Here is a 288358-nt window from a genome sequence, read left to right as displayed (position 1 = left end):
AACAGGAAAACACGAAGAGAAACAGGAGGAGGGAGGCATCGTGACAAAGAATTTTACAAAGAAGATACAGTGAGTATGATATCTCTGTGCTGTGTCTTCGTCCAGGCTTCGATTTTCATACCAACTATTTCAGAGTTGATCAATACTGATTATTGATTTTTTTTTATCTTTTCTCATTAGAGTAATGGCTCCATTTGGTGGAGCTCTACTTGTTGAGCTGTTATGACCTCTGGAGTGTCTTTCTTAAGCTACACACACAGCTCATACCTGTGGTTGAGACAGGGAGATAAAGTATCAGATACATAATACCAGATTTAGCTTTCTCTTGTCAGATGTTTTTCTTCATGCTGTTTGTTTCTTTGTCCCGAAGGAAGAATTTCATGAAACCTGGAAAATATGTAGTGCATGTTTCAAAGGGAAGAATATGATAAGATATTACCACTGAGGTGGGATGTAATTTCAGTGCCCGACAAGGTATAAGATGAATAGATTAACTTTTTGATTAACTTTTTTAGCCTGTGAGGTGAAAAAAATTTATGACATATTGATGGCTCTGGATTATTAAGAATTGGGATTCCCTTTGTTTTCAAATGCAGTATTACCTTCAGGGATATGTCTAAAAAGCTGGAATCATGTTCTTTCTGTCCGTATTCTGTATAAAAGCAGTATCTGCTGGTGCCCTGCCATTTTCATGAGCTAAAAAATCCTTTATCTGTCTGTTAAAGCGACAGACAGTGGACACTTTTATGTTTCTGTTCACGATAGCTTCATTCAGACGTACAGCAAAGGAGAGGGCCACAGTTCACGTATGATGTTTTCCACTAAAGCTCTTGTGAGATGCTTTTTTTCGAATTCTCAGTGACGTGTTTAGGGTTATGTTGACTGCAAATTTCCATGAAGAACAGCATTCCTTCAAGGGTTTCTTCTTCAGTTGCACTAGTACCACAGACAGCTATGCTGAACAAACACAACAGCTAAGCGGTGGTTGGAATGAGAGTCAAAGTCACTTGTAACTCCTCTGTCACCTGTAGACTCCATAAACCGTGGACTTCACTGTCTGTCTATGGCTTTGTGTTTTATCATCTATATTCAAGGCTAACGTTAAGAACTCTCGCATATTTTTATTTATATTCAAAGTAGCAGCCAAAAAAGACTAACAAACTGTGCTGACACAAAGACAAAAAATAGGGTAGTTCCTTCAATAGTTCCCGTGATTCTTATGCTTTCCTAACAACAACATTTCAGGTCTGCTGTGGTTATTTAATACATATTGGAGATGGATTGAATCAGCTCAAAATATTGTTTTTGTACTTCATAGATGGTTTTTCAAGGGCCGTCCATGTTATAAAGAACTCTGATTTGGTACTCACTGACTTATAGCACTCACAGTAATGAGGGTTGTCATCAACTTTTAGTTCACCGGGGGACACTGCCTCCACAGTGTCTGTGCTGTCCGCTGTGTGAGAGAGGAGGCACTGCAGCTGGAGCACGAGCGAATTATTTACCTTGTGTTTCGCTCGTACATGTCTCCATTTCAGACGTGTGCGATTTGTGGCACGTAAATGTTCAAACATTAAGCAAGACACAGATTGTTACAGAAAAGCACGAGGGTGTTCGTGCAGACATGAAGCAGTCATGCTTGGATTTTGGAGATCATTACTGAGGCTTCATCATTTTTTCTGCCAGGCTTCATATTCACTGCAACATATCACAGCATTTGTAGCTACTGCTGATTTTTCATTCTGTCCCCAGAGGGGCTTCTAAAATAAAACAAATAGTGTGAAACAATTGATGAGACAAACGATCCTCATGGGTGATTATGATGCTGAATAATTCCTTGCTGTTTAATACTGTAATGCTTCCTCTAAATACTGAGTTTGTTTTCTGTCGGGAGCATCAGAAACTTTTCTTTAATACCCGTCTTTCTGACGTCAGCTCTGTGTCTGTCCCCTGATTTTAGCACCTAAGTACCTAACCACAGATCCTGCATGTTAGGTACTTTACTTCTGAATACAGAGAGATTTAACCTGGTCCTTAAAACCCTCATCCACATTTCTTTGGACTCATTTGGCAAGAGCCTGAAAGATAGCAGATTGCAGCTTTAAGCACTGAGAAATTAAAAACAATGTTTGGCCATAAAAATTTAATTATCAGTGTGTAATCAACAACAGCTTCAGTATTTTTTTGTCTTTGTTTCTTTTAGTTCCTCCTTTTTCTGTCCTCTGTAAAAAAGCTTTGCAACTGCTGTTTTAAAAGCTTGCTTTACCTTTACCTTTCTTTAATAAATAAATAAGCTAATTGTTAAGGACCTGGAAGGAGGGCAGGACTTCTGGCTTAACAGTGAATGACTGAAACAGATAGGTTTGTTTCTTTCAGTTAAAGTTGTATGAGGAAGACTTATTCGTAGTGGCCAACAATAGATCGGGGTTGGAACTTGCCCAGTTTGGAGAAGCAGGCAATAGTAGCCTGGTAGTTAGGCACTGTGTCGCTATGAATGAGGTCAGCAGCAACGATCAATATCAGTCCAAGAGTACACTACATTTCGAGTAGAATTACAAATACAAACAGTCATTTTACCTCACAGAACACATGAGTTACTGTTTTCTTTGTGTGTGTGTGTGTGTGTGTGCGCGCAGTGTAGCAGGTTATTTCAAATCGAATTTCCACGAAAGCACAAATGATTTTTGTCAATGGGAGACTGGTGGCTTTGAGTGGAGCGCAGACAGATATAGCAGCCTCACTTCGGAGAGAGCTGTCAGAGGGCAAGGTAAAGAAATATTCCCTGGAATTCCATAAATAACAGTGCACACACGTTGCACTTGCAAGAGGCCCCCGCAAAGATGGCGCTTTGGTATGTAGAGCAGGAGTATATTCCAGAAAGTAGCCCTGCTGTAACTCATCCAAACCGAACAGGCAACATAGAATTTTCCACATCTCAACGACTCGGCCCATTTGCTCAGACAGTGGGAAGACCTCAGTGGTGTAAACTGACTGGTTCATACACAATGCAATTTTTTTGGAAAGCCATGAGATTAGGTCTGCGCCCCTGAGTTAATGAAAACCTGAAGTCAGTAACAGGCTGAATGCGTAGAAGGTGGAGTGGGGTATATAAATAACTGCCCCCCATACACAAATCCACTGACTGTGTAATATATAGAGATACCGCAGTAAGCACATTTCTCCTCCTTCAGCCATCTGAAGCTATTTATTTTCTACCTTCTTTTTACTAGCCCATTAATATATCACTTTTTAAAAAGAAAATAAAGTTTTTTATAAAAGAGCAATGGCAATCTGCCAAACTGAAGCTGTTTTTTGTTTTGTTTTTAAACTTAATCTATCAGAAAAGATCTCCAGATACCAACTGTGTTGTGGGTTTATCATGCAGTTCAGCTTAGACATATTGATTTCACAATGCTTGCTACTGACATCATTACCCCAATGTATAATAAAGCAAAGATATCATCTGAAAACACGCTTTTAAACGCTTTTAAAAAAGTAAACAGCTCATTAGAATACGCTTGAAATAACTTGACTCCACCGATGAATTCCCATAACTCTCCCCTGTCCCAAATAAGCTTGGAATATGTCAGTTATTAACAGAAAATGTTCAATACTGAGGGCGAAGGTAACACTGAGACCTAAGGTCATGTTGTTCCGCGGCAACAAACCAACACTTATCTGTGTGTGACAGCTTGAGTGGTTGGTTACTCAGATACATGGTACTATTGGACTGAATGTGTGCTCTGTCGGAGTGTGTGCGAGGAGCATTGGGGGTTATATGTTCCAGACACTCATGAGGAACATAAACACACACTCCATGCCTGGTCTCCATGTCTTGTCTCTCTGTGCTTCAGATTCTCATCAGGGGAAAAGCATATTGGACAGTTTTCTGGCTGTTGTGCAAAATCAATGCCTGAGATAAACTGAACTCTTGCCAAAGTTAAATAAACTCCCCGAGCAGGACAGATAAGGTTTCTGCTTGAGTCTCACGTAACAGTCCGCCTGAGTGGTTTCACTTTGTCAGAAAGGGCAAATTTACTTTACAGAAATTGGCTTTTTGAGAGAAGGCGAGGCCGCAGTGAGCTGATTAATACTGGCACTCATTAAAAACAAAGTTGTTGTTGTTCTTCTTCTTTTTCTCGTCCAGTACCACCTTGAGTGGCACTTTGTTATTCCGACTTTTTTTTTTTTTAAAGAAAGAAACTTTCTGAACCACAACTAAGTTTTCCCATATTAAAAAAAAAAATTCCCATCTAATGGCTGATATAGCAAAAACTTTTATCTCAAACATTTAAATGGTTCCAAAAAAAAAACCTAGTGACTCTTTTTGTCGCTCAATCATAAAGTCCAAAAAAAGTTATTTGAATAAATGATGATGTGAGTTACTACTTGCTGGTTTCGCCAATCAGGAGAGTTGGCACCGGCTGACATCCCTCTCAATAATCCTTGCTGTAAAAATCACATAGCCTTAATGGATGGAAACGCTCAAATATTCACATTTTCTTATGCACGCTTTCTGTAAACTGTTTTATTATGATGAAAATAAAGATAACAAAAGATTAATAAGGTTCCTGTCATAATGTTTTCAAGAACCTTAGCTAAAATTTCAGTTAGAAATATGTTAGGATGCTAACTCTTTATCACAGTCAGAGGGATAAGATATGCTAAACACTGTCCCTTCACACGCTACCTTTTGAATTTAGCAACCTTATCCTTGTTTCAGCAATTCATTAAATATATATATTACACTACGGTTCTTTTTCAAATTAAATATTTGCAAATTGTTTCCAATGTCATTGTTTGTTGCAGTTCACAAAGGTGGTGTCAGCTTAAACCTTCACATCTTAACCTGTGGGTCTGTTGATATTCAAGGTGGTTTTGTGCTAAAAGTGATAACAAAGGTTGCTCTGTTTTTGGGTATATTGAATTTTCGTGTCAGCCACTGTAAAATCCAATTAGTAAACCCTGTTCAAGAAAAGCAAGTAAAAAAACTGCAATTCTTTGCCTTTTAAAAACTTAAGGATTTTAGATTGCAGTATATATTAAATATGTCTCCATTTACAACTCCATCTGACACCGCAATGCCTTTAACCTTGCAATTCATCTCTTTGGACCCAACAAATTTTTTCTGATGTTATTCTGTCTCAATTTGACAGACAACAAGCCCACTGTGGGATACAAGATTGGTAGTATCATTGTTTCACTTTTTATAGTTGCCTTATTTGCCTCAACACGTTCTTGTTGAGTTTTTGTGTGGTTTCTTTAGTTTTTGGAACAGATTATATTGATTGTGAGAATTGTTGTTAAGTTGGACTTCTAAAGCTCATGACACACACTGAACCTGTATATACAAACGGGCCAGAGGTGATATCTCTGTCTGGCTTCTTCCATGCTGACTTGTATTTCACAGTGGAGCGGGAAGCCAGTGGAGGGTTCTCGCTAATTAAATAGAGGATAGAACGACAGCCTCCTCCTCTGAACATGGCAGCCACGTGTTTATGTTAACTCCTGAAACACTTGGCTGCCGAAGCAGAAAACCTGCAACACCCATATTTGGCCACAACGTCTGACAAAGAACAGAACTTGTGTCTGTAAGTGTCCCTGCAGCAGCTTTTAGCTTTTCCAACCAAGATTGAAAGAAACTGGATGGGAAGACACCAATCTGTACTTTAAGACTCTACAGTATCTTTTTTTTTTAGAGGTTAAGATAAAATCCTAAAACTTTGTAAACTTAAAAGACTTTTTTTCATCAACACTTTGTATCCATCTGCAAGTTTTGGAAGTCAATTGTCTTCTATACTGTGTAAAATATAACATTTTTAAACATGAGAAGTGTCCAAAATTAAGCTAATATAGGCCCCTGCCTTCCTGTGACAAAATCAAAAAGTCAAATCAAATTTATTTGTATAACACATTTCATGTACAAAACAATTCAAAGTGCTTCACATAAAATAAAAGCATTGCAGCAGGGAGTGGAAGAAGCATTAAAAATACATAAAAGAATATAAAGAGAAACATCAAATAATTTAAATGAATTTAAAAACAAGCAACAGTCTAGATAAGTTAAAAGATATTTCATGCATAGACACATGAGAACAGAAATGTCTTTAACCTGGATTTAAAAATGTCTCCATTTGGTGAAAGTTTAATCTCCACTGGCAGTTTGTTCCACTTGTTTGCAGCATAACAGCTAAATGCTGCTTCTCCATGTTTAGTCTGGACTCTGGACTGGACCAGCTGACCTGAGTCCTTGGATCTAAGAGCTCTGCTAGGAAATATAATATACACCACTGGAAATGTACAGGTGTTAAACTTCTACAGACATACTGGAAGGAAAGGAATCTCATTAACTGGAAACATTCTTCAGTTTTGGAATCAAGGAGGGATCCTGAGTTTAGAGTCAGCGTTAGCATGGGAGGACAGAGAGACTGTTTTTTTAATAACATGCCATGGAGATCCAGCACCACAATCACCCACTGGAGGCTGTTCACAGGGAGTGATAAAGTTTCAATAAAAACTCCCTGCATTTAACAGTGATTGCACTGCAGCACTGTAGAAAAGAAAATAGTTTTGCATGACCTCCAAGCAGGTTCTGAACTGTTTCTCTAGGCGGTTTCTTCTCACTGCTCTTCTTATTTTATGCCCCACACATGTTTTAAAGTGTTCTGAGCACTCGAAGCTTCTTATAGAAGCTTGGTCACGTACACTTCTTCCAAACTGCATTGAAATAACATGCTTCATCTCATCTGATTTCCCTTTTCCTCCGTGTCATCAGGATCCCCACGGATGTGGACCCACTGACAGTCTTCGCCTCCTTGTCCCCTGAGGGCGTCCTCATCATCGAGGCTCGGCAGACGCCACCATACTACCTTGTCAGCGGCGATGGCCCCCAGGGAGGAGAAATGCAGTCGGTGGAAGCCCCCAAGCCCCAAGAGGCGCCTTCGGTCTAAACTATCGCACCATCCTGCACAATAAGTTACAAGCCTGAAATAAATGCGTAGCCTTCAGCTTCATGTTGTGTGACACTTGGTTAAAATGAGAAAAATATCTAAAGAGAGGAGTCATGTTGATGCTCATGATAAAGTTGCACAAGCCAGTTTTTTAATACCGAAAAGCTTCACCCCCCCCACACTTAAAAGAGCTCTATAGGATTCAATTGGATTTCACTCCTCTTTAAGAACAATACTTATTCATATCAATCAATTTAACTTTTTTGTTTTACTCTTTTTTACTATAAAATGTCAGAAAACTTGATATTGTCAACATTTCTCAAAGGCCACCATCTAAACAGTGAAAACACTTATTTTGCATTTGCAAGCAGTAAACTGTAATCACTAAACAAAGACTTTGCAACATACTAAAATAGATGTTAGAAATATGATCATGGTTTTCTAAGAGTTTATTATTTCTTTCACATCCGCATGTAGATATACACCAATCAACATTAAAATCACCAAAAGTTAAAGTGACTTAAATGAAACGGTAATGGATTATTTGTGAGTTATTCATTTTGCTGTAAGAACTTGTTCTGACTGTAGACCCAGTTAAGAGCACAGGAATCGTACAGTGTAAAAAAAAAAAATCATCTTGACATAACTTTGCTGTTATGTGCACCATGTTATAGAGCATGCATTGAATGTTTATGCCTCTGTGAAGAAGATCTTCTCGCTGTATTTTGAATTTCCTCATTAGCAGTGACCCTAATTACCCACGACTGTATTATGAGGAGTTATGGACCGCCTAATTTATTGATTACATTGTTTACAAATGCAAAATAGGGGTGGTGTTTAAATCCAGTTTGAAGCAAACAGTTTGTGTCATGTTAAAAGTCATTAAGCAGCATGTTAGTCTATACATTTTTATTAATATGGAATTAATTTAGTGGAACAGTCTTTAACAAATGTGCCTTTATTTATTTGTGTGCATTAAATTCCTTGTAGGTGTTTATCTTCTAAGTTAATGAATGTCAAACTGACAAGATTGTTATATACGAGTACATCCTGAGGGTTCCCTCTCTGCTGAAGCCACAAAATGCTTTGGTAGAGAATGAATTGTCTTTATTAATACTGTATTCTACCAAATGTTATTGTAAATATGCTTTAATATGTGCCAATTCATTATGAATATTAATCTGAAGTGTTCCACATTTTGAAATATGGTTTGAATTTTCTTTTTCTATTTGAGAATTAAGGAAGACGGTTGCATGACTGACCTGTTTGCCTAAGATGTTTGTGTCCTGCCGTCTTTCCTGTTGATGTCTTTGTATTGACAGGTGCAATAAAAATGTCCAGTCAATCTTGCAACGGGTCTTAACATCTGTGTCTTTCATTGAAAACCGTGCAACTCACGGGCCTGGTTCCATGGATCCAGAGAGCCTGTGGTGTTATTGTTGGATAACAGAAGGAATTGGGCGGGCAGCTTAGCGGAGGGCTTAGTGCCGGCTGAGATTGGCACCGCTGCGTACTGGCGGCAGGACGAACCGAACTCACTGAGGCAGCCCTGCCAGAGCAACTGAATGCCAGTGTAAAAACTGGGGCAGTTCCATTGCATGTTGTGTGATGCACAATAATGTAATCCTCTCTGTGTATTGGAATCGAGAGGGATGATCAGTGAGAATTTAAAAAGTTTCCAAACTGGAGTCATGCTGTGGAAATGATAAAGGGTTTGCTTGATTTTGGCTTTACAATGACTTTATGTGAGCTGCTGTACTTACTGCTATTAGATTTTATGTGTGCACTACAGTTATGCTGTTGCCATGGTAATGGCGATATTGGAATCGAGCCTGTTTTTATTTTGGGGATTTATTCATGTAGAGGAGACAAATGCACAGCTGAGCAAGTATATAGAATCTGATTAACATCCGAACCATTTATCTGAAATAGCTGGATAAGAAGTCGTTTTTTTATTTAGCAAACATGCAGTTTCAGAGGGTTACTGTGGATGTGATTCTTACAAGTGTGATCACTCTTTACTGTGAGGGTATAAAAGCATGTAGAGATTAAAAACACATGGCACATTTTGTCATGCTAGTGCTTTATTGGAGCTCCAAAGACAGCGTGGTTACATGGGTGTTTTAGCTTCTGACGAAAATGCATCTGTAGAACTGGTGCGGGGCAAGCTACGCAGGCTAATGTGCTTCTGTTTACTCGATGTGCTCTTGCTTGATGTCAGCAGCCTCCGGCGTCTGGCTCAGGGCAGCTCTGCCCAGCTCCTGCTCCTCACGCTGGGTGAGCTCCTCAGCTCCCTCTCTCTGTTCTTGAATCACTCCATCCACAACTGGTTCAGGCTGGATGGATGTGCTTGAGCCTTCTTCGCTTCCCTGAGTTTCATGGTGCTCAGAAGGTTTTTGCAGACTCTCTGTGCTTTCCTCATCTGCGGGCACTGAGGGAAGGGACTCTCTCGCAGGCGTTTCACGGCTTTCCTCCTCCTGCTCAATCCCAACGGTGGCGCTGCCAGGTTGGGCCTGATCACCACTGACCTCTAATTGTGACTCTTCAGCACCCTCAATCTCCACCTGCATTTTTATATGAACATGCAAAAGAAGATGATAAGATTGTATTCACTTGGCATATATTGTTTAGAAACCATCTTAAAAATGTCCAATTTAATGGAATGATTTAATATGACGTTAAATTTGTCTCTATTAATACTGTGCAGTTGTGCCCCCTGGCAACATGTATATGGGGCCCATGTTGGTAGTAAATGGGCTGAAAAATTTACTAGCCAGTTGTTAAATGCCTATACAGATCTATACAGGATTACAATGCCCGGTCTTCCCATTCATTTGTGGACCCAAAGTGGCCCCAATTTTGTTGCCTATTTCAAGACTATTTATTGCTGCTTTTTAGTCCTGCTGTTCTCTGAACAAACTAAATAGACCAGACCTTAATGTAAGCCTTGTTCCAAGCCTTTAGCCTAATTCAAAATAACCAACTGCAGCAGAATTACATTGGAGGAATGGTATTGATCCTCTCCTCCAACTCAAGCAAGAAACCAAATTAGCATATCTACCAACATTTTTTTAAATGCAAATGAACCTCCCAGTGGTGATCACCTTTATCGGAATGGGGATGGCAGCAGGAACAGAGGTTTCAGGAACTGGAGCTTCCACAGTCAGAATACCATCCACAGAAAGTTTGGACACAATTTTGGTAGCATCCACCTCAGCAGGTAGCCTGAAAATGATGCAGTGTTATTTACAATATCTCTACAGATATTGATCCAGTATACAGTCAGATACATGTCTCTACTGTGCAAATATTGAAACAAATGTATGTATAATCTATTTTTTTCCGCTCAGTGGCATTTTAGAGACTGAAATCTTTCAAAAACAGTCAGTGGTGCGTGCTTTGCTGCTGACTGGTGTATACGAAGTTTTAAATATGCACATTTCATTATCTGCAGGTTAATGTCACCGTTCTCTTTGCCTACCTATATTTCCTTGTAAAACATCTGGCAATAAATCCGTGCTCGTCAGGCTTTTCCTCGTGCTTCCCTGAGGATGGATTAATGTTTATGGGGAAGAATGTGAGGACACACAGGATTCAAGAAACACAGAGAAACCACTCAACACAGAAATTAATTTCTACCACAGAGCTGAGATTTTAATTTCCCAAAGCACATTATTTAAGCAGCTTTCTAATTTTATAACATTCAGCTTTCGCTCCACCAGTGTTTAATTTTATAGGTTTTTTTTTTCTCTGAGCTGAGAGAAAAGTCTATTTAGATCATTCTGCTGCTCTCTTAAATAATAACATTAGATAGACAACATTATTAATCATTTACCAAGACTAGAAAGTGTCCTGTGTGTCAAAGTAATCAACAGTGTTAATAAAGGGAACTTTTCTGGAACTGTTTGATCAACGGATCCGTACCTCCGACTTCCAGAAATCCATCTCTGACACAGAGAAAAATCTCTGTGGGGGAGAAGTGAGCCACATCCATGCTGACCCTCCACTTACTAATCCTCTGGTTGGGATGAGGTGTCGACTCAGAGATGTAGGGCACAAACAGTGGAGCCGGCATGTAGCCCGGCCAGAACCAGGCTGCCAAACTCCTCTGGAGCCGGTCCACATCCATCCACCGAGGGTCCCCTGGCTCCAAGAAAGGGGGCAGGCCAACATCCTGATTGAAAAGCCGGCTGGACTGCCACCATTTTCTCAGTGGATACCAAGAAGCCTCCCTGTCCTCCTTCCCACACGACACCTCTGTTTCGGCCTGTTCGCTCATATTGCAAGAAGCAGAAAACAATCAAATCAACAGCCTTCTCTGCAACACAGTCTAAAAGTTCTGCGTGGACTTTTGGGGTTGACCCCCTGATATTCTAGCAGCTGAAATCTTCTTAATGAACAAGTGGATGAAGAAATTAGCCAAACATCAGTGTGGTGAGGCAGAGATATCTCAGAGGGGCTTTATATAGTCCGCCTCTCTGCTTTAGCACTTATTAGGCACTCATGTCGATCCCATGAGAAGGGTGTGCAGGCATGGGGTGATGGGTGTGGAGGGGAGGCTGTTACCGCTTGCTGGCCTGAAGACGATAGAAGCCTAATTAGTCGTATTTATAACTTTTGAAGGCGTGATGGCAAATAGCGAGCAGTTGGCCGTGGCTGGTTGTGTTTGAACTGTAGAATCTGTTTCCCGAAGACCGTTCTTCTCACATCCCAGTGAACTCTACTCTGTCAGCGGTGACTGGGCTCCTCGGTGTTGTCATGAGCCAGTCGCACAGCCTCTTCTTCCCTGTGTTTCACCCCTCAAAGGACACTGTGGCAGCAGTTTGTCTGAAGCATGAAACACAACTGCTCGAGGCTGAAAAGAAGACAAAATGCTCCTTTTTTTAGTTGGTGGCAGTGTTAGTAGTGTGTGTGTGTGCGTGTGTGTGCTGAATGCACAAAGCTGCTTTTCACCCTATTTTTTTTCATTTTCTGCACCGTTTCTAAAGGATTATTATTGGTCCTTCTTTCATCAAGTGTGACAGTTTCTGGAGCTGTGTGCCCTGAGATTCTGGCATACTGTCCATTGGAGCACAACACAGATTGAACAGATGTTTCTGACACTTTGTATGATGCCTCATCTGCACATTGTGTCCATGGGACACACAGTGAGAGGTTAAATTGAGATCCTTTTCCAGCTGCAGGAAATTGCCGTGAAAATTTGATACCTCTGTTTCAAATCGTGTTCAAGATTTCCATTTCTTCTAAGATCATTCTAGTGTCAAAAAATCATCTGGATGGGTGGGGGCTAAAAAGACATTTCGCAGCTATTAGCAAAGATGAAAGGAGGAGGGACACATTTTCGTACAATCATTGTGAAATTTCTGGCTGTTCATCCATCAAGGCTAAAGCACAGGAAAGGTATCTTTGTTGTTTGTCTGTCTGCCTGCAAGATACCAAGAAAAAAACACACCAGGCTATTTTTCTTTCAACTTGTTGGAGCATGATTAAATTGTTGTTATGGATCTACATCCTCTTTTAAAATGTGCAAAATTGGGCATTGTGGAGTATGCACTCTCTGGGTACCTTTTTTGAATTTTACAATGGCCTCTTGTGATAATCAGAGATTTTTTCTTGGAAGTTCTTTAAAGGATACAGATCAATTCTAAACAGATTATTCTACAGCTTATCCTGGCCATGCTTTTCTTGCTATGAAGATATAAATCTCCTCTCTGCTATTCACAGTGAAGACTTTCTGATATCTTTCTGATAACTCATTTATATGTCAAGAAATAGTGAGTAAAAGATGAAGTTGAACTAGCTGCTGATTGTCTTGAATCAGCAGCTCTTGAAAAAAAAAAATCAGGTAGTAAATGTACCAATTTGTATTCCAAAATCCAATTTTTCCTCTTATCTTCTTTTCTTTTATGTCAGCTTTTCTTTGTGCTTGGTGAGGTTATTCTTTTCTGGACCGATGCACCGAATGTGTGGGTGTGCAGATGTATGTAGCAGAAAACAGCTTTTAAACACTCGCTGTCAATGCATGTGCAGGTTTCAGCCAAACACTAGCGGCTGATTTAGTTGATTACTTCCTCTTTTCTTCTCTCTCTGGTTGTTAATTAGTGGCAGAGGGTCGAGTCGATCCAGCTCAGCAGGGTAAACTCTGGTATCTGTGTTTCTTTGTCTTCATTGTGAAGTAGATAATTGGAGTGTAATGTTTATGATCAGCAGGATGACTTTTCTACCTTGAACTCAAAGCTGCATGGACTAGAAAGGAGACGTGGAGCCTGAACAGGTGGATCAATGGACCAATTGTACCAATTGAGATGGAAAAATTATTATTGATTTAGAAACATTACCCAAGTTCATTTATTATGATTGATCATACACATTCTTGAAAAAAACTATAACCCTGGTTAACTTCAGCTATCATAATCACACAATTCAGGGTATAACTAGTGGTTTGAAAACGTATAATCCTATCTCTTTATGCAGTTCTGAAGAAAACATGTTAATGTTGCCAAGCAGAAATATTCACTCTTCATCAAGTTCATTTGAAGGTTATCCTATATTGTAATGAAATATATACATATATATTTCATTACAATATATATATGTATTGTATTGTATATGTTACAGTAGTTGTTGCATGTTTTAATCATATGTTTTGACATGTTTTGATGACAGAATAAGCACAAGTGACTTGTTGTATGTTGTTCCTTTAATGGTTTCAATTCAACCAAACACAGAGGTTTAATCACATATGTTGTTAATATTTGTAGAATAAGATTTAAGATATTTATTTCAATTGTTTAAATCATCTTTGTTGAACTGATCATTTTAAATGCTCCTAGCAAAAGTGGCTCTAACATTGATGGAGGGATGACAGTGCCACAATCCCAAAGAAATACTAAAATATATGAATAACTCAATAAGTACCCATGGCAATAACTGCTACTAAATTAAAGAAATGAGATAAACATTTTTGATTAAATTTATTGTACATTTATCTACATTTCCCCTTGGGGATTAATAAAGTATAATTGATTGATTGATTGATTGATTTGTACATTTAATAAATCAACACTGAATTTATTTATCCACTATCCCTACATTGAACTTCTATTCATTTGCCTGAACATATTTATTCGTGCATTTTTGGTCATGTTCCAATGTAAGTTTTAATTAAATCATTCTACATTCTATCATTTATAGATTAATTTATCGCTGTCTTATATCTCTCCCCTTTGCATTTGCTCCCCCTTTTTTTTTTTCAACGCCCCTTTATTTCTGTTTTTCTGTTTTGGTCTTTACACTCCTGTATTCATTTCTGTGTCCTGGGATGGCAGTTGGGGTGAGGCCGGAAGTGGGGAAAGGTAAAGACGTTACTGGAGAGCGTGCCTTGCAGTACGAGCCTAAAAGCAGTCCGTCGTGCAGCATAACTTTTCGTTCTTACTCTATAAAGAAGAGTTATTTTTTCAACTGATCAATTAGTCACTGAGAGAACACAAACGGTCACAATCCGTTCATGAAACGAGGCATTTGTATCGTAGTAGCTTGAAAGGAAGTATCTATTTTGCCATTTCCGGTTTCTTCCGCCATTTTGTGAAATAGGGTCACTCACTGCACCCCGATGATGATTGGTAAGGGTATACTGTCAGTTTTCTGTTATGCTTTTGACTGTTTTTAGTTGTTGTGTGTGTTTGCCATGTTGTTTATTGTACTATAGTGTGCAGTGGAATGACACTTCTTCTTGGCGTGTAAATGTTTATTTGCTACCCATATTAACTGGTTTGAATTGTTGTTAAAGGTGGAAATGAGTTTGAGATTCGCTGACCTGGTCTTGAAGTGTTTTAGGTGGAATTTGCATTTAGGCCCAGCATGCTGGCTAGAGTCTGTGTGTGGTGCTTTTTCATTACATTTTCTAGGTGCATCGCTTGCTGCTTCTATGAATTATATGTAGATATAATCCTCTATGCTATCAGTCATGTATTCATGTAGCTCCAATTAGTTTCTGTAACTGCTCACACAGGTGTTTCATATTCAGCCAAATCACTCAGTTCCACTCGATGAAAGGTTTCTGTCACTGTGAAGATGAGGTGATCACACTAAGTGACAACATTACATAGGCCTATATTGACACAGTTATGTTTAGGTCTAATAATGTGACCTTGCCATGGGAAACAGTTGGAGGATGGATATGGATCCCTGGTGATTAGCACTTTAGACTTTAACATCTTTATAACCAAACAAGTTATCCTTAATATGGGACAGCAACATAAATGAAAAGTAAGGGATTTTAGTCCATAATGAGCATATATATATGTATATACATATATATATATTAAAAAGGGGGACCGGAGGGTGTGTTCCAACTATTGGGGGATCACACTCCTCAGCCTCCCTGGTAAGGTCTATTCGGGGTACTGGAGAGGAGGATCCGCCGGATAATCGAATCTCGGATTCAGGAGGTGCAGTGTGGTTTTCGTCCTGGCCGTGGAACAGTGGACCAACTCTAAACCCTCGGCAGGATCCTGGAGGGAGCATGGGAGTTCACCCAACCGGTCTACATGTGTTTTGTGGACTTGGAGAAGGCGTTCGACCGTGTCCCTCGGGGACTTTTGTGGGAGGTGTTCCGGGAGTATGGAGTGCAGGACTCCTTGATATTTTGTTTCCTGTGAGAGTTGGACTCCGTCAGGGCTGCCCTTTGTCACAGATTCTGTTCATAATTTTTATGGACAGAATTTCTAGGCGCAGCCAGGGCGTTGAGGGGGTCCGGTTTGGCGACCTCAGAATCGGGTCTCTGCTTTTTGCGGACGATGCGGTTCTGTTGGCGTCGTCGGGCCATGACCTTCAGCTCTCACTGGAGCGGTTCGCAGCCGAGTGTGAAGCGGCTCGGATGAGAATCAGCACCTCCAAATCTGAGACCATGGTCCTCAGCCGGAAAAGGGTGGAATGCTCTCTCCAGGTCGGGAATGAGATCCTTCCCCAAGTGGAGGAGTTCTCAAGTATCTCGGGGTCTTGTTCACGAGTGAGGGACGAATGGAGCAGGAGATTGACAGGCAGATCGGTGCGGTGTCTGCAGTGATGCGGGCTCTGCACCGGCCCGTCGTGGTGAAGAAGAAGCTGAGCCAGAAGGCGAAGCTCTCGATTTACCGGTCAATCTATGTTCCTACCCTCACCTATTGTCACAAGCTGTGGGTAGTGACCGAAAGAACGAGATAGCGAATACAAGCGGCTGAAATGAGTTTCCTCCGCAGGGTGTCTGGCTTCTCCCTTAGAGATAGGTTGAGAAGCTCGGTCATCCGGGAGGGGCTCGGAGTAGAACCGCTGCTCCTCCGCATCGAGAGGAGTCAGATGAGGTGGCTCGGGCATCTGGTTAGGATGCCTCCTGGACGCCTCCCTGGTGAGGTGTTCCGGGCCCGTCCCACTGGGAGGAGGCCCCGGGGAAGACCCAGGACACATTGGAGAGACTATGTTTCTCGGCTGACCTGGGAACGCCTCGGGGTCCCCCCAGAAGAGCTGGAGGAAGTGGCCGGGGACAGGGACGTCTGGGTTTCTCTGCTCAAGCTGCTGCCCCCGCGACCCGACCCCCGGACAAGCGGCAGACAATGGATGGATGGATGGATATGTGTGTGTGTGTGTGTGTGTGTGTGTATATATATATATATATATATATATATACACATGGCCAAATTTATTATGATGCGTATGTCTGAGGAGGCCCTGCAAACACATCATCACCAAATAATTTTGATGTTTTGAATCAGGATTAACTTCAAAGATCTCTGGCAGTTTATTTATCTCGCCTCAAATAAAAAGCTTCTCATTTGAAAGATCTCAAACTCTCTCTTTCTTTCTCTGCTAACCCCCCCTCCCTTATTTCTGATTCATCCCATCTGGCAACTGCTAAATATCAGCAAGTCTTGTTGGTCGCTCCTGTTTTCTTCCCTTGAACTACTAAAAAACCTTCTCTGAAGATATCTTTATATGTCTCTGTGACTGTCATTTCTTTCATTTCATGGCAGTGCTTCTATCTCTCAGTCATCAGTCTGCCCCCACTTTTCACAGGCTTCACAGAGTACTCTCATCCAGACCTGTCACTTCATCTCCTTTTAATGGACACTGAGTTTTCTCAGTGTACAAGCACATCAAGAGTGTCACAAAATTACATTTTCTCGCTCAGATCGCGAGAACATTTCGGACTCGCAGTCAAATGATGGGAAACGCAGACAGTTAGCTAAGTTTTATTTTCAAACAACGCCAGTGTGGGTTTTAGTTTGAGAGGATCTTGGAGTTAGATTTAAAGGTCCGTTGGGCAGAGTCGGTTTTCCTAATCAGTAACACAGATGCCATCTCCGATCCCTCAGAGGCAGCTTAAATTAACAAAACACATTTGATGTGAGACATTGTCATAGACGATTACGGTCGCCTGTTCTTGTGGGAGGGCTCAGCAGAAGCCAGTCGCTCCGAATCACAAGGCTTCAAACAACCCGCCGTGGATCCACGGGAAATTAGCCGATAATGCATCAAGGCGGATGAAGTGTCAAATGGCTGGTTTGTTCCAGTGGACACTTCATTCATCATAGTTATTGTGAGACTGGCTCTGTTGCCGAAGCAGGCCGTCTGGCCGACGAAAAGAGAAACGTGGTCAGTATCAAAAGTGACAAATCAGAATGGCGCGGCTTATCTATGGAAATGCTTTTTGAAAGCCTTTTTTACAAGTTATTTCAGCCAGCGATGAGTCAAATAACACAGGGTGACGCTTGGACTAAGATCTAACATGAAATAATGTTGCTGCTCGAATAGATTTATTCGCTGAATTGATTTAACCGTGGCCTCTGCCAATCCATTGTCTGTATGATTAGAGTGTACACTATACAACCAGCCAATCTCATTTCCTGCTCTGTGTTATTTCGTTTGCTTTTGATTCAGCCCTCTACGGTGCTTTTAAGTTAAATACGATACAAACAACATCTCTGTTCCCCGAGTGTCCCTGGAAATACACTTGACAGATAAATACTAAAAGAACCAATTTTTCAACACATGCAATTCAGCAATGGGCGTTTTATGCGTGCGTTGATTTGTGTACATACATTGCTATGCTGAGATCTCTATTCCCTGTGCCCACTGAAGTGGCATCGAGGCAGCAGCAGTGTCCTGCTTTGACTGGAAGGAGCTTTGCAGCAAATGAGCTCATCCATCAGCAGACCCGTGTGTGGACAAGGGGATAGTGAGGAGGAGGGGGTGCGGAGGAAGATGAGGAGAGACGGTGGTGTGGTGCAGGGGCCAAAACAGAGGCAGGACTGCTCAGAGAAGCCTCACAGTGAAATGTGATGGCTGTGGCATTTCCACACCCTGCAACTCCTGTCCTGTCCTGTCCTGTCCTTTGAATGCTACAGTTTGAAAGCTTGAAGTCGGATTGTTCCACGTCGAGGTCATCTGAAGATTGGCCATGTGTGTAACAGGCCATGACATTTAGGAAAGAGCCATTTTTAATTGTATTGACCACAAACAATTCAGTTTTCTCTAACCAGTCACTATTCATTGAATAAATGTGCCTATTTTTTATTCTGAAGTAAATCAACTAGTAAAGTAAATAAACATGTTGGTTTGGTCAAGTTTCACTTCAGAGCATGACTGATCTATCTGAATTCAGGGATCGGTTTTGCATGGTATCTAATATAAGGGTAACAGTATGGTAGGTCTGGGCGATATGGGAAAAAGTCATCACGTTATATCAGTCGATGACTCGATGTCGATATATATCACGATATAAAACAATATTTTGTGAATTTTAAATGTCCCCTGTTACTCTTTAGTGAGATTTGAAGATATCAGAAGGTAAATTGCTCGACATAATTTGCAGTGCACACTACTCTGTTTTGTGTCGGACAAAAAAACTAAATATCTCCACACCACCGAACGTTTCGGGTCCTTATCAACAATGTCATCCCTTATGCCTTGGGCTGTCTTCTGTACCATATATACTCATATATGGACCGTGTTTCATATCTCTATCGAGGAAAAGTTATTCCTCGATACCTATCGTTATCGTTTTATCGCCCTGCCCTACAGTATGGGATTTCTATCTGATGAACTTGGCTATGACGTCATACTTATTGTAGATTTGCTAATCGCCCAGAAGCTGCGGTCAATCTGCTATTTCCTTCCATGCTACACTCTGTCTTGGTGCGGTCATGACATGAGCTGGAAGACGCATCATGCAGATAATTTTCATTGCTTTTAACGTTTTTTTGCCATCTGTTGTGTGTTCAGGTCTGTTGTGGTTCTTACATGACCGGACCAGTGTCGATTTGATTAACAGGTCACTCCAAGCTACATTCCTGTTGGTTGGTAAGTAGACTGTAGCAGCAGTCACACCCCAGGACGATCATCCTAAATTTCTGACACTGTCAGAAATGTGTCGCTTGCTGCATTCTGGCGTTTCAATGACAGCCCTCCCTAAAACAAAGTCTCCTTTATCATCTGTTTTACCCCACATTGGACAAAAAAATTAAACGGAACACCATGCTCTGTGACTATAAACTAGTGGCTGAAACAGTAAACTCATGAGAATGTTATAAAATGTTTCCTGAGTGAACACATAAAGGGCTACTCTCTCGCAGCAGTGTGTCGCAGTGAGCTTGTCGCAGGTATGACGCAGTTATTTTTGATTTATGCCCAATTTTGAAGCGCGGTCTGCGCTATGTTAATCCCACGCCACAACGCAAGAGGGACAATCACGAACAAGCTAGGATTGTGGGTGTGGTGGGTGGAGTGTTTCTCTTCTAGTTACAGAGGTCATTCAACAACAATGGCGACTGGACGAATGCGCACTTTGATTGAGATGCAGCTGATCGATCTAGAAACAGAAGAAATATTGCTACTACTGGAGCTGGCAGAGAGGCGAAAGAAGCGTCACGGTTAGCCGGTTAGCAAACCGGAAATACACATAGTATAGAGCGGATGTAGAGTTGACCAATCAGAGGCCTCCTTTCTCTCCTCCCTGCAACGATATCTGCAGCACTGTCTGCGGTCAGTTACAATTTTGGGGAGGTGCACCAGAGTGTCTGCGGGGGGGGCATATCTGCGTTAACTGCGACACACACGCAGACGACCTGGTTTTCGACCATAAACAGGCCTCAAAATGAGAGGAAGGGTTATGTCTCATAGACCTCCACATTAAACTTCATGTTACAGCCAGAGAATTCACTCCCTGCTGGCCATTAGAAATAATGCAGTCAGACAAGGCGGTCAGACAAGGAGGCTCCATCATTTTCATCAGTTTCTGGTAGAAAGGTAATTAACAATAAAGCTGGTTCTGATTCTGAACATGTATCCTAGTTTGCACAAGGTGTGTTCATTTACTTTAAAAGTAATCTGTGGGTTCTACTTAAAGCTACTAAAGTCAGCAGGACGCGACAATAGCAGCTAATCTTAAAGAAGATGAAGAGACTGTAATTGATTTCTCACACTTTTGCTCATGTTTTTTAAAAGCCCAAAGTAATACAGTTAATAATGTGCTGCTTCAGTATGTGGAAGCATCCCAATTTGGACGGATGCCTTGCTGAGCTGCATATTGAATGCCTTTGGTTAACAGTTGGCTGTTAAAGATTTTCGTAAAATAAATTTTGTTGTACAGCGTATCAGTATGGAGCATTTAACCTCATAAAATTATACTATAAATTGTGTTGTCACATTAACGTGTTATTTCTTGTACTTCAATTGAAAGACTCTGACTGCTCTCTAATCTATTCATAGACTAAGTCAGATAGCTGACCGCTCCATTAACAGCAACCCCCCAGATTCCACAGGAAGAAGGAAGGTGAGACTGCTGAACACTGAGCCAGTCCCTTTCGCTGACCTCACGCTCTGTTATCTGAGTTACACAGTTAAAAACACTGGTTTATCTTGCATAAGAATGTTTTTTTTAAACTCCTTGCAGTTAATTATGTAGAGATTAATTGCCTGATTAGCTGCCATTTCCATGAGAGATGTCACAATTTTACACTTGGCCTGATGCCAGATTTGCTTGTACAGTGGCTGCATGGGGGATGCAGCTGAGCTGTAGAGAAACTCAGAAGACAAAAGGACAACGGCTTTTTCATTTGTCCTCGTCCACTTTTCTTTGTCCAGTTTGGTGTATCCAGGCTAGGAAAAGAAGAGACAAACATTTCCACAAGGAAGCATCTGGGCCAGGCTAGGTTAGAGTTACAGGAGGTAATAAGCAAATATGTGGAAAAAAAATCAACCCTTTTGTCTGTTTTATTGTTTCAGGAGATAGTGGTTGGAAAAAGAACAAAAAAAAAACAAAACAGGGAGTCCTGGCACTGAAAAAGCTGTGGCATTTGATCGGGTCTGAGTCTGTTTGTGTGTATGTGTGCAACCCCCTAACCCCACCATAGGGCGTAGAGACAACATCCTCTGGGGCCAGCCAAGGGTACCTCCAACCAGCTGACATTTCTGACAGCCTCTGATAGAGCCCGGAGTGCTGAATTATTCATACAGGTGTTACAGGGAAAGGTTGCCATTTTCACAGGAGAAACTAACTCTCAGCTGAATTGTGACTGTTTATCCCAGCAAGTGAATACAGTTGTAATGATTTGGGGCTGTGATGGCTTTTAGGCCAAATGGCAGCCCATTCTCTGCCAGCTCACAGGTTGAAAGTTTATGCATCTCACTGATTTTCCAGCCAGAGCAAACCTCTAAAACTTAATCATCCTGGCTTTGTTTTTCTTGGATGGACAGTTTAATGGGAACATTAGACACGTTGTTGTTTCCCAGCAATTCCAAATGTCATAACAGCCCATTCAACAATTCAACGTAAGACTTGTCTGCCGCCCAATTACATCCCAATGTGATGTGTGCTCATGCAGGCAGAAATAGTCTATATGTTAAAAAAGAATACATTTTAGTCTTAACCATGAGTGCCTTCTAGCCCTAACCAAGTTAAGTTGATGGTTAAATCCAACCAGGAAGTAATGAAACTGTTTAATTAATAATTTACAAATGAAAAAGCTGGTGTCATATGTTGAGCTTGAGCCAGCATCATGAAAGCATGAATGATTGAAAGCGCTGCGTGTTACTGTACCATCCAACCCCAGGTGTTCATGCAAGGATACACACTGTAACATTTTTTATATATATATATATTCTGACTTTTTTTTTTTTTAAATCAACACTTGAGGCATCTGCTCTGATGTTGAAATGCTTGACGAGTTGTATCTCCCTTCTTTCGCTTGTACTGACAGACACGACACAGTTAACCAACAACTTCTATTACCGTATCAATTGGAAGACTTTTTGAGGCCTCTCATGCAGTTCTGTGCAGAAGCCTAAAGGCACCCTTCATTTTTATTTTTATTTTTTGTCAAGCCCGCCCTTTCTTTTGTTCTCCTCTCATCCATTTTTCTCAAATGTTTCAAGCACACACTGCACACTATGCTGAGATATGCAAAGATTTTATCTAATGGCTCATTGAGAATCTGCTGCTAAAATATAATTATTTTGTCTGTGTAATCTTTGGTATTCTTTTTCAGATGTAATCAAAGAAATGAGGAAGGAATTCTGTGTTTTTCGCTGCTATCAACAAAGATACAAATTAAGATATATGTGTGTGTGTTGTAACTGCTTCCTTTAATGTGTTACAGAAGTTAATATTAAACTGTGGAACGATCTCCCATTTCACATCAGACAAGCCCCTTCACTGTCCATTTTTTAAAACTCGTCCTAAAACCCATTTTTATTCCCTGGCTTTTAACCCAGCATGAGACTCTGTTTCTGTTATTGTTTATTATTGTTTTTACATTGTTCTTATGTTTTATGCCTTGTACTTCGTGCTGTTATTCATGTACAGCACTTTGTTTCAGCCACAGCTGTTTTAAAGGGCTTTATAAATAAAGTTGAGTTGAGTTAATATGATCATATTTGAGATTTAATTTCTTCATTTTTTTTCTTCATCTTGAGTTTCTTTTCAGCAAATACTACTTCTTCTGCTATTTTATAATCGCTAGCAAATTAGCCTATGCCCCAGCCTTCTGGCAACACCTCGCAGCCTAGTTTATTTGCTTTATTTGCCATTTTTGCAGCATTTCGACATGTCTCTTGCTTCGCTGTGGAATGGAAGCCAACTTGTGTCGAACTGTAGGCAGTCAGAAGAGCATTTTAAGTAGCTCGGCTTGTCTGTGTTGCCTCCGCCTCGTCATTTGGGTGACCAGAGATCCAACAGAAGAGTCAACAAAGCATCTCGTCTGTAAATGACAGTTCCACACAGTGCTTCTCGGATGGCTTTTTGTCGTGATTTTTTTAATTCAGAAAGTACAAACGGATACTGTATCTGAGGCCAAGTAGGGATTAGCCAGATAATTATTGAAATGGTCTGTAGCTACTTGAAAAACAGCCCATCTACTGCTTCAGCTTGCAGTCTGTCACCACAGTTACAATAAGGACGATGACTGTGAGGCTCTACAAAATGATCTAGTGTGCAACCACCGTGAGATTCTGGTTATGTGCATTCTGCTGTTTTCTTCCTGTTTTGTCTCAGAAGACAGCACACAACCTAATGAGTGTTTTGGCTCATATTTTTGCCTGCACTACTCTGTCATTTGTGACTGCAGCAGCTTGTATTGTCATGGTCCACCATTTGTTTCTGGCGATGTTGACATGAAAACACCCCACGCTGTCTTGTCAACAGTACAGAGAGTCTTGCTTTTTTGTCACATTGTCACTGATGGATAATACAGTACTGCCAAAACTGCATTCATCTGCTCGATTTGGAATTGGAGTTGAATTATGGGATGCGTTTGAAGATGTGAATGTCCAGCAGCTCTGTGGCTTTTGTATTTTACCCTCCAAAATTCAGCATGTTGGTGACAGTTTTTCAAATGAGAATTATTTGTCATGTGAGAGTAGAGTAGCCACAACATAGACTAATCACTGTATAGAATCCTCACCAAACACAAACGTTATCTCTTTTGTTGCCTGGCAACAAGCTGCATCCCAAGTGTCTTCCATGATCTGATCCGTTTAAGAACGAACCCCCCTTTCAGCATCACCCGACCGCTGTGATCAAAAATTAAATATTTTCACACTCCAGTGTCGTCTGGTGTAAGTTGGTAAAGCTGTGGCGTCTTGTCTCTGATTAGTTATGTGTCAGTGTCACAGAAAAGAATCACTTGTTATTGACTGGTAGGACAGACTGCAGTGATGACAAAAAGCATAACGCGTTCGTGCTGCAGAGCTTCTTGGTTTTCGAACAAGTTTCACTGCTTGTTCACGTTTTAAAGGTACAGGTTCGTTTGTTCGCACTGCTTTTTGTTTACCTGGCAATCCAAATACTGCAGCTTTATTCTCTCCTCCAGCTTCCCGCCATCTTCTCCTTTCAGCGTATAACTGCTCAACTTTCAAGCAGAACCTGTTGTGGTGTTACATTTGCACATGTCTTGTATCAAACTTAGGCAGGAAACATACTCATTTTGCCTCGTCATTTAGACGATATCGACCAATTCTAAAAAGCAATAGCTGGACTAAAGTAAGACTCCGTTTAGCAAAGAGCTATCATGATCAGTCATGTCTGAGGCTGCCTCCCAGACTCTTGGCAGCCTGCAGCTACTCCTGGGAAGATCTTTTTTTTTTTTCTTCTTTTGCACATTTTCAAACTACTGCCTACGAATCATTAGCGATACTGATAGGATCACACTTTAATTAAGACTGCTGCATTTTGGACTTCTTAGTCACATTTGAAGATTAATAAGCAATGTCAGGGGTGTGGTGGTATGCAGATAGAACAGGCCTGCCTCTATGCTAAACTGGTGCTCTTGGTGTATCACGGAGCAGAGCCAAATTAGCATGCTGGAACACAAGTGCTCGGTGCCCCCTCCAAGACTGAAGTGCTTGGCTCCACTTGTGGGCGAAATATTACCAGCCAGCTGCTCGCCAGATAACAAATAAGAACTGGAGCAGCAGAGGGTTGGGACATATGCAGGTGTTTGTGCTTTACGTGCCTGCTTTCACCCTTTTGGAAAAATCCAATTTGCCTGGAAAGGAAGGTCATAAGCAGGTCGCAAGAATTTAGTGAGGTTTACCATGGCGCTAAACTTCACACATCTGTTTTGGTTTCCTGTTTATCAGGAATATTTCACTCCAAGCTGCTCAAGGCAACTGCAGTAGCCAGATGATTTCTAAAAAAAACAACAACCAATACATGTAATTTACTGTGAATCAAATATTTGAAACTCCAAACAACTATTATAATTTATCAAGAGAGCTGGGTATTATGTTGGAAGGTTAGCAGTGGAGAGCATCATCAGTGAGTGTAGAGAATGTGAAGTTGACATCACGCTCTGTTGAATTTTTAAATGGATTTATGTGACGGATTCAAGGATCCCACCAGCAAAATGGGTGCATTTTTTTTTTGGGGGGGGGGGGGGGGGGGGTGCTGCATATAAACCTTCAGGGCTCATGTACATACTGTAAGAATAGCCTCTGAAATCATGTCTGTATCCATTTCAACTCAGCACAACAAAATGATAAACATTCCTAAAAAAAGAATTAATCAAATGTCCATAAAACTCTTAAAACTAAATGCTTAGAAGAAATCTTTTTTTCCTTAATGATGTAACGACATATAACAACTGCTGACTACAACTCCATAAAATGAACACACAGCAGAATGTATTTTAAAGTGCCGTAATCGATTTACTTTATTAAACGGGACAAAGGGGGTTTTAAAATGCAGGAAATCGCATTTCAGCACACACCAGCTTGTTGACTTACAGATCTTTACCAGTCATGTGAACCTCGTTGGACATCCACACAACCCACAAGCGTAGTTTGTGATGTGGAGGTGGTACTTTGGGATCAGTAGTCAGAACTCAGTTCTAAGAAATTCTCTCTGATTTGCATCTTGTTCAGTCCTGTGCAGCGAGTTTCACTGGCTAGCAATAGTTGCCTTCATATTATGGGTTAGGCATGAGGTTTAGGGCTATGTTTTTGTTAGTGTAGAACTTTACTCCAAGATTACATAACCCAAGCTTGCTGCTTTAAACTTCTCATCCTAACCACAAGAATCAGAAAAGTGAGGAAGCAAGAGTGAACAGAATAACTGTTTTGGTGGTTGGGTCTCAATCCTATGGTGTCCTGCATGACAGGAAGCACACTAAGCCATCCACCACCCCTCCTAACCCATTCAACAGTGGTCATTGTGTGTACTGTATCATGCAGGAACAGGTCGCAGGTGGCAAAGTCTTCAAGCAGTGACATATCACGCATACATCTCCATGTAAGCTGTGTCTCCTTATAGACCAACAGACATGAGTAGGGCCACAAAGATATATTGGCCAAAGATTGGTAGTTGCCAATTTTCAGCCTGTTGACTGCAATCATCCATTCAGCAAATAGGATAACATCAGCCAATAGCAGTGGCTGTTGTGTCACGTTGACTTTGCCCTGAAACTGACTAGATTTATTTACATTCAATTATGTTGGGCGCACAAAGATTTATTTGAGCCATATAAGCACTAAAAAGTCATTGAGCTGATAATGGTTCAACAGGTTTATTAAGACGGTTGTTTCTTTTTGCAGAAAAGATCTCTTCACGTGAAAGCTTCTGATAAGGTTTTTGACACATTTGTATGATAAAATTCAAACTCATTCAAAGATGGTGTGAGGAGGGGCTGAAACACGTGTTACATTGTACTCCAGCTTCCTCCCACCGTCCAAAAGCATGCATGTTAACTAATGGTGAATGATGGTAAATTGTCCCCAGGAGTGAGTGTGAGCGTGCATGGTTGTGTGTCTCGTTTGTCTCTGTGTGGCCCTGTGATGGACTGGCGACCTGTCCGGGGGGAAAATACCAGCTGGGATAGGCTGTCATTGGGCTGCCATCCATCCATGTAGGCTAGATGGATGTTCCACTGTTTAAATGTAAGTTAGACTTAATATCAACAATTGGCTGAACTATTATTTTCAACATTGGTATCATTATCAACCCAGAATATCGTAATCTGTGCATCCCCAAAAATGAGGTGGAAAATGTACTCATGGGTCCAATTATTTATTTATTATTTTTGCCTTTTTTTCGTGAAACTGCAACATTTTGCACCATGGACCAACAAAATCAAGAGATCAGGTTGTTCGCCACCATTTTGATGTTGGTGAACTGGTTCCATATCAAGTGACAAACTCAACAACTCAAAAGCTCTGTGAAAAAATGATGCACCCTGTCTCCTGTGGTTTTCCTTCACTCTTGAAAGATGATCATGGGGTGTGGTGTATTTAGTTGGCTATAATTCCCAGCTGCTACTACTACTTTCTACACACTAGATCTTTAAATGAGTTTTCTATTTGGAACGTTCTGTCAAAGCACTGAATACTTCAAAGTCTCAGTCCCAAAAGATGTATCTTCGTTCCCTTTGTAATATTTACACTCGTGACGGAATATTATGAGTCAGGTTGCATCAGTGATTGCAGGTTTAGCCAAAACGTTCTGTTGTGTTCCTGGATCTGTAATCACATTGTTTAGTGTTACCTCCCCTCTGTGATTTCTCTTGAAGTCGTCTCATTGCTGCTACCAACTGTCAGCGAATGTAATAGAAAGAAATTGTTGTCATTGAATGTCAGGAATGTAAATGTCATTGCAATCAATCTTATTGTTGTTTTTCTTATCAACCTTCAATTTGCCTCGACTCTAGCATACTGGGGAAAAAAAGGGTTAATTAAAGCTAATATCTCCTTTCCACCTTTTGATTTGATGTTTGCTTCATAATGATATCTCTATTGACTGCTGAGGTCTATGAGCTGGATCACAGTTTTCATTCCATTTCAAAGCATATGCAACCCTGTTTGTATTAGTTTTGAAACCCAGCTGATTCCAGAAACGGAAATGATTACAGCCGAAGTGGTGCTCACCACCTCGAGGCTTCACTATAACAACCTCTGACCAGCTTTTCTTTGACTCATTAATGAGCGAGCAAACTCCTGAAATGACTGAGAAACTCAGAGCTGCGCTGCCTCGGCTGGTTTCCTGGCAAAGTCACCTCGACAGTTGCTTCAGGGTCGCGCCTTTTAATTTTCCACCACAGCATTAATGCAAAGGTAATTACGCGTGCAGTATGAGGAAAACAAGCTAACAATGTATGAGGAAGGGTTATGGTTGGAAGCTAAACCGCTATAATTAAGTCATTAATCTGGCCAGATGTAACACGTTTCTCCCATAATGCTCTAGTAAAGTGTTTTTTGTGCCTGCCCGGCATTTTGGTGGGCTCTGATTTGGATGATTTACTTCATGATTTTATGTGAGTGTATGTGAGCATCTATGGTTATGAGGCATTCGTTTAATGGCATATGCAGACTCAAGAGCATAACTCACTGGCTTTTATGGTACTCTTAGGTCTTAAAAAAAACAAGACATTTATATCCAGGCCAAACATTTGCTGTTTATGCCGGTATGTCTATGTTTTTTTTTTTTTTTCTGTCAGCATGTATCGGTCTAAAAGCATGTTGATGTCAGCTTGTTTGATGTCTCTTTGTCTTGATCTACTTTCCAGGAATTTTGCATCAGCAGTTAAGAAGGAGCTCAGCTACTTCCACCTTCTGCAGAAAGAGGAGGAGGAGGGAGGAGAAAACAGAGCCATGACCAGCTTCCTTCTCCTCTGACCCAGACATTGACTCAGAGGGGTGAGGGAACAACAGCTTATGTCAGAGAAGTTTAATATCTTCTCATAGTGGTTAGTTTATCAGCTTGAATGTATGTGTATGTATAATGCATAGTGAATATGTTTGCTGCTCTTCAGTAGCTTAAGGAATTAAAAGTTTTTGCCTCCAAAAGGTTTCACACCCACCTAACCCTATGCCTACTTAAAGCTGTATTAATCCATACTTTATCTACAGATTTTAGGCTAAAAAAGCTGTAAATATAAATGACAAACACACAAAAAAAAATATCCACTCAAATCACCTCTGGAAACATCTGGAATACAGAATAGGAATTTCTGTATTCCAGATATTTCCAGAGGTGAAACTAATTTCCGAAGGACAGCTCTTTCCTTTTGAAGGTTTTTTTTTTTTTCAGACAACTACTTCTTCTACTGAATTACAACCATCAACAGCATAGTCTACACCAGCGTCTGGTCCCAGGTCCATTCACTTCAGAGCAGTTACTGATTCACATTCCTTTTTAACTTCAGATTTGTTTTGCTACTGAATGGAATCCTAGATAATGTGAGGCTGCTTGTCCAGATTATGTTATTCTTTTTAAAGCAGCAGCATCTTTTTTTCAATTGTTCCCTGTAAGGAGAGCAAGCACATTTAGAGAAAAAGTACTGCTCCCCAGCGTCTTTTTCAGAGTGCTCTGCTCTTTTTGCACCTGTGGCCACACTGAACACTTCATCGTAGCTCACCGGGTAGAGCATGTGCCCTCCAACCTGATCTCATGACAGAATGTGAAATGCCTCCATTGGTCCAGAGTACATTATAGTTTTACAATGAGGTTTTTATTTTGTCTGCATGCTGATGTCTTATATCTCCATAAATGTTCCTTCATGGTAACGTCCACTTTCTATGTCCCATCAGTGTTCATTTGGCCACAAACACTCATAAAGAGGAGAGAGTGAATGGTGGAAGCAGCAAATCTACCAGGCTTTTAACATGGTCAGTGCTTTTTTTTCTTCATCCTTTCCACTCGAGATTGAATTTCGTCACCCACGAATTGTCAGACATCAAGCTATAGATGGCTGGACAGTTACAAAATCTTCATGGTTATTTTTGTACATTTTGTACTATTCATTGGCTGTGATTTCTCATCACATAAAGCAACAGCCAAGGGATACGTTTCCATCTCACAGTTTACAAGCATGGATTGTGACACTACTGTGTTTTGGACAATTGGGCAATTGTGCCCGTGACATGTTTTCAGATGAGACTGGGCTGCCCCCCCCCTAAACAGAGGCAGAGTTCTACTAACAGGAGCATATCTGTGCTGTTTCTACCAGAGCCAGTTTGTGCACGTCTTCCACTTTGCTGTCTGAATTTCTCTTTCTCTGAATGTATCTGTCGGGTAAAGCCAAAAAAAGAAAATTTGTGGAAAGGCACGGATAATTCCTTCAGGAGTCTGCCGAAACCAAGACCAAACTAAGAAAGTAGAATAAACATTTTTTCATAGTTAAAGTATGCATATACAGTAGATCTTTGCTTGCTCATTATTTCACTGAAGGCATGGATTTTGATGTATTTTTAGAAGTCAGACCGCTTCCCGTACAAAGCGTGAGCTGTTTTAAAAGCATTTCGTTTTTGGGAATCGCTGCTCTTTTTTCCACCCTCATCTGTCAGTTCTATTCAGATGATTTGTGTCAAACAGGTGTGTTACTACATCCCAGCAAACGAAGCAAAACAAACAGGCAGACTGCTGAATATTTAATGCGAAACATCTGACAATGACATGTTTTCAGTTTGTATTTCTTTCACGCGGCAGACTCTTTTGATGCAGGATGAAACCGAACTAACCTTTGTTGAGAATGTTTTCCGCAGCAAATCTCCCCTGCAAGGTGCACGGTTGTTGGCTGACAATAAACACACGAGGAAGTGATATTGTTGTGGTTTCTGCGCTGCACGCATTTTCTTTCCACATTTCTTTTGATCTTTTACAGAAAATTTCATGGCAACATTGCCTACAATCTACAAATACAAGACTTTGAACATCTCAAGTACATTATGCATCACATGCAATGTCGTGGCAAGTGTGACGTCACAGCCAAGATTAAATGGCTTTCATTTACCTTTCTGATAGAAGTAGGTCACAACAGCTTCTTCAAACGTACAAATTGTTGTGTTTAGTCTGGTGGCGGGCTTAAAGGGATAGTTCGCCTCTTTTTGACATGAAGCTGTATGACATCCCATACTAGCAATATCATTTATTAAATATGACTTACCCCCTGCTGCGTCCTGTGAGCCGAGTTCTGGGTGAGCGATTTTGTGATGCAAATGTATTACTCTTTTGAACACATATTGTTTTGAAAAGCAAAACGCTTTATTTTTGTGGCCCCAGCCAACTAGACGGACTACCTTCGTCAACGCCAAAATGAGGCTGGAACTCGCTCACAGGACGCAGCAGGGGGTAAGTCAATGTTCATAAATGATATTGCTAATATGGGATGTCATACAGCTTCATGTCAAAAGAGGCGAACTATCCCTTTAATAACTAAAGGTCAGTAGTGGTACAAATAATACAATTAATAGCCCTTTATACTGCTTGGATGGGCTCAAAGGAGATCTGCTCTCTAAATTGCTAGTTGCCTTTTAAACACAATTGTACTTCTGTTACCCTATTAAGACTTATTCTGCTCACATATTATTTAAATAGTGTCATAATGTGAGCCAACTGTTTAAAGGTTGAATTACTAAAAGGTCAATGACAAGGTCGTTGTTTTAAATACTCATAAAAACGCATTTCTCCAGGTGTTTTAAGCATATTCAGAAACAGATTTAGGAGGCATTTATGTTAATGTCAGTGTTGATGTTGGGGGAGATGTTAGCAATGACCATAACACTATTTTTTAAAACAAATGAGATTTGCAAAGAGCTGTAGGAAAAAACGAATCAAAGCAAGAGCAATGAAATATCATCACATGAAAACACAGCAACACAATGGGTGGAATCACTGAAACAAGAAACTACAAATGGTACAAAAGCATCTCATAATAAACACAATAGGACATTAAAGGTTCAAATCAAGGTGTCAGAGTGTCCTACAGAAGTCAGGCAAACATCTACAGGTTTGAAGGTTTAATATGAATGAAAGTTATGCGCCTTCTTCGCTTTTAGGAACACATTTCAGAAGACATTTAAGATGAAATAAGGAAAAGCTCAGTTTGTTCTTATAAAACAGGGACCTGAGGAGTGAGGTCAGGTTAGGGGCCTGACAAATGAGGTCTGCAGCTGGACCCTAACATCTGTTTGTCAAATTTAAAGGAGTTTTCATTCTCATAGATAGCCGTCCATCCTTTCAAATGCATCAACCCACATTGACTCTGAGACTTTGGTTCTTCTTTATATGATTTCTTTTCAGTTTTTTAAGGCATTTTAAAAACTGCAACACAGCTCCAAGTCAGTTTTTTTATTTAAGGCAAAAAAAAACACGATGAGTGATTTTTCTTTGAAAATCTTTGTCCCATCGAGATCAATTACCTTTGTTATAAACCATTTATTTCTTATTATTTATAAGCACTGAATAGCTCAGGTGCTTTTTCTAGCCTTTTGTTTTTCTATGTGAATGTGAACATTTTTTTTTTTTTTTTTTATGTGTTCTGTTTCACAAGGACAAATCTCCATTTTCCAGCCCGTGTTTATGATACACCTAATCAATGTACATTTCTTCTGGCACTGCATTAAAGCGATTGCCAGAATACAGCCTTGTTTTCCTGCGAGACCTGTGGAAAATAACAGCCCTGTTCCAACAGACAGATCCTAATCTAACCGACTATCCGCCTGACAGACAAACAGCTTTGTTGATAATGAAATGAGCTTGGAGGGACTGGGAGGCCAGGGACATTTATACCTGAGGCAGAAAAGGAGGCGGAATTCATATTATGTTTGATGTGTTAGGAGTGATCATGGGAATGGATGTGAGCGGGAAGTTTTGCAGCATAAAAATGTCAGGGTGACGGACGGCAGCGATTTACTGCAGGACACACCGAGCTCTCAGAGAGAGATGACACATTTCACTGTTGTTGCCTCAACAGCAGCTCTTGTGTTTAAGAAACGTGTCAGTTTTCATCCACTTCTTGTTTTGCTTTAAAAGAAGACTTCACCAGAAATGAAGTGATGGCAGGGGCCAGTCGGTTCTGTAGTGGCTAATTTTGGCCATTGGAGGGGGCTCCACACCATCACAAGATGCAGCTCTACTTATCAAGTGGATCGCAGAGATTTGATAAAACCTATTGAATACATGCATTCAGATAGAATAGGTGCTCAAAGCACAAGCAAATATACTGCTGTTGTAGACAGTAGGAGAGAGGCAGAGAGTCTAAGGGGTAAGTTTGTTGATATTTTATCAGTTATGAAATATGGGACTCTTTCGCATAAAATTGTAGCAGCCTCAGTTTGCTGAATAATTTGCTCGGTAGTTCTGAGTCTAGAAAGCTGCCAATTCCATGAGAAACAAGGTAGAGAATTGGTAAGAGAGTCAGTCAGGAAGGAAACCTGAGGCTTGATTATACAATTATGGAAGTAACAGTTTATTTCCCCCTATCCCCGACATTGAAATGGAATATCTGCCTTTGTTTGATGGAAAAATTAAAATCTTAGTTTTCATATTGAAAGATCAAATTCTGAGTAATTTGTAATCCATGTCATTTTCCAAATTCATCAGTGTGTGTTCAGTTGTACAAATAGGAATTGTTGTTGTCTCCGTAGCGACATAAGTGAGCTGAATCTACAGCAGATGACGAGCAGTTTGCATTTCTGGTGTTGACACCTGCACAGGGAGAACATGCAAACAATCAGGCCCGAGTCGACATTCAAACCAGGAACCTTCCTGTTTGGAGGCTGCACCGCTGCACTGTCTCAACAACATCTAGGCCAAAAATTATGCTGTGTTTTTGCTCCGCACACCAGTCAGTGGAGAACATCTCAATATATTTGCAGAGGTGAAGCCAATTTAGATTGATATGCTTGTTAATTTTAACTTGGTGCATCATCTCAGGGTGAGTTTGGGGAGGCAAACAATTCAGAGTCATTCAGGAATAATTTCCATTCTTTTATGGGTTGTCGCACATGAAATAGATAACAGTAAAACTGACAGTTTGTTGCGTCTCTCATCTGTTTGCAACAAGCATGGCTTGGTGCTGGGCTCTCACAGTGCGGGAGAGAAGAGTTCATGAAGCAAAAGCGTTTTATTTTGTTATTAGCAATGAAATTCTGATGTCGGCTCACAGTCAAATTAATTTAGCTCTATCCAAGAGGTGGATGCACTCATTAGATGAATTCTGCCCACAAACGTGCTCATAACTGTCACGTCATAATGACTGCACAATAGGCAAAAAAAACATAAATGTATGCACACAATTCTCCATTTTTACACCCTGTTCCTGGTGAAGCAGCAGAATACGCTGATGGCTGAAACTGAGGTTTATCATGTCGTATTAGCAATGAAGGGTAAATAAAACCTTAATCTAAAATAAAACCCAAATAATTTTTAATATACCCACTAATGTGACTGTTAATGATTTTATTTGCCTTCTTGTGATTTTATGTAGCTGTAAAACACTTTGAATTGCCTTGTGTACGAAATCGAATAGTCCTATACAAATAAAATTGCCTTGCCTTGCCTAATAACCCATTTTAAAGGGGAAGTTTTTTTTTTTTTTTTCTTTTTTAAACCTGGATCTTATTTCTGGCATAAAGTACGTTCATCTACTCACCGATAACAGTTTGGTGAAAGTCGGCATCAATACAGCCTCTAAATAAGGCATTATCTGTCTTTATTTCACCAATACTTTAAGCCGGATGAATGGATGGACGCATACTATTGCACTGTTAGTTCAGAGCTGCCGTGTTGTTGTTATTGGTGGCTTTCTACACACGCGTCTAGTGGCGCGGCGCGCGTCCATGACGTCATCCCGTGCGTAGATGAACATATTTTATGCCAGAAATAAGGTCCAGGTTTAAAAAACCAAACTTCCCCTTTAAGTCTCGAATGCGAGGATAATGCTCGTCAGTCATTTGCATTTGTCATGAAAAAAAAGAGTTAAATGAATACACCAAAGTTCCAATAATACATTTTAAGAGGCCAGGGACCTATTTGAATAATAACAACCTGTCATTCTTATCGTGGAAATATGAAAAGAAGGGTTTTTTCTAATGGTTTTTCTAATGGTTTTTTATCTGTTAAAGTTAGACTTAGAATGAAAGTATGCTGATGCCTTGTGTTTAACACAATAGATGCTGAAGTCTTTGTGTGTTGCTGTGTGAAGGTCATCGACTGCCAGCTCTGCTGCTTGTATTGGAGGCTAAAAGCACCGACTCTGAATTACTCCGAAAGGGTCGGCCCTCTCAAGAAGGGCTGGGAGTAAATTATTCTGGGGTCAAAGTTTTTTAAAACGCACACACACACACAACTGACCGGTGATCGTACAAGAAGCTGGTTTTAAAGGCTGCCGTAAGTAAGATTTTCATCATCATATTCACTATATCAGCTCGAACTGCTCAAATAAGAGGAAAATTTATTTTTTGGGGTTTTTTTGTAGATGGACGCTGAAGGAAAACAGCATCACTGTGCTTGCTGTGGCACTTCTTGTAAATGTCACATTTTATGAATTCTTGGTCCAAACGCTGAAGGCATCAACGATATATCGAGTTGTGGGTGTTTGGTGAGGTCTGCAATGTTAAATAATGAATAATCCTCTTGCTGTTTCAGACAGAGTTTGCATTCTGAAACAGCGAGACACAAAAGTACAGACGGCAGTGGAATTGTGAAAGCCAGTTTCTCTTCAAGCCTGATGCATGAACTGTCATTTAGAAGAGCGGCTCTACTGTTTGGAGCAGCTGTCCAAAGTCTGAAACATAGCCCTCCCTGTGAGTTCCACAGCAATCAGCGGCAGGCTTACTGTACGCTGACTGATGAGGAACTTCTGGGAAGCCCTTACTGTTTCCAAGCGATTGCCTGAAGTGACACAAAATGAAGGGTGGTGTTGATCAGGAGCTGCAGGCGCAAGCTGACGGTGCCGGATGAAACGTAAAGTTCAAAGCTCCAGAGGGGGTCCGGGCTTAGTGGAGAGATTACATTCCTCCATCTTCGTCTCTCCCCTCAGGCTCCAGCTCCTGTGATATTGACCCACCGCTGTCAGTCCAAAGTAAAGAAATGGAGAAAAAGTGTAGAAGCAGCTGCTGTGTTGAGCCAACACTCAAATGTCTGAGGATTGCTTTCATCTTTATTCTACTGTACTTCCTTGAAGACAGTTCTTTCCAAGGTTACTTTGTTGCATTTTTCTTTCTCCCATCTTTTCCTTGCCTTTAAAATTGATCTATTATGATCTTTATGATCTCTGTCCTACACACATTCTTGTTTCCTCTTTTTTTCCCTGTTGCTTTTGATGGGAATCATTTTTTTTATGTTTCAGCTTTCTCATGTGTCAGAGGAGACGTGGACGGGCAGAATAGAGGAATTTGTAAACTTCAGAAACAACCGCATCTTTCTTTGTAGAAGGCAGTGCAGGAATATTGCTGAACACCACTGACAGACCTGAATAATTGATAGAAACATGAAAAAGCTGAAAGGAAGGAAAGGAGCTAAATGTGTCCAAACAATATCATCTTACATCCCCACGAGGCCCTCACTCTGCTTCAAATCCAATTTCCAAGAAAGCCTTAAGCTTTATGATCCAGCTCAGGTACTACAGTACGGGGAGGCCAAGATAGGATGAAATTAAACATTATCACAAGGTTACGACACTGCTGGGCCCTCCACCAGACGAGCTGCTTCGATGTTGGGCATCAATCTAAGATACCACACAGCTTTTACGATAAAAATGAATTAGGATTTTGATAACGGCCAGAGCAACTCTCAAGCTGTCTTTGCCTCGAAGGACAGCTTCTAGCAGCGGTGAACCGCAGGGGGCCAGCAGAGTGATAAATGGATCCCAGCAGCAGCTATTATTTCCCGTTTGCAGAAATCCAGGCAGAGACCGAATGTAATACAGATGCTGAGAAAAGAGTGATACATTTAGAGCAAACAGGATTTTTTTGTTGTTAATGATTCACACTGCCTTTATGCACAAAATAAACGCCAGACAGAAGGAGCTTTGCTAATAAAAGCTCTTACGAGCCACACTTCCATCTGTCTTTTATGGCTGTTCTGCACTTGGTTGATAAAAATGACTAAATTAAAGATAAAAAAAAAAAAAAAGCTTTTGCTTAAAACCCTTTGCGCCCATTCGAGGTAATATACAACTTTAGGAAACCACTAGGTGTCACACTTGAGCAGAAGCAACTCTGACCAAAGCATACAGATTAACAGCTAATGTGGAGCTATTCAAATAGATCGCCTGTTTTAGATGGAAAAACTCAGATCGCATCCCTCTCTTTGTGATTTTCTCTTTGCGGTTTATTCTTGGAGGAAAACCTAGACCTTAGTTTGAGTAATAAGAATGTACAAACGTGCAATGAGAGGGAAATGTGAGGCACATAAAGAGAGAAAAGCAGCATGCTCGGATAAAATCATTAAACTGCTGCACAGAAAATAATTGTTTGCTGCAATTGGATCTTTCACTATCAATGGAAGATGGAAACGCCTTTTCCCTAATAAGTTCTGATGTAGAGTTTATATGGTCTCATCCTGGCGACACCTCACAGCCGGGTTTATAAGCTCCAAATGATAGACTGCATATGAGAGATGGACAAAGCCAGCAGCCTGAGACGCTAACACCAAAAAGGAAGTGCAGTATCTTTAATGATGGCTAGTCTCCTTAACGTCTTTTATCCCACTCAAAAGCTTCAATTTCTCTCATGAACACTAAAGGTCAATATACTGTAAGTATATGTCACTTTTTTTCAGAAGCCATTATGGTGTCATTAACTAGTCACTTCATATGATCTGTGTGCCGGTGGTCATTTTCAAAATAATTCCTCAAACAGCAATTGGGCCTCAAAAGCCGCATTCGGACAGAGCAGTAGAACGGTCCTCCTCGAATTTCGTTCTAATAACTGCCCTTCTCCAGGGGAACCGTTTCATTTTGCATTCGCACATGAGTCGGGACCTGATAGGGACTGATGCGACACAACCGTCTGCGACAGTGACGTGTTACTTTAGCGCCACATTCAACAACAAAACAAAACAAAACCCGCGAAAAGAAAGGAGAGAAGAAAAAAACACCAACAAGAAGCTAATATGGAGAGCTAGGAGGCCACCGTGTTCATGGTCTGCATGATGGTGATATTAATCATGGACGATCTCATCGGGCGTCTAACATCGAGGCTGGAAGAGCACAAAGAGAGAGTCAGGAAATAAAGGATCGAGCGCAGGTGATACTTCTTGGTTTCATGAAGGAAGGAGAGCAGAGCGCCGCAGACAAAGGAGACCACGTGTAAGTTAAACTTATTAAACACGCGCAGGTTGAGTCCGTGTCGTATGAGCAAACATTTCAGCCGTTATTCTACTGTTTACATTGAGCAGATTAGGAACATGAAGAAGCAGAAACCTGACAAGGGGTATAGCTACCAAACACCTCCGTCAGATGTGTTCTATAGAACCCAGAACAGACCCAGCCTCAGAGAAGGAGCTAAAATGGTTATAGGAACTGAGGGCCATGGTCCTGAGTTCCTGTATGTCCAAATGTGGGGAAAAAAGGTTATAGGAACTGCCAAAGGTTCCTACAGTGGGAATGCACCTAAAGACACTTTACTTGAAGCTTCAACTTACGCTTCCTATAAACAGTAAACTGGGTCAGAAATAACAGAACTCACTTACTCATCCCTTCTTATCACGTCAGGGGTCGTGTGAAGAGGACTATAAAGGGAAAATTGGAATGAAAACAATCTTTCCAAGACCACTTGGGTCATTTTCTCCGACCGGAATGACACGACTCCTGCTGCACAATTTAGAAGAGAAATAGAATATAAAAATGCCCCCCCCCCCCCCCCCCCTTTTTTTTTAATATTTACAATGATTGTATATCAGAACAATAACAACAACAATGATAATAAATGAATTTGAGGAAAACATGTCAGCTGTCACTGTTAAAAAGCCTTATGGCTGTGGGGACAAAGGACCTCCTGAACCTCTCAGTCCTGCAGCCTCTCACTGCAGCTGCTCCTCTGTCCTGCCAGGATGCTGTGGAGAGGATGTTTATTGTTCTCCAAAACATAATAAAATATAATTTCCTCCTCATCCGTTGCTCCACCACAGCACTGTGAGGGTCCAGCCTTCTGCCTACAACAGAACCAGCCTTTTTTACCAGTTTGTCCAGGCAGTTATTGTCTGTAGTGCAACTCCCCCAGCAGACAGCAGCATAGAACAGTGCACTCTCACTGATAGTGTGATAAAACATACTCATCATGTCACTGCAGACATTGAAGGACCCGAGCCGTCTCAGGAAGAAGAGACGGCTCTGGCCCCTCCTGTACACTGCGTCTATGTTGGCAGACCACTCCAGTTTATTATCCAGCACAAGGCAGGTTGATAGATGTTTGTAATCTATCGAGTATATTTAGAATTTTCCCAAAAAAGAAACAAGTTTTAAATGCCTGTGTTGGGATTCTGAAGTCTGGTCACATTAATTATATTAAGAGCAACACATTATTTTTGTGGCACAATTTATTTGGCCTGCAGTTAAAAGGAAAAGACAACTCATAGTTAATACATTGTCTACACTTCGTACTCCTATTTTATGCATATAGATGTTGTTTTTTAAATCCTATTGCTTAGAAATTGATAAAGAAAATAGAAACAGAAACTTACTAATAGCCACTGCAGGTCTGTTTGATGGTCAGCCTTTATTTCCTTTGTCACAATATATTTGCTGGGTCAGTGACCATCCATTCTGCGGTGCATTTTGGGGTGCTTTGAGGACACTATTTGGAGTTTATTAAATCTCACAAAATACGTTCTGACAGCACTACAGACTGGCACGCTGACTATCATCTATTATATAGTGAGTGAGTGTAGTAAGTGACTTCAGACACACTCCATGTTCTAAACCGAGATATGTAAACATGTCTGATTCGCATCTCTCTTTTCTCTAACCAATCAAAAGTTTCTTTCAAATTGACCCGACAGTTTGATGGAATCTGTTCTGAATTCTCTTGCAGCTGAACGCATCAAATCCCTGGTGTGAAATTACCAAATCTGGTTAAACAGCTTGTTGAACATGAGCTATGATAGCAGCGTATTCATGTCCAGCTGTTTCATTGTTGATTGTTTGAATTTGTTTCCAGGTTATATTGGTCTATTGGTATATTGGCAAAATCTGATCTCAGCAGGAGGTCAGAGTGTGTCCACAACTTATCTTCGAAGGTCAATTTCCTGCCACCCTATGCAAAAAGAGAGAAATCCTAATCTGTGATGGGAGCACAGATACCAACACCCACTCTGAAAAAAAAGTTGGGTACATGTGCTCAAGATCCAGCTTTATGGTGCAATAAACAGAATCTGAGCCTTTAATCTTGATGCATACTCACATTCCAACTACTGTAATCGATTCGCACTAGAGTCAGTTAATTCAGAGTGAATAAAGTGTCTGTCTGTCTATCTAAAACACACACTTGTCTTCACCCACACACACTATGAGGATCAAATATCCCCTCAAGCAGCACAGATAAGCTCAAGACTGAAATGTCATCTTAAAGGAAAACAGCTTTTTAAAATACTTATTACCAGCGATTACAACCCCAGTTCCAAAAATGTCGGGACTCTGTGTAAAAATGTGAATAAAATCTTATTGCCGTGATTTGCAAATCCCATAAACCAATACTTTATTTACAATGACGATAGAAAACATCAGATGTTTAAAGTGAGACAATTGGCTCATGTAGTGTCATTTCTTCATGACGACCATCAAAACATTGGTCCGGACCACGAAACGCTGCAGTTTTACTATAAAGGAACAAAAACTGAGCAGCTACTATGATTTCCCTTATTTCAGTATGACTGAATGCAGTCAGTGCAAATACCTCTGAAGTTAAATCTTAAACATGTTTTTACGATTGTCATTTTTAAAAAAGTTGGTATTTGTGCCAAACTGTATTTAACAAACACAAGCACGAAGAAAACGATTTTCTGCGTCTTCGGTGACCAACTTGGTTGTATTTGGTGCCAGTTTTGGTGGTTTAGCTTGAGCCTTTCACAAAGCAGCCGTGATGCTCCTTTCATACCCGATCCGACACTCTCACCTGTCGCCAAGACACTGAAAATCATTTCTCTTTGTGATGGTATCTGTTAAGCAAAGACTGGAAGGGATCAGAAAATTACTGGTTTAAGTTTTTGCATTTTTCCCTCATACTTTCCAAGTGGCCTTGAAGCTCCTTTGCCGACCTCAGAGGGCACTGAAAGTTTTCCACTATGGCCGCGGCCTCATTATCAGCACTGGCCTCCGCCACAGTGAACCTGATAAGAAACCAGAGCCACTCTGGAAAACTCAGGTTGTTGTAAAATTGAGGTATTTTACCAAAGCAGCGTGGATTTGAAGATTCTCAGAGGTTCCTGAGTCTTTAATGTAAGATTGATCACACAGTAAGAGATGCCTAACACAGAAAGCCAGTAAAAGAATAATAATAATTTAAAAAACATGAAGGTTTCTAAATTCTTTACCCAGATGCAGCCAGACTGAGTCTGGTCAATACACTATTCAGAACTCAGCCCTGCTTTGCTTTGCACTCAGGCTTTGCAGCAGAGTATAATTAGTCATCTGATCTCCCTGCCTCTACCCCACCCCCTGTAGATACAGGTTTCATATCATTGCCTCCTGATGAAAGACTGCTCAGCTAGCCGTTAGTGCCTGAGTCATTGTCAGATTGTTGTTTCTTCTGTCTCATCTCCATTACTCCTCTGTCTCCCATTTTTTTTTACCCGCTCTCCTCCCTCTCTTCACTTTGAGCGCTAATCATAAAAAGGGTCCAAAAATCAAAGGATTAATTCAGCATCACTGGTTTAAAGCAATTAACTGTTGTTCAGGCTAATCCCCAGAGTTATGTCTCAAATCCAGAAATTGGCCACTGGAGATGTGCAGCTCTGCCCACATGTCATGTTTTTTTGCCTGCCGAATGAAGCTGAAAGAGACTTTGAGAATAAAAACAATAATTTTTCAAACTCTTTGATGAGAGCCGGTTCTTGTTTTTTTTTAACTTTGGATAATTAGGAGGTTTATCTTTGCATTTCTATGCCTCCTCCAGCCAGTTTTCTTTTCCTTTTTTTTTTTTAACCAGCACAGATAGTTAATCCGACACATTCATTCGGCATAATTAAAATAAGAGCTCGATTTATTCAACCTAAAGCAAGCCAATTTGCAAAAGTTATTGGCTATTATAAATCTGGCTTCAGTTTTTTTTTTTTTTTTTTTTTCTTTACAGCCGTTCCTCAAGAGAAATCCCGCTTTACATTTTGTTAAGTGCCCCATATCCCTGATTTTCCACACTGTGATTAATTTTGTCACAGCTCATAGAGAAGTTGAATCATTTATCTGGTGTTTAATATTTTAATGAATGCTTTATGCTCTTGAGAAGATTTATTGTGGCGTCACCGCACGTGACGTTAATGTATAAAGTGGCACAGGCTGGGATTACATATTCGGTAGACTTTTCTTAGGCAATTTCGTGGTGCAGTAATCACTTAAGGGCACTAGGGGGAGCAATGACACTACAGCTAAAAGCACCTCTAAAGGCAACAAGAAAGAAATTGGTTGTGCCATGTGGGGAAACCTTTGCATTCTGTTTTATCAACAACAAACAAGGTGACTTTTATTTAAATATGCTACCAAAAAAATGTTGTGCCTGACTGTTCTGCTTTGCCAGGTTTGTCATGTTCACGAACCAAACAAACACACAAAACTTAAAAAACAACACCACTACCACACATCCGTAAATTCTACCCCTGATTTTCCCAAGTCTTCATAATTTCACTCTCTGGCATTAGCGGTAACTGTAGCAGCAGAAACCATTTTCCTTGATTAACTGCAGTGAAATGCAAAAAGTCCAAAAGTCCCCGCCGTCATAAACAAAGCGACGTTACTGCGACCCTGGAGAGATTGCATGGAGGAGATTGTATGGAGAACAGACAAGTAGGGGAAGAAAACAATAACAGCGACTGCTCAAAATGTTCCCCACTCATTAGCCATGTGATGACAGCCCTAAAGTTAGCAAATCTATTTTTATTTAGCATCTCTTCCGTTTCTCTTCTGGCCTCTTTGTGGGTCTAAGGGCATTTTATGGAACTAAAGTGTGAGTGGAATGTGCTGTCGATGGGAGACCAAAGACCATGTTATAAAACTTTATCATGGACCTTTCATCTGTGTTTTCTACCACCTGGTATTTACTCAGACTGTGAAAGGTATGATCACACCGTTACCACCCTTCAGTGACTGATTACATTGCTTCTCTCAGCATCTCAGCAGGTTGGGCCGTCACTGATCATGAGTGTGTGCAAAAAACTTTGACTGTGGATAGTTGATTGTCCAAAATGTAACACTATTATTATATTTTGTTTGTGTTTTCTTTTGTAAGTTGCTTCGATTTCTTCATGCAGCCAAATGCTTACAAAGATAAATATACGAAACAGGCATTTTAACATAGTAATACATCATTTTAGCATAGAAACACAGCAAATCTAAACTCAGCAAATTCATCCACACCCACATATATTTCAGCATTAGACACAAGAAAAACCTACATGATTTTAGCTTAGTGTTAACTGATATTTTAGAACAGAAATCCATTATCGGCTTTGCCGAAACGGCCCTCACAAGCTACAAAACCTCAGGCTCGTTTAGCTGAGAGCATCTGAATCTACTAGAATGATCTAAACCTTCAGGTGTTTCTCAGATGTGGAGTTTCCAGTTTAGAAATATTTCAAGCTTACAAATATTACAGCCATCCTTTTTTGTAACCGTCATTTCAGCTTACAGGTCGTGCTTGTTTGCTGTCTAGTTTGCCATCACCTGAGCCAAAAAACAAACCAGCCCCAAGCCTGCAGACACATCCCTGTTTTAACTGGTAGAACTACTGCTGCACCTAAACTCCTCGACGATATCTGTCATTAACAAGCAACAGTGCATGACCTGGTTTTTGTATTTTCTGAGTGCGAGTTGTCTCATCAGAACCACTTTTGGTGTAGTCACTGATCCTGTTGGAACAATTTATCCTCATCCATCCATCCATATGCATCCAGCCACCGCAGAAATAAGGCTGGTTCAATCTGTCATGGATCTGCTTTTTGCTGGAGTGAGGGTAGGATTTAAAGGAAGCAAGAAAAATATGTCAACTATCAGACAGGTTTTTGATGCAAGTGAGAGGTGAAAACACTGTTTCCTCCAAGCTTCCATAGGAGCAGTTTGGTTTATTTATATAGGGCCATTAACAGCTGAATTAATTTCAGGGCACTTTACAGAGAAAGTTATAGTAAGTAGTAACTAAATAGAGGTAAGTAAATAAGTTAAATACAAGTCCAATGTCTGTAAATACAATCTATTAACTGATAAGTAACACACTGCTGCAGCCTGGGTTTGACATGAAATCCCTTCAGCTTTAAATATACTCACAGAGTTACTGGCTAGTTTGTAATGGACTTTTCAGATCTGGGCATGACGCCCGACCTTAAAGTCTTGCTGCACGGCAATGAACAACAATGAAAACAGAGGTGATTTTTACATCAAAACGGTGGAATGTGTGTTACATAATATCGACCCAGTGAATTGTCTTCTTTGCACGCTTAAGACCAGAATTTAGAAAAAAGAACAAGTACAGCTGGCCTGGTGTTGCTGCATCATCAGGTGCCTGCTGACAGATGAGGCTGTGAATGTTCAGGGGTTTGGCACACAATTTATTTATTTATCGAAGAATTTGTGTTTTTGTCATAGAAATATGTTGCTGCATTATCATTATTTTATCATTATTATCATTAGCATTATTTAGATGTCAGCACGCTGGAGAGCAGATTCAACACTACGAAACTAACACAACAAAAACTGCCTCAGTATGTTTAATGCTGATCTTGTGTGCTGTGGAGCTCAAAAACCACAATACATACAAGTGTGAGTTCACAGGAACAACTGCAAATATTTTCACGGCCTCTGTGTCCCGTACACTCAGCTGTCCTGCAGGGCCCTCATCAACCACCAGCCATATGATCAGTTGCAAGGCTTCCATACAGCAGGAGCTTAGAGCCTCTGCAGAGGGTTCGGAACCAGTACCTTATACAGGAAAGTAGCATTTATTGTTCTAAATCATACTGTGTATTTTTCTTTTAAAATGTTACCTTAAAAAGATAAATATTGTGTAATGTATGAAGTTGGGGGTTCTTGATTGTAAGGAAGCAACTAAGTGATCATTATGCGTACATTCGTAAGGTTTTTTAATGATGCAAATGATCTTGTTATGGAGTTTAACCCACTCACTGCTTTACTCTGACACTTATGTCCACTGCCCCTCAGACTGTACAGAAAGCTGTACTGTAAAAGCCATGTCTTTGGTGTGTTAGTGTGAGGAAGTGATGCAATGAGAAGCTACTTGTTGTGTTTTACTCCCGTTGTACTGATGGCATTTATAAACCTTCATGTTTTACCCAAAGGTTTTAAACTACAACAGAAGTGGATGCAGCTCATTTGGGCACATGGTAGTGACATGGATCTGAAGTCTTCATTTTGAGGATGGATATCAGATAATAACATTTGACCAAAGGGCAGCTGGGTTTTGCCACATAACAAGATGCTGTTTCAACAATTCATCCAGAAGACACTGCAAGTATGAGCAACCTGTGCCATATTAGTTCTGGGAAAAAAATTTCTGCGGTAAAATGAGTTTTTAGGGTCTTAATAACTGCTGAAGTGAGACTTCAATACTGCCAACAGAAGCTTTGAAATGAATATTGATCAATGTGAGCTTGTGAAGTTTTTTTCATCATATTGCATCCCGAGACAGGCTGAACAATGGTTTCCAGAAGTATCAAGCCTCTTGAGACATGACCGAATACCACCGGCCTCCACACCATGTGACCTTAATCCCTAAGAGACAGAAGCAACAAAAACAATATGTGGTATCAGCCTGGTGAACACATTGTTGCGTGTGGAATATGTTTGGGGGAGGAGGAGACCACAGAACGAGACCAAAGTTCGGTTTGCACATGCGGCACATAGGCCCTCGTGGTGGCCTGATAAACATCATATTTTCATACAGTGTTGCATAGTTACCTGTGGATGTGACGTTCTTGCTGTTTTTCAGTTGGGCTGTCCTCTTTTCTGGGTATGTGTGCAGAGCAGACGACGCTGAGGGTCCAACCTTAGCTCTTTCTGAAAGTGCTGGGAGAGCCGGAGGTGTGTAAGGCCATCTAAGAACACGAGTCGGAGAACAACAAGTCTCTGAAAATGTGGAGGACATTTTTAGGACTATAAAGGCGTAGTTTGGCGATGTTGTCTCACATCATGTTGGTCTGCAGCCTCAACTCATCATGCAAAAGTTGATCTAGTCCTGTCCTGAAATGTTGTAGCTCGTGTTTCATTTTGCAACCAGAATCTTGTTGATGCAAAAAGTTCTAAATATTTTGAAAATGTGTAAAATGCAAGCACCGCTTGCCAAACAAAGAACAGCCGCTTTCTCTTTGAGGTCTTCTCATTATTTGTGTTTCCACGGTCTGGTTGCTGTTCGAGGAGTTCTCTAATCTTTTCCAAACTGAAGCCCAAAATTAAACTCTTGGTTACTCCCACCAACCTATCAATTAGGGATCAGAAACAGGACTGCCAGACTCATGACCCTCTGGGCACGCCTTTACTAGTCTGGAATGACAGCTTATACATCCTCTCCAGACTCCAGAGTGGATTTCTGGTGGTATAATGGCAGGAAGCCAGTTGATTAATGGCACTCCACGACAGTACAGATGGTTTGCTGATTTAGAGGTTCAGCAGGGAGGGATGAGCACGAGCGATTTTCTTTCTGTGTTCATTTTCAGGGCGGCTCAGTCTCCCAGAACTGGTGGAACAGGACTGATTTAGATGTTTGTGTCTCGCTCAGCAGGAGGACGTGTTGGCTATCAGATGGATAGAATGTGTTTGTGTCACAGCTTGGGGCTTTTGTTTTCTTTATTATGTTTGTGTGTGTGTTTGTGCTTACTTTTGAAGTTTTACCTTCAGAAACTTTTCTCCAGGATCTCTTTCATCATAAGGGTCCTATGATCTCCACTGAAGATCACATTTCTGTTGTGTATTGAAGTTTTCTTCCTATTTACCTATATTTCTTCTTAACTTGCACTTACTGTCTTGCATCTGCTCCTTTTCAAACTGTTCTATTACCCTTACTTTTTGTCAGCTTGCTATGAGACATGTGGACCAGATGTCCGGGGATGACTATGTAGCGTGGCTGTTCTGTCAGCCACCCCCGTAAAACACCACTATGACCTCGTGGACCTGGTGAACCACACTTGCGAACACCTGTGAGAACAAACACAGGCTGGGCCAAAGGGGTAAAAACATACTCGCATACACATACAAAGGTTATATATGAAATGTTCACCCTGGGGGGAACCTTTTCTGACACGTGGATAAGAAGTAAAGGTGAAAAATGGCAAGCCTTATGCTTAAACAGCGTGTTCATTCAACATGTTTCTGTAAGTCTCTTGTAGCGCGTTCTGTTATTTTTGCATCACACTTCCTACTGCCAATTTCTCTGGTACTATGACAAGAAGAAGTTCCTATTCCTGTTTACTTACCAGTTCTATTCCAAACAGAGCAGCACAATTATTGCCAAACGCGTAACTGACAGCACACCCACATCTTCCTGTTTGTAAAAACTCTTGCTAAGCAGAGGTCTTTTGGACTCAGTTTTAACCATCAAATGCCCTGAAAAGGATCCTTGTGACTGGTCACAACACAAGCCTTAAATACACTACACCACTTATATAAGCATAAGTATGTAAACGGAGGTGGATAAGTGATCCAGTGTCTCCCTACTAAGTGCTTGTATCTAAGCCTGCCCTGCCCTCTGATATGGCTCATGACTATATGGCCTCTATTAGCTTTTGAATGTGATTGTACTTGTTTAAATAGTTTTGGTGAAGTTCTTTTAAAAATAATAAAAGCTTTGTTTGTCTGATTAACACTCTCGATTAAAACAATCACACTGAAATGACATGAGTTTCCAGTAACTTTTAGTCCTGTATCCCTTTATGATAAGATTTCTTTTTTTCTCTCCCCATGTGAGATAGGAGAGGGGGAAAAAAAAAAAACTTCAGAGTGTGTGTATATGTATGTGAGAGCATGTGATCGTGTGTGTGCGGACAAGGTTTTTGTCCGGGAAGAGGAGGGGTGAGATTTGGGAATTAAGGCAACAGCAAGCCAGCACACATTTCTAGAATGCCACACAGTCTGAGCTCAGCCAACCCCCACAGCCTTCACTCTGCCCTAAATTGGAGAAGGGGGCGGATCAAGGAAAACATGAGTGAGAACTCATTTGAACTTCTCACTCGGTTTTACAACCAACGTCTCAAGGAACAAAGCAGAGAAAACTAAAGCGCTTATGATGGATTTAGCTAGAATGACCAAAACATTTGAGTTGTTAGATTGCAAAAAACAGTATCACTGCACAGAATGGTCAATAGTCAACTGAGACCTAATCAAACACAGTTGATTGCATGACCATCAAAGGGGCATTCCACCAATTTTCACGGTTATTCCCACCCAGTCTGTAGAGAAAACTGAAACAACCCCTGATGGTGTTCTTGTGATACAGGCATGCTTTTAAATTCCGAACAAAGTGTGTGTAGTGCATTTATAAGCCAGAATGGCTCCAATAAAGGATGCCATTCTGTTGTATTTTGAGAAATGTAGGATCCAGGGAGTGCAAGCAGAAGAAAATGCAGTTCATGACAAAGGAAATTAACCTTAACTGCATGAAAAGAACAGGATAAAACAGCATATTAGAAAGTAACGCCTGCATTTTGTGATCTAAGCCATCTGATTATTGTTGAAAGGTTTGTGATGAAGGGTTCCTGAAATAAGATTCAGTCGCAGAACATCTTTAACCTTGTGCCCACGCCGCCGTACGATGTCAAAAACTCATCAGCCCAGCCACCTACGGGAAAATTCAATATTTACCCTCCAGTAGCGGCGGCCCGTCTGTGCTGGTGTGACCATGTTTGGCTGCATGAAGTGTTTGCTTGGTTGTGAAAAGTTGTGCAACCAAAAGCTGTTTGTTACGCAAACTTTGTATTAAGACATATTAAGACATGTTGTGAAATTCAAAGTTTGCTTCATATTTCTGCCACTTCGGATTCAAACAGATATGGTCTCACGTGCTCTATAATCCAAACTGTTCCTTGAAAAGAGGACATTAAACTTGTGTTTTAGTTGCTTGATGATGAAAACAAAAGCAGAGTGTCTGTAATTCCTAAAGCAGAGGCCATTGTTGCTACTTGATATGCTTTGATCACTTCTGCCGTCCTGTTGCTGCACGCTCTCTTAGATAGCCCTTTGTCCCACTGATAAATTCCTGGCAGCTGGCTCTTTGCACTCTCTTATCACTGCTCAAATAGTTAAGGACACCGACACTGTTCTCAAACTCACGCACACACACATACAGGCGGGTTTTCTATCAAAATAGTTTTTTTCCAGAAATTAATCTGGACAGACACTTGTCATTTATTGAATTTCTATGTCACTGTGACAAGTTCAGATTAACTTGTCACGCTGCCTTCAACTCTGTCCAAAATAGCTTTGAAGTTTAGGCCTAAAGTGAAAAGTGAGACAACCTGCTGTGACACTGAGCTGGGATGTCACTGCGGCCATATGTGGAGCTGTTGCATGATTATGAATCAACGGTCAACAATATCATGTATGGCTTTGTCCGTGCTTGTGAAGCAGCTTTATGGTCAATCGCTCCTGAATATTTGTCTGTTCTTTTGGACTGGAATGTTTCCACACCGGTAGACGGCATCACAGGAGTTTGAAAAGACGCTGTTAGCAATAATTCCTGATGAATTTTTATAATCTATCATCTGCAAGTTAAATCATTTTTCTCATCAATAGCCTCATTCGCACTGTAGGAACCTTTGGCAGTTCCTATAACCTTTTAAGGAACGGGTCCGTTTTTTCACACATACAGGAACTCGGGACCACGGCCCTCAGTTCCTATAACCATTTTAGCTCCTTCTCCAAGGCTGGGTCTGTTCTGGGTTCTATAGGAACACATCTGACGGAGGTGTTTGGTGGTTGGTAGCTACGCCCCATGTCATGCTGTCACGGCTGAAATGTGTCATCATACGACACAGACACAACCGGCGGGTGTTTAATAAGTTAAACTTACACGTGGTCTCCTTTGTCTGCGGCGCTCTGCTCTCCTTCCTTCATGAAACCAAGAAGTATCACCTGCGCTCGATCCTTCGTCTCCTGACTCTCTCTGTGAGCTCTTCCAGCCTCGATGTTAGACGCCCGATGTGATCGTCCATGATTAATATCACCATCATGCAGACCATGAACACGGTGGCCTCCCCGCTCTCCATATTAGCTTCTTTGTGGTGTTTTTTTCTTCTCTCCTTACTTTTCGCGGGTTTTGTTTTGTTTTGTTGTTGAATGTGGCGCTAAAGTAACACGTGACTGTCCCGACCTGGTCCCGACTCATGCGAATGCAAACTGAAACAGTTCCCCTGGAGAAGGGCAGTTATCAGAATGAAATTCGAGGTGGACCGTTCTAAGAACGCAGTTCTAAGAACGGCTCTGTCCGAATGCGGCTAATCATAGTGGATCTACGATGCAGGACACTGTCCTTTTTACAGTTACGACGGCTCAACAGTCAAAATTTTAGCAGTAACGGGTTTTCACAAATTACATTATTTACGACAAAAAGTAATCTGAGTACTCAAAGCAGTTTTAGGTCACTGTGCTTGTTTGCAAAAAAATAAATAAATAAATAAGAGCCAGCGATGAACCATCATTCAAGTGTTCGCTCTGAGATTCCGGAACAGAACTGGTCCACAAACTAAAACTGAACACGTTCTCTTTGGGTTGAAGCAAAGCTAAAGTAGTCTTTAGTGTGGTTGTGTGTTTTTATTCTTGTTCATTAATGTACCATTGAGATATGCGAGAAGCTGACGTGCTGTCCAAAGGTTTCTACTGATCACAGCTCTATTGATTTATTACTCTTAAGCATGGTCTCTGTGGGAGTATTTAATATTACAACAGACACTGAACAGCGAGTGACAGGTCAGGTTTGTTTTTTGTCACAGGTTGTCCTGATGAAGTCACATCAAAGCGGTAATTCCAATCAAGAATGGCCACATTTGGCTCGTATGTGCTCTGCGATCATGTTTGAATTCACTGTTGCAGGTAAACACGGGCCTATGACTGAAGCTTTAACCTCAGGGGCCCACAGTAAACAGACAGAGAGGGAAAGGTCATCCAAAAGTTCTGATTTATGGTGTAACGACAGCTCTACTCTTAAAGTCGGAGGCTGTATTAGAAAGTTTGGACTTTTGACATGGATGAGACTGCAGATCAAGTAAAATGCAAAGCTGTGTCAAAGTTAGAGCCAAAGTCATTTGGATAAATTCAAAAGATTTATCACGATTCACAGTTTAAATCCCTTTGATTTGCGTTGAATCTCTTTGCTGCTTTTGACAGACCTTCAACGGGAAGAATCTGACATGCAGTGTAGGAGGAATCCAAGAGATTAATGTTTTCTTTCAGCCGACAGGCTGCCTCTAGCAGACCTGCCACATGTACAGGAAGTGAAACCATAGCAATGAAGCCTTGTGTCATGTCTGACGCCAGTACTGCTGCAGCCTGCATCAGCTTGTGCCCATTCAATTAAATGTCACTTCAGGAAAGCTCGACAAAACTGCTGTCACTCTTTTTGTACAAAATATCTAATGGGACTTATCTGGTCTCTTAAGGTTTGGCTGTTGATGGTAATTTCTAAATCAAAAGATGACAATATGAAAATAATGTTGTAATTAAAATTAAAAAAAACATTGCTTCCTCTGTGATTTTGATCATTGAATAGTTATCAATTGTAAAAAAGTCTTGATTTGGAGATATATTTTCCCCATTTTAAATGGTTGTGATGAGACAACAGTTTAGACACTGAAAAAAAGAATGCTTTATAAATAATTTGGGCTTACCTAAACATGTATTTCTTTCTTTTTAATCTGTTAAATTGAATGTTTGGCCTTGATTATGTAGAATGACGTAAGTGCGGTTCATATCTGCTTTCCTTTGATTTATATACACGACATCTGCGTGTAAGCATGATTTTGTGGTTCTTAGACATGTTTTTCACAGACATGATGCCTTAAAGTCACCTTCATTGAACCAAGAGATGTTTTAGATCCAGTATTTGAAATGAAAAATACGTGCATAGATTCTGGATTTGATCAGGGAGAGAGACGGAGTAGGTTTGATTTAAAGAATTAAGGAACTCATTCGTTCAGTGCTTATGTGCAACTTTGCTCGTCCAGGAAACATCTGAGTCCTATAAGCAGCCTTACCGGTCGGTCTCTCAGAGGGCTGTTGCTCAGCGGCATGGATCAGACACGCATTAGCACACTTGAGTGACTGTCACTTGTTGCTAGTGGTAACAGTAGATAAAGATCTCTTCCACAGCTTGAGAGTAGGCCCCCTTGACTGTGTAAAAGCGTAGAGTGTGTGTCCGTTTATGAGTCTGTGCTGTTGCATGTGCGTCACTGATCATGCATAGTCAGGTCCAAGCACAGGCTTAGGGTTTTTAAAATGTTGCTTCCAAACGCACCCACAGTGGATTGGAAATAAATTAAGGTTGTGGCTTTCCACTTTAATTCAAGGTGTTTCACGAATGCATTAGCATTCTGTAGCCTGTCATGTGAACTCAATGCACAGTTCATGGAGGTGTACATGCATCGTTTGGCTGAAAATTTCTAATAAAAGAGAAACAAACTTAGAGGCTTAAGAGGTGACAACATCAACATTTTTGTCATAGAAAAAAAGAAGAATGCACAACTGGGCAACACCAAAAAACCCTGAAAGATAACAGATGCCAACTCTAGACGTGATAACAGAATTTTTTCCTTGATGGAAAAACGTTTCCTAAAGGTCCAGCTAAGCGAACTGAGTCCCCTGTGTTTAATGATGTGACTTCTTCTAGGTGCAACAGGGTGAATTAGGAAGTGTACACTTTCTACTCAAATTTTGTGGACTCAGAGGACAGTGTTCCACACTACTGACAGACTAAGACGAGTTCAAAATGGGACTTAAAGTTCAAGGTCCTCACTTCATCTTGATTTTGTCATGTCAGATTCACCATGAAGATACGGCGACTAACTTACACCAATGGTGCTCTTGTCTAAATACTTAGGGAACTGAGTGTATGTCTTGTTTGCACGTACTGTACAAACAAGTTGCAAATTGTTTTACATCATCCTTGGAAGAACACGGGTTCGGGATTGTTAAATCATTCTTCAAGATGGGAAGTGAAAGTGTGAGCGAAAAGAACAGGTTAATGCAGTTAGAAGACTGGCAGCGGATGGCTGTTTTTTTTCCTGGAGAGCGACTGATCGCACGTTACATCGTTTAGAATGTGACTTGTTTAAAATCCAGAAAAACGAGCCAGACATGATTTTTATGCTTTGTTATGATGGGACCTTTTGTCACTGGAAGACAGGATTAACTAGTCTTTGTTGGTGGTGTGTAACAGGTGACAGTGAGTGCAGCAGTGAGGCCTTTAAACATGCTGGTGAACTGTGCTCCTTTCATGTACGTGAAAAGAGGCGTACAGATGTTGTTTGTTAGCAATTACAGAGACGCTGACTCCCTTTCCCCCCCAAAATGATTCATAGAGTGTCCTAAATACCAAAGCTATGCCCCCCTCCCCATCCCCTCCCCAGCCTGAGATCAATCACACAATAGCCTCTTGAAGGGGACCAATGGATGCGTCCAGGCAATTTTCAATCCTTGAGTCATGTGACTAACTTCTCTCAGTTCAGCACGTGCAACCCCCAACCACCAACACCATTAATATAACGCCTCACATGAGAAAACTGTCACATGAGCCATGATAGGCACCCCGAGCTACCTTGACCTCTTGTTTGCTTTACACATGACTCGCAGTCTTTCGATTCTATTTGATCAGCTGGTGCACTTTTCTTTTCTTGCCTACATTTCACAGTTAAAGCTAATTTCGAGAACTTTAACACCTCAGGGAGTTTCTGGTTCACTCAAGGAACATTTACCCATTTTGTTTTAGTTTGAATCTACATTTTAAAGACCGTTTGACAGGAAAAGATTGAAAGCTCCAACTGTAAAGTTGTATATGCGTTGAGGTGGCAGCTGCCAGTGTAGGTTTAGCAATCCTCTTTATAATACTGCAGAGTGCAGTAACTGGACACGCGCTGTAAGGTTTATTCAAATCCGTGCAGAAGTGACAACAGTGTCATGTTAGCAGGACAAGTCTGGCTCTAATTTAAGCATGAACTTTCTCGTGGCGTAGAGGTGCATTTTTAGGCCCTTTTTTCACCAATAGCAAACCATGTATATGATCTTTGCTTTGTTTTATGAAACTAATGTAGATTTTGATCCAGATCCCTGTGAACTGTGAACCGGTATATTTAGTTAGTAACACATTGGATAACACATTCACGGGCGTAGGAAGCTAGCAACTGTGGAGTGGGACTTCAGGCTGTGCAAGCTACAAGACGTAATATTCGAAAGAGGACAAAAACATGAAAACTTCAGGCTGAAAGTGTCTCTCTCACACAGTGTCCAACGGGATGCCATTAGATCATTTATGGTAGGAGTCAGGATTCTGTAACACCTTTTTTACTTAGTTTAACACATAATATATAATCATGCTGCTACTTCCAAATCAGTTTAGCACCACTTTACCAACTTGAAACCGTTTTGGTATGATTATAAAAATTGTACATAGAGCATTGTGTGGTGAGCAAAATTATCTGTGTACCTGAAAAACCTGAATAATTTCAAACAGGGGAGTCAAGTACCAACCATACCGAAGAGGGCTTGTGACTGCAGATTAGTTCCTACAAGCACTTGCCACTCATTGCATAGACTGTTGCAGTTTGACAGGTGGATAATACTGGGTTACATGTGGCCATTCCGACATGGGCCTCCAAATTGTGGGAATGGCGACACTTAATTTTCTATCAAACGTCCCGCCATTCCGACAATTCCTTTCATAGCCTATAAAAGCCTTTTTTTTTTTTTTTAGAGGAACTCCACAACCTCGCAAACCAACTATAATGAATTATTATCAAAATCCCCAGAAATTTCAAATATCAAAACACAGGTATTAATGTAAATCGGGCGAGTCTGAAACATGTTAGATAAAGCAGAAATATAGTGTCAGTGACCTGTCACAGCAGCCAGCTGGAGCAGAGCTCCCCACAGAGCCCATGCCTCATATGCAACATTAATAATTGCAATTACAGACATCAATGACAGCTCACCTGTGTCGGACGTCCCGGTGCTGCAAATAAAACCAATTTCATAAATTAGGCTTCCCAAAACATTATTCTTATTATTTTTTATTAGTTTATTAGTTTTAAATCAATAAGTGAACAGTGTTTCACAAAATGGTGTAATAAACTATTTGAATTTCATTAATTTGCTTTTGGAGTGCGTTTTGAAAATTGCCACTGACTCATGACATTGTCAGGATCTGACACACCTGCATGACAGCTGTTACACGCACACACCAGATCTGAATTGAATTAAAAATAATTTATTTATCCCTTGCGGGAAATTCTTTCGCCACAGCGCTCCATGTGCACAAATTACAAGATTAAATATAACAATTTATAGTGAAATAGTAACAACACAGCCCTTATGGATAGATCCTGAGTGTCATCATCTTTTATTTTTATTTTTAAAATCCGAAATAAACCCACAACCACCTGTTCCTCCCCTCTGACTGTAGATTTGACCCTTAAATCATCATTCAGTATCAATTTAATATCATTCAAACATCACAAGCTTTGAAGAATAACAGGCAGAGAGAGGGGGGGGGGGGGCTTTAATTACGCTTTTAAAGACTGTATTACATCTGTACACAGGTTTTAAAACATCTAAAATGCATGAACAGAAAGAAAGGACTCACCTGTTTGCTTATATGGAAAGCTTTGTCGGAATATGTGGTGCAACCCATAATACTGGACCAAAGTATTTTTTACTGCTATTTTTATCCAACAAAACAACATAAAGCCTTTTGTGTGTGTGTGTGTGTGTGTTGCAACAAATGTGACACTGAACATTTGAACCAGGATCTTTAAAATGCAAATATTCCAATTGTTAACATGCTTTCAATTTCTCTTGGTTTAACAAGCTGAGTGTTGCCAACGGCAATATGCAAATATTATTTTCGTTCAGCATTCAGGGAGTGCTTGGCCTTTTTTTAAATGCTCAGTAGAGCCTTTAAATTTGTCACTTTCTGTTGATTGTATGAATATTACTTCTTAAATATAGTGATGTTTTTTTAATTGTGGAGCAGAAAATATTTTGGGCACTTGAGTTGGTGCACATCTATGATTAATTAAGGAATGTACTTTACCTCAGCATTAAGACTTTGACTTGAGTATCAGGAATCATGTCTTAGTGCTTTATTTTCTGGAGCACCTCAGGGGTCAGTCCTTGACTGCCTTCTTTTTTTCCATATACGTGCTCCAAACCAGACATATAATTTGTAGATATAATATCAAATTGAATTTCTATGCTGATGACACTCAACTTTCAGCTTTATTTTCTTTTGACTCTTCCAACCACAATCAACGAAGACGGCTAAAATGAGGTTCAAACGTGGCTATCAAGCAAGTTTCTTCAACATAATCAAACTCAATCTGAAGTCATTATGACAGGCCCAGACACCACACGTCATATTTCTTTACAGCCTGGTTCATTCTTCACTAACGTCATCCGCAGCTATAGAAATCTTGGCAACACTTTTGATAACAATCTTCATAATAAACTTTTAATCTGCATGTTTAAAACACTTCTCCAGTCAGAAAAAAGAGTCTCAAAGATCCAGTTCTTCCACTCTCCCAAAAACCTATAGGTTGTTATCCATGCATTTATTATATTGAGGCTTGACTATTGTGATTCACTCTATACAAGCAAACATAATCTTTCCAGACTTTGTTTAATTCAGAATGCCGCCACCAGACTCCTCACCAACTGTAACAGAAGAGCGCATGTAACCTCAATTTTATCTCCTCGTCACTGAATACTTTTAGAACTGGTTTTGGGATTTTCTAAAGTAACTATTTTAGGGCATGTCTGGGAGTGGCCCCTGAATATGTCAGTCATGTGAGCCTGGGATCCCCCGGTGGTGACTGGGCTTTTTCAGTTAAAGCTGCATCATTTTAGAACAATCCGCTGGAGGAGATCCAATGCTGCCTTTTACTTTACTCCTGATAGGGTATAGTTTTAGTTTACCATTTTTCATTGTGATGTGTTTCCTACACGTGCATGAGTATGAATATATCTGTATTTGTTCTCATTTACCTCTGTTAGGAACTCTGAAATCTTGTTTTGAAAGGTGCTATATAAATGATACTTGCGTGTTCTCCCTGTGTTTGTAAAGGCTCTTGGTGCTTCACTGCACTCCAACAGTCCTAAAACATACAGGTTGGGTTCACAAGTCATTTTTATTGATCAGATGGAGTGTATGTGGTTGTTAGTCCCTGTAGCCCTTTCTACACAAGACTCAGTCCTATGTCAGTTGATTCTGTAATAGTCAGGGGTATTTATTGTCTTTAGCCCCAATCGTCATTGACGAGAACACGCCAATTTCCAAGAGAGAGCTGTACTGGGGGCTACGACAGTGGACAGCTCGTGTTTTCTTCACAAAAACACTCATTTACTCACTGTAATGTCTCCCATGGAGGCCCTGACACTGACAGCAATAACTCACGAACAAAAAGAGATTCATTCATTTTCCCTTATAGCAAGACGGCTGGCAGCTCCCTCTCAGTCCTGCTGTGTTGGGCTGACGTCTCCGGTCCAATCAATAATAATACTTTAGCTTAATTATCACAGTAACTGTCAGTAATATTAGAAATTGGCCAACACAGCCTGCAGGGTACAGCGTAATGTCATCCCTTCATGTTGTCATAGTTACAGGCTTGTCCCCAAGGAGGAAGTGGTAGTTACTCTGTGGATTGGCATTTCATTGGCTTGTTTTGGCAGCTTTACCTGCATTCAAAATATTGTTTAAAAAAGTTTTTTTTTTTTTTAAAGTAAAAATTGTATGTGCATGTGCCCAGGGTGTGCACCAGCTCTTGCTTAATGGTAGCTGGGATAAGCAACTCCCTGTGACCCTTAATAGGAGGAAGCAGGTTTACAGAATGGATGGGTAAAATCGCAGTTCGAGGAATATATTTTTTGTAATGCAGAAGCTCATTAAGTGTCTCGTGGCTCTTGTCAAACCAACCAACCAAGATATGTAAACATATATCAAATCAGTAACTGGCAAACACAAGTTCAAGCCTTTAGAAACCGAAATTAGCCTGTAAACTGAAATGTACAGTGTGAAATCAAGCTGTGCCTCGGCAGACATTTTTCAGTTTCAACTCTGCAGCTGTGAAGCTGATTTAGTTTTTGCTGTGGTTGCATGTAGAAGACAGGAAATAGTGAATTTGTCACCACACTCTTTCGGGTGCAGCTACGTCAAAGGCTGCTGCGGTTTTCTTCAACTTGCCACACGAACACAAGATAGAGGCAATGAAACAGCTGAGTTAATCATTTCTAGGTTACTTGCTGTGGTCTACACCGAAGTAACTGGTGTAAAATGTAAAAGAGGAAATCAAAGATACAATACTTAGAAAACAGTAAAAAAAAAAAAAGTTAAAGCCAATGGAGACAAGCAGCCTTGTCCAGCTAAGTTCAAATTAATTACATCATCGTTGTACCTGAGAACCTGATCTAATCAGCTCAGATAACAGCAGACACTCCAGGATCTTTTGTTCAGTCAGTGAATCAACCCAAAAATGGCCTCAAACTGTCCCCTATACATAGAATGACACCTCGTAATTAGAATAAAGGCTTCCTCTCCCTATCCATTACATCGGTCCTGAATAGTAACAATACTTACACCGTCCTAATTTTGTTGTTGCATAAAGACGCTCTCAGGTTAGGAAACTCCCAAATGCATTACAAGTATTATGCAACACATGCTGGCCTTCCCAGAAGAGCAAGGCTGTGCTGCACAAGCCAGATAGCGAGAGTACAAACACCAGATATGCGTTTCAGGGTGAAAAATTAACCATACAAAAATTTGACTGAGTTTGCCATATTATTGGTTTGATGGTTTAATATAAAAAAAAAAAAAAAAAGGAAAAATCTGCCATTCAGCAGTCTTAGTCCAATTGGAGATAATTTGCATGATTAAATCATTTGGGAGAAAAACTGGTGACATCTTAAACTGATGGTCTTTGTGAAAGATTCATGGTTGAGTCATTTTTAATTAAACTTCTGAGTATGCAGAGTGACCCCTTTTCACTCTGATGGCGTTCCCATTAGGGTTGCAGCTTAGGACCATTTAATAGTTGCCTTGTTCAGTTAACCTACCTGGTACTTTTGGCCACCTACAGTGTAGTTCTGGTGAATTTTACTTTTAAAACTTTCCTGGGAACTTTTGGGAATGTCTTGGACAAATAGATTTAAAAAAAAATATATCAAATTAAAAAACTGCACATTTTTATATTCCACAACCAAGAAAAGTTGAAATGACCCCTGTGGTGCCAAACGATTACAAAGGAGGCAAAATGCAATGCAAAAAGTTTTTAATGCAGTAATTAGACTATAAGAAGAGCGGTCAAAAATAAGAAAACTTTACATGCGGACAAGACTCCGAAGCAGAATACACAAATAAATAAAGTGTAATATTTAAATGATGGGTCCCCATTCCCCCTGAGGAAAATATATAAATGTACAAATACTGGAATCCACCCACATGTCACATTGAACAGTGAGTGAAAGATTTGTGGTAATCTTAAATCCTCTAAAATGATGTTCCACCAAAACAAGTCATCATAAACTCCAATGCAGCATCAGTGGTACAGACCTGCTGTAACAGCAGATTATGTACTTAACTTTAGCCTCTACATCAACCACTTTAGAGAAGTTATGCGACTGAAACCTTGATCGTTTCTGTAGTTAATGAAGCTACACATCAGCTCTTGTGTATATACAGTATGCATGTTTATATATTAGAACTTCTTGGGCAGGTGTTGGGATTCAGACGCTGATAAGTTGGGGAAAGAGTTCACTAGCAAACATGTCCTCCCAAGCGCTCTCGGAACACAGGGGAGAAGACATGTCGCTGAAGGGGGAAGGAGGACCTTCATATCCGGAGTCGCTGTAGGTGTCCGCCAGGCAGGCTTCCTTCTCCAGGCTGCTGATGGCAGGAGAGGCGGCGCCAGAGAAAAAGTCATCCACCCGACTGTGATCGTCACAGGTGGGGATGACCACCTCTTCTGGCTCGTCTTTGATGCAGACCGTCTCCTCCTCGACCACCACCACCTCTGTCACGGCGAAGGAAGCCTCGTCAATATTCTCATCTTCGTCGCTCTCCACGTCGCTGCACTGCCCGTTGCCCACTTCCTCCACGGGCTTCGTGTAGATGTGGTCAAAGTGAATCAGTTCATTAAGGGTCTCCAGCTTAACTGATGAGGCCCCCACAGGTTCAGGTGTGGTGGCAGGTACTGGGTCGGCCCCTCCGACCAACAGCACCTGCGGCTCCGGGCACTCCGTTTCACAAGACTTGAGGAACAGCTCCGGGTCAAGGATGTCCAGAATGCCCAGCAGCAAATCAGACTACAGAGAGGGCAGAGGAGGAGAAACGGGATTAGCCTAGTAACCCATGACCCAACTCTTTGTACTACTACAAAGCCCTCTTGAAAACCTGGTTTAAATCTTTCAGAATAAGTCTCTGCAGTGACTTACCTCATTGTCTGTAGAGTCAAGACCATCTGTATCCATTGAGAAGTCCTCAGATTTAGGGACAGCTGGGCCTGCACCTGCTGCGGAGGCACACATAGCCTGAGTTCTGCGGACTCAGAAGACCCGATCCCCAAACCTGCATCGTTCCCGGTGGACAGAATGGCCTGAACCTTAGAGGAGAGAAAAAAAAAAAAAGTGTAAAGTTTGCAAATCCTCACAATTCACCCCACCTCAACGTTTACAATCCTACCTTTGTTTTTGAGTCAAGGGTATCCAACCCAAGTCTCTGTCTCAGTTCCTCATTTTCGGTCAGCAGGCCAGTCGTTTTTTCTCGAAGCAGCCTGTTTTCAATGTGAAGTTTCTCATTCTGTGGGAGGAAATAAAAAAAAAAAAAGAAACAGATGTTAGTATGCGAAACTGGCAGTTTCATGAGACAAGCCAAAGCTAGAAATGAAACCAGGGGAACAAAAAAAATAGAATAAAATTGAAAAAAAGTCAGCATATGAAGACTGTTATTGACGAGGAGGAAATATTTTGCAACTGTAGCAGATTATATGGTGGTAATGAGGGGCCATGAGTGAAGGAAGATAAGAAATGTTTTCCTTTAAATTGATTTGAGATTTTTTATATATATATATATATATATATATATAGTTTTTTTTTTTAATGTATGCATAATTATACCTCCAGCTCCAACTCTAGCACTTGTTGTTCCAGCTCTCCCATTTTGGCCTTTTTTCTGTCTCTGGCTGTCTGTGCTGCTACTCTGTTCTTGAGTTTCCTGGAAAGAAGAAGAAAAGATCATTTTTCTGGGGAGTGGGGGGGGGGTTACACATCATTTCCATGGAGCTGACTAAGCCCACTGACATGTCTTGGGTTCACAGTACTACGCAATCACCGGCCATGTTCCTGCCACGCAGGCATACCTGGATGTCCGCGTCCTGCCCTGAGAGGGGGGGACAGACCCGGGCACGAGCACCGCGATGGCGGTTTGACAAGCTCGGTCAAAGTACGGAGGTGATGAGATAACATGCAAGCAGTTTAACTGCTTTACATGTCCGTTTTAGACAACTTAAGATAACCCAAGGACATTTATAAAGATGCAATATCAGACACACGCTTGTCATTTCAATTGCAGGTTAAAAATAGATAATTATTGGCAAGTAGAGAGGATCGATATATTTGGGCGTGTCTGCACAGATATGTCAGGCACAATGGCTTTTAGAGTTACGGAAAGGAGCGGTTACTAGCAAATAATTAAAAATAGTGCATATTTTTCGTGAAACCAACCTTCGCAGTGCTTTCTCCTCCGGACTCAAGTGTGTGAGCCTTTGTCTTTTCCGCACCGGCGGCCCCACAGACGTGTTGGAGTCTGAATCCGACGACACTTGGCAGGCTGATGACGGTAAAACGACGGAGATGGGCCGTGAGAAGGCCGTCTGTGAGCCGCCCGAGGAGCCGGTCTGCTTCCCGGATATCAGGAGCACTTTGTGGGCTCCCCCTGTCCCTGCTGTTACCACCACCATGTTCGAATATCCTGCTGCCGCCGTCTGAAATCAGAAATCACCGAGTATCCGCGATAAATTCAGCAGAAACCTTGTTGTTTCCCCTGTTCACTCGATCCCTGACTTTTCTCAACTGCTTACAAAGTGGGTTGCAACTGCGATCTTTTCTACTATCGTGGAGAAACCTCATAGGCTCCCGACGGCTCTGACGTAATCACTTCATGACCTGTGATTGGCCGCGGTGCTGATGTAATTTTGCTTCTACACACTCACACCGTCTGCTAAGAAAATCACCAAAAGTTCCCCGTGTTTTTCTCCCGTCCTCACTTCTCTTCTCTGTTTTGAGTCGCATCAGTTTCTACGTGGAGTAACGCAATAGTTTATTTAGGTTTGACATTACTCTGGATCCAAGTTGTCGCTTTTCCATCCGTGTGTGGCATTTCCACCTTCTCTTTTATATTAGAAACTAAGAGCACATTATGGTCTTGACGGCCAAAGATGTTCGATTTTTGAGCATAAATGTTGCCACAGAATGAAACAGCTTTTTTTTCCAGTTGAAAATATATTTCCACTTATTTCCGGCCTAGTTTTCATTATTTATTTACTGTAGGCCTAACTTGCTTGTGTTTCTCTGCTCCATGACCGGTGCAGTTTCCTCATTCTTTTCCCTTTTGAAAACAGATAAAACAAATACAACCAGCTTTACCACTCTGATGACTTTCCCTGAAATGTTAATTTCCTTCTTCCTGAAAAGGACTAAAAAAAAAAATGAACTGAAACCAGGAAAATAACCAAGTACTACTTTGCTAATTTACTAAATATGAAGTTTGTCTGTTTCCATTCAGATGTTCATATTAGTAGGCTCACAAAGGTTTGTAATTAAATTGAGCAGGATTTCTTCAGGGACTAAAGATGACAAGGCGAAGGTTTTCTTAACAATACAGCAGAATCACCAGATTAACAAATAATTCAGCAATAACACAGGTGCTGAATTTGGATCAACACAAGAGGTGAGCTGCTCAGCTCGCCGCACATCTTGAATGGAGAACTTGTAGCGAAAGATTTGAATTGATAAGACCGAGCGTAGTTTACAACCTTTGCAACTGCTCAGCCGGCTTTTTGCATACTCCACGTTACAAGTGATGGTTCATCGTGAACAGTGAAGAAGAAACACACTGAGCAAGTTCAAAGGCACACTATTTTGTCTGAAGCTCCTATTTGCTCTCAAACAGGAATTCACACTTTTTTGCAGCATCTGGCCACAGTCACTTCGACAGCTCGCAGCCCTTTGCCCTTAAGTTTGTCATACCAGCTGCAGGATCTTCAGCAGATAGAGCAAACACTGGTGTGTTTGTTTGCAAGGTTTTACCGGCACTACAGAATCCATATCTGAGAAAGCGAGAGCCTTGGTTTATGATGTGTGTAAAATAAGGAAGAAGGAGAACAGGATTTGAACACACAGGATGTTCTTTATTTGATGATCAACAGGTCAGAGCAAATAGGGAAATAAGTGTGCTGTAAACCTCCTACGTCTAAGTGTTTTTTTTGTGTGTGAAGGAAGTGAATAAATAGAGACAACTCGTTCTCTCTGCAATGAAACACGCAGTTATTTCTTGAAGGGCAAGTCAGAAGGGGGAACTCCCATCATGGGTGAGACAAGCGCCATCATTGCCACAGTGGATGAAAACTACCATATTTATGTTGCTCTCAGGCTTTCTTGAACCGAGAGTGAAACAGAGACGTGACAACTTGAGAGATGAATTGGATTATTTTGTAAATAATTATGATTACAATGAATTGAATTCCAATTGGCTTGAATTGGACTATACTATTTAAGTGCCTTGAGATGACATTTGTTGTATTTGGCGCTATATAAATAAACTGAATTGAATTGAAATTTAAAATCCCGAAAAAAAATTCTGCTTAGGGAAATTTTGCTCTTGTGTGTTGCGACAAAGCTGTCATAAAGTACACGGGGGATCTGTTGGCAGTTAATTTGAAATGGTCTCACTGTTTGTTTGAAATGCAAGTCATGCCCACAGTATTTCCCAACACTTCATAGCAGAATGCCCCCTTGCACCATTGTTTTAGCCTATAGAACGGAGAGCTGTAAGTGCTTACTGAAAATCCTCTTAATATATTATTTGCTTACACGGGTGTACCAAGGCAATGTGAGCGCAAAGGATTACTGCTCAATGAATGCAGGGTGAAGCAAAGAGATTTAAAAGCACTCCTAAAATGTAAAGGCCTTTGTCGACCCAAGTGTTTCAAAAAGGTAAAATGCTGTTGACGAATACTCGAGGAAGATCTTAAACTTAATGTAGAGCGAAAACCGCAGGAACAATGGCCACTTCGTATTCGATAAACACAACTCTTCAAAATGAACAAACGACCACAACAAGCAGAAACCCAGAAGATTTCTTCAAGCTTCTTCTTTGTCATGCTGGTTAAACAAAGCCCCCAAGCATAGCCTGCTATCGTAGCTCAGCACAAAAAACTGAAACTGGAGCCAAAAAAAAAAACAATGAAAGCCTGAAATTTAGTTGTTTATATTCTATCTCTCTCACATTGTGAATTATGCATGATTGAGTAGTTGTTCAGCGAGTCATGGCACGTAGTTGTAAACATTCTGAGGCTTATAAAGTCTCAAATACAACTAATTAGCCTGATAGAAGAACTGAAGGTTGAAGAAATGCATCTTGCTCCAACATAATTTCCACTGGGGTTATTATTGTCAAGGTAGTGGTGATAAACTCATTTCTATTTCAATCCTCCACCCACCAGTGCTTTATTTAAAGACTGATCATTCATACTGAACATATACAGTATGTCATTATAGCATGAGAATGTGTCACTATCATCACACACATGTCTGTTTAAACAAAGGATTGTGTTCTGTTTTGTTTTGTTTGGGTTTATTCTGAAGTTCTGTTGAGAACTACAGTGCTGTTTGGAAAAGAATGAAGCATTTTTGCATGTGTCTTATGTGCCACATGGGGCAGCTTTCACGGGTGCCATTTGCAAATGTTTTGTGGCATTATGGCCAGCTGTAATCTATAACGCCTGTGTGCGGCAACATTTACAAAAGCTAAAGGCTGTTTGCATCAGCATTTATGAATAACAACTGTCAAACCTCATTGGCTTAACAAGGCAGCTTTAATTTTGTGTCCAGACTGAGGCTCTGTTTTAATTTCCTTTTCTCTGGATGAGGCAGAATCACAGCTGCACTAGCTCTGTTTTCTCCCTTTTTTCTTCCTCCTCTTTTTTATTTCATGAGCAGCTCAAAATTTGTCTTGTCCTCGTCCGGGCCTGGCCAAGATCTGGCACTTCATCTGTGAAATCATGAAGAACTGGTTACAAATTCCAAAGCCTCCTGAAAGTACCTTCATTGAAAAGGGGTTCAATTTAACAATTGTTCAGAAACTTGGTAAGACTGTGTATTAAAATAGTATTTTTTGCTGCAAAATGAGAAGAGAAAACTGAATTAATTTGACTTTTTCTTTGTTGTTCAACACTTTTGAGAGATCCCTTTTTTCAAATTTTAACATTTTTTTAAAATGAAGAGGAGACTAAAGACTGTTGTTGGCAGCCTTAAAACATTGGTTACACAACCTGGATTCAGCTAATCTTCTTTCGAGCCCCTTTGAAGCGACTATGTGCACAGTTAAACCTATGTATAGCCTGCTTTGTCTGCTGGAGTTGGCTCAACCAGTGCTTAAACACAGACACATAAAAATGTAAACAGGGCCACACCACAAATGCAGAAGTGGGGTTCCTCCCAGGGGCTCAACATTGGACTCTGTGATTAAGGTGGGTGGAGCCTCAAAACCGCAATTTGAAAACGAGACAATCCCAAAAGCAGCACAGCCCATCTCAGGGCGTGGAGAGCACTTTTATGCCTTCCAGATGTGGACATAACTGTGATGTAATGCATGACCTGGCCCAAAGCTGCACCAAACATCAAACAGCTGTGCTGGATTCAGATGGTTACCCTTATATCCAAGTGTCATGTCATTGGCTGGCGACTTTAATATTCGCCTGTGGAAAAGTCACATATATATTCAGAATTCTATTGACTGGTTTGTAACTTTCTGGCAGATTAAGAGGGCTGCAGTTAAAGTCTGTGTCTGTTGTGTGTATTAGACGATAAACATAGCAAACTACCCCAAAAATACATGTCTGTTAGTTTCCCTATATACGGAAGCCCAGAGCGGACATGGTACATATAAACTTTTTTCTGATGGTTTTCTCGAGATAACGACATAATTATCTCGTTATCTCGAGATAACAATGATCGTTTTCTCGAGATAACGAGTTAAATTACCGATGGTTTTCGAGGCCACCTTTTCTCCCCAGTCCGCCCCTGTTTATATGTGTTTATAAGTATTTCCGGCAAAGGTGTACCCATTTTTACCCCCCTTTCATTGAAAACTGAATAGGCAAATTATCTTGTTATCACGGGAAAACGGATGGAATAAAATGTATCTATGGCCGTTTGGGGCTTCCGTACCTACACGCACCCGAGTAAAAGCAATCTCTAATCAAGATTTGATTGTTATTCGTTTGCATATTTTGTGTTTTTCTTCTAAAAGAATTGTTTGAGTATAACACGGCATCACAGGACGAGCCGCCACATCTCCCCACCTGCACAGAAAGCTTATCATCACCCTGAAGGACCTTTGAATCACCAATTGTTTTTCATTGAAAATTAATTTTAGAGTTCTTTACATAAGCATGAAATGACTCTGAAGCATCAATAATATCGCACACTTCATTCTTTCTCTTTTCATTATAATCTACAATAAAAAAAAGTATCTGTAGATTGTTAAATAGGCTGCTGTGAACTTGGTTGATTTGTTGTTTTTGCAGGAAAGGCCTGGTTTCTACAGTGAAGGTATGGCACGCCGGACAAATAGTAACACCCGTGTGTGCACGCTGGGGTGGGCTCTGGTGTAAACATTGGTGTTATGGGGCAAAGCCAGGGTGGACAATAGGGGTGAGAGGGGTCACACCCTGGGACAGCAGCCAGCTGCAGGAGGCGGTTGCACAATGTGTTTGTATACACCCCCCTTCCCACTGCGCATGTCGCTCCTTACCCAAAATCTACAGGGGTGCTTGTGCTGCCCGGAGGCCTCCCACACCCTCCAACTCCGTCTCCTGCTCCTCTCCTCTTTTTCTCTGTGTTTCTCTCTGTCCTTTTTTCTCTTAGATCTGCTACTGTTCATTTATTATTTGTTCTCGTGACATTTTAGATGGAAATGTTTATCATTTCCACTTTTTTTTCCTCCTTTTTGTTAAACGGTGTCATTAGTATCAGTCATATCTCCTCTTGTGCATGTATACAGGGACAAGGATCCAGTTAAATGGTCCAGCATCTTAAAAATAACTTTACATGTCACCGCGTTGAGAGTTGTGTTGGTGTGAACGCCTTTGCAACGCTGCCAAAGCTGGGCTGCTGACATGTTGCATGGTTATTGCCTCTGTAAATTACAACAGGATGCTGCAGTAACTCATCCATTTAGCAGTTTGATATATCTCCCAGCAGTTAGCTTCATATCAGAGCATATGTACATGCATGCACTTGTGCACTTGCAAAAGCACCGATAAGGTGACCTCCACTTTGCATGTACAAGGGGGGAAAAGACAAAGGAGACACTAACAGTGTCCTCCCCTCTGTATCTTTCTTCTTTGGGATACATCTCAAAGATGCTACACTGAATGACATTTCAGACACAAAATCCAGCCAGTGGAACAACGCTTGTTATTCTTCGCCTTTGTAATTGTCTTGGAGTCTCTGCAAGCATTTTTTCCGGCCAGATAAGCCAAGCTTTGTTGGTGCAAAGCTGACATTGCAGTCTTTTTGTTTGATGGGCCACATTTTCTCTGCTCTCGCCACACTGACAGACAAACAACAACCCTTTTTAGCACAACAACACTGTAATGTTTTGATGCAGAGGGCCAAGATCGTGCAGTTTTGCAACCATCAGATAGAGTTGTCTGACAAATTGCCTCAATAAAACAGAGGCACAGGACTATTCTGAACCTTAATTGTTCTAAAATGAGTCTTGCCTAATTTGCTAGCTGCAGTAATTTATCTCTCTAAACAGGCATAACAAAGGGTGGTAGAGAAAAATATTGCAATGCTAGATCAAAAAGAAATCATGCGTGTATCTAAGACTAAGATGACTGATTTGGTCTTTGCCTGAACCGATCCGATGGGCGTCAGTATGATGCAACGACGATCTGTTGCAACACAGAGGCAAGAAGGAAGCTGTCTGTTTTTCCAGAAGTGATAAAAACCTGCCTCACTCATCATAACCTTTTGTTATGTCTCCCTTTTCCTCTAGTAGTGCCAAACTCAGATATGAGTCGTGAATAGAACAAGAATGCTGTAAAGCACAACATCAGCAGTCACCTGCCCTGGCTCTCTTGCCCCGGTTTGAAGTGTGCCCTTGCAGAAATCGTGTGTCCTACTGCCACCTGCTGTGTGTAAGGGCACACTACAGCCCTTTTTGAGTTTGTTTTTAAAAAGTAAAAAACAAAAAAATGTAGCAGTTTTTCTTTAATGTACTCTCTTTTCATTCAGGCTTTTCATAAAATAGCTTTTTTGCGCATGAATCTGAACATCCAACACTCTGTAATCATCAGATCATTTGATTCTCATCTACCTTTCCCGAAAAGATATTCGATTTTTTTCTTAGAAATTAGAAGACTGTTTGAGAGCTAACCCACTCAATGGCTATACATCCATCAATCAGACGTTTTCTTTGTAGAAGTAAGTTAAAGATTCACAATGTTAAGCCAGCACATCTTAAGCAATGAATTCACCTTAACTCCTGACTGATGAAGGCACTACTGATCACGCTATCTTAAAATCACCCCTTGAGTAGCAATAATAGCACACACATTAAACAACAATGAGCGGCTAACGTTGCAACTGACAGTTCTGGCCTGAAAGTTCCAGCTTCAGCACTCCAGAGATACGTTGCAGATTAAAGTGCCCCTGAATCAGCTCACAGCAGCAGTTCAGAGTCTAAGCAAGCATCAACAAACAGGGAAATAGATTGACATTGGGAGCTGTGATGGTATTTCAATTTGAAAAATGCTTCTGTTTCTGAAAAGATGAGAGGAAGGTACAGTGCTTTCATCCTTGTGTGTTCTTTGAGAAGATGTATCCATTAGCCCATTTAGGAAAAAATGGAGCTTTGACATGTACATGGCAGAAGAAAAAGATCATTTTTGTGCTAGTCGGACGTAAATCTAAAAATGTATGCAAACATGTTAGTCTGACTGAAATCATGCAAAATCGATGCAAATGGGCCTCTTTTTGTTAAGTGTATAATAATACAGACAAAATTCCCTCTAAAGCTGCTTTTACTCTCATATTTCTCTGTTTCTCCTGTCAGACGACTAAACGGATCAGAAATTGGGACTGAAAAGTAGCCCATTAATACTATAAGAGTTTAATTTGACCAAACTACCATTTAAGTAACTTAAAGACAACATCTGTGCAGTGAATTCATCTGTCTTTCTCCTGCAGAGAGAGTTAGAAGCAGCAGAATATCTTGAACATGTAACAACTGAACACGAGATCATGAACGCAAGTGGCTGAGTTTTTGCTGCAGGATGTTCTAAGTTTGGAGATTCCAAGAGTGCTAAGAGAACATCTTCTGAACAACAGAAGCCAGTTGACTTGGTTTGAACACCTGATAAGAATGCCCTCGTGGGTGTGTCGCTTTAGAGGTGTACCAGACATGACCTTCAGGGCGGGGGCCCAGAGCCAATCCAGAACTTTATGGGGGGGATTTTTTCAGCTGGCCTGGCTAAGGATTCCTCAGGAGGAGCTCCAGGAAGTTTGCTGGAGTCAGGGAGGACTGGGTGTCTCTGCTCCCCGTGCTGCTCTTCTTTTTTTCTTTCTTTATAAAGTATTACTAAATTGAATTGACCTTAAATGGAGCAATATTGAGGTCAAGGTCCATTTCTCTGTTCTTAGAAAGCATATATTAGGGTGTCAGAAGTCACAAGCAAGTGTAAAACTGCCTAAAAGAAATGTCATCTCAGGGCACTTAAATAATATAGTCCAAATCATGCCAATTGGAGTTAAATTCATTGCAATCATAATCCAATTAAATCCAATTAATCAATTTCAAAATAATCCAATTCATTCATATACCCTTGCTGCTCTTCTGAATGGACTGAATAACATTTGTAATGGCTTTATGAATGGATGGTTTTGGCAAAGTGTACATGTCACTCTACAGGGGAGACAGAGTAGAGAATTAAAAGATTGAGATAAATTGAAATCTATTATCTGTATATAAAAAGAGTGAAATACTGCTAAAGCCCCATTGGTGCACAGTAACATCACCTTTCATCGCTGTCAAATGTCCAAGCTGAAATAATCAAAGCAGGTTTAGTTTGGATGAAAAAAGTTGTGACTTCGAGTCTTCTCAAGTACTGACCAAAGCTCAAGGCTGGTTCCAGTATTTTTCCAGCTGCTGTTTCTAAGGATGAACTTTAAACTCAGCTATTTCTGTAAAACACTTATAAACTAAACAATGGTAAGAAAATGGCCTCCTACTTTGCTGGATGTTCTAATTATTAAGGAAAACTTTTTTAGTGTTTACCAACTTTTGGTTTAAACTGAAGATGCATGTGTGTGCATTACGTCAAAATCAGCAGAAATCAAAATAATTCTCGCCGACATAAAAGGGGCCCAGAATGGAGGATGATTTGTTTTCAGTCATGGTGAACCACATTTCTCCCCCCAACCATTTCTTCAGTCATCCCTCACTTCTGCCGCCATCTTTCCATCTCTACTGCCACCAAACCACTGGGTGGCACATGTGGCAAAGTGTTGTACCATGTCAGCATGTCCTCTCACGCAAGGTTCCATCTTTGAGACGAGCATGAGTGATGTGCAAAATGGCTTTTCATTTGGGGATTTGCATGTTTGGAATTCTCTGACGCTTTGTTTTCTCCTATGAGCAATGATCTGTGCCTTCACTCAGAGGCAACAAGGGAGCAATGTGATGGGAGGTTTGGGGATATGTTGAACCACAGAGGGAATTAGTGGGGAAGAAGACGAGAGTATAAGACAGAGTGACTGAAAGTTGGTTATTTACAGTTTTGCAATTTTGTAACCATATTTGGAGACATTCTTTTCCTGGTGTGTTACACCAACTGTTTCAATGTTGTTACTTGCTCATCAGAGCAGGAATTTGTATGTATGTATATTTTGTAAACAGGAACAGTCCACACATTTTGAAGTGAGAGTGGACAAGATGCTTTTTTTAGCCAGAGGATCATGAAAATTCCACCAATTTATTCAGTATTCACGCATTCAACCAGACGTGTTATGGAGAATATGTCAAAAACAGTAGTTTTTAGTGGCTTAGGGGAATTTCGAGTGGACCTTTTCTGTATCACAGGAACCAGCTGCCATAGGTGAATAAACACACAAACATAATAAGTGTGTTTATATATAGCATCCTCCTCCAAGGCGATTGTTATATTGTATAGTTGGAGCCTATCCCAGCAGTCATTGGGCGAGAGGCCGGGCACCCCCTGGACAGGTCCATCACAGACCTCCTCCTATATGTTACTGAAAACACATTTTCTTTTAACCTTGTTGTGCAAGTTCACAATTCATAAGAACTAGTTCAAAGTTTCCCACTGTTTATGAAATCACATATCATGACGTTCAATGATCTGGTATATAACAAAATAATGCAAATAATGAATAGAGCTAAATCAAAGTTACTCCCAGTCAGCATACAAAGGTTTTTCTCATCTCAAGAAACAAAGTATAATTTAAGAGACATATGCAAATTTACTGCACCAAAGGCCAAAAAAGAAATGAAAAGGAGATGCATATCTGTTGTTGGGGTTTCATTATGGAATGATGCGAATATAAATGTAAGAAATTTTAGTACATTTTTGGTTTTCAAAAGGATGGTTTCTAAAGCAATTTTTGAGGGCTACAAGTATTTATAATTTGTGAAGGATTTTGTGTTTATTTATGATTTTGCTTAATTATTCTTCTATTTTTTTTACTTTATTGGATGCAATTCTGTTTTTTGTCTTTTCTCTTTTTACTATTATTTTTCTTCTTACTTTAGTATTTGTAAAAATATAGGTTGATGGGTAGCTTAATTTTTTTCAACAGGACAGGCTTAAATATAAGCATTACGGTTCAGCCTGTGCCTTTTCAGTCACTTATAAAATGCTATGATTGTACTGAACACATTTATTGTATACTGTGTGACTGAATAAAACAAACTCAATATGGTCATTTAATAGGATGAATGTCCTTGTCCCGCTGTACATATAGTGTCATGTAAACATAAAACTAAGTGAAATATTTTTTCTATAGCACCTCACAAGATAAAATTCACAAAAGGGCTTCACGATAAAATGCTACAGCATAAAAACAGGAAAAACAAAAAGCAATTTTTAAAAAGATGAGTTTTTAGCTGCTTTTTAAAGAGATCAGAGTCCACAAATCTCACACTCAGCGGCGAAGAGTTGCAGCGTCTGGGTGTTCTTTCTCCTTTCGCTCTCAGCCTTGTACGATGCACAACTAGCAGGCTCTGATCACATGACCTCAGGGACCTGCTGGGGATGCATGGATGTAAATGGCGCTTGTTCATGCAGAGCTCGAAAAGCGGACTCTGGTGTTGATGGGGAGCCTGTGCAGCTGGATTAGCAATGGTGTGACATGTGAGTACTTAGAGGCAGTGTTCTGAACAACCTGCAGATATTCCAAGGAGTTTTTGCTTAGACAAGAACAATATACCAGACTTGATTGGATAAATGCATGAATTACTTTTTCCAGTTCAGGGCGTGACACAACTTTGCAGTATTTCTTCAGTGATAAAAAACAAGAACGAACCAGAGATTTGACAAGAGCATCCAAAGTGAAAGCTGAGAGGAAAGTTACCCCAAGGGTCCCGATGGAAGGTTTAGCAAAAGAAGCAAGAGGACATTACCTGAGACACAGATCTGTCGGGGGCAAAAACTAGGACTTGTGTTCTCTCTTCATTAAGTTGAAAGTTGTCAGCCATCCAACTTTTTTTTTTGGGGGGGGGGCTTTTTATGCCTTTAATGATAGGACAGTTGAAGAGAGACAGGAAGCAGGGGGCAGAGAGAGGGGGAAGACATGCAGCAAAGGGCCGTCCAGTGCGGGACTCGAACTGGGGCCAGCTGCAGCGAGGACTGTAGCCTCTGTACATGCATATACATCACTGCATTTATGTTAAAGGTTCCTTGAAGTCACTTGATATTCTTCTTTGAAGAACCGAGAGGTCCGGAGGAGTTGGTCCTCATGTTGTTCCATCTGTTGTTTGCAGTCTTGTGTTCTCCTCAAATCTCCCACCATTCTGTCACCAGGCAGGCCACCCGAACTCTTTGTTGTTGAGGATATCATCAGTTATATTGTTTTCCCCTTCATTTACTAAAAAAATGTTGCCTTTACGTTGATCACGGTTACATGATCAGGATCAAAGTTTTCAGATGTAGCTTAATAGCCACCTTCATGCAGTGTGAGTATGTTTGTGAGAGAGAGGGTGCAGATTCCATCCATCCATCCCATCCTTTCAGAACATGTTCACGCCTGTGCGAGTGTATCAACATCATATCCCCCCTTCACGTCTCAAACCAGATTATGAGCGTTGGGGCTGACTGATATGACTTTGAATTCTCCAAAGCCCCTAACCCCTGGGAACATACCTGTTCTTGCAAGCCTAATATGTACAGGTGCCTCATTTCAAAAGACTACAGCCCTCTTTTCCTCACTCCCTCTCCTCCCTCAGTCCCCCCCCGCCCCCCTGCTTACGGCTGCAACTTTACCCTGCGACTGAACTGCAGTCCTATTGAAATACCTCCCCCCAGTCTAGTCTGCACTTCAAAGTTAACTTTCACCCTCCAGCCAGATCTGAGGGGGCGGTCCGACCAGGAAAGGACCCAGCCTCTGGGGTAGTTAAGACTTCAAAGTCTGTGGCAGTAGTTATGAGCTGTTTGAAAATCAGAGAACACCTCTAAAAAGCAGTTGATGCCACTGTTTATACACTGTAAAGTTGATACTATAATTGCATGTCCAAAACTTTGATCGGATAAAATGCATCTTGTGGGAGTATAATGTGTTATTTTCACCCATTTACAAATAAGCAACTACATTTTTGTTCCTGAATATAAGCAGTCATATCATGTTGAGCCGTCCTTCTTTTAGTGCTTTCAGAAATCAACAACTGTTTAATACATAAAGCTGAATCTTTTCAGTGGCATTGTCTGAGTGACCCACATCTGTACCGTACTTACAGTACAGTAAAGAGTCCTTATTTTAATTAAGTTAAGGTCTGAACTTTGACTTTGTCATTGCACTCTTTCTTTGCTGTTGTTGATTGGCTGCTGTGCTTGAAAAATCATTATCAATTTCCATGAATCCTTTTTAGCCAACCTTTACCCTCTTTACTCTAGAATACTTGGGTGGCCAAGCCCAAATCATCATCCCTCCACCACCGTGCTTTGTAGTTGGTCTGAGGTGTTTGGTTTTCTCCAAACATTGAGCCAAACATCTCTACTTCGGTGTTGCCTGCCCGAAAGACATTGTTCCAGAACACACATGTCAAAGTCAAGGCCCGCGGGCCAGATCCGGCCCGCGAATAAATTATCTATGGCCCTCTGGATGATATTTAATTACCATTAGAACCGGCCCGCAGGCCACAGCCGCCCGCTGGCGTTTTGGAAGCACCAACACTACATCCCCCACAATGCAACGGTAGCCCGCGAAGTCACTGCAGTGCGAACAAGCGGCTTCATTATTCATCAGCTGTCAGAGTCAAAAATGCCAAAACGTAAGGTGGACGCTGAGAACAGGGACTTTCAAGCCAGGTGGGAGGCAGAGTACCTGTTTACGGAGGTAAAAGGCAAACCTGTGTGGAGAAAGTGTGGCGGTCATGAAAGAATACAACCTAAGAAAGCACTATCAAACATCTCAGAAACACACAGTCAAAGATAAGAATATGGACACGGAACAAAGGCTACAGAAGGTGGAAGAATTAAAACGAGGACTTAAGTCCAGGCAGGCTATATTCACACATGCAAAATCACAAAGCGAGGCTGCTGTCAAGGCCAGCTTTATTGTGGCAACAGAGGTTGCAAAATCAGCCCGGCCCTTTACAGAAGGAGAGTTTATCAAAAAGTGTATGCTTGAAGTTTGTGACGCAGTGTGCCCAGACAAAAGAGTTCTATTCTCAAACGTGAGCCTGAGCAGAAACACCATTGCTGAACGTGTAGACCAGCTTTCCACCAACATAAAAGAACAGCTTGTAAGATAGGGAAAAGATTTCATCGCATATTCTTTCTGTGGATGAGAGCACGGACACATCTGACATCGCCCAACTGTCAATTTTCGTCCGTGGAGAAGACTCCAGCCTCACACAGAGGTGCGATGGCTAAGCCAGGGAAAGGTGCTGCAAAGATGTTTCGAGCTGTGTGTGGAGATCTGTATGTTCATGGAAAGCAAGGGGAAAGACACAACAGAGCTCCGAGATGAAACTTTCCTGTATGAAATGGCGTTTCTCTGCGACATCACGAGCCATCTGAATGTGGTGAATCTGCAGCTCCAGGGACGGGGACGTGTCATCTCTGATATGTACACAACAGTGAAGGCCTTTAAAACCAAGCTGAGTCTGTGGGAGATGCAGATGCGTAAAGAAAACTTGAGCCACTTTTCCAGCTGCCAGACCATGAAGGAGAAGTTCTCTACCACTGTGTTCCCGAGTGCACAGTTCGCTGATAAACTCAACACACTTGCCGCCGACTTCCAACGCCGATTTGCTGACTTTGAAGCCCAAAAAAGCAGCTTTGAACTGCTCAGCAATCCCTTTGCAGTTGATTGAGCTCCAGTGCAATGACACACTGAAAATAAAACACGAGAGAGTGGGTGCTGCTGAGTTTGCACGTTTCGTCCCCAAAACAATGCCCCAGTTGCGCATCCAAGCTGCTCGGACGCTCTCTATATTTGGCAGCACATACCTGTGTGAACAACTGTTCTCATTAATGAAGCTAAACAAAACATCACACAGGAGCCGTCTTACCGACAATCACCTTCACTCAATCCTGAGGATTTCCTCAGCTCAGAGCCTAACCCCGAACATCGATGAACTTGTGCAAATGATGAGACACCACCAAGTATCAGGCTCCTCCTCAGACAAGTGAGCATCACAGAGCGTATTTTCAGTTTTTAATTCAGTTAAATTCTTACATTTGTTTCGACAAGACGTGATTTTTCTTTGAAGGGAGTATTGTTTTGTCTCTGTGCCATAGATTTTGTATTTTATTTTATTTTATTTATTTATATTTATTTTTCAGTTGAATGGGCTCAGCGGAAATTGCAGATGCCATGAGAAAGAATACAACTGATTTGATCTATTTTTTTATTGAACTATTTGAAAGCAGTTATTGTTGTTGTTGTTGTTTTTAAATTGTTTTTGAAAACAATTTAATTTTTTGCTGTTTGCCTGTTGAAAATGTTTATATAAATGTTTAATGTGCAATCATTTCAATATGTTCTAATAAACATTGAACCAGTCCGGCCCTCGGCTTGTAACAAATTTGTTTTTTTGGCCCTCGGTGTATTTGACTTTGACACCCCTGTTCCAGAAGGCTTGAGGTTTGTTCAGAGGGACTTTTCAAACCCAAGCTGTGCTGCCATGTTCTTTTTGTAGAGCATAGGCTCTCTCCTGCAATCCTTCCAAACAAGCCATATTTGTTCAGTCTTTTTCTAATTGAACTGTCATGAACTCTAACATTTAACATGCTAACTGAGGCCTGTAGACGCGCCTTTTGGGTTTTCTGACAGTCTGACCTTGGGGCGAGCTTGTCGAAACATCAACTCCTGGGAAGATTGGCAGCTGTATTAAATGTTTTTCACTTGTGAATAATCTTTCTCAGTGTTGAATGCTTCAGATTGTTTGGAAATGTCCTTATAACAATTCTTATATTGATGGGTACCAATTATTGCTTCTCCAAGATCTTTGCTCTTGAACACAAATTACATTTAATGGCTATTTGACTTACTTTCCTTACTGAGTCTTTCACCTGGGCTGTAGATAGTTAGGCTGAAAGGTGCAGGTATAGATACAATTCTGTAAAGGGATGCTTGTTTTGGGAGCAAAGCCCTCTACAGCTGGTTAAATCCAGTGTTCTCTACAATCAAATAGGGGCCTGAACACAGTGTGAGGAATTTTGGATATTCAAACAAATATTACAGACTTGCATGCAATTCTCCAAAGGGCTAACAGTGTGTGTCGCAATTCGTTGAATGTTAGGTTGAGCTGGAAGGGGGGCTAATGAGGCTTCATCACAAAGAGGACGAAGCACCTAAAACAATAAAGATTGAAGAGGCGCAGGTGAAATGCTCAGACAACGGCTTCTCTGTCTTCTTTATTTTAACATTTACTTTCATTCCATCACAAAACAGATCTGTATCCACTATAGATGTATTTCAATGGGCAAATATTTAGAGAAAATATGTTGAAGTCTAAACTTGAGTGCTGACATGGACTGTAAATAAGGAAATCTGATAAGTTCTGTGTTTACATGCTAAACTCTTTTGATCTGTGAGAAGAGGGTCTTCTAATCGGTGGAAAATATGAAAAACTGCAAAGATAGATGTTATTTTCTCAACTTTATTCCCAAATAAATAGGACAAACTTTGTCTTCGGTCAGAGTCTGTCTCTTACTTCTGTCTTTAGAGAGAGAGTAAAATTGGGCCTTCATCCTCTGGATGAAACTCAGATATTTATCCTGTAAAATATGTTTTTTCTGGATCTTCCACAATCCTTAACTCTCCTAAGATCTCCAACGGAGGTGTCCAGCACAGATAGAGATGGAAATTGAGAACTTGAAATGGTTCCACATTTTCCAAAGCCTCGAAATTGTATGCCTCTGAGCTTCTCAATCCCTTTATCGTTCTTGGCGGGTGCTGCAGTAATGCCTCCTGATCGCAAATGAACAATTTCACGCATGTGAGTCGTGAGTCTATATGTGCTGCCACAAAAACTAAGCCATGGCAGAGAGGAAGAAGTGGTCCAAAGCCAGGCTTCATTTCACAAAGAAAGGTGATAACAGCGCCAGTTCTAACGCCTGCAAAGCTATCATCTAACCAGCAACTTTTAACACAAAATGGGATTCACTTCCAGGAGTGCCGGGTACTTGATGCACACGGGGCAGCACAAGTGCCTCTGCTTCTTTTATCAGCCCAGCAGATCATCTGAAGCTGACGGTAAACATATTGAATGATAACATCAGCATCACACTTGGCACAGTTTTATCTGACAAAGAAGGCCAAAATGAGAATTTTCTCATTTCCTTTATTTTAGACCTTGACTAAGAGACTTTTACTACGGCTCTCCAGCTACTGAAAGCCAGACTCAGACACGCTTGCTCGGCAGGCAGGGAAAGTGATGAGTGAAGTGAATGAGTTGCCATTCTTTCACTAAATTTGTTTGTGAAAGTCATACATCTTTTCTCAATAGCAAAGCAAACACGTTTCTAGTCGTCCATAGCCTTGCATGAAATAAGAAGTTCAATGAAGGAACTGAGGGAAATTTATGTTCCGAATCGATAAGCAGCATAAATAATAATATTGGCATCAATAAAATCTTCCATTCTTAGTTCAAGGTCCAGTTTAACCCCTTAACATTCATGACAAATCTGGAGTTTTCCTCAACCCCCCTTTCTGTGTACCTACACATGTTATACACCACTGTGAAGCCAAAGTTCTTTAGATTCGAATGATGTACGCCATTTCAGGATACAATCAGAACTGTAGACACAGTAAACACTTGTGTGAAACCAGTCACAAAAGCAAAACAATTATGCAAATCACCTATGAAGCCTCACAGTATTCCAAGAAGGAATACAACTCCAACAAAAATGGTCCCGTTACTTTGCAAGGGTCCAGTTACTGTACAGTAAAATAGTTTGTCCACAACAAGTCTCACATCCATAAAGACACATAGTCAGACTGTGCCTCTGTTCCAAATGGTTCAAGAACAGCTTTAAATTAATTTACACTGGCTGCTTGTTAATTTTAGGATTCAGTTTAAGGTTTTATTAATTGCTTTTGAATGTGTAAATGGTTTGGCACCACCTTATTTATCAGAGCTTCTACAGCTCCACAATTCTGCTGGGGCACTTCGGTCGTCAAACCAGCTGCTCCTGGCAGTACCTAGGTCCAGGTTCTCCACTCGTGGAGACCGAGCCTTCTCGGTAGCGGCTCCTAAGCTGTGGAACAGCCTACCTCTCCATGTTAGAGCTGCACAGTCTGTTGGGCATTTTAAAACACTCCTCAAAACGCATCTCTTCTCCTTGGCGTTCACTCCCAGCTGAGATAGGAATCTTGGCTCTCTCGCTTTGTCTTCATCCCTCTTACTCTCTTTTATTTTCCCTTTTAATCTTAATTTGTTTTATATTGAATGATTAGTATCCCTTGTGTTGTATTTGTTGTTGTAGTGTTTATGATTATTTTTATTATGCTTTTGCTTCTGTACAGCACTTTGGTCGACTGAGGTTGTTTTAAATGTGCTCTGTAAATAAATAAACTATGACTATGACTTTGGGTATGCCTTTTTTAGCCATGTTTCAACCCCTCTGTTGGAAACCCATCACATTTCCTTTCCTTCAGATGGACAGAAAGAACATATTTACTCCAGTCCGAAAATAACCAGATTAAGTGAATACATGATCACATTTTCCCATTGTTTTGGTTTGTACCACCCCTTTTTATGTGATAAAATGTGATGTGAAAAAAATTAATTCTAATTGAGATCAGCCTTATTTAATAAGGTTGTTTACATGAGGCCTTTTAATCCTGATTTGACTATTAAACCTGATTCGAGGTGTTTACATGAGGCCTTTTCATCCTGATTTGACCATTAATCTGTGATGATACACAGCCTATGTCTTAAGTTCTTTCCACAGCAGGGCAAAGCTTAAAGACTAACAATGACACACTGACGCAATTAGGAGTGGCCCGCTCCTCAAGTAGCCTCTTGCTGTCGCCTGCAGGAAGGAGGACTTGGACCATCCGACTCCACCCATATCCAAGTTGCTTATGTTACTCATCATGTTACCCACTAACCCCCTAAAGCTACCCCATGACCTTAACTCTTACCAGTCAGATTGGATGCGGGCAAAGTTGGATTGATGGTTGGTTTGATGTGTGGTAAGTATGATGATCAAACTTATTATTGCAGCTAGACCTAGCACATAGCAGACCTCAGACTGTTCCACATATTTCTGAATGTATTTGTGAAACACCAAGGTCTAAGGCTCTAAATCGCCACAGATTTGGTGATTCTTCCCTCTTGATGAGTTGATGGGCAAACTTGGTAGCACCTTATTAATTATTTGCTGAATAGGCAGCCTGGCTGTGTTTTTTCCACAGAATAGTTTTCATCAAAGTACTCGGTTTTTACAGGACAGATTTTACACCTACACACAGCTGGGTTTTTTCTTGTTTGTGCTTTCAGAAATGTACCAAGATGCCCACTTTCAAAACATGTTAATATAACATAATATTATTTGTTTATTTGGATGAAAGGAATGACTATTTAACTACAAGGTATTTTGAAATATAGCAAGATGCTGGTGTGAATCCACAATAATCTAAAGAGATTCAATAAAATATAGAATGAAACATGTTTGTTCTTATCTCAAAACTTTTGTAATGTATAGCCTTAACAAGAGGTTATTCAGATTGTTGCTGAATAGGACCCATTATGACTACTGGCTTATCTGTAAGTAAATGAATGTTTAATTTCCTATCCTACTTCTGCTATTCTGAAGTTATCTGAAAGATGCCTCCAGCAACCTCTTTACTTATATGACCGAGAGACATGGAACTCGAGTCATACTTGCTCGGACGTTAAACAAGATCTGCATCAGGTGTTAGGGGACCAGGACATACTGGTGGCAAGTGGGCTCGTGGAAAAAGACATTCATGGAATAGTGGAGAATCTCATATTTTTGCAATGCTACTATTCCAGGAGTCCCAAACGAGAAGGGATATATGCAGAAGATGTAGTACCAATAGTTACCTCGAAAACCAACGACTAAATTAATTAAGAAACAACTTCCAGCCCAGTGTTCTAATTTTGGAACCTGCTATCACAACTTGAGATTGATGACGTACAACAAAGATACTTTGGCAAGGGGGAACCAGGACAACAGGTCAGGGGGGGATACATCATCATCCCCATCCAAGAATGGATACCAAGCCCCATTAGAAAGCCCTGATGACCTTAACACGCGGGCAGCTGACCTGAGGTTGAAGATCATGTGTAACCTGGATACTTGAAGCCTTCATAGAGGCAATAGAACTCAGGTCCAGCACACCAGACAGGCCTCCACCAGTAAGCTGTGCAAAGAGGCCTTTGAGACTGTCCAGCGCATAAACATAATAACGGGGTGTAAGATGCAAGCAGGTACTGCATACATGCAACGCCATAACCAAGTGATGGGAATATTGTACAGGAACGTTTGTACCTATCTGTGTGGGAGACACATCAAAAGGTAATGGATAATGGCCGAGCTAAGATACTAAGTGGGGTTACATGGCACTGAAAGGATCAGATAATTGGCTAAATTACAATAAGAAGGACTTGAGCAAGGGTAATTATCCTTGGATATATGGCGGTGAATGAATCGGATCAGTGGCACAAAGCATGTCATACTCCGATACGATAGGTGGCGCTGTACCCATTTCAACTATTGCTAATAGAGCCACTTCCGGTTGACCCCTCCAACACCAAACTCAGGCATTCGAGAAAATGGCGAATGAAGAGCAAGATGAAGGTACGTCCCTTCGTTTGTGATGAGCTGCTTATTGCACAAACGCGATGCACAACGGCGCATTCTCCATCGCGTTGTTTTTTTCTTTCCAACGGCGACTACAACAGTAATATTGTCTCTTCCGACTTCCGGTTCTCGACCCCGGGGAAAAATCTTGAGCATGCGTAGAACGCAAAGTCTAATTCACCACGTACTTCACCCGTCTACAAGCACGTTTATTTTGACTTTCAATTGCGAGTAACTCGATTCGATCCAATTTCTTGTCAGATTAAGGTGTCTACATGCACTTAATAACTCAATCTTATTGTAATTTAGCCAATTATCTGATCCTTTCAGTGCCATGTGACCCCACTGTGGGACTTCCAGATCCTGACTGATAGACAGGTGATGGCTAACCAACCACGGCTAACCATTAAACTACAGAAGAAGGCAGTAGTGATAGATAAATACACATGTATATATATGTTAGGAAGGGGGATTTCAAGGGGATTTTTGAAGTCGACTAATCATGTTATTTCCACACTGTCATTTAATGCTTTATCAGACAAATATTCGTTATTCCTGCTTATTAAAGCTCACTGTTTAAAAAGGCACTCCATCAATAATGTTGTGCAGTTGTTATCTCGAAAAGACTCTTCATCATCCCTCCCCTCCATGTTGTTATTTTCCCTCATCTGCCCTCTCAATAATTCATCGCAGATCATTTCATGAGAGTTTCCCACTGTGGTTTTTGCAGTGACATCATTGCAAACATGCAACATACTCTAAGCCGGCAGGAGTCAATAGTCAGCCCTATTCTGTGTCATCATAGGGAAAGCATCTCCCACAATCTAGGGACTGTGGGGCCCCTTAATTGCTTTATGTAATAACATGCTGCAGTGATGCACTCTCTTGGGAGCCATGAATGTAAAAATGCTCGCCCCCTCCTCTTCATCTCCTTTCTTCATTAAAACGTAATGTCAGCACCATGCCAACAAAGGCACAATTCAATGAGGCTGGGAGTCTGGTTGATACACACAGAGCTGTTCTGAAGGACATGTTCAAATGTTTCCTTTTGAGTATTAATAGTAACTCATGATCTTGTGTTTACTTTATATTTATTTAACCAGCCGAGGTTAGATTCACATTGACTTGTGGGACAAAGGGTGGAAACAGATGACATTTCTATCTAATATGACATGTTTACCCTTGAAAAAAAACACCCTGTCTTCATGATTTAGATTGTGTAGTCAAATACACAATTATTGATCTAAAAGAATGATGCCAGTGTGGCTTAAAATTGAGTCAGTCTTCAGTACATTGCAACCGTATTCCCAAAGATAGATAAGATGCTTTCGAAAAAAGTTTAATCAAGTAGAATGCAGGGGTTTTTTAAACAATTTAATCTCCAATTGTTACATGTTGTTGTAATATATGCAGAATGTGATTTGCCATTATTTGACAGAAATGAGTCATGAGCCCTGAAGAACATATTGTCTCAAATTTATATTTTTGCATGTTTTCTTTGTTTATTAGTTTTCACCAGTTGGAAAATAAAGGTTTCGTCTGCAAATTACAGAAAGTACGAGCTATTTTTGTGAAAGTAGAGAGGTTGTTTTGAAAAATCCTACATTGCTTTAAAAAACTCTCTTTAAGCAGAGTTTGACCCGGCCTAATTTCGCATGATTAAATGATATTTTGAGAACAAAAATGATTGCTGTTCTTCACAGATGTGAATGGGCTACTCGTCTGACAAATGAACTAATCACCTTCTAATAATCAAACAGGATTCAATAACTTGAAATGTCCGCAGGTTATAGAAAAGAAAACACAAAGAAAAGGTCTTTAAGAGTGTCGTTCGTAATACATATTTCCTTTCTTTGTGTCAGTTGGTCATTCATTTCTTTCACAGATTAGTTAAAGTGTTACTATTGCACATAGCCGACTGGCATTTATTCAGCATTGAAAACATTTTTAGTAAAGAAGACACTCATTCCATTGTACAGCTGCTGAACATTTCAGTAAATAATAGATTGGGGAAAATCTTTGTATTCTGTTCTATTTTTTTGCTAACTGAAGACACCTGCTGACCTTCATCATTAATGTCACCATTACAGGTGTGGAAGTTACCCATACCATGTCCATTAATACACTCCCATACCCATAAATTCAGTGTTACTGTTGCCTAAATGCATAAACGGGGTTCTGCAATCATGTACATCTACATGTAATAGCATGTTGCCGCAACTTTGGCGCAATCTCAGAAATACCTCAATTAATCTGAGCTACTCTTGGTTGTGTTGGTTTGCCGTTGATGGTCCTTTAGCTTTGCTCTGCTATAAAAAAAATAAATAAATACAGATTTCATTGGGAACAAAGAGCTTCTTTGTGGTGGAGTTGAATTTTTCTTAGTTGTTTTTGGCATTTTGTCTTTTCTGTGATGAAATCGTTTTTTTGATAGCCCCTCTCGGATCAAGCCACTTTAAACCAGTCAGCATTCAACCTACTTGTATTATCATTTCTGAGAGCTATATGTGCTGTTTGTATAACTGCACAAAAGCCTGTCTGCATTCACTTAATAACCAAAATCCTTAATCTGAGAGTGGTGAGATTGGAAGAGACGGATACCTGCATGCTACCATGGATGAGACCTGAGATCCTGAGGATCACGGCCAATCAGTGCTAGTTTTCAGCCTTGCTGCATATGTACAAAGATTTCTTTGGGTTATCTTAATCTTTAAATCACATAATGTATCATAAATGAGAATAACCCAGAATTTATCTTTGGAAGGCAAGGCAAGGCAAGGCATCTTTATTTATATAGCGCATTTCATACCACAGGCAACTCAATGTGCTTTACATAAAGACAAGGCATTTAAAAGAACAGCATAAAGCAGCAATTTAAAGAGAATCAAAGAAGAGGGGAAAAAGAAAGATATAAACTCAACCATACGCACACCGAAAGAGAAATGTTTTTAACCTGGATTTAAAAGTGCTCACAGTTGTGGCTGATTTCAGTTCTGCTGGTAGTTTGTTCCAGTTGTGTGCAGCATAACAGCTAAAAGCTGCTTCACCGTGTCTAGTTTGAACTCTGAGCTCCACTATCTGACCTGAGTCAGCAGATCTCAGAGCTCTACTGGGTTTATACTCTGCTAGCATGTCATTCATGTATTCTGGACCTAAACCATTCTGTGATTTGTAGACGAGTAGCTGAACTTTAAAATCTATTCTGTATCTGACCGGGAGCCGATGTAAAGACTTGAGAACTGGGGTGATGTGATCTGATCTCTTTGTTCTGGTTAAAACTCGGGCTGCAGCGTTCTGAATGAGCTGCAGCTGTTTGAGACTCTTTTGGGGGAGTCCAGTCAGAAGACCGTTACAGTAGTCAAGTCTGTTGGAGATGAAAGCATGAATCAGCTTCTCCTGATCTGTTTGGGACATGAAACCTTTAATTCTGGATATGTTCTTAAAGGCGGGGTAGGGGATCTTTTTCTGGAACATTTTTTGACATATTGCTTGAAATACTCTTCACACCCTCATTGCAACCAATTAATTAAAAGTTTTGACACAAATATGAAAAGTTTTAGTGGCCTCTAGAACGTACAATCTAGGAAAAACAGTATCCAATCATTGTGAACGGACCGTTCACAATGATTGGATTCTGATGCCGTCTATCAAACTGCAATCTGCTCCTCCCTCCCCCTCCCCCTCCTTCCCCCTCCTTCCCCCTCCTTCCCCCTGTGCGCGTACCCTGCTCCGTGAACGAAGCTTGGCAGGAAGCTAAACTAGAGCCAGCTTGGCTAGCACCTAGCATTATTAAACATATAGTTAGCATAAACTAAATACTAAATACGACAACGATCGATGCTTGCTGTCAGAACAGCGCTCGTGCACCTTCGTGCTCGTGCGCGTTCATGTACTCTAGAGGCGTGCCTTCGGGGGGAAAGTGAAGAAAAGGGTTGGGACTTTTGACCTGTGTATTTTCAAAATGCAGCTTCGCTGGACTCAAAATCCAGGATCTCCTACCCTACCTTTAAGTTGATAAAAGGCTGATTTGGTGACTCATTTGATATGATTGTTGAAGGTCAGGTCTGAGTCTATCAGCACGCCAAGGTTCCGGACTTGGTCTTTAGTTTCTAGAGACAGTGACTCAAGATGTTTACTGACAGCAAACCTCTTCTCTTTGTTGCCAAACACAATGACCTCAGTTTTTTCTTGATTTAACTGAAGGAAATTTTGGTTCATCCACTTTTTGACTTGCTCTAAGCAGTCGCACAATGACTCTATAGGACTGCAGTCATCTGGAGACAGTGCGAGATATATGTGTCATCTGCATAGCTGTGGTAGTTGACTTTAGAGTTCTTCAGAATTTGACCCAGAGGCAGCATGTATAGAGTGAACAGAAGGGGTTCCAAGAACTGACCCCTGAGGAACTCCACATCTCATAGCCACTCGATCAGATTGATTACTTCCAATAGTGACAAAATAACTCCGCTCCTCCAAGCAGGACCTGAACCATTCTAGGACTGTCCCGCTGAGTCCTGCCCAGGTTTCCAACCTGTTCAGCAGTATACTGTGATCCACAGTGTCAAATGCAGCACTGAGATCCAACAGGACCAGAACTGACACCTTGCCTGAGTCAGTGTTCAACCTTATGTCATTTAACACTTTAATAAGAGCCGTTTCTGTACTGTGGTTAGGTCGGAAGCCTGACTGAAATTTGTCAAGGAGTCCACTGGAGTTCAAGAAGTTACTGAGTTGATTAAAAACCACTTTCTCAACAATCTTGGCTATAAAAGGAAGATTTGAGATGGGTCTGTAGTTGGTTAAAATGGAAGCATCCAATGTTGTCTTTTTTAGGAGTGGCTTGATGGCAGCTACTTTTAAGGGTTTAGGAAACGTGCCTGATTGAAGTGAGCAGTTTATTATTTGCTGCAAATCTGTTTGGACAGAGCTTACAATAGTTTTAAAGAAGTCAGATGGCATTGTGTCAAGACAGGATGTCGATGGTTTACAGTAAGATGCTGGACTGTTTCTTCTATGGTTTTTTGGTCAACTGTATTGAATTCTGACATCATAGTTGATTGATTCCTAGGTGGTTTTAAGGATTGCATCATTTTATTATTTTGCTCATTTTTGTTGATATTTAGCCTTATAGATTTGATTTTTTTCATTAAAAAAACAAGCAAATTCATTGCATTTTTCTGTGGAACAGAGTTCTGAGACTATCTGTTTTGGGGGGGTTGTCAGCTTATTAACCATAGCAAACAGAGCACGAGTGTTGTTGATGTTCTTATTAATCATTTCAGATAAGTGTTGCTGTCTAGCCCGGAGTAACCCATGGTCAAAATTACAAAGACTTTGTTTGTAGAGGTCATGGTGAATTTGAAGTTTGAAATGTTATTCTTGAATTGTTTAACTATTTGCCTACAGAAACTTTCATAGAGCTAATGCCTCCCCATCTCCACATGTGGTGAATAAAAGAAAAATAAACTGCATTTATATAGCACAGTTCTTGTCTTGTTCACAGCACAAAATGCTTTGCAGTACAAGCTGCATTCACCCTGCACGCACATTCGTACTACACCTTTTTATAGAACTAACTAAATACAAATCCCTATGATATATGTATTTACACCATAATAACCCAGCTTGTATAACAGCATTTAGGGAAATGTGGGATTTGGTATCTTGCCTTAGGACACTTTGACATGTGGAATGATGAAGCCACCACTTCTCTACTTCCTGAGTGATGACTACGATGACTATGAGAAGCTCTTTTTACACCCAATAAATGACCCAAACTGACCAGTTGGTCTCAACTGAGAGATGATCTACTAGGTTAGTTTATACATATGTAGATATGTACACACACACATATATATATATATATATATATATATATATACATATATATATTTATATATACACATATGTGCACATACATATGTATACATTGTTCTATTTTCAATGCAAATCTCTGCTACTTGTATAGTTTTAACTCAGCATGAACAGTTTGTTTGGAAATATATTTAGGGAGAGTTTGACTTAAAGACAAGAAATGGAGGAACCGTGCATCACATTTTAAATCCTATCTATCAGTCGATGGATTCTACCCAAGCACAGATGGTAAATGAAAGACCCCAGAAATCCACCTTTTTGGCATTGAACTGCCAACAATTGGTCTAGAAAGCCCTCCTCATGTCCAGTTCTCCCACAGTCTAAACAAGCAGACAGCTGATTCTTCTCAGTGTGGCCTGAGTTTAGACATTGGTGTAGAGAGACTGGGGCGTCAGGAGAAGATTCACAGCTGCCGGTGATTAAATATTAGACCATTTGCCAAGGAGAGAAGCATGAATATTTGGTATATTTTTCAATTGTGATCGGTATTAACCCATTTAATGATCTAAAAAGTCACCAAACACTCACCATGTCCACTTTAGATCATCTCAAAAGTAAATATTTAAGTCAAGCTGATTAGAGGAAACTGTAGGAGTAAAGATGGAGTGTTAGGAAGTGAGTGTGGATTGAAAACTTGGTGCAGCCAGCAGAGGGCAGACTTGCTATGAAAGAAGAGTATGTTCTCCAGTGAGTAATTGGATCACCATTACTTGTTGCCCTAATGCTTTCTGAGGTCCATAATGAGCTGATAATGTAAATCTAATTCAGTTTCATCACTGAGTCTACAGGCTTTGCAACTTCAATTTCCCATTAGTTACATATGTATTCAAGCAGAGTCGTAATGTGCCTCTATTACACGAGTGCGTAGGGGGTGGGAGTCACAGAAGAGTGTCACAAGGCAGCAATGGGACATGTGGTGTGGATCAGGATTCATAAAACCCGAGTGACGTCCGATGTGATCTGTAAATTATTCTTGAGCTGGAGGCGCAGAAGAACTTCTTAAGATTTGGCTTTGAATTGTTTTCCTCCCTTTTTTTTCTTTTGAGTCCAAACACATGTTGACCATCACGCTTTCTTCCAGAGACAGCAGCATTCTTGACCTAAAAAGTCCTCACAGTTGGTTTTCATAATCACACTGCCACACATCTGACAGCAAGATGAAACCTTGTTTTCTGGGCTTTTCTTTTCTTTTTTTTTGGAGGAGATTGGTCTGTTTTGAGAGCTCACTTCAGTTAAAATACAAAAAAAACAAGAACTCTCAAGAACTCTTTCATGCATAACTGCTCTATAATATTAAAAAAAAGGGACGTCTTTGCATTTGAAACGAGAGAATGCACTAGACTACTTTTATCCAGTAGCCTGTGCTGAATATAAAACAATGCATCATCCCTTGCATGGTACCATGAGCTCCTTTCATTATTTGCGCACAAACATTTCAGTCACGTCTTTTTTTTCGTTGTTGTTGCAATGAAAAGATGCACGTCGATCTATTCTTTCAGTGTCACGTCAAAGCACACTGTTCCTCTTTGCAAACACACAATGACGCCTCACACATGCTGAAAGGAAAGGCGCCAGGCAGAAGACGCTCTCGCAGGAACGGGTCAGTATGGAAGTCACACAATAGGCCCCATTATCTTCCGCAGTAAATAACAGCAACCGTTTGTTTCAAAGAGAAATGCAGGATATGCCTGCGTGCTTTCATAAGAAGATAAAGACGGTGATCTTTAAACGCCTGATGAGTATTACACCTGCTCCACCCGGGCCGCTCGTTGGAGTTTCTGCAGATAGAAATGATGCCAAATTGCAATTCAGACAAGCCGAGCTTTGTAAAACGCCTGAAATCATTTGGGATTAGATTGTCAGGCCTGTTTGGATGATGACAGCTTTTTCTGTCTACAGACTGACTGCATGATGGGATCAAGTGAACGGGCCTGACAGCAGCTCACAGAAAGACTGAAAACACCTACAAAAGTATTTGAATCAGAAAGAAATGTATGATTATGTGTGAATTAGAAATGGACTTTTCTTGAGTTGAGTATGGTGGGTTCCAACATTGTTTTTTTTGTTTTTGTTGTTGTTTTTTGTGCTAAAGCAGGGTGCTTGCTCTTTTTCCAAATTAAAATTCCAGACTTTTTCCAGACTTTTTTAAAACTGATACTTTTTTTCCCCAAGACCTTAACTTCATGTACTTGTAACTTGTGTGCCTACTGCCTACTTCATTGGTTGAGATTGTACCAACTGTGTTTATTAGAAATGTTAATTTTTATAGGCTAGTATTCAATGAACAAATGCATTATTCACAGTAAATTATGCTTTTACTGATGAAAACGTTTCAAAACAGGAAAATCACAAGTACATGAATTTCACATCAAACAAGTGTCACAAAAACTATCTATATAAAAAAAAAATGAATGGATGGATGAATGTATGCAGAATTCAGTCTCTTCACTCACATCTCATCCCATTAGGCTAATACAGTACGTGACCAGTTAGTGAAATTATAGTTTTATAGCCTACCTTCCTATTTCTCATTTCACAATGCCTTTGAGCATACTGTAAAATTCTACCATACATTTATTTTCCATACTTTATTAAGACTTTCACACAACATTCAAGACTTTTCAAGGTCTGGAAAACAGTGCTTCAAAATTCCATACTTATTAAGACTTTCAAGACTTGCGCATGCACCCTGTAAAGTGATTGTAATTAGAGATGACAACATCCTCGTGACATTCTCTAAGCGTGCCTTTCCCTTGATTTAAGTGCTGCAAAGAGCCAAAGGAAAACACAAACGTCAGAGAACTACATTTGGAGCCGGTAGGTGTGATTGAAAAAAAAAAAATTAGCCCGGGTAAATCATGAAGCGTCCTGAAGAGGGTAGTGTTTGTTTTAAGGTGGAACCGCCGCTGAAAGCGTGATAAGCTGTAGCAGAAAGCCCCGCGTGGCGGCAGGGGGCTCGAGCCGAGCCGCATTTACTTCATGCTCAACTCAAGAGACTCAGTTGACGGAAAAGTTAACGTGTTACTTGAAGTTTTAGCAAAACAATAAGCCCCTTTCAGCGCGAGCCGATGTCCTCGGTGCCTCCTTAACTGAGTGCTGGCACTTCAGAGTGGGGAGTGCAAAGGAGAGGGTCAGAAAGAGTGGTGGGTGGGGATATAAACCCTTTTGGAAGAGAGGAAAAAAAAAACAAAAAAAAAAAAAATCACGTGTTTAGAGATCAAAGGAGATCCGCTTTGTAGAGGAGGAGGAGGAGGAGGGTGAGAAAGAAAGAAAGAGGGAGCGAGGGAGCGAGGGAGGGAGGGAGAAAGCGAGGCTGCGTTTGAGGCAATGTAATTGACAAGGCTCGCAGTGGTGAAATAAACACGCTTCAGCCCAGGCTCAGCATTTATTGCACAATTCGGACTCCTTTGAGGCATCGCCCGCAGCGCGCGCAGAGACCTGATTTCAATTACCTTCAACCTGATTAATTAATCCGTGAGAAATTATGTCCCGATCGCCGCAGATCCAGCCGGCAAGATGATGATTTTACCAAGGAGAGGCTCAGATCGTGTGCCCGACTCGGTGGTCCTGGTGATCTCGCTGATCGCCGCTTCTCTCGGTGCCGCTTTCGCTAAGGATACAGCCTTTGTGGAAGTGGTGCTGTTCGAGTCCAGTCCCAATGGAGATTATACTACTTACACGACTGGCTTGCAGGGACGGTTCTCCAAAGCTGGAGCCACTATCAGCGCGGAGGGGGAGATCGTTCAAGTACGTGTAAAGTGTCCTTTTTTTTTTCTCTCTCTCTCTCTCTCTCTCTCTCTCTCTCTCTCTCACCGGAGAACGGCGAGCAGCAGTCCCGGGCAACAGTAGTGGGACTCGGGCTGTTGTTTTACCAAGCTGCCCTCCTTCAAACTTTTTCCACGGGGGGTGTTTGGGGGGGGGGGAGTGGGTTGACAAGAGTTGTACATGCTTGCGTGTTGCGTGTGTGTGCGTGCGCGCGTGTGTGTGCGTGTGCGCGCGCGTGTGTGTGCGCGCGCGTGTGTGTGTGTGCAGGCAGTGTGTGAGGATGGTACTAAGCTCGCAAGCATATGCGGTCACAAGATGGCTCCTATCTTGTGGAATTCATTCACAGGGAAAACATGCTCTTGCAAGTTATTTTGTTGATGTCTGGAGATCACTTTGTGCGCACTTTTCAGGTAATTGCCCACAGCCAGGAACACGCGCATTTGGGAACTGTTTTCCAGAAATGATAACCCCCCCCTCCCCCCCCCCCGGATCGCCTTAAAAAAAAAGTTTTTCAAGTTTTTCCAAAGCAGATTTTTTTACGCAAAGCATCCCCCTACCGCCACCCACCCCCAACAGCAATAACGAAGCTCTTATTTGTGTCTAGTTTGGACGTCTCACGGGTTTCAGCTTTGGCGTTTTAGCGCTTTAAAACCCCTAAAAGTTGGTCTCGGTAGTGATGTCCGTGTACCTATAGCCTGTAGACACGTCTCGCCGCTGGCGTAGCGACTGTCTGCAGCTTTCTGCAGCTTTCTGCTTGGAAGTAGTGCGTTATGTTTTTTTTTTTGTTTTACACGCCACTGTTTTTAGCGGACGTGAACAAAAATGAAGGATCCGGCGGAAAAAGAGCACCTTTTTTGAGAGTCCACCTCTTATTTCCTGGTCCCAAAACGTGACAAGTGCGCTTGGATCAGCCGTCCCAGCCCTAGACTGAGTAGAAGGCACACAAATATGAGCTTTGCCTCGGCGCAAAGTGTTTATTTGAATGTTTAATAGGTTAATTCTTCCCTAATCTATTTGGCCCCTGATTGTAAGGCAGTAAAGAGTTCGGCTCTCGTCATGTGCCATTCTTTAATGATGCATTTCCTGACCTTTAACACGATCTGCCAGGTCCCTGGGATGCACTGGTCTCTCAGTTCCTTTTGCATAAGTTGAAGCCTCTTGAATATAATTTGGCTTTCGTAATGGCATGCATTCACCCTTTGAAGATCCATCTTATTTATTTGAAGTTGGCTGTAAAAACTCAGAGGGCCTCTATTGTACTGTAATGAAGTAAATTTGGGTGTAGTTTGTGACTGATATTAGAGCAGATCTATGGCCTTGTGACTGTCTAGACACATTTCACTTATGAATGGGTTTTAGTGTAAAGTTGATTATCAGCTGGTCAGAAGATGAATCATGAATCCTAAACTGGGACTGCAGAAAGCAGCAGGGAGTTGGGACTGTGTAAAAGCCAGGAGCTGCACAAGTTTAAGGCGTTTGTATGTTTGATCAAGTTCACCCGCACCGTGATGGCAGATCAAGCGTGGCGCTGATGGACTTGTATGCAAGAAAACCTCAGTCGTCTTCTGCCACTCTCCACCGTGAGCCAACACATGCTGCAGCCTGAGAGCTCTGCGTCAGGGCTGCACCGGCCTCGCTTCTGTGTGCACGTCTGCCACTTGGTTTCCCCTAAAGCCGACGGCTCTTGACGTGAAAAGGAAGGCGAGGTGTAGCGACGGAAAAGGAGGAGATGCTCAAAAACGAGGCCTGCTTTCTACACAGAGATGGTCATTCGGCGCCACGCGCTGACCGCACAGCAATGTCGGACCTCGGCTTTACATCAAAAACCGCATCTATTTAGGTCTGCTTTCTTTGCAAACATAGCTGCTGACCACTCTGCGACGGCTTATATTTTGTCAGGCTATAATGAGGGGCAGCTTGTCCTGCACACACACCACTGCCTTAAACTTCGCATAGCGTATTCTACCAAAGATTTCTACAAGTTAGAACTGATAGTGAATGACAACCTGACCAGTATATTTTTTAAACTGGTCTCATATTCCTTGCGTTTAGATCCAGTAGTGTGTACACGACGCTACAGTAACATTTCGGGTATAATTCCTGTGGTCTTTTATTCAAGAATTAGGAATTTTGTGCGTTCGGTTGTTGGCTGTGACCCGTGCGGCAGTTACACTTGACTGCTTTTGATATCAAAGTTTTTCTGTTTGGTGAATAAGCAGCTTGACTAAACCTGAGGTTTAGGGAGCCTCCCAGACCTCTCTTCTGGTGTTTAATCCGAGCCCTTAGGAGGTTTGTATTACTGTGTGTGCCTGTGTGTGTGTGTGTGTGTGTGTGTGTGTGTGTGTGTGTAGTGGTGGCCAGACCTCAGCAGGTATGGGTTCAAATACAGGGGAAAGGGGGGGGGGCTTGGCACCATTCCTGAGCAAAGACTTGACCACCATCACCACTTGCACGCTCCCAACTCGCCTTTTCTAATTCCCTAAAGCTAACACCGCTCCAGCTCTGCCAGAGGAGCGCAAAAAAAGTGGCACACGCTGTAGGGGCCAAAAATAATAAATTAAGTTAATTTGCCTCTTGCTCTCTTCTGCGGGGTGGGGAGGCACGGTGACGCAGATCTGCCCGCAGTGCCAAACCCCCAAGTCCCCCGATTGCCTCAGCTCAGCTCTGTGATAGCATGGTGATACATGTCTCCTTTAAATCACTCTATCAGGACGTCGGACTGTGTGTGGAGGGAGGGGGGGGGTCAACTATCGGTGCCGACTTTAGGAGAGTGCTTGCGGCAGCTCGAAGACGCAGAGCTGCTAGTCGTCTTTGTTTTCACATCTCGTGCCAGATTTGAATTCTCTCTGTTCGGAGTGCTATAATGGAAAAAGTGCCAGAGTGCGTTTTGCTCCAAGGGATTAAGTTGGGGAAGCCCGAAGCGGAGAAAATCGATATGTATTCCACACTGGCATATGCTGCCAAAAGCCAGCAGACACTACCACTAGATTAACTGGTAATTCAGTGTCAGCGATTGCCCAAGGTGCACCGTAAAGATCTGTCATCGCCGTGTTTTTTGTTTTTTTTCTTCTTTTCTTTTGCATCATTGTTGGCAGCACTTGCACAGCTGATTAGAGCAGGTGCGATGCGAAGGGCATCGCTATCTGTCACTCATCATTTCTGTAATGTCTCTCCCGTGCCAAGTCGTCTTTCCTGTCGCGAGATGAGCTGCAGTGCTCTGCACGCGTTCACATCTGCCTCTGATTTCCAGCGGGCCTGTGCTGTCAGCGTGTGAGTGCCGAGCCGAAGGCAGGGACGTGGCAGGGGCACTGAGAGCACCAGATGGAACTCGTAGTGTTGTCGGCCAGATGCAGAGGGAATCGTGTGGCTTTTGCCTACTTCCTCTCCGAGGGGACACGGAGCATCCCCTAAATCCAGCATCAGAAAGGGGAAGAGGCTCCAGTTCTCCCCCCACATCCACGAGCCGCTTTACCTTTTGAGCTTCATCTCCCTGGCTGTGAAGTGCTGGGAGACTCCATGTAGTGTTTTGTTTTTCCTTTGAGAATGTCCGTTTTCTTCCCTGATTTGGATGTGTAAGGGGAAAGTGGTGGTTTTCAGCTAAGACAACGATGCGCTTAAATGCTGGAGCTCCTACCTTGCAGCTGGCAGGAGTTGTGTCGCGCTGCATTTAGACTATAATGAGAGCTTTAGTGGTTTAAGGCATCCAGCGCGCTTTCTCACCACAGCCTGGAAACCCCAAGAGGCCATAATGGGCCGGTCCCAGACGGTAGGTGCCAGGGACCGGGCCACTCCCAGCGCCAAAGCAACAGTAGCCGTACACAAACTCTGGTTTAAAAAGGTTAAAAGCGCTGCTCTCTACTTTTTTCCATTTATTGGCTTGGCGGTCGCAGCTGTATTTTAAGTGCTATCGTCTCTTAACCGCCACCCTGCTTCTCTTTCATGTCCCAGCCAAAGTAATTTGAGGCTGCATTTCTCCTCTTTTTGGAATAGAACAGGCTAAACTGTTTTTCTCTTTCTCTTGCTTAACAACCCCCCCCCCACCCCACCCCCGGACACAGACTCACCCCCTACTTCCACTCTGGTGTTTTTAGATCCAGCCAATACTTTGTTGCGCGTCCTAGATTGCATGTGAATGACTTGAAGTGCTGCCCACAACAAATCGGCGTGCACTGATGATTTGTCTCACATTGTATCGGGGTGCCGTGGTGGCATGCATTTGTTGTTATTGTAACATTGGAAGCCCCAGTCTTGGCCAGATGAACGTTCTTGAAGCGTCTGCGCTTTCCAGCCAACGCTGTGGGGAAAAAAGCGGCTAATTTATTGAAGCTTTAATGCTCGGTAGTGCCACCTGCTGATTAGCTTTGAGTTTTGAGAAAGAATGCAGTAGATGTCTGCAACACTGTGCACCAGTGTTTAATTTCTTTTTATCTAATGTTCCAGTTGTCTTGTATATATATTTGTAACTGTTTATTAAAAGCCCTGTTTGAGGCCTATTTTTGCTTTCAGCCCCTTCTTTTTTTTTACTTTTAAAGCTACCAGTAAAAACTTCAATACAAAGATCTTGCCAGATTAGTTGACGCAATTTCAAGATGATGCCACACTGGTGTCATCTCCTCCATGACAACGCTTTGGGGCTGTGATGTCATTTCCAGGCTCGCCTCTCTCCTGCCGTGTCGTTGATTGGGATGATGAACATAAAAGTTAGAAGTCTATTGATCGTTCTCTTTTTAGGGAACACCAAATGTCCCCCGCACGTGAACATCAGAGATTTCCGGGAGTATGCGAGGACATTTCAGTCATTTTCCACAGATGCTGTTCACACGAGCACTTCTCAGTGAGGCGCAGTCTCCCGGCTGAAAATCCACCGATGGGATGCAGGGAGTGTCTGTGTGGAGCTCACAGCAGGCAGAATGGGACGCAGATGGTCTTGGTTGTGTTATGTCGAGAAAACGGTTCACATGGGCTGTTTTTATTTATTTATTTATTTATATTTTTACATTTTTATCCATTCCACATTTGAACTGACGAGCAAGTGGAAAGCCAAATGCATCTCAGCAGCAACTCCACCAGTACGCCTACTCGCCGTAAACACTACCTGCTGCATTCACGGATGAGCTCAGTCGGCGAATCTATCCGAGATTTTGCTCGGGAGCCGGAGGGAAAATCTCTGGAGCACACCTGAGTGTTTCAGGATAGTAGTGCGTGTACAAAACTCTAACCTACTCTACCTTTTCAAATTGTTTAATTTAGCAGAACAACAGCTAAAGAATGTTTGAGTGTAATTATTTTACAGTGATTATAAAACCGGACCAAAAGCCGTGCATTTGGGAGGAGGAACCAGCTAATATGTGGATTTAAAAAAAATAAAATAAAATATCTTTTACTGCAAGTTGTGGCAGCATCATTTCTGATACAACCACACAACAGGTCTGTCCACAAAAACACTGAACACCTAACTCCCTGTTGCATCACTGGACTCTTCCTCAGACTTCTTCACACTGGATAATGCTGGTTTTCCTGCCCCTGCCTCTTTTGCCTCTCTCAGCCTTCCGCTCCCACTCAGCACAACACTCCACCTCCAACACCTGCATGTTTGTACTGGTGGCCCCAGTAGCTATGCTAGTTTCCAGAGGGTTGAATGGCTGAAAAGATTTTTGATGTTCCGCTTCAGTCAATGCGTCCGCTTTCTCTCCAGCATCCAGGCCTCTCCCAGGGGAGCTCTGCCCCCCCCCCCCAAATCACAGAAGTGTGTGACACTTCTGTGATTTGGAAATATTAGCTCAGCTTTTCTCTGAGGTTTTAATAATTTATTTTTTATTTTTTTTCTTCTGACGGGTTCTGACAAATGCACCATAAGATAATATCTCACTTATGCGCGGGGGGGGGGGTTTCTCGTTGTCCTGTCTCGGGTTACTTTTTGAAGCACAGTGAATGACAACTCAAAGATGAAAAAGAGTCCGGAGTGGGTTTTCCACTCTCTGAATAGACCCTGGTGTGTCTGCTTGCATTTGATGAGATGGCGCTAAAAGGCCCAGTCCATCCAGACATCCCACATTTTTATGCACTGACACATGGGGTCTGCAAAACAAAGGCCAAGGGGTCGAGGGTTATGGAATGACAATGCCCGCAGTAGCTCATCCAGGCGGAGGCATCCTTTGTTGTCGGCCAGGAATGTGCTGACTAACCATGGAAGGCCACAATGCCAGCCTCCCTTTTTTGTTGTACTTGTTTTATTTATTTATTTATTTATTATTTTCCTTCAAGGTAGTTGTGCAGGGAGTCGTACTCACTCTGGTCTCCTTCTCCTCCTCTTTCCATGAGTAATCTCACATCTTTTCCCCATCGGTCGTCGTGCTGCTCGCATTTGTTTTCATGAAAGGAAAGGTCTTATCGCCGATCTTCCCCACTCAGTTCAAGAACACTGGGTTCAAAGTTCTGTCTTTTGTATACATCATTACATAATGCATCTAAAAAAAAAAAAATGCTGCAGGAAGATCCTGCCCCCGTGTTATTTTTGACGCAAACATATTTTTTGTCTACTGGTTTTGTGCACATGTTCATCCTAATGTTAGTGTTCTCAGGGGCGGTCCTAGAGGCGGGCCGACCGGGCAGGCGCCCGGGACGGCATCGCGGGGTGAAAAAAAATAAAAAATAAATAAAATAAAAAAAACGATCCAAAAAAAATAAAATAAAAAAATTGTTTTTTTTATTGATATTGGAGGTGTTTCTACGTGCCAGATGGCGACGAACATGGTATCAATAATAGTACTAATAGGAAAGTGAAGAAGACAGAATGAGCCAGCACAGTATTGTAGGTGGTGATGGACCAAATGGGTGAAAACGGAGAAGGAAATAATGACAGGTCAGTCTGCTAACCTAATACTACACTGCACTGATGCTCCCACCGCAACGCACAGTGAAGTGCAACATCTCACTGTGAGCAGTAGGGGGGTTGGGGGCACCAGCACCCGGTTTCGCCCGGGGCGTAAATAAGTGTCGGACCGCCACTGAGTGTTCTCCTAACAGCCCTTCTGTCAGAAACCCTGCAATTTTTGTCTTCCTTTTAATGGAATTTCTACACACCTACGGGTGCCAGATTGGGACAAATCAGTTTCAGGTTGAGCCCCCCCTCCTCTTCACTATGCTCACCGGTTTATGTCCGTGTAGGTGGTTGGTTCAGTAATGAGGAAGATCCAGGATGTAACGCAATGGGGCCAGAGGTATGATGGATTGAACTTGCTTGGTCAGATGAGAACAAGCTGGGTGATCTCTGCTCTCGTTTTCTTTTTTCCCCTCCTGAGCATGTTGTGCGTCTCCAGAGTAAAGATATATCACTACATCTTCCCTCCTCCTCTTGTTGTTAAAGATGTGCCCTAGATTTTTTTTTTTTTTTTTTTTTTTTTCAGATGAAAAATGTGCTTCTTTTTTATGTGGTCCCCTAGCATCAGGGGTATAATGAAGGTATTTGGGACACAGGGTTTTATATTTATTTCATTTTGTGTCTTATATGCTGAAAGAATATCCTTGCAGAGTCTGATATTATTTTTTTTTTAAGGATTAAAGCTCATTTTGTTCAGTGTAGCTGCAGCCAAGCATAACTTGAGTCGCCAACTTTGTTGTCATAAGAGCAAGATCTTTGCCAGATTTAACTCGCCGGCTTCTATCAGGTCAGGGGAAAGTTTTTTGTTTTTTTTCCTTTTCATGTATCTGTATGATATAGTACCATGCCGGCACTCTCTCCAGCCCCTGGACCCTGAACAGGGGAGTGGCCTGCGAGGCTGGTTGAATAGCTGCCGGGAGTCGTGCTGCGGGTGTAAACCACATGAATGTGCCGCTTGAGCAGATAGGATCAGGCGAGGCGGGGAGGCCTGGGAGGCCGCGGCGCTCGGCACAGCTCCGCGTGCTAACATCAAAGGCAGAGCTGAAGGGGGTGGAGGAGGAGGAGGGGGAGGGGGAGGGGGAGGGGGTGGAGAAGAGGGAGAGAGCGAAGGCTGGGCCAAACTCTTCAAAGGCCTCTATGACTAATGCCGACCCTGATATGCAGTGCTGCAAAACTGAATGATGATGTAATTGCAGGCCTTGGAGCTAAATCCACTCCCATACAAATAAAGGTGGAGGTATTCCCTTGCTCAAGCATGATGAGAAAAATACCTCAAGTGTTAAAGTCGAAGCCAGAAGGTTGAACACCTTGGGGGGAGATGTTGGGTTAGGTCACCGTGCTACCGCAAAGATCCGGGTGGAAAAAAAAAAAGTTCAGTTTTTTTTTTTTTGTTTGTTTTCACAGAAAAAGTGTAAATGGATTTAATGATTCCAGTCGATTGTTTGATCCGTGAGGCGTCTCCAAAGTACACAACAGGTGGACCAGAGTTGACTCTGTTCTTTGTAAAGTTTATACAGGGCTTGTGTTTATGTGTGTGTGTGAGTGTGTACACGTACTTCCCTCGTAATGCGTGTTCAACCATGCATGACCACAGATCCTTTCAAAGTACCCCCATGATCATCAGGCTGATAACTCATTGACAGCTCCCATGACAGCAGAGAGAGCTGCTCTCTTCAAGAGAGTGTCTCCCTTGTCGAGAGCACATGACAATAATTCACTGTTGCTGATTCACTTTTACCAAAGGCCATTTGCATGCCTCTGAAGTTCTCTTTTTCCTCATCCTCGTTTGGCGATTGCGTGTCTCTTTTGATGTTGAATTGCCAATAAACACCAGCACTTTTGTTTATTTGGAGTTTGAGCCGAAGGCCGGCCTTTAATCCGGAAGTCGGAGCTGCAGCGCAAAGCTTTTGTTGCCGTTTGAGGAGAGTGGAGACCCCTTGTTTCCAGCACGGAGAGACCGTCGCCCTTCGCAACAATCAAGCAGAATCATCCAGCTGATCGTTCTACTCGGAGGAACGGCGGCGAAGCACAGTTCATACCAAAGCATCCATCCGAGGCTTCAAATTACTGTCCTTTTCAGTTCTCCTCTCGACGTGCTGTTCGGGCCATTGTTCGGTTTTAAAATGTCAGGAAAAATACTCAAAACAAAGCCAGATTGCTTTTGTTTCGGTGTCAGTTTGCAGGTGCTCTGCACCTTTCTGAACGCTGCTCGACGAAAACCGCAGCTGAACTTCATGCTGAGGGTGAAGAGAGGCAGCCCAAACCTTTCAGCCGCTGCTATTGTGCAGAACATTGTGGGATATGCAACAAAATATAAAGGGAAATCACTGAAGGAAAACGCTGTCAGAGGTGGGATTATATGAGTCTGTATGGAACTAGTTAATGCAGTTGTATGTAAGAAATGTGCTCCATTTAAAAAGGACAGTTTAATGAACAGGATTCACAATAAATGAGATGTAGTTGGTATCTTTGAATATGTTCCAAGACTGTGATTAGTTTGTCTAATTGAAGTGACATTTTCTGTCATGCAGATTGTGCTCAATTTCTTTCCATTCCCACCTTCTGAACCCACTTGGCTCCTTGCGAACTTAATTTCACGTTAAAGGTCAGGACAATTACTCCTGGCCAGCTGTGCCCGTTTCTTTGTCTTTGCGATCTATCTGTTCACCTCGCATGTTGCCGTCAGCATACTGCATACACTACAGGTCATGGAGATGAGTGAAAAAATTAGAAGGAACGATCGCATTCTTTCTGTGTTGTAGAGTGGACTACACCCCCAGTATTTTCCTCCTGAGTCCTGCTCCTACATCGCATGTCGCAGCGAAAGCACTTTTAATTTTCAGCTACTTTTGAAATGGCTAAAGAGGCCTTTGTCAGCCTCTGTGTCACTTTGGGCAGTCTGTTCAAACACACTTGGCTCACTAATGAGAAGTTGTCCTTGGACATGTCAGGGAGTCTAGTTTCTCAGAATGCTGTTATAAGAGAAAGGAGAGATGGAGTGGGAGAGGATGGGAATGACAGAAAAAGACAGGCCAGTGCAGCCCTTTGTATCCCACAGGCATGTGACAAAGTCAAACTGTCACCCCAGGGTGACGTGCATCCCGCAGGCATTTCAAAGTAAACCTCTCAGGGAATTTGGCTTGGAGATTTTAACAGTGGCCTTACCGTACAGTTTAAAGCACCATTCTTTTTTTTTTTTAATATATATTGGATGCAGGAGCTTTTGAAATTTGCATGCTGAGAATGCATTTTTGTACTTGAATGCATTTGTGAGCTTTTGGGGTGCTCATAGGTTGATTTAGTTGTTTGCTTTCCTTGCTAAGATGGCTTCTAGTTTCACAACAGACATAGATGAACCAAAATGTAAAATAATGCACCTGCATATCTCAATCTCTGGTGCCTACTTCTATTAAAAGTTTTGTTTCACAAGAAACTCCTGCATGTGTAAAACCTGAATTATCTGACACGGCTTTCTTGAGTTTTGCAGCTGTAACAAAATAATTTGGTTTTGGAGTATATCATATCATTCACCATAGCAGGTAAAAAGTTGGACATAGGAAGTGGAGTGTGTTCAGTCAGAGGCTTCTTCGGCTCAGCTGCAACACATTACAGATGACCATACACAATTAAAGCTTTTAAAGTTTAAAGGGATCAAACTTCAATATTACTTCAATATTTTAAATGGCCTTTGGGATAAATAAAGTATTTTTCAATTTTATTAAGAGTATTGCAAAGACATTACAGGAGTGTATATTACAGTGTGGTAAAACTCGACATGACAGAACGTGTTTTCTTCACAACTGCAGCTTAAATTCTAAGTCATCAGCACGTCGATGTCCTATGTCTTCATGCGTGGTCCTGCGTGATGATGTCCACTTTCCACGTCTAGGATACACTTACACAGGGCAAGGAGGGAATGGCAGAATTTGCTAATCTAATCTACAGACCTTTGTGGCTCTCTTTATGCAAGAGATTGCCTGTTCAATACTCGTCCTGGACAATGTTTTAAACGGTCAATATACTTTTTTTTTTTTTTTTTTTTTAACTTCCAACTTGCAGTTCCTTCATTTTCTAGCACCCACAAACGGTTAGCATTAATGTTCTTGGCTAGCTTTGCATGACATACTTGGTTACAGTTTGAATATTTTTATGACTCCCGGCATGTCTCATGAACACTGCCACAACAGCCAAGGAACACATTACCATCTCCCAGTTTACAACCATAGACTAGGGCACTACTACGTTTGGTATAAGTGGACAAATGTATAGATTACACAGACTGGGCTGCAGGAGAGGCTTTATAAAAATGCTTTGCAGTGTTTTTGTTTTTTTTGTTTTTTTTGTTTTTTTTTTAAAGGACTTCACTCTCACTTTCACATGGTGCTCTTGTGGCCACAAGCACAACAGATATCTACTCTAGTCTTGATGCTATCTTCATACTTGGCATTCAACTCTCCCAGGAGGAGTGTGCAATTACAAATCTGCATCCATTGGTTAAAATCCTAAAAACCCATCTGTGAAAAGTGGGAACGAGTCAGTCCATTTGTTCTAATGCCGTTTTTAGTTTGAATCTGAATTGGATCTGCTTAGAGTTTTTTTTTTTTTTTTTTCTTTTTGCTAATTTTCTACAATGGCTTCTTAGTCCACCAAGGTTTTCCTCTAGCACTGCTATCAAAGAATAACAAGAGGATGGTGACAATGATATAGCAAGGTAATCATTTCTCAATGTTTCAGGATTTGATTTTACACGAGCCACCCCTGTGGTCCAGTTTGAGCTACTGCCCTTTTTGTAATCTCTTTTGTGTATTTATGTCAGCTTTTCTGTAGTATTACCTGAAGCTACGCTCGTGGACAGAGGATTTAGTTTGGTACAGATGCATAAACGCGTCATAATTATTGTTTTGTTGGAACTGGATTTTGCATCGACAATGATAATGAGAAAGTTTCAGAATTTAAATTGATGTGTAGAGTTCTGGTGCATCAAGGAAAACTTGGTCGTTTTTGCAATTCACCCCATGTCAATCGGTCGCGGTTGCTTATTTATTAAAAGCTTGAGTTGTGGATCAGTTGACCCACAATTTCATTCCACCTAATGGCAGCGTCCCATGTAGTTTCCCATGCTGAGGCCCAGAACGGCAAATAGGACTACATATCCCTACTCGTCCTTTTTTTTTTCTTTTCCTGCCTTTCACAAGTTCTCTCTGCTCTCCTCTCTCTGTTTCGGCATTGGGGGCAGGGTGTATAAATGTGAGACCACACATGCTGTGTCAATGTTTGCTGGAATAATTAGAGACAATGTGGGCCAATAACGGGAGGAGTGCAGTAACCTGAACTCACTTTGTTCTGCCCCGACAGCAACACAAAAGCCATTCACAGAAGCACAGATCTGCAGGCTCGGAACAGAAACAACTGCCCTCTCAGCCAGTGTTGTGCACGGCGAGGAGGATCAGCGGGTAAATGGATTGGTTTCTATTGGGACTCCTCGCACCTCATTTTGTGTGCCAGCTCAAAGTGATGCTGATGTCACTCTAAAGGCCTTTTAAGCACAGCCTGTACATCCCTGTCACCTCCACCGCCCCCCTCCCAAAAAAAAAAAACCCTACCCCTTGTCACCCTCCCCAGTCATCCAACACATGTCCCTGGCTTAGAGGGCCCTCTTTAACTAGAGGATATCCGGCCGCTCGGTATGCAAAGAGCCTGTGGATTCCTGACACGAGTGCTGGAGCTGGATTCAGAGGTGACTTTCAGCGTAGCCAGACAACTGTTGGATTAGCAGGACACTTTGCATTGACTCCGCGCCAATAAGAGGCAGCCGGGCCAGGAGCAGGGTGTACTGGGTTAAATGCAGGCTGTTTAGACTGTTTTTGCTGCATTTTCCGTGTGTTACATTTTACACATAGCAGGTGTGCCTGTTTCATGCATGATTTGATGGGAATCGCAGAAGGAGTTTCAGTTTTAGAATGAATGAAAATGAATTTACAGTGTGGAACGAAAATATGACTCAGGAAGGAACCCAGGGAGCAAAAGCCTGCAACAAGGACAGAATTTTTTTATTATTATTTTTTTTTTTATCCTAAAATATCTCCACAAATCTAAGTATCATTTAAGCTGCTGGTGTTTCCCTGGCTGTAGCTGAGTGACCCGTGGCTGTGCTCTCACCCCTTAGTGGACCAACTGGTTTGTCCCCATCGGTGTCCGTTTTGAAAGGGGACACCGCTATGGGATGCATACATCCCCCGGAGGTCGCTGGTGTCATTGTGGCACCTGTCCCCTTCACTCTCGGCCCGTGTCAACAGCTCAGATTTATTTACATTCACTGTCTTCTGTTTTTTTTTCTGTTTTTTTTTTTTTTTTAGCTTGTTTTTTTTTTTTTTTTTTTTTTTTAAATCCAACTCACTGACATGGAGCCGACAGCGGATCGGTTCGTCTGATCTGGATGCTTGTCGGATGATAAAGCTTATTTTTGCTTAAGGTATTTCTTGCAATAACTTGAACGTTCAAAGGTCTCACTCGAAATGAGCTGCAGAAATGTTAAAGGAAAAAAAAACCTTGTTTCTTCATGTGCATTTATTCTGCTTCTCCTGCTTCCATATGTACAGGGGCTGGTGTCAACGTGGTTCCAGTTACTTTGTGTTTGTTGCGAATCTCAAGAGGACAATTAGAAAAAAGATATACTTCTTATTACAGTTTAAAGGTTTTTCCCTACAGAGTTGAGTGGTCTAATTAATTTGTTTTTATGGCCACTTATGTTTATAATTTTTCCGCTTACACTGACTCTGCATTCCCAACTTAGATTTTCTTTTCTTCCACACAGTGTTCTCCCTCTAATCATTTTCATTCTCTCTTCTCCCACCCATCCCCTTCTCGCTTTCCTCCCTATATCTGCCCCTCCCTCTTTTATTTCGCTGTCTCTTTCCTTCTCTTTCCGTTCCACCGGGCTGATGTACTCCTGGTTGGCAATGTGTTCCTCATCACAGCTTGTGTTTCCTCTTATCTGCAGTTCTTTTATCAGTGGCCACCACACATGCCCGAGAGAGAGAGGAGTGGGGGGGCTGATGCTATCAGCAGGTGGAGATTTCACCACAAGGGCTCAGGGGCCCAGTGTGGCCGAAAGAGGGCCAGGCCGGAAAGCGTCTGAGACAAAGATCCTGCAGTGTAATTTCTGAGCTCCACTGTCTTTCAACTGTCTGTATTTTTGAATGCAGTGGCATACGGGGGCTTTTCCTTGACTTTTCCAGAAAGGGTTTGCTTGACAAACATCAGTGCGTGTCTTTTGTTTTTTCTCTCATGAACTTAAAGCTGTGTTTGCTCATGCTCACTATTCAGTCTATTCACCACGTGCAGCGGTTCTGATGAATATCGGTGTGCATCAGTCTGCAATCACAGTTTCAAAAAGTGGTGTCCCTGCCTGTTTGAAACACTTTGCTGTGAACTCAGTCCTGGGATTCAACTACAACAAGTGCTCTTCAGGGAGGATGCTGTTGAAATATTCAAAAGTGTTGCTGGTTTTCTCTTTGAACTTACCTTTCATAATACTGCTGCGGGACCGGCAAAAGGTATAATTTCATGTGCAGTCAATGACAACCCATATTTGAGATCATCCCTTCCTGGGATTTCTAAAAAGCTTTTTGAATTGTGTGTTTAATTGATATCCAACACCGGTCGGTGTGTGGTAACAGTTTAGGTGCGGTCGTCACCACAAAATGAACAAATCCTCGACAGGGAGGGAAGGAGAGCAGGGGTGAAAGGATAGAACGGCGGGTAAACTAAAGCACAGGCTCACAAAAGCCTAAAATGATATCGCTGGTGGATATCTGGATGCTTGGGATGCCATGGATGGCTGCTGTACACTTTTGGCTTTGTCTTTGCAGGGATGAATAGAGGCCTCTGTGGTAGTGATGACAGGTTTCTCCGGGCTGGGCCCTGGCTGGCTGGCAGACTAGGTGCTGGAGGTCTGGAGACTTAATCTCTCCCATAGGGGCAGTGCAGAAGCCCGCCAAGGGGATGCTGGTCATCATGATTCTCCCTACAAAAGACACTCTGTTCTCTGTCCTTGTTATTGTGACGCACTCGTTACACTAATAAACCCAGGTTTAGGTGGGCGCTAAGGGCCCGCAGCACCATCTGTATCTTCACCTGTCTTTTGATGTTTTTACACGGTTATCTGTTTTAGATGAATAGTTTTGCTCAGTGCTGGTTTGACGGCAGCTTTACGATGTCTAGTCCTGCCTAACTTAGCTCTAAACCTGCTCAAACGAGTAGTGAACTGAAAAATCAGCACCTGTGCTCCAGTCTGTGCCAGTTTTATCCCCAGAGAACAATTTAGGTTGCTGTTAAGACTCCACTTGACTGAGATCACCACTGAAGCAAGGCTGCAAGGCAACAAGAAAAAGCACAAACACCATTTCTTTGTTTTAAAGTAAGCCTGTTAATTTCGATTAATTGGCAGTGAGTGCTGTGCTAAATGATTCTCCTATAGTCACAGGTATTTGTCAACTATGGCTCCGATCAGCATTTATGGGAACACGACACCTGGATGCACACACCAATTCTCTGTGAGGGTGCTACAGTCTGATATACAAGAGTGGGAGCAGCCACTTTTCTGTCCAGCCAGCCATCCTTCCATTTTCTATACCTGCCATTGGCCAAGAGGTGGGGTACACCCTGAACAGGTTGCCAGTCCTTCACAAGCAGCTCGCATTTTCCTCACAGAAACGCCCATTTACGGAAGGTTATGGCTCACATGGAGGCATTGAAAGCGATCGGTTTAAAGATTTTGAATCTCATGCTCTTATAGTGAAGCAGAAGAGGGTGTATTTGAGGCAAAAAGGCTGCCATGGCCATCACAAGAGGTTTAATCATTCTTCATTCTGCTAAATACAGCATCACTGAGCTGGCCAAAACAGGCGTGAGGCAAACCTGCTTCTTACTGGACTGTTTGTCTAACGTTTTAACACAACGTGCATCGTTTATGCTTTAACAAGCACTCATGGGGACTCTGATGGCTCAGGCTAGCTGTGGTCTTTTTATTTATTTCTTTTTAAATCTATTTATTTCTTTTAATTATTAACTAAACAAGTAGAAGCTGTAAATGGTCCAAAAAGAACATTGGGCCTCCGCACGTGATGCATGAAGAATGAGAGCTCTCCCAGACCCTTCACATGCCCTCCTGGTTTATCCCGACTGCCCATCTTGAAGAATCACAGAGCCTCTTTGATCCAAATGCTGTCCTCCCAGCTGGGAAGCCATGGGGATGCAAGCAGCCCTTTTGGTCTCCCATTTCAAGTCACACATTCTTTCCTAAGGACCCAGAGGTCCTGACCCATAGCTGCAATGGAATTTCATATGCAAAAATAGGCCCGACTTGCCAGGCTGTTTGAATGTACACTCAACCTCTTTTTAGCAGTCATTATCCTTAGTTCCACTGGGTGTCATCCTCAAGGTGCCACGAAAGAGATGAGTTCATTATGACTGACAAAAGCTCTCTTACGTTTGTCTTCTTCATTCCATTTGATATTTTCATGAGATTATATTTAACCAATGCATAAATACAGCACCACAGTGCAAACAGCTCAAAGCCACCACTTTGATACGAGATTTTCCAAAATGCGGGGAATTCTGCTATATTGCATTGTTTATATTTGTTGCCTTGCATGTTACCAAGTCCACAAATTCTTTTGTATTAGACGTTTGGCAAACAGAAAAAGTTCCAGTTGGCACTTTGAGGACATCCTGCCTGAATTATTGAAAGTTTGCATAGTTTCTGTAGCTCGTTTATGTTTCTTAGAGGCAGTGTTTGCCATAGCCCTCCAAAGAAGGACTATCAAACCTACAGTTCTCTCAGAAGTGCAGCCAACTGCCCCAGAGGTCACAGCTGGCTAAGTGGTTCCTTGTTCCTAATAGAAAACAAATCAAATAATATGGATCCCCAGGGGTTTATAGCACTACAGTCATGGACTCTGGGGCAGATAAATCTCTTTCGAATATATCCAAATGTGTGGATATGTGAGGAAGACATCGGCTTCAACTGTAATTTGTAACGTGCCAAAGTAAGTCGAGTATAGAGGGAGGATAGAACTGTCCTTTCGACTGTGAAGTGACCCGATCTTTAGATGGTCATTACCTTTTCAAAGCCCCCGCCCTGCCAATGCTGCAGACAGGAAATGCTTGTGTGTAAAGCAGGTTTGATGTTTAACTCTTAAGCGGCGGCCATCCCCAGGGTCTGCTTATTCCCAGCCCTCAACTCTTCCTCCCGTTTTCTCTTTCGGGCTCGGTCAATTTCTACCTCTGGCAGCGCAACCAGTGAGAACAGGAGGAACAATACTGCGTTTGTGCACCGCTCTGCACTTGGCCTGCTGCTAAACAAATGTTCAGAGGAATTCTAGTAGCTGGCCTTGCCCCTGGGCCCAGGCTGATCCCACAGTGACTTCATAAACACTCTCTGGGGTGATCAAAAGAACAAATCACCCTTTATATGGTTGCTATAAGGTAATGGAATTATTTCCACGCCAATTAAAATGTACTTTTCCCTCTCTCTTGTCCTCGTGTAGATTATTTATTGCCCTTGCTGCAGAAATAGAAATGTTCTGTTGCCCAGAGCATAAACATACACTTATGGGGCTATGCAAGCTTTGAAAGGGGTGAGGTGAAAAGACATTGCGGTCGGATTTATTCCTCTTTCTCTGACTACACCTGCCACTAATATTATGGTAATGCTTGACAGGGTAGGTTAGATGTTTCCTGTCAAAAATAATTGGTTTATTTTATTGTTGTCGGGTTATGTTATTTTCCTTTTTCAATGATTATTACCGAGTTGGGTTAGAAAACACTGAAAAAGCCCCTCAAAATCAACCCTCCCACAGTGGAATGTGTGAAATCCACAGACTTTGTCCTCAGGCAGTGCTGTGGGTTGAGACTCAATGGATGACACGGATCCACACCCAGACCTTCTGTTCATGTGGCTCTGACATGTCTCATAAAGGATAAAAGCAAGGGCAATAAGATCACAATTTTAAAATGGTGTTCCCCATCACTTCGGATTGGCCACATATAACCACAATCCTTTGTTATGTAGTAATTCTGCATGTGACTATTACTACCTACATTAAGCAGGACCTAAGCTAGAATACTCCAGAATCTGAATCCAAGAAGACACTCGGTACATCTTTTTGCTTAATTCCACCTCACCTCCTCACACCTGCATTCTCCACCATCTGAGCGGGGCCTCATCTTAACACCTATCAGCCCTCTTTTTCACCCCACCATCCAGTGACGGAGGCAGCTACTGAAGGAACCTCGGCACCACCACCGCCGCCCCTCCCCGACCTTTCTCTCTGTCTCTTTACCGCCCGCCTGCACAATAGCCCCGCTCGGCAGAGGTCCAAGAACACTGTTTGTCCGATCACCACTAAAGCCCCACCCCCCTTTTATTAGTGTATGTGGAGGGACAGTTCGGTTTGTGTGGAGGCTTGTGTGTACACACTGTTGTTCAAGCAGCCAGAAGGAGGTGTGGCTGAATCGTTATGGTAACTGAAATTCGGGGGGCTAACTGGATGCCTACTTTGGAATTGCTAAATGAAAGGAGTTATGTAGAGCATCCAAGATTGTGGTAATATGCCTGCATAAATGATATTGGGGGTGCTTCTAAGCTTTTGATGGTAAAACGAACAACAAACTCTTAAATCCCTTTTTGAAACTATTACCAACGCAAAAACTGAACAACTGCGCAATAAAACGTATTGCTCAGTCTGTGTGAAAGGTGTGAGCCTCATTTACCAAAGGATGGATCAGTTTTAGATGTATTTGGAGACGGTTGTTTTGTCCCAACCTGCAGTATTACGGTGCGCTGAATCTGTTCCAGCACTGATTTGTGCCTGTGAATAGCTTCCTCTCCATAGCAACCGTGCCCGAGGCCCATGGGAAGGGTAGGCTTTTAGAGCTGTCTGCTATTTGAAAAATAACAATAATTTTTCAGTATTCTCTTGATGAGGGTTTAGAATAACATAAACCTGTTGAATTCCTATGTCCTCCAGGATTATCCTGTGTTTCTGGCTTGTAGACATAGCCTGCTCTTTGGGGGAAAAATGTGAAAGTTTGGACGTAAAAAAACTTTGTATTTATGCTGATGAACATTATTCCTGTACTTATTTCCATGCGGCCCAGAGAGACTTTTCAAGTAACGTGTGTTAGGAGGACTTTTGTGACTCTTTCAGCCTTTGCTTTGAGACCGGATTGAATTGTCATGAATATGAAGCAAACTTTTTGAAAAGCAAAAATTCCGCTTTTCACGGACTGCTTGGAAGCGAATGAACTGGGCTGAGTAGTGTCATCATAAGATGCTCAAAGCATAGGCACCATTACTAAAGGCTTTTAAAACCGGTAGTAGGTGTAGTGATCATCACAGAAAGTGGGGAAAAATGGAGAGTTGGAGAGGAAGATGAATTTGGACATTTCCATCAACATTTTCAAAAAGTGCCAATAAACAATAACAAACAATGAATGGAAAGACTTCCCTCCACTGAGCAACCTTGCAGATGGTCCCAGTTTTAGCTGTGTTGAAATGCTGGAGAGCGCGCTTCATCTTGAGCCCGTACTCGCACCTTTCGTGTCAGTACTCTGAGCCCAGCTCCTCTGCCAGTGTAAGGCCATTCCATTTCCTTTTGTTCACGCCACTGACCTCCAAGCGTACCGAGAGCACACCTCTGCGGGATCTGGCCCACAGCCGGACGGTTTGATGTGGACATTGTTGGAGCATTGGGCTCCCCTCACCCGGGCAACCAGGCCCCTTTGAGCCCTTACCCCTCACTGTTTGCCCAGCCGCTCATTCCTCCTCGGCCTACTCTTCTTCTTTTCCCCCTCGCCGTGGACCTGAAAGAAACCTTGAGAGACGGCATGTTGTTTTGTGCTCACTGCTTGGTTATGCTGCTGGTGGCTGGCTTCCTATGGTGCACCAAAGCTCCCATTTGCTTTCCTTCCCTCCCTTTCTTTGACCTCCTCCGGGGAATGAACCACTGTTTGATCACATTAGGGGAGAAAGAGAGAGATCAGTGGAGCTTTTGACATTCCCACTAGCTTTTGACTGTCTATGTGCAGCAGATCAGTTTGCCCTACACCAGCAAGTGGCCTCTTTTGATTTTCTCCTTTTTTTTCCTTTTATGTTTTTTAGGCCAGCCATTGTGAAGCCTTTTGATTAGAATGTGTGGTCTGAGCTTAGGGATGCTGCCGCATCATTACTTATTTCACACTTTTCTTTTGATTCTGTGCGCCCTTTTCTTGAGGGAAGCTTGCATTGACCACTTTCTCAAAAATGTCAGCTACTTGTGATCTTATCAGTTGTAAAAGCATGTTGTTGTTTTTTTTCTTTCAAATGAACGAGAGCCATGGCATGTGGCTGTGCCACTTTGACAGTCTGATTGTGGTAATCAAAGCTGAGAATATTTTGGCCACTTTAAAAGCACAATCAAGGTGTGAGTGCTGAAAAGTTTGTGCTTTTCCTTTTATCACGCCTCAGAATCATTCTGTTGACTTTCCCCACCCATCTTTTGGATCTAAACATGTTTGAGAAATCTTACCTGATTTCAGGCATGACCACTTTACATTTATCTCAGGCCTTCCCTGCAAAGGAGCAAAATCCATAAAAGGCTTAAAAGAGAGGGTCCCTGGAATCTTGTTTTATTTATGCTAAAAATGCCCAGACAAATTTAACCAACCACAACCACTCTGAATGTCAATTTAGGTCATTTCTACCCTCACAAAAGCCTCGGACTTGGAGCCCATGAAGCAGAAAAAAGCTGATGTAATGGGTTTAAGAAAATCTCCAAGGGGAGTTAAACCTCACCCATACAACCCTAACTACCCCCACTCCTCCACCCACCATGTTTGTCCAAAATCCCACCCCTCATCAAACCCTTCGAACTCCTTCAAAGCGGTCACCACCTTGGGTCAACACCCAAATCTGTCCGTTTTTGATTCTCAGAAAGTGCAGGTCTGAAACTTACGAGTGAAGGCTGAACAGAAATTTATGACGGTAACTTAAAAAAAGAGAGGACTGTTGACGATTCACTGATTTGGTGTTTGCAATGGGGGAAGGGGAGCAGGAGATGAAGGCAGAGGGACGAGGGAAAGAAAGAAGGGAAGAGGGGGGTGAAGAAAAGAAATCCCAGCCTTGGCGTACACAGAGCAAAGCACAAAAGAAACCTGTAACGCCTCCAGATTCCATCTAGTCGAGTATCAAAGACATGCTTCGGTTTAGAACAAGAGACGAGTGGGTAAGACGGGACTGAGTGAGCCAGTGAACCCAGCACTGGCTCGGTTGGGTGCTGCAAGTTAATCTCTCAGATAGGATTTTTCTCCCTTCTTCTTCTCTACCTCCTCCCTCTCTTTGGGGATATCGGTATTGCTGCGTAGCTCTGAATAGAGGGACTTGTCAAACCTGATCACGGGTCAGAGTAAGCACAGGGAGAGGCTCAGAAAACGCATGCAGGGATGGCTCCTGCTTTTAAGTCCTGAGGTGGGATAAACATGCTCATTGAACCATCCTGATGCCTTTAGCACAGCTTTGACGGAGACCCCCCCTGCATTTTAAAGAATGTTTTTATGTTTCCTTAATGAGAAATACCCCCTTTTTAAATGCAAGGCCTGTGTTGGCCTCGGATGGCTGCAAACTTTGGCAGAAATGCAATATTCATAATTACGCTCCATTAGTGTAAAATTGTGTGAAAATAAGAATGATAGCAAGTCTCTTTCCAGGTAATCTGCGTTACATTGTTGGCCCTCCATGTTACTGCTGCAGCCCAGAACAAGCAGACATCTGGCTACTGTAGTTTTTAAAAAGTAAAAGAAAGATTTGGGCATTTAGTTGGTTGCTACCTGCCTCCACACCACTAGATGTCACTAAATCCCATCAAAACACTCGTGAAGAACTAAAAACTGGTTCTGCCTTGCATCAAGAGGGTTCCTGGTTCAAATCCTGGCAAGGGCCTTTCTGTGTAGAGTTGGCATGTTCTCTCTGGGTACTCTGGGGCGGGAATTGTTGTTTGTCTCGGATGTTGACTGGCTACCTTTCCAGGGTGTACCCTGCCTCTCGCCCAATGACAGCTGGGATAGACTTAGACACCATGCCATCCCTGAATTGGATTAAACTGGTGTAGCAAATGGATGGATGGAAAACGTGGTTCTGTGAAATGATGTTGATTTATAATATTAATCCACAAATTAACAAGCGGCTTAATATTTGGAACCACCCGTCAGCCTGTCGGCCCATCTTTCAGGCTAAAAACTTGTGCACATGTGAATGCTCTCAAAGGCAATTCTTAGTTTTTCCGCGTCAATTTCGGTGCGACTGCTGTGTGAAGTAAATTTTGTCTTCTGTAAAATTTCCTGAGTTTCCAGCAGGTTTTCTGTGGTTGGCCACGTGCAGCCCAAATATTTGTAACCCCCTGGGCGCACTGGCTACTCGTGCAACATGGACGCTTGTTTTTTAGGTGATACTCTGCAGTATAACTGCCACAATTATCTGCAGTTCTACAATGTCCAGAAGACCAATTGCATGCCTGTGGACATGTATGCATTTTGGAATAGGACCTGTGCGTTTCTGCAGATTCCCAATCAGTTTGTGCATGTGGGCATGGAAACCATGTACCCATGTAAGTGGAAAAACTTTAGTTTTTTCTTTAAGATACCTCAAGCTTTTGTGTAATACCAGTTCTGCGGGCTTATTTTTTTTCTGCTTAAACTAGTAACATTTAGCGACTACATGTGTCTTAAGAGAAAAACTTGCATGACGTCATCTTATCCACAGAGCTACCCACAAATCAAAAGTAATTGTCAGTTTGGAGGGTGTCCAACTAGCCTCCGGTGCTCCTGTTCTTGCCATCAAGGTCTTCCCTGTAAAGAATACAAGACGGAAGCCAAATGATGACTCCCCGCTCTCTATTTAGGCACCCCTAATTCCATGTTTCACATTATTCCTGGAAATGGTCCTGGCTTTGTTTATTCACATTCTCATTTCCTCTGGATTATCATTAGTTGCTCCGAGGGCCTGAGTTTCTGGATTGCGCACTCTCCTCCTTTTTGCCTCTTCTGGTTGTCATGAAAGGGGATCACACAGCCATTCACAGAAACAAGGGAGCAAGAAAGAGAGAAGAAGGGAGGGAGGGCGCCCTTAAACGAGCCAAGAAATTACTTGGGAAACTGTCAGAGTCCGCTTCTTCTTGCGCCACTTTTCACAGGGAAAATCAGTCTCAACTGTGGATTCACCCTGTTTTCTTTAAAGGTTGGTACATTTGAAACAAAATCATGAGGTTAATTACTGTTGACACTTAAAACATTCCACATGTGCTTTAATAGTCGCCCCCCCCCCAACCCTCCACTCTTCATCTCCTTCCCCCCAGTGCAGCATGACCTTAACCATCCGACCCGGAAGTGATGTAGGTGAGCACTTCCTCTGGTATAGTTGGAGCCCCACTAAGTGTTTCCTAAAGAAAACAAGTTGGAGGCAGCCGAAACCTGAAACCAGCACTAATGCTGGCTGCTGCTCCACCTTGCCTCCCTCCCTCCCCGAGCCCTGTGGCCACAGGGTAGGCGGAGGTCAGTAGGAAGGGGGGGGGAGTAGGTTTTACTGTATGAAACCCACCGTCTGAGTACACATTAATTTAAGTGTGTGAACATGTGGATGTACTGTAAGTCCAGTTCACATTCCTCTCGGCTCTCTGGCAGGGAGCTGCGGTCCTCAGTAAACACGCCGTGCGGTGTAAGCTGGTGTTCAGGTTCGCTTCGTCTGGCCGAGCCCTGACAGACACCGGCATGCGAGGCCAAAACGGCTTGTTTGTGCAGTTGTCGTGAGGAAGGTCATTCACTACGTTAAGTGTGTGTGAGGACGAAATGAACCCGACCTTTGCAGAAAGCCCTGTGTGTCTCCCCTTTGAGAGAGGCCGGATTACAGCACTCATCTCCCGCTGTAACTCTCACACACACCAACGCGCCGTGTGAGAGTCCACAGTCACTCTGATTTCACGTTCGGCTCTTCTCTTTAATACTCCGGGGCTGCCTTGCATGTTTGGCAAGTGGTTATCTGAAGTGTTTCCATCCCCTTTAATGATATCTCAAAGCTTTGGGGTTTAGGTGCAGCTTCTGATTTCGTGCCAGCTGCTCATCTTGGACACGTTAGATCGCTGCAGGCCACCTCCATGTCCACTCCCAAAGACTTTCAATCCAAACTTTCCCATGGAGACTGTTCCAATGGACGTTATGAATTATTATCATCTGTACTGTCACCCTTTCTTTTATGAACACTAACGATCTTCTGTAGAGTTAAGCCTGATTTATACTCGGAAACCAGGTCGTCTGCGTGTGTGTCGCAGTTAACGCAGACATGCCCCCCCCCCCCACGCAGACACTACGCAGACACTCTGGTGCACCTCCTCAAAATTGTAACTCACCGCAGACAGTGCCGCAGACATCGCCGCAGGGAGGAGAGAAAGGAGGCCTCTAATTGGTCAACTCTACATCCGCTCTACACTATGCGTATTTCCGGTTTGCTAACCGGCTGACGCTAACCGTGCTAACCGTGACGATTCTTTCGCCTCTCTGCCAGCTCCAGTAGTAGCAATATTTCTTCTATTTCTAGACCGATCAGCTGCATCTCAATCAAAGTGCGCATTCGTCCAGTCGCCATTGTTGTTGAATGACCTCCGTAACCGTAACACCCACAATCCTAGCTTGTCCGTGATTGTCCCTCTTGCGTTGTGGCGTGGGATTAACATAGCGCAGACAGCGCTTCAAGGCATAAATCAAAAATAACTGCGTCGTGTCTGCGACAAGCTCACTGCGACACACTGCTGCAAAGTATACACGAGCCTTTAAGTACTTTAGTGAATCCCGTTTGGAGTGGTAATCTTTGGATTTTGGTTATTGTGTACTGTGCATTCACAGCGTCCACATGCACGCTGACATCTGAAAGGTTTGCTTTTGGCTCTCGTGCAAACGAGCCTTGGCAGTTGAAGTTTCATTATTCTTCAAAGGCAAACGATGTCCAAAGTTGGATAGAGCTTAAACGATTGATAGGTTTGTCGGATGGTTCGAGCTTTTTACTTTTATGTGACGGAAAAGCGTGCACTGTGGCTCCATCTGTCACTTTCTAAATGAAGCACGATTTTAGATGAACAGAAAAGTGAGTATGGGCTTAATGACACGACTTTAACACGTCAATGGGGACTTTTAATGTTGGGTATGGTGTGCTTAAAAAGATTAGAGTTTAAAACCCACCTGTTAAGTGTAACTCCTGCTTTAGTTTGTTCACACTGTTAGTTCTCACGAGAGAAGTTTTAATGGAGTCTGGTCTGGTTGTGGTCCGTCTCGGTGCCAGAGATGTGTTGAGAGCCGGACCCTTGTAGCCATCGGTGGCATTGCGCTTTAAAATTCTTCCTCGTTGGCTTGATTTCAGGTTTGGTATCTACACCCATCTTTTCTATGCAGTCCCAAGATGTTAATCAGCTCATCTAATGATTGCATGTTGCAAACCTAAAGACATGTCATCAGCTTGTATGAGAGGTGCATTAGGTTTTCTGGCTGAGGAAGTACAGGTCACTTTGTGCCGGGACAAAGTTGCCGCCATGTTGTCCACTCAAGAGGGCAGGGTCGGGGTGAGAAGAGGAAGGGGCAATATGGGCCTTTGCTTCTAATCCCATTCCAGCGAGCCGAGCAGCAGCTTGCGCTGCATTCCACTGCTCTGTGGGCTTTCAGGGGCAGGGAGGGAATTAGAGCAGCATTCCTCCATGACCGGGACCATCAAAGACGCCGCACGACATCAAAGGCCTCTCAGAGCTTAGGTGTTGATGACTGCAATCCTCCCCTCAGTCCACTTTTAGCAACCTCAACCCCTCAGCCCTCTAACACACAAACACACAGTGAGCAGGCAGACTGCGTCAGGTATGTGCGCCCTCCAGCCTCGCTCCTCCTCCACCAGCCGAGCTGCAGCGGCATTAATCATAGCTCATTAAGTAGTGACATTGACTTTTGTTTTATAGTGAAGGCTGAAGATGAGCAGGCTGGGCCGAGAGTTGGGGATGCCACTGATGTTTGGGGCGGAGCTGGCAGTGAACCTAATCTAGACGCTCGGACATTTAATGTGGACTTGAACGGCGATAGAAAATGGGCAGTTTGTGGCGAGTTTGTTGCTGTCAGGCTTTGGCCTTTCGGAACTTATTGTTTTGTTTTTTTGTTTTGTTTTTTTCAATAAATTAAAACAGAATTAATGGTTAACTGAGTGGTTGCCAGTTGTAATGCAAACTGGTAATAAATGTGTTGTGGGGAAAGTGCATATGCGTGCAGTTTTGTCCAGTTTGTTGTTGCATAGAGTAGTTTTATTAATGAGCCCCCCCCCCGCTTGTGACATTGTTAGTCGTGCTAATTAATTCACGGTGGCACCTTGATGCTGACAAATAATTTATGCGCGTGTTCACCTACTTTCATAACTGTCCTCAGAAGGGCTGCAGGCTTTTGCAGGCGGACGCAATATGTTTGCTTGTTTTTGTTACCTTTATTTATTTTTAATTTTTTTTGCTGCAATCTCTTCGGACGCCAGTGCAGTTGTTTCCACCCCCCCCCCAAAATGGCGGCATCCAGCCTAATGTTGACCCCTGAACTTTGTCTGCCTATCCTTTGTCCGTGTCTCTCTAGGTTTTAAAGACTGAAGAGCTGAAAGTGACACCAGAGAGACTTTTGAGTGTTCTTCCGCACACACACACACACGCACACACACACACACCATTGACGGTCTCAGGATGCACTTGCAGAGAGTTAATAGAGTCACAAGCTCGGCGTCCTGCTCTGTGTTAAAGCTGTCAACCCCAGTGACTTGTGCTGCATATCAGGACATTTACATGATATTAGGTGTCCCTTGCCAGCGTCCCCTGCTCACACTGAAACCATGACACTTGTTTGCTTTGCCTGTTGCTATGAAGATGGCGTAGAGGTGATTTTCAGGGAAGGTTAAGGAGGGGGCACGGAGGCAAACAGACAGATGAGTGCTCTGAAGCTCGCATCACAAGGCTGGGTCAGTTGCTAAAGGCATAGTCTTGACATCTAGACACATCTTTCTTCTTGGTAGCCTCGTTTCCATTGCCCTTTTTTTTTTTTTTTTTTTTTTTTTTTGCGTTGATAGTGAGAAGAGGCGAATGGAAGTTGTAGACTGATGTCACTAAGCTGCGGTTTGTGGTCTGAACCAGCAAGCGATAAAGCAGATACGGTATGATATCCCGAATCTTCCCAGAGACTGAAGTCATTTCTGAAGGTTGGCGCTCTCCATTTTCTTCTTGTGGTTGTCCGCAGGAGTTGTCGTTTTCCTTCCTTGAGTTTTGGTTGTGGTTAAGACGGCTAATGATTCCATTAGATTACTGCCACTTAGTGTGTTGTCAATACAACACAGACTAGTTTATTCCCTTCAAACCAGTTGATAATAACTGACAATTGCGGCTTTTATAAAAGGTCACTTCAGATTTGCCTCACTGGTCAATGGAAACCTGCATTTGTTGACAATAAAACTGATTATTAAACGGGGTTCATGTTCATTACTTTGCTCACCAGAAGTGAGGAAAAATAGATTCAATGCAGCATTCCAGGATTGTCAAATATTCCCTTTTTCTTTTCTTTTTTTTTTTTCAAATCTTTTATATTCCTGCTTTTATTTAGCCCATTTTAAGAAAATAAAAGAGGTAAGCCCGACTACATTGGCCGATTGTTCCTTTGGCCCCAGTGGAGAAGACAAAAGGGAGGAAGTCTTCATTATTTGAGAGGAGAAGCAGAGGGATCCCTGATAAAGTTACAGAAGGAGGAGTGTCAGTCCCACCTGTAGGGCCCTCCCAGCTGCTCCGCTGTAACTGGATCCCGCACCCTCTCTCCTCAAGGCTACCAGCCCTCTTTGAAGTTATTTCTAGTGCTGGGAAAAATTGCCAGAGAGCGATCAGGAGGGGCAAAGTGTGACTGAGAGAGTGAGATTGGGAGGTGTGCGTGTATGCGTACTTTGTAAGAGCATGCCTTGTTGTGAGTCGGCTTGTGCTTGCTGTACATAAAGGTTGCAGTTAAAAAAGACATAAAAAGATTAGAAAACTTTTAGCAGCAGTAACATACTATGATATGATTAGAGTGACTTAAACCCACAGTGGGTCTTGAAGGGATACGATTTGTCGAGGAACTTCCTGATACCTCGAATAGCGTGTTTCAGTGTAGAGAACGGATAAAAGCAGCAGAGTTGTGCAGCGAGTTCACTGAGCGGCCACATTTCTGAAGCAGGAGCATCTCAAACACTTCTCACATAGTCTTTGTACTGGAGAATATGTCTTTCTTTCCTTAAAAAAAACCCCCAAAACTCTTAACTAATTGGATACTGAGGCTTGATACAACTATGTGATCAGTATTTGGGCTGTAGTTTTTCCTTAAACAAATAAAAGGAAGAAAGGGTGTGTCTTCTCTTAAGAGCAGCATTAAATCTAAAGTGTCCACAGCCAAGGACACTTGCCTTAAATCCTCCTGGTGAGGTCTGGGTGTCTGTCCAATACACACGTCCCCACCTGCACCAGAGGCTTAATCTCACAAATCCTGAACTGAAATGACTCTCTCTTCTAACCTGATGTCTGAGTTCTTGAAGGGTTCAGACACCAGAGGGTGAAGTGTGATTAAAGTTTGAAGGACATGCGGGTAAAAGGGGCATTCCTCGTGAACAGATGGTGAGAAAGAAAATCTGACCGTTGACTTATCAAAGGTTGTGACTTTCATACACTTTGAAGATTACAGACTTGGAGATGGCAAATGTACAGTTACAAATGTTAACTTAACTTAACAGGAGGCTGTTTGCGTAACACTGAAAGACTGGGGTCGGAGATCAGGCATCACTTAATGTATGCAGCAGGTGGTGAAGCTGCTCTTATGGGTTGGACAAAAGAGCAGCTTTCACCAAACAGCCTTGGCTCATCTCATCTGTCTGGCCTGCGCTGGAGGTTTGACTGCACGTTCTGGCCGGGAGAAGTCAGAAGGCAAGGTGGACTGTCCTGATTATGCAGCAGTTTGTTGTTGTCAGGGTGGCGGAGGCAGCAAAGCGGTGGCTGCTGTCTTCATATCGTCTGATTTGGCTCACGTTAGCCTGATGTTGAGTGGTGGTGCCTCCGTGTTATCTGATGACTTGATGAAAACACTGTTAATCTGTATTTCTTTGCCATAGAAGCTAGTGGTGGCATTTAGAAGATGTGAATGGAAGTTGTAAATAAAATAAAAATATCCACTTTTTTTGCCTGTTCGGAAAAGACTTAAACTTGCGAGCAAGTGATGAACATATTTAACTGACCGGCATCTTCCCAAATATGATGCAACATTCCAGATGTTTCTAGGGGTGAAAGTAATTCCTGAGAAACACCTCTTTACACTTTTATCTTGTTCTTTCTTTTTTCCTCCTTGGCTTCTTCCACGGAGTTCTAACCACTCGCAGTGTAGCGTACACTGCCAGGAGCTGACAAACACACTTTTTTCTTTTCTCTTCTCTCTTCTTTTTTTTTGTGGCTTTTCAAAAGAAGGCTCTCTTCTGTTCGTCAAAGTATTAAGTAACAGCGATGTCCTCTTTACAGTTGCTATTATACCGAGTTCTGTCCTTTCGCGCTTTCCATTTGCCACAGATGATGTCGGATCCCTCTCGTAGACGCTACATTTTCTCTTACCGGAGGAGAACATGGAGCCCATTTTTGCACAGAACATTCTGACATGAAATTGGCATTTTTCAGACCAATCGAACCCCCGTGGAGGTGGGTGGAATGTCTCTCCGCTGGGGTGAAAGAGTTCAGGGCTCGAAGACGGTCAGTGAGAGATGCTGTGGGTTACCCCTCGGTCGCCCATGATGCTCACTAACTGTGCTCAAACAGAGAGCTGCGTAAACACATGTGTGGCACTGGGGAAGCAGGTGGGTGCGAGGACTGGCGTCGTGCCCAGGTTTTTCTTCCTCAAGATTTTTGTGTGCATGTGAAATAGGTGCCAGCTCTTCTTCCAAAATGCATAAAAACCCAATGAGCAACAGATCTGTGCAGTTAATCAGACAGCAGGGCAGCTTTGATTGTTATGACAGAAGCTCATCCACGGTGTGACCAACATCCCATCGTAATAAGTCTTAGAAAATAATCATGTTTCTAAAACAATTGGCTGCATCTTGTGTAGATCAGTTAGGCTCAGAGATTGTTTTTCTTCTCCTGTCCACTCATTTGGCTCGGATACTTTGAGCTCCTGGTGTACTGAAATGAGGATAAGTTGATGTTCCTCTACGTTCTCTTTAGGTATGAGAATTTTCATGCACTAATTAAAGTATTTAGAGGGGGGGAGGGGGAGAGGGAGGGGGGGTATGCTGGTTATTTCTGTTGGGATAAAACTTGTAGAAAGCAACTTACTCCCTCGTGGAAGGGCAGAGTAGGGTGTCTGTTTTGGACATGTGGGATGGCGGGGGGGGGGGGGGGGGGGGGGCTGTCACCAGGGCCAACTATGATTTAGAAGGAGAGAGGAAAAGGAGGTGTGTCAGGGGGAGGGGAGGGAAAGGGGGAAGAAGTAGAAGTGGTTGTTGTGTGATCAAAGGCACTGCGAATTGTGTCACAGACGGACAGAGAAGAATGGCATTGGATGGTGTGACTTGCATTTTGATTTCCTTTGAGAAGCGGGGGGGGGGGGGCGGCTCTTTTCTGGTGATGGTGAGAGTTTGTAAGTCGTTAGGCCCGGTTTTGAACCCACTGCCAACAGTTATCAGGTCACACAACGGAAGCTTTTCCAAAACTATCAAAAGTTTTATCTGTCACCACTTCAATTACAGCATATTATGTAGCCACCACCCTCACAATATACTCAAAGGGAATTCATAGATGCATAAAGAAAATTCAAAAATCAACCTGAACAAGTATTCTCTCCACAGGTGGTTTTTCAGAAAGGGGTTGAGCTCGTTTTGGGGGGAGTGGCCAGCTTGAATGACAGGTGGAGTTGAAATCCCTGCCAGGAATTCATTGAGAGTGTGGCCTGTGTAACAAGATATTCATGTGAAAGGCAGCCTCCCCCAGAGGCCGGACAGACGGGGCAGAACAAGAGCCGCCTCCTTGTCGCACTTAGGGGGCGCCAGATGCCCTCCATCAAAAAACTTCGGGTACGGAGGAACGAAGCAAACCAGGTGTTTCCAACCGGGTGGATAGAATTTGGGGCCTAGCAGGGAAAGCTAGCAATTGAAACACAAAAGCGGGCAGTCTGTTATTTTGTGTGTGTGTGTGTGTGTGTGTGTGTGTGAGGGCACGTTTGCATATGTGCTCGTCTTTCTTTTGTGCGCACGGCCGGTAGCTGTGACCCACTTCACCAGCTCGTCCTCTCTCATCCAAAACCCCAGCTCCTTTTTCCCTTCTGCTTCCCATCCCCGCATCCATCAACGCCTACGTCAACATCTGACAAAAAGGAAAAATCCCCGTGGTGGAGATAATGGTGCAATGGCCAGCCTCTAAAATAACAACATGGTCCACAACAACAACACTGTCCCAGTTGGAGTGCAAGAGCCCCCGCACAATGGCCCAGTGTTCAGGGCCCAGGGAGGCAGGCGGGGCTTCCCACTGCCATCCAAGCTGTTAGACAAGCAGGGGAGAGAGGTCACAATCACACAGCAAGCAGGGCTGCACTTCCTGGTCCCGGTGAAGACACGGAGCCACAGAGACTCAGACTCACCTCTCATCCCCCCTGCTCTGACTTTGCAGAGTGCACATGGGAAATCTCATGAAAATTCAAAATGCTACCTCAGTTGACTTAAGATATGGTGTATATAGATAGGCAGGTTGAATAGAAGACCTGACTCGATGATTCGGATTTGTTATTTGACCCCCCCCCCCTTACTTGTATCATCTCCCAAGCCTCAGAAAGACGGTGATATGAAATAAGCACAGCAATCATGCGTGTAAGTTATAACTGTGCTGCCTACTTGCACTGGCCCGTCTTATTAGGCTGATATTGATCTGTCAGTCAGTCAGAGCACTGCAGCTCTCTCCTCACTTATGTTTTATAATGGGGAAAAATCAGCTTTGGGGAAAATGCGCCACGAGTCTGTGAAAAGCTGGTGGCCAAGGTGACTGCATCTTGTGGATTTGTGAAAAATGGTGTTTCTCAGTTACAGTTACCCTCAATTCACGATGCCTGCCTCTGCTCTTTTTCTTCCTCCGTTGCAAGAGCAATCAATTTGTTTCAAAGGGTTGTAAATGAATGGTGAAGCTTAATCTTTCATGTTTCATCATACTCACTCTAGCCCGTGTGTGGGAGGTCTGAGGGGGAGGATTCAAAGATGTTTTTCTCCTGAAAAGGTGCAATTCAGAATATGAGAGAAAAGATAACCAACTTGTATTTCTGCAGGTGCATATCTTCATCGTCATAGTTTATTTATTTACAGAGCACATTTAAAACGACCTCAGTCGACCAAAGTGCTGTACAGAAGCAAAAGCATAATAAAAATAATCATAAACACTACAATAACAAATAGAACACAAGGGATATTAATCATTTGATATAAAACACTTTGAGATTAAAAGTGAAAATAAAAGAGAGTAAGGGGGATAAAGACAAAGAGAGAGAGCCAAGATTCCTCGCTCAGCTGGGAGTGAACGCCAAGGAGAAGAGATGCGTTTTGAGGAGTGTTTTAAAATGCTCAATATCTTCATATGTTTTCTGTCTTTAACGTTGCTTTAACTTTTATGCCTTGAATGCACCTTTATGCATCCTCATCAGATTTCACCCGTGAGGCAGAAAGAAAAAGGGGGCTTCCTGCTGGAGCTCGCAGCAGGTTACTCACATTTCTTCCCTGAGACTGTTCCATAGGCCACCTGATTTGCATTTGACCCCCCCCCCCCCGGCCACTTTGTGGCAGGGATGTTATTTGGTGCTTTCAGAGTACCTCTTCGATTTTCCTGCTGCACGCCTAACCTGCTCCCGATGTGATGAAGTGGGGTTCAAAGGTCAGGGGTCACCAGCAGGAGAAAGGGTATCTTGGGTCATCGACAGTGGCCCAGGGGCCAGATCAGCTAAGATCTTGGCGCCACGGCGCTCACTGATTGGGGAGCTGTGGTCATTGGGTTAATAGGATAAGTGGCCTGTAGGTCAGTTTGGCCAGTTCTCATGCTAATACAGAAGCTTGTCTTTGCTCTGTTGCTAGGGTGGGGAATAGATCCAGGATTTGCAGACTGCACTCGGTAACAGTTTTAATTCAGACATGCTTGAACTGATCATCATTTCATCGTCGTGAATGGCTGACAGCTTCACTTGCCCTCTATGTTTCCTCTCATTTCCTTTTTTGGTTAATGTGTTTGACATTTTTATTTTCCCTCTAGAAGTGATGGTGTATTTTGATTGTGCCATGTGTTATCTTTTAACGTCCCTCACAGACACCCCTTGGGATTGTGTTCTAGCACATCCGCAAGATCTGTGATTAGATACGTCTTTAGCAATCTCTTGATGTCAAAATGTAAGGGGGGGGGGGCAGTTTTTTTTCTCTTCTTTTTTTTTAAAGCTTAATTCATCAAGCTCTCGTCATCTTTTTCTCCCCTTTTGCCTGCTTCTACGTCTTCCCAGAATCGAGGCAACTCGTGTAAAATAAGAAAGTGCTTTCTGATAAATGCTTTCGTCAGCTAGAAATTGTAGAGGCCATCTTGTCTTTAGTCTGTGTTTGTGATGTCTGCCATCCTTTTACCTTTAATCCTTTAAGATGCCGTCTAGGTGCCGGCTCTGCAGAGCTTTTCAGCAGAGAAGTGGGCCAATTAAATTGCTGTAAGTGGAATACGAGGACATGGGAAGATGGTCTCATTGGCTGTGTTCCATATGCTTTGGTGGGAAACATCAGCATTCCCTTTTTGATCTAGTAAGAAAAGGAACCCTTTTCGCCGAAATGGCTGCAATAATAATCATTTGAAGCAACAAAAATGAAAGCAGACTAAAAATTAAGTGAAGTGTGCATCAGCAAATCCTGGTTTTGCTTATCTGCTGTGGTAGAAGCCCTTACTGTATCATTAGGGCCTGTCGCAGCCCAAATTTCAGAGATGTTTAATGCTCTTAAGCACTCATGTTTCATTATGGAAAAAGGTGGTAAGTGGATTATAAAGTGCCGCATTTGCACATTCCCAGAAAAAGCGCAGTGTGTACCCAATAGAGATTAGTGCAACTTTAAGCAAGTAATTTACCTCAAACTTAAAAATCCATTCAGCTGCGATGCCAAGACCCTCAAACTGTAAGCTTTGTGTCTGGGGGGTTGACATGTTTACACCGAGCTGTACATGACGAGGCCGCCCGTGGTGTCGTTTTGCACTTGAATACTTACCCATCATTTCTGTCTTCTTTTTAAGATGCATCCTTTGGGACTATGCAATAATAATGATGAAGAGGACCTGTACGAGTATGGCTGGGTCGGAGTGGTGAAGCTGGAGCAACCAGAGCTGGACCCCAGTTGCCTCACAGTCCTGGGAAAGGTAAAGAACTGGCTGTTGCTTTCGAGTTTCTTTCAGTGTCTCAGTCGCTGCTTTTACTTTGATATCTTGCACTAGTCGTCATATTTTCCACTAATGTACACCAGTCAATTAAGCCTTGTTATTACATAGGTCAAAGTCCCTGAAAAGACCTGCTCACATCTGGCCTTTGAGTGCAGCGGGGGCCGTATTTAATCTGCATGCAGCCCTGCACCAGCACTGCAGCAGTCCCAGCTGTTGGCTGGAACGCTGCAAAAGGGTGCAGGTGTTCATTTTGGCTGGGCTCCGCTCGGAGCTGCAGGAGTCGGCACGGCTCATATTTTGTTTACAAAAATGTCCATTTACCTGCCACATCATCTCGCGTGGAAACGCTGAAATTGACCGCTACAGTTCGCAGACAAAGGGAGCCGAGGATGACTCCGTCCTCTTTGTGGAGCTAATGTCTGCAGTCCTGAAAACAGCTTAATGATCTCAGAAAACTTGTGTTTATCAGACTGCGGGGCCACACCCTGCAGGATACAGTGCAACGCCAACCCACCATGTTTTAACACATCACAGCCGTGTACCCCGGGAGGTAGGTGTACTCACAGAGTCTCTGTGCTCTGAGGGTAAATGTGCGACAGTGGGCAATGAAAAAGGCTTTGATGATGTAAAGACTGTATTATACGGAGAGTTAACACTGGAGTCATCGCTCTGGAATCGCAGTATGACACTGAAGATGCTTTTCCCACGCTCAAAGATTTTGGATGCAAACCGACTTATATTAGAGGGCCTTGTAGATTTGTGGAGTCATGAAATAAAAAACAGAATCGTCTTTGTTTTAACACACAAGCTAGAAACTGAGTTATTTAAGTTAAATATGATCAGAAGGTTTATAGGGGATTATGTTTGTGGTGTTGATACAGACTTGAAAGCATCTGCTCGATTGATAACATATTAGAATATCTTGTTGTCCGGCCAGATGGAGTGCAGAGATGTGAATGTGTTTTTAATGCCAGATGCAAACGTACGCTGTTCAGGTGTCAACAGTCTCGGCTCCCATACACTTCAACTGGGGCGATGCCTCGTGTTTCTGAATTTGAGTCCGGCTCTGCTTATTAGCTTTGCTCTGCTTTGCTAGCGTAGCTTGGAGTGGAAAGTTGAGAATAGTTTGAACTTTTTCAAGCAGCAGCTGAGGCCAACTGACTCATGGTGTGTCTGATCTGAGCATTTCCAAATGTCAGGCACGTTCACTGTCAAACATTCATTCACTGACACACTGACACATTCAGTTCAGGCTCAGCTTCCCAAAAATGGGTTCCAACTTTTTTCAGTGTTCATCTCGGATTTTTTCTTTTTTTTTCTTTTTTTATTTGGACTATACCTGACCCAATGTCTGGGGAAGTGGCTGTCAGGAGTTTTGTTTTAACTTTCAGCAGAATTTCACACCTCCAGCCACAAATACTTTGAGAGAATATTGAATGCTTTAAAGTCTTCAGCAGTTTCAGGAACAGTTTGCTATTTGTTGCCTTCATAAATCCTCCCCGTGAAACATTTCTTTTAAGGCAAATGCTTTTTGTGCATATTATTAAAGCTCTTTTTAGAAATGATCTTTGATCTGCTATCGTAATAGATGATCCCCGGTTTTATTTTGTTTGTTGCTTCCCATCGTTGGGAGAATGAACTGGCCCCCTCCCTTGCCTCTGATTACCACCCCTCGTCTCTCATCACCACCACTCCCCATCCTCTTTTCCTCCCCACTTCCCGACTGTACCCATGCTCCTCTGGGGTCTCAGAGTGGTATTTTATCATGCTTTAATTAAGTGTTCCTTTTAATGGAATGTACTAACATTCCCTGGAGGATGAGGGGAGCTGGCTACAGTCTCATCTATCCTGTGCATTCCCAGCGACGGAGCGAAAGAGAGCAGCCATTCATGATTTAAAGAGTCCCTGTGCAACGCAGACATGCCAGTGCACTGTCTTTGATGATGGTTGCTGCTAGCTACCATATGCATACGTATGCTGAGTCCCAAGAACAAACCTAAGGTTCTGCACAACTCCTCCTCAGCTGTGACAGACGGGTTCGCTCCTCTCTAAATCATCATCATCTTGACAGCAGGTGGATTTCTATTTCCGTTTTTTTGATTCGTGAAAAGATTCAAATAATGTGACTCACCAGCTGAGTCCAGGCCGAGCAGGCAAAAAATAAACTTGCATGACTGATGCAGTCTTCCCAGATATTCTCTGAGATTAAATTCATTACACACAAGAAGAGCTCTCCATTTTCCTCGAGAATGTCCACCACACTTGTTGTTTTATTTCCAGTTAGGACAACTTCTTCTAGTGAATTATAACAACGAGCGTAGCCAATCCGACACCCTCTGGCAACACTGTGCATCTCAGTTTAGGTGTTTTAAACCACTCAATGGAAATGTGCCTGATTTACATTTCTTCCTCGTGGCTTTTTAAAAGTTTGTTTCCAGATTTGATTCACTCCGGAATTCAAACTCAGCCGGGATTGGAAACAACGGGCAGTACGTCAAGGGAGTGAACGACCAATATTTAATCGTCAAAGAGTACGAGAGTTCCTTTCCTGGTTCTAGCAAAGCTGAATGACAAAGATTAAAATTGGGAGCTAATTTGTTAATCTGATCGATTATGTAACAGCACAAAGGTCTGATCAGATATAGTTGGTAGGTTCACTGCACATGCCATAGCCAACTGAGCCTTAGCCAACTGAGCCTTGAGGACAATTCAAGTATGCAAAACCCACACCTTCCTCTCAGGGGACCCAGTCACAGCAGACTGCTAATGAGTAGGTCATTTTTAGACTATCTTGATTTGATGTTTTGCTAAGGGACACTGTGGTGAGGGTGGCAGAAACCTTGGCCTGTGACCTTTTGGCCTCCTGCCAGTGTCCCCAACCTCTAGACCGCTCTGTTTCCTCTATTTATTCAGACAGGACTATAATTGGGCAGAGGGAATGCCCATTGTTGCTTCTTGACAAACCCTCACCCGGGGCCCAAACACAGCTGGGTGCTTTGCATTGGCATTGCCGCTTTTGCCAGACTAGACAGTGCCGTGTTTACCCCCTGCTAGTCTGCTTATTCTGGCCAGCCAGCCAGCTAGGCCACTATGCCCAGCCCTAACACACTCACCCCGCCTGATTTGGCCTTATATGCCCCCCACCCCCTCCTCCCGTCCTACCCGACTGGCCCCTGACTGAACCCAAGAGCCCACACTACTTTGCTGCCACTTTGCCACAGACAGTGTTGGGGACTTGTTTGGTCTGTTTAGGTTCCAATCAACTACAGAATCCCAGTGAGCACACAAAACACAATTGTTGGATTTAAAAATAAATAAATAAATAGAAAATACTGTTTATGTTCATCAATGTCCAACCAAGATGTGAATGTCTGGGAACGCAGGGCCCCCAGCTGTGCCTTTGAGCAGATTAAAGGTAGCGATGAGCATTTTCTCCTCTATGCCGAGTTGACTGTATGTGAGGAAGAACCCATATTTACTTTAAGTGGCCAATGCATATGGAGCAACCTGCCGACTATCTATTTATTTATTTATTTATTTATTTTATTTTCCTTTATTTAGCCAGGATTGTCCCATTGAGACTAAGAGTCTCTTCTGCCAGGGAGTCCTGGTCAAAATGGCAGCTTACATACAGTTCCAGACGCAGACAGACACAAAACATATAATAAGGAAAATAAACTTACAAAAAATACATTAAGAGAAAAAATAATAATGATAAACTTAGGCCTACATAAAACATAGCATCAGATCAAGGTTATGTGGTGTATGTTTAAAAACAATGACATTCCTCTGTGTAAACAGCATTACTACTCGGACCCTTCTGTACATCGCGACCCTTACAGGCTTCAGTGTTTGCTGCTATACTTCAGTCTTTTTTTTTTGAGTGTTTTTAGTTTTAGGTTTGAATTAAATCCACAGAGTACTTTGCCATTACAAGATATATATATATATATATATATATATATATATATATATATATATATATATATATATATATATATATATAAATTTTAGTCTGAATTCAGATAATCAGCTGAGTGACTGAGCATTTCTCTGAGTCGGTGGAAGCAACCCGAAACCCAGACCTCCAAAAATGTTCGCAGCAGAGGAAGACACGGAAACGAGGTCGTTCATACCAGCCTCTGAAGTCCATGTGCAAACCTCACTAATGTGCTGCTGTGTCATATATATGTACACAGTTTTTTCCTGCCCTTCCTGTGTGGTTCCTGTGAGAGCTGCAGGACTGTTAAACCTCTGACCTCAGTGTGCCACAGCTGTAGCTCCTCCCATAACAGCATGAACACCACCAGCGAAACAGATCCCACTTCACTTATCTGTTTTTTTTTTTTTTTTAATTGCTTGTTTTTCTTTTTTTAATCTGATTTTGCTAATGAAATATTGAAAAAATAAAATAAAAAAGTTTTACTGCATGTAGTTCCTAACTGCTCTGAAGTGTTTATACTTCATGCTCACACCTCTGCACGCATGTATCCATTCTCAAATTGAGCTATTTATTGCAGTCAATAACATATTCTTAGTTGTCATTTCCTCCCTGCTGCTTGACTTTTTCAGAGTTGGCCTTCCTCCCTTCTCGTACAAATACTCTGAGATTTTTGGCCGCTCCTGTGGAACATGAAATCATGCCACTGGCTTTCATTGGTGGCCCAGGCTGGTTCAGGGTCTTTGACGCTGTGCCAGTCAGATATCTCTTCTTTCAAGGACCATGGTGTCAGTCCAGCGGCCACACGGGGCCTTAGCATGTCGGCTTTTCCCCTTTGATCCTCGCCAGTATACTCTCATGACTTCAGTCCCCAACCCAGGCAACCAGAGGAGGGGAGGGCAGAGGGGTGAAAAGGTGGGGAGACGCAGAAGTGGGAGTATGAATAGAAGGAGATGATGAATGCAACGTTTTTTGTTTTGTTTTTATTTCCAAGTTGCTTTTGTACACACCACAAGAAGAAAAATGCGACCCATCCTCCCACACAACCACGCAGTTTGTGTAAAGCAAGGCTCTTGGCTGGCATAGCATGTAAAACTCCCTGGCATGTGATTGTTGTGTGTGGGGCCTGGTGCTGCCCTGGACCAGCTCATCTCTGAACCGTGATCAGTTCCACCTTAAACGGCAGCCAAAGACAACAGCGCGACCGGCTCGAGTTCGGCTGCTACAAAGCACTTAAAAATAACCGGAGCGACAAGAAAAGTTCGAGAGCTTTATTGACATATCAGCCCCCCGAAATAAAGCTTTGCTGCTTCAAAGTTTACGCCGGCGGTGCATAACCATAAAAAGAAAAAAAAACATTTTTTTAAAGTGTATCCTGTGTGGGAAGCTCTGTCTTTGACACACACAAACATGATCCTAAAACCACAATTACCATGGAACAATGTGCGCGAGCAGAGGAGTGTGTCCTTTTTCTACCGTGGCCCTCAAGTTGGCACTGTGGGACGGCAGGCCAGAGCAAACAGCAGCTGCATCTCAGTGCTAAGTGGCTTTTGGACTCCAACTGTGTCTGGCATCCTGGACAGAGCAGCAGAGAGTGTGTGTGTGTGTGTGCAAGAGAAAGAGGAATGACTGAGATGTCGAAAGTACATGACGGGCTACAAGAACGATGTGCATCTGAGAAGAAGTGAGACTTGTATTAAACAGAGAGAAATGGCAACAGACAGCTGAGTGTGATATTACTGGCGACTGGCTCGCAGCTTGTGGCCAGGTTAGCCGTCCTACACACTCAGGTGTGTGTTAGAGGTCGTCCCGAGGCCACGGCGGTGTCAGTAGGGTGTCATGCTGCAAGGCTCGTTGTAAAGGAGGTTCAGTGCGAGACCAGGTTGCCTGAATTTGACCTTGTTTTCAGACCATTTACTGTTCTATGCAAAAGTCTAGAGCCACCCCTCGTTTTTTTTTTATTTTTTTTATATTTTATTGAAATGTGACGGCATAAATGGAAATTCCAATGAGCTTGAAAGTCAATATTTGGTCTGAGCCCCTTTATTCTCCAACACAGCCTGAACCCTCTCAGACAAGCTTTCTGTCATTTCTCTAATGGCGCTTTTCCACCAGCTCGCTTCGGCTCAGCTCGGCACGCTATTGCGTGTTTCCACTAGCACGCCGTACCTGCAACCGGGCCAATTTTCCGCATCACCTCAGCCCTGGTTCCAAGCGGGCCAAAGCGTTACTAAAACGTGACGTCAGCCGACTGCCTTCCACTGATTGGGCGATGAGTGTCATCACTGGAAATATTACGCGAATAATAAAAGCTAGCATTAGCAACCGTTAGCTTACCTCCAAACGTCGTCTTTTTGAAGCTCGTAACAAAACTCTCAAGTACTTTTCAATACTGTTTTGTCTGGCGGCCAGGAGTCTTCTCTGGCTCTCTTTTCTTGCCTTCTGTGCGACAAAAAGCCACAGGGTGAGCAACAACACGCGCAGCCGTGTTACGACGACCCCGCCCACATCGAGGAGGCACGAAGTATACTCGTTTGTAATGGAAACACAACCAAACCGAGCCGTGCCGAGCTAGAAAAGCGCCATAAGTAGTCTTCAGGAATAGTTCTCCAGGCTTCTTGAAGGACATCCCAAAGCTCTTTTTTGGATGTCGGCTGCCTTTTGTTCCGTTCTCTATCAACATGATCCCACACTGCTTCAGTAATGTTGAGGTCTGGGCTCTGGGGAGGATTCATCCCTCCATCAGACCTGTTGCCACTGATTTTCAGTCCACTTCTTGTGTCATTTGGCTCGGCTCAGCCTTTTCTCCCTGTTTCCCTTCCTTAAGAACGGCTTCTTGACAGCCACCCTTCCATGGAGACCATTTCTGATTGCCTCAGTGAACAGTAGATGGATCAGCTGAAGGTCCAGATGCATCTCTCAGGCCTGTGTCTGGATATCTTTTCTGCTAATTCTCATAAAGTTCCAAACTATTGCTCATGACCACTTTAAAAGATTACAAGATTCCGCTTGGAAGCAGAAAATGAGTAAATGAAGGGTGGGCCAGGAATTTTTGCACCGCACAGTGTAATACAATGTGAATACTGTGTAATCATGCGAGTATTTATTCATGTGAAAAGACCAGAAGGCTGGCAGATCAGCTTGTTTTGTGATGCAGACAGCTGAATGACTCACTGTCTCTGTCTCATCACTCTCTTCTCACCCCTTTTTTCTTTCGCTCGCTGGAAGAAAACTTGGTGAGGAAGAGTGTTTAACAGAGAACAATCACTGCAGTTCTGCTTTCTTCAGTCCCCAGAGTGTCTTGGTAAATTGCAGTGAAGCCACAGTTACAGATATTGACTGACAACAGCGGCTTTTACTCGACACAGAACAAGCTTGATGCATGGTCTGATTTCTTTCTTTCTTTAAATAAATCTTTTCATGGCGGAGTCTCGAAGATGCTGGATATCGATGCGACAATTTTCCCCAGTACTTGTGCTAAAATGATAGGGCTTTGTTCCTTTCTGCTGAATGCTGAAAATTGTTAATCAATCATCTCTCTTTGTTTAGAACAAGGCGGCTAAGACTGGGAGCTGTGGCATGAAATGGGTTTTTAACTTTTTTACAAACTTTAAAGTTTTTAGTTGAGACGCTTTGGTCAACTTAAAGGAGTTCCAGGAAGCATTCAAAGAGTTCACCACTCCTTTTTAACCCAAAAAACGTTCAAAAGGTTTAATCATGCAATGAGTTTTCCTGTGATTTCAAACTGCATCCATCCAATCACTCCGCTTCTAAATATCGTCTTAATACCCAACGTTTAGGGTTCCTTGTTCGAATGGATCGCTTGTTTTCTGACTATTTAAGCTGACAAGTCATTTATTATTCTGTCATGTCTGTGATTATTGGCAGTGTTTATTCTCTAAAAGTAAAAAAAAAAAAAAAAAAAGGGCCAGATAGTTCATGTGATCAGACAGATGGGTAACACTGCCAAGTATGGAGGCGTTTTTTTTTTATCTCCTATTCGGAGCTTTGGCTCATCTACAGAAAGGAACTAAAGCATCTCACATGAGCACCCAACTTTATTTTTCTGAAATTGAGCCTTTGAAACGCAACAAGCGGCGAATCAAAAGATCAGCCAATTGTACCTGCCTCTTAAGTCTCAAAATTCAATCTGACCAGGTGGTGTGATCTGAAGCTCAAAGGTCGAGTCCAATCCACTCAGTGGACCAAAAAGAGCAGATGAGACGCAGAGTAAGATGTCAGTGATTGAAGTTATGGGACTGAAAAAAACTTACTAACAAACAACAAAGTTAATCGAGGGCTTGAGGACCTGCTCCTCACCCCAAACAGAGGAGGGATGGAAAGAGAAACTGTAAAAGAGAGGAGGAGGAGGGAGAAGAGGAAGAAAGGGGAGCAGAAAGCTTGTGAAGCATGGAGCACTCAGGGGCTCTCCTTTCATGTTTGTGTATGCCTCAACTTGCTGATATTATCTTGGCCGCTCTTCATGGCGGGGTGTCGGGCAGAGGTTTCCACTGTGACCAGGCGGGGGCCTCTCACCCAACCCCCTCAGGAGGGAAAAAAAAAACTCCTCTCCTAAATCACTGCTTTACCATGTTTCACGGCAGTTGGAGGCACCCGGGATCCCACTGCGCCCGTTTCCATGGTCACTGGGAAGCTCCTTGTGTCATGTGGCTCAAAGTGAGCCGTCCCTGGGCCGAATTACCCGGCTTTCAATAGGAGGCCAAATGACCATTATTAGACTTCACAGCTCAGGCCTCTATTTAAAGAGAGAAGAAAGGAGCCCCGGGGACTTGAGAGAAAGTAGAGGGAAAGTAGAGGGTGAGGGGAGAAAACGGAGAAGAAGGGAGAAGAGGAAATGATGAGGAAAGTGCATTTGGCACTACAGAGGAGTCGCTGCCAGCCCCACCACCCATTTTCCCTCACCCTCACATTGATTTTTGGTCTTAACAGCTGTTATATGAAAGTCAAGACACCAGCGTCTGAAAAAAAGCTCTCCTCTCTGTCAAACAGCATCCGAAAAGATAGACAGGCAGCCAGATCAAAAGATGAGCCGTGGAAAAAAAGTAAATCTTGGGCAAGACAGGCATCCGCCCAAGCCAAACAAAGCTCGGTCTTTACCGTCTTGTTTCAAACGCTTGTTTGAATCCTGGTGCAGCTTCACCCAGCTTCTGTGAGGTTGGGGCCCACGGCCTGGCTCTGAAGCTGGAAACTGAGGCTTCCTGGTCCCACACAGCTAATCTGATGCTAACCTTTTTTTTTTTATTTAATTTTTTTTTTATTCATGAATCCATCAAGTGGAGGGTTAGCAGGGGTGAAAACGTATCCTGCTCTTGTAGCTCAGAATTTCTTCTAAGCTCTGCCAGGGAGGCGAGGTTGGACCCAGCACAAGAAGACGGAGAATAAACGATGTGTGCGTGGGCGTCTGAGGGCGACATTGGAGCTGGCTCTGAGACAGTGAGGTAATGGAAGAGGAGAAACTGAAACATGCAGATAGGGAGAGGATGAAGACTGGGAATGCACCTGGCAGAAATTGGAAACTTTGTTTATTGCAGACCAATATAACAATAAAATTAGGATCTGGAAGGTGGCTGGCCATGGTTAAATGGGACTTAAAGGGATAGTTCGCCTCTTTTGACATGAAGCTGTATGACATCCCATATTAGCAATATCATTTAAGTACATTTTCTTACCCCCCGCTGCGTCCTGTGAGCCGAGTTCCGGCCTCGTTTTGCCGTTGACGAAGGTAGTCCGGCTAGTTGGCTGGGGCCACAGAAATAAAGCGTCTTGCTTCTCAAAACAATATGCGTTCAAAAGAGTAATACATTTGCATCACAAAATCATTGTCCAGGAAAAAGTCAGACCTCACAATCGCTTGGCACTATTTTCTCTCCCTTCGTATCACTACGGGCTGTGTAAACCGTGCAGACCGAAGTGCAGACCGAGCAGTCCCCTGCTTCCGAGCAGCAAACACCGTAACAGGTGCAGCTATCGGCAGGTGGCAATCACGCAGTGATACGAAGGGAGAGAAAATAGCGCCAAGCGATTGTGAGGTCTGACTTTTTCCTGGAGAACCATTTTGTGATGCAAATGTATTACTCTTTTGAACGCATATTGTTTTGAGAAGCAAGACGCTTTATTTTTGTGGCCCCAGCCAACTAGCCGGACTACCTTCGTCAACGCCAAAACGAGGCTGGAACTCTGCTCACAGGACGCAGCGGGGGGTAAGAAAATGTTCATAAATGATATTGCTAGTATGGGATGTCATACAGCTTCATGTCAAAAGAGGTGAACTATCCCTTTAAGAGAAGTTATGTTGCATATATTGTGTGTTTTGAGAAACCTTAATCTGCAGAAAGAGCTGAGTATAGATATAAATATAAATATGAGGGGATATACAGTATGCCTTGTCATCCCTCTGCATGCTCTGGTGTACAATTGTACACCTATCTGATGAGCAAAGACTCTTAAACAGACGTGACTTGCTGAGATGAGATGGTAACAATCTGCTATTCTCTCAGCTGAGTGACGTTAACACACCGGAACATCTCTCTGCCATGTCGAATCCAGTTTGTGGCATCTCCTGCTTGGATGCTATGAGAGGGAAGCAGCAAAAAAAGAAGACGTGCTCTCGGTCTTTGGTGAGGAGCCCGACTCGGGCAGCGGTTGTTCATTTCAACGGGATCTCGTGCCATGTTGTCAAACGCGCACCTTTCAAAGTTTGTCCGCTTCGTGAGCTTAAGGGCCGAGTCCTGACCTGCTCTGCTGTTTGCCCAGGAAAAGAAGAAGAAGAAGAAGACGACGGCAGGCAGTGGCACCACCCCTCCTCCTCCACCTCCACCACCAGCACCACCAGCAGCAGGATGGTGCATTAGCAGAGAGAGGAGCAACAACAGCAGCTTCTCTTTCAAGCAAGCAGGGACACGGCCTCCTAAAGCAGCTTCAAGGCAGAGGGAGATTAGAGGGAAACCGTGTGATTTCTTAAGACTTAAGAAAAAAGGGAGACGAGGCAGTTGAGAGAGATGCCTCAGCTTGACTGAAATCTCAAGCTTGGATTACGGTGAATATTCACAATGTAGTCCAAAGTAAAGGGAACCACAAGTACTGCCAGGTGTTGCAGTTTGGTAGAAAAGTCTGAAATGTTGTCCGAGGGTTATTTATCATCACTGAGAGCTGATGCGGCGTCTCCGCCTCGTGAGCTGTGGACGCCAGGTGTACGTGTATGTTTGACTCTTGTGGTTATAATTGAGCTCAGGAGGTGGAACTAGCTGTTCTTTGTCTTTGGGAGAAAAAAACCCAAAACCCAGACTATTGACTGAGCGAGAGCTGATGGCTGTTTCTGACCCTCCTATACATGGATCCTTTCATGACATATCTGCACCATTCACGTATCACAGCAGCCTGTATCGCATTTCTTTTATTCCAACCATGTAATCACCCATAAGCGCTGCCGTGTTGATGATGAAAGCCTGGGTTTTGATAGCATTTCTTAATTTTTGGTAACTCCAGATCAAGCGTTTAGGAAGCTGCAGTAGTTCCTCTATAACATTGTTTATTTAATGACTCTGTGGGTTTTTTTGATGCTGTTTGTTGTTGATGCACTTACATGGATCGTGATCAGGCTTTTCACAATAATAATATTAATCACCTTTTCTTTTTTTAACATTTTGCATCGTCCCTTCACATTTAGAATCCCATAAACGAACAGAAATGGCATATTCTCACTCTGCAACGCCCTCTTCTGCTTTGGTTTGATGGCACCGACGTTTTATCTTGGTGTGCTTGATCTCTAAAATTTCTGCTGACTCTGGCCATCTATTAATGGTGTCATGGATTTAGTTAAAAAGTCTTAGTTGTTTTTCTTTCTTCATGAGCCATAAAACCGAGAGCCCAATAACTCAATGGAGGTAAAATCCCAACAGAATTCTAAATTAAATTGGAACAAAAAGAAAAGTATCTTCACTGTTCAAAATAAGCAGCCTTCGTTTAGCCTTTAACGCTCTCTCAAACCACACCACCAGCATCGCCTGACCTACGGTTTTAGCATCCAAGGCTGTGGTTTTTTTTAAAATTCAAAGAAAAACACGAAACATTTGATCTTTTATGTGCCAGGAGACTCGCAACCAGCGAGCATAAATCTGGGATTCCACTTGTCTTTACTTGCTCCAGACTTTGTCTCCCCTCCCTTCGTCTGACAGCTCTGATCGTGTGAAAAATATGCTAATTTGAGAATTTACAGTACCGGCAAAAACTCCTTCCATGCTCGGGCGTTCCTTTTTAGTTGTCGAGACGCAAAAAAGAGTCGAGGCTGTCAGATTTTTCTGCCCTCCAACTCATCCATATTTGCACTGCTCTTTAAAGACCTACTAAGGAAAACAGATAAAGCACCTCTGTAGCGTGACGGATAATCAAACCGATAATGAATATTTTGCACCTTTAAATGAATTGCCCATAGACAGACATGTGCCTCCTCTAACCAAGACTTCTGCCACTTTCATCCAAACAACTTCTGTTGGGATACTAGGTGGAGAAAAATCACTTAAAGAGTAGTATTCTTGTCCCTTTGCCGGAAAGCTTGTTTATTTTCCTGCGAATCACAAAGGAACAGAGCCCAAAAACCGGTAAGAAAACAACATGGGAGGGACGGAGAGGAAATTTAATTAGTGGTTGTCCATTCCTCCGGGCTCAGTGTTGGGTCTCGGCCGGACAGAGAAGTGGGCAGCAGCAGGAGAGGAGACTGAGAGGCTTCTTGATTAGCGGCGGTCTGAGTCAGTGCATCTGTGCTCATGTTGCGTGTGCTACTGGCTCCACAAGGCATCAAACTGTGCAGGGATAGACAGGAAATGCCGCCTGTGGTGCACTACAAGCAAGACAAACATGTATATTTAGAGATCAACTGCCCCGTATTGCACAAGACGTCTGAGTCGTGTGATTGGGCTTCTTTCATCACTTCTTATTTATCCAATCTTCATGCCCCACAGAAGAAAAACGTCCCGCTGCGTGATTTTCTCACCAAAATAAGTGCTTGGAAAGAAAAGCAAGGTTGAAAATTAACGTTGCAACTCTGAGCTTGATTACAGTTCTCAAACAGGCTTTTTTAAAACCTGTGTTTCCTCCGAAATCCTTCCTTCTAACCACAGGATGGAGGAGGCTGCTCTGTTTTCTATATAATCCTTTTTCGCCTCTTTGCCAGTTTTTGTTCTGTAAAGAGTCGAGAACCTTCGAATAATACGCCATTTATTAGCATGCAGTCCTGTGCAAAAGTTCTTCTTTTTTCGCCTAATATCTTAGTTTCAGACCTTCTTGTAAATCTGTAATCTCTAAATGTTTTGGGGCATTAGTTCTCAAAAGGCGTTTTTCTTTGGATTTAGACAACTTGTTTTCATGACAAAGTCTGACTATAGTCAAAGCAATGTGTTGTTTTTTGGGTTTATGACACTGACTTCATGTAAGCATTAAAAAAGCACCCAACTCAAGGGATGATCCCCTGTTGTCTTCATGTTACGGAAAGCAAAGAACCTGTTTGAAACGCTCTTTAGGCTCTTTGTCGTTGGCTGGTATTTTTCATAGCTGCAACTAAAAGGGTGAAAAAATTCTAAGATGTTTACAGTTTGTCAGACATCAAGTGGAGTTTTTGCTCGAACGAGGTGTGCTATTAGCTGTAAAACTTTACAGCCCTTTTTTAATCTTTCATGGTCGTTTTTTTTTTTTTTTTTTTTTTTTAATTGGAGCTATCATGTAATTGATTTTAGAGAGAATGGCTTCTAGGAATTCAAATTGTTGTCGCTATTCTTTGGACCAACGTGGAAACAGGAAGTTGTGTTTGGCAAACATTTGATTCTAATTGGTTGTGGCATTCTGGGTCGCATGCTGAGTGTCACCCGGTGCAGAACACCCGCTGCTGTACTCTGTAATTCTTTGTTGAGGGCATCAGTTCGGTGTGTAGATGCCTTGTTCAAGGATGAAAATAAAAGAAAATGGCACATTTTGGACAGTTATTTTGTACTAAGATGCCACTTTGGACTGAACTAAGACTTTCTAAACCATAACTTTTCACTTCGGGTTCCTTGAGTGTTACACAAGAGTTGTCAGTCAGTCGGGACTTGTTGTATGAGACGGAGACTAACAGGTCATGATGAAGGACGGAGCACCTCCCAGTACACCTCTCACTCTCCGTCCACTCTTTAATGGGGTCGGCTTGGAGCCAAGTTACACAGTTAGGCCTCTTCAGAGTTGCCTCCTTGCACACACATGCGCACACACACATTTTGATTGCACAGCTCACTTGTATAATTCAGGTTATGCAACGGTGGGTGAATGGCCGCCCCGCATTGTGCGCTGGTGCAGATACAGAAATGGAAAAGGGGGTGAAAACAAAGAAAGCAGATTTTTCAAGACCTGCATCGAGTCATTTAAGCTTTAAAGAGCTGCTGAGAACAGGATGAAAGTTGAAGCATCCCTGAAGAAAAAAACCTCTGTGTTGTTTTTATCCCCCGGAGAGCTCTGGCTTTTCTTCACAACTGACTTTACCGCCCTGAAAGAGGCTTTTCACGCCAATTCAGAAGATAACCCTCTCGGTGAAATGCATCCCCTTCTTGGAGGAAATGGATTCCAAAAAGGATGAACCTGCAGGCTTCACATGGTTTTGTGTTTGTTGCACAACTCTGTCTTGCATTTGGAGATTTAAAACTGCCATGGGAACTGATTTTCTCTCTCTCTGGACTGGCGTCACGGTGGGACTGATAATCATTGCAAACTGGATCAGTGCGTGTGCACGCTGGCTTGTTGTGTACATGTAGAGCCCAGAGGTCAGGACAAGGATCAGTGTTCCTGGAGGGAGGTTTTTGTCTTTGTTTGGTCGTGAGCTTGTTACAAATCTTTCACCATCATTCTCCGTCTTCCCAAACGAGACACAAACTCTGAGATGCTGCCAAACCCAAACTTATAGGCTCACAGCACTAAGCGGACTCTTCATCCATCCCTCATTTCTTTATATTTTCCGTCCAAGCAGCCAAACTTTCTTGTAATCTCTTTAAGTGGTCTTAAGCAATAGCTCCCCAGGCTTTCTGAAGGCCTTTGGACATTGGCAGCTTTTTTTATTCGTCAGTTCGGTCCTAGCTTATGAATCAGCCGGTCACAAAGACGCACCAACAAGGTGATAGAACTTCTGTGCCGAAAAAAAAAATAAAAATAGATAAATAACAGAAAAGCTTGTCTTAAGAGGGTTCAGTCTGTGCTGAAGAATGAAGGAGCTCAGACCAAATACTGACTTTCAAGTTTGTCAGAAACTAAATTTATTTACATTTATTTTCACACGTTTCAGCAAACTACTTCCTCTTTATCTCATTTTCCATCCATCTGTTCGCTGCAGCAAATTATCTGGATAAATAGGTTTAAGACTAATTTAGAATGATTTAGGCTTCATTTGACTGAAGAAAAACAAACGGATTACAAATTGGAGCAGGTTCTGGTTGCAGACTGTTGCTTGAGGTTTTCTAAGAATCTTTATCTCCGGTGTGTCAGAGGCTTTAAAGGTGTGTGTGTGTGTGTGCGTACTATTCAGCAACGGGTTTAATGTTTAGCCCCGTGGCACACATCTCCTGCACCATTTCCAGCCCTAACAGGTTGTGAGGAAAGTTGTCAAAGGTGACTTGCTTATTGCACTGCAGAAAGCTTCAATAAACCGCCCGTAAACTGTGTTCAGGTGACAAATGGTCAATAAAGTTTACGTACAGCCGGTGAAGATGGTCAAACATCTTAACAGCTCAGGAGTTGGTACAGCTTCAAATTCAGCCGAAACAATAGAACTGTTATCAGACAAAAAACCAAAAAAAGGCTCTGTATGAATATTTACTTGGACCTTTTTTTTTTTTTTTTTTTTTTTGCTGCATCATTAGCTGGAGATGCACAGTAACCAGCTCTGAGCCTAACCTCTAATTTTGTACGTTTCATATTAATGGTGGTCACTGAGCCCAGTGAGTGCTTCAAGTGATCTTTTCCCCTTTGTGTTTACATTGAGTAAACTTGGTCGTTTATATGAAGGCGGTCAAGTGGAGAGGAGCTCGAGGAGGCTTGCCGACGCCTGCCCAGTCCCTTCGCTGTGACACGGCAGTGGACTTTTATGCGCTTCGTAAACATTTTTTACGCTGCTTCAGAAACGCCACCTCGGACCGCTCCAGGGTCTGCTTTCAAACCCTGCAGCCGGGAGCCTGGCGGCACAGATATGAAACGGCACAACAACAAAAAAAGGGGGGAGTTCAAAAGTTTGGGAAGGTGGAAAGGGGGGGGGGGGCACTGAACAATGACTTGTTTAAAATTCAAAGGAACGCACAGTCACTATAGAAAGGGGTTTTCCTTGCTTTTCATCTCTTTATACTCAACAAATGTAGCTGAAATTTTATGGCCACAAGTCGAAACATTCCATGTGAGAGGATAGGGATTCATGAAAAGCAGTTATTGGCCTGGTTAAGCCCAGCGAGGTTATTTGGGTTCACATTATTAGTCTGTGTAGGTGGTTGCAGAAGTGTCTGTGAGAACAGGAAAGCCCTAATGTTGCAGTTGCCGTGACACGACGGTGAGCAGCTCCAACAGAAAAAAGTGTTGATTAGATGGCGGGTGACTTATGTCAGAATATAAGAGCGTGTTGTGACAGATCAACAGTTTGTCCGCGCAATGTTAACATCAAACCGTAGCAGATGAAAGAGACCAATGTTCTCTGTGAACACTGTGAATGACTTGTTGAAATGAAAATGTCACAGTCGCACAGATGACCTCATGAAGGGAGGAAAAAAAAAAAAAAAAAGGCAGTTTGTACGGGACAAATTTCTCGTTCTGGGCTCCAAAGCCACGATGAAAAAGTTCGATTTCGTTTTAGCTGAATGTAAATATTGTCTCGGCACACATGCCTGCTCTCTTTTGGGAGTGAGGAAGGAGAGGAGGGAAAAAAAAAAAAGGTGGGGGGGTGACCACATATAAGAAATCTTTGGGAGAAAAGTATGCCTTTATCTTTTAATAAACCGTAAAGCCAGGAGGCAACATGAAATTACAGCATAATAGCAGTGGAGAGTCCTCTGAAGACTTAATTGCCTTAATTATAGCAGTGCAGAGAGAGCGAAAGGAAAGCATGGAGAGGGGGGAGGAGGAGGGAGATGAAAAAGGAGGGAAGCAGAGGAGAAGAAAGCAGGCAAGGCGGAGGGAATAACGTGATAGAGGAGCTAGCGCCTGAGCCAGGTCGTGCAGGTGCATCTATGTGAGCGCACTGCCTCGTGTTTTACATGCACATTCATAAATGAGCATTTTGCAACCTTGTGAAATATGAGAACCCCCGGTCCATGTGAATGATGGATTGAGTGCAACACTGAGAAAAGTCTCTTTCCAGACGAGTGAAAATTTCTCTCCCTCAGATCTTACAAGCTGGCAGGCTTACTTAGGGATGCTAAACATAGCTTTCACTTTCCTATGCGTCTAGACGGAGCTCTCAGTGCTTTCTGCTGTGGTTTCTGTTCACTTGGGGAAGATTGTTTCTTAATTCTCATGCCTCAGAGCCAGCGGGAAGTTTGTTTAGCCGGCAGTATTGTGAAATACCTGCACACCCCTCTCACCTACTCCTCTGGCACGCTGTTGAGAGTTGAGCTCAATTTTTTTAAATGTTTCTTTTTCTTTTTTTTCTGCGCATTAATGACAGATTCAGCTATGGGAAAAAAAAAGTACTTTTTAATTGCTCACCTTTTTCAAAATATTACTTTTTTTTTCAGAGGAAGTGTGCAAGACATTTCTTAACTGAAATCAAGTTTAATCAAGTTTGCATCTTACAAACCACAATATCACACTCTTCTTTGTATTTAAGGCTCCGAATAAGAGATTTTTCTCTTTAATACCATCAACTAATCAAGTGTGAAAGATGAGACGAGTATGCACCGTCCAAAAGAAATGGTTACCTTGCAAGGCAGCTGTATCCTTGTGAGATCAGTCATGAGAGAATTCGTGTTATCAGGCTTCACGCTATCCATTTAGGGGCCAAAACGCACAACTTTGGATCAATTGGCATGCTATACCCGCAGCTGTGGGCGGATTTCACGCGTGACGACAGTCGACAATGGCGGCTCCCACTCTTTCCAACTCTGAAGCGAATTTGGAGGGAACTTTGGCGCAGTGTCGTCAGCAGGTGGTGGTGTACTCTGCTCTACACATGGCTCTGATGCACAGAATTGTGGTTGCTAAGCGGAGACGCATCCTCAACAAAGACGGTTCCAAGGCAAAAACACTCGTCTTGGCCAAATAAGAGAAAAGATTGTAAAGAAGTCTTCAGGAATTCTGGTTTTCTTTTCAAACTGAGCATATGTGTGTTTATTCCTTCAATACTGTCCATGATTCTCTTACAGAAGAAAAAGGTCATAGTTCATGTGATCAAAACCAAAACACTGAGTGTGGAAGCTTTTTTTTTTTTTTTTTTTGAGACGTTTGGCTCTTAAAGGGATATGCCACCCCCAGGCCAAATTAAGTGTATCCCCGCATTCCCGATACATAAAAAAGTGTGTGGGAGGGTTTTCCTGGCGACCCAGGCATTGTCCGAATCTCACAGCACTGACCACTGCTTGGTTGCGCGTAATACCTCCATGCTAGCGTCGCCACTCGAAATATTTCGCCCAACGTGAATTAATGTACTTGATTTACCTTCTAATTACTGTGTGAGTGGTGTACTTTCACATCGAGTGCAAATGACTGTGTAAATCTACACAGAAGGTTTGCTTTGCTCATGTCGGTTTGGTTTCTAGTTTCCAGTGCGGAAAACACAGCCGAAGCACACTCCCCGCTACGTCATTGGGAACACCCCCCTGTAATGGTAGTTGGACTCAGCTGTGCATGAAACTACACTGAATCTGCTGTATTGTGTCTTCTTAGTTCATTAATGCACTAGTTACTGCAGCTGTCAGCCAAAAATGTCAGTTCAAAGCACTGTATTCACAAGAAAATGATGAAATGTGATGAATGTTATGATCCTCCTCCGGCCATGCGATGATGGGTTTGGCCTACAGTTGGTAAGTTCAAACACTTCTTTAGAGTTTAGAAACTGCTCCTTGCCAAATGCTTTCTTTGACAAAGGAACGTGTGAATTTTCCTCTGCTTAATTGCGGCGTTAATCCTGTCAGTCCTCTGGAATAAAAACTTCTGCGTCGTGATCTCATCTCTACCTGCGAAACAGCCAATCGACCTCATGACCGAAACCTCTTGAAATTCTGGTTCAGTCCCAGTGACATCTGTATGAGCAAAGGCTTACGTTGCTCGTGTGTTGTGCTCCTTTTTTTTAAAAAGTTTGCCACAGAGGACTGAATGCTGTCTCAAATTGCCGGCACAATATCTCCTTACGCGGGAGCTCTGCCACTTGAAATTGTATAGCCGGTTTGAGTTGGTGAAGGAAACGGTATTTTCTTGCTCAAGTACTTAGTTTTTAAGCAGTCTTTTAGCAGCATTTATCCTTCCCTTGGTGTCTGAGGTTGTAGGGTTTTTTACAGGATTCATAAGTCGATGCGTCATGTATTTTAGGAGCCAGTTAGCCTGCAGGTGCTTTTTTTTTTTTTTTTTTGGTCATCAGGCAAGTCCCTGCACTGCAGCGCAGGCCTGTCCGAGTGGAGATTCATCAGGAGGGAGATCTCTTTCTTCTCAAAGCGTCTTACCAAGAGCTATTAATTATTAACCGGGAGAGCTAACATCAAAGGAGCAGACTTGTGCTGAATTAAATGGGGGGGCCGGAGCCTGGCAGAGTGGAGCTGAGAGAAAACTGGGTGAGAGGGAAAAAGCCGAGCTGAGATTTCGCTCTGCTTGCTTTTGAACTTTCCACAAACAAAAAGTGAAAAAAGGAATGAAAAGAGCAACGTTGGTTTATGTGAAGGAGGCAGGACGAAAGAGGAAGTTGAAAGAGCCTGTATTTATGGCATGTTGCTGTTTTTTAATGTTCCGGTTTGATAAGGCTTTCATTCACCGCTGAGAAAGCTGGGATCAGTTTGCAGGGTTAATGAGCCTTTAATGAGCCTCTGAAAGTCAGATTAATAAATGTCTTGTCTATGGATTAAACCGGGGGGGGGGGGCCTTATGAACTCCAGAGTCACGATGTGTTTAGATTCTGCCAAAGCTGATATACACTCAAAATTGGAATAAGAGTGTGTGATACATAGGCGGCCCTCTGCATCAAAGAGCTTTTGATCCTGCGGCAGTCGTCCCTCCGCAGGAACCTTTGGGAGGTGAAGGGCACTGCGGCCGGCATCAACCTGTCATTAGAAATGAAAATCTTTCTTCTTCTTTTTTTTTTTTTTTTTTTTTTTTGTTTTTTAAATGTGCCCAAAAGATCAAACGTGGGAAATGAGTGGTAATGCTTTTACATGTCCAGAAGAATAACTGAGATGCGATCCATGCAGAGCAGCACGAACTGACCTCTTTAGGGTGTATTTTTATTCACATTTATTTCTGATCGTTTTTACTGTTATCGAACCACAAGATGGTACATGCAGGACCTCCGACTCTCAGCTGACTGCTAGAACAGTTGAATGCTGGCTTTTATATTGAGGTGGAACGCTCCACTAACTACCCGGACAGCTGTGTTTAAGCATTAAACTCTTTGTCAAGAGTTATAGAACCTGCAGGAAGTTTGCAAAATACAAACGGTCACGGCTTTTCTCTGTTCTGGCACCCCGATGGTGGAACGATCTCCCTACTGATGTCAGGACAGCTGAGTCGCTGCCCATCTTTCACCGCAGGCTGAAAACCCATCTCTTTAGGAAACACTACCCAGATCCGCCCTCTTAGGACATCACCTGTTTCGTCCCAGCTCCTTGCGCACTTATTTGTTTTCTAAATTGTCTTCCCATTTGTCTCGGTACCTAACTTACCGCACTTACTCTAGCACTAGTTATGCTCTTAGCTGTTTGGTTTTGGAAGGAAATGCACTTATGATTTCTTGTGACCTGAAGTTCTTTTGCCTACCGATGTGGAACGCACTTATTGTAAGTCGCTTTGGATAAAAGCGTCTGCAAAATGACCGTATTGTAATGTAACAAACGCCCTGTGAAAAAGAAATCGAATCGGATAATTGCGAAGGCCACTTTGCATTTGTCTGCTTTATGAACGTATAGGTCGACCAGCAGGTTAAAGCTGAGCTGCACTCAGGCAGATTCACTTATGTAACTGCAGTCTTTAAAGTCCCACTCGTATGAACAGTCCCACCGAAGTGACTGACCAACCAACAGGAAAGTAATGGATTGTTTACATGATCTTTTCTAAAGTAAATAATGCAAATATTTGCTGTTTCTTTGGGTTTTTTTATGTTGTAAAGTTGAATAACTTTCTGGGATTCAGACCATCCAAATCAGCCTCACGGTGGTTCTTGAAATTTTTAGCAAAATCTACTAATTAATGTTCTTTTTTTTGTATAAATGTATACACACACTCTCAGCATCAACCTGCTGCCTGCAGGAGTTCCAAATGACACCTGCTTCAAGAGTGTTTTTGTAAGAGACGGGGAGTCTGGAGGCAGAATCCGCCCTGTGATTTATTTTATTTAATTTTTTTCAGTTTCACAACAAAAACGTGGCACTGCTCACATAAACAGCTGTTATAGGTAGAGCAAAGTGCTATTTATTTTTATTTTTTATTTTTTTAGAGCTAAGCCTGGAGTCGCAGTGCTCATTTTTCATAATATTCAGACAAATAATCAACAGTTTACCGATGAACATGTTAGTTGCAGCCTTGTCATGGTTTAAACTGAACATGACATTGATGATTGTGACAGATGTGCAGGCGAAGATAATATAAGAGAAGATGGGATATAAGGGTCTCCATTCAGAAAGATGAAGTATGCTACATCTGAAGCAACAACTTCCTGAAACTCGACTTTTCTGTGTTGTCAATGCGCGAAAACCTTCATTTCCGCCTCTGACGAAACTGGAGCGACAAAATCCAAACCATTTGAGCTCCGACACTCGAGGCTTTTGTTGTAAATCGTTGCCTTTGCCCTTATGTCCATCAGTATTTAATGAAGGAAATAAAATGGTGTATCATTTGTTAAGAAAATGATGACGTGTCATATTAAACAGACTTGCATCGCATCAGGCTTGAAATAGAGATGTTATATCTGGTCGTCGTGGGTTACGGGACGAAGCCTTGTGGTGTTCCCGCACCTCCCTAAAATACTTCGAGTTGTTTTTTGTTTTTTGTTCTTCTCTTAATTTGTTCCTAAACTGGCTCAAGTACACTTTGCTGAATGATGTTGCCTTTTAAGAAGCTCGATGGTCTGTGAAGGGAGCGGCTGTGCCTCCTTCGCACATACCGCCGCTCCCCATCGCCTCTCTGACTTTGCCTGCAGACTGGCATGGTGACGCTCCAGCCAGTCGGCAGCAGAGTCACAGCACTGTACATTGTCACTTTGATCTTCACCCCCCCCCCCCCCCCCCCCCCCCCTTCTTCCCTCCAGTCATGAAGAGTGCTGGCAGGAACCCAAGGGCACTTGATAATACCAGGATATGATCCCAGCCGCGCTCTTTCAGATCATGTATTGCAGACATCAAAACGTCGTCTAAATAGGGCAACGAGAATCAAGCTGGGTGAGAATGGATTGTTGGGGAAGGCATTGTTGAGATAAAGAAAGTTTTTTTTGGTTTTTTGTTGTTGTTTTTTTCCCCGACGAGGGGAAGCCAATTTGGATTCTGCAAGTAGATACTTGGGGTTCTGCAGATGCAAGCATTTCCTTTATCTCTTGCCTGTAGCAGAACTCTTCAAACGGCTGTGTGCTATGACTTTCCCGCCTCACAGATGAAAGGAGCTCACTTCTTTTATTTTATTTTTTTTTATAACAGCTGGAAATCCCTGACAACTTTATTCAACTTTCCCGAGCGTGCACTGCAGAATTGAATTCAAAACCGGCTCTGCTGTGCAGGGTTGCATCATGTGGAGCTGTGCATCGGCCCCTGATGCAGGGATGAAACCGTTTAAATCTCTGTCACAGTGTTGATGTGGTGCAGATTTACATGGAATGACATCATGGAGGTTTTTGGAGAGAACGGCCACATGTGCATCCCAGAAAATGTAATCACTGGCTTGTTTACTTCTCCCTGTTGGGTTTTCTCTTTGATTTCTTCTCTCTCATGATCTGTTTGGAGGTTACAGTCAGGAAGAGAACTCCCTCTAGTGGCCCCGAGTCAGATGGGTGGCAGCGAGCACAGTTGAGGGTGTAATCGTGTATATGTTAAATATTTCTAATCGTTACTGTGTTCTGTGTTGGCAGGCGAAGAGAGCAGTGCAGCGGGGAGCTACAGCCGTCATCTTTGATGTATCGGAGAATCCGGATGCCATCGATCAGGTTTGTACACACCTAGAATTACCCAGGCATTTGCACCCACCATCTAATCTGTCTCAGTTGGTTTGTGAGAGACACTTTTCTTTTCACTTCTGAATGTAGCTCAGCCACATGCCCTGCCCTGCTGACTGCCGCTGTGTGTGTGCCGTTTGTACAAACAATGCTCTTTTTCTATCTTTAGTTCTGCTCAAAAGCATGTGGACCAGCCCCACTCTTTCGAACCGTTCTGGGCTTCTCGGCGCTCGAACTCTCGTGTTCGGGGGGGGTGCACTGCACTCTGAGAAACCTGAAAATGGATATTCAGGCTCAGCTTTCACTAGACCGTGACACAAACTCTGTTGAGCTCATAATTGCACAGGTAGTGCACATTACCTCACCTCCCGAGACCACAGAGCTGTCTTTGAGAGCACATTTGGTAGAGGCCTCGACAAGAAAGTTCATCTCCTGTCGCACTTTCTTCCAGTCCTCCTGACTCCCATGTGTTTTCTCCTAATAGGTATAATACTCTAGTTGCTCCTCTTTGTCGCAAGAATTCTCCTGTGGTATTCATCCTCGCCACGCCAGGCCTGGACTTGCAGGGTTTTTGTTTTTTTTTTCTCTCTCCGCGCCTCTTCTTCTCTACTGCTGGGTAGTAAAGCACATAGCTGAGAGATAAAAGGGATTGCGCGGAGACCACATGAAAGGCAGCGCTGGGCGGCTGTGTTAAATTCCCCCGAGAGGCTTTTCCAGTCAGAACAGCCCGATCAGCAGAGGCAGAAGCCACAAGTCCGAGGGGCAGGGAGGAGGAGCTGGGGGGGCCAAAATGAAGTGAAACGTTAAAAAGTCAATGTACTTGACCCTTTTTCTCACTAAATTCATTTTTTAAAGTGAGGCCAAGTGCTCCCTGTTTGTTTTTGTTTTGTTTTCTTTGGAGGACAAATGAAGTCTATGAAAGTCGTACGCTTCCCTGTATTACGTTTCCATTCGTAGGTATACTTTTATGTCATGGGCGAAGCTTGAGGCGCGGTAGCGTTATTTCCTCAAGCGAGAGATCAAACATTTCCACATCTATACTTTTAGACCAGAACACGCAGCATTTCACTGGGGTGCACGACAACAGCAGAAGAAATAGCAACGTGAATATCCTCGGTATTTCCCTTGGGCTTTTCAAATTACAGATTCCAACCAGCAGACGAGCGGGAGGAACTCGGTGGGAGAGGAGGAGTTGAAGGAGTATGTCAACTGACTGAGAAGCCAGAACATAGTATTCATTGACTGGCCGCACTTTCTCTGCCTTGTGCCTCTATCGGCCACTCTCCCCAGCTGAGAGAAGAGGGTTTTTTTGGAATTTTTTCCCCCCTCATCCTGTTAAAAATGCAACAGTGTCACTCGCTGGATTCTTTAAAAGGTGCCACACCTCTGCTTTATAGTTTCATCTATTCTTGTACGTTTTATGTCAAAAGCAAAGCTCGAGTCATTTCTTAAAGTGAGAGCAGACGGTTCACAGCAGAGAGGTGTGAAACATTTTGCCTTACGTCCACTTACAGACCCGACCCACAGCTCTTTCCTACAAACTGTCCTTTTCTCTCTTCCTCCGTTCCTTTTTCTTTCCACTGGTGAATGAAGGCCACTGAGAAGCAACGTCACACCATAACCTTCAGATTTAATTTTGAGAACTCGAAGGCTGCATCCGTACAGGGTGTTATAAATATAAACGAGTGACACGAATGCATTCCGTTTGAAGGCCTCCGACACTACAGTGAAGGCCTGTTTTTCACCTTTTTGTTTCTAAAGCAAAGACTCACTCGGGTTTCTCCCCATCATCCATGTAACTTTGGAGTACTTAAGGAGGGTTTAAGAGAGAAAAAAACAAAACAAAAGAGTGTGTCATGAATGCATTTTAGGGATCTTTTAAAGATGAGGCTTTATAATCCTTTTTAAAATGCTGTTTGGTAAAAATGAGAATATTTTACGGGGTGGCCGGTGGCGGAGTGGGTACAGCAGGCACCCCATGTACAGAGGCCACAGTCCTCTCTGCAGCGGGCCCCGGTTCGAGTCCCGCACCGGACGGCCCTTTGCTGCATGTCTTCCCCCTCTCTCTGCCCCCTGCTTCCTGTCTCTCTCCAACTGTCCTGTCCATTAAAGGCAAAAAAGAAAGAATTTATTTTGGGATAAATAGTTTTTAGAAATGTCTTGGTCAGATGTACACAAATTGGCATTATCCCATTTAATATATACTAATTAGCAAATATGTCCAATAGAGACATTTGCCTTCCCATCCATTCATCAGAAGGACAACATCTTTTGTTGTTGTTTTTTTTTCTTTTAGCGTTTTGAACCAAACAGTCGAACAATGTATTTGACACGTTTTCTTTTCTCTCTCTTCAGCTCAACCAAGTCGCTGAGGATCCTCTGAAGCGGCCGGTGGTTTACGTGAAGGGCAACGACGCCGTCAAGCTGATGAACATCGTCAACAAGCAGAAAGTGGCTCGCGCTCGGATACAGCACAGGCCCCCGAGGGTAAGCTGTCACGCCAAAGCCCCAAACCCAAGCCGCACGGATGATGCGACGTGTATGTGCCCGAGATGGATCTGAAACGCACGTTAGGGAAGATGAGGAAAACAGGAGTTTTAGATGAGAAGACAAACCAAACTTCCAGCTGTGAAATCTGACCTTTCGCCTTCCTTGTGTGCTCCTCGCTGCCTCGAGGCCGAAGACTTTTTTTCACAGCACTGTGACAGATAAATATCAGCCAGTCAAAGAGCTGTTTGTTTGCTTGGAATATTTGATAAGAGACCAGCACACTTTGGGGTCAAATAACTTGACATAATGAAAGCCGGAGAGAGAAAAGACCCTTTGATAGGAGAGTGTTTCAGGGGAAGAATAAAACGGCCTACACAAGTTTCCTACAGCTGTTTGACGTACCTCGTCAGCCTGTAAAGGGGTTACTCGATACATCGGTTGGTGTTCGATTCGCTGTGACAAAAAGCAGAAAATCCTCACATCTAATACAAAGACAGATGGTACCAATCGAATTGACTTACATTATTAACATGCAACATGTCTACTCTTTAAAGCACCACCAGCTTATGTGTGACGTCACATTTTTTTAAATTATTTGCATTAAAGAAAATTATCCTTTTAATGATCTACGCATGGAAATAATTTGGCATCTTGTGTTTCTTTTGCTCCCTTTTCCCACAGCAGCCTACAGAATATTTCGACATGGGCATCTTCCTGGCGTTCTTTGTTGTCGTGTCGCTGGTTTGTCTCATCCTGCTCATCAAGATCAAACTAAAGCAGAGGAGAAGCCAGGTTAGTGTCCCAGCACACACTCCTCCTGCACAGGCTGTTGAAGGGGCCACAAACACCAAACCATCTCTTACACGGAACACACCCAAGCGCGCGTCGCCGTACCTTGTTTTTCCAGTTGGAGCGATTCTGCTGGGAGGTGCAGGCGTTGAGTCAGGCGACAGTAGCTCTGCCTCTGATTGATTCCTCTTTAATGTTGACAAAAAGCTCTCAGCGGAGGCTTATGTCGGGCGAATGAATCGGGATTAGCATTTAATTAATGCTGATGAGAGGCCAAACACACAGAGATGTCATGACGGAGCAGAAAACCTTCAGCGGCATCTGTTGAGGCAGATGTAATCCTGCCAACACATGTGCTTCTGTAGGCTTCTTTATTCACCCCTCTGTGTGCTGATGTACTGTATAATGGGTGGGTGTCAGAGCAGTGGGTGACTCCAGCTGAGATCATGGGCACATTTGTCTCCTCTAACATTCTGTTCTTTCCCTAATTAGGAAAGAAATAATGAAAGCAGAGTAAATATTGTGCAAACAGCAACTGTAAATCCCCATCATTACTAATGCTTCCTTATGGGGTTGCCTGCGCAAGACTACAGTTAATTACAAACTGAAAACACTGCTTTTAAAGTCCCCCTTTTTCATGTTTGTCAACCCTCTGATTTAGAATGACTTTCATCCCAAAGGTCATTGCTCTCTTGCCAATCAGGGTACCATCATTTCCCCAAGCTGTGACCCAACATAGAGGAAGAAAGTCCATCGGGTGCGGTTTATTTAAGCCGCAGCATAAATAGCTGTGTTGTAAAAAAAGTGATGCAGCAGCAGTTTGGTCACCAGATACTACTTTAAATCACTCTGTTTACTGTGCGTTAACATATTTCAAAGAAAAACAGTCGGCCTCTTTTAATAAGTAACATCTTATAGCAACATGAAGCAAATAAGAGATTAAAGATGAAGCTGTTCCAAAATGATGTTTTTAATATCTTAAATCAGCTCTCTCTCTCTCTCAAATGCAAACACTTGCTGAGGCCGATGTAGAATGTTTGAAGCCGTTGTATCTGACCACCCTTCCTCCCCCCACCGCAGAGCTCCATGAACAGAATGGCCATCCAGGCGCTGGAAAAGATGGAAACGAGAAAGTTCAAGGCCAAAGGAAAAGGCCAGCGCGAGAGCAGCTGCGGAGGATCGGATTCGCTGAGCAGCAGCTCCACCTCTGACTGCGCCATTTGTCTGGAGAAGTACATTGATGGGGAGGTAAGAAAAGACGCTCACCTCGGCGTGACCTCGTGTCACGTTAAGTTATTAAAGCCCTAAAAAGTCATCTGTGCACCTGTGCAAATAGTGGGCATCCTACGAGGCTCTACCTGAAACATACAGGCTGACCGTGCCTTATTTAGGCCGAGTACACACAAACATGAATATTTTATTTTTTTCCTCCTCATCCAGCAGCTTAGACGATTGCAAAAATGCTGACCCGGACACGTGCACATTCTCGTGCCTTTCTTCAGCGAAAACGACCTCATTCTCAAAGTTATCCCAGAAACTCAAGGTCTGAACTGTTGCAACATGAGCAACAGGGACGACGAGCTCGTCTTTTTACATTAAACCAAGGACACAGCGGCGTGCAATGTAAATGTATTGCCCTTCACAAACAATCATTACGATGTACCAAAGTGCTTTACAGCAGGTAATAAATAAAGAGAAGGATAAGTAAAAACGATAAAAGAACAGTGAAAGCAATAAAATACAACAAAATCGAATAAGATAAAAGTGTCATCATACGACTGGGTATTAAAAGCAATTCTAAATAAGTAGGTTTTTAGTCTAGATTTGAAGAGGCCCAGGTCAGAAATAAGACGCAGCTCAACGGGGAGCTTATTCCAGAGCCTGGGGGCAGCGACAGAAAAGGCTCGGTCACCCCAGGGTTTGTATTCTGACCTGGGCACTTCCAGCAAAAATTGATTTGTTGACCTCAGAGCTCTACCAGGATTTCGGACTGTTAAAAGCTCAGATAAATGATGGGGCGAGGCCTGTTAAGAGCTTTAAAAACAAACATTAAAAGTTTAAAATCAGTTCTATAAAGGACAGGAAGCCAATGGAGGGAGTTAAGAACAGGAGTGATGTGCACACGTCTGTTGGTGTTGGTTAAAAGACGTATGTGACAACGAACGTTGCAGTCGGTGAAAATCTTCAGGCATTTTCCCAAAAAGTTTGGGTCCGAAAACTGAATTTTCCTGTGGTCGTTGGCGGGGCCATAACCGCTTTCTCTTGTTTAAAAGTTTCCTTTTGAACCGTCTGTATTTGATAAGCGAGTTTCAGTCTCGCATGCGTGAACCATATGCGAGCCAAACCTTTTAACTCCGACCTTTTGTGGCCATCGAGCTGCTGAGTTTGTTTTCTTTTCATTACATTTTCTGCAGACATGAAACAGAATGCAGTTACGTGGACAATAGAATGGAAGTTCCCCTGATGTGCTCGGGGACCGCAGTCCTGCGATCTTAAGAGACGTTCTTTCCGCCACCTTTTTAAATGTTTAGCTTAGTATTTCAGAGCACCTGGAGAGATAAGGGGTACCCAGAGCGCGTTGGCTTGTGATTTTCGCTTCCTGTTTTCCCAGTGAGGTCTTCTTTAATCCTTGGACAGAGTCACTGTCAAGATATGTCTCCCAATCTTTGAGGATTTACTGTAACTGCATTGCTCATCCTTATTCATGGAGGCTGTAGGGACAAACCCCGGTGCCCCCGGGGGGACGCAGTCGCTGAGTGTGTGTTTTGTGGTTATGCGTCTTTTTCGGAAGGAGGAGAAGAAAACACAACAAAGCATGGCGCCAGGATTGCACAGAGGAAGCGGTGATATAAAAGGCTGAATGGCATCAAAGCGGTTTTTTGAGCAGCGAACCGAGCAACAAAAGCTTTGGTGGAAAACAGCCTGATGATGAGTCACATTAAGCCACAGACTAAAGTAGTTAAGTCAGTAAAAGACTTGTCACTGGAAAACATAACCATCAGTGATCCTGCTTTTGTGTCTTGGAATTCCTCAATGCTAATTCTCTCCATTCTTTCCATTTCAATCCTCAAAAGTAAACTTGTTTTGATTTTGTTCCAGATAATAAAAAGGGCAAAAAAATTGAGCATTGGAGCTGTATTCTGTGTACTTCAGTGTGACATCTGGTGGCATTTTGTTTGTCTGTGGGGTTAAGGTTGTCTCCTCAAAGTCGAAAATTCAACTTGCAGCCGTCACCATGCTTGACATTAGTGTGTGGCTTTGCTGCCACCCTCTGGATATTCAGCTTCGCTCAGTTCCTCCTTAATTAACCCCCCCGGAAATAAAAGTTCACCAACTGCGTGAGCTGCAACTTTGAAACAGTCTGATAAAAGCCAAAAGCGTCCTTAAGAAAACAGATTTTTACCGAAATGCTGCACAATTACCAACATATTTCAGGCGTTTGTGAAACAAACAGGCCCTCCTCATTCTAAATCCCCATTATTCACCAGAATATTTTTGTATTTTCAGCTTTTTTTACTGTGCTGATGGCAGCTTGTTGCATTTTCCCTTCAGGAGCTGCGGGTGATCCCCTGTGCTCACAGATTTCATAAGAAGTGTGTGGACCCCTGGCTGCTGCAGCATCACACCTGTCCCCACTGTAGACACAACATCATAGGTGAGCTGGTGCACTACCTCCGACGATTATCAGATAAACTTTTATCTGATAATCATTTTTGCTTTAAAAGATTCTCAAAGTTTTTTTCCCCCATTTGTGGGATTCTCAATGTAACCTAATTTCTCTTAACGCAGAGCAAAAGAAGGGGAATCCAGGACCGGCGTGCATGGACCCTGGTAACCCAGTCCACAGCAGGCAGCGGGTGGTGCTCCCAGTCCATTATCCTGGCAGGGTGCACCGTGCCGGCCAGGTGACGGCCTACCCGACCAGAACCAGCATGGACCCCCACGGCAACCCCATTACCGTGCTCACCGTGGACCAGCATCCGGATCCTCAAGGCCTTTACCCACCCCAATCGACATCTGCCTTTCTCCGAAGCTACCACCCCACCCTCCATCTGGAGCATTCGCTCAACCCCCACCACTGCGGGTTAGAGCACCGCGCACCCCCGGCTTACCCCGCACAACCGCATCACGCTGCTTTCAAACGACCAAAGTTCCACGGTCGCAACTTCTCCCGAGCAGCCTGTTTTTCGCAGTATGAGACAATGTACCAACACTACTATTTTCAGGGACTGTCTTTCCCCCAGCAGCCTGAAGGTGGCCAGGGAGCTGTGGCAGGGCAGCTGGGTGGAGGAGGGGGCGCCCACAAGGGCCACCCCAGCAGGGCCTTTCAGCAGGGACTGCTGTACCCCACAGTGGTGCACATGGCGCCTGCCTCCTCTTCCAGGATAGGCGACAGCGGCAGCACTTCTGGCCTGAGCTGTTACCATGGCCACCGCTCGGTGTGCAGCGGTTACCTTGCCGACTGTCCCGGCAGTGACAGCAGCAGCAGCAGTTCCGGCCAGTGCCACTGCTCCTCCAGTGACTCCATGTTGGACTGTACTGAGGTCAGCAACCAGGGGGTGTACGGAAGCTGCTCCACTTTCCGCAGCTCCCTCAGCAGCGACTACGATCCTTACGTGTACAGGAGTAAGAGTCCTTGCAGAGGGTCTTCAGGGGAAGCGGGGGCTGCGGCTTGCATCTCAGCCCCTGCTGAGGACTCGTCTCCTGCACCTTTGGGACATGACTGCCTCCAGCTCCCTCCTGCAGCTTCCGGATATAACTCGGGGGACCACCTCTCCAACTGCAGTTTGGAGCCCAACTACAGCAGTCGTTCATCACTGGAACCCAGGGAGAACAGCAACACTAGCACTACCTCAGCTGGGGCTCTAGAGGGCGCCACAGCCGACAGGGGAAAGGGGACACAGGAGGAGTCTGGGGAACTTGGGGCTGCAGCCTGTAGCTGCTGCTTTGAGGTAATTCCTCCCAGTGTGGAGTGCAAAGGGCAGGACTTGGACCAAGCTGGGCTTCCGGCCTCGGGACGCTGTCGCAGAACGGTGGACTTTCAGACCTCCGCCTCCAAGAACTACTTTGCTCCTGAGCATTTATGCCCTTCCTCCGAGCAGGTGAGCTATGAAGGGCTGCCTTGCTGCTTCTACAAAGAGATGAAGGTCCACAGGGCCACGGCAGGGCGCTATACCGAAGACTATGCTGTTAATGTGCAGTATGCGCGTGCAGATTCAGAGGCCTGCTCTGCACAGGGCTGCTGCGAACTCAACCAGAGAATACCCATAATTCCTGAGGACACAGATTGTGAACTGGGCACAGGTCCAGAGGTCCAGGGCAGTTTACCTGTCAGCAACCCGGTGCAGGCAGAGTTGCGGACAGGAGAGCAGAATGAGCCTAAGGAGAGGTACTTCCCCTCCGGACAGTTTAGAGGTCAGACCTACCTCCAGGAGGAGGAGACCAGGGCTCTGTTCCACCCTACGCTCTCAGCTAGCCCCACTGCACTGGGAAGCAGTAGTACAACAAACGAGGGAGGTCTGGGCATATGAACACAACTCCAGAAAGAACAGTCGAAACATGTGGTACCATGTTAGTCAGTCAATCGTTGAAACCCTCAGTTGCCTTGTTCTAACCTAGCTCTCAGAGCACTGAATGTTATCATCTTAGATTGTGTGGATTTCTACTGAAAAGGCCTCTTCTTTCTAGATAACGATGTATCATGTTCATTCCTGTGGCCACAAACGTCTCAAGACTCAGATATGATAAATAAGGATGGAGGTTGATAACTGAAACTAGAATTTGGCATCTATTATGAAGACTATCTGCTGCCATTAAGGGTTAGTAATCTGGGCCACTTTATTCAGATTTAATTTTTTTTTTTTTTTGGGAGGGAGGGGCAAGCTGTTGGAACCTGAGATTTTCAAGACAAACGTACACTCTCTATTCACACATCTGCATCTATACATTTTGTATATGTATAGCATATTCATGCACACTGACTTCCTATGAAGCTCCAACCACCAACTGAAATAGGTTATAAGGACATAGCTATACCAAAACTCAAAAAGACATGATTGTTTTTCTTTTCTTTTTTTTTACTCAAAGAGCAGGGAAATGGGTCCCTGTGACCCACGTGTTTCTCTAAGGAGAAAAAGCTATAGAATTCAGAAAATAAAATGCATAGAAATGTGAATGCAAGGCTGACACTGGTCTCTAATCACTAAACAGAATTTGTTCCATGCATTGCATTTCTGTCCATTGTGGCCTGCCTGTATGAGATGTGTAACATTAGAGCCTTGCTGGTAGGACATTAGCAGCAATACTGAATGACACAGCACATGTTTTGGTCAGATTTCAGACTAAATAGAGTGTTTAGGGTCAGATGTCTTCAACAGTAGAGTGGAAGGCTCTACCTCTTGTTTGAAAGCCCTTGAAAAGTATATTGTTGCTGTCACATACCCCGGTTTCCTCTGTGAGGCGTGCTCTTATAAATATCTATAAAAAGGTTCTAGTATGTATCAAAAGGCCAAAGGAAAGTAGCTGGAAAAGACTCGTATTTCATAAGGGTTCCTTATTGTACTGTGACTTTTTTTTTTTTTTTTTAAATGATGCAGTTATACGTACCACAGTGTATCAGTTCGAATCATAACGTGCCGTGCAGAATACGTACTTGCAATATCAATGCTTGTCATTCATGCCTTTCTGTTTGTCCTGCAGACTGTTTTTTTTATACTGTTTCTATGAAATATACACATTCTCTACACAGAGGAAAACCTGAAATAACCCTATTTATAAGTTAACCCAGTGCTGTAATCAAGTGAGAATCTAATCTTGCCTTTTGCATAGAGATACGTACCTACTGCAAATATAACATTTTGGGGTACTTGAGTCACTATTTAATTTTTTTTTTTTTTTTGTTATCGTTTCTAGCACTTAAGATAAAAAAAAAAATGTACAAAAATTAATATTTTTTAAGGATATAATTATTTTCTGTCATTACCATTACAAATGTTTTTAAAAGAAAAAGGCAAGAAATCAATCTGTGTATATTCTGTACCTGTATAGCAAACATTTCATAAATGGAAATATGTTCTCTGAATATTTATTTACTAATATATTTATCTTTAAGCCATGTCTTATGTTCAGAGTGTATGAACGTTTGAGTTATTTGGTTGCTTTTTATTGAGGAAAAAAAAGAAAAGGAAAAAAAAAAAAAAAATCACTAACATGAGACTTTGTATATACATGGTAATTGCACACGAGACGATTAAATCTTCTGACCAAAAAAACTGATTTTAAAACTTTAGTACCATACGGTTTTGTAATTAAAGTGTACAAAGATCTGTAAAATATACAGTTTTATTCAAGTAACTCAATGCGGTGTTCTGTTTTTCATTAATCACATTCTACACTGACGTTTTTGCTTGTTTTGCTCTTGAAGTTGGACGAGGTTTATTTCTTATTAACTCCAGTCAAATACTGAGATCAGTTTTCACAGGTTTTATTACTTAAGATACAAAAAAAGAAGTACACTTATCTAACAGCAAATGCAGTGAAAAAACTGCTTAAGTGTGGAGTTGGGGTAATAATCTTAACAGATTCATTAAATAAATAACATCCACTGACCTTTGACCTGCTGTCATTGTGCAGTGGCACCTGCAGAGATCAGCTCTGAGGTTGTCATAGTCTCTTATACAGATGCATCAGTCTGAAACAGAGAGCCTGTCTTTTTTCTTTTAGTAAATTACGGGCCATGCATCTCAGAGCTTGAAACCAGAGTGAAGAGCCACCACTCCGCCAGTGAGGTTGTAGTACCGCACACAGTAGAAACCTGCGTCTTCTATCATGCCTTTGAACTCCTCCTAAAATAACAGAAAGAACAAAGGAAATGATTAACAGCCAATCCACAAAGAACTCCAAAAACTTATGGTTACAGCCCGACTTATCCATTTAACTGGACCACCGGCCTTATCGCAGTTTACGAACATGTAGGAAAAAAAAGAGTAAAATATGTGAATGAGAGCAGCTTTAATGGGAATTCAGCTGTATCATAAAACACCTACATTTTAACAAAAAAGACAGAACTTTGCTGAGCATCAGTGTCCGTCTGAGTCTAGTTTATTGTATACATGCCGGAGTAATTTCATCCACAACCACATTATCTGGGTTCCAGCTGTACAATTTCAGGCAGACCAACATGTTTACACGTGCGGTTTTGGTATGACTAGCAGTAAGTTGTTTTCTTTCTAATGTCATGTTAATGTGCCTGAAATTTAAATGTAGTTTATGAAAACATACAGCGCTTAATAGTGCTGGGGTGATTAGTTAGAACTCTGTGCAAAAACTTCCAACCCCTTGAAAAGCAGAACAAGGGGCAGCGGACACACAGGACGAATAAATGTGCTTTACCTGGTCGGGAAACTTGCGGATGCTCTCCACCAAATACTGATACGACTTCCAGTCTCCAGCAATCACCTCTCCCAAAACTGGAATCACCTGGAAACTATATGCATCGTAAAGGCTGAAAAGAAGAACATGATGCAAGTTAGGTCCTCCTCTTTACCAGAAGGGGGCAGTGTTTGATAAAACGATGTAGAGAAGATCTAAAACAAAACAAAATCAACATTCATCACATCTCTATACAAGTAATCACCTGATTTAAAGTGGAACTGAAAACTGATTTTTTTTTTTTTTTTGTAATTAGTTTGACCACAGGTTCCTCAAATTTCTGCAACAAAAATTAATGGGATTATAATTTGGTACATTTCTACACCAAACCATCAACATGTGCAACTAGTGTAGACATTCCTGGAGCAAAACGTCTGCGCACCCGTGACCATAGACTCTGTAATTATAGAAAACAGGCATACATGCTTCATATGCAGCCCATATATGCCACATTCTTTCTCCACTATCACATTCCACGTATACTGGGGCAGTGTGGGGTTCAGTGTGTTGCTCAAGTACACACTGACATGTGAAGGCGCCTGTAGATCAAACCACCAACCTCTTATCCACCGAGCAACATCCGACCCTGTGAGTTTAGTACATTTAAAGTCACAGAAAAATGCACCAGGATCTGCAGACAGTAGATTTGGTTTTTTTTCCTGCCAGAAAAAAAACCCAAAAACATCACATTTTCACCATCTCAAACTCTTGTTTGGATTGCATGAGTCCTATCCAAGAAATATGCTCACATTTTGGTCCAGTTTGATAGGACGAATATGAGGCAAAAGACACAAAAGTTAGTGTCATCTAAAGAAAGAATGTGTGCCGAGACCTCACGCATTCTTCAGACCATGCGGGCACACATTTTTAGAACAATGCAACCCTGATATGAGGTGGAAAAAAAGCAAAGAGATGAGATAATTAGCATAAATCTGAACAAAGCTTGCACTGTAGCCTGCAACTTAATGGTTGTGAACCCTAACCACAGTTATGTCTACAACTGCTTAAATGTGCTATGCATCTTAAGTGCTGCAACAAACTAATGAGACGTTCTTCTCTTTACTGAAGTCTCCGTAAGAATAAGAATAATCTTTAAAAATTTTATTCTAATAATAAGAATATTTTATTATTGAAACAATAACAAGCAACCAGGAGTTTTACAGCAATACAAAAGCTACAGGAGTCTAAATTTTTGCCAAAACTCCCAGAACAGCACATTTACCTTAATGCTGCTCATTTATAGATCAACGCTTGCATGTCTCTGACGGAGCTTTGGCTCCTCAGTGGGTTGGTGTTTGGCATAAAGCTGGTTAGAATCACCTCCAGTAACTTAACTGCAAAAAAGAGCTGGTATAATGTTTCTCACATTCATATCATCCTATGTTTATTAAAAAGCTGTTCAAATTCAGCGTGTTAGAGGGTGTTGTAGACAGATGTGTGTGCAAGCTGATCTTGAACGCCCAAATATAAAGGAAGCAAAGACACCGTGGACGGCAGCGAGACATGTGGGTTTTTAGGCAGTCGGTGAAAACAAATAAACAACTGAATTCTCCAAGTGAGCTACCAGACTTCACATGCCGACTGGCAAATGCTCAAATTTTTTTTTATGCGTGCGTGTTTTGCATCATTTTCATAGCAGCAACTGGAGCAAAAATGTGATTTAAATCATTGATTTCTACAAGTAAACTCCAATCTGCACCTCCAGATGCATTTTTTTTCTGACTTCAAATTCACGAATGCACATGCATCTGCTTTCTCGAGCCACACATTTCACTGAAGCCCTGCTGTTTTGCTCCAGATATGCCATCACACCAAACACTCCTACTCACCTTGCCAGGACAGGATTTGTCACTTTGCTGAACTCTAAGCACATGAACCTGCCACCAGGCTTCAGGACCCGTAGAGCCTCCTGCAGGGCCTAAAAAAAAAAAAAAAAGTAAATTAATGATGCTAGTTATACATCAAAGAAGGAAAAAAAAAAAAAAGCTGTTTGTAGTTGTGTGGATTTTGCTGCTTTGCCGTGTCTCACGTGATTGAAGCGGTCACATTGGGCTTCAGAGGAATACAGTCGGAAATAAACAGTAAACATGAAAGAACGGCAACAATTTACTTAATAATGACCATAACTTTAAGTTAAAGCTCTAAATAAAACCGAGAATGAATTTGTCAAATGCAAGTTTATCTTAAAGTTCTCATCATGCACAATGTCCTGCAGACACAAAAAATGCTTTCATTAACCGATTCAAAGTAGTCCAATCAGATCAAACCAATATTTTGCATTTGTTTTCATTTCTGACTCCAGTATTCAGTGTTCACTGTCAGAGTTAGGGCTGCAGAGCGGGTTGTTTCAGCATCAATGCCGAGATGTGCAAATGTGAATAAGTCACATTTCAGGACATGAAACTTTCCATTAACTCAAACCTTTATGCTGCATGATATAGATGGAAAACCTTCCTCACTTCTAATCGTACACGGTCAGTCTACAAGAGACCCCAGTCTACAATAACACGTTACTCTGTTTTTTTTTTATTCTATTCTGCCTACAGGTTCAACTGCATGCAAAGAGATGAGTGACGAGCAAGATCTAAACACAGAAAATAAAAAGACTTCGTTCAACTTATTAAAGGAGAACTGCGGTATTTTCAACATTAAGCCTCTTTTATGAGTCGTCTGCAATGTTATAGAACCCCCCTCACCGCTTTTTTTAATTTTACTGCTGTCTCCGGTATTTGCCTAATTTTGATTCATCTCAACCTGCTTCAGAATGGCAAGTCATGTGCATGTCCAAAAAGGTCCGTAAAAGCACAATAAACGTCCGTTTTCAAAATCCATCAACTCACCGGAGTGGTTACTGGTGTGCACTGGTAATCCATATCAAATTTCGTTGCGAAAAGTTGCTTCTGTCGTGTTTTATTTGACATTTTGTACTGGATGTTCGTTGATATTACTCCGCCACCGCTAAGAAAATAGTTTGAGCATGAACGAGCTGCCAAATATAACACGACAGAAGCAACGAAATTTGATATGGATAACCAGTGCACACCAGTAACCACTCCGGTGAGTTGATTATTTTGAAAACAGACGTTTATGGTGCTTTTACGGACCTTTTTGTATATGCACATGACTTGCCATTCTGAAGCAGGTTGAGATGAATCAAAATTAGGCAAATAAATTAGCAGTAAAATTAAAAAAAGCGGTGAGGGGGGTTCTAAAACATTGCAGACGACTCATAAAAGAGGCATAATGTTGAAAATACCGCAGTTCTCCTTTAAAGGATAAGACCGGTTTTTTGACATTGGGCCCTTGATTTCACATTATAACATGATGTTCTACTCACCCCTGCTTGTTGTTGGTCATTTGGAGCTGTTCCGAAGATATTCGAGAGGCGTCTGGCTGCTCTCTTGAGATATTCGGCCATGAAACGGTTTCCTATGGGCAAGCTTATACAGGCACAAACTATGCTGTTTATAATTTATTAATTACTCTACACTAGCACTGATAACGTGGAGGTGCGTCGCTTACTTAAAAAAATCCGGGTTACTAATTTTGAATTTTAGCCGAATGAATAAATAGGCAGCAGGTCTGTGGGCTGTCGGTGGCAGTAGCACGACGATGACGTCAGTAACACCCACTTTACGACAAAAAAATCAAAATTACAATAACCCGGATTTTTTTAAGTAAGCGACGCACCTCCACGTTATCAGTGCTAATGTACAGTAATTAATAAATTATAAACAGCATAGTTTGTGCCTGTATAAGCTTGCCCATAGGAAACCGTTTCATGGCCGAATATCTCAAGAGAGCAGCCAGACGCCTCTCGAATATCTTCGGAACAGCTCCAAATGTTCAACAACAAGCAGGGGTGAGTAGAACATCATGTTATAATGTGAAATCAAGGGCCCAATGTCAAAAAAACGGTCTTATCCTTTAATATTCTACACGCAACAGCAGAACATCTGTTTTGAGTGGACTCTCAGGCCAAGAAGACTACGGAGACCACCTCTGTACTGGCAAACTGCTGTCCTGGAAATGGAAAACGGCAGAGATGGAAAAGAACATGGCTTCACTCCTGAGGAAGGGAGCAAAGATAACTCACCCAGTCAAAGTCACAGAGGGGATCCTTCATGTTTAATGAGTTGAAACCAATCGTACAGCGTTGAAGTGTAACTGAAAAGTTCTTTTTAAATGTTTAAATTACGCTCACTAAACACTCCACTCCTTCCGGAGTAACTAACCCTTCCCAGATCAACTGGTTTAAGTCATCTCAAGTAAATTAATGATTTAAAAGAAAAACATTGGACCAAATAAATATTGCTAAAACTGTTGAAAAAATGTTTCAATATTTATAGCCCCAGCTGTAGCAGCAACCATCTTTATGGGATCATCTGTTGTGTCAGTTACCTGGTCCACATGCGTGACGTTTCGAATGCCAAAGGCGATGGTGTAAATGTCAAACTGGTCATCGTCAAAGGGCAGCTCCTCTGCATCGCCCACCACCCACGACAGACCTGACACACATTGGCAAGAAACAAAGAGACTCCTAGTTTCATTCTAAGACAATGACAGTGAAAAGAAAAACCTATATACTGTTCATGCCACAGTCTCTGCACATTACAGTGAGTTAAATGTGACTTCTGTTGGGTTTTTAGGACAACGTGTCAGCTGATAATCGGATCCAATGGGTCTGAGCAGACATGGTGAGAGCCCAACTGCGAGGCTTAAAGAAGCCGTTTTTGCTCCATCAATTGTCCAGGAAAGTTATGAAGAGTTACCATAAGTCCCTGTTGCTTTTCAGTTGGAAACTAAAAAGCAACAGGGACTTTTCTGTTGGTTGCTAAAAGTTGTAAAAAAAATGTTTTAAATGTTAACTGTTGAGCTGGGCCATTTAACATCCGCATCAAACGAGAATACATTGTGCACATAAAGTAATGATGGGCACTGTAGTTTAAAAACAAGATCAATTTTGAAAAATATTAAGCCATTTCACGTGTATTTAACAACATATTCAAGTTTGACAGGGTAATGTGCATGAACATATGAAGTCCTATAAGTGTTGTTAGTCAGTATTTTTTTTTTTTTAAAGACATTTCAGGTTATTTAATGCACACCAGAAGTGATGCCCATGCTGTCAGCTCTCTTTTTCCCCACATTCAGCATCTCCTTGTTGATGTCACACACCACAGCCATAGACTCGGGGGGTCTGTCCTCTGAGGGTCTGTCCTCTGAGGGGTACTTGTTGGAAATGTCCTGCCAGGACAGTGTCTGGCTGGACCGCACCGCCCGCCGCTTCTGCCTCTCTTGCTGAGAGTGAACGTAGTCCCGAAATCGGAAAGCAATGTCACCTGCAGGGGAGGATCATACCTGAATGCAAATGTGATGCTTCAGCTGGATGACCTAAAAGGGTGCATACAAACCGACTTACCAGTTCCACCTGCCACATCCAGGAGCCGGGCGCCGGGTTGCGGGTGCATGACATGCAGCAGCATATCTTTCCACAGTCGATGGATACCCAGACTCATGGCATCATTCATAACGTCATACTTCTCTGCCACATTCTCGAACACCTTATACACTGTAAAAAACAAACATTACCTGGCGTTTAATTGAACTCAGTTTTCCACGCATGGCCCGCAAATAGGTGATGAGCTGTTCTGGTCCGCATACTGTCAGTTAGGAGAAACACCAACGGGTTTCATCCTTACATACGAAAACATAAGAATGCTGGTGGTACAGCATAATTCAAAATGTGCTGCCTTTCACTTTTAAATTCGTCATACACAAGAATACACCAAGCAATACCCATGTTTGTTAAACATATACTTGAAAACATACAGCAAATGTATTGAAAGGAATGGCTTAAAATGATTAATAGGTAAGTTGAGTGTTGTTTAGTAGATCAATTATATGCCGAATAACCAAGCAAATCATAACAAATCTAAAAAATATGTCAAAACCCGTTCTTCAAGGTGTGTTAGATTATAAGAGCCGGTAAATCTTTAAATAGCAGGATTTCTAAATGGAACTTGTTGCTGCTCTCTCTCTGCAGTCGCTCACCTCTCTTCGCCTTCTCCTCCTCGGGTACCGTCTCGAAACCAAAGTGCGTATTTCTGTCTTCGGCTGCATCGCTAAAACATCGACAGGACGGACACAAAACACCAGCAACAGAGGCGGTGACGTTTCTGTTAGAAAGGCGAATTACCCTACGGGCCAGCAGTCTCATGGACGCGGCCATGTTGACTGCTTGCACAACTGTGACGCAGACAGGAAGCGCTTCTCCTTTTTCTTCTTCTTCGTCTCATGAATTTTGCAACACACCGTGGTTAACTATTGCCGCCCTCCACAGGTTATCTTTACAATTGCACCAATGACTTGGCTCTTCATGACATTTCGGTAGTTTCTTTCCAGAGCTAAAGAGTAAATTACACCACTCTGATCTTTACATCACGCATTTCTCGCAATGGACTGACAAGTTTATTGACGAGCTATCTTTGTAAGCTACTCAATACCAACATGCAAATGTAGAGAAATGGTTGGTTTCAAACTTTGTAACATCCTGGGTGTATTTAAATTAGGGCTGGGCGAGTTAACTCGTTATGATCGGGTTAACTCGTAATTTATTTAACGCCGATATTTTATCGCACATTAACGCAGGTTTTATTATTTTTATTTATTTAAAAAAAGAATGTGAGTCTGATACCTCGATAAAGATTTGAGTATGGGGCGTGTTTCAACCGAACCAGGAGAAAAAATGCCTCTTCGCTCAATTGGATAGACCTACAACCAATCAGAGCAACGTAGTATGTGACGTAGATTAAGCGAGACACACACTTGTTGTAGGAAGGACGGCAAAAACATATTTTCTATCGATAAAAGCCTTTATCGCGTTCCTCTGTTCGTCTTGCAAAATGAATGCAATGTGGAGATCCTGTAGAACAGACTCGATGGCAGAATCTACACACCCTAGCTCTCCAGCGGCAGCCATGTTTGTTTCAAACGAATTCAAACCAAGCACTCTTTAGTGACGTAGTCGATAATGTCCCTGTTGATCATCTGTCCATCATCGTATAAAGCCCGCCCTGGCAATCTGATTGACTGTTTTGATGTCGAGCATAGAGATTTCCCAACTGAGCAGAGCCAGACCGAACTTCCCGACCAAAAATGTTATGGGTGGGGCTAAGTTCAGAGAGACAGGAAGCAGGGGGCAGAGAGAGGGGGAACGACGCGCAGCACAGGGCCGTCTGATATGGGACTCGAACCGGGGCCAGCTGAACCCACTACGCCACAGACCACCCCTGTTTTGTTATATTTCTTTATCATTGTAAGTATTTTGTAAAAGTCTGTTGCTCACAGGCTTTTATTTTGTAAAAGTCTGCTGCTGTCTGCTGTGGAACCGGAAAAGAAAGTAATCGGCGGATCCACCAAACATGGAGAAGTGTACGGAACTTTTAGTCGGCCATTTTCATTTTAAAGTTCTTCCAGACGGCGGAGTCGACAGAACCAAAGTCATCTGTAAACACTGCCAAGTTGAATTGTCTTCTCACCGTAGTAGTTCCAGTCTAAAATATCACTTAAAGGCAAAACACGCAATTGATAGCAGCAAGTCATTCAAGGAAACAGACAGTGGAGCGAGGCTTCTACATAAAAACTACATAAAAATGCTGATGTTAAAAGTGTGTTTGCACAACAAATGTTATGGCACTTTCATTCATATGGCAGCACATTTAAAATAAAACTAAATGCTAAACACTACTTTTGAGTTCATTTTTGGATTTTGCGTACAAATGCGATTAATCGGGATTAATCAGGGAAATCATGTGATTAATTAGATCAAAAATTTTAATCGTTGCCCAGCCCTAATTTAAATTCATCCTTTGCTGTCGTCTGCACAAAGCATGACCTAAACCTCTGTTTTACTGTATAAAATAAATTATCTTAACTGAAACGCGTGGAGTGGCAGTTTGTTTTCGGCTTCAGCAGTAGTAATACATGTTAACCATTTTAATGCTGCATTGTATGAACTTTGTCATGTACATATTTAATAAACTGGTGAAAAAACAATTTGTGGACCGGTTAACATTTGCTTTAAGTAGTTCACAAAGCTGGAGCATAGGAGGGGGGGAACAATGTCGTTTTCATGGAATTTATTCAAATGCTAAACCTCAGATTCCTTCCTCGTCACCCACATTATTCTCAGTCATCCATCACAAGGTGTTTAGATGTGGAATGTGACAAACAGCAAAATTATAACCGATTTGATTTCAAAAGACTAATTATCTCATCTGATTTGGTTTCTACACATATCTCATGTTCAGAGTTTGTTTTCATATCTGCCCACAGGTAACACAGACTGTTAGCACAAGGCTAATGCAAAGGTTGTGTTGTTTACATAAGGTTTCCACTGTGGGACACTTCTGTTATAAGATATTATCAGAAATTCAGGGTGATTATAATCAGGTTGAGAAGTTGTATCGTGCTTTGCAGTGAGAGGAATATTACTGGTGGTTCCTGGCATGATTGACCACAGTTTACACTGTGGGGACTGGTTTTGTGCAACCAACAGGCTTAAATCCAAATATATTCCATTCATGTGCATGTGTGACAAAAGGCAAGCAGCAAATAACCGTAATTAAGAAGTGAAAACAGCCATTTCTGCTTATACAGTTATGAAAACAATTACAAAACTAACTGCTGAAGCTCTGAGTTCTACATGTTTTTGCTAAGTTATGCTAACCTGAAGTCAGTTTTACCAACAAACTGCTTCATACAAAAGAAATCTGTTGTGGGTGACTCCAACTAATCTGGAATTACCAGAGGCAGGAACTGCACATCACTCCATCAGAAGTGTCATGGGTAGGGAGGAGAACATCTGAAAAAGCATTTAATTGCTTTCTCAGACTTCTCAATTCCATCCAGAATCTGTGGAACCACAGACCAGAAGAGACGGAACAGAAGCCTTCAAACCTGCAGATCATTCCAGAATAAGATCCAGTTCTCCAGTGGAGGCATGAAGAAAGCAGTCGTGGGTACCATAACATACAATTAATACATTAAAACCGACCTGGACAATAATATTTTGAGATCCAGGTATTTTGATCCAGATGTCTCCACCCTGTGTGGGAAAAGTCCCCCTCATCTCCCTGTGTCCGGTACTTTTCCACTATAGGCCTCATCCCACATGTTTTGACTCCCCCCTGTAAGCATGTAGTGTTTTAACCCTTCACATGGGTGGGATCAATGCTTGTTCCCTTCAAAAAGGAGTGTATCAACTCTGAATAAGCACAATGATCAAGATGACTTTATTGTCATGTAGTCATTGTCACATGAAATTTCTGCTCCGCATTTAACCCATCCAGGTTGGCAGCTGTTGAACACACTTGCAGACAGATGCCATGTACACTGGAGCGGTGGGCAGCCGATCAAACCACCCGGGGAGCATGGAGGTACAGTGCCTTGCCTTGCACCTCGGCCGTTAGGTGGACTGACATCCCTCCAGCTGTCAGTTCACCAATCTTTGAGCAGTGGGAGTGGGAATCGAACCGCCGACCTTCAGGACGACCCACTCTCACCACTGAGCCACGGCCGCAGAGGCATAAATAAGCATAAATATGTCCAGTAAGAGGTGATATTAAACCTTCAACAATATCAAAAATACCTGATTTGTGCTTGGAAGAATGACTTTTGAAGAGAATTACCTTTTAATTGACACGTAAAACTGTTTCTTATTTTGATAACACAATCCAAATAAGTGTTTAGTTCAGTTTTTTTTTTTATTATAATTTATTCTATTTAAACACATAAATCAATGCAATGATGATTTGTGAAGGAACAAATCTTCATATTCTTATCTGAATGACACATTAATGCTGTTAACAGCTGTGAGAACAATGCACTGATGCTTTCAGGCAGTGCAATTGTTCAGGATGAAAAGATACAGATGAACAAAAGTTATATGAATTTGAATCATATTTTATTGATGTTGATTCAATATGATGTATGGAGAAGATTTTATATTCATTTGAAGTTGACAAGCTGTTGACGAGTCTTGTGTGCGAGTTCTAAATGCTGCTGTGTCTTTCTCTCTTGGTTTTCTCTTTGTACTGGCGGCGGTGTTTTGGCGTCATGTATTTCTTTAACTTCCTCCACGCTGAAGGCACCTCTGGTCTTTGTTCTGAGGGCTCACATTGGTCCACGAGTTGTTCTGGAACTGCTGTGTCTTCTGTGGGATGTAAGGCTGCTGATGTTTCACAGTCCTCTGGATGTTTAGAGGCTGGTTCCATTTCAATGACGATGACGAGTCTTTCTTGGATTTGGTTTTCAGAGGAAACGTTTCCTTTTGGCGGCCCTGAGACATCTTTTGACTGTTGGACTAATTCCACTTCGACTTGACTCATCAGTTCTGGCACCATGTCCGATCCAGCCTGATGAGCCAAGTCTAATGGAACCACTTCCTGTGTGTCTGTAGAGGCCGTTTCTGGTTCTGTTTCCTCTTCCACGGGTTCGGAGATCTTTGGTTCCTGGACATCGATCGGTGATGGAATGTCCTCCGTGTCTTGTGGTTCTTGGATGCCTTCAGGCTGGTTGTTTTTTACGATGGTTTCTGGCGTCTTCTTGTTCTTGCGCCGACGCTTCTTTGGTGTAACGTTCTCCTTTGGTTCGTCAGGGATCCTTTGTGGTTCTGTTTCGGTAACTTCCTCCACTTCTAGATTCAATACTTCTTGTGAAGCCGACTCTTCTACAGTTGGGATCTTTGGTGGAACAATGATCTGATCTAAATGGAGTTTTTCCATCCGATGAACGGTCTCCCAACTGATGTCAGGACAGCTGAGTCGCTGCCCATCTTTCGCCGCAGGCTGAAAACCCATCTCTTCAGGAAACACTACCCAGATCCGCCCTCTTAGGACTTCACCTGTTTCGTCCCAGCTCCTTGCGCACTTATTTGTTTTCTAAATTGTCTTCCCATCTGTCTCGGTACCTAACTTACCGCACTTACTCTAGCACTAGTTATGCTCTTAGCTGTTTGGTTTTGGAAGGAAATGCACTTATGATTTCTTGTGACCTGAAGTTCTCTTACCTACCGATGTGGAACACACTTATTGTAAATCGCTTTGGATAAAAGTGTCTGCAAAATGACTGTAATGTAATGTAATGATCCATGGCAGCAGCGACCACCACCTCCCTGACAACTACAACAGAAAAATTAATAAATTCATGATCACAGCTGCAAAGTCATGCTGAAAAAAAAGTACACATACATGCTGTATTTTCAAGGATTCAACTTCATAATGTTTGTGGAAGCTATTTGATGTCCTGATGCGCAGTGTTTCACTCTGCTGGGTGTTTCTAAAATTGTTCACCCCATTTGCACTCAGCTTCATCTTTGTTGTGGCAGGCGTGTTGTGGCAGACTGTGTTGAACCAAATACCAAAATAGGTGTCTATTTAAAATCTTTCTCTGCCATGTTATTAAAGAGAATTGTATGGTTCACACTGCACCTCCATGAAAATAGTTCAAATTCTGAAACAATTTTTGAACATTTTTTTGAAATCCTCATGTTGCTGTATACTATTTAAGGTCTTGCTTTAGCTTCTTTTTCTCAGCTTGATTTTGTCAGACCTGCTTGTAGTCACTATGAATCACATTTGCATACTGCTTGCTCAGTGGTTAATTTGGCACACCTAAAATAAAAAAGTGACAATTCATGACTAATCAGGGCAGACTGGGTCTTCCAGATGGGGGCATTAAAGAGACAGGAGCTAAGCCTGAGTTTCTCTAATGGAAACTGACAGCAATGCACGGCATGTGAAAGACAGCATGCTGTGTTGTGAACTCTTTAATGCTTAAAAAAGGAAAACAAACAAATAAAAAAACACCCTACCATCATCTAAAGACAAATCAAAACAAGTAAAAAAATATTTGATCTATTAATCTCAGAACATTCCTTCAATATTGATAGTTTATATCTGGAAGTCGTGGGTGCGTACACTCAAAACAAAAATATAACAATCAACACAGTTAGAATATATCATATACTGACGGAGCCTGGGATTTAATTACAGTCAATCTTTTGCTCAACCCTGCACCAGATGAGATTTATCTTTCCATCTCTTCCCAACCCAAACCCAAACCTAAAGTCAGGCAGCCAGTTCTCACACCTAAAAAACTGGCATCACTATATTTGAAACATTTCCGGATGTTTCGTTACCTAAATATCCCAATGGTTCTGGATAATTGTCCCCAAATGTCATTGTGAATTCAGGGGTGGAATCTAACTACTCAGCAGCAGAAACCTACGACTGTATATTAGACAGAGAATCACAAGTATTAGACAGGCCAATGCATGTACTCACAAAGCACTGAAGGGCATGAGACTGCCTTAATTGCAACAGGGTCACAAGCAATGTTACAGAGAGGCAGATCAAAACAGGCAAGTTGCTGCACAGCCAGTAAAACCTCTTTCACAGAGATCTTTTTCAAATCCATCAGGAGACACTAGCTTCTTCTTTTCTTTTTTTCCCTCAATGTGTCTGACTTCAGTTCTCTGAATGCAGAGAGGTGCAGGTATTGTCCTCCATTCTTCTCACTTTCTCATCCCTGCGGTAACCAGACACTGCCTTCTATTGTCACATTGTTGCCTTGATTACTTGTCGAGTTGGGTTCAGAGGGATCCGCTTACTCCGGACTCCTTCCCTTGGCTTTGGGAAGATTGACCACAGGGGATTTGCAGGCCGTGGCATTTCAAAAGGACCCAGGAGTGATGAAAAAGCTCGGAGTCGAGCTGAGATCAATGTTACAGCTGCATAGTTACAACTGAGACTGAAATGTTTGAAGCAAAGTAGCCAGTCAACATTTTTACAGATATTCCTGGTTATTTTGTAACTAACAAAGGATACAGTTGGCTTAAAGCATCATCACACAGAAGTACCTAAAACATCGTATTACCATTAGAGGGAGTAAGAGGATCATTTGCTACTCAGTGTTGGAATGTGTCATATAAAAGACAAAAACATTTCTTCTGTTAATCACTTGAGACTTGGCTGACTTCAGTGCTTCATGTTTGAGACCATAAAAAGGCGTAGAACAGAATTTCTTAACTCGTGCACAAGTGGTTTTGCTTTAAATTTTGGTTCAGTCAGTAACATTAAGAGCTTGACAGATAATTTCATTTTCAGAGGTCTTGTAACCAAAACAATTTTCAGGACACCAAGACAGTTGCAGACAATGGCAAGGCTGGTGCATTTCCATAGGAGCCTTTAAAGCGCATGCAAACATTTTAGAGGATTACTTTCGTCTTCCAAGACAACAAATAGTAAGTACAGACAGCAGTTGTTATTGTCCAAACACAAAAGCAGCCACTAAACAGTTTCAGAACCAGCGAGATGAAAGAAACACCTTTTATGAATTAAGAAATCATCAACGCAAACATCCAGAGTGTTCCAACTTATTACACGTCCTCCTATGTTTTGGTTTTTTTCAGAGTGTTCCAGTTGTAAAGCTGGATTCCTGCTGTTCCCTCTAAAATGTGCAGGTTGCATGCTTGACCTCATCCCAGAGGGAAGCCAATGGGTTACACATGGTCCTCCAAATCCAACCCTCATTCTTCCTGCGTGTGTGAGCATCTCCAAACAATCTGGGAGTCATTGCACATATCTGATAAGTATTTAGCTTCATGAAAAAAAAAAGAAAAAAGGAGAAAGCGGCGCAGATGTGCCAATATGCAAACAATGCAGTCTGAATTTATTCAGGGAAAACCGACTGTCTTATTTTGGTTTGATTTTTAAAGCACAAAACAAAAAAAATCAAATGGAATGAGGGAGAATAGGATTAGCTTAATCTGATATTCATGGCCCATATGTTTCTCAGCAACTCCAATATTGAGTTCAGTGATGAAACGAAACAAAAGAATAAGGACAACACAGACTTAAGAAACATGCATACAGTGTTTATTTTGCAACCAAGACACATTAAATAAAACTACAAAGATACTTCACTTATACAAAAGATAGATTATATCCCATTCACATACAAAATGACAATAATTTACTGTATAAATTAAATTTTCACTATTTTGCTATTTACAGTTTCATGAGAACAAAGATTTGGCCCTTCGTGATCATTTCCCACAGGGCATCTGATGTCGTTTTTTAATGTCACTCAGCACTTTAGGACATTCACAAAAATTTGGGAAAAGACGGTTTCCACCGCCCACGACGTCGGCGTGGAATCTTCCAATTGAATGGACAGGACAGAAAATAGAAGTTTGCATAATTCACCAGGCTATCCAAACAAATATGCCCTCTTTAGATTCTAACTGTCAGATTTCGTTAGCTTGTGTTTGATTTGGACGCACATTCATTTCCCATCTATGCTCCCTTTTCTCCCTTCTCCACGCATGGCCTGCTCCGAACATCGCAGACCCAGGGGCATGTGCTCTTGCTTTGCAATAATTAACACGAGTAGACGGGCAGAATACAGCAGAGTCAAATATTTACAAATTTCTGAATGGGGAACTCATCGGACATTCTCTCCGATTCCTGAAAACCATAAATATTTCGACATGAATGTCACTGCATTGCTGTGTCGTGTGGAAGATATAGCCTTTTTGTTTCAAGTGCTCAGGTTGCTGATGAGTACATTTCGGTTCATTTTCACTGTATGCAAAACCAGAATAAGTGTTTTAAAATGAAAGTACATGCGAAAGTAAGTGCATTCAAGTTTCTTTCTTTATCCCGCCGTTGAGGAAATGTTTCAGGTGATAATCTGCAGAAACCTCATGTCACCTCAAACATCCAGCCCCACATAAGGAAAGCCAATTGGTATGCTGATGGCACACTAGTAGATTCTGACCTTTCACAAGTAGTTAAAATGTCACAGCACTGCACAGAAAACCGTTGCAGCTACAAACACGCTGTCAGCTCGTGGAAAGTGCCACTGAGTGCTTTTGGCTATGACCCTGTCTGGATGTACTGTTTGCGCTCAACCTTTTGGCCTGAAATCTGTGTGACAAGCACAAACTTAAGAATCTGCGGCGTCTTTACACACTTCACCACGATCTGAGAGGAGAAAAATGCATTTCACCTTTGAGCCACGTTGATGACAAAGTTAAAAAAGAAAAAAAAGCACTTAGATGCATCTCTCAAATGCAATTTTTTAGACACATAATGAGAGAGCGGTCATGAATATCATTCCCACACTGAATTACATAATATACAACATTATTCATCCCCTTCTCCTCCTGTAATCAAAAGACAAGTTAATGTGAACAATATGTTCAATAAATGTCCAAGACTACATCTAAGAGCACACAAAGAAGAAAACAAATGATCTTTTAAAACTTTATCTGATATCGTGTGAAGAGTTCTGTTCCTGTGTTGACTTTAAATGTCCATCATTTCAGAAAAATGTAAAAATCAGAAAAGGAATTGTTGTCTGTGGAGAGTATCATGCTATTTTCAAAAAACATTCTATGATTCATAGCATAATTTTTTACATATCAGTTTTGGAAATTCTGTTTAGGAACCTCGACTCTTTGTATTTGAATTCATTTTGATATCTGTGATGGACCCTACTCGACATTATGACAGAAACACATGTGAGGAATCTGAGACAAGGAAAGAGGAGATCCTCAAGGCACTTGAACACCATCAAACCGGAAAGACTCCCACCCACAAATGTGCAGAAAAAGCCCTCAGATCTTCCCAAGCCTCTCTAAATGGCAGTTTGTCTGCGAACTGCAATCCCTCCGCCCCTGCATACACCCCCACCCTCCCCTCACAGAACCAACGAGGCTACTTCTTCCCTCCACCCAAATGCTTGAGCACTGAGGGAGCTCTTTCCTCTCTGATCTTTTCCTTTTGTGGCGAGTGACTCATCCCTCAAAGTGCTGTGAAATCTACCTACAGAGTGACGTTTCCACGTCCTGTTTCCTGCTCCTCCGAAAGCACGTTGTCACGAAAACACATTTAAGAAAGAAACATTTGCACTTTGCATACAGAATTAGAAGGACATAAACATGAACTACTCTTTGGATGGGAGGGATTCTGGCTGAAAGTGTTCATCCATATGAGGCAGTTGAAAGATATATAAATCTGTTAAGCTGTTACAGCACATGTGTATGCGTTCATCATCTCCTTTCTGATATTGATGAAGATGCAGCTGCTACTGAACTGAACTGAAGTAGGCCCCCATGCTACACTTATCTGTCTCATATTTTCACTGATGAGTCTGCAGTCTGGAGGGATTCTGGAGGTATTTTGATTGGTACGGACTGCTGTGGGTGATAGAAACATCCTCCTGCATGTCATAAGTCATCCTTGTATGTTTGTTAGAGCTGTAGATCTTCCTCCATTGTGTCTTTTGTTATCCTCTTTCTCGTTGCGGCCCCTGACAGCCCCGCCTGACCCGTCCTCTGTGGTGCTGTGCAGGACTGGAGGCTCTCGCCACAGCAGCTTAAATGCCATTTTGCAGCAGTCACTCAGTCATTTGTCTTTAGCCACTCGGTTGTTGGCTTGTTAGCGTAGCGCCTCATAGAGTTTCATTGTCTGACAGCCCTGGCGTCTGATGGCCCTTGAACAGAGTGATTGTGTGTGGCGGTAGCATTTGGGTAACAGTAAAGCAAGGCAAGAGGGCTAGTTGCCCACCAGAGGGCTGAGGTCACCGTGGTGGTTCTTTAGCTTCTTCTTGAAGAGCGAGATGGTGGAGGGTCGGTACAGGATGATCCACGGCTCAGTGGACGCAGTGCTCTGGCTGCAGTTGTCTGAACCACTGACAGTCTGGATGTTTGGAGCTCTGAGAGGGAAAATTAGGAGGAGAGGTGAAGAGAATAAAAAAGAGAGGTAGGAAGGAAAGAGAAAACAGCCGAATATGAGGGCGGGGGACATTAAAGTGACTTAAAGCAATATTATACTGGCATCTATAACTTACTTAATCAAAATCTCAGTAATCAAATTAATGACACTTAAATATCCAGTGTGTAACATTTGGGGTAATCCACTGGTAATATGAATTGCAACATTTAGAAGCGTTTTCATTAACGTAGAATTGTGTAAAAAAAAAAGTATTGTTGTGCTTCATCACCGTAGTCCGAGCAGTTTATATGCAAAAATGCTGTCAGACACTGGCTCTGAGTGGGACTTCCATTCCAACTGGACTTCCAGTTGGCTGCAGTTCATAGTTTGAGCCACAAGATGTCACTATGTCCCACACTCTGGACCTTTAATCTATTTCTGTTAATGTTTTCATTTGTCAAAAACCAACATTACCAAAGATTATGTTCTGTTTTAGATTTCACTTCCATCACGGAAATAATACTTCCCTTTCAGGTCATCAGGTAAAAAAAAAATCTTCACTCACCTACAATGTTTTTTGTCATCAAAACTAAAGGAAGAACTTTCCCTGCACTAAAACAGAGATTTTTCAGGAAGTAATACTACTTGTTAAATATCACTTAAAGGGGGAAAAGGGAAGAAATGGCAATAAAAATGTTACTTTCACCGAAGGCAGGAAGAAAAATGTTCTGCTTAAGGAAACTAGTTTAGTTCCATTTAGTTCCACTACAGTGTAGAGAAACAGCAGTTTCTCTACACTGTAGTTTATCCCTACTCCCTGTACAAGGAATGTCTGTTATGAGAGCCATAACTTCCTGTGTGCATTACATTGGCAACCATAGAAACGATACCAGCGGGTACAATAGAAATGTTGAGGTTAGTTTTAATACTGAACCTACACAACTTTGCAAGCCGAACCAAATTAAGAGCATCATGACCAGAACCAAATCATTAAAGTTTCAGACGTAAACATGTTTCAGAATGTCTTGCGTTACTGTTAACGCTGCATTCAAATAAACGTTTCAAACTATGTAACAGATGTGATATGTTAGAGAAGATCAACATCTTGTGCATTGGATTGTTTTTTTCCAGACATCATGACAGTAAGAAAAACCGCCACTTGCATGACGGCATCATGTGACCAGGTGCTCCTTTAGCGTGTACTTATTTCTTTTGCACTCTTATTAGAACACGACCACATGACTTCATCTCTGAATGTGTTTTCAGTCTCACTTCACACAGAGCCTGTCATGTTAACCATAGACATATGTGTATATATGTCTATGATGTCAACCCCAGGTGTGAAGAAACTCAATGAAAACTTTAGTTACCATGACAACAGTTAGTCATCTCTATTTTTGTAAGATGCAGTGAAAGATGGGTAATCTTGCGTCTCACTTTCTTGGGAAATGATGAACTGTTCTGTTTTTCTCCGCACAGTTCCCACTTCTGTTTGTACTGAACTGTTTATATTCCCAGTAGTTTGGTATCTTACGTAAGACGGCTGAATACCCTGTGAAGTCCACTTCACAGGGAACTACTTGCTGACTTGGATGAACCCAAAGTTTGGGAGAACAGAGACGCTTTCCTGTTATTTTTTTATTCTTCTACACTGCCTGTATTGCAGCTATAGTGTAAGCAGAATCTGGATTTCCACTCAGTAGGATTTTCTGGCTTTAGTCATATCAACAAGTTTGTGGAAAACAAGAGAGCATTCCGAATATGAGGCTGCTGAACAGAAATAATGAATTGAGTTTTGCTGAAACTGTTTCATTTTTTCCACAAACAGAACTTTCTACACACTGAGACTTCAAGCGAGTGAATGTCATGCTGTACTGTCATCTTTAACCAGTATGACAGGAATGCTCCTAAATACCACAAGTGAAAGCTTTGATATTTGATGCTTGGTGGCTCACATACACCTCTAACATCCTCATACTTACTTGACTGTGACGTGCAGAAGCAGCTTTGCCAGCATGGCAATGACAGTCAGTATTAGAAGAGCAGCCAGAGCGTAGATGGTCCACACTGGATAGAGGGAGCAACACAGAAACATGACATCAGATATCCTGTCGCAGAAATGAAAACAAACTGAAACAGACTGAAAAGATTAGCAAGCAAAGAGTTATTCAAGCACAGCTGGCACACCTGTTGAGAGTGTTAAGCCAGCATATTGTCAAGGAATGGTGACACATTATCAGTGCACATCTGTTCTCTTCTGGTTGAGAAATACATGAGCAGGCTCTCTGAGACAAAGCATGTGGGGCTTGGAAAGAAGAATATTTGCAGGAAATAGCAAAGCACAGGACACGTCAGTCCACCCTGCAAAGCTTTGACAAGATGGCTGATTATGATCAGCAGGGACGCTCAAAGTTACCTTACTTTAGAGTAATAGTTAGGGAAAATAACAAGTGCCATGTAGCATCCTTTCCTTGAATGATCACAGGGAGTCACATTGGGCTGGAACTTTTAGAGGCTTCGAAACAGACAAAGATGATTTGAATACTTGTAGAGAAATCAGGTCATGCTACATGGGAGCTCCAGCTGAGAAACCTCAAACAGCATCCCTGCAGAGGAAGGGAGCGGTGCAGTAGGTGCAGTGTATCATTGGTGTTAACATACTAGCGCTGTGGCCGGTGGTCTCGCTGCGTCCAGCCCACTGACCTGGCATGTTGTGCTCCGGTTTACCGGGGCTGGACGTGATCACGTAGAGGATCTGAGATGAACGGCCGTTGGATGTACTGTTGGATCTCTCAGTGACACCACTGGCCAGCTGCGGTCCCGCCGTGCTTGAGAGGTCCTCTCTTTCACCCTTATCATCGCCCCCAGCCTCTGTTGGTCTGGTGTCCTGGCTTCTGAGCGCTGGAGAATTAAGAAAAGGATATATGTTGTTTCTTGAAACATGAGATGTGATCAAAATGTGGAGGAATTTCAACAGTGTTTGCCACCCTTACACAGTAAATATATAGTCTGACAGGGTTATTGATCACTGATAAGGATCATGACAACTTTGGAATTTTTTGGGAGTTCTCTTTTTATTCTCAGTAAATAACTTGACCCTCTTTAGAATGAAATATAAAGACTTTTATGATGATCAGAGTGAGATCGCAGTTCTATTTGTCCAATGCAGTGACTTGAGGTGGCACCGCTTCCTTGGTTTTGCTAGATGACAACTTCATTCTGATGCAAGAAATAACTACTGTTCTGTTTTAGCTGTCTAAAACAACACAAACATCACTGTATTAGGCACTATCTATAAGCCTCTATGTTGCTCAACAATAATTCTTCTTAGGATTCTATCCATAAATAATCCACTGTGAAGTAGCAATAAGAAAAAAGTTGGAAACAGGTTTAGTGAAGATGTAAAGGCAAAACAGCTGCTGTTTTCATTATTCAAGCAAATCCATTATTCAGTTGGTCTGTTTTGCAATGTATAAATCATTTCTCAGCCTAAGCAGTAACATTAGTCTTTCCATCCTCTTGAAAATGTTATCAAATACTCGTTTTCAGCCATTTTACCAGACTCTATTTGGAAGACAACATCAATTCTGTCTAACATATTTATGTGACATATAACCTCTTCATAAGTTGACAGTTATGTACGGTTTATTTGTTCTTGGTTCTCCATGGACGGGAGGCGACTGCGCCAGAGACACGGGTCATGAAAAGCTCTTCTTGCATGTTAATCTCTGCAGGTTGAAGTTGTAGATCACTGAACTTCCCTTTAATTATTCCACCTCTGTTTAAACTGTTGTGTTGCAGCAGGCATTCTGTAAAAGGATACATCTTACATCGGGAGATCATATTGCTATAGAAGCCCTACTGCAGAGGCATAAGTTATTATTCAAAGACCCATAACTACATAGCCTAATTTAAATATTGTACATTTCAATGTTTATGCATTGGAAAAACAATACACTCATGGCCTTAAAATGGCTTGAATGTAACTTCCTTATTCAATGAAAGGGGATCTATCATTAAATTAATCTGGCCCTGGCCATATCTTCGCTTGCCAGTGCAGCTACAAGTAGGAGTTAGCTGGGTGCTAGCTGCTAGTAGTACAGAAAAGTATAGAATTTCTAGCCCACTAGCTACAGTATCTCTGTGAGTCCCATCAGGAAAGAAACTAGCTTCCGCTTTCACAGCGAGTTATACAATATTACCACATATGAAAAACTTTGTTTTTTAGTAATGGATGTCATTATTACTAAATACATTTGTCAAGAGTCTGATGAGATGCAGGAAGTGTTAAGAGTACTCCATAATGCATCCATGATGTACTCCCAGCTTGTTAAGCTAATAGTTTGTTAGACTGTTCACAACTTTGTTTATTCAACTTTCAGGCACACATTACGGTCTTTCTCCACACTACATTGCAAAAGTTAAACTGTGCTCAAGGATAATTCTGGAGGGGGAAAAAAAACACAGCCGTGTTGTGAAGATGAAGTGATTATCTGATTATTTCACATATAAATGGATTTATGGCTGACACGTGTAGCAAAGCACAGTTGGGTGGAAACGAGTTGTAAGTGTTTATGTGTTTATCATGCATCTTTGTTTCATTTATATTCTATCTCAAGCAAACTTCCGACTCTTTCCTTGGTCTCATCAGTCCCATTAACGATAGTTTCTCTAATGCTCTCAGCAACTTTAAAAACTACTCAATCCAGGCCTGTTCCCCTCTACCATGAATGGTGTTTGGATGTTAAAGCAGTGTGGTATATTTTTTTTTTGTCTACTCTTCTCATAATTGCCCAACCTGACTGTGATGTTCCCAGAACGTCCCACATGTTCCTCATTTGCAAACAAAATAGCACGCTTTAAACCCAGTCACAGTTGAAATGAACTACCATCCTCATCTGAGAGCGTTTACCCTGAAATTACAGCTTCGACCATTCAACTTGCCACCAAGACGAAACTGAATGCATTTTAGTGGTGATACAAATGTCATTCTTTTCAGCTCCATTCTCTCTATACCTACTACATCACAATGATGTTTTTTGTTTTATTTTTTTCCCCCGCGATGTTTCAGTTTGAGGTGACCTTTTCTCACATTCACTCTCGGATTCCATTTCTGAGCTACACAATGCCCCACACAAAACAAGGTCCATGATTTTAGGAGAAAGGATCCCGCCTTTCCAGAGTTCAGTGGATTCTGACCTTCTGATATTGTTTTTACTGTAACGCCAGAAAAATGAGACAGGAATACAAATGGAGGCGGAGAGGGAGGAGCCAAAACAGACTGCCTCTCACTGTGGTGGGCTATGAGCTCGAATATCCCCTACACTGAATTATATCAGTGTGTGCTTTGCTTATTCTTACAAAAATGTATCTGGTAAATTAATTTCAGATCATTCTTCAGACCTTTAATGGTGAAATCTAACATGGAAAAAGCACGAGACAACTTCTCTGTTCTCATTAGCGTGAGATAAAATAATGTGCCGTGATGTCCTCATCTCTCCGTGAGCTCCAACTTCTAAGCGAAAAATCTCATACCCAGTGAAATCTGAATATCTGAAGGTGCGGTGACAGTATTTTGCATGTAGGTGGTATAAAAAAGTTGCTGTGCAGGTCGGCAGGGAATGTACTGGAAAAGCAGAGCAGCCTGCTGCAGCATGATAACAGAGTGAGTCCTAGAAAAACACTATCTAAATATGCAATATCACCTGCAGCTATGAGACATTGACTAGCAAATGAAAAGAGAAAAGGGCCTGCAAGTGGCGTGACAACCGGCTCACCACAGCTAACAGGAATTGGCAACTAAACTAAGGCTGTTATGCAAAACTCCATCGAGCCAGCACACACCTTATCATGCAAATGTATTTCTTGGTGGGATTGGAGGGTGCTGAAGGCTGGTTGTCAGAGCTGAGAGCTGATAAGGAGATACACAAATCACAGGGTTGACGATGAAATTCCAGAAAAGCCAATAAAATCTTACCTTTATAGAGAAGAGCAAAGCCCTGGGCCTGGTTGGTGCGGTCCGAGTAGAAGTATAGTATGACAAAGTCTCCGGTGATGTTCACCAGCTCCCGTGGGGGGCTGCGCCAGTCGAAGCGGGCAATCACTTGGTTGGTGTAGCCGTTCAGCAGCTCCACCATGTCGGTCTGATCGGAGATGTCAAAGAAGGTGAAGTTGAAGAGGATGGCAGAGGATCCGGGAACATGGATGGTCCAGTAGCAGACACGACCGGCGCCATATTTGTCAGGAAAGTCAGGGGAATAGATCACTCCGGATGAAGAGGAGTAGTTCCCACCACAGGCCCCCACCCGGGCTGCAAGGAAAAACACAAAAAACACGGTCAGACTTTCAAATATTGGAGGCAAGTGAGATTTCATACTCAGACTATGAATAGAATACTGAGTTATTTATGGTGCCGTAAGCACCTAGTCACAGCATTGACTACAGATATAGGATTTATATAGACTATAGCCTACTTCATTGAGTGGCTGCAACCGTACCAGTCCATATTAAATGCAGATACTTTGTTAATATTGACATTAATTTCAGTATTTTTGAAAAAAATTCAAAAATTTAACATTGATTTGTAAATTAAATCTGGGTGATATGCAGTCTAAAAGCTTAAGACATCTTTTTGAGTTCAACCAGCTTAAATGTGGTTAAAGCAGGTCTACACAAAGACGTGTAGACTGTTTCACGCAGCATATCTTTAATATAGGAAGCTACATAATAAAAACAGATCTGGGTGTAAGCATGAAAGTAAAGAAATAAAACGGTGCTCGTGTTATGTACAGTTATGGTAAAACGGTAAATGGACTGCACTTGTTATAGGTCCATAAGATCTTTTGGAGATGAACTGGAACTTGACTGAACATGAAAGTTATTGAGATGATAACAGGAATGACAGACCAAACAGACCAAAAACAGCTTAATGTTGAGATATGTCATGTTATATGTCATATCATTGCTATTTCTATTGTTTGAGGTTTGACCACTAGTAACATCATTGCAGTTTTGGGACAAAAACTATTTATCTTGGGTCAATCAAATCAATCTTGGGCATTTAATGACTGCATTTTAAAGAGCATCTATTGAAGTATTGAATTATTGATTTAGTAGCACAACCAAAAGCACAACACATGCAAGTTTGTGGCCAAATGCAAAAGGGAGAGCCCAACTGTTTGGAGAAGTTGAGTTGTCTGATTTGCATCAAAAAGGTGGTCAAAGGTGAAAAGGGTATCTACGGATGCAAAACCTCCCTTTGTTTCACTCACAGCTGCAATCCTGTGTTGTTAATGTCATATCTACCTTTTTTGTTTGTTTGTTTGTGATGTGAAATGTGATTTTCATTGTTTTCATCTGTTCCAGTTTTTATTGCCAATAAACTGGCCTTTTTTTCCACGAGGTGTAAAAGTATCATTAAAGTATTGATGGGCCTTATCTTAACAGAAGTATAATATGAGCAGAAAAAAAACAACTAAATATCCAATCAACATTGATTTTTTTGTGTGACAGTTAAAGATGAGCTAAAACTTCAAAATGGTGTCAGCTCTAAATGAAGGCTCAACAACTTAAAGCACAAAAAAGTATTTTTTTCTTTTTGTTAAGTTATCTTAAAAAAAAAACATTTCAAACAAATGGCAGCAAAAGCATGGAAAGCATGAGAGAATGGTCATTTCTCACTTTCAAACACGATGACCCAGCCGTCTCCTCCGCAGGGCTGCGTGTGGTCGCCGAAGCAAACGTGGTTACAGTCCATGCTGAGCGACTCGCCGCGGTTTTGCAGGTCCACTTCATTGCCACAGAAACAGGCATATCCCGATTCCATACCGGCAAGCTGCAAAACACAAAAGGGATTGCATGAGTCATTGCATCTGCAATGCAAAACAAACTTTAGCCGATGCTATTCATTATAAATCCATTTGACATGGGAGCCACTAAGGGAAACCTGTAGGGACTCACTCTGCTGCCCGAGAGAGAAGGAAAGGGAAATGGATACCGTTTTTTAGTAGGTTTATAAACTCATAACACATTCTCAAGCTTTAGGAAATTTGGTAAAATTGTGTTGATATGTAATAGACAGTTCACTGCCTGTAGTTCCTTGAGTTTGAAGCGCCTTAATTGCTTTTCTCTAATGATTGTAATGCAGTCTATATGAACACAACCTCTTAGCCGATTAAGAGCTTCCTTTCAAACACACAACCGGGTGTGTGTTTGGGTGTAGAGACTATACCCAACAAAAATAACACCGTCTAGCTTTCAAATGAAAGCAGTTCATGAAATGTTCATTAAAGTGCTGGAACGAGAAAGCGAAACAGCGAAAACCTTCACACATCTTGACCTCTTCACCACTTTGTGCTTGTCCTCAAAAGAGTTATTGTCCCTCATTCGAAAGGACACCATTGTTCACATTTCGGGCCCTAAATGAATTCGGGAAACTGAAGGTACTGCATCATTTCCCACTTGGCATCTTTTGTCATGGATGAGGAATTCGTGCAGCCCCTGCTCTCTCATCACAGCGTGTAAAATTACATCCATGTTGCGTTAACGAAGCTCAGACACGAACGTTTTCAGTGGAGCAAACAAGCGATGAATTGCTGTCCCACTCTTCAGACATGCTCCTTGGCCAAAAGTCACATGGGAAGCACTGATGCTTCACACACGCACTGGGGACAGTGACAGTCCAAGGGTAGGCGGACGATGCCAATCTGTCGCCTTTTCCTGCAACATCTGCCCAACTAAGAGAGGCGGAGTACCTGTCAGTGTCTGACAGAGCTGAACCAGATCTGCTGAGACAGAAAATTAACACCTGGCACTGTTTGTGGCTGCGACAAAAAAAAAGGCAGAGATGAGGAAAACGCACTGCAGGGGAAGTGCCCAGTGGCTAATAACCATTCATTTCCAGCTGTCAGCCTTGATTACTGTGGTGATTTTTCATCTGATGGTTGATGCCAAACAGGAAGTTTGATGGCTGAATAAAGCAGGCATCAGGGTGATAATTGTCATGAAACTGCCCATAAATGTGATTTACATTAAAGCTTGCAAGTGACAGCTCGGGTCTACTTTAGGCATAATATGAGCAATTTATTGGATTATTTTTTTTCATCCAATAAGTGCCTGATAAATAAATTAACAAAAAAAGAGTGAATACCTCTTTTTCTGATTAGGTTTCAAAATCTCACCTTGTATCTCTGCTTTCTACAGAAGCTGATGCAGTTCTGAATCGTGAGCTTGTTGGAGGTCTCGCTGGCACCGGACAGTGTGGGGGGGTCCCCGCTGTCTTTGAAGCAGCCCAGGTTCCCTGGCACTGTAATCGACACAAAAGGAGAAAAAAAGAAACATCAGTTACACACAATCATTCAGACTTTTAACATTTCCAGTCCAAATGTTGGGTTAGTCAGTCCAGATGTGCAATGGAGCTGAAGTTTATCTTTAATTATGATGCTTCTGTCATGTTATCCAACAAAGTCTACAGGGTTTAAGAGTTGGTGAGGCATTTTCCTCTTGAAAATGAGCTTTAATTGAGGATAAGAGTTTGCTCAGGCAAAACAATTGCAGACTGCCTGCCCTTAACCTCTTTTTATTTGTCTCATGGTTTTGTTGTGGTTGTTAAAGTTTTATAATCATGTTTGTAATTAGCACTTTACCTCATATACAGGCCAAAAAAGGATAATCTATCATGACACACTCTATAAGCAGTTAGGCCTCTGTTAGAAAATACCAACTATCTGGTTCCAGAGGTAAAGGAGAACAAGGATGTTTGAGTCGTAGATGCAGAGAAATGGAAAGTAGAAAATGTAACCGGTCAGTAGTGGGAGCAAACTGCATCAGATCAGGAATAGAACAATTTCTAAACACATCTGTTTGTGGTGAAAAATCTGATGAAGAGCATGTACTGAAAAAAAAGGGAATATAAATCATACCGCGTGCCTTTCCAGACAGTATTTCTCAATATATCAAAAGTGATATTGCAAGAAAAGTATACAAAATTAAGGGTAGCATGCTTTTTCTTTCACATTACTATCAGAGATTAAGTTTGGTCAAGATTTCATAAAACTGTCCATAAAGAATTTAACTTTTTTTATACCATCTTTATCTTTATAATTGTTATCGTCCATCATATCCATAACTTTTAAAGATGTAAACGTTCATTTGTAGGTCAGATGCCGGAACGTGTGACACAAACAGGCCAGTAATCCCGGCTGGATCACTGACAGATAGATGGAAGATGAATGCCGACACGTTTTCAGACCACATTCAAGCAGATGAATCCGCCTGCCTCCCTTAATCCACTGTGTATTCATCAAATACAATGCAATCTCCCAGAATCTAGCACAGTGATTAAACACTCCAAAGCCTTTAAATTCAATGCAATAGCTTGGGAAGTGCCAATAAAGCCTCCAGCAGTCTATATCCCATTCGTGATTTGTTTTTCGCTGCGATTCAAATGGGTTTACTCGTGTTTCGTTTCAGTGTTCTGAGGTGAAATGAATTTGACAAACAGAAGTAAACGCACAAGCTGAAAGCAATTTTCACTACGAGTATGAAAAGCAAACAAACAAAAAAAAAAGCTCCTTAGTCTAATTGGGAGTGGTGTCATCTGGCTGCAGAGTAGAGAAGAGCTCCCTGGCAAAATATGGAAGAGAAAACAGCAAAGACCGTCTTCAAAATAGTTGTCAATGCTGATTTGAGATGCAAGGATACAGAAATCAAAAGCATGTGACATTAAAAGGCATTCTTGTTCCATATCCAAACTCAAAGAATTTTTAACAGATATTAAAGTTGTGTCCGATACTTTCTGTTTTAAGATGCAATTCTTGCAATAAAACAGCAGTGAAAGGAGTCAAATATAATGCAGAACAGACATTGAAACATTAAGATCATAAGAGTCGGCCGGTGACAGGAGGATGAAATGAGCTAGAACATTTTCTAAATTACAATAAAAGCTCAAATCTTTCATTTGTTAAAACTTTATTTAACTCAAACACATACAAATGAATGATTTTCAGTGTCTTTACGGACCAACTTAAAAAATTGGAACAAATTAAAAATTTTATGCCAGAAAAAGACACAAAAAAGTTGGGAGAAAGGCAAAGGAAAGATAGGAAAATAAAAATAGACAATACAAGTAACAACATTCTGGAAGATTCTCCAATCAGCAGATTAAGTGGTGACAGGTGAGGGTGTCAGGATTGGGTATAAAAGGAGCATCCACCAAAAGGCTTAAACTTTCAAAGTAAGAGTAGATTGTGGCTCACTGTGGTGTGTGCCTGAAACAAAATTTTTTGTACCGAATTTCGGTCTTTCGTCATCAGCAGAGCATAGAATTGTGAGAAGATTTAGGGAGTCTGTGGAAATCAAGAAGAGAAATCACTAATGAATAACACTTGAGTGCTCATGCTAAACACATGATCAGTACACACACATGGGCTCAGGGGTAACTTCGAAAAACAGCTGTTAGAGAAAGAAAAAACTGCATTTAGGATGATGTGCGAGTCCATCAGTGTCCATGGTAAGGATGGCCTTGTGTTCTTCCATCGAGGTGACATCTATTCCTAGGAGGTCCAAGGAGCTATTTCAGCATGACAATGCCTCATTCTGCATAAACTCCAACAGAGAGGCTCTATAATCACAGAGTGTGTGTGCTTAACTGGTCTGCCCGCAGTTCAGATCTGTATCCTATTTAGAAATGTATGGATTTTGCATCACGAATAGAAGATCCAGACAACAACAACATACTGCTGAGCTGCTGGAATCCTCTGATAAATGGAAGCATTTAGTGTCCTCAGTTCACAAACAAATAAAAAGTGTAATTTAAAGAAACAGTGATTAAACACAACGGTAAACATGGGTCTATCCCTGTTTTTGAGAATTGCTGCATTACATTAAAAATTTGTTGAGATTTTGTAAAAAAAAAAAAAAAGTGTCAGTGAGCACACTAAAAATAAGTTTCTTTGGACTTCTTTGTGTCTTTTCACCAAAAGTCAAACAGACTGAAGCATTTTTAGTGAAAACTTTTCTAGAAATTTGGTTGTACTTGTGTGATATACAGGAGAGCATGGAAGTTAAGCCCCAAGTTACCCCCCCGCCTCCTCGATAAAAGAAAACTAGTTGGATTGTAGAGGAACGTGTCTTGATTATTTGTAAAACAACACTGTCTTGGTTTCTGGATGCATCAAAGTCTGACAACGAGCTCAGAAACCACAAGACTGTTTGTCTCCTGACACTAAACACCAGCAATGTCCTGGAAATGAGACTCTCAGGAGCTTTGCCTGTCATAAGACTGATGAGCAGAGCCCATCTGACGACAGCAGCTTCTGTCAGTGACCGACTGGCACCCAGTTGATTGGGGTAAGGAGCTGACAAACACTTTATCCATTTTTATAGCCCTGTCTTCCTTCAGTTTTGGAACATATTTGTAATCTGCAAACAAAAGAATATGGATGGCCTGCAGATTTGCATGCAACCCAGTTTCAATGTTTACAGCACTGCTGCAACGAACTCAAGTGACCCTGATAAAGACCACACAAGGGCATTGTCTCTGGGATGCCAGTTGTTGATGCCAGTGCTAACTTTTCGGCTGGCACGAAAGTCCCTCAACTCACCAAACAGATTCTTTTTTATGAAAGAATGAGCCACAAACGCTATCGGGGCAAAAGTGTGACATATTCTAGATTCCACACAAATTGTCGTATAAAAGAATGTCCACCGCAGACTGCTGGGTAGAAGGAAAAAAAATGGCGCAAAGCTGAAACATTCACATTTTGCTGACCGTAAAGTGACCGGCGAGCTTTCGGCCGCAGCCGCGATTTGCTGTCGTGTCGAACTGTGTTTGACAGATGACTCAACACTCAAAGGTTCCCTGACTCAGACCGGCAGTAAATCATGAGCAATATTCCTTTTTCTGCCACAACCATGCCACAGCTTCAGAAGTGGATAAATATGGCTGTTTGGATCATTTACGGAGACTCCGCGGCGCACACTTGCAGAGTGAGGAGCAGAATTATATGACAGGTTGAAGCAAACATGGCAGTAATAAGGATGTTTCAGGTCAGCAGAGTGCTGTGAGAGCAGTTTCTTTATTATCTGTTGCTAAAGTATGCACTGGATTAACCCCTGTGAGGTGAGCGCAGCAGGGGAGCAGAGAACAGAGGAGAGATAAACACCTGGTTGGGAACCAGCAACCTCCCTCTGAGCAAGGCAGACAGGTACCACTTCAATGGAGCTTTTTGAAAGTCAAGGGAAAAAATGCTACTGCAGGGCTCAGCAGCCAGATTAAAGGCAGCAATGCTCTTTTTTCACTTTACTTTGACAAGAAGATTGCAGACTGCAGTCAATTTATCGTTCTTTGTCCTCCTCTCGTCTCAGGGGCTGTGAAGCAGCAGGTGGGATCATATCACACCAGAGCAGCGCTGGATGTTTACAGCGAACTAACGACAGAGAAGATGCTTTGCCCTCTACCTTCTGGCATGCACAATGTTTATCCCAAAAAATAACAAATTGTTCCTGTACGAAAACTCCTGAGCAAAGCAAAGTCTCCTTACAACATCTGCACTGCAGGCACGACAAGTGCAAATGCCTCCATGTATAATAAAGAAGAAAAAAAAACACAAACACATTCAGCACACTTCAAAGCTGTTGCTGGAATTCAGACTTTAACGAGCCAGAGGGGAGAAACGGAGGAAACACAAGGTGCATAAATGCTCCAGTCGGACCAGACCAGACTTCTGCAAACCTTGGCAGATCGCAGCAGGAGGGGGGGGACTCCTACAAAGTAAAAAAGAAAAAAGAAGAAAGAAAACAAGGTTTTTCTGAATTCCCGTTCATCACAGCCTGGCAGCCTGCTGCCTCAACTCAGAAAACAGCACGAAGTAAGACTTCCCACAATGCAACGCAGGACTTTGCAGACAGGAGGAGGCAGAAAAGGCCAAACAACAACTCACTGGTGTCTGTCTAACAGACAACTGCACACACCTTTGTGGATGCAGCAGACGTAACAAAGATGCCGACCCAAAACCCATCAGAGAGCTGCGAGACGTACAGCACAGAGGGATAAAACAGCGTCAAACGTGCGCAGCAGGCTGCCGTGAGTGCAGCAGGCCGCGGTGAGAGGACAAACACGCTATCATGGAAACATAGTTACAGTTCTAAATTTCTGTGACATCTCATCTGGAGGGTAAAGAGCAACGGATATTCTTTTTTTTTTTTTAAAGCAGGAAAGAAAGCGTTAAAGGTGTCTCTTTCCTTTTTAAGTCCTGACTTTTTTCGTTTGAATCCACCCAACACAAATCCAGGTGAGGCAGGACCACGACCATGAGACTGTGAGGTCAAACAATAAGTCACTGTAAGTCACTTCAGAGTTTTTCTGCTGAAAAACTATCAGAGCTGTTTCCAATCATAACTTTCTTAAGCCAACTTAAGAAACGTCTCCACTGTCTCAGTCCACCTCCATGTGTCTAAAGTCACTCATTACGTGGGCCAGTGAATTTCTGCAAGGTAAGTTTTGTTTTATACAGTTGCCGTTTGTTTTCTCGGTGAGAAAACACTGAATGGCCTGTGACTTACCGCCTGAAGAATTTTGGGCGTGGGGATATGAAAGGTCACTTTAAAGGGGCTGATTGACAGCACCCACACGGATCATAAATTAAACTGCCCTGAGGCCTCACTGTGTGGGTGATGGCATGGGGTTTGCATAAAGAGTAACTACAGATGTGGTTATTATATATGCACAGTTCTCGGAATATCCTCGAGCTTTTGTCTTTTTGTAAAACGTGAGCTTTAGCTTCCTTTCTTTCTTTTTTTTTTTTTTTACTTGAACCACTCATTTGTATGGTACAGCCAGCAAAAACCAACATATTCTCAACCAATTTAAGATAACTGACTCATCAAACTCAAAAGTATAGTCTAAATCGTGTTGGATCTGTGTCCTGATCATGTTTCTTTGCACTCAGCAAAATAAGAAAACCAGGCTGTATCTGGCTCATCATGCCACCCAGCTCTTGGTACAGGCCACGGTTACCAAATCTCCTCTGAGGACACCTCCTTGCCTAACACCTCTAACACATCTACCCTGCACTTACTTTCACCTCTGTGCTCACCTGGTAAAGCTTTACCTATTTTACCTGAACTCAAATTCAATTGTATTGATTTAGTCCCAAATGTAAAGGCTTTCGTACTAAACTGATACCTTGAATTTTGTTCTGGATTTGGATAAGTCCCTACGTTCTATTGTTTAGCAGGTGACTAAATGATTAAATGTAACGGTGTATACTACATATTATAAAACAGTTTAAAGCACCAGACACTGAAACCCAAAGCACGACCTAAGGCCTAACTGTTAAAAACTGAACATCGGTACTTTCATGTAGAACTGTTGTATCAGAACTGGCTGTAGATGTGGAATAAACTGACATGGGTATGGGCTCATATTCCTTTCAAGCAACACTTCATAATGCATCTGCACCTAGCTTTTCACATGACAGGTGTCGTTGTCCTTAAGTTCCTTATGTTATTAAGCTTCTCTTTGGATTTTAGACTTCCTCATTTAATGGGAAATTTTCCCCTATTTTCGTAAATCTTTCATAAATCTAAACAAAGCAAATCTGTGCTCCTTGCTTGAGCGCATTCTTCCTTGTTTGCGTGCATGTGACCCAAAGTTCACATTTTTTTAGTTTAGTAATCTCTCGTGCTTGCACAATGTCTGTGTTTGTTGCAGAGCGGGCAGGACTCATCACCTCGTCAGCCAGGAAAAGGACACGCCGCAGACATTGAGTAAGGGTCTATTTGACTGCGAGCCAGGACGTTTTCCTGACCCCCACCATTTAGTTTTGGAACCCAAACAAAACCAAAAAGCAACAGAAAAAGTTTGAAGTTTAAGATTAAAGGAAAAGCAGAGAGTACAAGTGTGGACGAGCTGAGCTCAAATCTCCTGGCTGACATTCGTGCCTCTTGCTCCACCATTAAACACCTTTAGCCCCCCCATGAAGAGTGTTTTTGTCTTAAAACAGTCATGTCATGAGACTGCAGCTCTGTCAAGTCGATAAGAGGTTCAACATGAGGTGAAGTGCAACACCTGAAGATATTTGCAGTGAGTGGGAGAAGATCTGTCAGCGATGTAACTTCTAGTAAAAATAAATACGATGAAGCAAAGCAACTTCTTCCTCCTCTTTAGTGTTTCCTTTTCTTTGGTTGTTCACATGCTTTGCTTTTCTGACAGCTTTGAAAATGCAGAAAGTTTTTCTTCTTTCAAACCTGATGTTTAAGCTCTGAGACATTCAGTTTTCAATTTCACCAAAGGGTAAAGAGAACGTGAACCGACTAAACAAAATCTCTGATAAACTGTGGTTACTTACTGCATGTAAGAAGTGCCCATGAGAAAAGGTTTGACCCAAAAAACGATCTTTTAAGCTGCATCACTGCTTCATTAACATCCAATCACAGGCTAACCAGAGACCAAAAAGTCATTAATGCCTCCACATTAGAGCTGGGGGTCGTTACAGAACTGAGGTTGAAGGAGTTCATGCAGGATTTTAAAAGCACATTCCTCAAGTGCAAAAAGGCTCAATGCAAGTAATCTAAAACACAGGTATGTTGACATCTTGGAAACTCTCCCACCAGCCCATTAATCCAGCACCAGCAGGTTTACTGTTCAAAACCTTGAAAAAACATAAAAGTGCACCCCCACAAAACACGCACTGCCTTCTGAGGAATCACAACACAGTGAAGAAACAACACTTATCACAGTTGGTGTTTATGTGATTTTTTTTTTTTGCCATTCTGTTTCTCTGCCTTCGTTCCTCACTCCGTCTCCCTTTCTATGGGCCTGGGCCCCATTTATTACCCCTTTTGTACTACAGAATACTCAATACATAAACAAATAAAGCTGCTGCATTTCATCAAGCCTGTGATTAGTCTTGTCAACTGCACCACAGCCCACGAGAACATCAGAGAAAAATGGAGAAATATGCCACAAACTCCCCCAGGAGTTTGTGGAAACTCACTATTGTTTGTAAAGAGGTGGGAGTTGCTGTTATGTGTTTCTGCTGCTTTGTTATTCCAACAAGATCATACATTCTCCAGCCTGTAAATAGGAAAAGTTTGCAGTTTGACAATAAAAGATTAGTTGTTGAACAGAATGATAGGATTTGAATATAACAAACTGATGCATAATAGTCAACAGTGCGGGTGTACATGTTTACTGCATACACAGCACATGTCCCCCTTTCTCTATGTTTGAGGGCGTGGGGGCTGTATTACAACAAGTCTGAGGCAGGAGACAGGAGATCAATGCGTCGGTAAGGGACTCTGGGGCAGCGACCAACCATCTAATTAGAGGGAAGGGGGAAGAACTGGAGCTTTAAATGAATAATTAGTGTCCTCTCAGAATCCTGGCTGAACAATGCAGCGAAGAAATGAAAAATGGCCTCCGCACCGCACCGCTGCCTCTGCCGACAAAATCAAATAGCCCGTGTCCCGAGGAGAACCAGGACATTCGATAGTGGGGCGGCTGGGAGATGAAAAGATGAGCAGATACTTTGTGGCCACCTCAGGTGAAAGATAAACACATCCATTTATCATCATACACTTTCAAAGATAGCGAGTTCTCATTTGTCTGCTGTGACAGCTTGTCCTGCTTATCTGGATGCCGAATGGTAAAGTCCACAGAAATATGGAAAAATGGAGGCTTTTTACTTTTCGCCTTTCTAACTTCTGTCACTTTCCCTTACACGTGTTCAAATTAGTGTTTGCATAAGAACATATTTGTTTCGCCGACATGCAGCAAACACACAACTTTCATTCAAATGCTGAACACGTGTCACATGTGTGCAAACTGCAGGGTAAAGGCTGCACACGATGAAAGGAAATTCACCGCCAGGAGCTCTTTGGCAAGTCTCTGTTCCATAGATTCATGCTTCTTCTTCTTCTTGTAAATAATAAACGACTACTTTCTCGCCTGAAAATGTTTCAAATGTTGCTAAAGTTATATATTTACAGAGTTTAGCCTATAGCTTAAGGGAAATCAGCTTTTCAGGCCGGCTGATTTCGGCTCGGGCAGGAGTGAAGTGCACTGTGTTTTCGACCACAGCCAGTGGCTTGCGCTTGCGTCTTGCGTGAAGTTTAGAAAATTGAGGTGACACACGCAAGCACGCAAGGGGGGGCTTGCAACCGCGCAAGGGCTTGCGTTGCGTCTTGCGTTGCGTCTTGCGTTACCGACTATAAACCAGGCTTTAGGCCAGTGATCCAGACTTAATGATGCAAGAATGATGCACTTTAAAGCCTGGTTTATAGTCGGTAACGCAAGACGCAACGCAAGACGCAACGCAAGCCCTTGCGCGGTTGCAAGCCCCCCCTTGCGTGCTTGCGTGTGTCACCTCAATTTTCTAAACTTTACGCAAGACGCAAGCACAAGCCACTGGCTGTGTTCGAAACCGCCTACTACTTGAAAACGGCATACTCATCGATCTGACAGTATGCAGAGCGTTTACACACAGTGCACTTCACTCCTGTCCGGGCCCAAATCAGCCAGCCTGAAAAGCTGATTTCCCTTAAGCTATAAACTCTGTAAATATATAACTTTAGCAACATTTGAAACATTTTCAGGCGAGAAAGTAGTCGTTTAGACCCCAAAGGTGTTGAAAATCTGACAAAATACCGGCTATTTACAAGAAGAAGAAGCATGAATCCACTCGAAGAGCTCCTGGCGGTGAATTTGCTTTCATCATAGTAGGCTTGTCATTGAAAAAACCCGCTACTCCACCTACTGTCCTGGCGGTGAATCGCCACGCAGCACACGCAACCGCCGACAAAGCAAAATGAAGTATAAACGTCTCGAGCCATTAACATACACGCAAGACGCAAGCGCAAGGGCAGTTAAAAGAAGTATAACTCAGCCTTAAAGCTGCAGTCTGCAACTCTTTTTCAAGCATAATGCCTGGAACTGTCCGGGGATTCTGAAAGTAGTACATTAAATACCCCAATACAAAAAAAAAGAGTTCTCTAGGTCCCCTATATGTCCCGCTAGGTCCCTCCAAAGCCAGCAGGTTTGTTTACAAAATTGCAGACTGGACCGGTAAAAGGTAACCAATCAGGTTTACGAGCTGGGCTCTGCTGCCTGTCAATCACCGATTGTGCACGCGCGATACAAGGTAGGCTCGTCCCCACGCTTATTTATCTGGACTATTGAACTTCATTACGGGCTAGTCTACTTACTGTGTCTTCCATGATCGCAAATGACAGGTGAGTTGATGAATGAGGAGTCGTGTAGGCGCATCTGGCGTGCACGTCTACGTGCACGAGTTCTCATATGTTTTGAAGGGGCGGGACAGAAAGTTGAATAACTTTTTATTTTTTGGTTAAAAAATAAGCATTTCTTGCATTTTGCGACTACGGAGGTCACCGTTTTCAACTTCAAGCGTTCTGATAGATCATGTAAACTCTTAAAATGCCAAAAAGTAGGACTCTACGTATGACAACAACAAATCCTGCAGACTGCAGCTTTAAAACAGCACTGCTGAAGGAGTGATGCCACAAAAGACTTTAAGACTCAAGAATGGAGAAATAAACAATAAATCACCTTGACAGAAGCTTTTTGTGACTATGTGTCACACTCACAGCCCGCCTCAAGCTGCAGGAATCATTTAAGAACATCTTTACTCTCTTGGAGCCTAATTCTTCTGAAATAAAATTGAATTTTTTAGCTTGTGTCTTTCAATTAAAAAATTGTATGAATAAAGTGGAAAGCCTGAAGAACGATCTTGACATATTAAAGGGATAAAATTGACCATTAATTGATGATGCTCATAAAAATAAATGTGATTTATTAGTCTTTCTCTGTTCATTCTTATGTCACTATTAAAGTATAAACCTATTCAATAATACACATGCTTCTTAATAATATACCGTAACTAAATTGTGGGGGGTATAAATAGCAGCAGCCTTCCGTCATGGTTGTGCGAAATGGCTGCAAAGAAATTGCTAATGATTGCCCAGGATTAGCTCATACCGTCCTACAGTTTTCCAAATGCTGTTTGAGAAAACAGCCAATATACCAGCCTATGTTCTGTACATCTGTGTCTCCCAACTGCTCAACTCCATGCAAGGCTGCATGCTGCGCAAGCTGTGTTCATCCATTGCGGATTTCGCCAAAGTTGCTGGCTCTCTGCTCTTGAACATGCAGTTTTATGCATTTATGGGTGTTGTAATTTATATTGAATCATGTTTATCAGGCAGTCGATTTTCTAATGATGGAAAACAATATAAGAAATAGGTTTCAGCCAGCTGTTTTTACACAGATGAAAGAAGGCAATCGAAATGATCATGATCATCTCAAATACCCGAATTCCACAATAATAAATAATAACTGACTGTGATAAAGAAATGTATTCTGATTGACACTGAACGGTTACCTATGGCATTTATATTTTGATATATATATATGTTGATATCTGTTATGTGGAGTAAAAAAAAATCAACATTTGCACAGAAGAAAAAAAACTAAAATGGTGATCACGTTTAAACACAGCTAAGCTATATCACTTAGCAACATAGATATACAATAAAGGCACAAAAATGGTAAATTAACTATAATCCCTGAGGACCCACATTTTTGCATAACATGAAACTGTCTCAAAATTCTGCCACTTTTGACATTCACAAAAAACACATCGAAGGATTAAAACTGTCACAATTAACAATCGTGTTATTGCAATTAAGTGAGAAAAATCATGATGGCGGATAAGTGTCACCGACATAAATGTCCTATTAACACGTTGCTTCCCACCATGTAATTGAGTTGACTGACTGGATGACACAGTTGACAATCTTGTAGTGACGTCATCACATTGCACGCATGTCCGCTGCTCTGGAACATCTGCCATGTGCAGCCTTTGTGCAGAAAGTCTCAAATAAATGCAAAGCTATCTACATCTGTATGTGTGGTCTTATATTCATTCCCAATAAATGGATGTTCTTTTTACGGATAAGGTGAATCATCAAGTCAACAGACACATCCAACTCTACATTCTTTCATTTTTCTACTTAGCTGTCACAGGCGATTAGTGGCATTCAGGTTCTTGTGATACCGTGTTTTGGTTACATAATACAGCGTTAGGGTTAAGCATACAAATGACACGAGTCACAGAAATGCTGCACGATACAAAACAAACAAAACGCAGGGAAAAAAATGTTGCCATCTCACATTTTTTTATTACACTGATCCACTAACACTGAGGCTTTTTGTGTCATGGACAAACGTCACTATGGGATGTTTGGGAGTACAACTGGCCTGGCTCAAAATATCTCTGTGACGTTCATATCACAGATCACATCAACTAAGCCATTTTGATCACATTTGGTTCAAAATCTGCAAAGTGGAAAAACCACACAAAACACACACAGGCACTCAGAGATCAACCAACACTTGCTGTACAATATCCATTAAAAAATTTAATTTATTGTACCTGTGCAGCTTAATGCTGATCTACATTTGGCTGAGAGCCATAATTCGTGAGCACTTACAGTAGGTGGTCGACCTGCTATTCATCTCCTCCTTGCTCCCAAGATGAGCACTAAACAATGGCCATCTACTTGTTCTCATTAGTAAACATTCTACAAAACCGGCTGGCCTCGTAATCAATACCTTTAATTCCCTAATGGCCCTGGCTGATTGAACCATGTTGAGAGAACCAGGAGCCAGACAGAAAAGCTGAGAGATGAAATCTACCTGAAGTCCCCTGGCTTGTTTTTGTTTTTTTGTGAGTCTCTTCTCTCTGGTTCCTGTCTGAGAGTTTCCTCTCAGCACTATAGACAGGTATTTTCCCCCTGGGGGCAGGTGCAGGTGGAGCTATGAGGAGGTTAGAGGTCAAAAAAAGACAACAATGAGCACGCTAAAAGCTCTGACATCCACTCTGTATGGTGAAGACATGCCTATTGCAGGAGAAAAAAAGAAGGTATTGTTGATGCCATAAACCATGAAAATAAATCTTAGCTCAGAGATGTCAGCTTTGAAGCTGCAGCATTTAAATATTTTCAAAATATCCCTTATGCTTATCCAGTTTGTGAATGGCTAACATCTAATGTCAGGAGAGTATTTCAAATCCATATTATGCATGTTTGAATTAAACCCTCTGAAATAACTCTAAAAGAAAAGGAGTTAGCTTATCCATATTAAAGATCATCCTTAAGATGAGCCATGCTCTGGCAATTTTATTAAAAAAAATAAAAATAAATATCCATCAATAACTTTTTGAGTCATTCTTGAAACAATAAACAAAGTGCACAAGCCAAATAATGTAATTGGTGGTTGTAATCATTAATTTGGTTGTTACATAACCAAAAGAAAAAGCAGGAACAGAGAGTCAAAACATTTTTTTGTTTTCATTCACATGGTAAGCCTCCATTTCACACAACCAATAGCTGGCTATGTTCTGGCTATGCTGGCTGGGACATCGGTAATAAATCTTTCTTTGTATTAAAAAAAAAAAAAAAATCATAACTTTTGTCATTTCATTTCTACTTCAAGTGGGAAAAGTACACAAACAGCAAGGTTACAAAGTCAAAGCTTAACCACCTGCACCATGACTGGCCTCACCCAAACTTGAATTCTCATTAATTTGGCTTACAGCAGCCTTTTAAAGGATTACTCAATTGTCAAAATTAGGTCACTTGACGGAAGTGTTTTCTTTCTGAAAGTCTTAATATCTGACCATATCTTATGCTGTCAAATGTAGGGAGCAAACACACACCCTCCTCCTCTATGTGAGGCCTGAACATGCCTCAGTGTGCCGGTTGGGAGGTTTGCTTGTGGTGAAAGCTGCTAAAAGACCTCTGGGAAATATTCTGCCTCTGAAAACAATGGCAGAAAGTGAGATAAATACAGCAGTAACATAACCCGAAAGCATCCTTTTACACAGGCAACCACAACAGCCATGAGGCAGGACTGGTGCTGTACTTTTGCTTGGTTTCCAAACCGACTCGTGTCGCCCTTCTGTTTATTTTCATTTTGTCTTGTTCTTCTCTAAGCCATTCTTCCACTTTTTCTACCATTAAGGATGGTTATTTCCCCCGCATGTGGACTGGCATTGTTTTATTACCTTTCACAGAACTGTAATTCAACGATCAACATTAGTGTGAATAATGAAGTAATCTGGTGTTTTCATTGGTTGGATTCAACTAGACAGTGACAGACAGATAAAAAGCTAGATGAAGAAAGATATTAGCCTTCATTTGAAATCTCTTGGACCTGTTCCTCTCTACAACAAAACTTGCCCTGATTAGAACGAGGCAGAGTCACACGTCTGTCAACTCCAATGAACCTAGTAAGGAACAATAGTAGTAAATGTCCTTCAATAAACACAAAGAACGAGGAGCAACATGGTACCAGCTTACCAACGCTAAGCTCTGAATACCACTATGGTTCTTTTACAAACTGCCTTGAAGGAAACCAGTTGCTACCTTAGATAAACTTTGGCTGAAAGTGTGTCACGGAATTAGAATTGGTACGACCTTTATGCCCTGCTTTTTTCTCCACCTTTACCTATGAGTGTAAAATATAGCATTGGTGTTAAATACAGACTTTTCTGTGCAAAATTGTCTTGACCAGAACAAAAAAGGAGATTTTGCATCTCAGTGGGATCTTCCTGCCCCATAAAAGGACATAAAAATAAAAAATAAAAACTTCAGTGACTTTGGGCACAGTTCAAATGGCCCAATCCCAATAACTCCTGATGGCTCCTGATATCCTCCCTCCTTTTTTAATTCCCACAAGAAACTAGAAAATGGAGGGGTAGGGCCAATGGGAGGAATTGGGACTGGGCCCATGTTTACCTCCACTTACAATGACGAATCAACTTTTCCAAAAACAATCTAAAAAGTGAACTGAAGTCATCAATCAACTAAAGGAGACCATCATTAACTGGAGGTCATTCTTTCTTTTTTATTCATCCAGGAAGAAGTGGTTGCATTTCTGTCCAGTTCCTTGAATTTAACAGCTTGTACTCGAGCAGAGAAGATGGACATTTACAGCACTTGAGGTAAGAAAGTTCAAAAAAGATTTGGTGTGAAACCTTGTAAACCCCTGACACACAGAGAGCTCACCTCCATCCCATGTGTGGAGAATAAGAGCGGGGAGCACATGCCAAAATTACCTAGCCACAGCTGATTCAGGTGTCCCAAAACTTCAAAGTACCGTTTAGCAACATCATAAATCAGTCTTAATGAAGGCAATATCTCATCACTGCATATTTTCTTGAACATGCAGCAATAAAACCCCCGCCCAATCACATTTGTTTTAATGTCCTCAAGGTGTGGCTGGCTTGCCAGATGGAAGTGGTGCCATTGCTGCTATTGTTCCACGATGACTGACGGTTAATATGCCTTTCATCATAATAGTTAATATATACTGTATGAGAGCAGAATGTTTTGTAAGTGAGGTATCTGATATGTTTAAATGTTCAAAATGCAAATCTGGTGGCAACTCTATAAGAGCAACACATCTTAAAATAACACAAAGCAAGCGGTAGTTGTGGCATACAGATAATGAAACTAATCACCCATCGTAGATGGTATAATTAGCTTAAGTAACAACATCTGATATAAAGAGAGCCAAGTAAACATGGCATTAGATTCTATTATTAAAAACATACTGTGTATAATATATGTACTTCAGAAAATGGGCAGTTTAGGTGGGCTCACTCGCAACTATTCCTGGATTTAATATCTATGATTATCTTTGCAATGAAATGCCATACCCTTTAGTGTAATTTTAAGGAACAAAAATATATGATGTTCTTTTGTCCAGTGAGATTGGAAACACTCACAGCTGCTGTACATTTCTCTAGTGCAGGAGAGAGCTGTGGCACAACAAGTTTTTCTTGGTTATAATCCGTTGACAGATGAACTCTCAATGTGCAGATCAAAGAAACTTTGTCTTGGCAAACACTCGAGAACTGACAGTTTCACTCTGTCAGTCAAATTGAGTCACGGTATACTGTTAATGCATGTCAGCGTAGATGAGCCACACCAAAACAAAATGTCTTTCCAGTGAGAAACGCTCCAGGGAGAACTCCATTGCACTGTCACACAAACAAGTATGTCGGAACATCACAGTTCAGAGACCGAAACATGCAGCAGAGCAATGCTTTGATATAGCAGCAAGTGGCTGTTTTAGCAGTTAGATGTGCAATTTGGACCGTGTTTCCCTAAAATCTCAAGAGAAAGTTGTTCACCACCTAGTGATCATTAATGTGAAGGGGTGCTTTTTGAGTATGCTTTCAAATTGAGCTAATACTTGACGAAACTGCATGCAACAGAGGTAGCCAACAACAAGTTTTCATTTAAATGCAACTCATTGCTCCATCTGACAACAGTAAACTGACTCTGGTCTGCACACTAAAGTCTGAATCAAACGCAGAAGCATAATGAATTAGTCGAAAAGCACCCACAACATCTGAATCTTTCATTTTTCACTGAGGCTTTAAATGATTAGTGGAAACTGAAAGGAACTTGTGACGTGAACTGTTTTAGAAAAGTTTTTAACAGAGCAAAGCTGGTCTGTTACGCAAAAAACTGAACTCTGAAAAACAATGACCGTCGTGACAAGGATACGCTTAGCTGTGCATTTAGAGGTCTGGGAACGAGACGGGCCATCACTCACCGTGGAAATGTCAATTTGTATAGCAGACGAAGCATTTTGACCACATTCCTTTTTGAAATGTTTAGACACTTCCACCACATGAGAACTGCTGCCATAAGAGATTACCAGGATCAACAAATGCAGAGACCTACGCTGTAAACCACACTGTCAGACTGTGTGTTCCTGGCCTCATGTGACCTCCCTGGCACTGTGCACTTCACCAGGGCGTGCCACTGTCACTAGGGTGGCATGGCCCTTGATGAGAGGGAACCCAGCTATATAGCAGATGAACTGTTGGCAGGTTACGGCAGGTGCCTTGGCGAGTGGCGACTATCCCCAAACCTCGCAACTTTAAACATAAGCAAAAAAAAGAAGACAAGACGAAGGTACAGACAAAACAAAAGCCAGACAAAATGAAAACAAAGACCACTGTTGCCCTTTCTCTGGCTCACCACAGTGTTTTTCAGGCTGGGAACACTGGCACGTAGAGAGCATCAGCATTCACTTGGCAGCTGAAGCTTTTAAATTCAGCAGATTGAGAACAGGCAGCGCCAGAAGGTGAGGCACCACGTGGCGATTGTGGTTTCACAATAGATGAGACAGAACATTCGCATCTGAAAGCTTCCTGCGGGGAGAAAACCATCCCCCGCTGAAAGAGCGGGGTTTCATGACACTGGATGCATCGCTCAGAGCAAACTTCATCTAATGTCCTTACATTACGGGACTCTTAACATTTAGGACCAAAACAAAGAAGGGAACGATCATGTAAGACGGAATTTGATATGGGCTAAGCTCTCAGACGTTAGAAACGTACCACATACGATACACGCTTCAGAGTAATGGATTCTACTTGGAAATAAAGCTGAACTAGCACATGGCAAACCTTTGTGGAACAAAACCCGGCACCATGTTTTGTCAAAGATAAGTAAAGGTGGTAGTGATCGCTGCTCTGTGCACCCAAACCACAAAGGTTAGAGATATTCTGCTTGACACACTGCACTAAGAGGACTTTTTTTATGAATTAGGTCAGTATGTGATATACACAAGCTTCAACACACATAAACATGCAAAAAATACCATAGATAAATGGCTCCTGCAGACACGCACGGGCCATGCAGCCAACAGGCATTATTAGCTGGTCTAATGGGTCCTGAACCATTCAAACATCAACCTTCAGTCAAGTATGCTACTCAGACAGGATAATGGTGGTGCGACCACATGGACGGGGATGATCTTGAGGCCTTGCGGTACCTATTGCAATGATAAACTCTTGAGTTTTAGTGCTGCCACTGAGCTGTCTGATTACTACTGTCTACCGGTTTTCCTCAAGTTCAAAAATTTCCAAAGCAGACAACAAGTGGAACCACATGGGTCATATCTAGCTTTGTGTCTATCAAACTCCTCAATGTCTCAGCTAACCTGTGGCCTAATATTACTTACTTACAACTAGAATAGAATAGAATAGAATAGAATAGAATAGAATAGAATAGAATAGAATAGAACTACTTTATTCATCCCAGCTGGGAACTATTTATTTGGGAAATAATTTTCTATGTTTAACCACATATTTTCTTAGTTGTTTTCGCTCTGGCTCTGGCTAGAGCTTGACACCTGACAGGCACTGGTGCTTTTAAACAAACGAAATTCAAAATGGATAAATAAAGTTATGTTGAATTGACTTTCAGTAAGCATTACAGCTAAATTCCCACGCACCCATTAGGCAAGAGACAAGGTCAATAAGACAGAGAACATTTTTAGAGTCGCCATTCAACCCAACCAGCATGTCTTTGGGCTGCGGGAGGAAGCAGGGGCATCCAAAACCCAAGTAAGCACTGGGAAAACGTCAAATACAGAGCAGAAAAAAATGGACTTAACCACTATGATGCCTCTCATTGGTTTGAGAACAACCATTCTGAATCCTCGGGTTCACCATTTGGCTATGGTCATGTTGGGTTTGCTGAAGCCAGAAGTGAAGTTATTTGGCCAGGAAACTCTCATGTCACTCACAGAAGCCCTTAATAAGACATCAAATTTAAGCCTCAAAACAATTCAACGGCTAATTATGTAAAAAAGTTACTTCTCTCAGTACGGTGAACGGTGTTTTTAAGTGTGAAAAACACTGCGCACTGTGCAAATTTGTTGTGGTCACTTTCCTATTACACATATACATAATACATTAAAATAAATGCAGAAATCAGCAGCAGAAATAATAGAAGAGGACTGAGACTGAGTATGAAGGGAAATGTCAACACAGACACAGCGAAAGCCAAAGGGCAGAGGTTGATTACATCATAAAATGGAACGTATTCATAACTGAAGAGGAAAGTAAAATATTAACCTAAGTTAAACAAAAGTTAAGTTCTGCCTCGCTTTACTCTTAGAATATGTTAGTTATTAAAAGAATGCAACACCAATCTTTTAGTGGTGTTGCGCTACAAAAACACTATAAAAGTGTAGATTAAATAAAAAAATGTTGAAATGAACTGAAGTAAAACATAAGCAACACTGACATGTGTGCCATTTTCAGTACATGCTTGCAGCAAAACCCTGTATCTGAACCTGTTGCGCAAATATTTTGATATTTGGCATAAAAAACACAGCAAGTTGATCCGTTTTCAACGGCAGTGATTAAAAAGCTGGAGGGAATGAAAGTAATGGGATTTATCACAGGCAGCTCGTTGGGAGCTTGTGCCACACTGGAAAGACACACAGAGGCACCGAATCTCTCTGTGTAAATAGTCCATCACATGTCCAGGAATTACTGGACCAGGACACTCTCACACCTACATGTGAATAAAACGCATCCACAAACAGGTAGATGCACAAAATTACTTGCATCAAAAAGCATGTCAAAACAAGCAACAGAGCCAAAGGGGAAACTAATCAACTCGCACAAACAGGCAATGACTGACAACTTTTATTAAAGTAAGGGCAGGCCCAGACACGAAAGGGGGAGGGGTACCGCAAGGCAATTAGAGACATTTTTTAGATGATTATAACTGCGTACAAGCCATACAGTCTATAAAGCTATTCATAGCAGGCAGGAAGATGAAAATGCAGTATGCACCAGAGGGCATGGAAGGGAAGAGAAGCTGAGAGGGAGGTTAGAAAGGAATGGCAGCTTCTTACTCTGGCATGAAGGAATGTCACAGTATCTCCAATAGATCCCGTCTTCATGATCAGCGATGTAGCACCACGGCTGAACGTCCCCATCAGGGTTCCTGCAGGAGCAGAGGGATAAAAGTTAGGGAGAGAGTAATTGTGATGATGAACTGAATCTCTTCAGATGTTTAACTGTTGGTCTGAAGTATATTTGATGTGAGACTCCTCAATTTTCTCACTTTTAGAAGTTATAAGAGGTGGTTTCCACCATTGGATTCTTTATAGAAAAAAAATATTCATATAAAAATATATAAGCCATATCAACTCCTCATAAAAATGTCATTAACTGGAGTCATATTCAGAGTTACAAAAGCGGGACCCAAATGCCTGCATAATCCATTGTTTTCCTGCACAGGTTATATTCATTAGCTCACTCTGTTTCTTGTTCAAAACACTGGTTTTTGTAAGTTCTGGTCTTTCACAGATGTTTGCTGTCATGCAGAAACTGATTTTTTTCCCCCAAGCACAGGCAGCGACAATATTAGATGGAAATATTTACAAAAGATATGTGATATGCAGAGGCAGGTACAGTCAGATGGAAAACTAAGCTGTCCCTCTCTAAATCCTGAGATTTTATGTAATAACTTAATGTAAGAACTACTGGTCCTTACCAGGTCCAAAAATTAGGAAAATACATCTTCAGATGAACAGCAATGTATGACATGTTGCACAGTGCTATTATCAATTTAACAAAAACTAAGCTGTAATGCACAAAAGCAGAGGTTTTGGCAGTGTGTTGGTCTGATGCATTAACGTGTGTGTTAACACAACGCCAAGGGGGAAAGACATCAGCAACAATATATGAGACGCATATGTTTGTGGAGCTGTGGAGCTGTCCACAATGCTAAGAGCTAATTTGATGTAAGATCTGGCTCACCTGAGGACACCACTTTAGACGGCTGCATATTTTGTAACTGTGATATTCTATTTAAAACCCACAGGATACGCCTCTACTGCACTTCTCTTTAGTCTGTATGAATAAGCAAAGCAAGCAATGCCAGCATAGGGAGGGCATCTTCTTTGCAACAATGAAGAAGCGCAATCCCTGTGTAAAAAGGGCTTGTGTCTACAAACTTGTCTTTTGTAGACGAGATTAGGTCATGGGGGTCTGTTAGAGAGGTGATGAAGGTTAAAAGAGAGAGGAAAGGCAGAGGGGGAGGAACAGATCACAGTAGGGATAACTGGGGCAAAAACATGAAACAAAGTCCGGCTACCAACTTAAATCCTCTCTGCTGAGAGCCAAATATCCAACAATGTTTCAGAGGGAGATTATTTCAGATGTGTCGATCATCCTGAGTAACACCCCCTTATAGCGCTTGTTGGTTTAGCTTCTTCCTCTGCACTCTGGAAGCATGCCAGTCAAGGGCCAAACCAAATAGTCTGGCTGGAAGTCAGGATGAAGGCTCTTTGTTCAGGGCCAGACACAGACCTAGAAAGAGCTGGGTGATGGGGCCGTGCTTTTGTCTGAGGCTGCGGCACTTTTAACCCATCATAATAAGGCTGACAGGCCCCTTGGTGCTTTTCCTTTTCAGTTTCACTTACAAAGGCAATGAGGAGCAGAATTGAAAATAGAAATACCAATAAGCTTTGTGCAGGCTCCATATCTCCAGGGTAATCATCCAACTTTGCAAATCAGAACCCTTGTGGCTCTTCTAAATAGCTGTAAATTTAGTCAAGGCAGCCATAGTGAGTAGTGGAAACTCATCTCCGTGCTGTTTCAGCTCTTTAAGCTCAATTTCAAGATCTACTGAGAGATGTAAAAATAAGCTCCTGGTTGACTAAAAAAAGCCTTCTTATATGACATCCCCTGTTTTTTAGTCCTGACTATGATTGCTAGAAACCTTTTCTCTTCTGACACACCTCATTGTAGCATCATGAAAAAGCCCTGCAGCACTGCACTATCCCATTTCGCTTTTTGTGTGCAAAGTTGTGAAGGGCGTTTCCAATTCTTTTCTTCTCCGATCAAAAACACGATCCTGAGTTTCCTCCTCTCCTTTCAGCCTCAGAATGAAGCCTTGACAAAGATGTTGTGAAAGACTTTCTGGCGGCTTCGACTCGAGTATAAACGCTTTAAAGCTTTTACTCTCGACATCTCGCAGACAGTTACTGCTCTCTTTCTTGCAGCCTGTCGACAGTTTAACTTGGTAAAAGTTAGTTTTGTAACTTTTCAGCATACAGATTTGATTTGCGGTAAATGCTGTAATGTGAGCCTAGATCTATATGTTGCTCCACTAAGATAGGAGGAGGACACCTGTCTGTTTAGCCCGAGGCTGCTCCTGAAATGGCTGAAAACTGGTCAAAACCATCAAAACATTACTCTATTTCTCTCTTCTCTTCTCACTTTTATGTCGGCCAACACATTAGTCCTTTTTTAAAATAACAGTTTCAAAAATGAGATTTTTATAATGTTAGTGCACTTTCTTAACTGTCCTCTAAGGGGGCAGACAGACGTTACAACCATTAGCATTGAAAAAAAGAAACATCCATCCTCCGCAGACCACCATGCCCGACCCAACAGATTTTTTGATCAGTAATTCATGTGGTGCGCTCATCCTGTCTGAGCTTTATTCAGGGTCAATTCTTCTCTAGCACACACACCTGCACACACCCATTAAAAAGAAGCATGGGAACATCATCCACATGGCTAAAAACGAACAGGGAAGCCCACAAAACATAATCAATCTTGCCCTGAGGTGTGAGTGTGCTGTGCGAGTGTGAGGCCAGGGAGTGTCGAACAGAAAGCGGAAAGCAGACAGTTCTCATATTAGCTGAGGTGCCCCGGCAGATAAGAACGGACTTCGATGGATAGAAATTCATTCATTTAACCCTGCAGCACAGAAAAACGATGTAGTCCCTGTGGAGAGAGATAAAAGTAACTGCCACTTTGTGTGTGTGTGTGTGTTTAGGGATTTAAGGGGGGGTTGCATTCCCTTCCCTGTGTGTCAGTGAAGGCCTGCTTGGCTCTGAGTTGAAGAGCTTGTTGAAACACTCCCATACCCAGAGGTAGATCACAGAAGATGTTTGGACACTTAATTGGCACAATTACGCTGATTGACTCATTTTGCTCAGAGTGAGCCACACACTTCAGTACACAGCCAATTATAGCCACATTGCGTTTTGCCTCACAGGCTCTCCAGCCCTGCTTTTGAAGGCAGGAGTGGCTTCCATCTGAGCACAGAGAAAAACAGCTGTTCTCAGCTGGCCGCTCTTCAAACGCTTTGCTTTACATTAATCCCTGAATTTATGATGAGCTTTAAAAAAATGCCTGGCACTGCAAAGTCACATATAAAAAGCTAAAAAAATCATTTACATCGCACTATTTGTGCAAATTCTGGGAATAACACGCAATAACATTTTATGTGACACTAACATTTAGTGAGAGTCTAGGGCTGACTTTTGTTTAGTTTAACTAGTAGACATGTGAAAACAAGATGAAAGCTAAACTTTTGCAGAATTGGTAGGAGGAGAAATGCTGATTGCAAAGTGGTGGTGAGAGGCCTGTCTGGATTGGGATTTGAGGTCAACAGCAGATCAGAGTCGGGTAATTTACTGCCTGAGAGACGACTCTTTAATTGACTTGGATGATTGAGCATGCAAACTGCTCTCTGCTGCTGTGCAGGATGAATGCATGTATTGAGGAAGGCTCAGTCTACTGTCTCTTGTTGTACCCTGTCTACTTGTGCTAAATGCGAGGCTTTGATGTCACAGAGTCATGTGTTTGCTGGTGAGCGCCGTGTCCCTTGAATGATGGGTTTAAAGACTCACTATGTATCAACTACAAAGAATTTTTTCTCTCACTCGCCACTGATGGTCTCTAGCCATGTAATGTTAGTTTAATATGCTCAGGACTTAATAAATGTGTCTGAGATGTCTGGCTCCATCAGGATACTATGAAGGAGCAACAGTATCTATCCAGATAGACGATCTCCTTTACTCTCATTACTAAATGGTTCTTGTCTTGGCAGAAAGTAAAATGATTACAAGTTGTTGGCTTGGCTTGGGCTTACTACAGATTGGACTGGCATAAGCTCACAAAAATAGCAAAAAAATAACATTAGCATCTGAAAAGATTTCTGTGCTGTTCATTTTTTCCTTATCAACCATTGTTTTGCGCTAGTTGATGCATAAATTGAGTTGTTGTCCAGGTAAAAGACCCAAGAATTTTGCCTCTAGTCTTCTGACACTGCATGACACATTTAACGCTAATCAGATCTTTTATATTTTTATACTAGAGGGAGCAAAGCCGTCCTACAGCATGATAAAACCCCGAACATGTTAAACTAAAGTAGGGTGTTGCTTCCCCTACGGTCCTTGTCTCTTCATTTATAGACAAAGCAATGCACTGCCAAAGAGTTCTACATTGGTGTCAAACTGTGAACTTTTGTAAAATGACTTTTTAGTGCCTTCCTCTCAACAAAAGTGTCCGTCTTAGACTTTGTCATGGAGTCCTATAAGGTTAAGTGTGGAGTGTTGCAGCATGGGACCAACTCCAGATTGCTTCATATCAGCCCGAAGCTCTTTGGTTTTTCATTTGGTGTTTTTTATACAATCTGAACCAACTTTTACAGACTTTTCCTCGCCAAATTTCATCTTCATGTTATGTTCTGGAATCATGAAACAAACATTAGGAGTTGGAGCTTTTGTGAAATCTTACGGAAAACAATCAGCAAAAGCTGCAGGTCATTCAGGTCGTGTAAATACTGAAACTTAAATCAATACACTAATAAATATTATGCTAATACCTGCATTTGTCTCAGAAGACATGTGCTTAAATGTAACATTCTGAGTTGTCCGTTACACCAAACAAAGATAAAATAATTGGGTTATATTATGAAGCTATATGATAGGTTCATAATCCACAACAAAGCTTTGTGTGTAATGCTTATCATAAAATGCAATGACAACAAACTCTGCAATCACAGAAACTTTAAGTGAAACGTGTTGTTTCACAGAGTTTCCTTCTACAACAGTTTTGGTTTTTACTATAATGGCTGATGCTTTCCCACCAAACAGTTAATCTTCTTATTGCACACTAATTCATTTCTTCAATTTAACAAAGCAGCACCCTGGGATCACTGCACAGTCATACAACCACTGAGTGACTTGGCTGCGGCTTGCCTGACCTCAAATTTGAACCTGACATCACTGAGATTCAATTACAATCAACTTGGGGGACACTATTCACTTTGGCATTTCCATTATCTCATCTATGTAAGGGAAAAGCATTAGAAGCCATAGAGAACGATCATAAATTCTACAATACATACACACCTGCATATAAATAGGCATCAAATGGCTGGCAAAGCCATTCAACCACCCACCAAACCATCATACTTATGCACCTGGGAGGGAGTCCAATAACAGATTGGATGGAACGATAAATGCAACATAAATCAGAATTTTGATTTAAGTGATGTTCTTATCAAATTGTCTTATGAATCTCATAATGTATTAAGAAAAGATCAAAGAACAACTAAGGACTGGTGAAAAAAAAGTCTTGTTTAAATACAGAAGTGCATAACGCTTGCAGCGAAACATTCAAACTCCAGCTTCAGATGAAGATCACTTACCTCTTTTTAATGATTTGTAGGGAATTCTCAATCAAACCATGATGATGATTAATAATGAATCATTCACTCCTCGCTAGGTCTAAGTTTAGACACAAGCTCTTGTCCTTTTCCTGAGTCTTTCTGCTCTTTTCTTTGCGGGGGAATAATGTGACATTTCCCCTCTGCCCAGTTTTTCCCTGTTTTCATTGGGGTATTTTATAGCAGGCTATAAAGATGAAATGTGGGGGCTGTTAGTTCTCTTTCTTCAGTGTCACTCTTGTGCCCTCTTGACTAAAATCACCACCACAGTAACGCCAATGATGGCACAAAAATCTGTTTTTAATCCCATTTTTCTAAGCTTTCCACATCTGATGCAAGCTTAGAGATGTGACAGTCTGTGGTTCCCGGGCCCTGGCTCGGCATTGTCCACCTGTGCCCTGGCCTGTCCTCTCATCATTTACAACCACAACTGGCCTCAGGATTAGGCATGCTAAAACTACCCGTCTGTCTCGCTTCCATTCTTTTACTTCCCCGTTTTGTCCACAGATTGCCAGTTGCATCAACAAAAACCTAAACCTCAGATGAGACACACAAATCAGGTGGAAAGATGAGAAAGACTTTGAAGGTTAAAGGGGTTTAAAGGAAACTTCGGAATTCATTTGAATTGCAAATTAATCAGGAGATTTGCAATCCAAATTGGGTAACAACGTATGAGACGTCTGGAAAAATCCATCTCATGAGCCAGCTTTCTGTGATCAAACAAATCAAACCTTATACATCCTTCTGTGCAGCGGGATACCCCTTGTCTGCCAATAGATCACAGAATGTGCACACAGTGACAAGAATGAGGGAACACATGCACAAATACTTGACCTTGTGCAGACATGCCATAAATTCCATCCCTCATTTTCTAACAATGAAGTGGCCACTTTGGTTCCGCTGATGAGTGACTACTTACAAGGAGGGTGTCTGAAAAAGTCTGAGAATAGCAGCAGCCTCAGCTCTAAGGGACAGAAATCCCTCTGTTGGGTAGAAAAGCAAAACCATGAGCAGCCAGTTAGTTCCAAAAGCTGCGAGCTACAATCCCAAAAGCCAAAAAGTTGGGACATTGTATAAAATGGAAATAAAAAATGAATGTAGTGACTTGCAAGTCTCATAAACCAATTTATTATTTATGAAAGAACATAGTAAACACATCAAATGTCACATCAAAAGTGTGACAATTTACAATTCCATGAACAATGTTAGCCCATCTTGAATTTGATGGCAGCAATACGTCTCAAAAAAGTTGACAAATAATCCTGGATGCCCGTAATTTACGGGCCCTCAGGCAGCACTGACAGGCATGATTCTGTCATGGAGCCCATCACTGCATGGGCTCGGGAACGCTTCTTCTCTGGACCCAAGCTCATTAATGAACTGAGCTGAAGTGGAAATTTTAAATTCTTTCTAAAAATCATGTATGTTGTGTCGTCCAGGCTGCAGTGGAGAAGGACCATCCAGCTCGTTACCAGCCTGGATCTCTGATGGTATGGAGGTGCATTAGTGTCAATGAAACTGGCAATTTCCACATCTGGAAAGGCATAATAAACATTGAAAGGTTTATACAGGTTTCACAGCAGCATATGCCCCCATCCCAATGACAGCTGTGACAGAGAAAGCTTTGCATATTTCAGCAAGACAATGCTAAACCACATACGTATCTATCAGATACAACCATTACAACAGCTTGGCTTCACAGTAGATGAAGTCCAGGTACTGGACTGTGCTGCCTGCTGACCTTTGTTATGGAACATTTTGTCAGTTGGGATGTCAGTTGTTTTCTTCTGAGCTGCACCCTTTGGTTCAGCTCGTGATGACAGTAACTGACATGATAACAGAAAGAACTAGTTCTGTAAACTGACAGCAAACATTTGGTGCTTCATGATACACAAAATATAATAAGGAGGTCCGGGACTGTCGAGCAGCAAGAACTGCTGTCTGTAAACATCTGGGAAGATGCTAAAGGGGGGCAAACATGGCCCTGCCCCAACTGTTTTGAGATGTTTCCGTTCACACTCACTTTCAACATTTGATATGTGTTCTCTGTTCTATTGTGAATAAAACATTGGTTTATGAGATGTGCAAATCATTGCGTTCGGTTTTTGTTTACATTTTACACTGTGTCCCCCAGCTTTGTTTAAATTGTGGCTGTACTAGGCCAAGAAAACTGCTAAATCAAACAATACATGGCATTGTGGACCGACTGGCGGCCTGTCCAGGGTGTACCCCGCCTCTCGCCCATTGACTGCTGGGATAGGCTCCAGCCCACCCGCGACCCGATCGACGGATTCAGCGGTATAGATAATGGATGGATGGACATTGTGGACCGCTTGTTAGACATAACACACTCCTAATGTGCAGGGAATGCTTACCTCGATAATCTGCATATATCCAACTCATAAATCATCCAAAATACCATCCAGTTCAAGCAAAAACAAATCTGTCCAGTGCCACTTCAAAGCATTGCTGCATTATGAGTTTACAACTGTGGCTTCGAGAAATGTTTCAGAGGCTTTTGGCTAAGAAGGCTGGAGGGTTGAGGGTTGTTCTGTTTCTTCTGGCCAGGCAATCAGGGCCAAGCCACTGTTCTGGACATCTCTGTCAATTTCAACTGACTCTGAAAATACACAAGTATGACTTATGTGCATGCAACGCTTACAGTTGTTCTTGGAGTGTGACTGACAGATAGAAATGGCTTTCTAGACACCCAAAGCCACTGCGTCCACTGCATTCCAGGGAAAGGGGAAAGGAGATTTGCTTACATAAACTGTGCGCATGTTTGCACCCTTGTGATGACAGGGGTAAACGCTCCCTTTAAAATATTCAGAAGTAAATGTGTGTACAGGCCCTCTGTGCTCAAGGCCTTTATAGGACAACAACAACCCAGCTCTAAATTATTCAGAAAGTCAGGGGCTGCTGTGTCCAAAGGCCACTTAAACACAAGCATCAGGATGTCTGAGATAGCCCGGTTTCAAAATATATCAAAACTGTCACAAACAAATGAAAGAAGTAGAGATAACGGCCTAATACTGCGAGCCACTGCAGCAGTATTTGTGCTCCAGAACCACCACAGGTGCTATAAGAACCAGGCTGCAGTCCTGCCTATTAATGGACCAACAATAAATCCTGCTGCCCTTTGAGATGAGTTTGACCTCTGAGGAAAGGCGAAATACAATGTGCTAATTATTTGGCACCAGAGGTGCTAGTAAGGGGTTTTTGTGACCTTTGGACAGAGGCAGGCTAATTTTTTTTTCCTTTTGGGTGTTTTGGTCACGTAGCCAGCTGCCAGCAATAGCCTCATATCTAATCTAATTCAACTGGTGTCCAGCATTCCTTTAAAGAATCATAAGGTGGATCTCAAGAGTTCATGAACTGATTGATAATATTTTAATATATAAGATATATTCTTTTTTAAGCATCTTCTAATCTGTATTTAGTTTTTCTGTAAAACTGTTTAACCTCCTCAGGTCTCCAAAGAGTTTGTTGTGCTTTGCATCAGACTGGGATCACAAAAAAGAAAAGAAAGCACTGGGAACCACTGCTTCAGGGCCACAGCAATTTGGTTTATTTTCACATTTCTAAAATATAACAAAACATACTTTTGTGATTTAGTATGGCCAGAGTAAGCACCTCAGTTCTGATTAAAATCACTGGCAAAGCTGAAAGGCCAGTGTTTTCATTCCGTAGATTTGTCATTTCTGTTTAATGTTCTTATGTTCTATGGCGATTAGCACACGTTATCAATTATTAGGAGACATTCCCTCTGCGGATTAATGTTCCTGCAACTGTGTACACAAACTGATCAGAGCATTATCTTTTTATAAAAAAACACTGCTGACCTAAAGTAGTTTCAAAACAATCCTGTCGAAGGCCCAAGGGGGATGAAACGTTAGTGTGATCTGAAGACTGATGTTGAGCGTGAGTGTGTGGGCAACCCATATAACTCAGTTAGATCCAGAGTGAACTTTCAGATCTGAAACAGACGCTCACCTGCAGTAGTTGTGGCTGCCCAGACCTCCTTCTCCATTGGGATATTTGAGAGTGTTGTACGGGTGCTGGAAGGTCTCATTCCAGAAGAGGCAGGGTTTACCGCCATGCAGGCTGGTCTGGTTCTGGAAGCCCCTGTAGTCCTCTCCGTTGGCAGTGTAACACTCTGGAAAAAGAGAAGCCAAATAGGTTAAAATAAATACGTCACAATCTGGTGTTTGGAGTAAAGGTTTAGACATCAGTTACGATTTGAAACTGCTGTGTAAAAGGCGACCTCGTGGATTATGAGAGATACTAATGTGCTACTAAAATGTTTTTGGAATGATTATAAACGATTAGTTTGGAATAATTGTATATTTTGCCCAGACACCATACATTTCTAAGCTCTGGCCAAAAGTGTTAAAGAAAAATCAATAAAAGTGTTGTTTCAATTAACACTAAAACATGTGGGAGGGGGGGAAAAAAAAGCCCCACAGATATACAGCGAAAGAAAATATGGCTTGAATTTGGAAGTGTATAACAACCATATGTGGCCATCGGGTTCCCAAAGCAAAACAATGGCTGGTGAAAGACTTTTCTTCCCTGAAAGAGGGAATTCAAATAAACAAAATTCTGATGGAAGGTTGATGAGCCGTCACCAGTCATCGTGCCGGGCCTCCTGGGATTCCTCTCAAGGAATCAAGACGTTTTACAGCTACAACTAAATTCCTCTTTTGATTGCATTACTATGGAAAACATCAATATTTTATTTGGCTGTTATGATTACTCATGCTGCAGGTGCTTATAATTGCTGCGCCTGACTCTCACCGTGACCAGCAGGGATTTAAAAAAAAAAAAAACTTTTCATTGTCTATGTATGACTTACAGATGTAAAAAATACCACTAGGACACCAGTTTGAAGTCCCCAAAGTATGTATGTGTGTTGTTCTTATTAAATGTGTGAACAAAACTCTTTGTACTGTACGCTTTGCTTTGTGCCTGTCAATTAAATGTCAATAGTGAAAGAACAATGCTTGCTTGTATGGCTCGTCTCCATGGGGTCTTGTTGCTATGTATGTGGTTAGCCAATGACCAGCCCCTTTTATCAAGTCAAGCTGTTTGGACTGAGTATGAGCTAATACATTGCAATATGACAGTCATTATACCCGTTGGCGAGCCAGCTGCTCTTGAATCAAAGGTTTCCCAACTTCCTCTTTTGTGTCTTATCATCTGGTCTCTTTTCTCACCATCTTCTACTTTTTTTTTATCTCCGCTGTTGCTTTCGTCTTCTCTGTCATCCAACCTTCAACTCATTTCCTTGGGGGTCCCTCAGCTTCACAAGCCTCTAATGTGATTTCTGTGGTGTGTTGCCAGCTCCATTCTAATGCACTGAGGTTGTTTCAAGGATCCAGAGGAGCTGGGCATCATCAATAATGACAGTAAAAAAAAGATCTGATTAGCTATATGCCGATATGTTTGAGATCTAAGAATTCCAAAAGAAAACCTCTTGGAGCTATTCGAGGATCTGAGTACATGTAAAAACCAAATGTTGTAAAAGCTTCATGTGTTTAGCAATTAACTTCCCATATTTCTGAGCACGTTGTTAGCTTGCACGCAAACATGCATTCCAGCTTCTTGCATCCACCGCACGAGTACTGCTAACACTTAATTTTAGAGTAAATCAGAGGCCCCGGCTGTTCTCAGTGTGTCAGCTTTTAATTAAGGTTGTTTTGGCTGCGTCGTTCAGTCAAGCTTATCAGCCATCCATCGTCTGGCTGACACGAGTTCAGCAGCAGCGAGGACCTGCGAGGTGTCAGGTTCCTGCAATAGTGATGCCACTCTATTGTTTGTGAATGACTCCCCTCTCTCTTTGCAAATTAATACCGTCTTGGCATGCAAGGATATCCACGAGCAGGTCGTAAATCCGCCTGAGAGCGACTCAGGCAGAACCCGACTCCATAAAATAAAAAGATTAAAAAAACAGTTTAATGCAGAACAACAGGGGGCATGCTCTTGCCATCCTTACTTAAGGCATAAACACGACGGGTGGAGGAAACAAGTTACAATCAGGTTTACACCCAGAGGACAGACAGGGCATGTTAACTGATGCTCACTTTCAGGTTTCAACATATGCATATGCGAGCAGATGCAACTGATCTGCAAACAGTAGACGACTTTACAAACCAGTAAGTAACAGATGCAGTTGGATGGTCTACAGTGATGGCATTTGGTCAAATTGGCAAAATATCTAATAAATTTGTATACTGATTCGGAAAGGTAAGAATGATATCATGAATTTCCATTGTTTTCACATTCCTCTGGATGCTGGGAGCAACTCCAGCTGAGAGAAAGACAAGGAAACACTCCTGAGGAGAGCTTGGAGGCAGCACAGGCACAACAATCAGCCACTGCTCCCCAAAAGCAATCATGACTGTCCCAGTCAAAAGGGATAACATCAGGCAGGGACAGGGCAACAGACTGCATCCCAAATGAGCCCACGTCCTTCAAATGTCTTCTCCTCAAAAAGAGCAGGTATTGAAATGCCTGAGCTTGGCTGCTTGCAGCGTTGCACTGTATTAACAAAAAAAAAGAAATAAATAAATAGACCAATGACTTTGTGAATGCCTCCTCTCTTTTCTCCTCCTTGAGGAAACTTTGCTCTTGAGTTTCAGGATGAAGAATAGCTTGTCTGCACATGGTCTGCTTGGAACGGGTCGCGGCTGGCAATCATTCCGCCCCGGCTGCGGCCAAGTTAGGTTTCCAGGATTAGATGGTAAATATGGCAGCACTTTGCCACTGTTAGAGAAATAGGGGGGGGGGGGGGGGCGGGGGGAGGGGTGGTCTATGTGGTTTCAAGGCACCATTTGCTTGTGGTTTTAATGGGAAGTTGCAGATCTGCAAAGACCCAGAGATATGTGAGGCCATCGTAAAGATGAATGGACCATTTACAATCCCCCACGGAGGCCCACACATCTATCACACTAAAGCGAAAAGCCCATTTTACCTTGACGGTGATTAGATATCATCACTTCCCTCCTGTCCTTGAGGAAATTAAGAGCTCATCCACTGATTGGACCATCACCAATTTGGACCAACTCCCCTCCAAAAACGCCCCCTGACCCCTGCTCACACCCCTTCCCTTGTCTCCAAGCAACTGTTGAGCTCTCGTCACATGGGCCTGAGCTTTCTTGTGGTTTCATCATAGGCCGTGATGGGAAACAGAACCACCACCGCATGAGACACAGAGAGAAGGGGGGGGAAAGCCTCCAATAAAATACATGCAGATCTACAAATAGAAAAAGTCCGGGAAAGGAAAGAGGAGGACTCGCCCTCGACCAAGCCCTGCGCTCATAGAATACAGCACCACCCCAGTAATGAGATAAAAAAAGAAAAACAGCAAAGGATTGCTGGGAGAGCTAATCGCTCTGTTATTATATTTGTTGGGATATGTGGCTAATCACTTCCACATTGTAGCTTCAAAGGCGTTTGATACACCAAGAAAAGATGGGTGACAGAAAAATAAAGAGCGCTGGGCTTCGATCACATGATTTCAAGAAACAAGCAAGTTTACAAACAAACAGTTTCTACGAAACCAGTTGCCGGGTCACACCAGAACACTTATCTGTTGTGTTTGCTACGAGGGATGAAAAGCAGCCATAATTACAGGCAACTGCTTCCTCACAGAGGGCTGACATAAAGAGCTTCCTTCCATCTTTATTATATGCTTTGGGCACTGGGGACAGCAAAACAAGCTTAGTGCGTGTGCAATATTTCCACTCTAATGAAATTACACAAAACAAGTTTATGCATGTACAGCATTATGCACAAAAACTAATTCATACAGGCACGAACACATGTGAAAAATGGAGGCTGCAGACTGAGCACTGACAAGGTTGCAGAAGCCTTCCAGAATCGACAAACAAAACCTGACAGAAATGGTGGACGATTAATGCCCAATCTGGTTCCGCTCCACAGTGCGCTGGTAGCCATTACTGTTGTGGTACTTATTAATGACAGTGTAGTAAGAACAGAGGTGAAGACCAGGACCAAACAGGCCAGATGTAGCGGGTTACAGAGTTCTTTTCTGGGGGGATACAGCTGGCTGTAACAGAAGTCTGCTTCCCCCCCAACAGTATCCATTTCCATATCAGAACCACATCAGACCTTAGAGGTCCGCAGGAAGAATGTTTCACATCTATTATCCAGGTTTCACAGACAGTCACACACTCACTGAGGATCATTTAATGAAGTTGGATGTTGCTTACAAGAAGTTGTCAGAGGGGGAGGAAGGGCCGCACATCACATCTTCTACGTCTCTTCTTTCCTTTAGGAGCTTTTTTCATTAAAGAGGGTCAATGAAAGTGCCAAGGAAAAAAGCATGGGTGTCCCCATGAGTGGTGGAATCAAGTGTTTAGATGCCTTCAAGTGGTTAAACCTGCAGACAATGGTGTTTTACAATCCTTTTTTTTCCATTTATGCTTTTTTCATATAGGTTGTCAATCCGGATAACCAGGCCGTAAAACCAGACCTCATTCAGTCCCGAAATAGCCTCCATTACCACGATTCTTCCTGCAAAAGCCGACTGCTGCACCACCCTCAGAGTTCACTGCCACAATAGCCACAGACCCACAGGACTCCCTGCCAAAGTTGCAGGGTAGCACCTATAAAACACGGCCCCATCTCGATTTTGTACGGCCTCTATTATTTAACTCGGTAATGGAAAGAGTCTAATCTGCTGGAGCCAGTGGTGGGCTGAAACCGCAGCTAAAGTCCCTTCTGTTTGAAGTTGTTTTTGCAGAAATAGAAAGTGTAAAAGTTATTTTTCAACAGGCTGCTTGCAGCCCCTAAAGTTGTGTCTCACGTGATTTCAATAAATAAATCAACCAACAAACAGGCGCAGATAACACCGCTAACTTTACTGGATTTCCACTAGTTGCCTAAATGGTACCTGACAAAACGCAGCGCAGGGTTTGGTGTTGGCTCTGAGACGAGGTGGGACGATTTTGAGGTTCCCGTGGCAGTGATTCAGTGGGTGACTGATGGGCTGCAGACTCTGACAAGTGACGTAAAGGGCATTCAGAGACTTGCTGACATCCTCTAATGAAAAAAGCTACTGGCAAAATATTGACATTTCGGAACCAAGCTGACGTGAGGGTGGATGAGGTGTCTTGTTCAATTATCTTCTTGTAGCGTCTCCTTACAATTACCTCAAACCAAAGTCAAATATGTGCCAGAAAAGAGACCAGACTTCAAAACATTAGCCTCTTCCCTTTTCCTGTTATTTTTTTCTTGTTTTGTTTAGAAAAACGTTCAAACCCAACAGGAATTCAAATGGAAAAAAGCTTCTCATATCTCACACACACACACACACATCCAAAAGAAAAGGGTCGCAGGGTTGAATAAATAGAAAGGCAAATCTGACAATCAGGGTAAACAAAAAGTTGCGCAGCCAGAGAGCGTGGCAACGGCTGAGGTTAAGGAGCAAAGATTTTTCACTTCAGAGCCGTTCAAGGTGCCCTATTTGAGCATCTGAGCACAATTCATCTCAAATCAAACCAAACTGGGTAAGAGCTCTGTGACTGAAGCGAGGATTGTGAGAGACGAAGTGACGGAAGGGGAGGCAAAATTAAGCAGGAAAGACAGGGGGGAAAACACAGAAAGAGTCAGGGTGGGACAAAGACCGTTTTTATGGTACCGCAGATTGTTAACCCGGGGTCTAATTTTCTCCTTCTTGTACATGACTCCACTGAAGTGAACACTTTATTTCACATTTCCTCGTGTTATCGACAGGGCCAAAAAAAGACCAGACTTGCAGAATTAACAGCAACTCATTCCAGAGGACTTCTGCGGCGCAGCTGCTGGCCGGGGCTCTTCACCAGCAAACAAGCAACTAATGCAGGGCTAAAGAGGGTAAAAATATGTCCTGCTAATGCATGTCCTCTGTGAAGAAAATAACATTCCCCCATGTGGGTTTCTCATCGTGAGCAGCCTTAGATAACCACAGGATCTACGCCATGGCCGCCTCGCTTTTGCTAATGGGCCTGTACGCCTGACATGGGGGTGTTTTAAGCATGCGCTCCTCTTTTTGTTTTTGCCTCTAAGTGGATGGTAAAATGATCTCTCAGTCGACATGCACTGTCAGATTCGCAGATAAACACATGCAGCGACAAAAACATGCATCAATCTGCACTCCTGCCCACATCATTCCAGCGCACCCCCCCCCCCCCCCCCCATCCCCCACCCTCCACAGCTCCCATGCCCATACTTCCTCACAAATGCACGTATAGTAAGAATGAAAGGGAGCAATTTTCATCAGCAGAGTGGCCTCAGTATTTTAAGATGAGTCTGATGTGGAGGGAAGGAAGGTCACACACACTCACACAGGCTCCTTTGTCCACTCAGTGGTGAGGCCTGTGTCCTTGTGGTGATGCCATTCTCACCCACTCATGGCTGTACTGTAGATATCGCCCACTGAAGGTGTGTGTGTGTGTGTGTGTGTGTATGTGTTAGCTAATATGTTTGCGTGCACATGTCTGTCAGTTCCCTCACCCCTCTCCTTACAACAAACCAGTCTTTTAGCAGCAAAAATCAGTTTACGGTACCATTGCGTAAACTGCGCAGCCTCCTGTCTTTTCTGTATGATTTCAAATGGCAGCGTATCTCACATTCATGTCCTTTGGCCTTCAAATCAAGCTTTGCTTTGACATGAATGCCAGATATGTGAACCAAGGAGCATTAAGAGAAGGGTTGCAACTAAACACACCTGTTTTCCATCCTCCTGTTTGTGCTCAGGTAAGCTGGTATCTGAGGAATGTAAATTGCACGCGCTTTAGTCTGAGGTGAAGTTCTGTGAGCGCTGTTGCAGGGGACCGTGTGCAGCCATCACAGGCCCTCCGCCCCCACCCACCAAACACGCACTATGTCAGCAGGCGTGTGATTACAGGGTCCAGGGAAGATGAGGTTAACTGACTAGGATAAATAAAGGTCTCAGGTTTTTAGAAGCAGGGTGGATGTGACCTACCTTGCTAATGCAAAAACCAAATCAAAACAAACAAAAAAAGAGAGAGAGAGAAAGAAAATCCACACGGCGGCACTATCAAAAGCTCAATTTCCTGTTTACTTTAAACAGACATCTTTATTAAAACCGATGACTCATGTCTTTTGAGGGTGAAGCTGCAGCTTCTCCAGAGAATCAGAGGATAAAGATGTGTAATCAGGTTTTTTTTTCCAGTAGTTTTGAGAAAACAGGCATCGTGTCAGTTCCCCTCGTGTCTGAGTTCTTCCTTTTAGGGCGCAGATGTTGAACTCTAAATAGTGCTACCCAACTTTGTTTTGACAGAAGACTTATCTACTGCTGTTTCAAATTTTGCTCAACTGTTTTGATCAGTCATTTCCTGTTGTGGAGATTTCTCTTGCCAGAAGTCAAACATGACACAGAAATATAATTTGGAGAGTGAGTGAATCAGTAGCGGCTAAAGAGAATGGAAAACTCAGCCTGAGCCCCAGTTGACCAGTTAAAGTGGTTAAACAGATGATTTTTGTCTCTCTTGAACACAAACAGTGGCTTTCTATAAGCCATGAACCAATATTTAATCAATTAATTTTGGCTTTATGGGCAATAAGGAACAGGCTGTCTTGTTCATGTCTCCAAATCTTAAAAAAAAATTGGTCTAATTTTTTGTTGTTTAATCAAAGATATCTTATAAGGCCCTGCATTTTCATCACACCCACACAATTATGTATTTTATTTATTTTGTTTGCCGTCATAGATCACATAATAATAGATAATATGATTCCAGTTCCCTAAACCCAGATGCGACTGTGTGTGAAGAGTTCGCCATCAACGGGCATGGTACTTTAATTTCCTGCCTTTTCAATGTTCTTTCAAGTATTCTCTTAAAATATTACCACAAATATGCTGAGAATAAACGATGATTCCACTTAAGGAAGTCACCAAAATGACTAAGTAGTTATCAAAAAGCTGGCTTAATTAATTTGCAGTGAAAAACTATTTTTTTCCTCATTGTTAATATTCTCTACTCCAACGACTGAGGCAAAGTGTCGCTTTGGTAGCTTCGAGGCCTCCTCTAAATAATTGCTCCCCACTGAACATGAGCGACACGGTTTCTGGAAACTGGGCTTAAGTTGATCGAGTGTCCGAGGAAAGCTCAGATCCGTGTGTCGTGATTAAATGTAACTGAAGCAGACAAACATGGGACGGCAGTCGTGCTTTAGGCAGTGCGGAGAATTACTGTCGATAAACCCAAGAGTGAGGTTTGCTCAAGGGAGGTCAGCATCGACAAAAGAGGCCATGATGTGCATTGAATACTGGGGTTTAAGCAACTTTTACTTCTCGTTTGCAGTGGTAGATAAACAGACTCCATGCGCGGAGCACAAACATGCACCCATCTGCATCCAATGAATCTCCAGCAGGTCTGGTAAACACAGCAGAAACAGGGCCCCAGCGTGTTTGTTTTGTCTATCTTTGTAAACTACAGATGATGGCATGGGTCTGTTCCCTGTCGCTCATTGACATGTTTAGATATTTTTTCTTACTCTTTAAACCCGTATACATTGTGAAAATCTCCTATGCTGTGCTAAACAGAAATCATGACATTTTGTCTGAATCTTTGCACTCAAATACTTTTAGAACCATGATCATCATTTGAAATTCTCGATGGACTGTTTTTTTTCCCCGAGCATGTTTACATTTTTTCCCCCCCATGTAACTATCTTCGCTGACCTTTTCAGAGCACTGAGGCTGTGGAGCACATTTAAAATGTATAAAATAACAAAAGGTTATTGGATGAACCACAATTGAGAGTGTTTCTAAGGACACAATAATAACAGCACAATGGGCTCCTACAGAGGGGACCAGGGTGTTCAACATCAGGCCCCTTTTAAAGAGCCACGTCTCCAGTTCCTGATCCTGACTGTGAAAGCGATCGTTTTTCATTGTGGTTTGTGCGGCTGTGGGAAGAGCAGCAGTACTGGGAACCAGATGGCTCTGGTAAAAGACAGGGGGCATCGCACTGGCCTCCCTGAGAAGGGGATCCATTATGGAGTATCAATTGAGGGCCAGCAGATCCTGTTTCATGGCATCGGCCGAGTGTGACCACCCCACGGTTGGCGTGGGTCGTGGGCTGGTGCCACATAGGCTGCCCTAGACCCGGCCCATTTTTGCGCTCGCCTGAGAGCTGTATTCACCTTGGATGCGGGACAGACAACTAAATCAGGGCCTCTTTGCGACTTGGATTACATCCCTTTTCACTTCAGGCCTCTTTCAAAGGGCTTCGCCTTGCAATGGGATATGACCGGCTCCACGGCTTCAGAGACAATGGCTTTCTGTGGAAATGGTCAACTGAAACGTTCCTGTGCATTTGAGCAGTGAAGTCCATGAACTGTTAAAGCTCTGCTAACTGTCACCAGAGCATCGCAGCTTGAGTTAATGGCCGTTTATTTCCCTATTCTTTCATAAAAGCGACCACACTGAAACACGTTCAGCACTCTCTGACCTGCTCCACGTTCTCCTGTCACGGCCTCTTAGCTCTGTCCACTGCTGGCTTTGTTCCTCTGCTTGCTGTCCACTTAGCTATGTCTGTTCTCTTCACTTGTCCAAATGTTTGCTCTGTCCACTTAGCCATGTCCACTCGCTTGGCCTTGACAAATCGGTAACGTCTGTAGGCGTTTCCTGCAAGCAGGAGAGGCGACAATTTGCCTCTTCGGCCACAAGCTGCTGCAGCTGGACACAAACCAGACCCCGAGGCTCAGCAGCGAAATTACTCTCCATTTATTTAAAGTGGTTGCCATTACTCTACCGCAGAAGAGCATAGACCTCAGTGGCTCCAGCCCAACCATAACTCCAGTATAAAAAGAACTTAAAGTTCGCCGGACAGGTCATGTCTCACACAGTAGCAATTCAATATCCTCCCGTTATGCTCTTGGTTACGCTTCTCAAAGGTCTGAATTGCATGTGACACCGCAAAAATACATGGTTGCTTTGAAACTGCACGTGTTGAGATTGTTGCAAAAACACCCAACCAGTGCCTGGCGAGATGTCTGGAACATGTTACAAGATGAATCAAAGAAAGAAAAACAGATCAATTTACCTTAATCATACTGTGTCAAAAGATTAATTAATAGTGTGATCAAAAGAGGAAACGAAGAAGGTTCACCGACTGTAGCAAAGCAAATCAAACCAAGATCTACTGGTTTCTCCCTTGATTCTGCCTGAAAAGCAGAAACACTACCCCGGTCAGTTAGTGCCGTTGGGGGAAATACTAAAGCTACATATCATCAGTCAAAACCTCGGCTTTTATAGAGGTACTCACACTACCGGATTAATTAATGAAGTGCATTTGATTCGCGGCACTCAGCTGCTACTCTCATAATTCCCATGGAAGCAGTAAGGGTGAACTTACTTTTTCGTGCGCTGCTTCTACATCTCGGCTTAGTTTACCTGAAGTAAATAACAACAGAGTGAGATTTGTCGTGTGTTGTTGTTCATCTGAGGTTGTATTTACCTCATTTTAAGACCTGGTCAGGCCCAGATCATTTTGTATTATGTCCTAATATGTAAAACCTTAGAAATGACTCTTTTTTTCACACGACTTTATATCCAGCTTTCAGCAAGAACGTTATATTCTGTGTATTGTTTTCCTACACGAGTCACTTCCTCCGCGAGGCCTTAAAATACTTCTGACATTCCATTCACTGTGAATTCAATTGAGTTTTGATAATGAAAACAAGCATTTGTTTTAAAATTAATAGAATTCATGGAAAAGCATGCAGCTCTGTGGTATTTCAGTGCTGCTCTCGGAGTATTTGATTTACCCTGGAGTGTGTTCTGGCTGATGGGCTCTGGCTGCTGCGGGGAGCATCAGCAAAGCTGAGGGAGAATGTCACTCGGCATCGAATGGAGCAGGTCTCCTCATGCAAATGTCAAGGTAAACAGAGAGGCCAGGGAACACAACTCATGCATAATAGCATTCAAATAGGAAGAGCGAGGTGACTTAGTTGCGAGAGAGGAAGGAGAAAAACTTGCAAAGCCATCTGGATAGTTGAAGGTGTAAAAACCAACATGTCACAATTACTCAGAAAAACCCTGACTGACTTTAGAGAAACAAAACCTCACAGACCAGACCAGCAAACTGACCACATGAGTGCACTCTCCCACCTAAACATTGTTTATCTGTTTTAAGCCTGACAGTTGTGTGCAGCCGACAGTAGTTTGACAGCTTAATTCCATGCTGTCTGGCGGCACCGCCTCTGTGGATCAGGGACCAGAGTGACACTCAACCTAGCAGCACTTTGCTCTCGGACACTCTCGTGTTTTACATGATTATCACATCTGTCATGCCTGGTCATGTAATGGAGGCAGCGGTGGAGGGGGGTACTCATGCGCCACCATCGCCATCATAAATCCTGAAGCTGGAACTGGCCGGGCTGCTTTGCATGCTGGATCGCAGGTGGTGATTTGCACAAAAGAAACATATAAGAGCTTCACTCAGCGGAAGTTTACAAAAAGAGAAATGAAGAGAGCGGGGAGCACTGCAGACAGAGGTACGCGGATCAAAGGAACGTAAGCTTTTGAACACGACAGGGCGAGAATTACAGTGGCACGATAATAAGCACGATTGTGTTTATAATAACTAGGTTTGTTTCTCTTTTTCAGTGGTTTGTGGTTTTACGGGCGGTCCAGTCTCTTGGCATGGGAGAACAAAGGCGTCACCCACAACTTGACCCTTTGCAGGGGCAACACCCAGAGGTCAACAGGAAGTAGATGGGCAGAGGGATGACACAGGATAACCCATTTCTGTCCTAAAAGTTTGTCGTCCCCCCCCCCCCCCCCCCCCCCCATTTTCTTCACCTCCCAACTATGAGCCAGATGCAACTCACTTTTAGCAAATAAAATTAGTAAATTCCTCAAAACTGGTCTGTCTTTACAAGTCAAGACAAAGTTGGTTTCATGAGTGATGTAATATGCAAATAGAAAAAATACTCTGGCTTTGTTTTCTTCCATTTCAGCCTTTCTAATCTCCATGTGTGGCTTCTTGTTGAATGTATATTTCTTCGTCATCCCATCTGGTATCATTGTGTAGCTCGAAGGACATGGAGTCGCAGTCGCTAGATTTAATTACATTTTACAGATGTACAATATGTGCTGATGCTCAGAGGAAGGGCTGAAGCATAGACTTGAATGTTATACAATGTTGATCTTTCAGATTAAGAATAACTGTTCAATGCATCAGAAAAAAGTTAAATTTGGTCCAAACTACACTCTTAAGCAGATGCATCACAAAGGTCGAAGTGATAAAATAGTAAATGTAGTGAACAAATTGGTATCCGTACGCCTCTGTATACATTCTGGTTAGGTTTAAATAATTTGATATGTAGCTTGCTCAGCCTGTTGCATATGTTGCTCCAAGAGTGAGTCAAGGGGCTGATTAGCATTTTAGCATCTCGCTTTACAGTCCCAGTATCAGCTAAAGTCACTATGAGTGGTTGAGTTTGTGTCAGTGTCTTTTGTTTTCTCGCTAAAGTTAACCTCTTGGGACATTCCATTGAAGATTTATGAGGGCTCCATATGGGCTTGTGTGCGACTCATTATGCATGGATGCAACACAAAGAGGAGACAGACTGACTCAGTTTGCTGTGAAAACAATCAGGACAAGCTGACTGGATCTGTGTGGAACCTCCAGGACTTTAAAAGGAGCATTTAGGGAGCGTTTAAAACTGTTAGTTGGATGAGCCCATTTGTCAGAGAGCTCGTCATTTCAATGAGTGATCAGAGAAAAGACAAGCAGTATACTGCTCTGTCCTGTGATTGATGCAGGCACTTTCTGTGTGCCCTTGAGTGAAAGGCAAAGGACTCGTATCACCTCAAAAGTCAGTAAAAGAGAACGGCATGCAGCCACAGAACTCATGTTTCCTCTTCATAAACCAAATAGTTTTAGTGTAACGTGCTATGGTATGAAGACACTGACCAAAGCATAGAGGGGTAATAAACGTCACATGGCATGAGCTATCAAGAGACATCTCTAAAGACAAGGCCTTGCTCTCAGCATATGAAAATCCAGAGGTGAAAAATCAAACCAATGTGGAATTGGGGTAAACTGAAGCAGGAATAGTTTGTTTTTAATTGTTGCTGGTCTTCATTTTATACAACAGTTAAGAAATGGCCACTTGTGTGTCATTTCTGGCTCCAAAAATCTAATCACCTGTCACTCAGTGAGTGTACTGGACTAACATTAACAAAAACAATGTGTTTAATGAGACAACAAAAAATCCATCAATCTCTCAACCCATCCATGGTCCATTTCGGGTTTTGGTGGCAACAGGTGGAGCAGAGAAGTGTCCCCCAGCTTCCTCCAGGTCCTTCTAAAGGGATCCCCAGCTACTCTCAGGCCAACTGGGAGATACAGTCCCTGCAGAATTCTGTCAACCTTGGGGCCTCCGTTGTTCTGGTTGTGGCCTTTACACCTCTAAACAGAGGCATCCAATCCCTTCAGTTGGCTTATCTCAATGTGGAGAAGGAGCAAGTTTATTATGAGCCTCTCCGAGAGCTTTACAGAGTGAGCCCAGAGAGTGAGCCAAGCAACCATTTGGGGAATTCTCATTTCAGCTGCTCATATTGGCAATTTTATTCTTCGGGTTATCACCAAAGTTATTTGAGGGTAGGCGCGTCGACCGACTGCAAAATTGAAATACTTCGCCTTACGACTCAGCTCCTTCTTCACCTCTAAAGTTTGTCCCATAAACTAAATAAATGCAGAAACTGCATTCAACTTATGGTTGATCTGACAGTGTTTTTACCTACAACCTGGAAACAAGACAGAGACACTTGTACTCTTACACTTGTATGCTATCCTTTTCTGAGAGACAACCTCTAATTTACAGGTTCCTATTCTCATTTCAGGCAGGCCGCAGTCAACCGCAAAGAGAACATCACCTGCCTAAAGCAGAGATGTGAGTGTGACCTCTAAACTTCATGTCGACTACAACTTCAAATCCTCTTCACAAAAATCACAAACAGGATCTGAAATAAGGCGCAGCCCTGGCAAATTCCAATGCCCCCACATTAAACAGGTCTAACTTAAAGGTAGGGTAGGAGATCCTGGATTTTGAGTCCAGCGAAGCTGCATTTTGAAAATACAGTGAACCCTCGCTATAACGCGGTTCACCTTTCACGGTCTCGCTGCTTCACGGATTTGCATCGTGCATTGTGTTCTGCATTCTGATTGGCTAAACAGTCTCTCCGCTTCTTCTCTACCTGTGTGTCAATAACGTTGCGGTTTAAAATATACACGTACACGTTCATTACAGTTCTCAAACATAATCGATGGTGGCATGTCGGTATATAAAAATCTTTTTGCCCAGAAGAAAAAAGAGCGACAACAACTACCGATAACGATGTTCTTCTCTCGAAAAAACACACCTTCACCGCAGGCTTTAGAAGAAAAAAACGCTACAGAGCGGAGTCAGGATGCAGCGGCTCAGTCAGAAGAGCAGTGAAATACACGTGAGTCACTATTTGTCCTACTGTACTTTGTATTTTTTTTTTCATAATCATTTTCTCCCGTTCTAATCCAATGACTCGGGTCGCGGTGGGGCGGCGCTGATCTCCGCAATTTGAAGCCTTCAGTTCATATTGATGATTAAAATGATTATTTTACAGTACAGTAGTTATTTGTAAAAAAAAAACGTTTATACAATACTTTTATTTGTTAAACAAATGCTTGGGCCTGTAAAACGGTTTTGTTGTTTGGGTTCAATGTATTATGGAGTATTTCATTGCATAATAATTGTAAAAAAAATAAAGGTTACTACTTCACGGATTTCGCCCATCACGGGTTCTTTTTGGAACATAACCCCCGCGAAAAACGAGGGTTCACTGTACACAGGTAAAAAGTCCCAACCCTTTTCTTCACTTTCTCCCCGAAGGCACGCCTCTAGAGTACATGAACGTGCACGAGCACGAAGGTGCACGAGCGCTGTTCTGATAGCAAGCATCGATCGTTGCCGTATTTAGTATTTAGTATATGATAACTATACGTTTAATAATGCTAGGTGCTAGCCAGGCTGGCTCTAGTTTAGCTTCCTGCCAAGCTTCTGGACGCGTAATTCGTTCACGGAGCAGGGTACGCGCACAGGGGGAAGGAGGGGGAGGGAGGAGCAGATTGCAGTTTGATAGACGGCATCAGAATCCAATCATTGTTAACGGTCCGTTCAGTATGATTGGATAGTGTTTTTCCTAGATTGTACGTTCTAGAGGCCACTAAAACTTTTCATATTTGTGTCAAAACTTTTAATTAATTGGTTGCAATGGGGGTGTGAAGAGTATTTCAAGCAATATGTAAAAAAATGTTCCAGAAAAAGATCCCCTACCCCACCTTTAATGCTTAACTCAATGCATGTAAACAAAGCCAAAAGTGTGAATACCTGCTCACAGCTCAGCACCCTAAACTACTGACGCACCTACAACAGAACCCCTTCAAGGACTCAGTCATAGGCCGTCTCCAAGTGCACATTACATGATTTGAAACAGACACAGATCCACAGAAGCATCCATTTTGGATTTTGTTTGTGGCCATCTGGTAAAAATGAACTCCTAAATTCGGTTTACCATCAGCTTTATAGTCTCCTTCAAATTCCGAGGGAAATTTCTGATAACAACGTTTCTTTGGCTTCTAAATTCTCCATTGTGCTCACAAGCCCGTTCCTAGCTTCAACTACTGTTTGGTGCGAGGCAGCTGATGCGCAGTTGTTCCGGGAGCTTTATTGTTGAAAACAGGTGTCGGCCGTGGCTGATGAAACAGAGAGCGAACCAAAACAATAAAGTTCAGGTCTGTAAAACCCAAACGTGGAAATTGTATGAAGAGCTGAGGAGAACTGCTAAATGAGTTGCAAGTCTCTGTGAATCCATCACTGCTCATGGGAACTTCTCTTGAATCCATCTTTGATGTGGAATATATTGATTAATGTGGGCTGTTTTTTTTCAAAAGGATTGGTCTTTTTTATGCTCACTCTAAAAATGACTGGTCACCCTGGGTACTCTTCAGTTATTTAAATCCAAGCTCCAAACCAAGTCCTGGAAGAAGCAAAGACAAAAAGTCTTAAGCTCCTCTGGTTTCTACGCACAGACACATCCTTAATCATGAACACAGCTACTTACTGTGCTTGTGTGGCTCAGCACGCACACACACACACACACACACACACAGCACAGTGCACTAATCTATGAGAGCGGTTTGTCTGGACGTGTGTCTGCTGCACAGAAGCTTACCAGGGGAGGAGAGGTTTCCATCTCCATCTCTGAACCGGAAAAACGTGGGGGACCGCAGCACCCACATCTGAGACCCAGACCCAAAGCAACCTCTTCCCATAATGTCCTCTGACACTCCCCACACTGAGCACACAGGGTTTACCCACACACGAAAGCCCTTATGCTCAAGACTTTAACAACCCGCTGTCTCTCCTCAGACCGACGCTTCATCGCAATCACCTCTGCCAACACAAGCTTGTCTTCCTTCCAATGGTTGAAGACGGTCTGTTATTATCTTACTGAGGCAAACGAGTCAGAGTATTCCTTCTTCACACACACACAAAGATCCCTCTGTGTCAGAGGTTACAAAGGTTGAGGGAGGGAGTCATAAACGGCACTGTATAGGCTGTGTTTACTAGTTGGGGGAAAAAAAGATGAAGCTGAGAAATATATGTTGACTGGAGAGAGAGCTAAGAATCAGGGAAAGGCAGACTGTGGTGTGTGTTGTACTATGTGAGTGGTTATCTGTGTGTGTGTGTGTGTGTGGGGGGGGGGGGGGGGGGGGGGGGGAGATGAGGAGGATGAGGGGGATGAAGGTGGTGGGAGTATTTGAGAAGAGGATGTCAGACCTTTCGGTTTGACACTTGACAGGGCCTCTTTAAAATCTTGGGCAAGAACACTGGAAGTTTATAGAGACTCCAGATGGGAACAGCTGCAGTACATTTGAGGCTCACTCAAACACACATGTAAAGATTCAATTTCATTAAATGTAACAGTAACCTGCTTTTATTTAGCTTGTTAAGACAAAAACGAAAAAGCAAGCTGAAGATGTTAGCTTCCCAGCGATGAGGATGATTTTTCTATTTTCATAGGCGCAGGAAATGATTCATCACAAAATAATCAAAAACAAAGAACTCTGCGTCATGAATGTGCGTCGAAGAGGACCAAAATGTGAACCCGTGAGCAGGAAGTGGGCAGGTGAGGAAATGAATAAACTTTCAATCTGAACTAAGGTGCTGCAGTTACAGGAAAAAGTATTATTACTTTTAGTATTATTTAGTATTATAGTATTATTTATTCCAGAAGTAATAAAAAATACAAAGCAGCACATGACAGCAACAAAACTAAACTTGGCAAGAGGAGTTAGGCACACAAAGGAAACAGAGACAAAGATCTGTCACTGATCAAAGAAAAGCTGGTACTAAATCTACATATATATATACTGAGGGAGATAACAACAAGCAGTGCAGGTGAGGCAATCAGTAAGCTAGTGCTGTGTTCCATTTGCCTCAGAAGTCTGAACTCGGAGCAGGGAATGATAGTACAACTAAGAAGTCCATGAAAACCAGCATGATTTGCTCAATGTTGTGCTGCCTGGCCAGCCTAGCTACTATTAGCCATTCAAACTAATAACAATGTAATACGATTTTGCACATGAAAAACATTATAGAAATACGCCCACTGATAGAAGTTGGACAACATATCGACAGATGCACTAAATAAGTTTTTAACAGCAGTGTACACTGAAAGGGAGCCATGTTGCATGTTGAGGCTCACTAGGAACTCGGAAATTCAGACTTCCAAGTTCAAATGGAACGCACCTTAGGACCAGAGAGGCCAGAACAGGAAACAAAACTCAGCATAGAACAAAACCCAGAAATGCACAAGCTAAAAGAGAGCAAATTGTCAATGAAGCAGAAAAACTTGGAGACACAAATGGAAGTACTGATAAGCTTCTAGCATCCTTTTCCCTGTTTTTTAGGGGAGCACATATTCACACACAAACACACACAGGCGACACATTCTGACTTGAAGTTAAACCAAACACCTGAAGGACTCATATCATTCACACAACGAGTTGTTTAACTGTTGCCAGGGCTAGAAAGCTGCAATCACAACCTTTTCCTGGGCTTACATTTCAACGGTTGGCGCAGTGACATAAACCATGCGTCACCTTGCATATTTGTATTGGAAAACAGCCGCACAACACTTGCTTCTGTCTTTGGTCAACTGTGATGGAACTGACAGGCCAACATCGTGCCCTGTGAGCAAGCAATCACATGCAGAGCAGGAGAGAAACTCCAGTAGTTGCCAGTACATCTGAAGGTCATGCAGCAGCTTAGATGCAGCTCAGGCTGCAGAGACAGATCACAACCCATGCTGTGACTCATCCATCCATCACACCATTTAGATCCAGTGAATATAAGTACATGATACTTTATAATACTTTAAATATCTGAGTTTGAATACGATTGGTTTGATGAGCTGCAATTTTTCCTTTTTTTGGCCTTGCAAGTTATTTCATGCATGTCTGGTTTAGTAGAGACTTGGCAAAAGATTGCATTTGAGAAGAAAGCCCAGTGGGCACCCTTCCCCTTCTCCGGTCAGTCCGAGAATCAGTAGAGTCGTATCAGCCTGATGCTTTTCATCAGGAGTTATTTCTGACAGCTCTGTCTTCTCTAATCACACAACGGGAGTGCATACCATTTTCCCAGATTGTCACTGCCTGCCCTTTTCAAGCCTCAGCTCGACACATCCAAAGCTAACTCCTTTCCTTTAAAAATGCAAGGAAAAACGTTCAGCGATGACAGGTGTATCATGTTGCTCTTTCTGGAGATCTTGCTCTTATTCCAAGGTGCTAAAAGGAAAGTATAGACCCACGGTTATTCACAAAATTTGCCACCTGACATTTAAAGTCAAACCAATGCTTTGTTTTGTTTTTTAATTCATAGCTGTTTGCAAGAGGCTGCATGACTGATCAAAGGTGAAAATCTACCCACAAACCTCGCTGTGAAGTTGCAGCTGCTTTTGGGAAATTAAAAACAAATTGTATAAACAGCTATTTGACATTTAATGAGCAGCTGTGATAGACTTTATTAGTCACCAGGCAGGAGGTAGAAATGCCAGAATGTTATCGCTCAAAGTCATACAGTCAAATTGATTAACCATCATTAATATGCAAATTGTCACTTTTACACTTTGATTAAAGAATTAGCTATTACATGTTGACCTTTGTCTCCTCTTTGTAAACACTTATAAGCTAAACCATTCAACCATTCAACTTCTGCTGTTGGTTCATATCAATCCTCTCATCTAACAGTCAGCAAAAAAAAAAGAAAACAAGTGTATTTCCTGAAATGTTCCACTTCTGCTTTACTTATATTCAGCATAATGGAAGGAAACAACTACTGTAAGAAAGATGAATGTTTTACCTGCATGTCCTAACAAGAAAACAGCCTGTTACTTAATTTTAAAAAGGTCAGTTAAAGGGGAATCATCTTACAGGTACATCAACATCTGAAGGTTTTATCAAAAGTCCCTTCAGCTGCCATTACTGTAAGATTATGCATTCTTTACATAAACAAATTATACTAACACCCACACAGAGTACGTAGAACTGTGTTACTCTCAGTTTCACCACACTAACCCGACCATTAACCCACCAGCAAGACCAGTCATGGCTGCGGGGAGCATCAAGAGCAAAATAAATCTCTGCTGATTAACCAGCTTGGGCTTGTTTAGGACACCGAAATCATGAGCCGCATCATTAACGGCTTACAGAGCCACTCAATTACTCCCATCCTGACAGCTCTGACAGGATCCAGCTTCCACTCAAGAGCCTCAGCAGCCAACAAGAGAGCAACGGCAGGGCCCAGTCAGACGCAACAACAGCATGTGGAAACTTCTTTATATAAAGCCTCTGGGTTCAGGTGAAAAAGAAATCAAACACCTCACGGTAATGTGTGTGCTTCACTGACACTGTTCTGGTAGAATGGAGATTACAGAAAAAGGAAAAGAGCCCATTCTCATGTTGGAGGTTGTCATGCAGCAACAACAATCAGCATTTTTTTCTCGAACCCTTGAATAGATTTCCACATGTGTATAAGTGCATGTGGCTGCACTGCACCTCTGGATGTGTGCCTACACCATTTGTGATCATCTCTCAGATAAAAGCAGATTTCTGCTCGATGCAGTTCTGCAGTGCTCCATAACAGTGAAATCCCTCCAGTGTAATCATTTTTGATGTTCTTTCACAAAACCAACAGCAGCTGGATTTCTGTAGAGCATCAATAAGCTGCTGTACATCTTGTCTCGGTCAGTTAAAGGAAAATCACATCCAACCGAAGAATTGGAAATTCTTTGTATTTTGTGAAGTCACAGATGATCTAAGGACAGTTTTAACAGGATTGTTGTCACTGATAAAAATAAATAAATAAATAAAAAAGACCAAATATGAATATTCACATCAAGTAGATAAATGTAAAACTTTACAAGTTCATTAGTTTGGTAAAAAAAAAAAAAAGCCTTCCACTCATATTTAACTCATTTAAACATGTTTTTCATGACTCCAGTACATGGCTGCTGCAGATATTTTGCAATAATAATCACAGCTTGGAAGAAAAGCTATACAGTAAAAGATGAAACGCGCAGCTTTGTTGTTTCACAGTCTATCTTTCCGTCGAGTGCTTGGTTTCACATTCAGTTTTGACCTTTTAAACGGCAGAGACCAAACATATGAACGGTATCTACCCATAATATAGCAAAGAGAGAGCATGAGTCATTTCTAACAAGAGACTGACTTCTCGTACACACATGAAATTATTGTTTTACCGTGTAGCAAATGTGGCACAGCTGACTTAAACTAAACATGAACTGTGCCTCTTTTTTTTTCCTTCCTCCGCAGTGTTATGAGGGGGAATACCATTGCTTTAAATACTTTGTTAATACATAGGTACACATGGGAACACTTACGCACTAGCCCAGATGGTGGACCCTCTAATTTGAAATCCAAGGGTATAATTAAGAGACAAAAAAATTAAAAAGGAAAGCATGAGCATTGACATGAAACGCGGCGCAAATTACAGCAAGGAGAAGCTTGGTTTGTGTGGTCATCATTATTAGATATTCACATTAAAACAAAATGCTCTCCGGGAGGGCAGCTCTGAGCAGGAATCGGGCTGCGACTTTGAAGTTCTGCACATAGATGCAAGCATATCCCTGTGTATTAATCTAAGCTTGGTGGTAAATTAAATGGATGGTATCAGATGACTGAGGTTTAGTTCGGGGGTGAACCGGTGAATATGTTAAAACAACATCAGCCAGGACGTACGACGCACACAATGAAATTAAGAAGGAAACGTTGAATACAATTCTACCATAAAAGATGATGTGCACTAAAGAGGATGGTGACTGTTCTGCTGCACGTTGAAGCAGAACCGTGCGTAGACTGTTGGAGAGACGTGTGCGTAAAGCTGCTGGTTTGGGTCCAGATCTAGATGTTCCTCTAATTTAATCGAAACAATTTAAAAACACCATTAAATATTTTCGTCATTATGAGACAATTATTATTATTTTTAATTAATAAAGAACCACAATTGATGCTATTTAGTCTCGAGGGACTCTTGGACATCTTTGGTCACGAAGCTGACACAAGTGCCCACCCGAGGTGTCAAACAGGCAGAGCTCCTCATCAGATCAATCCCTCCGCTCACAACTGTCTTCAAACGTGATAACAACACAAAGTTCGCTTCGTGCTTTAATCTAACCACATGCAGTTTGGAAACAATGATGTGGCCGGATTCAGAGCAAGACGATCAACTATGAATGAAGTTATTGAGGCGATAAGTTGCCGTTTCATTCCAATTTAAGAAAACACCATTACACACTATGAGTTGTATACTTTCTGTCGTGTGTTGCACCACTGCTGTAAGGGGGGATAGTTTGTCCGGTGCGCAAAAGTGTAACTTTGGAGATGCCGCTGACAACTCGTTTTTGTCGGAATTCCTTATGGGAAAAAAAAAAGAAAAGAAAAGAAAGGACGAAGAGTACAAGTTTAACTTACCGCTTTCAAAATGACTAAAAGCCGCTGAAGAAATAAACCCAGCGAGAAGAAGCGCAGATGTGACGGTCCAGGAATCCATCGTGTCGTTGAAGAGTCTGAAGGGGCTCTCTCAGGTGAAGTGCAGCCTGATGCGCAGACCGGCGGGTTGCTGGGCTGACTGACTGCTTGGATGACTGACTGTCTGGGGATATGCGCAACTCGCGCTTTGGCCCCGGCGTTAAAAAATAAAAAACTCCCTGAACTTCAAGGCAGGTCTTATGGCAACAACAACGGTGACACCACAAAGACGAGACCAGATAGTAGAAAACAGGGATCCTATTTCCAACCCATGTGACAGGAAATAGAGGCAATAGATTCAACCTGCAGCACTGGGGAAACAGCAGAGGGAGAAGGGGAGGAGGCGAAGGAGGGGGAGGAGGAGGAGGAAGAGGAGGAGGGAGGGAGGGAGGGAGGGAGGGTGGGGGTGGAAGGGGAGAGTCAGTGGTGCAATGAGCAGCAGGTCCTGGATTCCTGCAGCCATAACTCCATAATAAGTTCAATATTACAATAAAAATCAAGGAGAAATATGATCAGAGTATCCCAGAAATTCAAAACTAATATTTAAGCTTTACCCTCCAGGTCCCTAAAGTAACATTAAAGGTATGTGAATGATGGAGCAGGGAATCAAAGCTACCAAAGTAAGACACTTTGCTGGGACCATGCTACGGCGGACCAGGAACACACAATAAGTGCCCACTGAAATACGTATTAGGTCTAAACCTAATAAAGGTGCATTATGTCTGGAAACACGTGGGCTGCGCCAAATGTACACAACACGACAGTGCGGGCAGAGTCAGGTCAGGGCTCCAAAGCAATAAACCATTATTAAAGCTACAGTGTGGAAAAGATTAAAAGAGTGTGAGAAGGATTTGCACATGATTCTGTAATCCCATAGCTTCATGCAATGCAGATTAATTAAGAAGTGAATGAGATGGGGGACATCACTGCTATTCTTTAAGATTAAATACAATTTGTGTCCCGCTGCTGATCAAAGAAATTTAGAACAAAACATACATCTAGAAAATAAAGTCCTCTGGCACCTCTGGTTTGGTGTAAGCTTCAACTGTGTGGACCAGTTAGGCAAGGATTACGATTCCTTTCGTTCAGAGAAATAAAATAACTGTATTGCATGAGATAATATGTCAATTTGAAATTTCAGGGTCTAAAGAATTCCAGCTGAAGCCTGGTAGAAACAGGTGCACTAATGTGTGAGCCTGCTGTCCTTTCTTCTCACCCCTTTGGCCTTTCAGACCAGCAGCCTGATCTCAGTGCGAAACAGCACCCTCGTGTGTTTCAACTACAATCATCAAGCAGCAATGTCTGTAAGTGTCCGAGCCAAGAAGAAGCCATTTACTCTAAAAATAGAGATTCAAGGATGATCTCATCCCTTCTGGAAGAAAAAGAAGAAAAAAAAAAGCTCAACATTTATTTTGCCAAAACCGACGGGATTGCGATGGGGCGCACTGGGAAAGTAATCTAGCGTGACGTGTGCCCTTTTGAGCACTCTAAGTGCGTGGCCTTGAGGTGGAAGCTGCTAAAAGCTTTGCTTGTCCTACATTCAAAGACTGAGACCTTCTGAAAGAGGGACATTTCTTATGATGACAGTTTACCATGGCAATGTTTACAAGAGATTTACTGAATCACACAGCGGCATGACAGCTAGTTGTCAGTGTAGCTATGCATAAGGGTATTAAACATCCTATCAATGGTGAACAACAGAGTACATTTGCTCAGATACTGTATAAATGTACACATTTATTTAAGTCATTTTCCAACAACTTTTAAAAAAGAAAGAAATCTTCTTTCAGATGAAACTCTATTCTGGTGAATGTGGAGCTGAATCCTCCCCCCACTGACTTCTGTAATTGTAGTTGACTATGTGACTTGTTTTTCATATGTCCTCACACAGAGCAGATGTGTGCCCATATGAAAATGAATCAAAATTGGAGTCAGTGATGTTGTGCAGCGTTCTAGGCTTCCTTTGTCCTTCTTCGTCTCTGTTTCTATGTGTGTGTGTGTGATCACATGCTGGGCTTGTCTGTACTCGCTGCCTGGCCACATTCCTCGTGGTCTGCTGGAGTAACTGTAATTCTCTTCCTCTTTTTTCTCTCTTTTAAGATAAAACTTGGCACGTCCACATGTAAAATTCACACTTTGACTGTTTCTCTGGTTGTCTTTAGGTGAAAAATTTCGATTTCACAGTACCATGTGCAAAACTTTTTGGCATGGGTGGCTGCAGGAGAGCTCCGCGCCCCATCAGTGAGTCCTGCCTGTTGAGTTATGCAAGGTGGAGGCTGGAGGTCACAACGAGAATGATCCACTGAGAAGTATCAGAAAGTACCTCAGCATCTCTGCCAACAGGAAGTTATGGATTGCTGACTTAAAGTTGGCCAAGATGCTTTGAATTCACAAATTCAGGAGCCAAGACTGTGTCACGTCCTTGTTCCGTCTTAGATAAACACAAGAGTGTAGCCCTGAATTCTAATGCCACAATTCACTTCTTTGTAGGCAAAACTGTTTCTCCTTCTGGGCTTTTTCTTCTTGGTAATTGACAGAACAGTGTTGTTTGGCATTAGAGAGCCTCTTCAAGTCCTTTTCAATATAAAAATGCTAAAGAAAACAGCAGGAACAGGAGAAGGAGAAAAAAATTCTCCTTGAGCGTTACTAAACCATGCAGATGGGTTTGTGAAATACTTTTTACTCTCTCTGTCATAGACATTTCTGATACTCAGTAAGTACACAGGAGGAGAATAAAGTTTAATTTGTTGTACCCACAGCATAAAAGTGACATGGAAAAACGTAACAGCGGCATTGCTTTTCAAAGATAGTAATTTAGAAACTCCTCTGATCTCACTTTCAACCCTGTTTCCAAAACACGCGGTGAGACGGTAAAAGGTTAATGATAAAGACAGAATCTAAGTATGTGCAAATAAGTTTAACCCCTTAGAATTTAGTAAAAGGAAAAGTTGAAACTGAGAAATGCTTTTTTTTTTTAAATCTAGTGCTGGAATGTGTCTAAAAAAGTTGCTTTTAGACATTTTAAAATCTAGTCTATTAGATGTTATGATAAACATTGATTGATTGGTCTTTGTACTTTTGTCAGTTTGTTGTGCAGAAATTGCCAAAGGTATTTCAAAACCTTTGGGAGTTTTAATTTAAAAAAATAAAAACGTAGTTTAACATGAAAATAACTGATTGAATTATCAGCGGTGAAAATCCATACAACGTAAATGTAATTCTAATGAAAACTGATCACCACAATAATCATTTAGGGAAGGCACACTGCTGAAAAATAATCCACTGCCATGTTGCAAAAAAAGCAGGAATATCACGAACAGATAAATATTTGTACAGCAAATAATTCAGTCCTTTCTAACTTGGAACTAGTTCTAGCTCCAGTAGGAGCACATTATGTTTGGGAGGCTAAATTTAGGGCAACAGGAAAGAGTGCGACTTCTGAGTTTTTGTTTTCTGCCAGCAAAGTGACAAAGGAAAGATGATGACTTTGTCTGCCTCTTTGACATCAGCACTGAGTCACTGTGTGCTGTCGGGATCATCTTCCTCAGTGCCAAAATAATCACTCTGCTCATTACAATAATTAAAAACAAAACACCCGGGCACACACGTTGACGCACAACTTCTGGTGTCTGGTCCTATGGGGGACACTGTGAGTCAAAGCGATTACTCAACCAAAGCATCTGGTTGTTGTTTGAAGTCTGTGTGACCCGTTCAGCAACCTCCTGCACGGCCACATCAGCGTCTATATGATCGGCATCATTAGTGGTTGCACACACTTCATAGTGTCTCTCTCTGACCCCAGCAAAGCCCCGTACAGAAGCCTCACCTTGACAAATCACCGCCTCTGGCCCTTTTTTGTACTTTGAAAAAAAAAAAAAAAAACACCACCCTCTCTCAGCTCTCACCCCCCCCCCCCCCACACACACACACACACACCTGTACGAGCCCCTGAGCTTACCTGTGTTCAAAGCCAAGATAAAAGCTGACACTTACATCCAGCCACCTGCATTTAACCAGCAGCCGCCGCACCACCTCAACCCCTCCTCCTCCAAATCTCTCCACTGACACACACAGCATTCATCCATCTTACTCCTCGACCTCCTGGGTCTCTAATTAGGCAACGGGTGGGTGACACCCTCTGGAATGTTTATTGTAACATCGTTCAGCTTCATCTCCTCTAAGAGACAAAAAGAGGTAACAAAAAGCAGATGCAGAGAGAGGAAGGAGGGTGGACGGAACATGCTCTTGTTCATTATAATCATCATGAACAGTTACTGACTATTTCTTGGAAACCTTTTTTTTAATGGGGTAGTTGAATTGAAAGTAAACACATTCGACCGTAACATTCATTAAGACCTTTCTCTCATGGAAGTGTGTTTACCAGACAGTTCTGTCTTTAGACTTTGATGTACGTTTACGATGTCAGTCTGAGCAATAAGTTTGGCATCTTCTTTTCTTCTTCATTTGTTTTGTCAGAGCTTGAGTTTCTTGTGCCGTCAGATTTCCTTTCAGGAGTACGACAGCAATCTGAGATTTTTGGCAGGTAATGTAGCAAGTACTGTCACATTATTGCAAACAGGAGTGATTTCAATCTTAAAGAAATGTTCATGTATACCACAGCATGAGGAACGTACAGAAGGGTGAGAAATGAGAGCAAGAAACAACATAACATCAGCTCAGCTTCTGTCAAGCGTTCAGTATTTAGCTTTAATCAGCTGCCTATCTGAAGAAAGACGGTAATACTTTATGACAAATCATCTTGCACAATTTGATATGTTTCTTTAACACTTGGATGTTTGCATTGAACGTAGGTAGAAGAGAACAATCTGCCAGCACCTCAGCCCAGTCACCACTGCTTTAGCTCCAGAGAAGGCTGGTCTGTCATGTTACTTGCATCTTGTCCATCAGCCTTAAGGAGTTTGCGACCAAACCAAAAACCAAACCTAAAGCATCCCTCCTAAACCACAGGCTGGGCCCTGCATAAGTAATCATTCCTATTTAAGAAAATCCTGTAAAAGTGAGTGATTTATTTGGTGATGCAATGCGTTTTACTTGGAAAGGGTGGAACAGTGGCAACAGTGCTGAAAAAATGTGACTGTAAACACAAAATAGTTGGTTTCTGGAGTCACACAGATCAGTAAAACAATTTTGAATGACGCCAAAACATGAATGTATTAATGTACACTCGTTACCTTTGCTAACACATCCAGCTGATTTTTATTTTCATAGCAGACGCTTTCAGATATGGATTTAAAGCGGTGTTAAAGGCGGATTCAGGCCATCGAAATGAGCTGTCAACACGAACATTTTCCTTTTAACTGTTTCCCTACATCTAATGTGTGGCTAACCCTGAAACTGTTGTGTTTGGATAATACTAAACTATTAAATGGGCTGATTTTCAGAGCAGGATCAATGTGAAAAGATCAGACTTGTGGGATAGAAATGTTTCCCTGAAAAGCAGGCAATGTCTGGTATATCAGTGTATTTTGCAGTTAAAGTTGAGTTGCAGATGTCACTCAATACTGTTGCTGCCATCATGACTCTGAAAGGGGTAATTGAGAGAATATTGCTTGAATTTCTAAAAATCAGTAGACAGTGAATATGGACGGCTGAGGGACATTTCAACACTGGTTTACAGGAAAGATAATCACAGAGCTCATCTCATGCTTGAAAATATCTTTGCATTAACTCATCAAAAACCAAGACAAAAAGCCAGAGTGTTGCTGGCCAATAATTCCCGCCATAATGTCCCCACTCAGCGCACCAGCTTCTGGGAATCATCCTGTGATGGATCTTTGTTGTGGTCTGATGACAACAATGCATCTGACTCACAGGATGGCAACTATCTGCAATATCTCACATCTGCTAGGGGAACAACACGGAGCTGGAATGAAGCTTAACACAAGCAGAATCATCAGGGCGTTTTTTTTAGACTTGGAATTGGTGCGTTTTCAGAAAGTCTTCAGAGGATTGCAGAAAGCCATCCCCACACTCAATCAAACCCGATTCAAATACTCCTTTTGAGCACAAACAACTCCAGGGGTTTAGCTTTGTGGACTACACTGTGCCTCCTTTCTTTCCGTGGCAGACTTGACAACATTGCAAACATCCTACAATGGATGTCTTTTTTCATTTCATCCTTTCTGAGGAGGCAGCGAGAGAACTGCCATCCACCCTGCAAAATGTAAACTGCTGATGAGAAATATACTTAGAAAATGCACTGCTTGGGAGGACGACATTGTTTACAAGAGTGTAATTCAAAATAGGAGTTTTGACGTCACATTTAATGTCATCAGCTAATCATTTAGGGGCCAAGTGTAAACATAAACAGAGTTCTCTGATGTCACTTGTCTACAGCAACACAATCCATGATTCCAGTTTCAAACCGCAGCGTGCAGGGGTAAATGCATATGTGCCAATTTATATTTCAACCTATAAACAAGGCAATCTGGTGCACAGTCCACACTAATATATTGTACAGTATTAATGTTTGGCAGGTCTTCCACTGGATTTCAGTCCCGATTTGAAATTAAACGAGCCGAGGGAATCTGTGTCTTCAATGCAATCTTCTCACACTAAATTCACAAAGCACAATGTTTTTTTTTTTTCTGCAAATCAGACTGAAACTGAAGAAAAGAAAGTGGAGGATTTCAGTTTGCATTCAAGCTGACTAGAAAGTATTTTTACAATGGGAGACAGTTTAAGAAAAGCCCAGTAATGTGAAAGACACTCGTGTGTGGCGTTACAAGGACAACTGCATGTACAACTACTATAAGTTATGATAAGCAACAAGCACAATCCCGCACCTCCATGACAAAACTTTATACAATAAGTTGTGACAGTGAGTCACAGTAGCATCGTGTCTCCCTTCAATCACAAATGAGATTAAATAGTGCTGCCTAATTTCATTGAAACAATTAATGATTCTGACCCATTGTCAGTCATGCTGGAAGATATTTTTAGTCTTCACCAAAACCACCAAACTCCTGCTGCACATACAGTAATGAAAAAGAAAATATTCCGTCTTTTATCTCTGAGGATTTAATAATCCTCACGATATAATAATATCTAAAAAGTATTGTGAGCGCTTCTATAAAAGCAGAACTTTTGTCACTTTACTGGTCTGGAGCATTCAGGTGCGTGTTAACACAATGGAGGAAAGACATCTGTAACAATCTCGGAGAAGCAATTGTTACCATCAGTCCAAGAAGGGTTATAAAAACATATCCAAAACAAACTGGACAGACGAGACAGAAGTGGTGTAGTTTGGTCATAATGCACAGCAGCACATTCAGTGAAAAACACCTCGTACCAGCTGTCAAACACGGTGGTGGAGGGCTGATGATTTGGGCTTGTTCCGCAGCAGAATGACTAAAAAAAGAAAAGAACTAAGGTTCAGACCAAAACTAATTGAAATGCTGTGGTGGGACCTTGAGGCAGATTTCACATGGATGTGGTTCGTTAACCTTTAACTGTGGGTGGGCCTAATGTTTAGAATTGTAGCAGCCATCCGTCATGAGGTCACACACACGATTTGATTGGTTGGCGCCTCTGCTGCCACTTGAAAAAAAATCGAACTTTTCTCAACTCACAACCACAAGCAAAGCGCTGGTAAAACAAAGCAACAGACCCAGAACTCAATTTGGCAACGTAAGATACACCCCATTTGACATGAATGGGAAGCGAGACCGCTGACGCCTGAAATGAGTATGTGTGAATCTGCCCGAACACAGCTATGCTTACAGTAGGACCTCAAACCTTAAAGAACTGAAGTGCTGTACAACTGAGTCTCACATACGGTAACATTGAAAAGAAGAGTGGGTCAAAATTCCCTCACAATGATGTGAGTGATTGATAAAAAAAGAATTACAAGTTCTACCTACTAAAGGTGGTCGTACAAGCTGTTGAATCATGGGATGCAGTTTGCTTGTTACTCAATGCTTCAGATAATCATGCAGGTTGTTTGTTTGATGATTTTCATGCTGTAGCAGTGTCTGCACATATCCTTTACACTGATTTAAGCACCCCTTGAGTCCATATTAATACAAAAATGTGCACAGCCAGCCCAGTTGTCAAAGACTGTCATTTCATTAATCCAGAAACAATGGAAATGATTTTTGGGACCACATACACTGTGAAACGCTCTACCGACAAGCAAACAAGCGTATACATGTGGCTTCGGTCTTTTCTCTTTGAAAATGTTGTTCTCACTCACCGTTTTGTTAAAGAAAAAGTCAATGATTTGCATTAAAATGCATCTCCTGTCAATACTCTAAATGTTCCTAAGAAGGCATCACTAAGTGACGAGGAGATGAAACACTATTCTCTTCCGACTGCGAGGTCGGAAGTCTGTGAACCCTAAAATTGGGTGCTTCTGAGTTCTGAAGTACACTGATCTTTGTTACATATATTCCAGGGCATTGGCTTCCAACCCTGCATCACAGTGTTTTGCTTTACAATCGTTTGGCATTTCTGCAAGCTTTTGATGGCAATTCATGTGTATGGCTGTTAGGGTTGCCAATCGTCCCTTGAAAACCGGAAACGTCCCGTATTTAGAAACAACAGCACCTGTCCCGTATTACTGTGAGAGTCTAAAAATAGGCAGTATCATACCAATGGAAATTAATAACAGGGGGCTTTATATGAAAATGTATGGTAACCTTTTTCCCAGGCCCTGTCCTGCTCGGTGACTGACCAATGCCCTGACAGCATATTCACACACGAGAATACGCTCATCCCATTGGTCGAGGAGTTACTGAGAAGATAGCGGAAGACAACAAAGCAGCATACATGGCAGTTACGCAGACGCCCACACTACTTTAAGCAGTGGGAGACAAAGTACTCAATTCCAATACTTGAGTCAAAGTATTGATACTCATGGTCAAATCTTACTCAACTACAAGTAAAAGTTTTCTGAATACTTTTACAGAACCATGTAACTCTGAAAGCACTTAATGATGAACAGACATGTAGACTTTTTGCACCACTCTGCTACAAAATAACAACAACACGGCAACTATGAGCTAACAGTGCAATAGTACTTTTACTCAAACAGGGGGAAAAACATTTTTTCATTCTTTCGTCTTAAAGGATTGGTGAAATAAAGACACAGGTCAAGGTTAAAAAAAAAACTTCTCCTTTAAGAAAGATACTTATTTTACTAATATACTTATACTAATTTTGTTATTTTATATTAAAGTGAATTGCTGGATAATAATTAGTTTTCCAGGTGTTCATGTCACTCAAAAATATGCATCTAATTCAATTCAGGTTCGAGTCAAATAGTTAAAAAATTCACTCACAAAAAAAGGGGCTAAAAAATTCACCAGGCTAGGAAGGGTGAAGGCAATCGGTTTCAACCGGCCCTTCTAATGAGGTGTCCCTTATTTTCAGGGAGTTGGCAACCCTAATGGCTGTACATATGCAAGGCTCAGATTGAGATTTGTTCTCATGACAGTGATGTTACATTCTCTATTGTTACTTTAAGTTTCAATGACTGAAAAACCTCAAAATGACATACATTTTTGGTTCCACAATTTTCTGTGGTGGGTGAGCTGGTACATCACGACAGAAGTACCATCTCTGTTAAAGGAGACATATTCTGCCCTTTTGTTTACACAAGCTGGCACAATTTCCCGAGGTCTCCATGAAATGTTGGTAGAAAATAACACAGAACAGCTCCTTTTTTTCATTAATTGCCACCTCTGTTGGTGGGCCAGCAGGTCAGCTGTCAGTCTCATCTCGAGACGTGTTGAATGGCCCAAGTTGTTAAAAAAAACGCACCACAGAACATAACAGCTTCTTGCAGGTTAATAACACCAATGAGAACTCAAGTCATAATTCCTCCGTCACTAATAATCTCCTTAAACAGTCACTCCATTTTTTTCAGCAGTGCTTGTCTCTGTAATGCTGCTAACACGATGCTGCATTCATCGACAAATGAAAAATTAGGATTTCTAAATTGTGTCGTCCTTGTTTGAAAGACAAGGCTGGATAACCTTGAAAAATTGTGTAATTTCACCCTGCCAATCTGAATGACTCGCTAAATTACATCATTTCAGATTCAGAGGGCCTAAAAAAAAAAAAGTCAGCGGTGTGATTTTTGATCTTTTTTTGGGGGGCTGGTAATGAGAGAGACCCAAATGTATGTTCTCAATCACAGACAAAGGTGAGTTTTTTCCATGATATGTCAGTGACACCTTCTACTGAACCATTTTCTACACACTGTCCCTTTACAGATAACCAAAATCAACCTGCCTAATTCCTATTTAATCAATTTGATATAAGTATCAGTTAAAAGAGTCAATTCATTATTTCATGTTGGGATTTTTATTATTTCTCAAATAACAAAGCACATAACCACCAGAATACAGTGAATTTTCATTTCAAATGTTGAATATTTACCCTGCTTCCCCTCTCACTGCAGTCTCTGAAGCAAGCTAACAAACTGCTGGAAGCACCAACCACTTATTTACGAGACAAAATATAGCCTCATGCTTCTCGTGCAAATCTTTTTGTGATGTCAGACAGAACTGTCAGGTTCTCACAATCTGTTTCCAGCTTCAATATTACACTGCCTCCAATTTGAGTGTGAAGAGCATTTGTTTTCTACCAAACCAGTCATCAAAGACCAAATATCCACCTACATTTTCTTTAATTTAAAGTCCACAGAGATGTGTAGCCATGCCAAGATACCTGTTTTGCCACGGTTTCAGGACTGGAGCGGATCAAAGTAAAAACAAGAACTCCACTCGGCACAATAGACGGATTCAAGATTTGGACCCAGGAGAGTAAATCTCAAAGAAAAAGTTGGAAAAACACATTTCCTAAAATGTTAGGCTGTTTCTTAAAATCATAAAGCCGAATGAAAAATAGATTTTCAGACTCAGGGTACACATAACAGCTTTGGGATGCTTATAGCGGGTAACATGAATGGTGTTAGTGAGGCTTGGGAGTATTTGCCCTCAGTCAGTGCTTATGTGGAAAAATTCAGATGCTTGATTTCAACTTCTTAAAAGACAAAATCTAAGTATGAAAAAAACCTATGGCAACCTAAAAGTTAAAGCTTTAAAATCATACCGTGGTTTGACACTGAGCACTGAAATTAGATTAGATAACATGCAACCTTAAAATGTCAGATCAGGAGATGAATGCAGTGATTAAATGATCATCACTTTTGTTGTAGGTCAATCTAGTAATTCATTAACACCTGTGTGGTTCATTAAGTTGTGAAGATTTTCATCCTAAGTACAGTGACATTTTGCTTTGGTAAGAGTCAATTAACAATTGTTAAATTTAATGAAGTTAATTGTCAATTAACTTCTGCACAAAAATCACCTCAGTTCAGAAGTTCTTCATGTTAGAGCTGAAACACGGTGAAGCTCCTCTTCTTGTAAATAAATATGAATAACAAGAAACCATCCCGGACGATGTTGAAAGCAGCTGCATCTTTTCTATCAGCACAGGGCTCAGTGAGAACAGGGAAATGAATACTTATGAGATCTTTGACCTTGTGCATTCAGACGCACCGAGGAAGGGAGAACAAACAATGAATCACAGCAGTTAGAATTCATAATGAGGCAGTGAGAAAAATAAAGGGCCTTCAACGCCTCGGTGATATTAATCGCACAAGCAGGTATAAACACAGACACAAACGGTGAAGAACACTCAGAGACACCACAACCGAGCGCGTCTAGACAGTAAACAATATCTGCCTCTGGGGTCTAAGAATGTGGGCAAACTAGATACAAAACTGAAATTCAGCAGTCTAAACAGCGAGCAAACATCTAGATAAACAGTTGTGAATTAACTGCATTAATACATTAAAATAAACATGGCAGCAGAGCAGTTTAGGCAGGAAAAGGAGGAAAAGTACTGTATGCTGCAATGACTGAACATTAAGATGGCATTAATTAAGACACATTTTTTAGTATAAGTAAAAGATGAGACAGGAGGCAAGTCTGGGCTAGTACCATGTGTTATGGTTTCATTTGAAAGATATGTACACTGTATATGTGTGGTGCTACTCACAGGGTTTCAGACTGTTTATACACCCACCCAGACACACACAGGCAAATCCTTAGAAAAGAAATAAAAAAAACTCCACGTACACAGAAAAGAACAGAGATTTAATTCTTTCTTTATCATATCTGTGTATCGTACAAGTTCCACACCGCGTGATAAGGAGAAAAAAGGGGGAAAACACAAACCAAGCGTAAAGGAATATGTGCCTTTTGAAGTTGTCTTTCTTCTTGGAATTAGCTGTGGCGTAACGCAGCTAGTTAAGCAGATCATTAAGTCTAATGGTTGGTGAGGATTGTGGAGCTTTATCTCTGATGGCAAGAACAAAGTTCCTGATGATCTGAGGGATTCTGGAGTTGGATTTGATGGGAATTCCCGTGTCTGCTGGAACAGTTTACTTTGAAACATTTTGATCTGGGCTAACAGACAGGTGCTATCATAAATCTAAAGTCAGAGAATTACTGACTCAGCTTTACATATTGAGACTTTGAGTATGTGGGGCTAAAGTTACTTTTGATAGATTATATCTACAGACTGAAGGTTCTTACTCGGACGGATGCCAGTATTTTAGTGTCGAGCAGTGACATGTCCAAAAGAAATAATAGACTTAGAGGGAAGAAACAAAAAAATGTTAAATTCTGGATGGAATAACTGATGATACACAGATGATACATTAATATGGATTAAAATATAGTGTACTGTGAAACAAAAAGTCCATCCTCTTTCAATTCTAAGGTTTTAAAGAGACATTCCAGCGGTTATAAATCCTCTATAGCTCATCTGTGTAATGTCAAATTGTCAATTCAAATTTTCTCAGAGGGAAAAAAGCCTCTCATATTTTTTATTACTCTGGATATGACATCTTCCTGTTTATTCAGTGATTGAGGATTAATAAATATATTCTGGCCCTGTCGACAAATCCACCAATCAGCAGCAACACCGACCTTCTCTGTCTCTAAGTAATGAAGAATTTAATATTGGTGTAATCAAGACATTCATTTATATACCTAAGATGCTGAAAAATTACTGTATCTTTAATAAAGGCCAGTTAAAGAAATGAAGCCACACATCTTTTAATCAGAGAGTGATTCTCAAGTAAGCAGAAGGAATATAATGGTCTTATGAATGTAGAACCTTTTTTGTCAATTGGTAATGAACTCAGTGGTATGCAACAATCCAGAAGTTAGGCTACCTCTGAGCTGCTAGTTGGCTCAGTGCTCCTAGAGGTAGTCCAGTTCCCGGGATTAACGGCACACAGCAGAGGCAAAGCCAAGTGAGAACCAACGATAGCAAACCGACAGTTTGGAGCAAGCGACTTCCACCACGAGCAAGTTTCTAGTCGGCTTGAGAGTTTGCTCTGCTAGCTCCTGGGCTAGCCTGGTTCCCAGTTTTTCTAGTCTTTTTTTCCCCCAGATCTCGTTGGCTTCAGCGGTTAGCTTCTCTTTCTGCTGGTTCCTCCAAAAATCTAAGTAAGACAATCAGATTGTCTGCACTCAGCTTTCTGAGACTTTTCGTGGGTCTCTGCAGATTCAGAGCAGAAATTCTCAGCCATAACACGATGGCTGATTTTACTTCATTTTTACTTTATCTTGTAACAACTAAAATACAATTCATGGACCTGAAGTATTATGGACATAATTAGGAAAAACTAAATAATCTGAACCTTATTATGTCTTATAATTAGGACATATAGCTGCATGAAATTGTTTATTTGACAGAAACTGTGGTAAAATGCAGAAGCAGCATGTAAAAAGACTAAGTATACCCCCAATTCAACATTATGTTGAACCACCTTTTGCAGCAAAATCATTTTCTCAGCATAGTTGCTGCAGGCTTACCCGTCTGCTCTCATATGCAATATGTCCCTCTTTGTTTGTCTGTGTCCCGTTTAGGTTTACTTCATCTGTGATGTAATGGGATTTCATATTGTTATGTTTTAGCCGCCCTTGCTTTTCTTTCTGCTTTGTCTTACACTAACTTTAGCTATTCTAAAAGCTGGTCAGGGGTTAACAGCTTTCTGGCTAACACTGAAGCATTTACAGTTATGTTGATTAATCTGCCCTGTCCATGAAAAAATTAAACAATTAAATACTACTAAGTAAATACCGTATTTTCCCAGGGAAGCAGCACTGCATCATTTGTAATGACTCCGATATCAATATCAGGTGTGTTTCTGGGATTAGATGAAAGGTGAGAAAGTCCACCACAGCTGAGAATATTGTGCACAAGTGTATCTAAATTTTACTATTCATGAAGCAATGGTTGGTCATACAAAACACCGATTTTGTGTAATTCTTTGCCCCCGATTATTACATTTGTATGAAGTTGTCTGATAAAAAAAGGAAACCTTTGTGTATTATATTTGACAAAGTCCATACTTTACAAATAATGCTTTAAACCTTTGCACCGTATTGTATATTTTTCAAAACTTGTAGCTGTAAATGCAACAGTTAATTAAAGACCACACAAAAGTAAGCCACATGGCCGAAATCTGATCTAATCAAAGTAAAAAAGGGGGGAAAATCAGAATGGTTGCAGAGTGCCTGTTAGCATTAGTGAAAAGAGATATGGAAAGCAGCGAAATTGGTCACAGCAGAGATGAGCTAATATTTGTCAGAGCAGAATTTATTCAAAGGAAAACAAACATCCAGGACAGAGAAAAGCCTCTTCTCTGCATGCCAAAAAAGTCCCAGGCTGCTTATCTTTATTCATGAAAACAGTTAATAAAAGTTTAGTTTGACCATGGTTTATATTCCTTTCTCAGGAGAAATCTGGTGTTCGTAGATTATCACCACGAAAATTATTTCTCTGGCTGAGAACGAGCTTTGAAAATATTTTTGCTCGAGGCAAACAAATGGCGAACATCAACCGTTCTTTAATTATTTTCTCCTCTGACTTATCTTTTTTCAGAACTCTCCACTGCTTTGCATTTGAATCACTCCGAATGAGGAAATCGCTTCCACCCAGTACTTGTGTTCGTAAAAACACAAGTTTTCCAAGAGCCTGCAATGAATTTATATTTGGTACAAGCTGCGTAGTGCATTTCACTCTCTGGCAATGTGCCCTTCCACAAGCTTTCCATGGAGGTTTGTCCCCCAGTTTCCACAGTGCTGGATGATTGATTTGCTCTTTAACGGCTTCCTGTGTTGGGCATGGCCTACGACGCACATCTGTAAGGGTGGATTGGCCCTGTTGGGTCTGTTTTGCTCTGCTTTGCTCTTTTGCGGTGTAGTAAACTGAGCTATCTGCCTTTTCTGTGGCCTAGGAGAATGACGTGCTTCATTATAAAAAGAACTGACTCCAATGTAAAATGAACCTCGGGTCCTCACAGTCGTTGGTCGCTCAAGGGACGTAGTTCAGTCTCTGATGTTGATGCCTGCGGGAACAATAGTAGGTGGGCTATGAGTGATAAAGTTATACAGAGTGTTAATGTCAAGAGTAGTTTGGGTTTGAATTGGGACTTCTATGACTTCTTGAAGCTTCTCAGGTTCAGCATTGAGTTAGATTTTCAGAACGGACTGTTTGGAACGCTGGTAGTCACAGCTCTGATCGGACTGGACTGTTTAAGATCTGTGTAAATGAATGTTGAGAATATTAAGAGCCTTTATAGCATAAGAAGCACAGTCAATTACAGGACATTTGAAAAGATTACTGAAGAAATTCTGTCTCCATTTTCAGACTCTTATTCAGGACCAAGTTGTAAGGGCAGCAGTTTGAATAGAGATCACAATCTCTCTCCTTTGCCAAAGTCTTACAAGTGGATACTGAGCCAAGCAAGATATATGATCATACATAATATAATGAGTCTTTCATGGGGCCTCCCCCTGGTGTAACATGTCCAAAAACCCCTCCCATTGATGACAAATGACATCTTGTTATGATGACCAATACCTATGTTGGTCCATGGAACAATATTTATGAATTTGATTATAATAAGGCCTAAAAAAAGGCTTGCTACCGATGATGTTCCACTCCTGTCGCCATGTGACGACAAGGAAACTCACAACCTAATCATGAGCACAGTTGACACTAACACAAAAATGGTGCAGGAGGGGCTTGGTGGATGTGGATGTTAAAACCCCAGCTCACAAGTTCAAATTCTGTCCTATACTACATTTTTCAATAGTCCTTCTCTTTTCAAATACCGTTTTTATTTTGCTCTTTTCCCAAAATAGTTATGCTTTGAGGTTTAGAGCACAAAGTCATGGTTCAAACAAATGCACGTGGTTAGATTCAGATGTTACCAAATCCATGGTTGGCGTTAAAAGAATACACATCGTCACAGACTACAATACTTAGTGGTTATTCTCGTCACATATCACAAAGCTAACTTAGACAAAACATCTGCCTTCCGAGATGTTGGCATCTCACAATTAATAACCCTGAATTGGACCTGTGGAAAAATATACCAACCACAAGTTTTCTGGTGCGACTGGGCTGGCCTGAACCTCAGCTGGCTCCTTTCAATGTGGAGGACTGTACTCTGTCTCTGAACCTTGTGCATGACCCAAGACACCCTTCAGAAGAAGTTTATTTTGGCTTGTATTTGTCATTTCATTCTTTCAGTAACTACCCACACGTCGAGGCCAGTTTAGAGGTGGGTTGTAGATTGGTATATTGAAAGCTTTGTAATTGGATATAGAGTCTACATTATTTTAGATGCCGCCAATATTCCAGCCTCAAATGTAGCCGACTAAAAAACTTACTGTGGACAGGTGAAGGCTATTCCTGTTTTATGTATTCATCAGTTAAGCTTCAAGAGCTTTAGTTGACTCCAATTTAGGGTTACGGGGGGGCTGGAGCCTATCCCAGCTGTCATTGGGTGAGAGGCGGGGTCCACCCTGGACAATTTGCCAGTCCATCACAGGGCCACACAGAGACTAACGAGACACACAACCATGCACGCTCACACTCACTCCTAGGGACAATTTAGGGTCACCATTAACCTAACATACGTGTTTTTGGAGGGTGGGAGGAAGCTGGAGTACCCGGAGAGAACCCACGCATACACGGGTAGAACACACAAACTCCACGCAGAAAGGCCCCAGCTGAGATTCGGACCAGGAACCTTCTCACTGAAGGCGACGAAAACCTTGTGTCTTCAAATAATGCCATCCCTACAAGCAGGGAGAAAATGTCAATAGAAATACTGTACAGTTCAACTGCATAGCGAAGACAACTTCACTGGAATTGACTACAAGTCCTTGTGTTTAACATCCACATAAATATCAAACTTTTCTGCAGTTTGGTTATGACTACTCTCAAATTATATGTTTATTCATGACATGGGCTTAATTTATTTTTGTGCTAGCAGCTCAAACAATAAATGCTGCGTCAGGGTACAGATATTACAAACCTGATTACATATAAAATGTATTTATATTTATGCTGTATGCTGTTTGTGAAAACAAAATGTCAAAAGAAAACTGCCGTGTATAAAACACATAAAGCTTTTGTTTTAACTACACTAGGATTATTTCACTAAGCTACAATCTTCTCCCCAATATTAAGTGTTACATTCCTAGTGACACAACTTTGTGTTTGGGCAAACACCTTAATCCCAAAATCAATCTATTTCAACCTATGCCTTAAAATTAGGGGTTAACATCAGAAGGTACTGCTTAGCCAAGGGGTATCAGGAGGTAAGCGACAAAGCACACCTGCAAAGCTGGAGTTTTTACATGAAACATAAAAGCACATTCAAAACGAAAGCCTCAGCAAAAAGCCTCTTCAGAAGTCTTTCTTCCTAATCCAGGGATGCAGAGCAGATCTGAGAAATGGGAAAAGTCCCATGTGAAAGCAACAGGCTTCCACAGAGAACATTAGCGTTTACTCATGTTTGAATATGATTGAGCTAATTACGCCGGGTTGTTGAGATGTTAAGCGAGCGTAAACATTCGGGGTTAAAGCAGGCCCCCACCGAGATGAAAAACGTTCTACTTTCATCCAAACGCAATTAATCAGAATCCGACTCTGCAAACAGACGCAGCAGCTTGCGCCATTGCCTCTCTTGTAAGCACTGACTGACACATGAAAGCAAGGAAATCTGCACCCGGTTCGAAGATTATACTGCAAGTGAGTCAAATCTAAGCTAATGCGGACCTCAGACGTCAACACACAGGGAGGTTTTCTTATCCTTTGTGGGGCTTTCAGGTCTGTTTCATTACCTGGTAACAACACAACACATGTGACTTTATTCTGTGAAAGAAGAGGGTCCTTAGGGAAGGACGAGTCTGCATGAGCAAGTAATGAATACAGCATTACAGAACGTTAGCTGGGAAACAGGCCTCACATGCAGTAAAAACTTAAAAGCCTTTCATTTGCAGCAGACCATCTTATTTCAATTAGTTTTCAACAAGAGCTGCTCTTCTTCTCCAGCTGGACCCCCACCTATCACTCCCAGAGATCAGCCACAAGGGACCCTGTCACTCTATTTCCTTTTACCCCCCCCCCCCCCCCCCCCAACCGAGGGCTTTGTTTTGGAGAAATGAGTCAGGTTCAAAGCAGGTTCAAAGAGGAAAGAACTGTGGGGTAACATGAGATGATGGTCTGTCCGACGGGGCATGTTGTTGTGCCAGATTGTGCATGCCTGAGGCATCGCGGTGGGATGATTCTTTAATTCCTCAGCTCGTAACAGTAGTGCACACGCACCACAGGGAAAATATATACCACACTATTGACTACCTCGTTGATTTTTTTTAAAACATGTACAAATACTTTTCCTCACTTGTTACTTTCTGTTGCAAATATCTAATCAGGCTGTAAACGATGCAAAGAAAACCAAGAGTTCAAAAGGTGCAAAAGTTTATCTTTATTGAACTTTTTTTTGGCTCAGACACTCAGCAAAACCCTTCGTTTGACTGAAGGCTACCGGCCCACACAAAGGCTGCATACGAGTTCAAAGTTTTTCAACCGAAAAACGATCAGGTTCACTTAACATTTGACATGAGCATGAACACATCTGGTCCTATTTTAAACTGAAGGGGAGAAAGGAGTGTTGATTGCAACAATGATATCTCTGTGTAGTATTCATGCAATTATCTTTCTGGTGAAGACTGGATGTTCAGTCATGCAAAATGGGGATATAAAAACAATCACTGCGTTTTCCCCTCACTTCAGTTCTCTCAATCGTCACCCCATGCGCCATTTAGCACAACCTGGAGCTTTTCCAGACTAAACAAGGGGAAAAACATTGGACCAAACAACACGCTGAAAGCATGGTGCCTGAGGTTTTCCTGATAAGGTCAACAGGTCAAGAGAGGAAGGCCATCCAAAGGTGCAGTGCAACTGCATGTGATCTCCAAATGCTCAAAACGTATTTGCTGACAAGGGTTTAACAGATGCTCCATAATCCAAGAGGGCTTCGGAGTTTTTAGTAACTCTGTGCTTGGGTCACCATCTCATGTGTTTCGTCTTTTATCTTTCTGAAAATACAAAAAAAAGAAAAGAAAAAAAGTCACTGAAACATCTTAAAAAACAAGGAGGTAAAAGTGAGAAGGCCGTTTCACCCTGCATGCTGCACTTGCAAGGAACTTGTCATGTGGTTGACAAGTAACACGAGATGGACAAGGACAGACTATTTACATTAAATTTAGAAAAGTATAATAAGAACATGTCATACATAGAGAGAAAAAAATATGTGCACATACATAGATCTATCATTTATCCTAACTGGGATGCTGTTAGGGAGGCATCGTGCGTTCACCTCTATGAACAGAAATGATTGCAGAAAGTCTGAAGAGCATACCTGTGCACTGTTTGAAGTTAAACATGTAAACCCATCCTTTTAGGTCACCATTAAACAGACAGCGGAGTACAAATGTTCTCCCCACATTTACACGTTTCTTGCTAAATCAGAAGCGAAAGAGGCCATCATCCAAAAAAAACCCAGTCAGCTCTGCTTTGTATCAGTTCTGCTGAAATTCTAATTTCAAGAAAAACATTCAGGGATCCAAATCAATAAGTCAAATGCATGATGAAAGGTTGCAAAAGGCTTGCCAAACTCAGCACAAACACTTGCAGAGCTTGTGCTCCCCCTGCTCTCTCCTTTTATCTATTCTCAACCTTTTTCCTCATTCAAAGCCCCCATCCACCTTTTGATGTTTCATATAGCAGTAGAGGAGACATGATGGTGCACACACACACACACAAACGTAGTCTAACGTTATGGTGTAATGACTCCTGTGGTGAGCTGCCAGTCGACCTGTTGAAGCCTGCTAAGTAACCCTAGATGTGGAAAGTACCCCTGCAAGACAGGAAGAGTTGAAGCACAGAAGGCCTTCACCATCAACCTGTCGCACGTGCACACACACGGGCGCACACACACAAACACTAGTATCACTGCTGCTTTCCTCCAGACACGCAACCCAGACAACATCTGAAACACAGTCAGACCTCTGCTACTTCCATCCTGCCGTGCTTCTGATGTTGCAGAGGAATCAATGTGTCTGCACTTGTTAGTAGGAAAGTGTGTATTTTGTGTGCGTGTTCATGCATGTCGGCAAGTTAGCGCTGACTCTGGGAACATTTTAGATGTCTACGGACACATTTCGGCTACTGTATGCCGTTTTCCTGACTCTGTGTGTGTGTGTGTGTGTGTGTGTGTATGAAAACACCTCCCTCACATCTCCAGACCTTTTGACACTTCTCTTTTTACACCTGACCTCCTGTGATCAAGGTTTCAAAAGAGGGCAGGCCCTCGTGACCCGAAGACGTAGCGGCTCCATTAAGCACTTAATCCAAAAGCTGCTGGGAGCGAGAAGAGGCCCTCAACTTCTAACATTCATCTTTTTCCTCCTCCTGCCAGAGTTATGATAGGGGAAAGCCCAAATCAAGTCTATGAGTCCATAAAACAGGCCTTTGATTTGCTTAGATTTGCCCAGGAGCTAGCGCTACCATTAGCCTCTTTTTTTTCTCTGGACTGCAGTCATGACAATGATCCCACAGGGTATCTGGTTTGATCAGATCAGAGAGGAAATTTATGGGAAACAGTAAGGAGGCTGGGGCATGTTGGATATCAAATGAGCAGGTGGGATTCATTGCTTTTATGCGTCTCTGCAAGCACAATAAAAAAGGTGACTGGAAGGAAATGGGAGGGAAGGAAGACCCCTAGCTATTTTCACAAGATAAGAGGTTGCTCTGATTTATAACATATTGTCTATTGAAAGACAGATTGAAAGATATAGGTGTGGATTTGTGTTCAGGTCTACAAAACAAAAAGAAGACCTTTTTTTGTGCCTTTGTTCTGTGGAGACTTGAACATTGGTGAATCAGACTGAAAGACGGATAAGGACGCAGAGATGAACAGAATTCTGTTTAATTCTCCGACTGGTATCAGTGTTTTAATCCGTAATCAATTTGATTTGAAATGTTTTTTTCCTAACTTGTCAGTGAAGACTGCTGAAGAAAGCAAGTCCTAACACCGATGAATATTTGCTTCTTTTATTATTAATGTTTCCGACGCTGCATTTTGGAGCAGACACACAAAGGGATACATTTCAGTCAAAATTGTGTAACCAACCTGTTTTGTTTTCTGTTGTGTAGTTTGATCATTATCCCCATTGTCACCAGTGATGAGATGGACCCAATAGCACCAAGTACAAATCCAACGTTATCCTCTGTGAAAATCATGACAACACAGTATTAGTCACCATCTTTAGACAATGAGCCTTATAGTCCAGGAAAGGACTAACCTGAGGACTGATGTGTACCCGTCTGAGTTTGGATCCAAGTGGGGCTGAAAGTTTACCTTTCAAGTTCAATCACTTTTATATCATGAGTGACAGGTTCTCAAAGGGCGACTACAGGCTAAGTTGCAGTTCTTGTTACCGTCTAACTTAGCGTGTGAACGTGCATTCGTCGCTGCTAATTTAATTTATCCCCAACACGGCTGAGGAGTGCAGGATGGCTACAAAAACAAACTTTCACCTGTTAAAGAACTCAGTACTTGCACCTCACAATTACTGCTGATGTTACAAAATGTAACTGTCACTCTACTAATACTTTAGCAGAAAAACAAACAAAAATTATCAATCTATTAATCTGAAACAGATTAAAAAGGAACAATTGGCTTTCAAGCAAGCTTTAAGTCCCACTGCAGCAGTTATCAATCCCCCCAAAAAACTCATCTGCTTCTCAAATTTGTACATTTCTATATCTGAGCCAAAACTTCCAAAGTCTTTTCATGGTGAAAAGTTTGCAGAAAACACTGCTATAAATGTTTGAGTGGGAATCTATAAATATACTCATCACACCCCGTTCATATCTCCACCCCCGCAGCAGAAGACGCTGTATGTCATCCGTTTTCATACATCTATCGTGCTTTATTCGAGCAAAAGAGACGTCCATTTTCCTTTTGGAAATTCACACCTACCACACAGAGGAGGCTTAGCGCCACATCAGTGTGTGCTTATACTCATCAAGCCTTTATCCTGGAATGAACTGAGTAACGACATAGTTGTTTGTCAGAGTAGTGTGTTACCCTATGACAGCTCTTTCAATATGTTGCATGTAATCTACTGTAAACCAAAAACAAGACAACATACCCTTAGCTACATTGTCCCTATCAAAACATGTAAGAAAAGCTACAGAGACTGAAAAAAAAAAAGAAAACAGAGAGAAAAGCCCAGACAGGCACCTTTGGATATACAGTAAATTACTCAATCGTAGTTAATAAAAACACAATAATCGTTATTTTCAATGGTAAATGGAAAATAGAAAATGCCTCTAGAGATCACAATTATATTACAAAACTACTTTGTCAAACAGCACCCATCTGAAAGATGCCCGTCAACGTAGTAATGAAAATTTGCAAAGACAAGTCAGCTTACTAAGAGTGTCTTTCTTTTACTTCAGTTGGAAAGGACCAAGATGGGTTCCTTTTAATACTTAACTGACAAATAATCACGTTATCTATTGCAGCAGACTCTTCCATTACACAGTTGTTATACATTTAGCCAGTTTTCACTTATAAACCCTTAACATGGTACCTGAAATATAAGCTGTAGAAACAATCCAAAAAAGTGGACAAAAGTCTAATAATAAACACAGTACACAATTCCAAAGATATTTCTGGAACCAGTGTATCTTGGCACTGAAGATTTTGCAATTTCCTCTGTTGTGAGGGCCTGAAGTAGACCACTAATCAGGCTGACAGGCCACGTCATGGTATGGTTCACGATAACCAATTTCGTGCTGTTCTTCCAGAGGAGAGTGGGAGCGTTGGCTTTAAATCCTGGCATGGACCACAACAACTACCTTAATAATAATGAGAAATATTGTAAGATGTGCCCTCTGAGGGCCCCTCTACTTTAGTTGTAGCCAGTGGTGGATCCTGGGATATATTAAAATCCTTTTTCAGTCAGGTGTATAAACATTTCAGCAGCCATTCACACTTTGATATCTTTTAAATTTCAGCAAAGATCTACCTTTGAGTACAAGTTTGCTAATTGCCCTTTTTTAAAGCACTTAAAGTACATCAAAAGAAAAAAAAACTTAAAAAAATAAGGGAAAAAAATGGGAAATTCTGATTAAGATTTTTTCCCTTTATTATCCTATCTCTCACACAATATAAACACAGCATCAGTATAGATGTAAGAAGTCTGTAACGAGTCAAGCCACCAGTGATTGGACAGGGGCACTCCAGGGACCAATCAGATTTCAGCAGGGGGACGTGCCCCTCTGGCTCCACCCCTACATCCGCCTGTGGTTTTAACAGAAACAATATGTGGAAAAGTGACTGCTATTTATATGGCTATATTACTTTTTTCAGCCACTATATTAAAACAACCTACCTAATAATATGTAGGTCCAACATATGCTGCCAAAACACCTCTGACCCCCTCAGGGGCATGAACAAGGGACTTCTGGGGTGTCCTGGACACACTTTTCTGCTGGGGTAGACCGCTGCTTTAGGGAGGACTCTCGCCTCACGACACTATGGAAGTGCTTAGTCTGCAACTTTGTTTAGGTGGGTGTCAAAGTTACGCCCACATGATCACCAGGACCCTCAATTCCCAGTGGAACAATGCCCTGTGAAAACATAATCACTGGTTTTCCCTTAATCTATTAGTGGTTTTATTTCACTGCATAGTGAATGATTAGAGCACATTAAATGTGATTGATATCAGTGCCAGGCAGATGCTGGTCCATTTACAAATTTTGATAGAAGTTTCTAAACCAACAATTTCTGCTAAAAAAAGCATCCAAGCCTGTCGCTAAACTTCCAGACACTGAAGACTTCGGCATCAATGTTGCAAGCTGCCTTGGATATAATTGTACTCAAAGCTTTTCGACTGGTCAGCTGAACCAACCTCTCCTGATCTAAATGTGAAGCTCCAGGGAGGAACTGCACTCAGTTTGGAACCACCACATTTCCTAATGACAGACATTAAGGAGTTCAACAGAACACGTTCAAGCTGACAGTCCAGACAAGAAGGTGTTTCCTATTCGTCATGAGATGGTGGTGCATACACTGCAACCATCTGTGTCATATGTACTTTGATGCCAATAGTATTAAGGATTAAAAGATACAAGCTATCAATTTAAATTCATATTGGAAAGCCAAAGCTTTCTGAGTTTATCATTGTTCCCACAGGTCAAAATCCTCCATTACTTCGTGCCTCTCAAAGAAAATGCAAATCAGAAACCAAAGACTGTTTCAATGACCCCCTGTCCCAACATCCAAGAGCAACAATCTTATTGTGTAAAGCTTTTTTAGACAGCTGATTTAATCTTAAAAAAATTCTGGTGATTTTTCTCTCTGGTAACTGTACGCGTCTCTGCTCGGAGCTCCTGCTGTCATCTGATGCGTGTATCTCACCCTGTCTGACTTTGAACGATGAGTGCAAGTATTCCAAGAATTCAAAACATACATCGGGTGAAAATGTCAGTCATCGAGTATTCCACATACAAACCTTAAATGCATCCACCTGCGACAAACACAAAGCCAGGCAGAAGGCAACTAAAACATTACTTTTCACTGCACCTGTACTCTGCCTCGGCCCTTGGTCTGACTCTCACAATCAGACACTCTGACAGGAGAGTTTAAATATGAAAACTACCGTTCGCAATCTCCCGTTCTGTTCTTGCATCACAACGGACAGAAAAGAGTTTGAGTAACATTGTGAGGAAGTTTTATCATTTTATCCTACTAGACGTTGGTGTAAAATTCTGTCAAATCTGACAACATAGTCCAAAGTTATGGCTGGACACGTGTCTTGTTGCGAGACAGTGATATTTGACCACCCAAAATTTAGTCGGCGCTTATGTTTGCACCTCTGGCTGCAGCTCAGGAGGAGTGGACAGATGAACTAATCCAGACAAAGCCAGTGGAGAACAGTGGCATTTTCTTTCCTGTAGCTGCTGAAAATTAAAGTGATGTGAGGAGTGACTATTTTTTTCTCCTTTACTCTTGATCTCTGAACATCCGAACAGAACACAGGTGACACAGGTCACAGACAACAAGGCCTCTTTAGTGGACTTCGTAAGGCAGAGATGGCAAAATAGAACACAGTGAAGTGAGAAATGTGACTGAATTTCAAAACTCCTTCTGCTAAACTTTCATTTACCGACTACTTTGTGTGTCTCAGTGTTCAGCTGCTTTTATCTCAGGGGAATCTGAGAGCGAACTACTGGAAGAAAATTGAGAGGCTTTGCCAGCAACCCACGTCTCCAGTGAAAATGTCTCTCTGGCAGCTGTCACCTTCCCTTTAATCACTTTTCTATCCTCTGTGCAGGGACTTTTATAAATATTATGAAGCCATTAAGGTGGGGCGAACCTGTTATTGGTATGCAACTCATACTCTTACACTCACACAAGGATATTGTTTTTTCAGACTGTGACAAGATGCAGCCAAAATAGTAAATTGCATTCCCTCGTACGTCTCCCGAAAACACCACGCCCTCACCTCTCCAGCACTCTCCAGCACTCTTTCCATTAGAAGATATCAACCTTGAAATTTTCTGCAGCTCAATGACTCAAAATTCAAAGTGAATATGACTACCCCCCCATCTGCTCCAGAAAGAGGAATGCAACCTGGGTGCCATATTTGATTCTGAGTTGTCCTTTGACACTCAAGTAACCAAACTGCTGTGGTCCTTTTCTGCACAACCAAGGCAGCTTTCAAAGATCAGGCTTTTTCTACTGCAATATTCTGGTATCAGCAAGTGAATTATACAAAGACTTCAACTGCTGCTAAATGCTGCCGTCAGGGTTTTAACACGTAAAAAGAGAATAGAGGATATCTTTGCAGTCTTTGCTGCCCTTCACCGGCTGCTGTGAGTTACAGAGTAGATTTTAAGACTTCACTGGTTATTTTTAAAACCTTAAATGATCAGGCCCCTGATGCCAGAGTTTAACGGTTCAGTTTAATGTTTCAGATGATCGGACAGTTTCTGTTCGGGGCGCCCCGGCTTGAAACTCCCTGCTTAATGATCTCAAACAGGCAAGCTTGACTTTTGTCTTTTAAAATTCGTTTTTTCAAACTTTCACTCGATGGCTTTTTTAACTGCTTGTGATGCCTTTAATTGTTTGTTTCTGATTTTAAATGTCATTTTAATTAAAATACACTGCACGAGCACCCCAACATAAAGCCTAAAGTTTTTAAACTAGCACCGATGAGCGTGGCATCCATCTTTAAAAGGCAGGGCTTTTAGCGAAGGGCAAATTCTTTCAGTAATCTACCTCTGAAGGTTCGGACTTCCTGTCACGTCTGCTGACAGAAACCATTTCAACAGCAGCTCGTTAAAGGTACTCACAAGAAGTCAAACTGGATGTGGCATTTATTGTTCAGCGGCACGTCCTTTTCATCTCAACTTAGGCTTCAGTTCTCTGCTCAGCTTCCGCATCACGCTGCAGTGATTCATATAAGAGGAGGAGGAGGGCTCCTGCTCAGCCTGTATTTAGTAATGTTTACTTGGCTAGGGGTTACATTGGAATGGCTGGTGAAACGGCTCATGCAACACCTGCCATTGAGCACCTCAGGCAATGTTGACAGTTGTTAGCTCTAATTTGTGTAATGAGGACCTCAAAGCAAGAGTAATCATTGTCACATACTGTAACTAAAAAAGCCTGTTGTGTTTGTGTGTGTGTGCACTTGTGTGAAATGGGAACAACTGAAGCTCTCCCCCACAATGCATGCACCTATTGATGGATGCATGTGTCAGTAGCCCCTTTCACAATGCCGAATAACCCGCGTTTAATTCGCGAATTTAGCGTGTCCGCTGAAGCGTTCACACTGCCGACCCGGGCTGCCGCGTCAACTCGACTCGCCTTTCGACCCGCGTCGGACCCTAGTCTTTTTGCTGAGCCGAGTTTGATGTGAACACAATCGATGCGGGTCGGACGTGGGCGTGACGTGAGGAGCTTAAAAGACAGAATGGACAGCTGATTCAGAACAACAGCGACAGGTGAGGACAGGTTTTACTCTGTTTTAGCCTACATCAAGTTGGAGACATTTTTTAATATGGCCAACTGGGGAGACAAGGAGGTCCGCGAGCTCCTCAGCCCCCGAGCAGAGGACGTTATTTACCGCCACATGTCGGGGACGGTGAAAGATGGACCTCTGCTGGAAGGGCTGGCGAGAAAGATGGGAGAGCGCAGTTTCCGACGCACCCTAAAGTAACATCTCCATGAACTGCATATACAATTGCATAAACGATATCTCAAGGTGTCCCGCCATCGTTTGTTTGAAAAATTTGATGCAGACAGGTGTATTTAACCCTACCTCCGACGCATGGCTTGTGCCTACGTCATTGTACACGCCCAGCATTTTATGCGTTTCGTGTGACGCTCTGCCACTAGGCAACGCCCCCTGAACTTCAGGCGACACGGGTCACCCTGACACGCCAAGCGTTCACATTGCTCGACGCGGGTCGAAGGTGCAATTTGGACCCGCTAAGGTAGCGGGTCGCAGTGTGAAAGGGGCTAGTGAGACTATTTTTGTGTGCAGTAGATCCCTTTAACACTTCCTAAACTTTCGGTCTGTTAAGTCACTGTAATAACACCACAGAAATTAGATGAGCGGGTGTAGCAGTTCTGCACTCGACAAAAAGTCATAACAGAAATTTGTTGAACAACTGTCTATCTTAGACCTGGCCAGTTGTTACAAATCTGTTCTGTTGCGTTTCAAAGTTAATACAGCCCTGATTTGTATCAAGAGGAAGTCTCTGTTTGCAGCTTTAATAAGGACAGGATGGAGGATTGGGGTGAAAGTAGAAGTTTATCTCAGGCCAAGTGGTTTCCATTTGCTGCTTCCTAACTTCACTGAAACCGATGAAGAAAAGCTCAGAAACTCATCTCATCAACCCTTCTGTCACTGCAATGTGAACAATTAATATCTAATATAGTTCTTTCCGAGTTTTCAACAAATCCACCTATTGCACGTTACACAGTGGGAGAAAAGGAAGCATTTACTTCCACTGTCTAAAACACAGAAGACTCGATATTCAGTGGAAAATACTGTCACCTGATGGCAACAGCTCAAAAATACAGCAATACCCACTGCAAGTTCATGGTTGGGCTAAGGACTGAAACAATTACTGATACCCAGGTGTTTTCAATTCCCAAACAGAAAGCCAAGCCAATCCAGGTTTGGATCTTTATGGTTTTTTTGGCTAATGGTCTGCATGAGCAACTGAGATGCTTCTATTTAATCTTTACCTTGAAAGAGACTTCATGCAGATGAAAAGGATAGCAGACAATTCTACAAATATAAAATATGTGAGGAAATAGTGATAAATATGATTGTCTAAAAAGGAGGAAACATGATCATCTTAAATTAACACGTGCAAATGACAGTAGACAGTATAAAATATCTTTATATCGTAATGATGCTTTTTATTCTTTTTGCAAATCTAATTATTGGCACCGTCTCAGTTTAAGGACATTTGGACATTTGATCAAACTCACGTGATCCTTATCACAGCATTTAAGTCCTGTTTGTCCTCTGCTTATGAGTTCAACATTATCCTGCAGCAAACGCTCAAAACTGACATGAAATATTCAGTGAAAGTTCCAATAAAATGAAGTTTCAAAGTGTTCTACGTTGAGTTTTGTAAGATAGTCGTTTCTATATCGTAGGCAGTATTTACTGCTTGTTCATTTGTGGTAATAATAAAGGTTCTTTTCACAGCTGTATTGAAGGTTTGGGGGGGAAAAAGAAGAAAATAGGCCTTTGTTTTGTTTCATTCTGCAACCAACCTGTAAAGCAGTAAGGCTGTTCTCCCGTCCAGGAGCCGTCATCCACACAGGTTCGCTCCCTTGAACTGTACAGAATGTAACCTTCATTGCAGGTGAAGTTCAGGGTGCTCCCCTGCAGGTAATGTGAACCATTCTTCTTCCCATTTTTGGGGGAGGGAAGCCAACCACATGACACCACTAAGGAACAGTAACACGTTCAAAAATCAATATCAACTAGAGACAATTTTTTTGCAGTATATAACTTCCTAAACTAATTTGTTTATATCATAAAGTTTTCCTACCGCACCATGTGAAACTAATCTCATTATTTAGTCAAACAACAAAGAGTAAACTTGTAATTGTACATGAATCATCCCGTTGATTCTAAGTAATAACTCAAAATAGATATAAATGTGTCACCACCTTTTTGCATGTGTGTACAAAAGACAACAAATTGATGCTTGAATGGATGCCGTACCTGGCTTGAGGGCTTCCATTAAAGCCTGATGACTCTGGTAAGCCCTGAGTGTGGCTTTTCCCTCTGCAAGGCTCCGAGTAATCAGGGTGTCGTATTTACAGAAGTGGGCCCCTTCTCCCCTGCACATCGACAACATGTCTGCTACCAATGGGTGATCGGGTCGTTCAGGCAGAGAAAAGGCAGGAACAAAAGCAGCGTCGTGGCTTGGAGGGAAATAGTATGAATCCAAAAGGGATTTTGTGTCATATGTGAAAAGGGAGGATGTCTTTGAAATGTTCCCTGTGGGTGGAAATAAACAACATATCATCGCAGAAGTTTTTTTATCTGTGTGCATGTGCCCTGTTTTTCTTTGTGTTCACATGTGCACAGTTACAGGACACTAGTTCAACAGTCCTTCACACTCACATCCAGCTCCAAAGGCAAAGAAGTCTTCCAACGTGGCGTCGGCTGAAGGGATGACCTCTCCAAGCTGCGTCATCAAGTCATCTGATGGGTCAGAGTTCATCAGGCCAAGGAGACCCTTGGTGTGGTTAGAGAACTCTGCTGGAAGCAGGACAGTGACTGCCATGGTCCCGTCAAGCATACGAACCTCCACACCAACACCAGAGGAAAACATTACAGTCACATTCTGAGGGCTGGGAGCGAACACATAAGCACCTGGGAAAAGAGATTTTGGTTGAGTTTCTCACAAAGATGCTTGTTGTGATGTCTGGTTTTGGTTGTGCCTTTGTTTTCTTTAGTTAAATGCTGATGACAATGTAATCTGTGCTGTTTGCTTCACAACTAAGGGTTTTCTTTGTGTTAACTGGTTAAACTCAATCTAAATCTTCTCTCAACGAGTATTACAGCAGTGACTATTATTTAATGTGAGCTCACATTAAATTAATTTGTAAGAGAAGCATTTTTTGTTGATGTAGAGGTTTGAAAAGTAATTAAAAAAGTTTGTGCCTGTTGTTTCAGTCAGGTCAGCTGCACATAAAGTTCTTCAATTTTTAACCTGACAAGAAGCACATTTAGTTCCGAGATAATAACTCGACAATTATGTAAGTTATAGATCAAACCAAAGGGAAACTATATGGATTGAATACTCTCTGATTTACAAGTCTAAACTAAAAACATATCCAACCTACTGCGATTCACCCACTGAATGCATGGTTCCCATGGTAATGTGACAGAAAACATACATGTTGTTTCAATAGAACTGCAAAGCTTCTGTTGGTGGCTCAAAAGGTTTACATATTTATTTACTGTAGACCATTCCATCTGCTGAGACTTCATGGTGGATCAAAACCTTTATCAAATTAATAGATGTGATACATATCAATTAATTCAATGCTACAATAAGGGAGGATTTACATCAATTCTTGTTTTATCAAACAAAATAAAGACGTGTTGGCGTGTGTTGGCAAGCTATTTAGATTACTGAGGAGAAATCTGGGCCAAAAGTCCGTAAGATCAGGGTTTTAAGCATACAGAACACAGACAAATAGAAGTGAAAATTAAAAAGTTTGCCAAGTTTGCATTGGCTTTGACTCAAATTGGCTCCTTTTACCTGTACATTAAAATTAAGAATTAAGATCATCATTTATGTTTTATTTTTCTGATTCCCCACTTCGATACAACAATAAACTTCATGGAAGATAACGGAAACTAAAAGGTGGAAATGGGATGCTGGCAGCAGTCAACCAATCAGAAATGTTCAGCGCTTTAAGCTTCGATCCAAAAAGTACCATCTACTCTTAAAAGTACATCCTCTTTCTACGTACAACAGTAACTCCTGAACTGGGCCATGTGAGGAGGAAATATCTTACCATAGCTTTGTTTAGTCCCTAGTGTCCCTAGTTTGAAACAAAGAGCGTCAGAGACAAGCTCTTCCTAAAGTCCCTGATGATAGATCCTGAAGCCAAAACAAAACTTGAAGCATCTCACCTTGCAGATCCATCCATCTTTGCTCCGTGAAAGGTAGAATCTTTTGGTTTCTCAGCACCTGAAGACGGTCACCTGCTAGGCGAACCTCGATGACATTGGAGGACCGCTCCTTCATAGCCACTGATGACAGCCGCGTGGCTTTAGCCAAGGTACCTTAGTGGTAAATAGAAACATCCCCTTTTTTTTTTTTTATAAAGATGTAATATGTACTCTGAAGTCAAACGTGTTTTTTTTAATCATTGCTTGAGTCTGTGCGATTTAAAATGATCTAGATGTTTGACCTAACTGATCTATCAATGGCATCAGGACAACTACAGTCACTTGGGCCATGGCTGTTGTGTAATGACTTAGAGGAAATCCTAACCAGTGATGCTACACCTGTCCTTTACAAATTCTGATCCCAAGAGAGACTGAGCTAAAATAAAAGAGAAAGGTTAGGAAGCAGTCTGTCACTTTACCCTCACATTTAGCAAAGAACTGACATGACTAGTTCCCAGAAGGGCGAAAAATGTAAGAGAGGATCTTAAATGCTCTTATTAAAAACAGTAAACCCAACAGAAGGCACTATTACGCATGAAATATCAAGGGCAATAACAGAAATCTCTCTAAAGAAGTCCTGGAACAAGTTTGATCCAAACAAGGCTTTAGAATAAAGTTTCGTACAGTGGGGATGAAATAGAGGATACAGACAGGACATTCACATCCAAAGTAGACTCACCATTCCTAAGTTTCACCTGCTCTGTTCTGGCCTGAACACTCAGCTCCCCGTTTGGTGACGACACCAGGTAATACTCTCCTTTGCCACAGAAAGTATATCTGAGGCCATCAAATGTTACAAAGTGCAGATCCCCAAGGATAACACCTGGGAGGCATCAAGAAACAAACAAAAAAAGATGTTGATACACCTCACTCATATACACATTTCAGCACAAACGCATTTTTTTCTGCTCTCTTGCTCATCAAAACGTTATTTTTCTAATATCAGTAAGCTCTGTGGTGAGCAGGCAGTCAACTGTATGATTTAATATTTTCCACATCTTAAGTCCCTGCTCCAGTTTGTAATTCATTTACCTCGGCTGCAAATTGATCTCGTACTACTGCTGCTATATGGTCCACTGCGCGTGTTCGTGAACACAAATGCAGTTAGATACAGATTAGCAAATTCACACGCACTCACACACTGCATCTACTTCTCGCTATTTGCCATGTACTTTTCAGCCTTGTTCTTATGACAAATTAAGCGAAAGAAACCAGAATCAAGACCCTAAAGATCCAGTACGCAGCAAGGATTCAGGTAAATGATGTGCTCAAGTAGCAGAATACTAGCCTGGGAATTCCCATGCTGCTTTGCGCGCGATTTCATTCACACTGAAACCATCGCCCTTATTTTTGCCTGCGTTAGGGAACCAATCACAGAACGGGGGGGGGGGGGGGGGGGGGGGGCAGCAAGACGATGACGACGTCTATACGTGACACCGAAGCTTGTAGAGTGTTAATCCAACATGGCAGCGGACACAACGTTACCGTTCGATGCAGCCTTAGAAAGTATTTTAAGTAGCTTAGAACACAAGTTTACTTTAAAAAAAAAAAAAAGAGTAAACAGTAAAGCGTCTTCTTCTTCTTCGTAGAATTTCTGTCGCTCTACATACGTCATCTGGTATAAGTGATACAATTGGCTATGAATCGCGCGCAAAGCAGCATGGGAAGAACCAGACGCCATTTGATAGACATTCGTAGCGCCCAATAAACGGCTCTAGGCATTCGTAAACCACGCCTCAAATACGAGAAAATGCACACCTAGTTCCCAGACCACCATCTCATCGAGATGTGGACGCGTCAGCCAGGCTAGCAGAATACAGGAATTACATTCAAATTAAGATCTTACTCTAGACATAGCCGTCACTGTGCTTTGACATTACAATTTCCAATTGAAAAAAACATGTAAACGCACCTTATTCAACTCTTTATTGGTCTAACCTGCTTTTGGTGGCTGGTAGTTGCGACATCCACTTGAAGGCCGATGTTTGAAGTAGATGTGGCAGTAGTCGGACCACAGGCAGCAGTAGTGGAAACTCATGACATCATGAAGCCAATGGGAATACTCAGGCACCCGAGGGGGCTCCCGGTATGGAGGTGAGCCCCAGTCGTGAGCCCTGTCTGGGGTGCTCCCACCAATCGAATCTCCCGTCAGCACGAGAGCACCCATGCTGTCATAGCAGCACTGCTGCCCTGATCCGTGATTTGGACTGCAAACACATCAAGAAAAAAAAACACATAAAAAAAGGGGAGAAAAATGCTGCGTTTTTAATCTCCTAAAGGTTGTTTCATTACTCCTACCTGGCTTGAATTGCTCTGACGCAGTGAACACTGCCAGGGTGATAAGTACAAACACTGCCCCTCTCAATGTCACAACTGTAATCAGTCTGGAATGACACATTAAAGAGATGAAAAAAAACTGTGATTTGTGAATGTTAATTCTAAAAGGCATCTATGCTGATCACTGTAAATCCTGTTGACTTAAAGCAAAATTTGGTAACCTTGAAAATAAGATGGACTTTGTTTGGAAATTTGAACAAATACAACTTCCTGGTCCCTCTCTGCTGTGCTTTAGCACAGAGAGAGAGAGGGGGGAGGAAGGAGCTCTCTCACAGCTCCTTCCTGATGCAGAGTCTGTCATGCAAAAAGCGTAGAAACCATGGCAACAGACTAACAACGGTTTGAGACACCCCCTGGCTCTGATTGGTTCCTTTGTGGATTTTTTCGCTTTGCATTAGGAACACGAGAAGGAGCTACGTGAGCCCGATTCTTTTTTTTTCACAGATTTTCTACATTGTGTATAACAGGAATTTGTAAAAATTTGAGCAAATATGGCAATATGTGACTTTTATCCAAGTTCTAAATTCTGCGTTAAATACTAGCTTCCAGAAATTCATCCTGATCATTATTGATTCTGTTTAGAGGCAGATGGGTGAATTCAAATCTGCCTTTTAATTTCCAAATAAATCACAAAGGTTCTCCTGCTCATTTCATACAACTACCAAGCCATGAGGGTTACTGGTCATAGTGCGAACTATGACAATTATTTTGAGACAATGTCTTTACATTATGTGCCACACAAACCACAAAGACTTTAAATACATAAACTTGTTGCTGATGTGTCAGAGGATAATTACTGTGGTTAAAAGTGGGCACACAGCTATTTGTGTTGTCTCTCTGTGTCCTTCATGATAAACAAAAGTTTGGTTTTAGATGCTAAGACTGACAAAGAGAATATGTTCCATGTAAAAAAACTACACATAATATTTGTCATAACATTATTATTCGCACATCGAATTTTAAACTAAGGAGTATAGAGACAAGGGATTGATTTGTTTTGACCAAAATTATACAACACTGCCCTCTTGTGGAAAAATGCCAGTTTTTGGCAGAAAAACAAAGCAAAGACTCACAAAGTTCATTTGTGGGAATGGATGCTTTGTTTTGCTCCGTTTGTAAGTGAGCTGAGAAATACCGATTTGATCAACTCCACGACTAAAATCTTAAAAATAGTGATCTAAAAATATCATTTAACAATCGGGTGTACTCACATGAAATCTACCTGTATCTGCTCGGGCCTGGGCCAGCGTGCAAGGGCAGTCAATGAGCTCATTCAGGAAGCTGGGCAGCTTGTCCTCCAGATGGTCCCATTGCAGACACTTGTTCTCTGCCCAGGCCGAGGAGCCGTCTCTGAAAGCCTGCTCCAGGTGCCACGCTAAGACATGACCTTGACTCCAGAGTCCTTGTATGTTCCTGTGTATAAACAAAAGGATCACGTCTCAGCAAATGGTTGACTACCTAACTCTGAGTCAATGATTGGCCTCTGCTACCTGCGGTCTGACAAATATCATGAACCAATGTAATGTACATGTACATGTAATGTTATGGTGGTTATCATCTCCGTAAGGCAACTGGATTTTAGGATTTAGGCGAATAAGAGGATCCAATTAAATCCAAATGAACTCACCATGAGAAGAACAAATACCAGAAACACCCAATATCATGCTTTTTGATATACTTTCAAAGCTTTAGTGAATGCTTATCTTACATTAAAATGTACATGTTAATGGTTTTGATGCATTTCTTCACCATTTTCATTTTGCTGCTGTAAAATTGGTAGCACTACACTGAATGCGCAGTTTTGTCCACATCAACCAAATGTTTAGATGTAACGTGATGCCTCAGGATTGAACGGTCTCATGGATACCTTTCTCCCTCTGATTTAGAACCAGCGGTGACGCGGATATTCCCCAACTCCCAGTCAGAAAAGTCCTTTTTGGGCTCAGGGAGGAAGCTGAAGACACCAGTGTTGGGCAGATTCCTTCCCAAGGAGTACAGATAGGTCAGCTCAGCCTGCAGTGAGGACGTCCCTGCCACTGAGCTCCTGTTGACCTCTCTGTAACCCCACAGCTCTATGTTGACCTCTTCTGTTTTGATTACAGAGCTGTTCCAGGTCATCTTAAGCTGTCCTGCCATGTTTGGCGTGCCATAGTTCTGCCACTTTGTTGCATTCACCAGGGTGACTTCAAAAGTGGGGTCTGCTTTGCTGGGACGGACTAAACCGTAAAGTAGAAACAAAACAACAAAACGTTAAAGCAACACAGAGTTGGCCGGGTCTCATCTAAGCAACCAAAAGTTGAAATGAAAAGTAATAAGAGCAACAGAAAGGCCACTTTCATAATAACACTTCTTAATCCTGAACAGTCGTGTGAAAAAAAAAAAGGAAAAACTCCCAGAAACAAAAACATTTACCAGATAAAAACTAAGCAGAAATCCAGACGCAGCATTTAAAAAACTAAGTACACCCCATGACTCAACAGCTTGTGGAACCACATTAATCAGAAAAAATTGTTTGGACTTTGACTGGAACAGCACCTCATAAATCTTTTTATCTATTTTTTTTTTCCTTTTTTTAAAAATCACTGAATCTTAATCAGTTTAACTCTAGATGATTTCTAAATCATACTATTCCACTGACAGGTCCACGTACTGACAAGTACAAGCAGAACAACTTACCTGACAGGTACTCTCCAGATCTGTCAAAATAGGTGCCATCTGTTGAGACATCAAATGGTATCCAACCCGTCTCATACAACAGGGGGGAGATGCAGTACGCATGGCCCTCGTCATCAATAAATCCCTCACGCTCAATCTCACCTTTGAACCTGAAACAGAGAAACTTTATTTGATTATTGACTGGCTAAACAACGCTATGAATTTGTTCCAATCATCTTCTGTCAGCACTCTTATTGTCAGTACGGACACCATTTTAAATGCTTTTCATACATAATGACACAAGATCCCCTTTTCTCTCCTAGTGACATACAAAGCTCTGCATGTCAAACATTTAAACATCTGAGATCACAGTAACTGAAATTAAGGTTTGAAAAAAAATTTAAAAAATACAACAACACTCACAAGTTTCTCTAAAAACTGGTCAGGACCCGACTGAAAATTAGAGGAAAAAGCAGCCAATGTCCAAGGAAAAACTTGAGAAGCTATTGGAGAACAGTTGAAAATTAAAATGTAGAAATATACACATGGAGAAAAGAGGGGTGACTCAAGACTTTTGCACGGTACTGTATGTCCTGAACATTAACTATATCGCTGACTTCTCTCTGAGAGTGTCATCCTAAACTTCCCTTCACGATCTTCCGAAATGTAGATTTTGTTTCAGATCTGTTGTACTGGTTTACAACAATCCCTTTCTGAGTTTGTGCAAATGTAATTTCATGTGTGCATATGGACAAACCTGCAGATAAAGTGCCCATCAGGACGAAGGACCAAGCTCGGGATCTTGAGAGCTCTTCCTCCCAGCATGGAGCTGGACTGAGGTGACGCCTGAAAACAGAACTGGTTGTAGTCTGTGCAGCAGTTTATTAATGACACGCAGGTTGCTTGGCAGGAGCATTCCTCCAATGCATCTCCACACTTTCCCCTGCATGTTTGACCTAGTGCAAACATTGATCAAAGAGTTACACATAATACCCTCAAGGGGAAAAAAACACCACCAAATACCACATTTGCAAGGTTAACTTATGTTACTTACCAGTTGTTTTAGATGACAAAATAAGAATTCCCAGGAAAAAAATACTCTCTCTCATGTTTATGCTGAGTAACAAAATAACACTCGTGTCAAACCATCCTAAGCTGAAACTCTTGACAGAGTTGCAAAGTGTACCAAAGGTCATAAGATAGGAAACAAACCTGATCACGAGTCTAAGTTATGAGTTACTAAATATGAATCAACATACGTTAATTTTACGTCAGTCGGATATTTTTTTTTTTACCGCACATGGTAACAACAAAAGCCATATATTCTTGACCATTGCATATTGCATTTCTCCACCGTTTTTAACTTCTATTCCAAGTCAGAATTTAACGGTCTACGTCTACTTTAATTCGTGTAGGAAATGGGAACCATATGCTCTCGCGAGACTTTGGCATTCAGCGCATGAGCAGTTCGCTACTCTCTGTGAAAGAACTCGGCAATGAATTGCAGGGATTTGTCACCTATTTATTAACTATATATGTCATCTGCAGTGTTAAATCACTCCGCTGTAATTTACCGCTACAAGGACCAGAATGTTCTTGCAATGAATGAAGGGGATAATATGCTATTTTTTTCCACATCCAGCTAGCAAGCTAAGCGGCTAGCATAGCCAGCAGCATCACTAGCTGCTCGTATCAGTTTTGGAAGTCGAGCTCTCAGGGAAATGTATTTTCTCTACACAATTCTCGCTTCTTTAGTTTTATTTTTTATTTTGAAATGGATGAAAAAGAGGAGATATTTCACAGACCTGAAAAGGCTTGATGGTAAAACGGTTCTAATTACAGGTAAATGTATATATTATTTTTTTTTACAGCAAATAGACTTCATGTGGTTTTAATTCCTAGTCTGACTTGAATTGCCGAATGACATTTGATGTAAACACCACTGCCAGCCGATCAAACTATACTGTTTTTGTCTTTTTCAACTCATAAGCATGTGAACTGAACTGTACAGTTTTTTTTTTTTTTTGTTCTAGGTGGGAATTCTGGTATTGGCAAAGAGACAGCTGTTGCCCTGGCAATGAGAGGGGCCCGTGTTATCATTGCTTGCAGAGACCCTGACAAGGCAGAGAAAGCTGTAAGAGAGGTCAAGTTCAAGAGTCACAGTCTCAACGTTGGCCACATGGAGCTGGATTTGGCCAACCTGCGCTCTGTGAGGGAATTCTGTAAGAACTTTCTCCAGAGAGAGAAGAGGCTTGACATCTTGATCAATAACGCAGGTGAGTGTCAGCCTCTCTCCTGCTATTTTTAGAACTTTTTAAATAACAGCATGATTTGCGAAATATAAACTATTTCCCCTACTAAATGAAAAATGTATTTGTACGTTTTATACATATATGTTTTCAACATGCATTCATATATATATATATATATATATATATATATATATATATATATATATATATACACACATATATGAGAAACATGCTGTGATCTGGGTAGCAGTATCTTTGGACCTCAATGGTCAGAAGGGAGCATACCAGGTCAACAAGACTGAGATGTGTTTAGGGTCAAGGCCATTTAAGGCTTTGAAGGTGAGCAGTAAGATTTTAAAATCGTCATGAAGTCTAACAGGGAGGCGAGCACCTGGGTGATGTGTTCATGTCTGTTTGTCGCAGCCATGACTCTGGCTGCAGTGTTTTGAATGGGTTGGAGACAACAGAGAGAGCCCTGACTGATACCTGAGTATTGAGAAGTAGTGAATTACTGCAGTCAAGATGATAACTGACAACTTTTTTTTTAAGTCATCCGTTGAAAGAAAATATCCTTTTTTTTTAAGCTGGGAAAAGACAAATTGTAAATGTCACCATTTGGGTACGTAAAGGCAAGCATCAGCAGCTTGAAGCTTCTTCTTCCTCCACCTCTTTGTATTTGACATCTTTCTCTCCCCTCTTGTTGCCTCCTCAGGAATGCCCAGTATTCTCGACTGGACGGACGACGGCTTCAGCACGTGTTTTGGTGTCAACCACTTAGGTCACTTCCTCTTGACCAATCTGCTTCTGCCTCGACTGAAGGAATGTGCCCCCAGCCGGGTAATCACGCTCACATGCTCCAGCTACAAATACCAGAAACTGGACTTCCAGGACCTCAACTACAACCTGCTGCCGTTCTTCACCTACTGCCGCAGTAAGCTGGCCAACATTTACTTCAGTCAGGAGCTGGCTCGCATCACAGAAGGCAGAGGAGTGACCTCCTACGCTGTGCACCCTGGTGAGAGTTTTTTAATGACTCTCAGCTTGAATCTAAAAAGCTAATGATATGGATCTATGTGTTTGTCTTTCATTGTTACAAACTGAACCACACTTGGCTCCGATATTTTGATGTTTCTTTTAACTTAAAGCATATATAGAGTATTTTTTGACGGTTTGATTATCACTCTGCATGTGTGACGCATGTTACACCAGGTTTTGTCCAGAGTGGCTGGACGTGCCACTTCTCCTTCCTGTTCCGGATGCTGATGCAGGTGGTCATGTGGATGTTTTTTGTGCCGTGTGAGATCGGAGCCCAGACTGTCATCTACTGCGCTGTGTCAGATGAAGCTGCCAAGCACAGCGGGGGTTACTTCACCGACTGCCGACCCGCCACTTTGCGGCCTTTTGCGCGGGACGCCGGTGTGGCGAAAAAACTGTGGGAGGCCAGTGAGAGACTGGTGAAACTGGCATAATGCAAGCTGAGGGAACGGGTTATTCAGTAGAAGTCATGTTCAATGACCCCATCAGCTTTTTTTATGCATTTTATGAATTTTGCATTTGGTTCTTCATTTCATTTTTTGTAAAATACAAGTTGAATATTTATTTGATATGCTTGTGTATTTGAAGAGCAAACGGTTTCTCAGAGTGGTGGAACTTCTTTTTTTTATTTTCGTTGTTCTGTTGTCATGTTTCCTTGCACAAATAAAACAACATTCCTGATGGAATACTTTTATCATAAAACACATCAGTTGGCATGCAATAAAAGTTGATATAATGTGGTCTATAATATAATTGTGGCCTCTCGCCCCATGACGGCTGGGATAGACTGCAGCCCCCCCTCGACCCTACAGTTGGATAAATAGAAAATGGATGGATTTTGATCATTCATTCAGAATAAAATTCAGGCAAACAGAAATACATTCTAATGTTTTTGAAATTGCATGAATGTGTTTTACACAAAAAAAACTGTTTTGTCGAAAATGTCAGTCCAAGATGCTAAATTACGGTTTTGACTTATGCACAATCTTTGAATTCTGAAGGACACTTTACTTAGCAGCCGCGCTCGATGCTGATGGTCAACAAGCGCTCCTCGTACTCTCTCAGCTTTGTACAAAAGGCAGCCGCTGCACTGACAGCACGGAGCTCCATAGAAAAGCATGCAGAATCATCATCAACACATCATCAAAGTGGACTTCCTCATAGTCATCCTTAGTGCCGCAGTCATTAATGCAATAATCCTCATTATAATCATCTTCTTTCTGTCTCTAATGTTCAAATTGATTTCCTCTAAATTATGAGGGTAGAATCACTTCAACACTTAAAGGGATAGTTCGCCTCTTTTGATATGAAGCTGTATGACATCCCATGATATTATCATTTATGAACATTGAATTACCCCCTGCTGCGTCCTGTGAGCCGAATTCCAGCCTCGTTTTGGCGTTGACGAAGGTAGTCCGGCTAGTTTGCTGGGGTCCCTAAAATAAAGCGTCTTGCTTCTCAAAACAATATGCGTTCAAAAGAGTAATACATTTGCATCACAAAATCGTCCATCCAGAAAAAGTCAGACCTCACAATCGCTTGGCGCTATTGGCTGAACGCATTGATATGAAGGGAGGCAGCCCCACCCAGCGTTGTCTCTGTTAAATGTCAGTTTATTTCTATCAGCTCCACCCATGACACGAAAAAACGAAACTGAAACATTAACAGCATCGATCAGGCGGAGAAGACGTTCGATAAAAGAGCTGAAACTGTACTGAAGAACAGACTGAAGGGGAACTGTAAGTCGATACGACTATATTTTGTGATTATAGATTTTATTCTTTAATCGCAGTCAGCAGAAATGGCTGAGAAAACGGAACTTTTGGAAAGTTATTTGAGCTGCCACGTGTGTTCAGAGACTTTCAGAGATCCTGTGTCTCTGAGCTGCAGCCACAGCTTCTGTTCAAGCTGCCTGCAGAAATTCTGGGAACAAGCTGAAAACAAAAACTGTCCCATTTGTAAAAGACAATCCTCAAAGGATCCTCCAATGGTTAACTTTTCCCTGAAAGAACTGGCTGACTCATTTGCTAAGAGGCAAAGTAGCACTTCAGCTGAGATGGAGAATAAAACAAAGCCGAGTGAGGAGGTGGTGTGTGAGGAACACTCTGAAGTTCCTTTTTGGTTCTGTGAAGACGAGCAGAGAGCTGTGTGTCCTGTCTGTGAGTTTTCTCTCCACCAGAGTCACAAAGTGGTTCCTGTAGAACAAGCAGTCGGTGAGCTGAAGGAGCAGCTGAAATCTGACTTAAAGTCTCTGCAGGACAAGAGGAACAAATACAAACAAGTGGAGGAAACATACGATGATGTGATTCAACACTCCAAGAAGCAGCTGTTGTCCACAGAGAGGCAGATCAGAGCAGAGTTCAACAAGCTCCACCAGTTCCTGAAAGAGGAAGAGGAGTCCAGACTGGCAGCTCTGAGGGAGGAAGAGGAGCAGAAGAGGAAGACTGTCAGCAGAGAGATGAAGAGGATTCAGGAGCAGATCTCCTCTCTGTCAGACAGTATCTGTGCTGTTGAAGAAGAGCTGCAGAAAGACAACGTGCCATTCCTCAGCAGCTATAAACCCACTCAGAGCAGAGCCAGAGCCCAGTGCTCACTGTCAGATCCACAGCTGCTCTCAGGAGCGCTGACAGATGTGGCCAAACACCTGGGCAACCTGTCCTTCAGAGTGTGGGAGAAGATGAAGGAGAAGGTCCACTTCAGTCCTGTCATTCTGGATCCAAACACGGCAAACGGCCGTCTCTATCTGTCTGATGATCTGACCAGTGTGAGACATGGAGCCACAGAGCAGCAGCTTCCTGACAATCCAGAGAGAAACACGAAGTATGCTGATGTTTTTGGCTCTGAGGGCTTCAGCTCAGGGAAACACAGCTGGGAGGTGGAGGTGGGAGATCATCCTCACTGGTTTGTTGGTTTGGTTAAAGAGTCAGTTGACAGGAAGGGAAAGGCGTCTGCTACACCAGAATATGGAATCTGGTGTTTATGGCATCGTGATGGAAAATACACTGGTTGTTTTGGTGAAACTGTCAGAGTGAAGAAGAGTCTCCAGAGGATCAGAGTCCAGCTGGACTATGACAGGGGGGAGGTGTCCTTCTACAACTCTGAAGATGAGACTCACATCTACACTCACAGAGACACTTTCACTGAGAAACTCTTCCCATATTTCAGCATTGGAAAAGCTGGTGATGCCAAAACTTCTGAAATCAAAATGATTAAAAAATAAGATCTGAGAGAAGTCATTATTTGAACGATCATGATCAGGATCTGTTAAAAGTTTGGTTCAGTCCAATAAAAGAACATCAGTTTGTATAATATACAGAATGTTTCCTTAAAGCAGCGACAAAAGATGTTAAATCATAAATGTAGTTCTTACATCTTTTTATAAACAGTGAAACATCACGTTTGAGCAGAGAAGCAGAAAAAGGCTTTCATGTTAAATCCACCCACAGAAAAGCTTCTCTGACCATGTTTTCATTTTTAGTTGAACAGGTTCTTTATTTCAGTTCCTCAGTGAATCTCTGATATCAATTCTTTGAACTTTAAAACACGCTTTACTTCCTCACAAAGCTGTTATTTACTTATCGGGTGTCAGTGAAGATTACTGTTGAACTGGGAATACTGTATTCTATACATTCAGTTCATTTAGCAAACAGCCAACAACATAAAGAGCATTCCTGTGTTTAGCAGACTCTGAAAATCATCTGCAGAACTTTCTGGATAATGTGAGACGGTTTATGTTTCTGCTCTAAGTTCATTGCGACTAAGAACTTGTCCGAATGTGTTGAACAGAGCAACAATTGGACTCTTTCTGATGAGTTTGGGGCTCATTTAAGTCATTCAAATATCAGAAACTATTGAGAAGAGCAGCTAAAAACAGCAAAGGCTCACATTAGAGGAAACATCTGGAGTTTTTGCTGTAAAAATGATTTGAATGCTTCATTGTTCTCTCCTCAGTCTCGCAGTTAAACATCTAAATTGTGGACGTCTGTTTCAGTGGCTGCACGGCAACATTTATCTTTCCCACTTCTGAGCTGCTGTTTGTTCCAGCGGCTTCATTTAAACTTTGTTTTCTTACCTGATGAACATGTGTTTTCACTGATATCTTTGTTCGTTTGTGCCAATAAAGAAAAAGAAAAGATCAAATCCGTGCTTCAGTTTGCTTTGTGTGAACGCAGAGAGACACAAATATTTCTATTTAAACTGTCATTTTATTGATAACACCTTAGCACATTTTCTTGAAGTTAGAGAAACACGTGTAAGAGAACAGAGCAATAATCTGAAGAATCAGAGAATCAAGAGGGTTAATATTATCATTATCAAAATGTCACTTATTAAGGCTTCTCTTTAAGGTGAAACTTGTGGAATGAGCACAACAGCTTTAACAGCATTTACAAGTGCCAGCAATTTTTATTCAGAAAGCAGTGAGCAGAGAGTTCTTTATGTTCTGGAGTCCAGCATGAAGGAGCACTCCCAGTCGGGGAAGGAGATGGTGGTGTCGACTTGTTCAGCTTCTGCTGCTCGATCTGGATGTTTGTGAGGAAAACAACAGAAAATAATGAGCGGTGCCATTTCAGAGGTTTCTTGTTGTGTGTGTTTTTTTTTTTTTGGGATGCGTCTCTTACCTCTGCACCTATGTGATAGGCTCTGAGCTCGTTGGGGTAGTTCCGATAGACTTTGAGGGTGGAGATTGAAGGTGGCATTTTTCTGAAGGGTGATGTCAGAGACTTCAGGTGGAGCTGCATCTGTTTGCAATCAGCAAGAGGATACAAATATTGGCTGTCATAAGCTAAAAATAAAACACCACTTCATCTTTGCTGCAAGTAGAGTTGGAATTTCAGAATAGTGAAGGGACAGTAAGGGAGAAGGATGGAGGATGTTAGAAGCCAGAGATAAAGAGGAAATATGATGGGTGGAGGTCCTACCTACGTTTCAGGTGGAGGTTAGTGCTGGAGAATATTGTCTTCTATAATGGAGAGTACTGTTGAGGTTTTCGGTTTTTTTTAAGGCAAATAGTAGTTTCAGGTAGAGCTGGAAGGTGGTGTTTTTTTTGCAGGTGGATGGTTGACTGCATGAGATGGAAGGTGGAGGTTTTAGCAGGTGGATGGTTGACTGCATGAGATGGAAGGTGGAGGTTTTAGCAGGTGGATGGTAGACTCTGCAGGTGGAGATGGAAGGTGGAGGTTTCTTTGCAGGTGGATGGTTGACTCTGCATGAGATGGAAGGTGGAGGTTTTAGCAGGTGGATGGTAGACTCTGCAGGTGGAGATGGAAGGTGGAGGTTTCTTTGCAGGTGGATGGTTGACTCTGCATGAGATGGAAGGTGGAGGTTTCTTTGCAGGTGGATGGTTGACTCTGCATGAGATGGAAGGTGGAGATTTTTAGCAGGCGGATGGTTGACTGCATGAGATAGAAGGTGGAGGTTTTAGCAGGTGGATGGTAGACTCTGCAGGTGGAGATGGAAGGTGGAGGTTTCTTTGCAGGTGGAGATGGAAGGTGGAGGTTTTAGCAGGTGGATGATTGACTGCATGAGATGGAAGGTGGAGGTTTTAGCAGGTGGATGGTTGACTGCATGAGATGGAAGGTGGAGGTTTTAGCAGGTGGATGGTTGACTCTATGAGATGGAAGGTGGAGTTTTAGCAGGTGGATGGTAGACTCTGCAGGTGGAGATGGAAGGTGGAGGTTTTAGCAGGTGGAGATGGAAGGTGGAGTTTTTAGCAGGTGGATGGTAGACTCTGCAGGTGGAGATGGAAGGTGGAGGTTTTTAGCAGGCGGATGGTTGACTCTGCGTGAGATGGAAGGTGGAGGTTTTAGCAGGAGGATGGTTGACTGCATGAGATGGAAGGTGGAGGTTTTAGCAGGCAGATGGTTGACTGCATGAGATGGAAGGTGGAGGTTTTAGCAGGTGGATGGTTGACTGCATGAGATGGAAGGTGGAGGTTTTAGCAGGTGAATGGTTGACTGCATGAGATGGAAGGTGGAGGTTTTAGCAGGTGGATGGTAGACTCTGCAGGTGGAGATGGAAGGTGGTGGTTTTTAGCAGGCGGATGGTTGACTCTGCGTGAGATGGAAGGTGGTGTTTTTAGCAGGCGGATGGTTGACTCTGCGTGTGGAGCTGGAAGGTGGAGTTTTTAGCAGGCGGATGGTTGACTCTGCATGAGATGGAAGGTGGAGTTTTTAGCAGGCGGATGGTTGACTCTGCGTGAGGTTGAAGGTGGAGTTTTTAGCAGGCGGATGGTTGACTCTGCATGAGATGGAAGGTGGAGTTTTTAGCAGGCGGATGGTTGACTCTGCATGAGATGGAAGGTGGAGGTTTTTAGCAGGTGGATGGTTGACTCTGCATGAGATGGAAGGTGGAGTTTTTTGCAGACGGATGGTAGAAGCTGCAGATGGATGTGGAAGGTGGAGGTTTGTCCTGCACGCTGTTGATGGAGACAAAAACTGTATTTACTGATTCAAATATGAAAAAAAACTTAAAGCTATATAACTATGTACAGATGTCAAAACATTTAACCATCTAACTCATATTTAAAATCTTAAATAGATTATTAAATATTATTTAGATTTAGTAAATATCAATTGTTTGTGGGTGGATTTCTCGGCCTAGGCTCATGAGAAACATCCACGTTGTGAAGCGGAGGATACTCTCCAGCCCCATCGGAGACGTGCACAGTCTGAAGCCCGTCTTCAGAGATTGTGGTCGTCAGTGTTGGACGATTCAGCCTCTCCCAGAGCTTCTGCTTAATCTGAAGTCCCAGGTTCAGGCTGTAGGGACGGACACGGCCATTTTTGAACCTACAAGAAACAGAAATGACATTGTAAAAAATAATGAATTGAAATCTTTTAGTACGCTTTAAATGTGATGATGATTCATCTGAAAAAGTCACATCATTTGATAGAAACACACCTCAGCATGTCATCAACCACCTCGTGGTAGATTTGTTGGTACTCCTCCACCGTGTGGTTGTGAATCATAAGCGGGCCGTCGTCCTGTCTGGGAGCTCTGGAGGGCTGGAGGCTGAGGGCCACAGGAGACACTGCTGGGAGGTCTTCAGGTGGGATGGGGTCTCTAGGCTTTGGCACCAAACTCAGAACCTCTAAAGGAGGTTCAGAAGGGCCGGCCACCGCGCTGCGCTTCCTCTTCGGTGAGAGGTTTGCACTTGTGGAGCGCTTGCGTTTTTGGGGCGCTTTAACCACCTGCAGAAGGTCAACAACACAGAAGAGTTCAGACTGGAGGAACCCACTTAACCTTTTGCACATTTTGCTTTGTAAGAATGCAATTCATCATTACATCAGGTTTTTACAGATCAAACCTTATTTTGTTCTACACTTGGATGTAGGAAGATAAGTGATTAAAAATGTTGGGTTGGGATTTGGAATTAATTCAGTTAAGCAGACCTGTACACTTGTCGGGCACAATGTAACATCACATTTTTTATCTGTATGTGAGAATCAGATGTCTTACCTGATGGTCCCTGCAGCACGGACACTGCCTGTGGGCCGTGGTTGTGATCCTCCTGGATCTGCGGATGACCTGGTGGTCGGCTGGTACATCACACTGAAACAGCATGTCAGAGAATGGCTTTAAATGGATTGTAAATGTAAGAAATGAGAATTTCGCAGAGTCCTACAAATCTTTATAATTTCCTAAAGAAAATCTGTGATGTTTTTAAGAAGTCTTATCAATCCACGGAGTTGCTTTGTCCCTGAATAGTTTGGTAAAGAACAGTTGCTGGACCTCATCGATCTCAACTATCAGTGCTTCCTTGCTCAAAATAGTACCTGTTTCACTATTTTCTCCATAAACTCCAATAATAAATGCATTCATTTTGATTCATTCAACACAATAGACATCAAAACAATAAATCTCAATAAAATATTACAATATACAAAAATAAAATCCTCTAAACTCTCTTAAAAATATTCTTTTCATGCTATAAATATGTAGGAAAACTTCTCGTTCAGGTCAGGTTTGAGTTTTTCTGAGTTGTTTCCCTCTGAATTTGGTAGTTTTGCATTTCATTTCATTGGACTGATGGTCACATATATGTCACATCCATAACCTCACCAGTGCCACTGAGCGGAGTATACACAGCTAAACAGAACGTTTTCACTTATTGATGATGACTGATGAACATCATCAGCCAACCACAGGCGGATTAGAGAGGGCAGTGCTTCGCCCAGGTGACCTACAGCTGCCTCACGTGCTTTTTAAGTGCAACGTACAAGTTAACAACCTCAGTGATTTAAGTTCTAGAAAAACAGGTGTGTGAGCTAGTTTTTAGAAAAACAAATGTGTGTGTGTATATATATATATATATATATATATATATATATATATATATATATATATATATATATATATATATATATATACATATATATACATATATATATATATATATATATATATACTTTATAGTAACATTCAGACAGGTTTTGATATGAAAGTATAGTACTTTTAAAAAGAAACGACAGCTCAGCAGTGACACAGCTGAAGAGAGTTCCAGAACAAGTCGAAAAACAACAACATTCATCGTTGTTGCTGCTGAGCTGTATTGTTTCAAAAATGTGCAAAACTCTGATACTAAAATGTCTCCAAAAGTTATAGTAAAAATATATAAATAAATATATACACACACAAGTATATATATATACTTATATATGTAAAGTTTAAGTTGTTAACCTGCAATTTGCATTTCAAATAATAAAAGTATAAAGTCTGACCTTTGTTGGATTTTATAAAAGTAATTATAAGGACAGACAATGTGAGCTACTCAAACAAAATTATTAAAACAAGTTCAAAAGCAAGTTCAGGTCTGACAGTCGGCATCGTTTCAGTCAAAATGACGTTCCCTTAAACTTTAACCCATTTTTGTTCTTTAAAATCACATAAATATGCACTCTCTACTGAATGTCCCCCATTGGGGGATGAATAAAGTATTTTTCTATTCTAATCTATCCTAACTTTGACTTCACTTTATGTTCTGTACAATGTGACCTGGTTAATGGGTGTTTTATATGTTATTTCTGTAATCCCTGACCTTTTGAAAATTTTATGAAAGTAGTTACGAGGACAGATGATTTGAAGTACTTAAAGGAAGTGTTTCAAAAGGGATAAAAATAAACTTAGGATAACTATAAACCAATGCTCAGTTTCATAAACAGGTGTTAAAAGTTTTGGTACAGTTGAGGTCTAACAGTCAATATCATGACGGTAAAAATGACTGAAATAGTATAGAAATAGTATAAATCCCCCAGTTTAACTAAAATTTGGATTATTTCTTCACCATTTGTTTTGCAAAGCAAAGAAAAATAGTAGCCTACAGACTATCAAATTTCTAAAAATCTAATTTCTTACATTTTCCATGTTGGAAGTTTCTTTGAGTCACGGGAAGTTTCTGGGAGTCTTTGGCTCTTTAGAAGATGCAGCAAATTGTCAGTCAAAGTGATTGAAATCAACAGAAATCGATGAGGGATGTCTGAGAAAACACTGTCCTTGAATGATAGAATTGTGTTTGTGTTTAAATGATGATACGACCTAAAAGATGCACCTGAGGAGGAACCATAGCAACCATGGAATGCTGGACATCCAAGTTTGTGCATTGGTTGTTTTCACGGATGTGGACATAATGATGCCACATGATGTTTTTCACATATCACCTCTGTGATGGGATGTTATATCAAGTCTACCTGAAAACACATTTATATATATATGTATGAAGCAATATGCCCCGGCCTTGAATCTCAGGGCAATAGGCCCAAGTCATAAGGGGAGATTGCTCTGGGAGAGAGGAGAGGGAAGTTAGTCCAGGTATGGATTGAAACAGAGTTTCCAGAGAGAGATGAACAGGGTGTTAAATTTTACAGAAGAATTTGCTTACTTAGGAACTGGGAAGAGGAAACTTGGAAGGGGGGCACTGGTTTGAGTTCCAACGGGAGGTTTTCCACAGGAGCGGAGCATCTTGAGGGAAGCGGGTAAGTGATCTGGGCAAGTAGGCTGCTCTTCGGCCCAGATGGAGGACACCGAGAAGCATAGGGACAGAGATGTTAGAAGTGTGAGCTTCAAGAAACGCAGGAGAGCCATGAAAGAGCCGCTCTACTATGGCAGATAATCTGGTGGAGATTGGGTGCAGGCCGGCGATGAGATTGATGAACAACAGGTGTACTGACCGAGGAGAGGGAACCCAGGACTCCACCCAGC

The 288358-nt window shown here is 42.0% G+C and overlaps 8 protein-coding genes and 1 pseudogene across 11 annotated transcripts in view; 5 read left to right on the top strand and 4 right to left on the bottom strand.

Moving 5' to 3' along the window:
• hspb8 (heat shock protein b8) overlaps positions 1-8303 on the top strand; it is a 12323-nt gene extending 4020 nt beyond the window's left edge. Inside the window, exons 2-3 of the mRNA XM_075467383.1 lie at positions 6-69; positions 6776-8303. Coding sequence (XP_075323498.1) covers positions 6-69; positions 6776-6950 — 239 coding nt within the window. The 3' untranslated portion in view covers positions 6951-8303. The remainder of the gene's footprint in view (positions 1-5; positions 70-6775) is intronic.
• Positions 8304-59356: 51053 nt separating this feature from the next.
• Positions 59357-62191, bottom strand: xbp1 (X-box binding protein 1). The gene is given in 6 exon segments (XM_075467382.1): positions 59357-60406; positions 60536-60643; positions 60646-60702; positions 60783-60899; positions 61217-61313; positions 61823-62191. Coding segments are annotated over 6 exon segments (1194 nt in total). The 5' UTR covers positions 62059-62191; the 3' UTR covers positions 59357-59827.
• A 12690-nt stretch (positions 62192-74881) lies between these two features.
• LOC142382821 (general transcription factor II-I repeat domain-containing protein 2-like) lies at positions 74882-76420 on the top strand (annotated as a pseudogene).
• A 14664-nt stretch (positions 76421-91084) lies between these two features.
• Positions 91085-159866, top strand: znrf3 (zinc and ring finger 3). Of its 2 annotated transcripts, none has more exons than XM_075467380.1 (8): positions 91085-91524; positions 125797-125919; positions 149151-149225; positions 151590-151721; positions 152409-152516; positions 153594-153761; positions 156066-156168; positions 156303-159866. In XM_075467380.1, the coding sequence occupies exons 1-8, from the start codon at positions 91294-91296 to the stop codon at positions 158042-158044; spliced, it is 2682 nt and encodes an 893-aa protein (XP_075323495.1). In that variant the 5' UTR covers positions 91085-91293; the 3' UTR covers positions 158045-159866. The 2 variants fall into 2 exon arrangements, with proteins under 2 accessions (XP_075323495.1, XP_075323494.1); XM_075467379.1 differs by having other exon boundaries at positions 152406-152516.
• coq5 (coenzyme Q5, methyltransferase) lies at positions 159758-167194 on the bottom strand. The gene is made up of 7 exons (XM_075467381.1): positions 166998-167194; positions 166366-166515; positions 166052-166285; positions 165345-165451; positions 162773-162861; positions 160905-161016; positions 159758-160357 (listed from the first exon to the last, which is right to left on the bottom strand). The coding sequence occupies exons 1-7, from the start codon at positions 167173-167175 to the stop codon at positions 160256-160258; spliced, it is 972 nt and encodes a 323-aa protein (XP_075323496.1). The 5' UTR covers positions 167176-167194; the 3' UTR covers positions 159758-160255.
• A 7667-nt stretch (positions 167195-174861) lies between these two features.
• Positions 174862-238499, bottom strand: kremen1 (kringle containing transmembrane protein 1). 2 transcript variants are annotated; one of them, XM_075467377.1, is made up of 9 exons: positions 238180-238499; positions 216098-216260; positions 206484-206575; positions 186907-187031; positions 185408-185561; positions 183705-184037; positions 180389-180628; positions 179710-179794; positions 174862-177728 (listed from the first exon to the last, which is right to left on the bottom strand). In XM_075467377.1, exons 1-9 carry the CDS (start codon positions 238256-238258, stop codon positions 177569-177571), a joined length of 1431 nt encoding a protein of 476 aa, XP_075323492.1. In that variant the 5' UTR covers positions 238259-238499; the 3' UTR covers positions 174862-177568. The 2 variants fall into 2 exon arrangements, with proteins under 2 accessions (XP_075323492.1, XP_075323493.1); XM_075467378.1 differs by having other exon boundaries at positions 180431-180628.
• Positions 238500-257044: 18545 nt separating this feature from the next.
• susd2 (sushi domain containing 2) lies at positions 257045-276269 on the bottom strand. Of its 2 annotated transcripts, XM_075467376.1 has the most exons (15): positions 276087-276269; positions 275929-275990; positions 275632-275830; positions 274896-275044; positions 274087-274435; positions 273431-273632; positions 272181-272266; positions 271821-272089; positions 270562-270705; positions 269844-269996; positions 268320-268571; positions 267915-268193; positions 267458-267634; positions 259778-259874; positions 257045-257681 (listed from the first exon to the last, which is right to left on the bottom strand). In XM_075467376.1, the coding sequence occupies exons 2-15, from the start codon at positions 275981-275983 to the stop codon at positions 257630-257632; spliced, it is 2463 nt and encodes an 820-aa protein (XP_075323491.1). In that variant the 5' UTR covers positions 275984-275990; positions 276087-276269; the 3' UTR covers positions 257045-257629. The 2 variants fall into 2 exon arrangements, with proteins under 2 accessions (XP_075323491.1, XP_075323489.1); XM_075467374.1 differs by having other exon boundaries at positions 275929-276269.
• A 63-nt stretch (positions 276270-276332) lies between these two features.
• Positions 276333-278901, top strand: LOC142382820 (retinol dehydrogenase 14). The gene is made up of 4 exons (XM_075468943.1): positions 276333-276716; positions 276908-277150; positions 277839-278141; positions 278336-278901. The coding sequence occupies exons 1-4, from the start codon at positions 276596-276598 to the stop codon at positions 278593-278595; spliced, it is 927 nt and encodes a 308-aa protein (XP_075325058.1). The 5' UTR covers positions 276333-276595; the 3' UTR covers positions 278596-278901.
• Positions 278902-279859: 958 nt separating this feature from the next.
• Positions 279860-282032, top strand: LOC142382819 (nuclear factor 7, brain-like). Its single transcript, XM_075468942.1, has one exon. The coding sequence runs from the start codon at positions 279963-279965 to the stop codon at positions 281379-281381; it is 1419 nt and encodes a 472-aa protein (XP_075325057.1). The 5' UTR covers positions 279860-279962; the 3' UTR covers positions 281382-282032.
• The last annotated feature ends 6326 nt before the right edge of the window (positions 282033-288358 follow it).

Source organism: Odontesthes bonariensis, chromosome 6, assembly GCF_027942865.1.
Source record: "Odontesthes bonariensis isolate fOdoBon6 chromosome 6, fOdoBon6.hap1, whole genome shotgun sequence".
NCBI lineage: Eukaryota > Metazoa > Chordata > Actinopteri > Atheriniformes > Atherinopsidae > Odontesthes > Odontesthes bonariensis.
The sequence above is the reverse complement of the archived record's forward strand: the minus strand, read 5'-3'. Positions and strand labels throughout refer to the sequence as shown.

Bases quoted from the DNA above. Each gene is read 5' to 3' on its own strand.
- coq5 (XM_075467381.1), bottom strand. From the start codon at position 167,175: ATGGCCGCGTCCATGAGACTGCTGGCCCGTAGGGTAATTCGCCTTTCT. The intron at 166,516-166,997 runs GTGAGCGACTGC...TGTTTTTTACAG, and splicing joins GGAGGAGAAGGCGAAGAGAG to TGTATAAGGTGTTCGAGAAT. The intron at 161,017-162,772 runs GTGAGTAGGAGT...TCTTCTTTTCAG, and splicing joins ACAAATCCTGTCCTGGCAAG to CCTTTACGATGCATATAGTT.
- kremen1 (XM_075467377.1), bottom strand. From the start codon at position 238,258: ATGGATTCCTGGACCGTCACATCTGCGCTTCTTCTCGCTGGGTTTATT. The intron at 187,032-206,483 runs GTAAGAAGCTGC...TGTCGATTACAG, and splicing joins TGACATTCCTTCATGCCAGA to TGCCAGGGAACCTGGGCTGC. The intron at 180,629-183,704 runs GTAAGATTTTAT...TTAATTCTCCAG, and splicing joins CTTTGCTCTTCTCTATAAAG to CGCTCAGAAGCCAGGACACC.
- LOC142382819 (XM_075468942.1), top strand. From the start codon at position 279,963: ATGGCTGAGAAAACGGAACTTTTGGAAAGTTATTTGAGCTGCCACGTG.
- LOC142382820 (XM_075468943.1), top strand. From the start codon at position 276,596: ATGTATTTTCTCTACACAATTCTCGCTTCTTTAGTTTTATTTTTTATT. The intron at 277,151-277,838 runs GTGAGTGTCAGC...TTGCCTCCTCAG, and splicing joins CATCTTGATCAATAACGCAG to GAATGCCCAGTATTCTCGAC. The intron at 278,142-278,335 runs GTGAGAGTTTTT...ATGTTACACCAG, and splicing joins CTCCTACGCTGTGCACCCTG to GTTTTGTCCAGAGTGGCTGG.
- susd2 (XM_075467374.1), bottom strand. From the start codon at position 276,070: ATGACCTTTGGTACACTTTGCAACTCTGTCAAGAGTTTCAGCTTAGGA. The intron at 269,997-270,561 runs GTGAGTCTACTT...TTTACCACTAAG, and splicing joins GCAGGTGAAACTTAGGAATG to GTACCTTGGCTAAAGCCACG. The intron at 267,635-267,914 runs GTACGGCATCCA...ACTGTTCCTTAG, and splicing joins AATGGAAGCCCTCAAGCCAG to TGGTGTCATGTGGTTGGCTT.
- znrf3 (XM_075467379.1), top strand. From the start codon at position 91,294: ATGATGATTTTACCAAGGAGAGGCTCAGATCGTGTGCCCGACTCGGTG. The intron at 152,517-153,593 runs GTTAGTGTCCCA...CCCCCACCGCAG, and splicing joins TAAAGCAGAGGAGAAGCCAG to AGCTCCATGAACAGAATGGC. The intron at 153,762-156,065 runs GTAAGAAAAGAC...TTTTCCCTTCAG, and splicing joins AGAAGTACATTGATGGGGAG to GAGCTGCGGGTGATCCCCTG.